This window comes from Theobroma cacao, chromosome 1, assembly GCF_053813885.1.
Source record: "Theobroma cacao isolate CCN51 chromosome 1, ASM5381388v1, whole genome shotgun sequence".
NCBI classification, from domain to species: domain Eukaryota; kingdom Viridiplantae; phylum Streptophyta; class Magnoliopsida; order Malvales; family Malvaceae; genus Theobroma; species Theobroma cacao.
In genome coordinates, this window is record NC_142639.1 from 42,323,049 (window position 1) to 42,592,063 (window position 269,015).

At 36.6% G+C, this 269,015-nt stretch overlaps 49 protein-coding genes, 1 long non-coding RNA gene, 1 other non-coding gene and 2 pseudogenes across 81 annotated transcripts in view; 24 read left to right on the forward strand and 29 right to left on the reverse strand.

The window, feature by feature from the left end:
• Positions 1-415: 415 nt before the first annotated feature.
• LOC18614599 (cycloartenol-C-24-methyltransferase) lies at positions 416-5,116 on the reverse strand. 3 transcript variants are annotated; one of them, XM_088810123.1, is made up of 14 exons: positions 4,927-5,116; positions 4,579-4,706; positions 3,326-3,392; positions 2,950-3,023; positions 2,768-2,852; positions 2,613-2,668; positions 2,394-2,448; positions 2,006-2,053; positions 1,753-1,836; positions 1,478-1,594; positions 1,310-1,393; positions 1,076-1,201; positions 860-957; positions 416-713 (listed from the first exon to the last, which is right to left on the reverse strand). In XM_088810123.1, the coding sequence occupies exons 2-14, from the start codon at positions 4,659-4,661 to the stop codon at positions 650-652; spliced, it is 1,041 nt and encodes a 346-aa protein (XP_088666249.1). In that variant the 5' UTR covers positions 4,662-4,706; positions 4,927-5,116; the 3' UTR covers positions 416-649. The 3 variants fall into 3 exon arrangements, with proteins under 3 accessions (XP_088666249.1, XP_017969387.1, XP_088666252.1); XM_018113898.2 differs by having other exon boundaries at positions 4,579-4,718; positions 4,927-5,115; XM_088810126.1 differs by lacking the exons at positions 4,579-4,706; positions 4,927-5,116 and adding an exon at positions 3,745-3,810.
• Positions 5,117-7,948: 2,832 nt separating this feature from the next.
• Positions 7,949-11,734, reverse strand: LOC18614600 (cycloartenol-C-24-methyltransferase-like). Its single transcript, XM_018113899.2, has 13 exons — positions 11,365-11,734; positions 10,671-10,737; positions 10,294-10,367; positions 10,111-10,195; positions 9,956-10,011; positions 9,703-9,757; positions 9,316-9,363; positions 9,043-9,126; positions 8,789-8,905; positions 8,621-8,704; positions 8,385-8,510; positions 8,189-8,286; positions 7,949-8,042 (listed from the first exon to the last, which is right to left on the reverse strand). Exons 1-13 carry the CDS (start codon positions 11,445-11,447, stop codon positions 7,949-7,951), a joined length of 1,071 nt encoding a protein of 356 aa, XP_017969388.1. The 5' UTR covers positions 11,448-11,734.
• A 4,680-nt stretch (positions 11,735-16,414) lies between these two features.
• LOC148764855 (cytochrome b5 domain-containing protein RLF-like) lies at positions 16,415-19,492 on the forward strand (annotated as a pseudogene).
• Positions 18,470-20,885, reverse strand: LOC18614603 (DNA-directed RNA polymerase subunit beta (Protein of unknown function, DUF642)). Its single transcript, XM_007052431.3, has 3 exons — positions 20,546-20,885; positions 19,607-20,104; positions 18,470-19,160 (listed from the first exon to the last, which is right to left on the reverse strand). The coding sequence occupies exons 1-3, from the start codon at positions 20,682-20,684 to the stop codon at positions 18,640-18,642; spliced, it is 1,158 nt and encodes a 385-aa protein (XP_007052493.3). The 5' UTR covers positions 20,685-20,885; the 3' UTR covers positions 18,470-18,639.
• A 2,275-nt stretch (positions 20,886-23,160) lies between these two features.
• LOC18614604 (cation/H(+) antiporter 2-like) lies at positions 23,161-26,196 on the reverse strand. Its single transcript, XM_007052432.3, has 4 exons — positions 26,026-26,196; positions 24,936-25,922; positions 23,722-24,635; positions 23,161-23,620 (listed from the first exon to the last, which is right to left on the reverse strand). The coding sequence occupies exons 1-4, from the start codon at positions 26,179-26,181 to the stop codon at positions 23,326-23,328; spliced, it is 2,352 nt and encodes a 783-aa protein (XP_007052494.3). The 5' UTR covers positions 26,182-26,196; the 3' UTR covers positions 23,161-23,325.
• Positions 26,197-29,160: 2,964 nt separating this feature from the next.
• On the reverse strand, positions 29,161-34,257 carry TTA2 (fibronectin type III domain protein (DUF1423)). Of its 2 annotated transcripts, none has more exons than XM_007052433.3 (3): positions 33,956-34,257; positions 30,845-33,812; positions 29,161-30,031 (listed from the first exon to the last, which is right to left on the reverse strand). In XM_007052433.3, the coding sequence occupies exons 2-3, from the start codon at positions 33,780-33,782 to the stop codon at positions 29,463-29,465; spliced, it is 3,507 nt and encodes a 1,168-aa protein (XP_007052495.3). In that variant the 5' UTR covers positions 33,783-33,812; positions 33,956-34,257; the 3' UTR covers positions 29,161-29,462. The 2 variants fall into 2 exon arrangements, with proteins under 2 accessions (XP_007052495.3, XP_007052496.3); XM_007052434.3 differs by having other exon boundaries at positions 30,845-33,829.
• A 2,078-nt stretch (positions 34,258-36,335) lies between these two features.
• On the forward strand, positions 36,336-36,968 carry LOC18614606 (RNA/RNP complex-1-interacting phosphatase). Its single transcript, XM_088808338.1, has one exon. The coding sequence runs from the start codon at positions 36,492-36,494 to the stop codon at positions 36,867-36,869; it is 378 nt and encodes a 125-aa protein (XP_088664464.1). The 5' UTR covers positions 36,336-36,491; the 3' UTR covers positions 36,870-36,968.
• Positions 36,969-37,464: 496 nt separating this feature from the next.
• On the reverse strand, positions 37,465-61,814 carry LOC18614610 (protein SEMI-ROLLED LEAF 2). Its single transcript, XM_088808332.1, is given in 20 exon segments — positions 37,465-37,759; positions 37,762-37,879; positions 54,495-54,710; positions 54,812-54,940; positions 55,027-55,167; positions 55,252-55,452; positions 55,588-55,715; positions 56,109-56,184; positions 56,567-56,713; positions 56,817-57,272; positions 57,384-57,533; positions 57,754-58,046; positions 58,184-58,380; positions 58,481-58,647; positions 59,815-59,862; positions 60,466-60,594; positions 60,719-60,833; positions 61,117-61,232; positions 61,497-61,571; positions 61,677-61,814. Coding segments are annotated over 20 exon segments (3,087 nt in total). The 3' UTR covers positions 37,465-37,712.
• On the reverse strand, positions 38,486-41,084 carry TWD1 (FKBP-type peptidyl-prolyl cis-trans isomerase family protein). The gene is made up of 7 exons (XM_007052436.3): positions 40,908-41,084; positions 40,594-40,669; positions 40,103-40,285; positions 39,399-39,488; positions 39,035-39,219; positions 38,782-38,904; positions 38,486-38,659 (listed from the first exon to the last, which is right to left on the reverse strand). The coding sequence occupies exons 2-7, from the start codon at positions 40,628-40,630 to the stop codon at positions 38,486-38,488; spliced, it is 792 nt and encodes a 263-aa protein (XP_007052498.2). The 5' UTR covers positions 40,631-40,669; positions 40,908-41,084.
• A 1,203-nt stretch (positions 61,815-63,017) lies between the features above and the next one.
• CHX28 (cation/hydrogen exchanger 28) lies at positions 63,018-65,787 on the forward strand. Its single transcript, XM_018129966.2, has 4 exons — positions 63,018-63,212; positions 63,382-64,377; positions 64,490-65,080; positions 65,179-65,787. Exons 1-4 carry the CDS (start codon positions 63,018-63,020, stop codon positions 65,785-65,787), a joined length of 2,391 nt encoding a protein of 796 aa, XP_017985455.2.
• An 809-nt stretch (positions 65,788-66,596) lies between these two features.
• NRPB11 (DNA-directed RNA polymerase, RBP11-like protein) lies at positions 66,597-68,315 on the reverse strand. 2 transcript variants are annotated; one of them, XM_018129949.2, is made up of 5 exons: positions 68,156-68,315; positions 67,977-68,066; positions 67,774-67,852; positions 67,535-67,630; positions 66,597-66,950 (listed from the first exon to the last, which is right to left on the reverse strand). In XM_018129949.2, exons 1-5 carry the CDS (start codon positions 68,206-68,208, stop codon positions 66,918-66,920), a joined length of 351 nt encoding a protein of 116 aa, XP_017985438.1. In that variant the 5' UTR covers positions 68,209-68,315; the 3' UTR covers positions 66,597-66,917. The 2 variants fall into 2 exon arrangements, with proteins under 2 accessions (XP_017985438.1, XP_017985446.1); XM_018129957.2 differs by having other exon boundaries at positions 67,528-67,630.
• Positions 68,316-69,666: 1,351 nt separating this feature from the next.
• Positions 69,667-75,791, forward strand: LOC18614613 (RING/FYVE/PHD-type zinc finger family protein). Of its 2 annotated transcripts, none has more exons than XM_018122273.2 (12): positions 69,667-69,901; positions 70,037-70,376; positions 71,126-71,303; positions 71,437-71,486; positions 71,577-71,669; positions 71,749-71,837; positions 72,053-72,131; positions 72,377-72,459; positions 72,985-73,784; positions 74,156-74,239; positions 74,374-75,019; positions 75,360-75,791. In XM_018122273.2, the coding sequence occupies exons 1-12, from the start codon at positions 69,870-69,872 to the stop codon at positions 75,499-75,501; spliced, it is 2,616 nt and encodes an 871-aa protein (XP_017977762.2). In that variant the 5' UTR covers positions 69,667-69,869; the 3' UTR covers positions 75,502-75,791. The 2 variants fall into 2 exon arrangements, with proteins under 2 accessions (XP_017977762.2, XP_007052504.3); XM_007052442.3 differs by having other exon boundaries at positions 69,668-69,901; positions 74,159-74,239.
• A 378-nt stretch (positions 75,792-76,169) lies between these two features.
• ATAB2 (RNA binding protein) lies at positions 76,170-79,064 on the reverse strand. The gene is made up of 5 exons (XM_018122326.2): positions 78,530-79,064; positions 78,352-78,421; positions 77,355-77,526; positions 76,936-77,079; positions 76,170-76,500 (listed from the first exon to the last, which is right to left on the reverse strand). Exons 1-5 carry the CDS (start codon positions 79,015-79,017, stop codon positions 76,241-76,243), a joined length of 1,134 nt encoding a protein of 377 aa, XP_017977815.2. The 5' UTR covers positions 79,018-79,064; the 3' UTR covers positions 76,170-76,240.
• A 253-nt stretch (positions 79,065-79,317) lies between these two features.
• Positions 79,318-90,015, forward strand: LOC18614615 (uncharacterized). Of its 5 annotated transcripts, XM_088802963.1 has the most exons (14): positions 79,318-79,474; positions 79,810-80,052; positions 80,141-80,267; positions 86,059-86,186; positions 86,298-86,370; positions 86,476-86,578; positions 86,766-86,883; positions 87,009-87,090; positions 87,559-87,620; positions 87,758-87,830; positions 87,924-88,007; positions 88,264-88,344; positions 88,678-88,812; positions 89,256-90,015. In XM_088802963.1, the coding sequence occupies exons 2-14, from the start codon at positions 79,847-79,849 to the stop codon at positions 89,259-89,261; spliced, it is 1,278 nt and encodes a 425-aa protein (XP_088659089.1). In that variant the 5' UTR covers positions 79,318-79,474; positions 79,810-79,846; the 3' UTR covers positions 89,262-90,015. The 5 variants fall into 5 exon arrangements, with proteins under 5 accessions (XP_088659089.1, XP_017977776.1, XP_017977781.1 ...); XM_018122287.2 differs by lacking the exon at positions 89,256-90,015 and having other exon boundaries at positions 79,319-79,474; positions 88,678-88,986; XM_018122292.2 differs by lacking the exon at positions 89,256-90,015 and having other exon boundaries at positions 79,319-79,474; positions 86,301-86,370; positions 88,678-88,986.
• Positions 89,497-90,015, forward strand: LOC18614616 (photosystem II 5 kDa protein, chloroplastic-like). The gene has a single exon (XM_007052448.3). The coding sequence runs from the start codon at positions 89,573-89,575 to the stop codon at positions 89,891-89,893; it is 321 nt and encodes a 106-aa protein (XP_007052510.3). The 5' UTR covers positions 89,497-89,572; the 3' UTR covers positions 89,894-90,015.
• Positions 90,016-90,353: 338 nt separating this feature from the next.
• LOC18614617 (40S ribosomal protein S27) lies at positions 90,354-94,289 on the forward strand. The gene is made up of 3 exons (XM_007052449.3): positions 90,354-90,822; positions 91,163-91,506; positions 92,066-94,289. The coding sequence occupies exons 1-3, from the start codon at positions 90,591-90,593 to the stop codon at positions 93,953-93,955; spliced, it is 2,466 nt and encodes an 821-aa protein (XP_007052511.3). The 5' UTR covers positions 90,354-90,590; the 3' UTR covers positions 93,956-94,289.
• A 217-nt stretch (positions 94,290-94,506) lies between these two features.
• On the forward strand, positions 94,507-98,128 carry ARP7 (actin-related protein 7). The gene is made up of 7 exons (XM_018122336.2): positions 94,507-94,855; positions 95,512-95,727; positions 96,114-96,255; positions 96,628-96,872; positions 97,157-97,340; positions 97,562-97,629; positions 97,774-98,128. The coding sequence occupies exons 1-7, from the start codon at positions 94,778-94,780 to the stop codon at positions 97,924-97,926; spliced, it is 1,086 nt and encodes a 361-aa protein (XP_017977825.1). The 5' UTR covers positions 94,507-94,777; the 3' UTR covers positions 97,927-98,128.
• Positions 98,129-100,283: 2,155 nt separating this feature from the next.
• Positions 100,284-102,211, reverse strand: LOC18614620 (cytokinin riboside 5'-monophosphate phosphoribohydrolase LOG1-like). Of its 3 annotated transcripts, none has more exons than XM_007052453.3 (7): positions 101,848-102,211; positions 101,575-101,672; positions 101,434-101,464; positions 101,215-101,359; positions 101,049-101,119; positions 100,812-100,955; positions 100,284-100,667 (listed from the first exon to the last, which is right to left on the reverse strand). In XM_007052453.3, exons 1-7 carry the CDS (start codon positions 101,977-101,979, stop codon positions 100,569-100,571), a joined length of 720 nt encoding a protein of 239 aa, XP_007052515.1. In that variant the 5' UTR covers positions 101,980-102,211; the 3' UTR covers positions 100,284-100,568. The 3 variants fall into 3 exon arrangements, with proteins under 3 accessions (XP_007052515.1, XP_007052516.1, XP_017977837.1); XM_007052454.3 differs by having other exon boundaries at positions 101,215-101,314; positions 101,848-102,204; XM_018122348.2 differs by having other exon boundaries at positions 101,215-101,326; positions 101,848-102,203.
• Positions 102,212-104,021: 1,810 nt separating this feature from the next.
• Positions 104,022-107,126, reverse strand: QRT2 (Pectin lyase-like superfamily protein). Its single transcript, XM_018116256.2, has 9 exons — positions 106,771-107,126; positions 106,496-106,627; positions 106,111-106,278; positions 105,980-106,000; positions 105,662-105,869; positions 105,461-105,542; positions 105,217-105,325; positions 104,507-104,623; positions 104,022-104,418 (listed from the first exon to the last, which is right to left on the reverse strand). The coding sequence occupies exons 1-9, from the start codon at positions 107,086-107,088 to the stop codon at positions 104,197-104,199; spliced, it is 1,377 nt and encodes a 458-aa protein (XP_017971745.2). The 5' UTR covers positions 107,089-107,126; the 3' UTR covers positions 104,022-104,196.
• A 4,401-nt stretch (positions 107,127-111,527) lies between these two features.
• On the forward strand, positions 111,528-117,262 carry CCD1 (carotenoid cleavage dioxygenase 1). The gene is made up of 14 exons (XM_007052456.3): positions 111,528-111,900; positions 112,177-112,247; positions 112,379-112,393; positions 112,561-112,672; positions 113,022-113,121; positions 113,620-113,682; positions 113,845-113,955; positions 114,045-114,229; positions 114,446-114,584; positions 115,222-115,339; positions 115,422-115,523; positions 115,688-115,939; positions 116,593-116,704; positions 116,949-117,262. The coding sequence occupies exons 1-14, from the start codon at positions 111,658-111,660 to the stop codon at positions 116,973-116,975; spliced, it is 1,650 nt and encodes a 549-aa protein (XP_007052518.1). The 5' UTR covers positions 111,528-111,657; the 3' UTR covers positions 116,976-117,262.
• A 1,377-nt stretch (positions 117,263-118,639) lies between these two features.
• Positions 118,640-123,327, reverse strand: LOC18614623 (nuclear transcription factor Y subunit A-1-like). 4 transcript variants are annotated; one of them, XM_018125836.2, is made up of 7 exons: positions 123,169-123,327; positions 122,163-122,391; positions 120,857-120,972; positions 120,614-120,685; positions 119,757-119,921; positions 119,228-119,646; positions 118,640-119,097 (listed from the first exon to the last, which is right to left on the reverse strand). In XM_018125836.2, exons 2-6 carry the CDS (start codon positions 122,374-122,376, stop codon positions 119,242-119,244), a joined length of 972 nt encoding a protein of 323 aa, XP_017981325.2. In that variant the 5' UTR covers positions 122,377-122,391; positions 123,169-123,327; the 3' UTR covers positions 118,640-119,097; positions 119,228-119,241. The 4 variants fall into 4 exon arrangements, with proteins under 4 accessions (XP_017981325.2, XP_007052522.3, XP_007052521.3 ...); XM_007052460.3 differs by having other exon boundaries at positions 118,640-119,152; XM_007052459.3 differs by having other exon boundaries at positions 119,197-119,646.
• Positions 123,328-124,734: 1,407 nt separating this feature from the next.
• On the reverse strand, positions 124,735-130,804 carry LOC18614624 (folate-sensitive fragile site protein). Its single transcript, XM_007052461.3, has 11 exons — positions 130,633-130,804; positions 130,471-130,538; positions 129,706-129,787; positions 129,524-129,607; positions 129,247-129,286; positions 128,772-128,817; positions 128,067-128,125; positions 127,289-127,356; positions 126,262-126,345; positions 126,080-126,144; positions 124,735-125,379 (listed from the first exon to the last, which is right to left on the reverse strand). The coding sequence occupies exons 1-11, from the start codon at positions 130,686-130,688 to the stop codon at positions 125,291-125,293; spliced, it is 741 nt and encodes a 246-aa protein (XP_007052523.3). The 5' UTR covers positions 130,689-130,804; the 3' UTR covers positions 124,735-125,290.
• A 1,480-nt stretch (positions 130,805-132,284) lies between these two features.
• Positions 132,285-139,828, forward strand: CEV1 (Cellulose synthase family protein). Of its 3 annotated transcripts, none has more exons than XM_088807136.1 (15): positions 132,285-132,437; positions 133,292-133,464; positions 133,897-134,092; positions 134,309-134,529; positions 134,628-134,700; positions 134,814-135,012; positions 135,290-135,556; positions 135,679-136,024; positions 136,110-136,247; positions 136,611-136,736; positions 136,823-137,035; positions 137,211-137,475; positions 137,593-137,795; positions 138,293-138,643; positions 138,973-139,828. In XM_088807136.1, exons 2-15 carry the CDS (start codon positions 133,441-133,443, stop codon positions 139,555-139,557), a joined length of 3,207 nt encoding a protein of 1,068 aa, XP_088663262.1. In that variant the 5' UTR covers positions 132,285-132,437; positions 133,292-133,440; the 3' UTR covers positions 139,558-139,828. The 3 variants fall into 3 exon arrangements, with proteins under 3 accessions (XP_088663262.1, XP_088663258.1, XP_088663267.1); XM_088807132.1 differs by having other exon boundaries at positions 132,431-132,608; XM_088807141.1 differs by lacking the exon at positions 132,285-132,437 and adding an exon at positions 132,620-132,634.
• A 532-nt stretch (positions 139,829-140,360) lies between these two features.
• On the forward strand, positions 140,361-143,076 carry LOC108662584 (uncharacterized). Of its 2 annotated transcripts, XR_016027016.1 has the most exons (5): positions 140,361-140,517; positions 140,708-140,938; positions 141,032-141,210; positions 142,213-142,548; positions 142,711-143,076. XR_016027016.1 is itself a non-coding variant. In XM_018123246.2 (4 exons), the coding sequence occupies exons 1-4, from the start codon at positions 140,458-140,460 to the stop codon at positions 142,295-142,297; spliced, it is 555 nt and encodes a 184-aa protein (XP_017978735.2). In that variant the 5' UTR covers positions 140,361-140,457; the 3' UTR covers positions 142,298-143,076. The 2 variants fall into 2 exon arrangements, 1 of the variants encoding a protein (XP_017978735.2); XM_018123246.2 differs by having other exon boundaries at positions 142,213-143,076.
• A 1,198-nt stretch (positions 143,077-144,274) lies between these two features.
• On the forward strand, positions 144,275-148,956 carry LOC18614626 (zinc finger CCCH domain-containing protein 30 pseudogene; annotated as a pseudogene). Of its 2 annotated transcripts, none has more exons than XR_016027011.1 (2): positions 144,275-144,597; positions 146,155-148,956. The product of XR_016027011.1 is annotated as a zinc finger CCCH domain-containing protein 30 pseudogene, transcript variant X2 (transcript). The 2 variants fall into 2 exon arrangements; XR_016027010.1 differs by having other exon boundaries at positions 144,276-144,721.
• Positions 148,957-150,381: 1,425 nt separating this feature from the next.
• Positions 150,382-156,514, reverse strand: FRD3 (MATE efflux family protein). Its single transcript, XM_018126184.2, has 14 exons — positions 156,459-156,514; positions 154,182-154,374; positions 153,853-153,974; positions 153,381-153,653; positions 153,034-153,227; positions 152,737-152,872; positions 152,546-152,642; positions 152,332-152,432; positions 151,985-152,148; positions 151,586-151,657; positions 151,271-151,387; positions 151,081-151,176; positions 150,855-150,976; positions 150,382-150,741 (listed from the first exon to the last, which is right to left on the reverse strand). The coding sequence occupies exons 2-14, from the start codon at positions 154,265-154,267 to the stop codon at positions 150,687-150,689; spliced, it is 1,635 nt and encodes a 544-aa protein (XP_017981673.2). The 5' UTR covers positions 154,268-154,374; positions 156,459-156,514; the 3' UTR covers positions 150,382-150,686.
• Positions 156,515-161,801: 5,287 nt separating this feature from the next.
• LOC18614628 (delta-latroinsectotoxin-Lt1a protein) lies at positions 161,802-163,979 on the reverse strand. Its single transcript, XM_007052473.3, has 3 exons — positions 163,311-163,979; positions 162,601-162,786; positions 161,802-162,489 (listed from the first exon to the last, which is right to left on the reverse strand). The coding sequence occupies exons 1-3, from the start codon at positions 163,875-163,877 to the stop codon at positions 162,199-162,201; spliced, it is 1,044 nt and encodes a 347-aa protein (XP_007052535.3). The 5' UTR covers positions 163,878-163,979; the 3' UTR covers positions 161,802-162,198.
• Positions 163,980-167,648: 3,669 nt separating this feature from the next.
• MYB83 (myb domain protein 83) lies at positions 167,649-170,220 on the reverse strand. Its single transcript, XM_007052474.3, has 2 exons — positions 169,843-170,220; positions 167,649-168,784 (listed from the first exon to the last, which is right to left on the reverse strand). The coding sequence occupies exons 1-2, from the start codon at positions 170,127-170,129 to the stop codon at positions 168,112-168,114; spliced, it is 960 nt and encodes a 319-aa protein (XP_007052536.3). The 5' UTR covers positions 170,130-170,220; the 3' UTR covers positions 167,649-168,111.
• Positions 170,221-173,301: 3,081 nt separating this feature from the next.
• ATP5 (delta subunit of Mt ATP synthase) lies at positions 173,302-176,517 on the reverse strand. Its single transcript, XM_007052475.3, has 6 exons — positions 176,273-176,517; positions 175,900-175,950; positions 175,504-175,747; positions 174,344-174,456; positions 173,844-173,930; positions 173,302-173,757 (listed from the first exon to the last, which is right to left on the reverse strand). Exons 1-6 carry the CDS (start codon positions 176,384-176,386, stop codon positions 173,629-173,631), a joined length of 738 nt encoding a protein of 245 aa, XP_007052537.2. The 5' UTR covers positions 176,387-176,517; the 3' UTR covers positions 173,302-173,628.
• A 1,084-nt stretch (positions 176,518-177,601) lies between these two features.
• On the forward strand, positions 177,602-178,495 carry LOC18614631 (DIS3-exonuclease-like protein). The gene has a single exon (XM_018114337.2). It carries the CDS (start codon positions 177,953-177,955, stop codon positions 178,157-178,159), a length of 207 nt encoding a protein of 68 aa, XP_017969826.2. The 5' UTR covers positions 177,602-177,952; the 3' UTR covers positions 178,160-178,495.
• A 495-nt stretch (positions 178,496-178,990) lies between these two features.
• LOC18614632 (interferon-activable protein) lies at positions 178,991-181,271 on the reverse strand. Its single transcript, XM_007052477.3, has 6 exons — positions 181,127-181,271; positions 180,964-181,019; positions 180,515-180,576; positions 179,909-180,412; positions 179,647-179,821; positions 178,991-179,382 (listed from the first exon to the last, which is right to left on the reverse strand). The coding sequence occupies exons 1-6, from the start codon at positions 181,269-181,271 to the stop codon at positions 179,224-179,226; spliced, it is 1,101 nt and encodes a 366-aa protein (XP_007052539.3). The 3' UTR covers positions 178,991-179,223.
• On the reverse strand, positions 181,256-187,084 carry BB (RING/U-box superfamily protein). Of its 2 annotated transcripts, XM_007052478.3 has the most exons (11): positions 186,808-187,084; positions 186,547-186,597; positions 186,400-186,440; positions 186,228-186,280; positions 185,923-186,096; positions 185,033-185,258; positions 184,654-184,688; positions 184,064-184,108; positions 183,601-183,722; positions 182,359-182,467; positions 181,256-182,257 (listed from the first exon to the last, which is right to left on the reverse strand). In XM_007052478.3, the coding sequence occupies exons 5-11, from the start codon at positions 186,061-186,063 to the stop codon at positions 182,207-182,209; spliced, it is 729 nt and encodes a 242-aa protein (XP_007052540.3). In that variant the 5' UTR covers positions 186,064-186,096; positions 186,228-186,280; positions 186,400-186,440; positions 186,547-186,597; positions 186,808-187,084; the 3' UTR covers positions 181,256-182,206. The 2 variants fall into 2 exon arrangements, with proteins under 2 accessions (XP_007052540.3, XP_088663902.1); XM_088807776.1 differs by lacking the exons at positions 186,547-186,597; positions 186,808-187,084 and having other exon boundaries at positions 186,400-186,540.
• Positions 187,085-189,068: 1,984 nt separating this feature from the next.
• LOC18614634 (ADP/ATP translocase 1, mitochondrial) lies at positions 189,069-192,288 on the reverse strand. Of its 2 annotated transcripts, none has more exons than XM_018113944.2 (4): positions 192,154-192,288; positions 190,357-190,870; positions 189,900-190,271; positions 189,069-189,617 (listed from the first exon to the last, which is right to left on the reverse strand). In XM_018113944.2, the coding sequence occupies exons 2-4, from the start codon at positions 190,858-190,860 to the stop codon at positions 189,321-189,323; spliced, it is 1,173 nt and encodes a 390-aa protein (XP_017969433.1). In that variant the 5' UTR covers positions 190,861-190,870; positions 192,154-192,288; the 3' UTR covers positions 189,069-189,320. The 2 variants fall into 2 exon arrangements, with proteins under 2 accessions (XP_017969433.1, XP_088663424.1); XM_088807298.1 differs by lacking the exon at positions 192,154-192,288 and adding an exon at positions 192,006-192,119.
• A 2,479-nt stretch (positions 192,289-194,767) lies between these two features.
• On the reverse strand, positions 194,768-194,840 carry TRNAA-UGC (transfer RNA alanine (anticodon UGC)). The gene has a single exon. It is a non-coding gene; the product is annotated as a tRNA-Ala (tRNA).
• A 571-nt stretch (positions 194,841-195,411) lies between these two features.
• LOC148764856 (uncharacterized) lies at positions 195,412-196,839 on the forward strand. The gene is made up of 3 exons (XR_016024184.1): positions 195,412-195,543; positions 195,676-195,897; positions 196,489-196,839. It is a non-coding gene; the product is annotated as an uncharacterized LOC148764856 (long non-coding RNA).
• Positions 196,840-200,189: 3,350 nt separating this feature from the next.
• LOC18614635 (zinc finger protein WIP2-like) lies at positions 200,190-202,545 on the forward strand. Its single transcript, XM_007052481.3, has 2 exons — positions 200,190-200,845; positions 201,891-202,545. The coding sequence occupies exons 1-2, from the start codon at positions 200,288-200,290 to the stop codon at positions 202,326-202,328; spliced, it is 996 nt and encodes a 331-aa protein (XP_007052543.3). The 5' UTR covers positions 200,190-200,287; the 3' UTR covers positions 202,329-202,545.
• Positions 202,546-203,929: 1,384 nt separating this feature from the next.
• LOC18614636 (uncharacterized) lies at positions 203,930-205,715 on the forward strand. The gene is made up of 2 exons (XM_007052482.3): positions 203,930-204,259; positions 205,273-205,715. Exons 1-2 carry the CDS (start codon positions 204,046-204,048, stop codon positions 205,500-205,502), a joined length of 444 nt encoding a protein of 147 aa, XP_007052544.1. The 5' UTR covers positions 203,930-204,045; the 3' UTR covers positions 205,503-205,715.
• Positions 205,716-206,118: 403 nt separating this feature from the next.
• Positions 206,119-206,983, reverse strand: LOC18614637 (thylakoid lumenal protein (Mog1/PsbP/DUF1795-like photosystem II reaction center PsbP family protein)). Its single transcript, XM_007052483.3, has one exon. It carries the CDS (start codon positions 206,950-206,952, stop codon positions 206,227-206,229), a length of 726 nt encoding a protein of 241 aa, XP_007052545.2. The 5' UTR covers positions 206,953-206,983; the 3' UTR covers positions 206,119-206,226.
• A 560-nt stretch (positions 206,984-207,543) lies between these two features.
• LOC18614638 (zinc finger (CCCH-type/C3HC4-type RING finger) family protein) lies at positions 207,544-213,359 on the forward strand. 2 transcript variants are annotated; one of them, XM_007052485.3, is made up of 8 exons: positions 207,544-207,686; positions 208,350-208,437; positions 208,522-209,315; positions 209,899-209,968; positions 212,052-212,140; positions 212,436-212,495; positions 212,771-212,856; positions 212,945-213,359. In XM_007052485.3, exons 1-6 carry the CDS (start codon positions 207,676-207,678, stop codon positions 212,470-212,472), a joined length of 1,089 nt encoding a protein of 362 aa, XP_007052547.3. In that variant the 5' UTR covers positions 207,544-207,675; the 3' UTR covers positions 212,473-212,495; positions 212,771-212,856; positions 212,945-213,359. The 2 variants fall into 2 exon arrangements, with proteins under 2 accessions (XP_007052547.3, XP_017981872.2); XM_018126383.2 differs by lacking the exons at positions 212,052-212,140; positions 212,436-212,495; positions 212,771-212,856; positions 212,945-213,359 and adding an exon at positions 211,179-211,638.
• A 2,169-nt stretch (positions 213,360-215,528) lies between these two features.
• Positions 215,529-217,572, reverse strand: LOC18614639 (anthocyanin 5-aromatic acyltransferase-like). The gene is made up of 2 exons (XM_018126379.2): positions 215,992-217,572; positions 215,529-215,678 (listed from the first exon to the last, which is right to left on the reverse strand). Exons 1-2 carry the CDS (start codon positions 217,306-217,308, stop codon positions 215,649-215,651), a joined length of 1,347 nt encoding a protein of 448 aa, XP_017981868.2. The 5' UTR covers positions 217,309-217,572; the 3' UTR covers positions 215,529-215,648.
• Positions 217,573-218,434: 862 nt separating this feature from the next.
• On the reverse strand, positions 218,435-221,020 carry LOC18614640 (anthocyanin 5-aromatic acyltransferase-like). The gene is made up of 3 exons (XM_007052488.3): positions 220,904-221,020; positions 220,715-220,806; positions 218,435-219,863 (listed from the first exon to the last, which is right to left on the reverse strand). The coding sequence occupies exons 1-3, from the start codon at positions 220,921-220,923 to the stop codon at positions 218,815-218,817; spliced, it is 1,161 nt and encodes a 386-aa protein (XP_007052550.3). The 5' UTR covers positions 220,924-221,020; the 3' UTR covers positions 218,435-218,814.
• A 10-nt stretch (positions 221,021-221,030) lies between these two features.
• On the forward strand, positions 221,031-222,341 carry LOC108662582 (arabinogalactan protein 23-like). The gene has a single exon (XM_088802844.1). It carries the CDS (start codon positions 221,031-221,033, stop codon positions 221,214-221,216), a length of 186 nt encoding a protein of 61 aa, XP_088658970.1. The 3' UTR covers positions 221,217-222,341.
• Positions 222,342-222,989: 648 nt separating this feature from the next.
• LOC18614642 (uncharacterized) lies at positions 222,990-223,986 on the forward strand. The gene has a single exon (XM_007052490.3). The coding sequence runs from the start codon at positions 223,087-223,089 to the stop codon at positions 223,936-223,938; it is 852 nt and encodes a 283-aa protein (XP_007052552.3). The 5' UTR covers positions 222,990-223,086; the 3' UTR covers positions 223,939-223,986.
• Positions 223,987-225,243: 1,257 nt separating this feature from the next.
• LOC18614643 (RNA binding (RRM/RBD/RNP motifs) family protein) lies at positions 225,244-230,752 on the reverse strand. Its single transcript, XM_018123200.2, has 9 exons — positions 230,238-230,752; positions 229,301-229,401; positions 228,793-229,147; positions 227,597-228,472; positions 227,456-227,513; positions 227,201-227,262; positions 227,005-227,111; positions 226,836-226,923; positions 225,244-225,936 (listed from the first exon to the last, which is right to left on the reverse strand). The coding sequence occupies exons 1-9, from the start codon at positions 230,370-230,372 to the stop codon at positions 225,625-225,627; spliced, it is 2,094 nt and encodes a 697-aa protein (XP_017978689.2). The 5' UTR covers positions 230,373-230,752; the 3' UTR covers positions 225,244-225,624.
• An 812-nt stretch (positions 230,753-231,564) lies between these two features.
• LOC18614645 (zinc finger A20 and AN1 domain-containing stress-associated protein 8-like) lies at positions 231,565-233,228 on the forward strand. 2 transcript variants are annotated; one of them, XM_007052493.3, is made up of 3 exons: positions 231,565-231,650; positions 231,771-231,843; positions 232,489-233,228. In XM_007052493.3, exon 3 carries the CDS (start codon positions 232,511-232,513, stop codon positions 233,012-233,014), a length of 504 nt encoding a protein of 167 aa, XP_007052555.2. In that variant the 5' UTR covers positions 231,565-231,650; positions 231,771-231,843; positions 232,489-232,510; the 3' UTR covers positions 233,015-233,228. The 2 variants fall into 2 exon arrangements, with proteins under 2 accessions (XP_007052555.2, XP_007052556.2); XM_007052494.3 differs by having other exon boundaries at positions 231,576-231,650; positions 231,768-231,843.
• A 2,932-nt stretch (positions 233,229-236,160) lies between these two features.
• SAP5 (A20/AN1-like zinc finger family protein) lies at positions 236,161-237,260 on the forward strand. The gene has a single exon (XM_007052499.3). The coding sequence runs from the start codon at positions 236,384-236,386 to the stop codon at positions 236,960-236,962; it is 579 nt and encodes a 192-aa protein (XP_007052561.1). The 5' UTR covers positions 236,161-236,383; the 3' UTR covers positions 236,963-237,260.
• Positions 237,261-240,254: 2,994 nt separating this feature from the next.
• Positions 240,255-242,818, reverse strand: EMB2816 (Small nuclear ribonucleoprotein family protein). Of its 2 annotated transcripts, none has more exons than XM_018113829.2 (6): positions 242,737-242,818; positions 242,450-242,525; positions 242,228-242,309; positions 241,806-241,877; positions 240,913-240,965; positions 240,255-240,507 (listed from the first exon to the last, which is right to left on the reverse strand). In XM_018113829.2, the coding sequence occupies exons 2-6, from the start codon at positions 242,450-242,452 to the stop codon at positions 240,418-240,420; spliced, it is 300 nt and encodes a 99-aa protein (XP_017969318.1). In that variant the 5' UTR covers positions 242,453-242,525; positions 242,737-242,818; the 3' UTR covers positions 240,255-240,417. The 2 variants fall into 2 exon arrangements, with proteins under 2 accessions (XP_017969318.1, XP_017969315.1); XM_018113826.2 differs by having other exon boundaries at positions 242,678-242,809.
• Positions 242,819-243,019: 201 nt separating this feature from the next.
• Positions 243,020-244,405, forward strand: LOC18614649 (large ribosomal subunit protein eL31). The gene is made up of 2 exons (XM_007052501.3): positions 243,020-243,201; positions 243,916-244,405. Exons 1-2 carry the CDS (start codon positions 243,116-243,118, stop codon positions 244,193-244,195), a joined length of 366 nt encoding a protein of 121 aa, XP_007052563.1. The 5' UTR covers positions 243,020-243,115; the 3' UTR covers positions 244,196-244,405.
• Positions 244,406-245,181: 776 nt separating this feature from the next.
• On the forward strand, positions 245,182-249,446 carry LOC18614650 (protein gamma response 1). 3 transcript variants are annotated; one of them, XM_018129923.2, is made up of 4 exons: positions 245,182-245,376; positions 245,472-245,529; positions 245,974-247,230; positions 247,593-249,446. In XM_018129923.2, exons 3-4 carry the CDS (start codon positions 245,982-245,984, stop codon positions 248,285-248,287), a joined length of 1,944 nt encoding a protein of 647 aa, XP_017985412.2. In that variant the 5' UTR covers positions 245,182-245,376; positions 245,472-245,529; positions 245,974-245,981; the 3' UTR covers positions 248,288-249,446. The 3 variants fall into 3 exon arrangements, with proteins under 3 accessions (XP_017985412.2, XP_088663924.1, XP_017985411.2); XM_088807798.1 differs by having other exon boundaries at positions 245,485-245,529; XM_018129922.2 differs by lacking the exons at positions 245,182-245,376; positions 245,472-245,529 and having other exon boundaries at positions 245,967-247,230.
• A 148-nt stretch (positions 249,447-249,594) lies between these two features.
• DRT100 (Leucine-rich repeat (LRR) family protein) lies at positions 249,595-251,246 on the reverse strand. Its single transcript, XM_018129925.2, has one exon. The coding sequence runs from the start codon at positions 251,069-251,071 to the stop codon at positions 249,974-249,976; it is 1,098 nt and encodes a 365-aa protein (XP_017985414.1). The 5' UTR covers positions 251,072-251,246; the 3' UTR covers positions 249,595-249,973.
• An 8,478-nt stretch (positions 251,247-259,724) lies between these two features.
• LOC108660440 (FT-interacting protein 3-like) lies at positions 259,725-262,216 on the reverse strand. Its single transcript, XM_018126481.2, has one exon. The coding sequence runs from the start codon at positions 262,171-262,173 to the stop codon at positions 259,840-259,842; it is 2,334 nt and encodes a 777-aa protein (XP_017981970.2). The 5' UTR covers positions 262,174-262,216; the 3' UTR covers positions 259,725-259,839.
• A 643-nt stretch (positions 262,217-262,859) lies between these two features.
• On the reverse strand, positions 262,860-265,886 carry AGL26 (tRNA (cytidine(34)-2'-O)-methyltransferase). Its single transcript, XM_007052512.3, has 7 exons — positions 265,574-265,886; positions 265,390-265,490; positions 264,763-264,831; positions 264,585-264,643; positions 264,095-264,155; positions 263,953-264,006; positions 262,860-263,271 (listed from the first exon to the last, which is right to left on the reverse strand). The coding sequence occupies exons 1-7, from the start codon at positions 265,749-265,751 to the stop codon at positions 262,993-262,995; spliced, it is 801 nt and encodes a 266-aa protein (XP_007052574.3). The 5' UTR covers positions 265,752-265,886; the 3' UTR covers positions 262,860-262,992.
• A 1,118-nt stretch (positions 265,887-267,004) lies between these two features.
• Positions 267,005-269,015, forward strand: part of LOC18614660 (SWAP (Suppressor-of-White-APricot)/surp domain-containing protein / D111/G-patch domain-containing protein) — a 4,793-nt gene continuing 2,782 nt past the window's right edge. Inside the window, exons 1-3 of one of the 5 annotated variants that reach the window (XM_018126493.2) lie at positions 267,005-267,195; positions 267,858-268,302; positions 268,907-269,015. The exon at positions 268,907-269,015 is cut by the window's right edge and continues 18 nt beyond it. In XM_018126493.2, the coding sequence (XP_017981982.1) occupies positions 267,885-268,302; positions 268,907-269,015 (527 nt within the window). In that variant the 5' untranslated portion in view covers positions 267,005-267,195; positions 267,858-267,884. Of the gene's footprint in view, positions 267,196-267,837; positions 268,303-268,906 lie in introns of all 5 variants that reach the window. The other 4 variants (XM_018126508.2, XM_018126489.2, XM_018126487.2 and 1 more) reach the window with 4 other exon arrangements.

Here is a 269,015-nt window from a genome sequence, read left to right on the forward strand (position 1 = left end):
GAAGTTTGCTTAAACCTTTTTATTCCTGGACATTTTTTCCTCTTCGGTGAATAAGAGTGAAGGGCATTTTCCTGGATTATTGAATAGTATTTTGCCCAGCTCAACCTTAGAAGTTAACAAAATGAAACTTGAATAGAATAAAATCTCAAATTTGGCCAAAGGCTACTCTTCATCAAACATCAACGGAATTGATATTTTTATGTTAGGGGAGTTGGACGAATATTTGGCTAGACAGATTGAAAAAGCTGGTGGCTAATTAATTTTACTTAATCTTTCCCTGATAATCCCAAAAGAAAATCCAATCAACCTAACTGAATATGGACCAATAGGACAGTCGTTTTAGATTTATGAACCTTTAAGCACATTCAAGCTTTCCTTATTGCCACAAAATATTAGGATTAAATGGAATCTATGGTGAAGGAAAATATGCTCATTAGATAACTAAAAGGAGAAGCATTCCAAATTGAGGAGAGAGCTGACAATATATCAAATACAACTGAACTCACAAAGGTCTAAACATAGATTTGCAGGTCACCAAATTGGAAGTTGCCTAGCATGGTCCATTGTTTAAAAGATGTACCACATTCTATCTGTCAAACTTCCCAGGAAAGCAGCAAGCAGCAGGTTAATTAGCTCCTGCATCATTGGATTACTGGCTCTCTGCAAGTGGTTTTCGGGCCAAGAAGAAATACATAGGCGTAAAGATCTCTTTCCTGAAATCCAAAAGTAGAGGTTTTGTCAGCATGTTAGTTGGCGACAGAAAATGGAGATTGCATCTAATTCAAACTACAACATTCATAAACCTAGGGGTAAACCAACATGCAGAAGTAATCATGGACAACAAGGACTTCTAACTCACCTGCCACCTTCAACCAACCCTTCTGCAGCCTTCTCCAGAAAATCTTGAACCCTTTGACTTCCCCTTGGAGCAAATCCCACAAATTCTAGAGCCTTGACCTACAAAGGGGAAAATTACTGGTAAATGCTTATGAACTTAATATGGCCATCTCATCCAAGAACATCATTTTTTTATAAAGAGCATCATAAGAACGGAGGGGTGTTTGGAAGCTTTTACCATATTTTTAGTGACGAAGCGTCCAATAGCCGTTAGACGGAAGCTGCTCAATGAGAAGTGGTTTTTATCTAAAGGCAAGTACCAAGGGACAGGGGAGTCAACAGCAAGATCTTTCTCCCATATTACCTAGAAGACAAAAATAAAAATAAAAGGGAAAATAGCTACACTGGTCATATTCCATCTTCAATTAAAAAGAAAAAGGGAGGAAGGGGAGAGGGAAAAGTAGAATTTCACCTCAAAACCAGCCTGTTTTAGAGCTTCCAGGCACTGTCTGGTCAACCTGATGTCTGGAAGACCATCACCAATCTCAATTTCTGCCTGCATTAATAAAACTCTCATGTAAGATCAACGCATGGATACACAACAAATGTTGGAGCATAAACATGCTCTTTAGATGCCTACCTTAATTTTCTGGTGTTCATGGTTATTGGGATCAAAAGAATCAGTCATGCACCACTCATAAGCAGCAAAATACCGACCAGGCTTCAATACTCTGTAAATCTCCTTGTAGCATCCATACTACACACAACAGATATAACAGTCACACTGATACAGATTGGTGTAAAATGAAAACAATCAAACCAAAACAAATTAAAAGAGGATAGAAAATTCATAATCCATTCCAGCTGAGATGAAAGTGATCATGATTGAGAAGGGGAAATTTTAAATTGACATACTGCATCCGGTGCATGGCAGGTAGCTTCAATAGCATAAACTGCATCAAAGCTGCTGTCAGGAAATGGCATCTTCATAAAATCGGCCTGTATTAGGTATCAATAAAAAAATCAGTCATTATAGACCACTGTTTTGCATCTTAGCACACCTTGCGTGGAAGTGATGAAAATTTTAAAACAAACAGAGAATAATAATAGACCTAACGTAAACTTGAGTTCAACAACGATATAAAAATTGACATAGAATATAACCAACCTTCACAAAGTTGCAATTCTTGTCCACGCCAGCAATGCAGTTTAATTCCTGCAAAAAGTCACCTTTAAATAAAAGAAATTGTACAGTGGTTGAACATAAAACTGGACACAAAATGTAACAGAGAAACAACATCCATCAACTGTGTATTACTATGATCCATCACTACATATTTCATTGGTAAAAAGGATAACTTGAGAAATTGTTCTTAAAATCTTGGCATGATATCTATTGGTCATAAAGCTACATATTTATTGACCCAAAAAGAACAATAATAACTTCCAAAGATAAATAAATTTACAAAGCCAAGGTTTCTAAAAGACACAAAGAAAAAAATACTATCTGCTAAAAGTGCATAAACATTTCCATCTAAGAATGAAGAGATATGCACCTTCCCTCTTGCTATTTGATATTCATTGTTGTTCAACCCTGTAACTGATGTGGAGCTGCAGCAAATCACCATACAAACATATTTAGAGGCCTCTTTCAAGAAAAAATATTGCTGCAAATACAATACCATCCAATAGTACGGTGCCACACGACATGAAAGAGAAAAGAAAAAAGAAAGATGAAAGAAACAAAGGACGTTCAAAAACAAACTGCTAGTTACCTGAATCGAGCAATTTCTCTCAGCGGTCCACCAATTCCACATCCAACATCCAACACCTGATATAAAAATAAAAGCTTGAGCTAAAAATTCAAACCAAACAGAAAACAGCAAACCTAGAATTGCAGTTTCTCTGTGATCTACAGAAGTGGAAGAACCTTGTGTCCAGGGTTCAAGCCAAGTTGTAAAGCAAGAAAATGCTCATGCCGCTTTATGCTCTCGCGAAGAGACTCCCCATTCCATCTGCAAAAACAAATTAGGATAATGATCAGCAACGACTTGAAAAAGTAACTGCACCATCTTGCTTGCATAAACTAGACAGAAGAGAATGAATGGATACCTAGGTGCAAAATGGAAAGATTCCCCCCATCCAAACTCATAAAAGCTGGTAACCAGATCATAGTACTTGTTAACCTGAATTCAATACATGGTGCGTTAATGTTTGCATATGCAATCAAGTCCTAGTTTAAGCTTATCAGCCCGTAAAGCTGTAAGGGAATAAGACCAAATGGCAGGTACCAGCACCATCTTATAGCCTGATCAAATTGACACCTGAAAGTGCCATTGAGTAATACAGAGTAAACAAGAAATAACAAGCATACAAGCACATAATCATAACTCTTAACAAAGTTGGAAATGATCTAAAGTAAGAAATCAGGCAGCAGGTTGGAAGGTTACACTGAGGGCAAGATTGGTAAAAGTTGAGCTCTCCTTACCATGTCAGTGTAGTTGGCTTTTCTCTCTTCCTCCTCACCTCCATAAAAGACATGATACTTCTCATACCTGAATCATTAACATAATCTTATATGACAGAACTCAATTACAGTTGCATAAATTTCAGGAGTTAAGACACAGAACTTTAAGTGATCATGCATATAATGCAAGGACATACAGTTCGATTTCTAAGAAACTATCCAGTGGTCTAGTTGAGGACGGGGATATACATCGCTTTGCCTATTTTGTCATTAATTGTTAGCCAAGCCTAAGTGCCCTGCCTACCATACAAAAGGGGAGGATCCTAATTATACCAACTACCCAGTCTAAAACCGTAATTGGGAGGAGTGAAGATCAATTTCAAAAATGGAGGAAAAGAATTTATGTAGCAGTCCAATCTACTTCAAGATAACTGACTTACAGAGTTGGTATGTCCATAAACTGCTATTATTATATATAATATAGCACAAACATATTTAATTCAATTGATTTGAGGGGAAAAGTTTGGCCTGCATATAGACTTTCCTCAAAAAAGTCCAATGCTGTTCTGATCCACCAGCCCGTTCGAAACAAATAATAAAACATCTACAACTTTAACAGCTAGCAGTCATGACCAAGTCCATGTCCCACACATTTTTATTTGATTCCTTAATAATATAGCCAAAAGGAGAAACACCCAAACGTCAGTTTCAATGACTGTATCCGCACTACCCAGAAACTGAAGAATCTTATATTTGACAGCTGGAGATTAAACTTAGTGTACACATAAAAAGTAGTAGAAATGAAGGGTTTTTTTTTTTTTTTTTTTCAGTTTTACGGTGAGGGGACAATGTAGAGAAACTGTAAGCTCGATCTGGAAATTAAAGTCATCTCAGAGAGAGATGATGAGCCAAAAATCAAGATTAAGTAAAGAGATATTAATCTTAACGTAAGAGAAAAGAGTAAATCAAGCCAAAAAGCTCACTCCACGGAGTGGGAAAGAGACATTAAACCATTTTAATTAAGAGAAAGATATCCAAGTCAAAGCCTAGTCTAAGAAAGATGTCATTTTGTAGTGTGTTCAAGCCAATTTCTCTTTTACTTTATACATGAACATACGCCATTGCCAGATGTAAGAATATAAAACAGAGGAAGGAAAGCATAAACGTAAAGATAAAGAATAAATCTAAAGAAAAGAAGAAAAGAAAAGCGAATATTAATTAAAGCAACAGATTCAAAAGCTAAAACCAAAAAAGAAACGGAAGATGAATAATACTTTTCAACAGCAGAGAGGACATCGGTTTTCTCAATCTTGCCACCGAGACCCGAGGCGAGATCCAATGCACCAGCCTTCGACATTCTCGCTTCCACCCGCAACAAATCTAAATTCTGTTTCTTCTTCTTCTTCTTCTTCTTCTGTTAAAAAAAAAAAAACAAGAAAACAAGAAAACGAAGAACAAAGTTATTCAAGATTCCATTAAAGCTTTTCGGATTCCTTAACAAGAACCAAAGCAAGTCGAAAAGAAGAACAAGTTTCAGATGAAAATGCAGAAAGCGAGAGAAAAGAAAAGAGGGAAAAACAAAATTGGGAAGCAGCGCAAAGAGCAAAAGGTCAAGAGAGTACCAGCTGGGGGAGTGGAAAAACACTAATTTGCAAAGACAAAAAAGGGAGGGATGTATGGTTTAAATATCCCCAGTGGAAATACCCCGTGAGATACCATACAGGGGCAGGCTGCCACCTTTTTTGCACTACCTACCGTCACCTTTCACCAACATTTAACGGACCCAGAGCAGATTCTACCATCCCCCATTGATAAATACTCTGGAATCTAACGTTGAAATCTTCCTTCTTTTCTTCTGATTTAACCAAATACTAGTATAATAACCATTACCTTCTAAATTTTAGGCAAAATGATGCTTGTCATAAGGGATAACTATTCGGCCAATTTAGTCAATTCAGTTTTAAAATTAAAAAAAAAAAAAACAAAGTAACAAAATTTTTATAAAAAGTAATCGAATTGGTCAAATTATATTCTAGAACCCAAATAACTGAAATCGATTCTATGTTTGATTTAGTTAAATTTATTATTTTTATTAATAGTAATACTAATAATTTATTAATAATATTTATATAATATATATTATAAATGATTAAATTTTCTATTGATTTGATTTAAATGTTCTGTGATTAAAAATAATATAATAAATCAAACTAGGTAATCAATAAACATCAAAATCAAACAAATTGAACCAATCAAATTTTGATCGAATTGATTAATACTCACCTTACTCAGCTTTATTTAAAAATAATGTCACGAGAGTGCCTTTGAATGTTTTTTTACTGTGTCATACCGTACAAAAAAAGTTTAAGAGGAACTACAAATTTCGACTTATCATTAAGTGTCACACAGTGTTTTAATAACCCAAAAAAATTAATAAGAAAATTAAAAAATATATATATATGGGACATGACCATGTTTGGTTGGTAGAGTCGAATACATATTTTGAAAAGTGAAATTAAAAATTATTTACAAAGTACATAATTTGACTTAAGAATAGTACAGTAATATTTTATTATTGATGTGTTTTTGCGACCACAAGGTAATTGATATGATTAATGATAATTTGATGTGATCCACTGCATTGCTGCATTGGTCCCATGTCATAGAAAATATTTTTTTGAATTTGGGAAAGGTTTTTTTGAATTTGAAAAAAAAAATTTGAACTATACTATTTAAATAAGAAAAATCATATACCAATTAATAAATTAAATACTCAGATGTAATATTAAGTTTAACTATAATTAAATTTTCATTTATATTAAAAATTTGTTAGAGTATAAATCAAAGATTAAAGATTTGTTTAAATATGATAAATTATTACAAATTTAATTGAAAAAAAAGGAACATAGTTCAAAATTTTTTAAGTATTTTAAGTCTTTGTTTTTCATTTATATCTATTTTTCAATTTAAAATTAATTACTTTGATTATAAAAAATGGGTGGGGGAGTAATGTCAAATGGAAAAGGGCTACATCTACATGATAGCTGTGATGAAACCCTTAAAAGTTAGAATACTTGCCCACCATGCCTAATCCATAAATACCTGTGGTTTATTCTTTTTGTATTGCGATTATTACTATCTATCTTCTTATCCTAAAATAAATTTTTAGATAAAACCCTTTTTTTTTGTCAATTTGCCTAATTATTTCGTACTTTCTTTGTGTTAAGTTCTTTAATAGGAATAAATCAATCATTTTATGTCGTTGAGTTTAAAAATCTTTACAAATACAATTAAACAAGTCAATATCGACTTAACTTTTATCGACAAAATCTATTTTTTTTTTTTACATTTCTAATTATATTAATAGTTTTACATCTCTAATTATATCAATATTACAAAAATTGTGCGGTGGAGGAGAGTTGTAAAATAATGAAATAATAATTTGAAATTACACAAAGTCAAAACATTTTTACAGTTTTACTTCCAATTGATTATTATTTTTTTGTTATTAAAAAACAAGACAATAATTAAACTACTATCTTCTTTTGCAAAAATTTGAGATATTTTTTCTGAGATTTCGAATTCAAGATTTAAAAATAAATTATATAAAATTTAATAATTTTTATTGCATAAATGAAAATGTTTATATATTCTTACACGACATAGATATTGTTGGAGTGTAGAATGACTTAAAAGAGTGAACTGGGCGTCAGCCGTGAGGCAGAGACAGGGGAGAGATTCCATGAGCAGCTTGTGAACCTGCATTTTGGTGAGAAGCCAGCCAGTAGAAAGAAGAGGTTTTTGGGAATCCGAGCTGTGTCCCAAAGACTTTCAAGTGTCAAGGGGGGGACACAGCAGCGCAGAGTTGAGTGTCTTTTCTTTCCTCAACAGTCAGCACATGTAAACTAAACTCCAAACCAAACACTTCTCCCTGTTCTCTCCTTGTTTGCCACGTCCTCTTTGTCTGTACTCACGTGCCCCAGTCCACCAAATTACAAAATCACCATTACAAACAAAATCAAACTAAATCGAATTTGCAATTTAAAAATTCGATAATTTATTTTTGAAGATTTTTTTTTAAATTTTAAAAGAAATAGTTTGATTTAGTTAGTTTAAATTGAAATAATTGATAAAATTTATTAAATTAGATTAATTTCAATATTAATGAGTTAAAAGAGATTTTATTCTATCATTTTCGTTGATTTTTTGTGTCCAAAATTTATAACTAAATCGATTGAAGAATAAAAAATTAATAATATTCTTTAAATAAGGAAATAATAATTTGAAATTACACAAAATCAAAACATTTTTATAGTTTAACTTCCAATTGATTTTTTTTGTTATTAGAAAACAACAGAGTAATTAATAATATGCTACATTCTAATTTCGTAAAAAATTCGAAATATTATTTCTGAGACTTCGAATTCAAGATTTAAAAGTAAATTATATAAAGTTTAATATAATATAAAGTAGTTTTTATTGCATAAAATGAAAATGTGTATACATATATTCTTACATGACATAGATTTTATTTGAGTTTAGAATGACTTAAAGCAGTTAAAAGAGCGCGAGCCATAAGGCAAAGACAAGGGGGGGGGGGGGGGGTTTTCCATTCCAAATGCAGTTTCCAGTCATTCAGATAGGCTAATTAGTTCCTGCATCATCGAATGACTGGCTCTGGTTCTCTGAAAGTGGTTTTCGGGCCAAGAAGAAATACGTAGGCGTAAAGATCTCTTTCCTGAAATCCAGAAGTAGAGGTTTTGTCAGCATGTTAGTTGGCGACAGAAAATGGAGATTGCATCTAATTCAAACTACAACATTCATAAACCTAGGGGTAAACCAACATGCAGAAGTAATCATGGAGAACGAGGACTTCTAACTCACCTGCCACCTTCAACCAACCCATCTGCAGCCTTTTCCAGAAAATCTTGAACCCTTTGACTTCCCCTTGGAGCAAATCCCACAAATTCTAGAGCCTTGACCTGCAAAGGGGAAAAGGTACCGGTAAATGCATGCTCTTATGAACTTAATATGACCATCTCCTCCAAGAATGGAGGGAGGGGCATTAGGAAGGTTTTACCATATTCCTAGTGATGAAGCGTCCAATAGCCGTTGCACGGAAGCTACTCAATGAGAAGTGGTTTTTATCTACAGGCAAGTACCAAGGGACGGGGGAGTCAACGGCAACATCTTTCTCCCATATGACCTTGAAGACAAATATGAAAATAAAAAGGAAAATGGTCACCTCTACACTGGTCATGATATTGCATCTCCAATTAAAAGGAAAAGGGAGGGAGGGAAGAAGTAAGAATTCACCTCAAAACCAGCCCGTTTTAGAGCTTCCAGGCACTGTCTGGTCAACCTGATGTCTGAAAGACCATCTCCGATCTCAATTTCTGCCTGTGTAAGCAAAACTCTCAGGTAAGATCAACTCATGGATGCACAACAAACCCAGGAGCATAAACATGCTCTTTAGAAGCCTACCTTAATTTTCTGGTGTTCCTGGTTATTGGGATCAAAAGAATCGGTCATGCACCACTCAGAAGCAGCAAAATACTGACCAGGCTTCAATACTCTGAAAATCTCCTTGTAGCATCCGTGCTACACACAACAGATATAACAATCAAACTGATATAAATTGGTGTAACATGAAAACAATCAAACCAAAACAAATTAATATAGGGTAGAAAATTCATAATCCATTCCAGCCGAGATGAAAATGATCATGATTGACATACTGCATCCGGTGCATGGCAGGTAGCTTGAATTGCATAAACTGCATCAAAGCTGCTGTCAGGAAATGGCATCTCCATAAAGTCGGCCTGTATTAGATATCAATAAAAAAAAAACCAGTCATTGTAATGTAGACCATTTTTTCTGCATCTTAAAAACACCTTCTTGCATGCAAGTGGTTGAAAATTTTAAAACAAACAGAGAATAATAACAGACCTAACGTAAACTTGAGTTCAACAACGATAAAAACAAAAAACTTGACATAGAACGTTACCAACCTTCACAAAGTTGCAAGTCTTGTCCACTCCAGCAATGCGATTTAATTCCTGCAAAAATTCATCTTTAGATAATAGAATTTTTACGGTGATTGAACCAAAAACCCGATACAAAATGTGACAGAGATACAACATCCATCAACTGTATATTACTATGATCCATCACTACATATTTCATTGGGAAAAAGGATAACTTGAGAAATTGTTCTTAAAATCTTGGCATGATATATATTGGTCATAGAGCTACATTTTTATTGACCCAAAAAGAACATAATAGCTTCCAAAGATAAATAAATTTACAAAGCCAAGGTTGCTGAAAGAAACAAAGAAAAGAATACTATCTGCTAAATATGCATAAATATTTCCATCTAAGAATGAAGAGATATGCACCTTCCCTCTTTCTATTTGATATTCATTGTTGTTCAACCCTGTAACTGATGTGGAGCTGCAGCAAATCACCATACCAACATAATTTAGAGGCCTCTTTCAAGACAATTTTTTTAATAAGAAATTGAACTGCCCAAAACCTTATCATGATTTTATACAAAAGAATACGAATAACATGCAATAGTACAGGGCCACACCACATGAAAAAGAAAAGATGAAAGAAACAAAGGAGGTTCAAAAACGAACTGCTATTTACCTGAATCGAGCAATTTCTCTCAGTGGTCCACCAATTCCACATCCAACATCCAACACCTAATATAAAAATAAAAGCGTAAGTAAAAAATTCAAACCAAACAGAAAACAGCAAACCTAGAATGGCAGTGTCTCTGTGATCTACTGAAGTGGAAGCACCTTGTGTCCAGGCTTCAAGCCAAGTTGTAAAGCAAGAAAATGCTCATGCCGCTTTATGCTCTCGCGAAGAGACTCCCCATTCCATCTGCAAAAACAAATTAGCATAATTATCAACAACAACTTGAAAAAGTAACTGCACCATCTTGCTTGCATACGCTAGACAGAAGAGAAAAGAATGGATACCTAGGCGCAAAATGGAAAGATTCCCCCCATCCAAACTCATAAAAGCTGGTAACCAGATCATAGTACTTGTTAACCTGAATTCAATACATGGTATGTTAATGTTTGCAGACGCAATCAAGTCCTAGTTTAAGCTTATTAGCCCGTAAAGCTGTAAGGGAATAAGACAAAATGGCAGGTACCAGCACCATCTTATAGCCTGATCAAATTGACACCTAAAAGTGCCATTGAGTAATACAGAGTAAACAAGAAATAGCAAACATACAAGCACATAATCATAACTCTCAACAAAAGTTGGAAATGATCTAAAGTAAGAAATCAGACAGCAGGTTGGAAGGTTACACTGAGTGCAAGATTGGTAAAAGTAGAGCTCTCCTTACCATGTCAGTGTAGTTGGCTTTTCTTTCTTCCTCCTCACCACCATAAAAGAAATGATATTTCTCATACCTGAATCATTAACATAATCTTATATGACAGAATTCAATAACAGTTGCAAAAATCCCAAGAGTTAAGACACAGAACTTCAAGTGATCATGAATATAATGCATGTACATGCAGTTCGATTTCTAAGAAACTATCCAATGGTCTAGTTGAGAATAGACATATGCATCGCTTTGCCTATTTAGCCAAGCCTAAGCCCCCTGCCCACCATATAAAAAGGGAGGATTATAGTTATAGCAACTACCCAAAACTGGAAATCTTATATTTGACAGATGGAGATTAAACTTAGTGTACATATAAAAAGTAGTAGAAATGAAGGGTTTTTTTTTTCATTTTTACGGTGAGGGGATAATGTAGAGAAACTGTAAGCTTGATCTGGAAATTAAAGTCATCTGAGAGAGAGATGATAAGCCAAAAATCAAGAATAAGTAAAGAGAAATTAGCTTAACGTAAGAGAAAAGACTAAATCAAGCAAAAGGCTCTCTCCATGCATGGAGTGGGAAAGAGACATTAAACCATTTCAATTAAGAGGAAGATATCCAAGTCGAAGCTTAGTCTAAAAAAGAAGTCATTTTGTAGTGTGTTCAGGCCAATTTCTCTTTTACTTTACGTATAAACATGAATAATATATACTTTTCGACAGCAGAAAGGACATCGGTTTTTTCAATCTTGCCACCGAGACCCGAGGCGAGATCCAATGCACCAGTCTTCGACATATTCTGGCTTCCACCCGCAACGAATGAAAGTTCTGCTTTTCTTTTGCTAAAAATAAGAACAAAGAAGAAAACGAAGAACAAAGTTATTTAAGATTCCATTAAAGCTTTTCGGGTTCCTCAACAAGAATCAAAGCAAGTCGACATGAAGGGCAAGTTTCAGATGAAAATGTAGAAAGTGAGAGAAAAGATAAAAGGGAAAAACAAGCTGGGAAACAGCGCAAAGAGCGAAAGGCCAAGAGAGTAGCAGGTGGGAGAGTGGAAAGAGAAAGGAGAGAGGGATGCTTGGTCTAAATATCTCCAATGGGAATGCTCCTTGGGATGCCCCGGCCCCATATATATATAAGGGCGGGATGCGACCTTTTTTGAACTACCAACCGTCACCCTTCACCAACTTTTAACGGACCCAGAGCAGATTCTACCATCCCCCGTTGCTGCTTTCAGTTACGGATTGATTAGGCAAAATGATGCTTGTCGTTAAGAGTAAGTATTCTGTCAATTTAGTTCGTTCGGTTTTAATCGAATTGGTCAAATTATATTCTAGAACCCAAATAGCTGAAATCCATGTTTTGTTTGGTGATTCGGTTGATTTAGTTAATTTTGTTATTTTTATTAATAATAATACTGATAATTTATCAATAATATTTATAGATTAATAAAAATGATAATACTAATAATTTATTAATAATATTTATATAATATATTTAAATGATTAATTTTTTGATTGATTTGTTTAAATGTTCAAACATCAAAAATAATATAATAAATCAAACTATATAATCAATTAAAATAGAAATCGAACAAATTAAACCAACTTAACCGTATTCAATTGATTTCGATTGGAATTAATTGATACCTTACTCATTTTTATTGGAAAATAAGGTGTTTTTTCCTTAAGATGAATGATTCATTAGTAGAATTTTATTTCATGTTGCTCACTACTTGAACAATATATATATATATATATATATATATATAGTTTTTCATGAATCCATAGGTCACATAATGTGTCTCTAGGGTGCTTTTGAATGTCTTTGTACTGTGCCAAACCCTACAAAAAAGTTTTAGAGAAAACACAAATTCCGACTCATTGTTAATGACCCAAAAATGTTAATAATAAAAAGAAAAGAAATGCAGGACATGATGGGGTTGGTTGGTTGGGTCATATATATTTATAATTTACAAAGTACATAATTTGGCTCTAAAAATATATATAAATTTTTTTATCATAATAAGTTGACGTGATCACAGGACAATTGATGTGATTAATGATAATTGATGAGATCTAATTGAAAAATTGAGCAGTTTAATTATGGTTAATTTTTTGTTTAATTTAAAAATTATTTGAGTGTTAATCAAAATTTAAAGATTCGATTAACTAAAATATATTAGAGATTTAATTGAAAAAATGAGCATAGTTCAATTTTTTTTTTAAGTATTTTAAGTCTTTGTTCTCCATTTATATCTATTTTTTTATTTTGAATTTAATTACTTTGATTAGAAAAAATGGGTGGGGAAGTAAAAGGGGCAGAGGGAGATAAGTGGCTACAGCCATCCCTAAATTTTTATTTTTATGTGTATGAAATTCAAAATATCTAGTGTTGCCTTCCCTAAATATATCAAATGAATTAATTTTGAGAAATGGTAAGAAACTTAAGTTATCTTTCAAAATCAGTGTTCAATTCCTTCTTGGCCTAAATTTTAGAATTGTTTTTCTTTTCTTTTTTTTCTCTTTTATATGTATACTAAACCCTTTTATTTTTTCTTTTTTTTCTCATACTAAACCCTTTTATCCTTTTAATTTTTTTAGTTTTTCTCTTTTTTCTTTTGTTTTCCTTTTTCCTTTTTTTTTCTCCTTTATAAGTATACTAAACGCTTTTATTCTTTATTCTTTTATTTTTTTTCCTTTTTTACCCTGTTATTTTTTTCTCATACTAAACCCTTTTATTTTTTTAAGTTTTTCTCTTTTTTTCCTTCATTTTCTTTTTTTTCTCCTTTACATGTATACTAAACCCTTTTATTTTTTTATTTTTCTTTTTTTCCTTCTTCCTTTTATTCTTTTTTATTTTGAACTTTTTTCCTTCTTTCTTTTTTTTTCTTTTTTATAAGTATACTAAACCTTTTTGTTCTTTATTCTTTTATTCTTTTTATCTATGACTTTATATAATTATTCTTTAACCAACAACCACTCTTCATATAAAATCTTAATGTCCAAAGAAAAAAGGCTACACATCTATATGATAGCATGTGATGAAACCTTTAAAAGTTAGAATGCTTGCCCACCATGCCTAATTCATAAATAGCTGTTATTTATTGTTTTTGCTATCATTATTAACTATCTTCTCATCTTAAAATGATTGTTTAGGTAAAAGCTAATTTTTTTGTACTAAGTTCTTTAATAGAAATAAATATAGTTTTTTTTTTTTATAATTAAGGGAGAGAGAATTCGAACCCTACTCTTTAGATAAGGAGATAATACACTAACCAATGAGCTTAATTTTGAAATTTTTTCCTTTTTTCTTTTTTTTCTTTTTATAAGTATACTAAACCTTTTTGTTCTTTATTCTTTTATTCTTTTTATCTATAACTTTATATAATTATTTTTTAACCAACAACCACTCTTCATATAAAATCTTGTATCTGCCACTCAGAAGTAATGTCCAAAGTAAAAAGGCTACACATCTATATGATAGCATGTGATGAAACCTTTAAAAGTTAAAATGCTTGCCCACCATGCTTAATTCATAAATAGCTGTTATTTATTATTTTTGCTATCATTATTAACTATCTTCTCATCTTAAAATGATTGTTTAGGTAAAAGCTAAATTTTTTGTACTAAGTTCTTTAATAGAAATAAATATAGTTTTTTTTTTATAATTAAGGGAGAGAGAATTCGAACCCTATTCTTTAGGTAAGGAGATAATGCACTAACCAATGAGCTTAATTTTGAAATTTTTTCCTTATTTTTTTTTCTTTTTATAAGTATACTAAACCTTTTTGTTCTTTATTCTTTTATTCTTTTTATCTATGACTTTATATAATTAGTCTTTAACCAGCAATCACTTTTTATATAAAATCCTGTATCTGCCACTCAGAAGTAACATCCAAAGAAAAAAGGCTACACAACATGAAACCTTTAAAAGTTAGAATGCTTGCCCACCATGCCTAATTCATAAATAGCTGTTATTTATTGTTTTTGCTATCATTATTAACTATCTTCTCATCTTAAAATGATTGTTTAGGTAACAATTAAATTTTTTTGTACTAAGTTCTTTAATAGAAATAAATGTAGTTTGTTTTTTTATAATTGGGAGAAGAAAAATTCAAACTTTATTTTTTAGGCAGAAAGATAATGTACCAACCAATAAATCAAATATTCGGGTGCAAAATAAATATACTTAAATAAGTCAATTTCACCTAACCTTTACCGACAAAATTTTATCTTTTTTTTTTTTACATCTATAATTATACTAATATTACCAAGAAAATGCGTGGTGGAGGAGAGTTGTAAAATAATGAAATAATAATTTGAAATTACACATAGTCAAAACATTTTTATAGTTTTACTTACAATTGATTTTTTTTTGTTATTAAAACAAGACAGTAATTAATATACTATCTTCTTTTGCAAAAATTTGAAATATTATTTCTGAGATTTCGAATTCAAGATTTAAAAATAAATTATATAAAAGTTAATAATTTTTTTTCATAAATGAAAATGTTTATATATTCTTACATGACATAGATTTTGTTAGAGTGTAGAGTGACTTAAAAGAGTTAACAGAGCGTCGACCATGAGGCACGGGAGATTCCAAAAGCAGTTTGTGAACGTGCATTTTGGTGAGAAGTCGGTCAGTAGAAAGAAGAGGTTTCGGGAATCCGAGCCGTCTCCCAGAGATTTTCAAGTGTCAAGGGAGGGACACAACAGCGCAGAGTTGAGTGTCTTTTACTTCCACGGCGATCAATAATTACATTGCATATGCTTATTTTTAAGGTAAACTATTCAACTTTTTTAATTTTAATCAAAATTTTAAACAGATTTATTAATTTTTAAAATAAATATTTCCTTTAAAAATTAAACACCGTTAATAAAAAAATAAAAATATTTTTTTATTAATTTTAAAAAAATATTATTATATATTTTTAAAGACGAGTGCTCTCCAAAGAAAAAAAGCATCGATCGGTGCTCTTTTATGTTTTTAATTAATAAAATTTTAATATAAATTACATAACAATAATTATTAAAAATAATAAAAAGTAAAATAATTAGTTTAATATTACTACATCATTAAATTAATAAAAACACTAATAATTTATCAATGCCTGGACTTATATGTCAAACGAAAAATTATTTTTTGAGACGAAGTGTTTATTTTGAAAATTAGTAGATCCGCTTGAAATTTCAATTAAAATTTAAAAAAGTGAGATATTCTACCCTTATTTTTATTTTGTAATAAACCATAGAAGATTGTTGAACTTAACCCTTTTAAACAAAAAGATCATATACCAGCAAATAAATCAAATATTCAAACACAAATATTATCTTTTAAAAAAATATATTAAAATATAAAATATAAGAAATTATATTAAAAAATAAAATATATAAAATTATAATAAAAATAAAATAAAATATATATTTAAATAATGATATTATATAAAAATTAACAATAAAAAATTAAAAATAGTATAGATGAATGAGCTATGGGACCTGACGGTTGCTTTCTAGATAGTTAGGTGCATGAAAGCCGAGACACTGCCAATTGCAGTACCTATGGGACAATGGTGCATTTGGCTTAGATATGTTGTCATCGGGAGTTAGAGCTGAGTACGCATGAATCTTATTCTTGTATCCTCAGTTTGTGACATTTCTCTGCGTATATGCAATCATAGATGGTGTAAAAGAGCTGCTGTGATTGTATCACTGTTGCCTGAATTACTAAAAAAAATTTGACGCTGTCTTCTTCCAAGGCATGGACAACGACAACAATGACAGTGATCTTACCATTTGGTCAGGTAAGTTCAACGACAACAATGGCAATGATTTTACCTTTGGTCATGCAAGTTGAATTCTACAGTTTTCATGTAGTTCCATCTTGATGGGGTGTATTGACCTAATATATCAAGAATAAGCTGATTATTCTTTTGTACTGTTGAAATACACTTGAGTCTTTCATTTATTATCAGAATAGTCAACTCAAATTTATGGTTTTGAGTTTGGTTGGCGTCCCTACCCATCAAAATGGTGCGGAGGCAAAGAATCTTGCAGCAGATATTGGTGGTGCTACCCAAAGGGGATTCAAATAAAAAATAATATAATAACATAATATAAACTATAAATTAAAATAAAAATTTTATAAATATTAAACTAATAGTACTTAATTGTTAAATTTTTTTACAAATCGTAAATAAAGCTCATGATTTTATGAAGATAATAATATAATAAATTTTTTATTTATTTTTTTTAAAAAAAATTGAAGTTAAAAAGAAAAAAAAGAACAAATAAGAAAAGAAAAATTTAAAAGTAGATATTATATATTGAAAAAAAATTAATTATATATATAAAAATATTAAAAATTATTAAATATATTGATTGAAAATAAAAAAAATAAGTGAGAAAAAAATAACTGTTAAAGATGATTAAATACATATGACCATTAGTTGATTAAAAATAAAAAAAACATTTGAGAATTAATACTACTTTAAAAATTAAAAAATAATAAAATTTAAAATTTATTAACCACATAATTAGATAAATAAGTAAATAAATAATTTTTTAATTATTAATTATTTTATATTTTTAATATAATTAATTATATTATAAAATTATAAAACTTTCTCAAATTTGAAGCTTCCAAATTAGGGCCTAAAGCCCTTGCTTGGGGGCTTCACCGAGGGCCTGCCCTGGTGCTACCACCAACAAAGATGAGCCATCAAGCAGCGGTGACGGTAATGAAAATGGCGGTAATTTTCCCTGGAAAGATAAACAGCAAAACAATGCCACCTTCGGGGATCAGGCTACTGTTGGTTCTTTGACTTTCAATGTTATAACCCTCACTCTGAAACCATCTAGTGAATCATCAAGACATGTAGCATCTGGAGATGTGGGTGCCTCGGGCAAGAGTGCAGAAAAACCATAAGTTTTTACTAGGAAGCCTGCACCTCGGACCAAGGTTCCTTAGGAGAAGGGATTCAGTCAAATGGACTGCTTAAGCTTACTCAAACGCATCCTGACCTCGCAGGTATATAATTTATCACACTCCTTTGAAAATTGTAATGTGCCAACCGCATGGTTCTTCTGTGTTTCAGGATTGAAAGGGCAGTCAAATAGGAGGTTTATTTACCTATTTTGACAATATTGTTTGTCTCAGGTGTTGGTATGCTCGAGAAATCAATGGGGAAAGAGGGCACATCTTAATTCAGTATCTTTCTTTTTCCGAAATTATTTGTGTTTTGGGTTGATCACCCAGGAAATGACAAATTTTATCCTCGACGTTGGGAATAGGGATCGTCTTACCATCAATATCCTATATATTTGTTTCACATGGTGCCTGGAACAAGGTCTCCAAGTTTCTCAGTGAAAGTACAAGCTGCTTTTTCCCTGTCTTTTAAATGATGGGGATAGCCCTTAACCTGTGTTCTTGACAGATACCATGCTTGGGTAAACGCTGGATCCTTACAGGAAAAGATGTCTGGTGAGTGCTTTGGTTGATAGTGATGGCAGAAACAGATGATAAAAACTGCTTCTTGGTACCCAGCCTCGTCGCGGATGCCACCGAGAATACCCATGTAGTCAGTTCTTCTCTTACTTGGTGTAGGAAGAAGAATTCTGTTTGATACTGATCTCGACCTTCTGTGAATCTATGTGTTCTTACCAGTCTAGAGCTGGGGTAAAGTCACCTGCTGGATATGGTCGTGAATTTACCACCTTAATGACTGCTCTTTGAGCAATTGGAAAGCCTACAGGATACTACTAGTAAATAGTTTTGTGTGTTATCCATATGCTGAATACTGACAACAGATGAAGGTGAAAAGGGAAGAAAAAAAAGGACAACTAGCCACAGAATTCTCCTTATGGTTTAGACAGCTGAAAGGGTGCCTCACCAACGGTTAAAAATATACAAATGTGAAACCAAATAACCGGTTGCAAAATCCTTTACTTAAGATTAAAAGCTATGGTGCTGATAAAACTTGGCATCTAAGCAACAGGGGAAACCCGAACTTCATCCAGAACAGGGCCGCAAAGTGATCCAAAGTCATTAATCCTTGTGTGGTAGTAAGAGCTGAAGAATGTGATCCTTGTCCTGGCTGTAACTGCTTTGAACTTCAAGCTTGCAGTCTTGAATTCACCCTTTCCTCGAGATGTGAAGGGAACTTTGACGGTATTTTTGTCAGCAAATGCCTCCACCATCATTTCTCCATGGCAACCATTCCGAGCATCTCCAATGATGATCGTTAGGTCATATAATTGGTTGGGGACAGTTCTGAGAATCTGGGCAATGGCACTTTCTCTCCCTGCAACAAGCTCAACTGCAGCCTTTCCAGCAGGGACGTTGAAGTGCTTTGAATCAATGAACTTCACAGCTTTAAGTGATTCGATGATCCAGCCCGGCAGAGGGGATGTTGAATCCTCCTGGCGAGGAGGGAGTAAGACACCATTTGTAGAGTTTACTAGGCGATGAGGACCTTCTTCAAAGCCTGGGTTCTTGACCAGATTATCTGCAATGTTTAATAATAGTATAAAGATGAGCTTAACAGTGCAGAGAAAACTTTACAGTATGTTGGGAGTGAGGGAGAAATGGCAAGGAGAAACCGATTAAATGGGGACAGAGGGGTTTTACTCTTTTGAAATTTACAAAAGCCAGGCGAAATACCATGATGAAAATACAGAAATTTGAAGGCAGTGTCTTAGATCTTGTACATCCATGTCAGTTTCTTCTGTTTGTTTTGTTTTTTGATCAGTTTTAGGTAATAGTTTAACTAATATTCATCCTTCTCTGTAGATGTAAACACAAAATGCTGATGAAATGGCAGAGACTATAGATTGAAACTACTTCTTCAATTAGTACACGCAGTAATATTTACATTCACAATCTGCCTACATCTGAGAAATCAATAAATTTCAAGTATAAGCATAAACATAAGCATTTGCTATTGATCATTACCTCTTGTAGGCATTGGACGGACAAGCTCCTTAATAGCAACTGCATCCAACAGTGGGCCACAGGTAGGATCCTCTTGAACGCCAGGGTTGTGAAATGTTACTGTAATATACTTGGATTTGGCTATAAACCCCCAAGCATAAACATCATCGCCATAGCTACTGTACAAGGTCTGCAAAGGGAGGTCCCCTGACTGGGCAGGCACTGAGACTCTCAACACCTCATCTTGCGCACAAGTTCTTGATGCACCAAATGTCAGTGCATAAAGGGTGCCTGGTTTTACTGGTATGGTTTGAGAAATTGAGGCCTCATTGCCAAGCTTCACGGCATGGACACCGTGAGCCACAGGGAAAAACATGCCACCAGGTTGCGGCCCACCAGTGATGTACTCCACTAAACCGCTGATGGTCCATTTAGGAAGTGCATATTTTCCTAGAAGTACTGTTTTTTTTAGGTCTGTTGGTTTTGGCTGTTCCTCAAAGTTGCCATTTTCAAGGTATCCTGAAGCAGGAAGCAGAACAAGAGGGAAGAAAAAAAGAGAAATTAAGGAGATTATCTGGGAATAGAAAGAACAAGTTTTGAAAAGTTTATAGTAGGAAAAAGAACAGTTGACTACTCTGGAAATATCAACATTGGGAAAAGTTTGGTTTAAGAAGATTGCATCAAGTAGAAATCTTTCAGCTGTTCTTGTAAATAAAAGTGAGTTCTTGATGCGGAAAGAGAACAAAAATGCACATCTATCTCAAGAACAATCAAGTACAATGGCTCCATGACTGAGTCAAGACTCAAGAGAGTTAAGAGAAAGCTGAATGTTGAACAGAAAGGCACCAGCATGAACTCACAGATCAGACTTTGCATCAACACCACCAAAGCAAATATGTAAAGCAATGAAGCTAAAAATATGTTATTCATAAACTGCATCAGAACATAGTACAATCTTACCTTCAAAAGGTTTAGCAGCGATTTTTGCTGAACCATAAGGTCTAACACCTCTCTTTGCTGAAACAAAAGGTTTCGGACCTAAAGCACACCCAGTGACCAATAAGGTGCAAACAAGCAAGAATGAAGTAGCCATTGTCATTTTCAGAAGGAATATGAACAGAAATCAGAGAGGGGCTGAAGGAGAGAAGAGAGGTGAAGAGGGTTTGATGTGAGAATAGAAATGAAGTTTCAAGTGCTTAAAATATATACTAGAAAAATGGGACAGAAAGAAAGAGAAAGGAAAAGGGGATCTTTAGCACAAATCGCGTTAAGTAAAGGCCCTAACTGCTTACAGAAGCATCCACTAATGTGGGCTAGTCTCCTTGTCTCAATTAGTAGTTCAAACCGAGTCCTCCTCCATAATTCATGGGAATGACATTTCATTTTCTATGATCAAATTCAGTTCTTGTTACAAAATTTATTTTTTGAAGCATTAATTTCCTGAATGCCTAGGTCTGAACTATGATGAGATCTCATTTAGTACTAATCAATACTATGGCAATGCTGTTATGCCATCCACATTCTTGTTACGGACAAGTTTTGGACATGTTCTTGCTATGATTGTGGAAGTATCTCTCAAGGAAATGGCTTTCATTAATATCTTTAATGCAATTAGACATTTAAACGCAAATCTGCAAATTTTTTGCTTTTTCTCTGATAAGAAACTGTCGGTGCAACCAGATTTTAGAAAAGTTTAACAGGCTAGGATCCGCTATTTTATCTTCTACTGAAAATCCCATTAATTTTTATTTATCTGATACTAAGTTCTTATCCAAGATCTGTCAGATTTCGTTCGAGCAATGAAAAGTATTTGGTTTCATCTGCTAAATCCAACTACTCACCATTTCGTTCTGTTAGAAGTTATGACAGAAAAGCTGACTTCCCCTACTTCAGCTTTCACTTTTCGGACACACATGACACACCCAAAGTTCTTAAAGTGTACTGAGATTTAATTTGAACTTGTCTACAGAACCAGAGAATTGAAATTTGAATTTGAACTTGATTATATCAATCTACGATCCCCCTATACATAGCTGGAAACAAGCTAACAGCTTCAGAATAATTGACCAGAAGGATAAACGTTGAGAGTTGAAGGAAAAAAAAAATTCCTGAAAAGGTGAAATGTAGAAAAGGGTAGCCTGTCCCCATGGTTTGGAAGATTGTGTGGATCCTAGTGCTGCAGGAGCAGGATTGACATGTGCAATCCCAGTGGTCCAAAAAACATGAACCCCATGTGCAGATGTCGGGAACATTTTCCAGATTCAAGATTTTGATAACCAAAGTATATACTATTCCTGTCTGAATTATCCTTTTTTTTGGCGATTATTTCGAGCGGTTGATGCCCACATTACTCCCAATGGGCAGACAAAACACATAATATTGTCAAGGGGTCCATTTTTCATGTGACTTTGAGTCCACCTGGGTCACCTCACCTTCTCTGACTGTTCTTTTTGTGCATGAATTGGAAAAAAAAAAAACTTGAAGTTGCAGACAACTCTTACGCAGATAAGCCGTTTATAATAATAAAGAATCTATTATGATTGATGGATTGCTTTCTCAAAAGTAAATCTTGATGATTAGACTCTCTTGCTTCCAGAAAAAAAATAACAAGCATACACAGGGCAATCCATCAATCCTTTCCTTGATAATTTTGATTGCCATAGATTTCAAATTTATGGGATGAATTAAAAGTGTTGAGGTTTTTATTTGACTCTTCCAAATACTAGTAATGGGGAATGAATTCAAACAAATTGATTACAGACAGTTTACAGGAATGAGGAGGATGTTGAGGTGCATCTGCATGTGCAAACAGGGCCCAGGTGATAGTGACATCTAAAAGAAGAAATAGGATTTTATGGGCCCAAAACTTTGACTTGTGGTTCCATCTTTTCCTCCCTCCAGGTCCACAAGTGAAACTTCGTGGGTCTCCCCCTTCTCCTTTCAAAAAATTCAATCCCAGCTAACTAATTGAGTAATAGTAACTGGAAATGTTCAATGGTGGTTTGAGGAAGAAAACAGTACATACCTTGAGGTATTTATTATGGTCAATATGAACATGTAGTTTGTCAACTTTCTTTTGATAAGGAAACTCATCAAAACAATCTTCTTATGATTTTGGGTTGAGCATTCTTTTCTCAGGCTTGTTTTATTCCAAGCCCAATACATGAAATGGTGTTTAAATGCACATGTGAATAGTGCGAGAAAACACAAAAGAAAACAGTCTGATTGCCTATTTGTTCACAATTTTGAGATTGAATATCTGAATTATCATGAGTGTGGCCTTGTGGTTGCTCACCAGAATTTCTACAAAGGAGTTTTGGTGCTTGTTCAGTTGGATCTTTAAATGTTCCCTTGTTTCTGTCACAGAAATTTTTAGGCAAAAAACTTGGTAGTAGTGAGTGATATGTGCAGTGCATGTTCATTTTCAGTTACCAAGAAAACAGTCTAGCTCCAGCTTAATCTTTCTACTAATTGCTTCCCAGAATGATTAATGTAGTCGCCTACTACCTGCAGGCAGCCGGCAGGCCCATTTATAAGAAAACAAAAAGTTTTGATCATTCTGATATCTTCAGCAGTGACTTTAAGAATCTTTTCTGGAGGAATTGAACTTTTTTTTTTTTTTGCAACATATCTAACACTTGTACAATCTGCATTTAAGCTAATTAAACCAGAAACCTTTGGCAGGGCAGCTAACCTAGAAATAACTTTACATGTATGTATATTTCCTAGATTACCAGTAATTAGTCATCGAGGAGGCCTCCGCCTCTCTCTGGCTCTGAGTGCCGATGCCGTTGGATCACCAAGATGGAACCACCAATGTTCATTTCTGAAGAAGCCAAGAGATCCCCAACCAACCCAAGCTCTGGACACTCCTCCCAATCGCTCATACCAGTTGTCAAGGGGCTATTCCCTCTCCCTCCCTTCCCAACTATGAACAATGAATACATGTCCGCAATTTCTCTTAGGGCAGCTACCGTCTCCACCCCATCGCTCACATACTTCTCAACGAAACCAGCTTTACCCTGTGCCACATACCTAGTCAAAAAACTATTTGTGTCATAGCCAATTGCAGAAAGAAAAGGGTGTACAAAAAAAGTTAAATCTATGAGTTTTTGATGGGTGGTATATATGTGTACCTGTTATAAAAGGTTTCCACAAAGGCATTGTCTATCTCGTTCTCTGTCCCCACGTTTGATATTGCCATGATGACCTCCTCATCCTTGTGGGATGCATCGTTAATCCATGAACTGTGTCTGCTCGATGTTGGTATGAAGCGGATGACAGTCAAACTAACTTGATTGTGCATCGAAATTCTTTTGCTACATGCTAAAGCCTCACGATCATCAGGGCCACCAAAGAACAATGTTACTATGTTTTGCATAGATGGAGAGCCATGCGGTTGTTGGAACCCAGTTTGTCCTCGGTCAACAAAGATACCTACTGAACATGGGGCATGGCGAATTACCTTCTGGTTTATAGTCCTTATTTCCTCCATGCTGTTCTCCATTATTCCATCGATCCTTTGGTGCTTGTGAAACGGGAGGAATATAATAGACACACGCAAGTCCTCGGCACCATTGCACAGGTCTTCGTTTATGGTTAGAAAGGAGGATACAAGTTTACTTTGGTGGGTCAAAATTTTGGTCTCTACTGTGAAGGAGTCAACAGCATCATTGATCTCTAGCACATCATTTCCACCGTACTCTTCCTCATCGCTGAATTGATCACCATCTTCCAGTTGATGGTACATCAATTTGCTTTTTCTTTTCTTTGGAAGCTCCACCAGATGCACCAGGTATGGCTTGATGGGTGCATTTGGGCTGCCACCTAATGCTGAGATGAGGCTAACATGCCCTGAAACATGGCGTGGGACATATACACAAGCCAACATTCGGAGCTCACTCTCTGGATTAAGTATTTCGAGTGTGGTAGGGTACTGAGCACAAGACTCTTCTCTGTTTAATAAAATGGCAACTCCTGGCCCTATGATCAATGTGTCAAGGACTACTACTGTCAAAAGAAAATTGTGAATATCTGTAGCCCAGACCATCTGCAACAATTAATGACATAAAATCAGCATTGACAAAAGTAAATATAGCTGCGCTTAATGACCAATTTGCGAGCATAAAACTTTCTTCCTCTTGTCAGCAGCAAGCTGTCTACTCGTGTATAACAAAGACTCAATTGCAACTTGAATTCCTAGAATCATTTCTAGATTAAACTTTACTGTAGGGTAAAACATAGCCGCAGATACCAGCCTGCAGTGATATGACTAACAACCTTATTGTTCCCACCTTTATGCATAATAGACGTGTAAATATGCAAATGCATACATCAGAAGATAACTTACTTTGGGTTGCGGGGGTGTGCTAATGAGTATAAGGTCGTAGTTGCCTTTCAAGTTGAGTAAGAAAGCAAGGATCAGAGCCTCATTCCATGGGATCTTTAGGTAATGACACGCAGCAAAAGTGCCGGCAATTCTAGTTCCAGCGCCCACCAGGATCATGAGGACAGTGAGAGCAATAACCAATTTGTTATTAAGAGCGCTTAGATCAAATTGGAACCCTGTGTAGCCAAAGTACACCGGAAGAATGAAGGTATTTACAGCGTAAGTGAGTTTGTGCAACAATGTCCGAGCTGTTTTGCCCTCTCTAGGGAACATCAGGCCAACCAGGAAACAACAGGTTATAGCTGTGTAGCCAATCCATTCCACAAACAAAGAGAGACATGCAAGAAGAAAGATAATAACGAAAACTTCGCTGTTTGTAACGAATCTGTTATTCCTGTTCCTTCTGTTGAAAAAGTATGACAGATACTTGTTCACAATGATTAGTACCAGAGTGAAAAGAGCAATGAGGATTGCACCTCCAAATTTAGAGAAGGAGGTGAATGCTTTGAGCGTACAAACGACTACCACACAAGACATTTCATTGACCAAGGAAGAATAAATTGCTAATCGTCCTAAATCAGCAGTGTCAGACTTGGTTTCTGCAACCAACCGAAACACGATAGGAGAGGCTGAATTTGCTAAGACTGTCAGGATAAGCAGGTAAAACGAAAATCGCTCGGTAGTGACTCTGAATACCTTGGTGAGCAACCAGAAGAGAGGTCCACCAAAGATGCAGGCCAGGATGGAACCCCCTCCTGCAATGATACTTACAACGCGAAAGTTGCGCTTTAAATAAGGCATATCTGCTTCCAACCCAATCGAGAACATAAAAAGCATTCGACAAATGAATGAGAAAAACTGGTAGTACTTTGCAGAAGAAGCCTGAATGAAGAATTCTTCAACTCTGTCTATACGGGACAAAAACGAGGGACCTACAACAACACCAGCCTGATACAACACAAGACATTTCAACAACATGTATAAATATGCGTAGCTGCCTTTTTTAAGAATTCTTTTTAGATTTTTCCAAGAAAGATTTTGAAAGGCTTACAAGAAGTTGCGCAACAGGTCCTGGTTGTCCAATGGGTTTCAAGAGAAGGTGAAAGATATGAGAAATAACGAGAATGCAGGAAACCTGAAAGCTTGTTGTGATCAAGGGGTTAAATGCGTCCACTGGTCGACACATTAATTGTTCCGTTGCCTCCATTTTTGTATGAAGAATGACAAGATCAAGCAAGTTGAAAACAGCGATTCGTTAAGAGGTAATTGATGAAGGTGAACTGTGATGACTTTCTGCTATCTTCCCCTTCCTCTCCTTGGAAACCTCTGTCTCCCTGTTGCCTCCCCCTCCCTCTCTCTGTATCCTTCGCTTTTTGATGGTGGACCTTTCTTCCCGGATAGTTGGTCATGTAAAGTCGGAGGGGTATTGACTTTTTGTTTCCTATTTGTAAAATAGAACCCTTCCATGTACTTTTCTAAAATTTAGCCCTGCATCATCAAGCTTCATAAAACACCCATAATTAAAAATAACCTTGACTAATATTTTCCAGGTTTGCATGGCAAAGTACCATGGCCTTGTAACTTGTGACCCACAGCATTCAGCTACCAGAGCTGACCTGGGTCAAGCCTCTTTTTAGGCTTGAAGCACAAGAATTTACTTTCACATTAGGCCGACAGTAAAGAAAGGAAAAACAAGAAGTATTTGATGTTGTTTGACACCTTCGGTTGGTACCCTCGTCTGTTTTTCATCGACTAAATTGGTCTTACTTTCACCTAAAAGGAGGTTTAGGTTCCAGAATTTTGGCATGGAAATTCGTCCTAATCTAAGCGTTCTGCTGCTAATTGAAAAATAACTTGTTAAGTAAAAAGTTTTTCAATGTAAAATATTTCACAAATAAATTTAATATTTTTAATAATAACAAAACATTCTTTGTTGTCTAACTTTAATTCAAAGTGTAGAACAAAGTTTATTTCTTTTTAAATTTGATGATTAAAGATAAATCAAAAAATTTGCTCACTTAAAAAATGGGTTAATCGGTTAAAGAGGGAAAGAAGAAAGGACTTTGTTAAAATAGAACATTATTAACTGATTAATCAGTTAAAGTAAAGCTAGGTGCTACATAAAAACAAGACATAAAAGCTTCAATCAGTTAGCTTCGAGCTTAACTGATAAGAAGGTGCTAAAAGTGAAACACAAAAGCTTGTTAATCGATTAAGCTATAAGGTTAATCGGTTAAAGCTCAAATTTGAAGTACCTAAAAGCGTCAAAATTCAAATTCAAATGATAGTGATCGTTAAAGGGAACCAAACGAAAAGATTCAAATTTGAAGAGCTCTTAATCAGTTGAAGCATATTTTAATCAGTTAAGAATGAAACAAGAGAAGTTTTAATCAGTTAAGAAGAGTATTAATCAATTAAGTGAAGGTTAGTTAAAAACAGTGCATGAAGATGTTTTAAAATAGAATGTTTTTAATTAGTTAGAGTTTCTTTAACTGATTAACACAATGAAAAGAACTGTCAAACATGGTAAGTCAAAGAAAGCCTAATTGGTTAATGGCTGTCTTTAACCGATTAATAAAACATTGCTTGCCCTTTTGATTTTAAGTACTACAAAATAAAATAACGGCTAGAACAAGGCTAAAACTATTTCTAACAGTCAGTTTTTGTTTTCAACGGTTAAAACTGATTTTTCAAGTATAAAAAGCATATCCAATGGTCAAAATAAAGAAGATAAGCAATCTAAAAAGAGCCTAAAAGAGCAAAAGCATTCTCTTTGCAAGTGTATTCCATTACAATTCTTTGTAAATTTATTTGAGCTTGAGTTTGTACATCTTAGATCAGTTTGGTGATCAATTGTAGCCAATCTTCTTCTTATCTCTTGATTGATTAGAATGTGCAAGGCATTCTAATGATAGTTGTAAGGGTTTAGAGTTTGGATTAGAAGCTTTTTTTGTAAAAGTCTGATGGAAACTGTTAATTTCACTAGTTTAGTGAAATCGGGTTAAAAATTTTCAATTGAAAGATCAAAAGAGTGGATGTATGTCAAAGAGATCAAACTATTATAAACATTTGTATTTTGTCGACTTTTCTATCTATCTTTACTTAATGTCTTTTAACTTTAATAAGTTTGAAGTCTTTCTCTTCTAATTACACAAAAAATTTTCGAAACTCGAGTTGATTTTAAAATGTTCTTTTAAGTGCTATTCACGCTTCTAACACTACTTCAGAACCAACATTAGATGGATGTGTGGACCAATTATCTCCTTTATTGCCTTTGCTTTGTACAGAACCTAACGCTTTTCTTGGATAAATTATCTTACTTTAGGTTAGCGAGTGTTTATAAATACCAGTTAAGCAAGCTCGTATTTGATAAGTTTATTTAATGATTAGTGCAAAATAATCATTCATATGATCTCTTATACAATACAATGCTAGTTTATAATTAAATTAAACTCTTAGTTTAAAAAAATTATTTTATCATTTTTTTACCATAACATTTTAAAAATATCAATATTTATTAATTGTGCAAAACAGGTAAAACTTATACTTATATATACATTCGTCAAATGATAATCATTAAAATATTTTTTATTATAATTATTAGTAAGATTTATTCAATTTATAAATAAAAAATTTAATTACATTAAATGATTTCATTAGAAAATATTTTTAATTTTAACAGTATTAAATAATTTAAATATTAATATTTTTAAATTAAAAAATTTTAAAATAACTATAAATATAATTTTATTTTTTTAATATAATAAAAATTAATATTAATATTCATCAAATCCATACTTGTAGATTTAGTATAAGAGTTTTGTTTTTTCAAAAACATCTTACGTTTATTGAGATGCAAGACATTTTTCACAAGTAATGATTATTTTTTATTAATTCGTAAAATATTTTATATTTAAAATAAATTTTTTATTTTCCATCATCAAAACAAGTATAAGTTTCGAAAATATTTTTTGAGAAGTATTTTATGTCCAAACAAACCGACCCTAACATCTGGTACAATCATATTACTAGGAAACTTAAAAAGACTGCAGAGCTAACGACTCAAGAAATCGGTTCATCATGCCATTAGAAGGAATCATGGGTGCTTTGGGATTTACAATACTCATAAAGACCTATGGCTTTGCTCCGCTTATCCTCCAAGCAACACAGGCAGGCTAAGATGATATTCAACCAATGTACCTTCAGGCAGGAAAAACCATGATCTATAAACCTATCTCACAGATAGCATCGGTGAAATGGATGTTTAAGACATGAAGAGAGTTGCATCCCTGTACATATTCTGGTTAGCATGGGAGGAGGTACAGAATCTAGATTGCAAGACACCTACTGATTAATAATAACAAAAAAACTACAGAAGCCTTGAATCATATAATGTATACACATTATAGAACAACAAATTTCTGCACTACGATGAAATAAACCTGAGACAACAGTTCTACACAAAAGTGAAGAACGCGTCAATTAGCATCACATGGCAAGGTTTCGTCTTGTGGCTTCCATTTTCAACAAAAGATCTTTAATATCGGCTTCCATTCTTGTCTTCATACCATTGTATTCCCTATAAGCTCTGTCTAGAGCTTGGAATTCGTCAAACTTTTGTTTCCGCATTTCTTCCGCCTCAACCAAGCGTAACTTTGTGATTCTACTCATATACTCTTCTTCAATCTTTTCATTCTTCGCCATTGCAATTCGTTTCAGGCCTTCAGCTTCTCTTCTTGCATCATCAGCACGTGTTTGGTACATTTTGGCCTCTTCCTGTTTGATTCTTACGAAGCTCTCCAGCTCAGGCAAAAATGATTGCTTTTGTGCACTCCTCTGCAACTCTGACTCCAAGCGGTGTTTGTCAGGCCGCTCAGTTCGTTCAACATGGAAACTAGGAAGTAGGCTAGATGAACTTTCCAGTTGAGGAGCTTTATCTGAATAAACAGATTTGAGCCATGTAGCATCCTGACTAGGCCCAGCTATCCCATTGATTCCTTTACCTTGTTCCTTTCCGGACAAAACAGTAGTGTTACTAGGCTTGGAAGAATCACTGTCTGCAATCAGAACAGAAGATTTGAGTGGATTGTTCAAATGGCGTTTAATATCGTAATAGTTGAATTCCAGTGCAGTAATCCAGTGCAGTAATCAGAGCGATTTACGACTACAACAATATGGTTCATATCTTTTCTAGATGGATGTTGCTAATGAGTGCTCAAGGGCACTTGTTAAGGTGCAATATATTATAATTTCCTTCCATTAAATTTATTAGTTGACAGTCAGAATGTGCCATTTACACAAACAAAACAAAAGATCATAACAAATAAAATATACCATGAATACAGTTAAAAAATAATATTAATAACTGATCAGTTAATTGGAACCACCATGATTTTGTTGGGCCATTGCAAAAGAACAAAAAATAACACATCAAATGGAGATTTCATATGTCTCCCCCGCACCATACACAATACAAAGCAAATGGGAATGCAAAATGGTGTCATTAGGTAAGAGGTTCTCAACTGTGCATATCATACACAATATAAAGCACAATTTTGTAGAAACAAGTTCTTACAAGAATGAGGGTTAAGCTTTCCATAAACCACTAAAATCTGGAATAGCATATAGCAAAACTATATATGCAATGAAAAAATTCAAATCAATCCCATACGTTCAGGAAAACTTTATACAAATTCTAAAGGGAACAAAACTACACCTAGTAAGCATTGTATATGAGGGCGAAAGAGCAAACACATAACTAATTTGAAAATTAATGGTAACATTTTTAACTTAATTAGCTTTTTAACCAAGTTAATAATTATCCTAAGAAGAAATAACATAATTCCTCATTGGGGGGAAAAATCACTTACCAGTCAGGAAACCCATCATCTGACTATAAACCTCAAAAAGGTCAGACTTTTTGGCCAATCTAACAATCATTTGATTTGCAATTTCATGCAGCCGTTTCCCTCTCACATCTTTGCTGCCAGAGAAGACCCTCTTGACATATTCAAGTTCTTTGGAAAAAGTTTCAAGCGTCCATTCCTTTGCAAAATTCTGAAAAACCTCCTTTACAAAGCCAAACATCTCAGAAGGATGATCACAGGCAACACAATGAAACTGCATCTCAGCTGCACCATGTCCATTCCTAATATAAGATTCCCTTAATCCACAATCCGCATGGCACCAGTGAAGACACACATCACAACCAACCCAACTACAAGTATTAGATGCCATGTCAAACTTTGAACACACAAGACACATACAAGCACTGCAAAAACCATTCTTCTTTGAGCAAACCTTGCAATCACATTCATCCACAGGCACAGAACTCCGACACATAAGATTTCTGCATCTTAAGTTCAGAAAGATCTCAGCCAAATCAGAAGATGAAATGCTGTTGTCCACCTGAAAATACTCAGGCAGACCAGTTTTCAACGCAACCAAGATCTCCAATTGAGCCCGATGCGATTTTAGCAGTGTTTCCAGTGTTAAATCAGACCGGCTTCGTAGGGCTTCCTGAGATGCACGAAGTTGTCCATGCTTTTCTGCATTTAACATAATCTCACGAATGCTCTCTTTTAGACATGCTATTGATTGTCCAGTCATTTCATGAAACTTCCTAGCCATGACATAGATAGGCTCAGAAACCATCTTGCTTATTACTGTCTCAACAAAATCGGCTCCACCTATCAGAAGTTGTTCTTGCTCTTTCTGGCTACTGCTCCTATATAAACCATGCTTCTCCCTCATGGCTCGCTTCTTCTCAAAGCTATAATTTGAACCGATTTCATGAGATCCAACACTCTGTGAAGGAGACCTGACATCATTCTGTTTATGAAAACTTAACTGCCTCTCAAGTCCATTGGGCATCTTTGAGCTTCCTTCTAAAGAGTGAATATTTTGTGCTTGGACAGCTGGACTATTTGCAATGCCCTGTAATGCTTGAGATTGACTGAAAGAGACATTTCCATTCATCAAAATTCTCTGAAACATGGGAACATCTTTATGCCTTGACTCATTCTGAGACTGCCATGCTCCTTGAGAAACTTGATCAACTCCCTGAAATATGGGGCGACTGTGAACAGATTGTTCATAGTTATCCATGGAATTCTGAGTCAAAGAACAACTTGGATTATGGTAAAATGACTGAGAACCGGAAAAAGACATGGATGCAGTAAACCCATCAGAGTTGGTACGAAATGTATTGGTCAAGGACTGTACACTCCTACCATGGCTAGGGGAGCCAGGAACTGCATCTGTATCTCGAGCACCAATAGGCAACAGCACATTTGGTAAACTAAGAGAAAGATCAAGTGACTCCAATGCCAGTTTCTCATCTTTTGGCTTATCAAGACCTGATTGCTCTGCCTTTTCCACTCTCCTAACAGGAGAGCAAGAGAACAACTCAAAACCCCTGGTACTAGGCCCTTCCATATCAACTTCCACATTTTTCGATTCCCTTTCAATCCATACACTATTTTCTGCAGAATCAGTAACATTTGTGGATTCAACAGCAACACCTTTCCCTTTATCCTTGACATTCTGACTCAAACCTATCTCTACCACATCCATATTCACGTTGTGATCACCATTTTCCACTGCAACTTCCTTATTAGACTCTGCTGCCTCACATTCCTCAACCTGCACCTCAAGATCGATCCCTTTATCCTCCTTAGAGTTCTCTTCCAAACAGGATGACTTCTGCACAACTGCATCTTTACTACTATTTTCCTCACATTCACCACCAACCTTCACACCTTCCTCCTTTCGAACTTCATCACCACCCACATCATCCATCTTATCCCCACTACCACTACTTCCACCATTCATACTCTTTCCACAATCCTGCAACTCATCATCTTCCTTCCCTTCATCTTTCTTTTCATTCCCCATCTCCTTATTGGCCTCCTCTACAACCTCCACAGTTGAATTCATCTCACCTGGCTCATTCTCCACTTCTCTATGACTACACTCTTTCCCCTCTTTTTCGACCCCACCTTCAGTAGCCAATTCAGGCTCAGTCTCAGCTTGAGGCTCAGGATCAAACTCACCTTCCTCCATTTCACTACTAGTCTCACTCTCAACCGGTGTTTCCTCACTCTTCTTAGGTTCTCCACCACCACCGCCACCAACACTCTTAGACTGCTCACTACCTGAATCCCTTGACAATGTTGGCGACCTTGACTTAGACTTAGACTTGGAGCTCCTCCTCCTCAAATCCTCTCTCTCCCTTGTTTCCCCAACCAACCTCCCTGGCCCCAAAGAATCCCTCGACCACGTTGGTGACTTCACATCCCTAACCTCCCTCAGTTGCACCTTACTCCCTCTATTCTCATCAATTCCGAACCTGCGCCACGAGCTCCCGCTCCCACTTTCACGCCGAGTGCGATCCCTTTCTGATCGGAATCCCTTTGGAAAATCCCTGCGAGGCCCGCAGAAGCTCTCCGACCTATGTTGGCTGCTACTATTACTACCACTCTCTCTGTACCGATCAAACCCTACTTTTCGCCTATCAAAGCTCTCAAAATCGTGCTCTAATCGCTTCCGGACCAGCCTCTCCCTTTCCTTCTCCCTGCCGCTATCCTCATCAGCCACGGATCGGTCTCGATCATACCGTGACAAAGAAGATGAGATCAAATTGCTTTTGGTGCGGGCGTTGCTTTCGGAGGCTGTGGATGGTTTATAATAGAAACCGCTGCTACTGCTGCTTCGATGAGACGATGATCGATTCTGATTCTGATTCGATTCTTTACTTGCATTTTTTTCATAAGAGTCGAGATCGTCGCTCGATCTCAATCGCTTCATTTTTTGGTATATCAAAGCACTAATCTTTTCCTGAAAGAAATAAAAAACTAATAACAGCAATATGAGATACAGAGGATTGAAACCCTAATTTTGTGCCCAAAAAAAGCTACGTTTTTTTGGAAAGACAAACTAATTAATAACAAAGAAAGCTTCGAGCCTTCGACCCCGAATACCTGGAGATTTGCCCAAAACTCATGTCGACTTTACATCTACAGCAGAGAAGCTCCCAATATTCGCTCGAAGCCTTCGTTCCAGTTCCGGAAAGAAACTCTTAAGCCAACAAAAGGAAAGAAAATGAAAATGAAGCCTCAAAATGCGTCAAAATTTGCCCAAAATTCAATTCAAATTTACGGAATGAACCAAAAAGCAAGGAGCAAAGGTTTTCAAAGAAGCCCTAATTTTTGAGTTTCTGGATAGATAGAGAGAGAAGCTTCTAAATTTTGTAAAGAGAAAAAAGCAGCAGCAGCTGCATCAGCATCAGAGGAATTTCAACTTTGTGTCCAAATATGAAAATGAATTTACAGATGCACCCCCAGTATGTACAAGGTAAAGAGAGAAGATAAGAAGGTGGAAATTTTGGATTTAGGTGGGGGCAGAATGGGAACGTAAATTTTTTTTTGAAGAGAGGAGTTTTATCACAGTCAACGCAGTTTAACTACTGGAGAGGGGGAGAGTTTGGATACGCAAAGTGCAAGTGGTGCTTGCCTGCCCTATGTTTTTTTAACTTGGGTTTGGATCTTCTGCAGGCAAGAGTAGTCAAACTTCTTTTCAACAGCCCAATCACTCCTCTCCATCTCACTATTTTTCACAACATTTTCAATGCCAATAAAATAAAATTTTCTCTTTTTTCCTTCTAATGTGGACCAGTTTATTATTATTTTTTAAAGTCTCCAAACCATATAGGTTAGCCTTTTATCAAATTTTGAGTAAGGAATGCTAATAGTTGCATTAGGAGAATTGTTAAGGTGTTGCTTTTGGAAGGTAAACCATACTCTTCATAGAAAGAGAAAAAGATAGGTAAAATCTTAATAAGTGATTTAGGACATTTAACTAGTATTATTAGTGGTCCATTACTAGTAAAGGTTGGTAAGAACTCATTATTTATAGAATTTTTCTTCAAAAATGTTGGTGTCCACTTATTTGATTTGATAAATTTTATTAATTAAATATATCATAAAAAATCATCAAAAATATTTTTAAAAAATATTTTATTAAAAATCTGTCAGTAATGAATAGTAATTATTGGAGAAATCTTTTCTACTGAAAATGGTATGTTAAAATGCTATTTTTAAACCATAGTTTCTTTTTGGTATAAAAATATTATTCATTTAATATAATCATTTATGTTAATCTTAATGTTACCATAGTGATTGTTATTATTATATTAATTTAAGATATTCTTTTGAAAGCAAACCTCAATACAATGTTTTAATAGAATTTGTAGATGTATTAGTGCCTTAAAATATTCAAAAGAAAACCATCCCCTTTAACAATCAACCTTAATGTCTTTTGACCAAAAAATGTAAGAGGACTATTTTATCCTCAATGCTACAGGTGGCTCGTTATGATTGGTTCCAGTGCTGTCACTGACTACTTTCTATGGGAGTTACCTGAAATCTTTTTTAAATAAGATTTACCTATTGGCCATTAATCGCAGCTGAGTCTGCACAGTCTGCAGCTTTTGTCTTCCAAAGTTCTGGCACTTGTTGGTGTACACAAAAGCTGATACTCGCCGAGTTTACAGACACGTGTCAGACTTTTGACTAATCTGGACACGTGCTCGAGAATCATGGCGAGTTTCTCTTCCATTTACTTCTTTGATCAATTTGCTGTTCCACGTAGGAAAGAGAAATCGGTTTGACTCATGCTGAAACTTTTGACGTCATTAAATTTACTTGTTGACTCTTATTAAAGGATGGCTAACAGCCGTCAGATCCAAGTGGCCCCCTCACGAAGTTAGATGAGATATTAAAACAGAAGTGCACGTGTAAGTTGTGATGGTACAGGTGAGACCCACGGTCAAAAGACTTGGGCCAGGAGATTAAGAAGAAATCTCAGCTCATTGCCCTCTAAACACTTTGACACTTGAAGTCAATGCAATGATCTCATTTTTTATTTTTCTTTTTCTTGGTTTCTTTAATTGAATAATTTATTATTTTATTTAAAATAAGAATTTGAATTTTTTGAATTTTATCAATTTAAGAAAAATCGATGATAAAAATTAATAAATACAGATTACAAAACGAACAAAAGTGAAAATAATTCTTAACAAATATAAATTTTAATTATTTAATTTTTTTATTAATAATTTATTAAATAAAAATAAAAAATATTGTAATATGAGCAAAACATTGATAAACATTAAATCTTAAAAGAAAAAAAAAAAAGGAAAAGTTCTTCATGGAAGGGACCAAGACACTTACAAAAGGGCCAGAAGCCCAAAATCAGCCTAAGCTTAACCTGAAAGCTGAAATGAAAACCTTCGGTTGCTTGTCCCGCTCAACCAAACAGAGTCTTATCCGTTTTTCTTAGGTAAACATTTCCTTTCTCATGGAAGATATTTTCTTGCATTATTACATCAACACTGACAGCTTATCTTTTCTCAAAAGTTTGGTCGAGCACAACTTCTTCTGCTTTCTCAAAGGCACCCATGATCAAAACCAATCTTGTATACTTCTTCTGCATTCATAGTTTTTTCTGTTCACATCAATGGAATCGGCAGCTCTCTCTGTGCATCACTCTTTCTACTACAAGAACAGTTCAGCCCAAGAACTGAAAAGTAGGAGCAGGACCAGGAATTGTCCCAGAATTCTCATTGTTTTATCTTGTCAAAACAATGAACCAATAGAGAGATCGACAACAAAAGCAAAGAAAGGAAAGGATGAGAAGAGGCAGTTGTTTGCACTAGTTTTCACTGGTGTGCAGAAGTTTGGCAGAGGATTGAAGGAAAATATGAGCCCACAACAGAAGGGTGACTGGAAAGATGTGATGTTAATGAGTTTGTCATTTGCTGTTTATGTGTATATGTCTCAAAAGATTGTTTGTGCCTACGTTGCTTGGATGTCCATGCCCAGACAACCATGGTAGACACTTTCAGCTTTCTGGGTTTTAAATTTTTTGCCTTTTTAGGATGGATCGGAGATCTGGTTTCATCTCAAAGTTGAAATGGGATACTGATGTTGATCACTTTCTCCTTTCTTTTTTAATTGCAATTTGGATTCTGCCATGTCTGGTACTGTACATAATATACTACTATTGTTTAACAAGCAGATATTATAGAATATCCACTATCAGCTTCTTCTTTTTCATTTTTAAAGGAATAGGAAATGGAGAAATAACTTGAATTCAATTCAATGGCTAAATTCACCTTCACAGGTCATTTGCCTTTGTGTACAATCATGAAAACCTCGATGCATTGCTTTCTTTAGATATCAAGGCACAACGAGTCTGCACTCAGCAATGCAAAAAAAAGCAGTTTCAAATGCCAATTACAGAGATATCAGCTCTCCTGAGAAGAACGACAACAAAAAGAAAAACTAAATCTCTTCGAACATTAGGCAGGAAGATTATTCCATGCACATATCCACATACATTGGTGAGTTTCAGAAAAGCGTGTATTAGCACTGAAACATTTAGCGGAGTCATCTTGAACACCAACAGAAACATCTAAGATGTCAAAGCAGAAAGTCAACTAGAGCTTTTTCCAATAACTAACAAAATAATTCGAAGCTTAGATTTAAGTATTCGTTTTTGGTAATTCAGAGCTTAAATTAATCGGCTTTGACTCTTTCACGCCTGATGATGCGATAGAATAGGGACACAAGCCATTGCCACAAGAAGATTAGCCAATTGGTTCTCTTGGGTTTAGGTTCAGGTCTAGGTCCAAAAATTCCTTTATAAAACTCTTTTTGCTTCTGGTATATAGCCTTGTCATGTTCTGCAAGCAGGCGCAACTCCCTTGCAATTGCTTTGTCTTGAGGTGCATATTTGCGAGCCTTTAGAAAGTCTTCCCGTGCAGCTTCTGTTTGCCCAAGTTCTGCTCTGGCCTTTCCCCGTCTGAACATAGCTTTCACATTGTTTTCATCTTCCGCCAATACCTGAAAGCCAAGTGAGGATCTTGTTAAAAAACCAAAAAATCATGTCCACAAACATGCAGATGAATTTCAATCCAAGTATCTTAAAGAAATAAACTGGCCAAGTGCGTAAGAAGCCACTCAACAAAAGACATATACATTCAAGGCGTGGAATTTCAATTGAACTGGCCGAGTGTTGTAAGAAGCCACTAAGCTAAAGACATATACATTTGTCTAGGTTTAAATGTGCTTTACCATATTACATCTGTCTCAACCAAACCAATAGAATCATTACACAAGCTGCTTCATAACAGCTGTTAATTTCCTAAACACCGGATTGAGACACAAAAGACCTAAAGTCACTCTCTTGGAAGTATGAAAGAAAAAAGATGGAAAATACCAGCAATCTAATTTATTAGACCAATTCTTTCCAAGAAATGAACTGAGCCCCTACAAGTTAATCACTTTCTCGTTCACAATCCAGCAAAACAAGGATCAAACCTTTGGAGACAATTACAGATATCTAAGGCCTGTATTTTTCAAGATTTCCATATAAACCTATACATGGTGACTTGCAAAATTACAGATCAGCAAACTTTCAGAAGATATTTAAATAGAAAAGGGACGATGTCAGCTGGAATGTGTACTTACCATGGAGCACTGTCCAATGGCTTCTTCATAGTGCTTAAGCTTTATCAGACAAGCTGCCATGTTGAGATGACATGGATTTTTGACAGCTAAAGCCATGTCTCTATACTTCCCAAATAACTGGAACATAAAGTCATCACCCATATATGCTATGGCCTAGCATGAGAAAAAGAGAGGAGTAACCATGAGAACTTGCCAAAATAACTAAGAAAGAGAATAAAAAAAGAAAAATTGGTATGATATCAGATGCTAGTATTCAAGGAACAGAAGTGTGTAACCATTTCATACTGTTGCATCGCCTCCTCTAGCTTATCCTCCTTAAATAAAGCATTCCCGTCCATCTTTCTTCGATCGGCTGCACCAATCCTTTCCTCTACAGTCATGTCACCACGAGCTTTTCCCTATTGAAATAGTGCCTCACCAAGAGATGCATTTCATTAGCATCATATGGAAAAGGCTGATTTAAACAATTTGAAGATCCACATGTAAAAATACTTGGTTTTCTTGTAAAACCACAAGATAGCAACTTACTTCTTTAGTTTCATCAAAACCAATAAGCTCAACCTCATATAATAAGTCTGCCATAGGTGGAACATTTGGGAAAGAAAAACTTCCTTCTTTTCCATAACCTAATTCCCATCCCACATGTAACAGCGCACGTTCACCCGACTTCATGCTTGAGACACCAATAGCCAAACCAGTCATTTCTTTTTTCTCTGCCACCACCGTAAACCATTAAGATTTCATAAGATGCCCAATAGACAAGACACCATTAAAGCAGTTACTTATCATGATTAGTTATATAAATGGTTCCAGTGAAACACGTTCGAAACTACATTCAATATGTATTTTAACCATATAAACAAAAAAGAAAAGTGTAAAATCAAACAGATACCTTTTCCTAAAACCATTTCAAGTGGTTGTTGTTCATGCCATGTGTCTTCAAATTTATGCTGGGTGGTTTCAGCCCATCCCCTGTAGTGCACTATTTCATAGTTGAAGTTACTCAGATGTATAGGATACGTAACAGAAACAACATAACTCCTTGACCTCCCATGAGACTTCTAAGTAACAACTTTGCAAAGCAAATAGCAGTAGAAGTTCAACATTAATCATTAGACTAAACATCTACAATTACCCGAATAGCATTTGTTCTGTTAATGTTCTAAATTAAAAGAACTGGCAAAATTTCTCATCAACTAGTACATGACTAAATTGCCATGGTTAGCCAGTGACATTACACTCTAAAGCTCAGTTAAAACTAACCATAGTCCATTAAGCTGTCTCAATCAAACCCACCACTGACCTACATGTAATATAACCTCATAGGATAATGACTACTCATTAGTATAGCTTCAACAAAATATTGGGAGAAAGCTCAGATACAAGATTCATGCATCCAGTTGGAGGCAGTGAAGGTGTAATCAACACCAAACATTAAACTGAAAGTTAGACCAGATCAAACCATAACAAATGTTGGTTTTATACCAATAACTAGCGATTGTTTGTAACAAAAAAAATTCAGCTTTTCATATAATCAATGAAAGGCATGGCCAAAGAGAGATAAGAAGCAACAATTCACGAGTTTCAGTTACTTACAGAAGCAAGTTGAATACTTTGATGGCTTCTGACCATTCCCTTCCTTAATGATTTGCTTTGTTACTTTTTCATGTAAAATTTCCACCTCGGAATCAACTTTTGGAGGTCCACTAGCATCCTGAGTTGGTTCCCCATGCACAAATGCAGTATTTTCAGTGACAATTTCATTCTCATCATCTTGACCTGTGAAGAACATAACATGATACTTATGAAGTAAGTATTAAAAACTAAAATGAAGAACATTATTGATATAATACACAGAAACAACTCAGTGATCAAACCATTGGAAAATAAATCTACAAAACGAAAACTGTCATTGAAAGAGAAAACATTGATACAAGGAACTTGATACAATGCAACGGGAATCCTATCACTTCGGATAAAAAAGTTAAATTTATGAATAACAAACATTTCCAAATTCCAAGAAGTGCTTCACCAAAAATTCAAACAATCCAATATCCAGAAAGAAATGTTATAGCTTGAAAAATTACCATGGGATTGACTTGGCTGCTCCTTAACATCCTCCATTACTAATATTCACTACGCAAAGACGACTTCTCAGAAATTCTGCACACCCATATTACAACAAACATCAATCAGCACATAAATTGATCAAACGGCACGAATCTTTCCGCAATAAAGGAAAATACCAAGATCCCAGATATTCAATTAGATTCAAACACCAAATAAACACAACTGAGCTTCACAAAACTTGGGGCTTCAGTTTGACTTGATTTTTTTTTCTGTATTGTTTCAAAATTTAAGCAAGGACCAATCCCAAAAATTTGTTAGAATAGCTACTTACGAAGAGAAGATCTGAAGCAAACTGGAGGTAAAGAGAAATTGAGTGAATCTGCTTGCTTTTTGAAACAATCGAAGAAGATTCCAGACAGACAGACAGACACAGAGAATGAGCTCGAAAATGCATTCGATTAGTTGGTTGAAGATTAAGTCCTAGCACTGGAACACTTGCGCCGCGCGCCGTTTTGGTGCCTGAAAAGAAATATAGAGTAGAAGTCATTTGGGCCTTGCGATGGTGGACTGGTTTTGGATTGATGGGCTCAAAAGGTTATTAAATCTTTAATTGGCAAAATTAATTAAATTATTACCTAACCTTTTGCCTTTGCCAAACAGGTTTTGTCTTGAGAATTTAAATTTTAAAGCCTTCATCTCTCTCTTGCCGATTAGGTTTTTGGTATATCCCTTATTTAATCTCCTTTATCAATCAAGTAGTTGTATATGGTTGAATTTGATTTTACCTTTCGCTTGTGTATGAATCATTGCTTTTATTTGCTTAAAAATTGGATTTAATCAATTGTATGAATCACCTTTTTTTTAATTTTATTTTGCAATATTTTGTTAGGATTTTTTTGTTCTTCTCAATGGCTTACCCATCGGATTCTGATTCTGATGAGGCTAGATTAGATGAATTATACTACGGTGAAGCAGATATAAGTAACGCTGACTTAAGGAAATATAATGAACAAGTGAAAGCCACAGGGGTATGAGTCAATTTTCTACTCGTTGTGCTTCTTTTGAATTTATTTTTTGTTTTCTTTGACTTGATTATTTTGTTTCAGGGATATGATGTTGATGATTACCCTGGTTTTGCGATCGGTAAGATTTTTAACATACAACTCACTCAAGCTGATCACGAGGAACTCACTCACGAGGAACTCACCCCATATGCAGAAAAGGCTATAAACTACTTCAATGAACAAAATGTATCTTTCCTTCTTTCAATATCATATTAAATTAATACTTGTTTGCAAAATTAATTAAAAGATATTTTTGTTGGATTTCATGCAGCATGCAAATTTCAAATTTCTAGAGCTTCTTAAGGCAAATGTACAAGCTTGTTGTGGTGTTAAGTATTCTCTTACTTTTAAGGTCAAAGATGTTGACAATGGAAATATTGAAACCTTTTAAGGTTTGTATTGGAGAGGCATTCTAGGGGAAAATCTTGAGCCCAACGATGAGGTGGGAGAGTGTAGGATTAAGCCTATTACTTCTTGAGGAAATTCAACAAAAATGATCACGAGATATTTCATTTCAATTCGAACTACAAGCATTCTGAGCTCTTTAACAATCCCAACCGAATTATTGGTTCCTTGTTTTTAGGAAAATTCGTTTGTGATGGATTGATGTTTATTAATTAAGCATTTTTTGTTAATGTTTTCTTTCACAAATAAGAAGTTTTTGAGAAATTTTTTTATTTTTATCTATTTGATTGTTTTGATTAATTGAAAAAATCTATAATTTTTATAATGTTATTCATTTTAATTGGAGACTTTGTTTTCAATCAGATTGGTGGACGATTTGAGGAACTGAGTTGATGTTATATGAGTTTCTTGTACTTGATAAAAACTTTGTTATTTGTACTTATATTTTGTGTTATTATATTTATTGTTTTTCACCTTTCATATTTTTTTAGATTTCTTTTTCTTTATCTATTTTTTATTTTTGATGTATTCATATCCAATTATAAATAAAAAATTTAATTCAGATTTCATTAATATGAAATATGAAATTTAGATATTTCAATTACAAAAGCAAAACCAATATCAAGATTAAAAATTCATCAACATTTCGATAAATCAAAAACTTGTTAAAAATGTGAGTATAACAATAAATTGATCAAAGTAGAGGAAATTACAAAATTGAACACATTGTTCAACTGTGGTTGTCGCCTTTTCCTTTGCGCCTCCGTCATGGTTCAACTTTTCCTGCTTAATCGTTCTCTTTCTCTCTCCTTTTTACGTGATCAATCCTCCCTTCTTGAACTGATGTCATCATTTTCGAAAATAATCTCGACAATTAAAAGAATTTCATACCTACCTTCTTGAACTGAATATCTACCTTCTTGAACCGATGTCATCCTCGTTAGGTATTGCTAATGCTCTTCTTGAATTCCGTATTTATCTTCTTGGACAGATGTCATCATCTAATTAGATCTCATTTTATTATATATAATTAGAATTTTGTTATATAATTAGGTTTTTGTTTCTTGGATAAAACCTAATCATTATCCTGCGAATCGGGTCCTTGGTATTTCCTAATCATTATCCTATGAATCAGGTCTTTGGTATATCCCTTTCTTGATGATGATTAAGTGTTTTTGCAATGGTTTTATTCTGATATTTCAATTGTGTATCAACCTTGAATTATTTTTGTGATAACCTAATTTTGAATGCAATGGATTTGATATTAGGCATTATTTTTTATGCGTGATTTTCTTTAAACTTTGTGAGTGTAAAAATCTTGATTACCTTTTAATGTTCAAAACGTCAGTTATGTTATGAGACTAAAGTTTGCTTAATTGATTTCTTTTTGTTTCTACTTCTTTTACATCTGCTTTTAACCTTTCACTTTTTTATTTATTCTCATTAATTTGATTTTGATTTTATAATATTTTGTTAGGATTTTTGAATTCTTTTCAATGGCTTCATACCCGTGCAATCTCGAAGAAGAAATGACCAGATTAGATGTTTTATATTATGGTGAAGCAGATATGAGTATCGAGAACATGATGAAATATTGTGCACAAGTGGCAGCCACAAGGGTATGAGCCAATTTTCTACTTTTTTTTCTCAAATTTAGTGTTTTGTTTTTTTTACTTGATTATTTTGTTACAGGGCTATGATGTTGATGATTATCCTGGTTTTGCGATCGGTTTGATTACTCCAATAAAACTTGATCAAGCTGAGTACTAGAAATTAACTCCATATGCAGAGAAGACTATAGGCTACTTCAATGAACAAAATGTATGTTTTCTCCTTTCAGTATCACATTAAATCAATACTTTGTTATATGTGGCAAAATTAAAATATATTTTTATTGGTTTACGTGCAACATACAAATTTCAAGTTTTTAGAGCTTCTTAAAACAAATGTACAAGTTTGTGCTGGTGTTAAGTTTTATCTTACTTTCAAGGCCAAAGATGTTGACAATGGAAAGATTGAAACCTTTCAAGGTTTGTATTTTAGTGGCATTCCAGATGAAAATCTTAAGTCGAATGATGAGGTGTTAGAGTGTAGGATTAAGCTTGCTACTACTTGAGCTTCTTAAGACAAATGTACAAGTCTGTGCTGGTGTTAAGTTTTATCTTACTTTTAAGGCCAAATATGTTGACAATGAAAAGATTGAAACCTTTCAAGGTTTGTATTTTAGTGGCATTCCAGATGAAAATTTTGAGCCGAATGATGAGGTGTTAGAGTGTAGGATTAAGCCTGCTACTGCTTGAGGTAATTCAACACTGTTTGTTATTTAATTTTTTATTAAGTTGTAAGTCTATGGTGTGTAATTTTAGATTTGTAGATTTTTTTAAAATATCTTTGCTAATTGTTAATTAGCAATTACGAGGAAGAATTGAATTTCAAGAAATACGAATTATTTTTTCAAATTTCTTAGAACTACAATTATTTTTTTCCAAATCCAATGGGATTATGTATTCGTTTTTTTATCAATTGATCATATTAGTGTTTTTTTTTTTTGTTAATGTTTTCCTGTAAAAATATGAAGTCATGCTATTTTGTTTGACTATTTTGTTTAATTAAAGTACTTTACAATTTTCATTAGTAACGAACATCAAAAGGATTTTTATTTTGATATGCTGTTGAAATATTTGGTATTTGATTCTGCACAGAGCTTGGTTACCAGTGTTTATGGAGTTTGTCTCTGAGCGAGATATTAAAGTGGTCACGTGCTAATGATTCATGAGACTATTTGTTTTAAGTTGTATTTATTTTCAGACATTTAGTAGCCTTGCATTTTATGTCTATAGTGTTTGTTTTTTAATTAATATTCGTAAAGGAGTTGTAGTTTATCTAAGTTGCATTGGATTTGCTAAAGCTGCATTGGATTAGTTAACATAATCTACTGCTGGTCATTTGACTGATCGGGTGGTTAGTTTGATGACTTTCTTCCAGCAGTTGATATCAAACTATATATATCAAAGTATTTTTTTTTTATTGTTCGTCTTGAAATATTAAAAAAAACACATTTTTTTCAATATCGTGCAATAATAGTGCAACTACTAAGCAGCAATAATGCTAAAATAATCAAGAAGAAATGGCCAGATTAGATGTATTATATTATGGTGAAGCAGATATGAGTACCGAGAACATGAGAAAATATTGTGCACAAGTGGCAGCCACAGGGGTATGAGCCAATTTTTTACTTTTTTTTTCTCAAATTTAGTGTTTTGTTTTTTTTACTTTGTTATAGGGCTATGATGTTGATGATTATCCTGGTTTGGTGATCGGTTTGATTACTCCGGTAAAACTTGGTCAAGCTGAGCACTATAAATTAACTCCATATGCGGAGAAAACTATAAGCTACTTCAATGAACAAAATGTATGTTTTCTCTTTTCAATATCATATTAAATCAATACTTTGTTATATGTGGCAAAATTAAAATATATTTTGATTGATTTACGTGTAGCATACAAATTTCAAGTTTTTAAAGCTTCTTAAGACAAATGTACAAGTTTGTGCTGGTGTTAAGTTTTATCTTACTTTCAAGGCTAAAAATGTTGACAATGGAAAGATTGAAACCTTTTAAGGTTTGTATTTTGGTGGCATTCCATATGAAACTCTTAAGCCGAATGATGAGGTGTTAGAGTGTAGGATTAAGCTTGCTACTGCTTGAGCTTCTTAAGACAAATGTACAAGTTTGTGCTGGTGTTAAGTTTTATCTTACTTTCAAGGCCAAAGATGTTGACAATGGAAAGATTGAAACCTTTCAAGGTTTATATTTTAGTGGCATTTCATATCAAAATCTTGAGCCGAATGATGAGGTGTTAGAGTGTAGGATTAAGCCTGCTACTACTTGAGGTAATTCAACACTGTTTGTTATTTAATTTTTTATTAAGCTGTAAGTCTATGGTGTGTAATTTTAGATTTGTGGATTTTTTTAAAATATCTTTGCTAATTGTTAATTAGCAATTACGAGGAAGAATTGAATTTCAAGAAATACGGATTATTTTTTCAAATTTCTTAGAACTACAATTATTTTTTTCCAAATCCAATGGAATTATGTATTCGTTTTTTTATCAATTGATCATATTAGTGTTTTTTTTTTGTTAATGTTTTCCTGTAAAAATAAGAAGTCATGCTCTTTTGTTTGACTGTTTTGTTTAATTAAAGTACTTTACAATTTTCATTAATAAGGAATATCAAAGGGATTTTTATTTTGATATGTTGTTGAAATATTTGGTATTTGATTCTGCACAGAGCTTGGTTACTAGTGTTTATGGAGTTTGTCCTCGAGCGGGATATTATTGATTAGTGCCAATCTCCGCATTCAAATAAGGAAAATGAAGTCACATGACTCCAATAAAATTGTTTGTTTTATTATAATATTTTAATACTATTTAATTTTTCTTTTTATGTTAATTTCCTCCGTTGCGTAATGGGAGCAGTAAAAGACACGTGTTATGGCATAGTTGGGTATCACATACAAGCAATAAAAGTCAAGTGTTATCGCATAGTTTGGTATCACATACAAGGTTATAGGCTCGGTAGTGCTCGCGGTTAATGGCTTAATGTTGTCTTTTTGTCGTTTTGTTTATTTTTCCCTCTCTTGTATAGGACTTTATTATCGACTAAATGAAAGACCAAACGTCGTGTATTGCTCTTATTCTTCTTTTCTCAAGCTCTCTTTTGTTTTTCTCTTACACTACTAGTTCAAGTCTCATTTTCTCTCTAACAGTTTTTTTTTGTAAAAACACCTCATCTCTATCCATTTACTTGAGTGTTTATAATTTCTTTTTTGGATGTGATTTGTAACATAGAAAACTTTTAGGCTGATTATAGCCAATGCTTATCATTGAGGCTAAACAAGACCAATATTCAATGCTCAATCATCAAAACATGCTTATAAATATATCAAAATAATTTTTTAATAGGTATAAATTTGCTCACAATGTAGAGGTACTATTTCTTTAGCCTTTCCAGTCAATCAAGCCTTCTACAAAATAAAATGTCGAAGTTTTCAATCGAACTTAAAATGATTAACAATAATTAATATCCTCATACATTCAGAACATCATGTAATAATCACAATACCAACTTAAGATCTTAACAAAACTCTTTCTAGCTTTAAAGTCTGTTCCACTTCCTTTCCAAACCTTAAGCTTGTAAACTTTAAAACTAAAATTTAATAATTTCTTACCTTGGTAAGCCAAGTTTGAAAATAACTTTTTAAAGGCGAAAAAGCAGTGCCAATTAGAAAGGAAAACTTTAAAACTTGAAACCCATGATATGGAAGTTAAAAACTTAAAATCTTACCTTGTTTGACTAAGTTGATAGTTTTTGAAACCAACAACCTTGGTAGTTGCAAAAAATGGTTTAGAGAAAAAAATTATAGAGTGAAAAATGGTGGAGGACAATGGAGTTTTTTTGTTCTTTTTGTGAATGATAAAGGATGAAGAAAAATGGAAAGAGGTTTGAGAATATAGAGGAGAAAAGAGGAGGGTAGAGAGACAAGAAGAAAGGAAGAGAACTTTTTGTTTCTTTTTATGGTTTTTTATTTTAAGGTATTTTTGTTTTTTAAAAAAATTATGGTTGAAGAATAAATTATGGCCCCGTCATTAATCAAAAGCAATATTCCTATACTCGAACATAAATATGATGAAGAAAACTTAAACTCGTGAAGATTAGCAAAAGCTAATGTATTCATGAGAATTTAATAGCATACCGACATGCACGTAATATGCACAACTAAAAAGTATTTAGCTTAGAAATGCTGAATGAAATTAGAAAAAAAAAAACCAAACTACTCACAAAAGCATTCGGTTTTATTATAGAAAGTTTGCCTCGTATCCATTTCCCGTCTTACATGAGTCATCATTACTCTTACTTCTTCACAACTCACAAAACTATCATAATCAATACTACTTAGATCTTTGTTTCATATTTCTTCTCTTATTCTCCTTTTGCGTACTTACAACTATTGCATACAAGGCTCTATAAACTAAAGGTCTGAATTTTCCTTTCAAATACAAATGCTTTAACATGACATTTCTATCAACTTTACCCACCCATTTACTCCCAATGTTTCTCCCCACGAACTTTGGATATAAAAGTAATGCTTATTTTCATCTGGATTATAACCATATCCAACAATTTGTATTGCATGAAGTCCATAATATTTTGTTGGGGAATATTTTGGACCTGAATAAATTTTCTAATTAAAAAAATAATTTATGAGTTAAATAAAATATATGCATGTCCAAATAAAAGAAATGAAATAAATTAATATTGAAAAAAAATATAAAAATTTTGTAATTAGTTAAAAATAATAAATAATTTTTTAAAATAACAAAATATTTAGTAACTTTTTCTAATATAATTAACTCACATCTCTAAGCTTCAGAAAATCTTCAAATACATATCCTACTGTTGCTATGGGGTGCAACATCAGCTTTTGGAAAAGTTCTTTTTGAAAATCATCTTCATCTGAAATTTTTTCGTATGACTCCATTATATAATGATGAGTAATCTTAAAAATAAAAAATAATGTAAGTACAAAAAAAATAAGAAAAACATAAAAATAAGTATATGTAAATATAAACATTAATTTATATTATTTTTGTTTTACCTTTTCTCTGCAATTTCCTCTCCTACCAACATAAGGATAATCTTGCTCCTTGTAAACCCATGAATTGGCATTCACCTAAACGCTTGATTGATAGTGAGCATATAATAGCCTGAAGAATCTTGATCTTTACAAGTTGGATCCACACAATCCAATAACTGATGAGGAGAGTTCAATGTAAAATCTTCTCGATATTTTTTTTAAAACCAAAGCAACATTATCAGAAACAACCATTGACCAACAACATTCTGTAAAATACAAGAAAACAAATAATAAAAATGAAATAAATACATTAATTTTTTTTGTATGAGTAAAACAATAGATTATTGTGTTATAGAACTTACGACAATTCCTTTGGTCTCTCACGAGGTGACCAATCCAAACAAATAGAAATTTAAGTGGTGTTTATCTTTCTTTTTCAGAAGCGCCTGCAAACAATATAAAATTTTAACATATAAAAAAATAAAAAAAATTAGATAAAAAAACAAAAATTTTATTACTCACTGCTTTAACTATCTTCATTTTTATATCAACATAATGAGCTGCCATTTTTCTCTATTTTTTAAAAACCTAAAACAAATAAAGAAGGTTAAAAAGAGTAAAAAAATGTAACATATAATAATAATATTGTAATATCTGAATACTGATATTTTCTCAATATTTAGTTCATTAGATGTAACATTGTATTAAAAACTTTAGAACAAATACGGTGACCAAAACCTTAGAAAAAGATTGATGATAGTGCTAACAGGAGACTAATAAAGTGCAGCATATAAAGAGTCATTTGAAAAACGTTAAGCATTTTTTGAAAGTATGATAGATATATTATTGATGGAATTACAACAAGGGCTATCAAAACATTATAGTAAAACTACCCATATATAACTCGATTGTGGTGAATAACCATCAATACACAGCAAAAACGCTTAAAACAATGTTACAGGACAATAACCTCACAAGTTGCACTACCAACACTACCAGAGCTAGCAACACAAACAAAGTTTCATAGCAACACATCATATTCTGCAACCAAACAAGATAACATCATCCATATATATGCATAAATACAAAAGAATAGCACATCATAAACGAGGATTGGTTGAACATCAGAACTAGTTTGATGTGCTAATAGTGTAAAGAGAGCAAAATTATGAAAAAGATTTCTACCTGTCTCCTAATTACATGGAGAGTTCAACAACAAACAATAAATATTCTCTAACCACATTACACAGTTTCCTTTCTATATCCATCAAACAGGAATCAATGGTAAACTATGAAAAGAACCTCTATAAACATTAAATATGCATTTGAAAATCTTTGACAAATCAATTAGCATGTAATCTATCCCTAGAGAAAATAGTGAAAAGAATGCTAACTATACATACAATGCCATGTCACAAACAAATATCCTTCTTGATATGAAATTTTTTATTATGTAACATAGATGACAAGGAGGTGACATTAATGTATGCACAACTTTAGTTTCAACCAGACATGCAATGCCCTTAATCATCTATCTTAATATTTTGCTATAGGTTGGGATAGATATGCTACTTTAGAAGCATCCAAATCTAATTAAGCCTCGTTTTAATATATATATATATAACAATTAGGTTTTTGTTAAGTGAGTTTGCCACTACATGTTTTTGTTAAGTATTACCTATATGTTTGCCTTATATATGTAAAAAAAATGAAGAAACGAACGAATTTAGCACGAATACTACACGAATTCTACACTTTTTTTAATAATACTTTCTTAATTAGATTTTACCAATGATAAACCAAATTAAAGGCAACCTTTATTATTAATAAAGTTTCAATCTTGGCATTAGAGAAACAATAATAAAATAGAAATTTCATTTAATTAGCAGATGAAAAAAATTAATTTTTTAATTGATAATTGAAAAGACATACAATATAAAAATAATTTATTATTAGTTTGATATGTAGGTTAGCTAATAACCAGCTATTAAGGTTGATTGGATAGTTAGAAGACTACATTATAAACAACTTAGCATATCCAATATATCAACAGTGCCGAGTATGATTCGTTCTACTACATATTTTAATTTACCTCTATCTTACAAGTTGTTCTCCTACCAACAAAAGGATAGTCCTGCTCTTTACTAATCTCATAACGCAACATCCATTATAATGTTATCTTAATGGTTAGCATATAGCAATCTAAACTATCTTGAATTTTGTTAGTTGGATCCTCACAATCAAGTAATTGTTGAGGAGAGTACAAAATAAAATCACCTTATTTTTTTCTTGAAGCGGAAGCAAGAATATCAATAGCAACTATACCCCAACAACATTCTGCAAAATATATACAAAAAAAAAGTTAATTAAAAGTAAAAAGAATACTCTTTTTAAGTGTAAAATAATACATTAATGTGTTATAATATAAAACTTATTCTTACGACATCTCATTTGATTCTCAACAGCAACTACTAGTCCGAACATGAAACAGTTCAAATGACTCATTTCTTCATCTTCTGTAATTGCCTGCAAACAATATAAAATTTTAATACATAAATAAAAATAAAGGAGTGAAATAAATTAATTTTAAAAAACAAAAAGCATAGAAACTCACTGTTTCAATTTTTTTTTGTTTTTACATCAACATCACCTTTTTGAATATCACTCATATATTTATGTGTTACTTTATATCTTTGCCCTGCATAATATTTTTGCTTTAGGTATGTAGAATCTATGGAAAAACAAACTTAAAAATTATGAAGTGATGAATTAATTCTACATGAATTTTAAGCTTTTTTTTTTAACTCTTATATTTGTGTGTTAACTTATATATTTATCCTGCGTATGTAGAAATTATGGAAAACGAACAAATTTTGTACGAATACTAAAAGAATTCTAAATTTTTGCTTGATTGTTTAGATAAACTGTAGAAAATATTTTTTATCGTTAAAATTATCATGTGAAAAATATTTTTTGTTATAACTAATGGAGTTATTTGAGTGTTAAAATAATAAAAAAGAACTTATTACAAAGCAATAGTATCATTTGATTTTTACTAATTTGGGATAAAAATAAAGAATGAACATGAAAATTAGTAAAATCAACAATAATATTGCTTAAAATATTTAAGTATGTATCTATAACTATATATAAAAAAAAGCCAGTGCCTTATCTTTGCACCACGTGGAGTGATAGTTTTGTGCCGTGTGGAGCTTCAATTGATTGACAAGTGGATTGATTGACATGGGTTGGTTGAGTTTGGAAGCTTCCAAGTGCGGGTAATTTGGTCTTTTTGGACTTTTGCTCCAAACGTGTGGGCTTGCGATATCCAATTTTTGTGTTTTTCAATTCTCAGTATAATCTCCCTTTATCAAGTGTTGACCATAGGATTGAAACGGTAAAAGTTGGATGGATGCATGGCCTGTCAACTCGGTAGTAAATCTTGCTAACTACCTCACACCTTTTTTGCATCCATGTATATGAGTGTAGATCATTTTTGCTTGCTTTTATTTGGCATAATATCCAAAAAGTTCTTAAACTATTTAGAAAAATTTAAATAAATTTTTATATTTTTATTACGTTTAATTAAATTTTTATAGTTTTATTTTGAGTCAAATAAATCTTATACTTTTATTTTGAGTTAAATATGTTTTTATATTTTTATTTCGAGTCAAATAAGCTCTTATGATTAATGATTAACTTAATCTAAATGTCATTTATCATTTTATATCTTGTAAAATTGACGTAACATGCTAAAATATCATAATTGATTATGATATAATATATTAATATATTATAACTGATGATGACGTGATATATTAATTTAACATAATAACATGATTATATAATATTTTTCACTCTTCACATCAACACTATGTTAATATCATGTGGATATAAAATGATAAATAGCATTTGAACTAATCGTAATTAATCAATCATTAATTATAAGAGCTTATTTGACCTAAAATAAAAATATAAAAATTTGATTGAATGCAATAAAAGAATCAAAGTTCATTTGAATTTTGTTGAATAGTTTAAGAGCTTATTAAGGCATTATGCCTATTTATTTTAGTTATTATATTTGTTTAGTTTCCAGTTGATTTTTGCTTTTGATTGCAAAAATTGAAAAGAAAGCAGAAAATAAAAGGCAGATTGTAAAATGTAAATAATAAAAGGATCAACCAGATGAAGCCTTAGATAAACAAAATTACCTTCTTCTTTTTTTTCAATTTTTATTTGTAACCATGAAATTTGCAGAAACGGGTTTATATACGAGTCGACCTAAGAAATTGAACTCAAAGGAATCAAGAACTAAGAAATTTGCCGAAACTTAAATTTGGGTTTATATACGAGTTGAACTAAGAAATTGATTAAAAATGAAGAACCCGATGAACAAAATCACGAAAGAAAGGTTTTGGGAATTTTAAATGTTGGTATTGAATACCGGAAAAGTTACCTAGGTTTATATCTGAGTCGAAGAAGATCAAGAGTGAAGAACCCGATGAACAAAGTCACAAAAGAAAGGTTTTGGAAATTTTATACGTTGGTACTGAGTACTGGAAAAATTACTTGCAGAAACTTACATTTACTAGTCCTAACTACTGAACTAATCACCTTCTAATTGCATGAATAATTTAACTAATTTACTAATCGATGTAATTAGAAGTACTTTCATGACTAACAGATGAAAGAGCACATGCTTATTTCAATTTTCTTGAAGATCAAAGAAGCACGTGAAAGAAATTGGAGAAATTAATGAAGGTTATAGAGGCTGTTTTGATTTCTCTAGTGGATCTAATAAATTATGATTACTGATTGAGAAAAAATAAAATAGTCTGTGGGAATGAATGCATAAGAATATACATGTAGCAAGAAAATTTTGAACTTGTTGCAATATGCCATTATCTCCGGAGATAACAATGATTTGATGCTTGCGCCATGTAACAATCAAAAATGTAGTATGCGATGCTAGTAGTAATAGCCTCATGGATTTATCAGCTGTTATCTTTACCTAGTGCCAACAAATCCTATACATGAGAGCACACGAGTGCAGTAAGTATTATTCTAATCTTCTGTTACTCCCTGCAGTAACTCGAACCTCAAAAAAATTCTTGGTTTCATTTTCTACAGTATCAGCAACCAGCAGCCTTCAGGAAATGGTCGTATGGGCTTGATACAGGAAGCTGAAAATAGGGTTGTTGGTGGTACTCAGTTGCACAAAGCATCAGAGCAGTGCCAGCATATTGATTCCAAGAAACAGCACCCATATTCTGATCAATAAATGGATTTTCACTCTGCAAATCCAAAATAATCTCAACAGTAAATCAAGTTGCAATATGCATCACTAACTTAGGATTTAGATATATATATATATATGCTCAATTATGTTTTTTTTTTTTTTACAACGTATATATGTACATAGGATACTCTTGAGAGTAATGATAAATCAATATACAAGTTCAAGTATTGGGAGTGACATAAAATAAAAGCAATTAAAGAAATAAAATTCCCATCCTCCTAATTTAGTATTGCAGTCAAGTGTTTTTCGATGAATTATAGTGAATGGATAAAGTATTTAAGGCATTAATAGTTATGGTCAACAGATGGTGCAAGAGGCTGCAAAGTGCATATGGGTTATGGATGATTAAGAGAAATTATCATCATCATGAAGTGTCCTAAATCCTAAATAACTCCCTAAATTATAATTTATAAAGTGTCCTTGCACTATTTCAATACTACTTAGGAAAGAACCAAATTAAACATTTTGCTTGAATATGAAATATTTGAGGGAGCCACTATACAAGTTAGTACCTTCACATAATTTGATTCAACAAGAGAATGAGGTTGCACCTCCTTTGCATAATTGCTGACTGAACTTTCTTGATTCTGTTGAGCACTCATTACCGTAGACATCTTCTGCTGCTTTCCCATCAGAAGGGCCTCACAGTGTCCAGCCATTTCACTATAAGGCATGTCAGGAGGGCTTGAGACTGAGGATCTTCCAACTTGATTTGTTGTCTCTGAAAGCTGCAAAATAAATTAGAAATATATTTGAGTTTAACTATATTTTCCTACATATATATATTCCAAGAAATTTACATATAGCATCAATCAACAGAATGACTCACAGCATCAAGAAGATCATCAACACTCAGGAAATTTTGGAGTTCAGGTGCCAAATGTGCATCAGGACCTGTTTTACTTTCGAATTTACTAGGCAAAACATCATCATCAACCGTGAATAATGGAGGCTCAACCTGCACATTCACAATATTATATGCTTGTATAAAATTCAAGAAGGAGAAAAAGGAGGTGGGAAGAATTGAAGATAAAAAGAAATTGCCTTCTCAGGAGATTGATTATCTATTGATCCATTTTCATATATTTGTGCAGGAGTCTCCATGGACAGATAAGTTCCAAGTGGACATCCATCATCAGGGATGAAATCACTAAGCAACTGGTTTCTTATTTTCGATGATACTTCCTGCCGGATTTATCTTAAATATTAGTATTCAGTCTTTAATGTCAAGCAACTAATTCTTTACAGCAAGGCAAATAAGGGTCATACAGCAGACAAATTGCCAAGAAACTTCACTATCATGGTTGCAAGTGACTCTTTAGACTGGTTCTCTGCTATTTCTATTCCTGAAAGTGACTTCAAAGCATCTTCATTGTCTTCTTTTGATCCATATACTTTTCCTGGATGCTCTGGTTCAGTTTTAGCCGTCTGTAACTTGCAATCATCAACCAACTCTAGAAATGGATCAACCTAAGACAAATTCAGAGTATACAAAGTTAGCTAAGCTTTGAATTCAAATGTTTATATCTGATAATGTGACGAACACATAGATAGTGAGATTAAGAAAATAAATCAAGAAAATCCCAAGCAATACTGCTGCCTTACTGTTTTTGCCGTAAGTGAAGCTTTAACACAAGGAAAAAGAGGGGGGATATTGTAGGCTTTTGATGAGAAGATGATCATAGATGTAGCAAGGATAAAGAGGGACCTCCGGCGTGACGGCTGCAGTGGCCCTAACAAGAAACAAAAGACTTCCATCAAATGAAGAGATGGATTTGAAAGTTGCAACTAATCAAATGAAGATTAGCCATCAAGAGGTTAATTAAAATTTAAGATATGTCTACATAAATATCCTAATTGGTTCTAATTTCTTTTTTCTTTTAACTCTAATTAGAATAGAGTTACATATACCTTTATATATTACTTTCAACTGTTCTATTCATATTTAAGATCATTATTCTCAATATACCAGGAGAGTTAATAGGAAACTCTGAAATTTTACAACCATATATTTTGAATCGTATCCCTTGTTTAGAATTAGCATAACATGATTTTAAAGGTTCTTGGGAAGCTGAGTTGAAACAGATAGAGCGATAATATGTACGAATTTGGAAACAAAGGCCTACCTCCTCCTCCCAGAGATATGCTTCTTAAGGTAAAGGCCAGCTGAAAGCTTCGTATCATAGCCTCATTACAGGAGTTCTACATAATATAATGCGTAGTAAGAAACTTACGGAATGAAAACAGTGGACTATCTATTAAGTATAGCTAAAGATGAACACGTAATCTATCTCAGAAAAAGTAGTAAAAAAATTATATATATATATATATATATATATATATATATATATATACATCTTTTATATTAGAATATATTTTTATATATTTATATAGAAAAGTAAAAACTTCTGCACAGATATATTAATAACAAAATTAATTAGACAGTAAATGCGATCTTGCCTTGTTTCGGTATGACAGCACAAAAGAACTTGATAAGAAAGTACATAGAAAAAGGAAGGATAAAACAAATCCATTATCAATTTTAATTCATAGTGTCACTAGTTTGCCAAGAATAACGTAATACCTTGGTCCGTGCAAATAACAACACCAGGCTGTAGGTATGAGCAATTGCTTCAAAATTTTCAGGCGTGTTTAAAGGAGAGATGGATTGTGCCCAAATCGATGAAAGCATAAGGGTTATCTGATGACTGCTTAATCGAAGAGGTAAAGCCTGACATGGGTTGGTAAGAAAAGGAAAGGTCATGTCAGATAAAAGAAAAGAAATAATTTTGGGCATGATATGCCAATTTTAAAGTCAGAACATGAATACTAACTGTAACTTCAACCGCATTACTCATCGATTTTTCATCCTCTATTGTAGCTGGTGGATTCAAATATTTTACACTATAAGCTCGGCTGTAACTTGACTTCAACCTGTTCAGAATAGAGTGGTTTTGGATCTTTGCATTCTCAGCACCAGCACAGTTCAATCTGTCTTGCATGGAAATGCCATTGATGTTTCCAACCTTATCGTCTACAGCATTTTCTTTATCTTCCCTACCCAGCTTCTTAAAGAGTGCAGCCGAAGAAGAAAACACGGAAACGGTTCTTGAGAGTGTCTTTTGCAACTTAGTGGCCTTATTTGGAAAAGAAGTAGCAGCAGGAGGACAAGGGCAGACAGAAGACGGAACCAGAACAACAGAAAATATGCAGTGAGCACCGACTCTTGTTTCATGGTCTGCATAGACCATTGCTAGAAGTAATGAATGAAACAATGCCTCAGGAAAAGCCTGTAACATTTCGTGTTTCGAAGGAATGAGAATAATATATGGAACTAAAATAGAAACTACACAATCTTCTGCACAATAACTAAATCAATTAGACAGTAAATTTGGTCTTGCCTTGTTTTGGTATGACAAATTTGGAATTGATGCCATGATTTGAGCAGTACGGTAAACAGCAGAAATCAAGGTTCTGGCCATAAGAGTAATGTTTGGCATGTTCTCCAACATCACAGCCATCATATCAAGGACAGGACCTGCATCTCCAACCTGCCTTTACAAGGTAACTCAGTTTTGCATGTACTTTAAAACAATATTATCAAGGTTCAACTACAATATCATGAAGATATTGTATTCTTGAGTTAAGATTGTAATTATTTTTGCCACATGTTAAATCCTATTTGCATCAACTATAGATATGTTAAATCATGTTACAAATATAAATGATATTTTATAAACCAGTTGCTGAAGAGGTGGAGAACAAAGTCACCTTATGTGATAACTGAACAAGGCACTCATCTACCACTGCTCGAAAATTTTGGTTGTATTGAATCACCTCAGCTCCCAGATTTGAGTCATCAAGTGAGCTGTGAATGCTTTTGCGTAGGTGTCTTGTCATATCAGTTAATGCACCAATTATAGCCACAGATGGCTGAACCTTTGTTTGTCGAGCAAGGGAAGTGGCAACATGCACAATATGTAGCTGCATACTGGGTTTCTTCAAAACATTCTTGTGGTCAAGATGCTTTACTAAGATGGACAACAAGAAATGTGTGTTTTCTCCTGCAGATTTAATAAAACAATCAATTAATAATCACACCAAAAATTCACTCAAAAGATGACTATTAATTTTAATGGAAAGAAAGGCTGCTTAAGCTTTCAAATAAGAAACTCTTATCAATATCAAACAAGCTATGTACCACATTTCTCTATTATTAATTGCATGTCCTGCAAGACAGAAAGAGCTACGCCATTTTGGGTAGACCACAGTTCCTCATTATCAAAAAACCGAAACAAGGATTCCAAAACACGTCGGACAGTTGTAACTTCCTTGGCTAACTTGGCCATGTTATGCAGGCAAACTCTTGACCAAAATTTGGGATTCTCAGCTTCCTCCCTGTAATTATAAGGGGGAAAAAGGTACTGCATATTAGCCATTAAGCATTCCATATGTACAGAGACTATGGCAATTGAAAAATTGTGACAAGAGCAATTACACAGACACATGAACTTCTCCATTCTCACTCACTATACTCCTCCAAGAAACACTTGTCATGGCATCTGCAGAAGAGAAACTGTCTTTGACACAGCCATTCTGTGTATCTTGCTTATCAGCATCTGATGTTTCTAAACCTCGGTAATTTTCCAAGACCACTGACACGACCTGGTGTTTTAGGGAAAAGTAAAAGCAGCCTTAGAGTAAGTATATTGGAAAATGAAGCACATCACACATAAAAAGATACAAGCCCGTGAAACAATGTCTATTGTAGATAACACACACACACAGATCAAAGCAACTCGGTAAATTTTATTTCAACCTGATGATGATCTTTTCCCATTACCTGCATGTAAAGCTCTAAGTTTGCTTTCGGCTTTAAGGTTACTTTTTATTAAATTGATATAGGGATATAGGATTCCCTGATATTTTTAAGTTACAATTGTAGCATATACATTCTAGATGAAATTAGGTAAAAATCTTGCATTAAATGGAGTTTTTACACCCTCCTTAATTTGTCAAAAGTGGTGCATTGGCAAAAGAGTCTTAGTTGGAGTAAGATTAAGTTATTATGTCCTAATACTCATTTTATTAAGCAAAAGTTCCAAATTTCTGGTATTTTCCGGTTAGGAGTCATAGCCTTATACATGTGAATATGTGATTGCTTTCACCTAGGTAATTGCTTTTTTTTTTTTTTAAATTTCACCAAGGTAATTAATAATTAGAACCCTACATTTTATCACCAAATTATGTTAGTTCTTTTAGTTGTTCTTCGTCAGCAGATTCCCTGATATCTTTAAGTTACAATTGTCGTATATACATTTTAAATGAAATTGGGTAAGAATCTTGCATTAAATAGAGTTTTGACACCCACTTTAATTTGTCAAAGGTGGTGCATTGGCATAAGAGTCTTAGTTGAAGTAAGATTAAGTCTTTTTTTTTTTTTTGCAAAGTGAGGAAAATTAAGTTATTATGTCTTTATACTCATTTTATTGAGTAAAAATTTCCAAATTTCTGGTATTTTTCGGTTTGGAGTCATAGCCTTATACATGTGATTGCTTTCAACTCAGTAATTACTTTTTTGTTGTTGAAAATTCACCTAGGTTATTACTTGGAACCCTACATTTTATCACCAAGATTATTTTAATCCTGTTCTTCTTCAGCTTAGTGAGCACTCACTGTTTCTGTAAGAAATAAAATCCCCAAAGCCTAGCACCCCAATTCTTTTCTCAATTTAGTGCCATATCATGGTGCCAAGAGATGGAAATGAATGGCAGAAGAATTTAAAAGAAAAATGAAAATATATATTAAGTAAAGGGTCTCAAGAAAACTCACATTATCAAATTCAGCTGAGACATGAGAGAACTCTCCCATGAACCAAACCTATAAGAAGAATAATTAGAAGATTGTGGAATGAATCAATTCTTTAAAATGCCTAAGATCAAAATAATCCATTGAAAGATGGACAAGAGAAAATAATGGCAAAATTAAGGGATAAACTATTGGTTTCCTAATTGGATTGAGATGTTCTCTTATCTATGGAATCCATACTGTCTCCATCTGCTCTTTCCACCCAGCAATTTTGACAGAACCAATTAGTTATGACCTGAACTCCTGGAAAAACAAAAGTAAATCTAGATCCTAACTGCCCTTCAGCCATTACTTCGAACTTCATTACACAATTAGCTCTTCTTTTTTGTTTATAGGCTAAAATAACAGTAACAAGGGAAAATAAATCTTGTTAAATAATCAATAATCATAGTACTGCCAAATTCTTAATGAATATTAGGGAAAGAAGGGCCACAAATGGATCTCAAATTCATACTTAAATCGATTATGGGAGGCTAAGTTGAAAGAAAACAAAACTTGGAAATTGTCATGAGAAAAACTAGGAGAGCATATAAGGTTACTATTAGTCAAAATGAAATCACTAAAAGAAAGCAATGGGGATTTAGGTAAGAATTTTCAGTAGTCATAGAAAATTACCACTGATGAAAGGGTTTGAAGACCAGCAGAACGCAAACGTTGTACTCTCCTGTCCTCTCCCATTTCTTGAGCTAAAAGACAAAGTTTCGGAATCAATCCATCTAAGTTGAACATATAAGTGCCATCCCTCTGGCTAGTCAAAAATGGTGAAAGATTAGCGTGAGGGGTTTCAGTGGAACAATTAGAAAGAACCTACTTCTTGAAATAAACAAGTTATGCTACAAAGTGGCAAGAATCTACCAGCACCTTCTACCTGATTGTTCACAAAAACAAATAGAGCTTGGCATCCTAATACACGCGTCTCGTCCATTCTTGTTTGATCTAGCAGGATCTGTACAATGCTAAGAAAGCTACTTGCAAACAATGGCCTGCAATATAGTATATAACAACAAATATATATATAAACTACTTGATTGATATGCTTAAAGTGCTCATCAATTTGACATGAGAAATTAGCTCCTAAGGTATCCTGGTCCCAAATTAGCATAGCATGAACATTTAATGACTTGATGACTGACAATCATATGCATGGAAGACCAACCTTGAATTTCCTTGCAAATGCAAGCATGGGTTAATGCACCTGGACTATAGAAGAGTACTTTATATGACCTTATTGCATGCTCACTTTCAATATAATGAAAAGAAACTCACATTTGCTCCTTACAAGAAATCATCAACTTCCTGTAGACACACACAATAACTTGTACAGAGTGAAATTGCTCACTTCGCAAATCCCTGTAAAGCCTCTGCTCCAATGAACTTGTTATCTGATTTAAAACCAAATCATCAGAGGATTGAAAACTAGATTTTGAACATCGATCTATACTTTGATTAATTAAAACCGAAAACAAAGAAACAACAGCGAAAACCAATGGCTTTAGCAAACCAACAAGGACGAGTGTAATCTTTTCACAGAAATGAATCACATAAAGAAACAATGTACTACAATCAAGCGCCATGAATTCTTAATCTTATCAGAACCAAAGATTTCCAAACGTGAAAGAACGAAGCGTCGATGAAACTGTACGTACCTTTGGAATACGAAGCGGATTCTTGGAAGCGTATTCACATAGTTTACTGATCATTCGATCATTTGGCTGTTCACCCTATCAATCACCATGCCAAAAATAAAATACTGATCAGTTCCAGGCAAATTCTCACGACAAGCGTCTAAAAATATGAGAAGAAAAAAAGATATGAAAGGCAGGAACCGGAGATCGAGGAAAAATATCGGCGAGTAATTTCTTGTAACGCTTGACTGGATGCCTGGATCTGGTGCTCAAGGAAGGGCAAAAAAAGCACAAACTCCCGCACACAGGCTGCATCACTCTCCTTGATATCACCCCCATATAATTTCTGTTCAAACATGTATATGCGCCTCTCCCGTCCCTCTTAACTTTTCTTTTAAATATTTCTTATCATTTTACGATTTATATATATGGTTTCCGAGCTAGTCAAAATGATAACGAGCGAGAGGGCTTGATTCTTGAATCGAAGAGAACGAATTCTCGGGATCGGAGGAAATGGAGGAAAAGGATGGCCGAGGAAAGTATAACCGTAGGGGAAATGTAATTCCTTCTCTCTTTCTATGATATGTCGTCGTCCGCGTATTATATACTCTTCGCTTTGCGATAATTATTTATTTTTTTAATTGAGTTTAAAATAAAGTTTCAAGCCGGGCCCGTAGCGTAAGAGGTCGGTGGTCACATGGGCCGTACAGCTCCATTTAGCTTTTAATTCTAGACTTGAAATTGCATTTTTATGTTTCAATTTTTTAAAAAAAAGTGATAATTTTATTGGAAATTCTAATTTCGACATGAGATAATTAAATAAAGAGACATTAAACTCATTTTATTTTGATTAGAAAACCAATTAAAGGAATATGTGATTATTTTAAAGGTTCCAAATTTAAATATGAAAAATATCTAAAAATTTTAACATGGAAAAAAAATGATATTTACATTTGGATTGTTATGACATTGAGATGGTCATGAAGATTAAAAATTAAGTTAAAATTTGATATGTTGATACATCAAAGACAGAGAAAGCATGACAAAAAGAATGCTGAATGTTAGTTTGTTACTAGTTCGGTGCCTGTCATGATTGTCTTGTTTTCAGCTTTTCGATCACGGCCAATGTTGTTTTGGGATGTGTCTGTCCTGAGCAAGCTGTGTAATAGTTTGGACGCAAGCCTTTGACGTGACTCCGTGTCCGATAGAGGCCTAGACTTTGTTTTACTTTGATATGCGGTACCATTGTCGGATGACTGTCCGAACAATTTTCTATTTGTCTTTGATTTTCGTCTAGGCATCTAGATATTCACCATTCACATGGCTCAATTCCCTCAACTTACTCCTTCATTTGCTCCTCATAAAGAGGCAACGATTTACATCCACTCACTCATCCTGGTGAAGATTCATCAGGACAAAGAACATAGTGCAAATTACGTCCACTTTGACAAAAAGAAGAAGATTTTCTAGCTAATAGAGATCCTTCATCAATTGGGAAAAGAAGAGGAACATAAAGGAAAAACAAGAGTCAATATGTCAACAATGCCGAATACCAGTCGCGTCGACTCCACATCTCAAAACGTCACGGTGAACCAGCAATGCTTAAACTTTGTAGCCGCCACTATGATGAACGGATCTGGAAAGTTTCTTGCTCTGATTTCGGCATACGTTCTTAGCAGGGTCGTACACCACCTTTTGAGGCCTTTATCTCAACCTTACATAACTTCTGATCTTCTCGTACGTCTATGTCTGTCTTTCCCACTTTCTATACCAATTAGATTCCAAATATTTGGATTCAACATGAAAATAGATACGTTGTCCATGATTAAAGCGTATTTAGTTGTTATGTTTCGTTTCTTTTGTTGTGATTGAAAGCTTTTTTTTTATGATCTTCTAATGCATGCAGATAGGGCTAATTCTTGCTACCCTACCACCTGTACGTGACTCCTTTGCGAATCAATTCACTCTGACTTTGGACAATATTGTTGACTTCGGCATGATCTGCTACATGTTCGTTTTGGGTCTAGAAATGGACCCTTACGTGATCTTCAAATCACCAACTCGCCATGCAATGGTGGCCTATGCTGGAACGCTCACCACATTGATCATTGCAACCGCTATAACTCCATGGCTGCATTATTCAAGACATACAAACATAGTCACCTTCACCATCTCGCTCTCCATCCATCTCTCCGGTAGTGGCTCTCACATACTGACCCGCCTCATAACCAATCTCAAAATAGGCAAGTCAGACATAGGAAAGCTTGGAATTGGTGCAGGGGTGCACTCTGATATGATCACTATGTTTTTCCTCTCCATCGGTTATATTTTCGTTCCAACGGGGGACTTTGCAAGTGCTCAAGAAGGAATGAAGGGTGCCATCAAAGTGGGTTCTGCACTTGTGATCCAGACAATAGTCGCGGCAAAGATTTCACCGATCTTCATGAATTGGGTTAACAACGAAAACCCTGAAGGAAAGCCCCTGAAAGGCTCACACCTAGTGCTCTCAATGGCCTTCATGGCAGTCATATGCACCTGTGCACCGTGGTACGGTTACAACTCCTTCATGAGCGCGTTTATGGCAGGGCTTTTCCTACCATCCGAGGGGCGAATATCGAAATGGGCGATTAACAAAATCAACTACTTGCTAAGCACACTGTTTTACCCGCTTTTCTTCTTTTGGGTGGGGCTTAAAGTTGATATCTTAAGTTTTCGAGCAGGCCACATAGACACATGGGGAAGGTTTTTTTCTCTTGTATTTATCACAACAGTTGGGAAAGTCGCTGGAACAGTCATCTGCGGATTGCTGTTAGGTTACCACTGGCCAGAATTGGTAGCACTTGGTTTACTTTTGACAGCAAAGGGTCATTTTCACATATACTTTGCTATTTATGGACTCAGGGTTAGTTGCCTTCTTATTTGCTTCAGCTTATATGACAGTTGTGTGAATTAGAACTTGGAAGTAAGATGACTTTAGCGATCAGAATTGATTTGTTTGTAATTGTTTGATGCAGAAGGAAATCATCGACATGACAACCTGCATCTCGATGGTGATTGTGGTCTTCTTAACGATTGTGCACACACCATTTCTTGTGAAGCATATAATCGAACGTGCAAGGCAAAGGGTACCAATTCACCGGATGGCTCTTCAGTGGCTTGACCCTTCCAGCGAACTTAGAATCTTGCTGTGCGTCCATGGACCTCATAATTTGCCTTCCACAATCAACTTAATGGAGATCTCTAGAGGCACACCTGAGCCTGGACTTCTGGTTTACGTTACAGACATGATTGAACTCACGGAGCAATTAGCTGCAACGCTGGTGCAAGGTGAAGGAGTGGACAGCATGACTATAACCGACAAGTCGGTGACAGAAATGAGAGATCAGATCGGTCATGCTTTTCAAGCTTACATAGATGACAATGGCGGTGGTATTACGCTTAGCCGAATGCTTGCACTTTCAACATTCAGTGGCATGGCACAAGATCTCAGCGTTCTAGCAGAGGACTTGATGGTTTCCCTTATTTTATTGCCGTTTCATAAGAGACTGAATGCGGACGGTACACTTGATGGAGGGCATCCTGGTTTTAGATACGTAAATCGTAAGGTAACATCTCAAATTTAGAAAGAGTTTCATATTATCCTTGGTGATTCAGAATTATAGCAATTAACGATATTTTCTGGCCTGGTCTGGTCTGTAAACAGCTGCTTAGGAATGCCCCATGTTCTATTGGAATTTTGGTGGACAGAGGTTTTGGATCTATCGAGAAAATATCAAGATCATCTCTAACCAATGTGGCAATCATTTTCATTGGGGGCAAAGATGATCGAGAAGCACTGTCCTATGCTGGTCGCGTAGCACGGCATCCTGGAGTAAAGCTCACTGTAATAAGATTCCTAGTAGACAAAACTTCAGAAAATGCACCGAGGAGAGTGAATCACAGAGCAAGTGTGGCAGAGCAAGAAGAAGAAATGAAGCTTGACGACGAGTGCTTTGCTGAATTCTACGAGAGATATGTAGCAGGTGGGAAAGTCGCTTATATGGAGAAGCATCTTGCAAATTCATCTGAGACCTACACTAATCTTAGGTCTTTGGGAGGGCAATATTCCCTCATCATTGTAGGGCGAGGTGGGAGAGTAAATACTGTGTTGACACTGGGACTTAATGACTGGCAACAATGTCCAGAATTGGGTCCTGTTGGGGACGTACTTTCAGGGTCTGGTTTCGCATGCCAGACCTCCATTTTGATCATCCAGCAGCACAGTATTAAAGGACAACTAGATGGCCTAAGTGATGAGTTCTCCATTATGTAAACGGCAATGCTAGTTAGGTAGGTTTAAACCAAGCCAGATTATTTGTAGAGATGTAGCCGGTAGGAAGAAGAAAAATATACATTCTTTCATCCACACTTGAATTCCAGACATTGTCAACTCAAGAAAACGCGCAGCAACAATGCTCGGACACTAATGAATTCACTATGCGTTCCAAAACAGAAATAACCTTCCTTCATACTTCCCTTTGATGACATCACTATGGGCTCGGAGGCTTATTCCTGTACCGGAATGGCACCTTGCAGCCGTTCATGGAACTGTCACACCTGAGCTCTTAAATCAAAGGACTACGAAGGGCAAATCAAATTAATGAAGAAAATGAACTATTAACGAAATTTCATATGCAATGATGCAGATATTTGTATTGCCCTCAATTCAAGCCGATAACTCCTATTGTGGTGAATGTAAGATAAGCCTTTGTATCTAATTATTACGTGCTACCAAAATGATTGACATACCTCACATTAGAGAACTGTGAAACTCATTCCAAAACATTCAGTATGCAGACCCTCCTATAATTAAAAAGTATGTCCTTCTCAAGATTATATACGGTCAATTTCAATTGACCTGCTCCTTTCAGACCGTTTCACAACTCCCTATTGGCTTAACCATATTATTTACTCTAGAGATGCTGCTTCCTTCAAAGAACATTCTGAAACCCTGCTATATTGACGATGCCAATTTCAATCATTCCAGAAGTACAGAACCATGGATCACTGAAGCACGAAGCATGAACCACAACACGAAGCATGAAGCATGCATACCTCAATTAGATGGAACAACAAAACAAATGCCCAGGCAGATATGAAATACTGCAATTAACTAGCAAGTACCATCAGGAACCACATAATCGATTCACAGATAAGTAAAATATGGTAAGGGATCAGCTTAGTTAGAAAAACTATAATACAGAATGCAGAAGGTTTTTGTTTCTTGAACTGCTTCAAGACAGACTTCATAAAACTGTTGTGACAAAAGTCTCAATAAGATAAATTGCTGCTTTTGATGCATCACAACTGTCAAAATGAGAAAGATGTCTCAAAGTAATAGGTTCACTTCCTTTTAAAGTCAGAACATAAATGCACACGATACTGAGGCACCTCAAATATGCATTAGTAGTCCCTTGAATGCTTTGCCAACTCAGCCTACAAAATTGAAATTAAGAAGTGTGAGGATGAAGCTCAATATAAGCACTAGTGCTCGGCAAAACTATCAAGATCGAGACTGACTTTCAACAGTAATATATTAAATTAGATATTTTGACTGTTTGAGTAAATCTTTAGATAGGTGACACGCAAAGTGTTTGTGTATGCATGTGCACATGTCTGTGTGTAAGAGGGGGAGAGAGATAAAGAGAGAGAATTAGAATCCTAATTTGTCACAGGTTACTGCCAATGCCCCTAAGGAGATCCTTCTATCAGACAAGTGCAGCTATGAAGAACTCATATTGTATGAGTAGCGCTACATGGAAACACTAATGACTAATCTACAATAAGTTAAGGCACTACTTCATTTCTAGGGAATATGATATTTATCATAAATCGTCAACACATAGGACATGTTCAAGATGTAGAACTACAAGAGAATCTCCTCATTAAAACTATGTTAGATTGTATCAACAATGTTGGACTTGGATGCAAAAGCTTCATGAGACACAGCAATTCCACTAATCTAAATAAAATTAAATAACAGTACAAATAAGTTAATGAAGAAAATACAGACGTAACACCTCAAATGCATTCTTCAGATGATCAAGTTCCTTGTCCAGATCATTGATAGCCTGATTATATGCTTGCATCGGAGAAGACTGGCTAGTTGTGTGGATCTACAAAATTACATCAAATCAGTTAAAACCCCGAAAATCCACAACCAGATGCAAACAATAATATACAACAGCTGATAGCGTATATAAAGCCAGCCCTGTTTGGTTCCGTAATACCCTTAGCCTAAAAACGAACAAATACTAACCCTAACAATGATTTTGTACTGCAGAGGGTGAGGAAGCTTGTAACCAGCAAACAAAACGTTCTCGTCTCTGTGCAATTGCCTGATTGTTTATCACCATACAAAATTTTATGGCAAAATGAGCAAAAAATCAGAGCTTAATCCAGCTAAATAAACAAAATCAGACGAAAATTTGAGAGGGGAAGGATGTTATCTTATGCGCGCACATTCGAACGATGTTGCCGATGGTGTGGTCTTCTCTCTCGATAGTGAACGACGCCGCATTGATTATCTTGGTGTCTCTCTCGTAAGAAACCCTAAAGCAATCCAACCGACAAAAAAGACAACAGTGAGTTTGAGAGATTGAGGGTTTCCAGAGACAGAGAGGTTGGGATGAAGAAATTACTTTTTGGTGCCCTCGGGGACGACGAATCTCTCGTAACGATCGGGGGCATTCATGGTTTTTTCCTTTCCCTTCCTCTCTCTTCCTCCTCTGCGAGCTCTGGTTTTACACTGCGCTCTCCCGCTTGAGAATGGTTCGTTTGGCCCTGGCTGGCGCCGGTTGAAATGTTATGAAGCGGCTTCGAGATCGCGGGAGGAGCAAGTACGACGTCGCTTCGTTTTCTTTCTTAAGAAATGACTAATTGCATAAGGGGTATACTAGTTTTGGTTATTTTGATTTCATAAATGGTACCATAAAAATATATATATATATATATATATATATATATCAAAAGGAGATATACCTAAACGCGTGAAGGTTATATAATTTTTTATAATGATTTAATTTGATATCCAAACTAAAATCACAAATTTGCAAAAATTGAAAATGTAAACCATATGGCAAAAATCACAAGATGTCACATTAAGTTGGTAATATGTTAACAATAGACAAGTTTGAAAATGAAAATACTAACTATCAAGTTATACGTGTGTACATGCATATATATATATATATTATATAAAATTAATGTTTTATAATCTTTTAAACAATGTTTCTTTCAATTTAATAAATATTAATAAGTTTTATTAAGCTCTTTGTATCTAGTGGCATTATTTTGTAACTCTAAAAATACGGTTAACATTGTGAAACTTTAATTTTTGAGAATTCTTAATTTATATGTCATATCACCATGTTCGGAAGTCATATTTATATTGTTACATCACAAGTTGCACTTATTTAATTTACACATAATTCTTTATTGTCGCATAATTTAAGCAAATGCTTGTATACCAATTATTATAAAAGTGTGAAATTGTACACAATATTACGCAATTATAATAAGAAAACCACAAAAAAAAGGAAACAAATCTAACTCTTTCTAATTAGGCATCAAATCCTCTTTCTAATTATTTCTTAATTGACCTAACGTAATAAGATAAGGTGAGAATTAGGTAAAAATCACAAAAAATCTAACTTTTACACTCCATTATTCATCAAAAAGAAAAAAAAAATTAGGCAATCTTTTTTAGTATTAAAAAATGAAAAATAAAGAAAGTAAATGATGGTTTTTTAACTTATTTCATTTAAAATGATACTTGAAAATTTGATCATTAATTGTCATTGTTTATATCAACGGATATAAAATTTTCAACATATCAGAATGTGTATTACTAATATACATGAAATTTTGTCTTAAAATATAATAAAAATGAAAAAAAAGGTGAGCAAGAGTTTTTTTTTTACCAAGAAAAGAAAGAGAAATTAAAACCATGAAATCAAACGCTGACATGGCAGACTGTGATTGGTAAATCGAGATCCCAGAGGAGAAGGCCTTACTAACTCCAGGTGGCAACGTTTCATGAGACAGAGGCGTTTACTTTGACCAAAACGCGCCGTATGGTAATCCCACCCTCTCCCTTGCGTAGTAGCGTTAAAATGAAACCAGATTCACAAAAACAGGCAAACAGAACCATAGCTACACGTCGCCGATTATTAATTTTACTCGTTCACTAAACCGAAAAATAAAAAAAATATCGGGGGGGGTTTTTGCTTTTTTAAAGGTTTTAACCGGCGATATTATTTTAATTACTTTTTAATTTTTTTATTTTAATTTTAGGAGCCAGATCGCTAAATCTCTCCAAAACTCAAAAAATTCAAAATCCCAAAATCCCTCACTATGGCCTTTCACGTAGCTTGCCCAATTACATGGTACAATATTTTTTTTTTCTTCATACACTCTCTCTTTAAAAAAAAAAAAAAGAAGAAGAGGGCTCTCTCCTTCTTTTAACTGGCTCTCGAAACCTCGTTTTGTATTAATGTTTCTGGTTTCTCTTTGTTTTGTAGTCGGCGAATTTGCTTCTGTTCGCTAGGGTTTCCTCGGAATCTCCAGTCTCCCAACTCCAAGAATGGCTTCTTGCAGGAAGTGATTCGAGTCGAGGAGTTTCTGAAAGACCCCTGGGGCGTTAGGGTTTCTCGAGAGGGGACCGTGCAGGTTCCCGTTCCCAAAGTCGCACCCGTTCCGGCCGGGGATGGAGGCGGCGGCGGCGGCGGCGGTGGTGATGCTGCGGAGGAGGTCGCCTCCGTGTCGGCTCAGGCGAAGCGACTCGCGCTTCAGAGAAAGGCTGCCGCCGCGATGGTGGCGGCCGAGGATTATGCTAGGAGGGTTGAGTCGGGTGATATTGCGGTAATACTCTTACATTTGAATCTATACATTTGTTTAGGTATACGTCTATATGTATATGTACGGTATATATTAAGTTTTGCGTTTGCATTTTGGTTTAGTTTTGAGTTAAATTTGGTGGAGTATGAATTTTTGTTGTAATTGAGGCTTTAGGGGGTTATGTTGTTCAATTTCAGCTACATTTAGGTTTATATTGGTAAGTTGACTTTTGGCCATACGTAGTCTGCAAATTTTTTGTGCACAATTTAAGTTTATTTTGCAGTCTCTTTGGGTTGAATTCTGTTTGTTGTTTACGTTATTCATATTTACTTTTGGCCATATGTATGTGTATGTTGATGACTAAATGTATAATGCTGGTTGATTGTTGATTTGATACCATAAAGCATGCATTTTGTAGTGATATCGGGATTCCAGTTATTGCATTTGAGCTAGATTTTGGGATTATTTTGCGGTTGCCCATCAGTCATTTTTAAAGTATGCTTTTTTATGTTTGGAAATAATATATCTTTGCCTGTCTATGTGAAACTATGTATGCAAATTATTATAGAAAGAAGGATTCAATGGTTAGGTTTTCTTTTTGGTAGTTTACTTATATGTTGACTGGAAACACTACTTTTTAAAATGAAAAAAAGGAAAGGAAAAAGGAAGGGGCCTGTGTTGGAGGTTGGGTAGGTCTCTATGTGCTTGTGATTCTATATAGTGTTCCTCTTCTGTGGCTTTTCTGGAAGTGATAATTTTCTTTTCCTTTACAGGTTGCATCAAAAAATTCTGTTGTAGAAGAGCAAGGTCAGTCCAACACAAATGTAATGTGTCGCATGTGCTTTTTGGGTGAAAATGAAGGAAGTGAGAGGGCAAGAAGGATGCTCTCTTGCCGAAATTGTGGCAAGAAGTACCACAGGAGTTGTTTGAAATCTTGGGCTCAACATAGAGGTACTAAATTTTATTGCCCTATCATCTTTCAAGGTGTAGCTGCTAGAAATTTGGGGCTTAGTGTGGAAGGACTAAATTTTCTTTTCTTGTTATCTTGTACTACTGCAGTCTAATACATTGGGCATGATTGCAGATTTGTTTCATTGGAGTTCCTGGACCTGCCCTTATTGTCGAACCTGCGAGGTAATTTATTATGTACATTAGTGCTCATTTGTTCTCAATAATGTTCAAATTTTTTGGTCACGCTTATTGCATCTCATCTCCTTACTTTAGGTGTGCCGAAGTACTGGAGATCCAACTAGGCTCATGTTCTGCAAAAGGTGTGATGGTGCATACCATTGTTACTGCCAACATCCGTCGCACAAGGTTGGGTGTGCATTGTTTATTCCTGAGTTTTATATCTAGATTAAAATAGAATGGCTCACATAATCCGTGGATTATGCAGAATGTTACTTCTGGGCCATATGTGTGCCCAAAGCATACAAGGTGTCACAGCTGTGGATCCAATGTCCCTGGAAATGGTTTAAGTGTGCGGTACGATTTTTAACCCATAGAAAAGAAGCATTTGCACCTTAAGTTTCTCCATCTGTGCATATCGGTGCATAATTTTTATTTTCAACGATTGAAACTCTTTAATTTATCATTTGCCTTTTTTAGTGTTTGACAACTGAATTTTTTCATGTCCTCTGCACAAGTATTTCTTTTAGTATTGATACCTAGGTTTTATCATTTTCTTGTAAATCTCACAGGTGGTTCTTGGGATACACTTGTTGTGATGCTTGTGGAAGGTTGTTTGTGAAGGGAAATTATTGCCCTGTATGTTTGAAGGTAAATTCATTCTTCTGATTGTTATTGGTGTTTGGGTTGGTCCAATTCTAGGTACATAGATCCCCTAGCTTATTGATTTTGGAAAGAATCTCCTCCCCCCAAAAATTGTTCTTTGATGAAAAAGCAAGAAATATGGGTATTGTGGACTACTTTTGATTTGATTATAGAAGCCATGCGAATGCTAACATGCTTCATGATTTTCTACAAAAAATGAACTTACTAGACATTTTTGTGCAACCTTACAGGTTTACAGAGATTCAGAATCAACGCCCATGGTTTGTTGTGATGTTTGCCAGCGCTGGGTGCACTGCCAGTGTGATGGAATCAGGTTCATTGCTACCCTTGTACTTTTAAAGAACTACCAATTTAATTTCTGCCCTGTTATCTTGTGTTTATTGCTGGTTTTTGAATGTTGATTATTTTGAATGGGCTAGTTGCTTTTGTATTCTGATGTTGAATTTAACACTAATAGATGTGTATTGAATTGAGCTTTTATGTGGTCAATGTGGATAGTTTGCCTTTCAACATGCACTGAGTCCACTGGGTTTATTCCTTGTAATTGTATAGGGTCAAAATGGATGGTTTAGTTTCTCAAGGATTTTGCAAAATGCTATGTGCATGAGCTGTTTTTATCACAAACACTATAATACTCTAGTGAAACAAACAAATACACCTTGTTTTGAAATTTCTAATCTCTAGCTCATTCATATGTCGCTCAAAGTACAAGTTGCTAAAAAACAAAATACTTTCTCTGCATGATTGAATAAGTTGTAGAAGACTATTATGGTTTCAGCTTTACAGAAGCCACACAAGTTTTGGATCATTGTTTATTTATGAAAGAAGTGTTTTGCAGTGATGAAAAATATCTGCAGTTTCAAGTAGATGGAAATCTCCAGTATAAATGTGCAACATGTCGTGGAGAGTGCTACCAGGTTACAGATCTTGAGGATGCTGTTCAAGAGCTTTGGAGAAGGAGAGACAGAGTTGATCGAGACCTGATTGCTAGCTTGAGGGCTGCTGCAGGGCTGCCAACCCAAGAAGAAATATTTTCTATCTCTGTATATTCAGATGATGAGGACAATGGTCCTGTGATGCCAAAAAATGAATTTGGACGTTCTCTGAAGTTCTCTCTCAAAGGGATGGCTGACAAGTCACCAAAGAAGAACAAGGAATATGGAAAGAAATCTTCAAGTAAAAAATATCCCAAGAAAAAGGCATATCAGGCATCTTTCATTAGCAAAGGAGAATTGCAGTTGAGTCTTGAGGAGAATCAGGATATCCATTCTCAAGTATACAGCTTGGGTGAGGACAGGAACAATGAAGTTGTGTCTAAGAGAAATGAAGGACAAGATATTTCTTCTCCTGTTGCTGGAATTTGTTCTACCAATCAGCCAGGGGTTTTGAAACACAAGCTGGTAGATGAGGTGATGGTTAGTGATGAAGATAGAACATCTCGTGTTCTTAAAATCAAAAGCAACAAATCACATGATTTAGACAGTGGAGATGATACTGGAAAACATGGTAGCAAGTCAAAGACTGTAAAAGCAAAGAAGTTAGTCATAAATCTAGGTGCACGAAAAATAAATGTTACCAACTCCCCAATGTCTGATACTTCAAGCTTTCAGAGGGAACAAGATGTAATTCCCCACAATGGTATGCTCTTCTCTGTCTTTGAGATAATTTGCACTGCATGATTACACATATTATGATGATCATATTTTTCTACAGTCAGACATCCATCATTCCTTTAATATGCTGTCAGTCTAGTAACCTCCTAGATTGCTACTTCATATTTCTAGCTGCATCCAAAGATCTGCATTAGGTTTGATTAACTGTTTTTTTCTCTTTTATTTCTAATCTTAATTAAGTTTAGGTTTTTCACCAATCCCTTTTGTTTGTTAAAATTGTACATATAAAATGAACAAGATATTAGATGGCATGCATTATATTAGTTTGTTATCATCTCTGGTTTGGAAAGATTAATCTAAACGCTATGCTGCCTTTTCTCTTGTTTGACTGATTAGCAGGTGTTCAAGATGCCAACCAACAGAGAATGGATGACAAGTTTATGCTGGATACGCGTGACAGTTCTGCTAAATCTGGTGATGGTAATATAGCAATTATGATCCATTCCTTTGGTGTTAAAAAGTTTAGTTGTTGTGCTGGCATTGGTGACCAGTTGGAAGATATTTTTCTTTCAAGGTTCTGGAATTGAGACAGTGGGAATTTTTTGTGTTTGCAGGAGACAGAATCGATCACTCCACCAAGTCAAGAGGTGTGAAAATTGCAGGCAGAGAAGGGAATTTGATAAAGTTTGGAAAAATTAGGTCAGAAATTCCTGAATTAAGGTCCAAACTTGGTGCAGCAAACAGTTCTGATAGACACGGAATTGTTCCTCACGAACACACGCGTGTTACATCAGGAAAAAGAAGCATTGATGGCAGTAGGCTTGCGGCTGTGCCTTCAGGTGAGGTCTCTACCCTAAGAGGGGGCAAGGTGATGTCAGGAAAGCAGTTGGAAGACAGGGCTGATATGTATGCTGAAAGTAATGAAGATTATGGTCGCACACCTGTCTTGAATTCTTTGCCGAAAGATTCCAAACCGTCTCTGAAGTTTAAATTGAAGAAACCTAATCTTGAGAATCAGAATTCTCAGGTCCATTCTGAGGAAGAAAAGAGTTCTATAAAGGGCCAAAGGTCAAAAAGAAAGAGACCATCGCCCTTCATGGAAAAATCATTGTTTAATGAAGATGAAGATCTTGATGTCACACGATCGCATCAAGACAGTTTAATGGATGGCATGATGGATGCTAGTTGGATTTTAAAAAAGTTGGGTAAAGATGCAATTGGAAAGAAAGTTGAAATTCATCAGGCATCTGACAATTCATGGTAAGATTTGGCTTCTCTTTACCACTGACAAACCACAAGGCAAGGGTAAACTGGTAGGCCTATGGCTTTCTAGTCCTTTGCTCATGATTAATCTAAGTCCCTTAACCACGCACCCCTTTTTTGTCCATATGCAACTGCAAAACATGTACACTTCTGGATTTGAGCTCCAAAAGTAGAAGAAAGAATTTGTCGTGGTTTCAATTTCATGAAAGATGGAGACGATGCTTGTTTTAATTAGGGTCCTTAGTCTCCACCCAAAGCCTGCTTTAATGGTTCTAGATTGTAGATTCTTTGGTACATTCCCTGAATTTAATCCTTATTTTTCACATTGAACTACCAGGCATAAAGGAGCTGTTACTGACGTCATTGAAGGCACATCTGCATTATCTGTCAGGCTAGATGATGGTAGAGTGAAGAGCTTGGAACTTGGGAAGCAGGGTGTTCGATTTGTTCTTCAAAAACAAAAGAGATCCAAAATTTGAAAGCCTAATTTATTCTTAGTGAGTGGATTTGTAGAGATTTTTCCATTTTTCTGATGAGGCAGTTCTCAGGCTCTGAAGGACCTCACAATTGGAGTTCTGCTGCGTCTTTTTTTAATTTTTTGTTTTGCCCTGCTTTTGTATTGATGCTACTCTATAGCTTAGGCATTTTCTTTCAGGCAGTTCATTTTTCTAGTGAAGAATCAAGCCTGCCCATCAAGGTTATATTATAGTGGAAGACTGTCCAATTTTCTTTTGCACCTCCCCTCTCAATGCATGTATTTGATTTCCCATCTGATGTTTACATGTGGCTCTCTCCTTTGCGCTTCTAACTACAATAAATCTAACCCTAGAGCATTTTCCCCCGAAAGCTCACAGTAGCTAATCTTCAGTTGCCCTTCTAACTGAAAATTGCAACCATTTCCAGATTACTTTCATAACCGTGTATGAACGTTTTTCCTAATGGTCCAAGTATAGCTTTATTCCTTCTACCAACTGTCCCTTTTCTTCAGTTTGAAGGATGCAAATAGTTTTGCTTTGCCATAATTTAAGAATGCTCATCTTCAACTAGAAACGGTGAAGCTACAGCGTACAGAAGTTCAGCCTTTAAAAGATTATGATTAGCTGGATTTCTATTGATGTTACTGGCAAATACGCCTAAGTAAAGAGAATTGAAAAAAAAAAAAGTAAATAGAATTGAAAAGAAGGTATCATCATCTATGTTTCTTGGCAACTCCAATGATTATACAGGAGGTGGCGGCAAGTCCAATAGAAGCCAGAATCCAACACAATCATCCGAATCCAAGTCCTCTTGGATGGCGAGGAAATGTAATCCTCCACATGCCTTCTTTGCTTCTTCCCAAGCTTCAGCTTCACTTGTAGTTATGGGAGTCTTCTTATAAGTTGCATAAACATAGCGGGTAGAAATTCCAACAGATAGGATCAAGCAAGCACGAGCGGTGTCGGCCTCCACTGAACAGACTTCCAATCCATTCATCCAAGCTGCAGTAAGACATTTTGGTTGAGCCATAAATTTATTATGAAGAAAACCCCAGAATTGAACTGTGAATGCAGTAAATGAGAAAAAAAAATATGAAGGCACAAATGTTTCAGAGAGCTGATATTTGGTGAAGTATTGGTTTGGCTGACTGAGAGGCCAAGAGTTCAAATATCACCCCTTGCAAAAACAATTGTGAAAATTAAAAAGCATTTACAATTTGATCTTTAATGAATTGAAAGCAATCAATCTGATTCAATTGCAGATAATTTGATCAGTTGTGCTCAGTTTGATGGGTTTGCCAGAATGAAATGAAAGTTTGGGGGGCCTTGCGCAGGGATGGCTCCCACAGGGGCGATGCCATTATGAAACAGATGGATTAAACATGCTGCAGGATTGCTTAAATGGTAAATGAGGAAAGCAAAGAGATAATGATTAACCTGCCAATGGTTTTGCACGTGAAGATGCAACTGCAAGTCCTGGAATCAATGTCTTGTCATCAACTTCAATTCCCAGTAAATCCAAATCTAGACCAGCGCCAAACACAAATCTTTTGTCCAAGGACAAGATCTCCTCTCGAACCGCTAGAATAGAAAAGTGAAACCAGTTTCAACCAGAGAAGGATGACAAGAAAGCATATCGAAAACTAATAACATTTTAGCTGAGAAACAGCTATGCTTCATTGCGAATAACAGGAAGAAGACTTCCACGGTCTGTCAATGCGTAGTATTTTAATACAAATGAAGTCAATAATGCGACACTATACGGACACATACAGTAAACAAATCTGTTGTTAAGAGGTTTATTGAAAATGTAAATCTTGTATTAGTTAACACGCCGTTGAGAATGGAAGATCTACCTGAAAAAGGTAACTGGACAAAAGCCCATTTTTCTCCAACTAAGTTCTCTGGAAGTTCCATTGGGAAAGGGTTATCTAATGTCAAAAGTGGCTTGGAACCTTTTTGAAAACCGGGATGACGCATATAGATCGTCTCGTAGCGTTCTTCCAACCAAAGAAGTAGTGATAGGCACTGAAAAAGGAAAACAACCATTGAACATACAGTATACATTACAACTTTTGTAACTATAAACTCAACTGAAACTTTATAGCAACAACCTGCAATTTGTAAGAAACCAAAAGATGTGCAATTCATACCAGTACATACAAGGAAATGCAAATTTGGCCATTGTGTTTGTCATATCTTCAGTTTTGTCAAAAGCAAAAACAGAGAATCATGAGGGTAAAGTAAGGTATTCAACTCCTAAAAGCCTTAATGTCAGGTTAGGAACCTGGGTAGTTTTTTGCAATTGCATGAAAGAAGATTAAGAGTACTATTTAGGTGAGAACATGACCTTTATTCTTTTATTTTTCTTAAAAAAGGAAATTAATCTGAGAAACTCCCAACTGCAATTTTTTTGCCTCGTCTATAAGAATGCTACAATTCCATTCTTGACACCATATATAAAAGTTACATGCTTCTATATTCTACATAAGAGTATCTGATATGGAAGAAACAATTTAAGGACTCTTGCGTTTATTTAAACCAGGATATTGCCCTCTCGAAATTGATAATTAAAATATGAAAAAAGGTGACCTTCGACTCAAAAATATCCTAGTTTTGCCCTGCAATGCGCAATTGATGTTCATACAACCTATATACTCACAATGTACATAGCTAACTATCTTTCTAGTCTAAAGATTGCTCTCTTTCCCCTTTCCTTATTCCCTCCATGAATCTGTACATGTATTTTCAAGAAACATTTAGCACAGCACTTCAAGCTAGCTGCTTAGACTTCAGATTTTTTGCACATCTCATGCTAAAGATTAAGCAGTGGTATAAGATCCAGAAACTCACCCGTTTGCTGGGCACCGGCTTTATGCCAAGTTCCCTACATGCCTTTGTAATTATCGTTTGCATTTGTGACCTATAAACCAACAAAAAGGAAATCAATCAAGAGCATTGATTATGATTAATATGCATACATGTAATCGTACATGGATATTTTGTATATCGAAAAGACCGTAAATTTGACCTGAAGAAGCGGACTTTTTCTGGCATAGGGACACCAATATCCTCACTTATTGATACAATAGCATCCTTTAAAGTAATACTGTTGATGACATTGTTGGGAAAGTACTTTGTATACTGAAGAGAAAGTGAAGTGTCACACACTACGAGTTCCCATATCTTCTTGCCTCTGATATCAAGAATTGGCCTAGAGCAAAAATCCAGCTCCCACTCCGTAATGCTCAGGGGATCGGTGTCCGAGTCAAGATAGCTCAATTCTGAAGTTGGGTCATCTTCTTCATCGTCATCCAATTCAGCTTCGTTTGGCACTGACACTGAGCTTTCGGATATAGAGTTTTGTTTAAAATGGTGCTGCAGCTGTTGGTAGTTTTTAGATGAGAAGAGGAATGAGATGTTGCTGGATTTCGTCAGAAAGTGAGATTTGGAGATTGGTTTGTGGGATTGGAGAGCCGGGGATTTGATTCTAGTGGAATTGAAACTTAGAGTTGCCATGGAAAGCACTGTGAAAATGGTTAAAGAAGTGAAGATGATGGATGGTAGTTTTTCAGTTATAGGAGAACCACACATATCTGTTAGCATAATGGGCTGGGTTTGGATAGGGCGGCCTCCATCTTATGCTCATTTAAGCATTTGGGACTCGACTTCAAGAGGTAGTGGTTTGGGTCTGTTGGTGATTTGGTCTTTGGGGTTAGGTTGTTTGACTTTTTGAGCACTTGTTATTGTTATTTGGGTTGCATCTTGGGTTTTCATGTTTGCGGGATTTTCATGGGCTTTTTCGTAGGAACGAACGAAAGGAGGATAAAACGGATGGCAGATGGCTTTTCTGTGAGGAGTGAGGATTCCAGGAGTCAGGACTCTTTTCTTCCCAACTCCCTCCCTGCTAAGCCTTCCAGCAGCCAACTATTACAAAAAAGGGACAAACCCAGAAAACCTATAGCTCCCATGTTATGTAAGTCCTGATCTCTCAACACCCCCATTACTTTTTTTGGTGTTTTAAGCCATTTACATGAGCTAATACTTGCCTGTCATCGCGTTGGTTAAATCTCTCTGCAAACCCGTTATTCTTAAAATATTACATATTTTTCTTTAGACATGAATTCTTGCTTTGTCTGTCAAAAAGTATTAATTCGTTCAATTTTCCTGATTTGGATTAGGTGTTTTTTTTTTCTTTTGAGCGACAAATTACTACCTAGTATATAGGATTGCCATGATGTGCGTGATAGCAAAAGTTGTAGCTTTTGTCGGTATATTTGAATGTATGATGTAGCTTCCTGTAATGGATAGGTACCTAAAGGAGCTGGCTTTGTCTGATTAAAAAAGGATGGTGAAGTTTTCAGCTTATTCTTTGATGATATCGTCATTTACACCTTTGCATTCTGTTACCCTGAAAAACCATCGCAGATTTTCTATAAATATACCTTACAACTATTCTACCAAAGCAAGGACCATTTCTTCTTATACTGAAAACGCTCAAATTCATACAGAAGACGCGATGGTTGCCAGGCGCTATCTTCCTCCTCTGTTTAGGTACATAATAGTAATATCTAGACTTTTTATTTTTATCTTCCACACACTCTATGGAATGAGAATCTGTTTTGGTTTCATTAATTTGCAGCGTGGCTCCCATGATGGAGTGGACTGATAATCATTATAGGACTCTGGCCCGCCTCATTTCAAAACATGCTTGGCTTTACACAGAGATGCTTGCAGCTGAAACTATTGTTTATCAGAAAGGGAATCTGGTAAGTTGTTGAAAGAAGACATGTCTTTTAAAGAACACTCTCCATATTACTATTTTTCTTTATCTTCTGTTTAGAGATGGTTGATATTGTGATGATGGACTTTACAACTTATCAATAGTTAAAAAAATAAAGAATTACAGGACTTGAGACAAAATCACTTTAGTTCATGTGTTGCATGACACATAGCTGGCAGTGGGGAATCTTAAATTGAAAGTCCTTAGATAAAAAAACAGAACACCAACTGATGTAGCCGAAAGGTTTAGGGCAATTAGAACTCAACAATTAGGGCTAGAATAGGGTTGATTGTGTTGGAACAATAAAAAGATAATTGGGTTTTCAAAGAAACCTCTTGAATAAATATTCAAAATAACAAAAGATGATAATCTTCTACCTAAGATACTTATTTATAATAGTTAAGATAAATCCTAATCAAATAATAATTCTAATCCTAAATAAAGACTTAAAGTACTAAAATTCTAATAAAGATAGGAAAAAAGAATTTCAAACTAAATAAATAAAATAAAATCCTAAACTAACTAAAATACTAAATAAATTTTCATATGCGCCTGCATCAGTCCCCTCGGGTCAGAAAAGACTCGACTCCGACGAGTAGGCCTTGACATACTCCTCATAGATGTCGGGATCCACTCTTTTCAATTCTTCTTCTGCAATCCAAGTGCTTTCATTAGCAGGTTTACCAAGCCATTTCACTAAAAATCGTCTATACGGGTTCCCTCGTCTAGATCGAACCTCTTTTACATCTAGCACATCCTCAATAACTTCAACCTCAGCAATTGGAAGGTGCTGAATTTGAGCGTCTATGGTAGATGCAGTTCCATCACATCCATCAAATGGATACAAGTCCAAAATATTGAAAATAGGACTGATTTGTAACTCAGGTGGTAACTCAATTAAATAGGCATTTGAACTGATTTTCTTTAACACCTTACAAGGTCCAAACTTTCTAGACTTGAGTTTGTGATAAGTACCCTTAGGAAATCTTTCTTGCCTCAAGTGCACAAGTACTTGATCACCTTCCTCAAATTCCTGCTTGCGACGATGTTGATTTGCTGTAAAAGAATATTCTGCATTGCTGGCCTTTAAAGCAGCCTTTACCTCTTCATGAATTTTCCGAATATGGTCAGCAAATAACTCTCCTTCATTACTCACTCTAGCTTCTTGTGGTAGGGGTACTAAATCTAGCACATGTTGAGGTTTTAACCCATATGCAGCCTCAAATGGTGTCTTCTTTATGCTTCGATTGACAGAATTGTTGTAAGCAAATTCAGCTTGGGGTATGACTAAATCCCAAGTCTTTGGGTTATTTTGAATAAGACATCTTAACATATTACCCAAACTTCGATTCACAACTTCTGTTTGACCATCTGTTTGCGGATGGCAAGTACTAGAATACTTCAACTCTGTCCCAAATTTCCTCCACAAAGTTCTCCAAAAATGTCCCATAAACTTCACATCTCTATCAGAAACAATGGAAGTTGGAATTCCGTGTAATCTTACAATCTCACGAAAGAATAATTCAGCAATATGAGTTGCATTAGAAGTCCTAAAACACGGAATAAAATGTGCCATTTTTGAAAACCGATCCACCACCACAAAGATAGAATCAAATCCTTTTGCTGTCTTTGGAAGTCCCAAAACAAAATCCATACTCAAATGAATCCAAGGTGCATCTGGCTCAGGTAAAGGAACATATAAACCAGTGTTTTGAGCACTGCCTTTACCAAATAAACAAGCTGGACATCTTTTCACCAACCTCTCCACATCTCGGCGCATTTTTGGCCAATAATAACGATCAGCCACCATTGCCAAAGTCTTGTCTCTCCCAAAATGTCCTCCTAAACCATTCCCATGAAGTTCTCTAATGATTTGCTCCCTTAAAGATCCTTCTGGAATGCACAACTGGTTACCTTTGAATAAATAATCTTCGTGCAATCTATAAGGTAAATTTTCAGCTTGTAATGAACCCTGCAAATCAGCTATTATCTTGCTGAAATATGAATCAGAACTATACTGATTTTTAAGTTCTTCAAATCCTGTGACTTGAGTGCTCATAACTGATAACATTTTACATCGCCTACTCAAAGCATCAGCCACAATATTAGACTGCCCAGATTTATATTTTAAAGAGAAATTAAATTCATTGAGAAAAGAACTCCACTTAGCATGTTGATTACTAAGCTTTTTCTGCGAATGCAAATACCTTAAAGCTTGATGGTCAGAATAAACAGCAAACTCACGATAAGCCAAGTAGTGCTGCCAATGACGAATGGCCCTTACCAAAGCATAAAACTCTAAGTCATAAGTTGAATAACGTCGTCTAGAGTCTGTCAACTTTTCACTAAAAAACTCTATAGGCCTTCCATCTTGACTAAGAACTGCTCCAATTCCTACATATGAAGCATCACACTCAACAACAAATAACTTCTCAAAATCTGGTAGTGCGAGAACTGGGGCTTCAGTCATCAAAGCTTTAACTCTTTCGAAGGCTTTTTGTGCAGAATGTGACCATTCAAATCCATCTTTCTTCAAAGATTCAGTTATAGGACTCATAATAGAACTAAAATTTCGAATGAATCTCCTATAAAAAGATGCCAAACCATGAAAACTCCTTACTTCTTTGATAGATGTAGGTGCTGGCCACTCTGAAATTGCACGAATCTTCTCTGGATCTGGTTTCAAACCCTCTGCAGACACAATGAAACCAAGAAATACCACTTCTGGTTGCATAAAACTGCACTTTTTCAAGTTTATATAAAGCTGCTCCTTTTGAAGAACTTCTAAAACTTGTCGTAAATGTTTTAAGTGCTTTTCCTTAGTGTGGCTATAGATCAAAATATCATCAAAGTAAACCACCACAAATGAATTCAAGAAGGGCTTGAGTACCTCTGCCATGACTCTCATGAATGTGCTTGGTGCATTTGAAAGGCCAAATGGCATCACCAACCATTCAAATAATCCATCCGGGGTTTTGAAAGCTGTTTTCCATTCATCTCCATCCCTCATTCTAATTTGATGGTATCCGCTCTTCAAATCGATCTTTGAAAACACTCTTGAACCAACTAATTGATCAAGCATCTCATCTAATCGAGGAATGGGAAAACGATACTTGATTGTAATTTTATTTATGGCACGACTGTCCACACACATCCTCCATGAACCATCTTTCTTAGGAGCTAACAAAGCAGGGCAAGCACAAGGACTTTTACTTTCACGCACTAGACCTTTCTCCAACAACTCCTCAACCTGTCTTTGTACCTCAGCTCGCTGCATAGGTGGCATTCTATATGCTGGCAGATTTGGTAATGCTGCTCCTGGTACCAAATCAATTGCATGTTGGATGCTTCGTAAAGGTGGTAGACTTGTCGGCAAATCCTCATTGAACAATTCTCCAAACTCCTTCAATAACTGCTGAATTTCTGTTGGATATTGAGGAGATTTACTCATCTGATCACTTTTTAAATGCTTAGTTACCAAAGCATACATAATACCCATCTCACTACCTTCAGCTTCAAAATTTTCAGCAGATAAATACCCAGTGATCTTGCTGATCTTGTTGTTTGCTGATTTCTTAGTCTCTTCTCTAAGAGGATATAAAGTGTACCTCTTGTTATTCTTGTAGAAAGAATAGGTATTTGACTTCGTCTTATGAACCATATCGTGATCATACAACCAAGGTCTACCCACAAGAATATGACCAACATCTATTGGCACAACATCACATAGGGCCTCATCATCCAAGTTATCTCCCATAGTAAATTTCACCAAACATTGAGTAGTTACTGGTACTTCGTGTCCCTTCTTTAGCCACCCAATCTTGTAAGGATAAGGATGTTTGTTTGTAGGAAGCTTTAATTTGTTCACTGCCTCTTTTGAAATAATATTTTCCATGCTTCCTCCATCAATGACAAGATCACACACTTTACCTTCACAAACAACTCGTGTGCGAAAAATACTTCGCCTCTTCCAATCTTCTGCTTCCTCATTTACTGTTGTTGTTATTACTCTTCGTACCACTAATGACTCACCTTGTGCAGGATAAACATCGATTTCCTCTACCTCCTCCTCATACTCATCATAAACAGGCTCTAACTCTTCCCCTAATTCTGCTAAGTTCACCCTTCGTTGTGGGCAAGCAAAAGAAGTGTGCCCCTTTTCCCCACAAGTAAAACATCGAATATGGGAATTGCTGCCTCCTTTATTTGTAGAAGAACCAGAACTGTTTTGTCCTCCATAAGGCATTATACTCTTGCCTTTATCATTCTTTTCAACATTGGTTGCACCTCTATTAGTTTTATTGATTGTGGCAGCCCCTTGATAATTTTGTTGGGATGTTGGATAACCTCGTCTTGCTTCAGAATTATTTTGCCAATGGGTGCCATATAAAGGCTTTCTAGCACCATAGCGTAAAACCCGTTTTTCTGCTGATAGAGCATATTGACGAGCATCTTCAATGTTGTATAAACGAACTACTCCCATCTCGTCTCTAATAGAATGATTTAAACCAGCAAGATAACGAGAAGTAATTTGTTCGTTAGTCTCAGCTAACCCAACCCGAATTGATAAGTTATTGAATTCCGATGTGTACTCCTCAACGGTCATGTTATTTTGCTTCAAACAATGAAACTTTTCATATAATTCCATAGTATAATCAGCAGGTAAAAATTGCTTTCGTAATTTGCTTTTCATGTGCTCCCAAGTGCTGATTTTAAGCTTACCTTGTCGTGCACGTTGCTCTTCAACTCTCTTCCACCATTGAAGTGCAGTACCCTTTAATTTCAACTTTACAAATAACACTTTCCGATTTTCTGCCATGGGTTTCCATTCAAAGTAATTTTCCAAACTAGCTTCCCAATCCAAATATTCTTCCGCATGAAATTTTCCATGAAAATCAGTTACTTCGATCCTGATTCCTCCACTGTTTAAATCAAGAGCATGTAATAACCGGCCTTCCAATCCAACTCTTGCCGCTTGATTTACGGGTCCATCTTCATGAAAGGGGTTCTCGTTCTCAAATTCGTCATCATCCTCGAGATCGTGAATCTCAAGGGGGTTGTGGTCACCTTCCGGATTCTCCATTCGGGCTTCCACTGGTTCCTGACGCTGCAAGGCTTGCACAGCCCGGGTCAAGTCATCAATCATTCTCCGCATCTCTGCCAACTCAGCTTGTTGGGGCTGATTGCCTCTACCTCGACCTCTAGCTCGACCAACCATAATCTCCTAACTCAAATCCTTATAGGATAGTAAGATCGTTTGCTCTGATACCACTTGATGTAGCCGAAAGGTTTAGGGCAATTAGAACTCAACAATTAGGGCTAGAATAGGGTTGATTGTGTTGGAACAATAAAAAGATAATTGGGTTTTCAAAGAAACCTCTTGAATAAATATTCAAAATAACAAAAGATGATAATCTTCTACCTAAGATACTTATTTATAATAGTTAAGATAAATCCTAATCAAATAATAATTCTAATCCTAAATAAAGACTTAAAGTACTAAAATTCTAATAAAGATAGGAAAAAAGAATTTCAAACTAAATAAATAAAATAAAATCCTAAACTAACTAAAATACTAAATAAATTTTCATATGCGCCTGCATCACCAACAAAGATGGAAAGGAAGCAACAGGAATTCTTTAGATGTATGTTTGTTTGATTTTTCTGGTTGCATGTAGGCAACATATTTTGGTTGCTGAACTTTATGCTTTATATTACTAAAATATAAGTGTTAACAATTGCTGATTCTCTTGATTTCATTTTTTTTTCTTGCTCAGGACAGGTTCTTGGCATATTCACCAGAACAGCATCCTATTGTCCTTCAAATTGGTGGGAATAACTTAGAAAACTTGGCAAAAGCCACTGAACTTGCTAATGCTTACCACTATGATGAGATTAATTTCAAGTTTGTACAATTCTTTTACTTGATTTCATAGACATCCTTATATTTTGCAATTTTGCTCAACTAATGCATTTTCTTTTTTTTTTTTTTTCAATATTTTTCTTGCTATAAAAGCAGTTGTGGGTGTCCTAGTCCAAAAGTTGCAGGGCATGGTTGCTTTGGTGTTCGTCTTATGCTTGATCCAAAGGTTTGATAGCTATGCTGATAAAATTGTCAAAATGGCAAGCAGATTCAATTATGCTTTTCTTTGCCAATGTGCACTTACATGTTCAGTTTATAATTATAAGGAAAGTTTGTTGGAGAGGCCATGTCAGTCATTGCTGCCAATACAAATGTTCCTGTCAGTGTCAAATGCCGGATTGGTGTTGATGATCATGATTCATATAATGAGCTCTGTAAGTTCTTTCTGCCAATATTACCTGTTGAACAGGAACTAGCTCAGATTTTTGGGTCTTTTTTTTTTTTTTTTGTGTGTCTGTGTGCTTACTTTTATTTAGGAAAGGATTGTTCTTATCGTTGTGTTTAGTGCTGACTGCTTCGTTGGATGCTAAGTCTTGCTTTCTTCTTCTTTCTCCTTTTCAGGTGATTTTATCTACAAGGTTTCTTCCCTATCACCAACTAGGCATTTCATCATACATTCACGGAAGGCTCTACTAAATGGCATTAGCCCAGCTGATAATCGAAGAATTCCTCCGCTGAAGTAGGCTTTTATTGAGCTTTAGATTTGTTTATATCAAACTGTTCAGTTATGTTACCTGTTGTTCAATATTAATGTACCACTATCTTTGAGATGAGCAATTGACCACTTGTATTTTCTGAATTCAGATATGAGTACTATTACGCTCTCTTGCGTGACTTTCCGGACTTGAAGTTTACAATAAACGGGGGCATAAATTCTGTTGTTGAGGTGAACCTTTATCAAACTAATCATTTATTTACTCTGGCAAACCTTAAGTGTAATAAGTATGGTGTCCTGTATTGTTATTTGGTGATGCCATGAATGTCAATTAGGAAACATATTCTCGTATCTGTTTACACTATTATGAGAAGTTTTCCCTCCATGGATTCAAATTAAAGGAATTTTGCATTATTCCATTTGTGGATTTTATTACAATCTCGTACTGTAGTTGGTAATTACCATTAAATAACACATAGTTGCATCCTGGAAAATTGAGCTTGGTTTTTGCTAATGTGCTTTTCAACCCATTGGAGAACTGATAGGGGATGGCAAATTTCTGTAGAAAACAGAAATATTTTGTTTGGGTGTCTTAGAGTTACATTTGCTTTTGTCTTTAACTACCTTTGTTTGACATTGTTGTCATAATTCTTCTCAGCACATCTGTAACCTATTATTTGTGGACGTTTCAAATTGTAGGTAAATGCGGCATTAAGAGAAGGAGCTCATGGTGTTATGGTTGGACGTGCTGCATACAACTAGTATGTTTAATGCATCTTTTAATTTTTGTTGGCTATTGGGCGTTTGTTTTCCTATATTTATTAAGCTTTCTTTCTGATCTACTATTTTTGGCTAACTCTGAATTAGCTGAGTAAATGTTGTTTGGTGTCTTCAACAGCCCTTGGCAGACTTTGGGACATGTTGATACTGCAATATATGGTCAACCAAGTAGTGGTCTTACACGCCGCAAGGTTGGATGGAAAATTGCTGTCCTTAATTGATGCATTTTGCCCAATTTTGTCATTAAATTAATTTTGTCTTGCTGTTTACACTTCTACTTTTAGATCCTTGAACGATATCAAGAATATGGCGACTCTGTTTTGGGAAGAAATGGAAATAACAGACCTAATGTCCGAGAGGTGGCGAAGGTAGGCAATTTTGTCAGTTTCACATCATCGTTGCAATCGTCCTTGTTGTTCATGAGGAAGTATTGCTGTTAGTGGTCATTGTGGATGGTTTTCAAATCCTTCAGAAATATACCTGTTGTTATCACTATCTGTACTGATGTTGTTTTAGGTCATGTTTCTGGTTTGCTTATAGTTTATCATTATTTAAATATAGCATTTCTTTACCCTTTACCTTCATCCATAATGTATCTTTATGAATACGCTATAATATCTGCAGCCTCTGCTCAACCTTTTTTACTCAGAGCCTGGAAATAGTCTGTGGAAACGCAAAGCTGACTCTGCTTTCCAGCATTGCACGGTATGAAAATTGTTATAAGTCTTCTTACTTCTGCCTTTAGAAGAGTTACTACAGTTTTTCGAAACTTGTCTGGATAGTTTTGGCCTGAAAGGAATCTACAAACCTCTGCTACTTGAAGCTGATCAGGTTCTTTAGCTTCTATCAATTTTAGGGAATGCGCCTTCATTTATTTATTCAAAGAAGCTTCCTGAAACATTGAAATCCATAAATTCATGATTGGAATCCTTAAATTCTGAATGGCTAATACTTCAACTTTACTTTCCTATTGCATCCATCTAAATTCGCTCTTTAGCTACTGTGAAATGAAGTTTGACACAGTTTTTCTTATTGCAGACAATGAAATCCTTCTTTGAGGAAACGCTTGTGGCAATACCTGATTCAGTCTTGGATTCACCTATTGCGGGGGTACCATCTGGTCATGAAGATCTTTTTGCTAATGTACAAGGTTTACTGCCACCCCCATATAATGTAAGAGAACAAGAAGCAGTGTATGCTTAGATTTATCATGTCCTAAATTCCTTAGTTCCCAATTGATATGTCTCAAATTGCAATTCATTTTTTTTGGAATACGACCTAATTGGTCCCATGTTACTATATGTATCAAAACATATAAATGATTAATTTAAAAAAATTTTGCTGTCATTCTTTATAGTGATTAGAATCACTTGGACATGTTCAGTCACTAGTATCTGTGTTTGTTTCACCTCCCCTGCTGTAGTCAGTTTTCTTTTGCTTTGTTGAGCATGCAGCAAAGTTGTGGTAGAGCCTATGTTTGTAAAAGTTAGACTATTGTAGCAATATTTCATGACGGTAGAAAGAGGGAAGACATTGCATTTCATTTGTTTTGGTACATATGGTTGATGCTGGCTTGTCCATGATCCTGTTTTTCTGGCCTGTACTTTCTCTGGCAGCAATAGGATGTGAATTCAATTCAATCTGAGGGATGAAAGAATAAATTAAGAAAAATGAGTTATCTGGAGAGAGAGGCAGGAGTTCTTTTAGTTGTTGGTCCCCATTTTCTGAAATTGGGAACCACCTAAGAGATTTCATGGCCACCACAGGTTTCTATATTGATAATTCGAATGATGTGGCACTCGAATATTGGTCCAAAATTTTCTTTCGATAAGGTCTCAGATTCGGGTGCTCCTAAACGAAGAATTTAACTAACATGAAACAAAAACTCCCTCAGAATCAGAAACCCATTGGCACCTAAGCACCTGAAGAAAAAATGGCTTCGATCACCATGCCAGCATCATTCCTCGGCGCCACCAGCCTCACGAAAGGGTCTCCGAGAATTGCCCACAGGAGACTCGTGGTTGCCAATGCTGCAAAAGGAGCTGAAGTGGAGAGAGTTAAGTTGAGTGGTGAGACCAAAAGAGAGTGCAACAATGGCAGGAGGGAGCTGATGTTTGCAGCTGCAGCTGCTGCAGTTTGCTCAGTTGCCGGGGTTGCAGCGGCAGACGAGCCCAAACCTGGCACCCCAGAGGCCAGGAAGGTGTATGCTCCTATTTGTGTCACCATGCCGACTGCTAGGATCTGTCACAAGTGAGGCACTGCTTTAGTCTGGCTGTGGCAGTGCTGAAAACCATGTACCTTGTTAGTGCTTGTAATTTTTATCTTGGGAGGTACTTAAAATCTAATTCAGTGCTTAATTTTGCCCGTTGATCGCAATGGATGAGACCAACTTTGTACTTGTTTTCTTCTTACATTGTTTTTGTTTTGATCACCCTGGTTAGAACTCACAACACCATGAGGCATGATCTCTGTCTGCCATGGATTCTGCAATCATGTGTCCTGGAAAAAACTGAAACTCACATTTCCAAGCACAACTTGGTATTAAACTGGCTCATGTCTGTCTGGTTCCATTTACGAGCCAAACAGCCATTGCAAGAGCCTGGAATTGTCAATGTTAACTGGCTTTTCAATGACTTAAATTAAAGAAACTGGAATTCAATTCGGAGATTTTAATGATTATTATTCACAGAAAAATGATTCCCATCTCCCATATCCGTTACTACGAATGCGCTGCTAGTATCAACTAATATTGAGGTGGCAGAAGTGTAGCAGCTTGTGATACGAGATTGTCCTAAAAAAATCCCATAAATTACGACTTTATCACCTCCACGTTTCCATCCCTCGAAGGCAGGAAAGCCACTTTCTTTATTCTCTGTCACTCGCTTAAAATCGCTTTCCGCGACGAAACAGATTTAGAAACCAAGGCAGTACTCAAAGACTCGATAAAAACCATGGAATCACTCCAAGACGACGACGCTTCTTGGAGCTCCTCCACCAACTGGTCAATCGCCGGTGGTTCTCTCCCTAGTTCCGTCACCTTCGAGTCATCGTTTGCGCCGCTTACCGACTCCGATGAATATGAACACGACATCCATGATCCTAGCGCTGTCGGCTCCACTCCTAAATCCCCCCTTATCTTGTGCCCTACTTCACCTGATTCCACCACCCCCTGCGAGATCACCAGTAAGTCCTTCAAAGATTTACCATGATTCTATCTATTATATCTCCCATTCAGTAATTTCAGCTTTTTTTTCTTTTTTATATGAAAATTTCTGACTTTGACCAAAAAAAAAAAAACTGTTAGCGTGCAACATGATCTTACTGGATTATTGGGTTTTCCTTTTTGTGGTGAAATATTCAGCATTTTGAAGTTAAGATCAGTGAAGTGACTTGTTCTTCTTGAATTTAATTGTTTTAATTTGATGGTTAAATTCAAACAAAGATAAAGAATTTGTACAAATATCCCTTTTGTCCAAATTCTTGTATTCCTTACTCACGTTGTGTGAATCATCTTATGCTGCAGTTGCTTTTGCTCAAAAACAAGAAGTGCGACAGGTTTATGTCCGAAGTACTGCTCGAGTATACGAAATATACCATGCTCCTAAACATCAGGGCAGCAATGAGTATCTCTGTACTGTTCGCTGCGGTATTGCCTCCAGAGAGGAAGAGGTGCTTCATGCAGCCAATCTCGATGAAGCTGCTTTGGCACATCTAAAGGGAGCCAATAAAGAGTTGGATGAAAAGAGACTAAAAAATGACAGCAATTCAAACTCGAACGAAGATGATTGGGTTGAAGTGAAAGCTCCTGATACTCCTGTGCTTGATAGTGGAAGCAGTGTGCCATCAAATTTTAGTGTGAGCGCACAGGTGAAAATTTTTTTACTTGCAGATTCATCCAAGCAAAGCTCCCTTCGTTCCCCTTTTTCTTAGCATTCTATGGTGTTAACTGCTTGTTCTTGGTAATTTCAAAAGAAAAAAAATGCTCATCTTTTTAACCTATTTCCATGCAATTGGAGAAACTAATTTGTATCAACTATGAGAGGAAACTGCAGGTGAAACTGGGGCGAAAACTATTAAGAGCTTATATCTTTATACATGTTCAAAAGATTAGAATCGAGAAGCAATAATGGAATGGTTAAGAACTAAAGAAAAAAATGGGTCAAAGAAATGTAACGTTAACAAGGCAAGTTGACTTTCTCAACTTCAAAGCATGAGTAGTTTTAATTTTCAGGAGTTAGTTTGGAACATAGTTGCAACATGGAAATCTTAGTTTTAAGGGGAAAATAGGAACTTGAGAATAGTCCTTTCCTCCCCCTCTTCTTTTTCTCTCCTTTCCAAACAGGAGACTATCACAAGAGTCACAGTTAGACATAGAGTCATAGTTGTGTCTTTATTTAATCCATTGCTGATTGGTGAAAACGTTCAGGATTTATATGAAGCTACTGCTGAGATCAATGATGCAAACCCCTGCATGTCTATTACTCTCCGCTTGCTTTCACTTCAGAATAAAGGCTGTGTATGTGTTGATGAACTCTACGTGTTTGGTGATCCTGTTGAATCAGATGATTCAGAAAATGAAGTGGGTCAGATGGGAAGTGCAGGTGGAAGTTCTCTTATGGCCATGCTTGCTCCGACACTTTTGCAGTTATCTAAAACAGCATGTCTTCGCCAAATACAAAATGAAGGCAGTTTTGGCGCAAAGGAGAATGAAAAAACACAGGAAAATGGGCCAAAGACCATTGAACCATTAAATTGTGCAAACGAAATCCCGCAAGAAGGAAGACCCGGTTTAGCCAATCAGCAGGAATCAATTGCAGCAACAATTGAACTAAATCGACATGAGATCCCCCCACAACTTAAAGATGGAGAGGCCAAGGGCGATTTATCATGTGGGCATATTGAAAAATTCCTGGAACATCTTGTTTCTCGAGTCAGCAGAGTAGAAGGTCTCTTATTGAAGTTTGAAGAGAACATGCTAAAGCCCATAAGCAGTATTGATGCAAGGCTCCAGCGAGTAGAGCAGCAGCTTGAAGAACTCACTAAGAAGCCTAAGAATTCTGAATTGCCGTCTTGCACAAGATATTCTGCCCCTGAATTTTCATGCCACGATTCAGATAATTACACTCCTTATAACATTGGAAATGAATCTTCCTGCGATGATCTGTGTGAATCACGTGAGAAGGATTTTTCCTCATCTCTCCAATGTGATGAAATCATTTATTCAGTAAATGCTACTCAGTCATTCCCAAGTCTTGTAGTCACTGCTCCTGAATTTTCTAATGCTGATGATGAGGAAGATGATCATGCATCAAAAATTGATTCTCCTAAGGATAAACCAAAGCAGACTATGTCAATTGATGATGCATTAGCATCTGCCCTTGCCAGCTTCCTGTCTTCAACTTCAATTGAGCCTCAAAAATATACTCAAGCTCTTACTGTAAAAGCCCCTGATTTTTCAAATGAAGAAGACGGTAGCAGTGACAAAAAGGTGTCACCGAAATCACATTTTGGAGTAACATCTGAATCTTGCAGTCTTGACACAAGTGATGGGATGGATTCTACTATAGCATCAGTGTCCTCCAACTGTCCTTCAGAGAGAATAGTGAAGGCGACATGCTCTCTTAATGACCATGATTCTGAGCAAACAATTAAAGAAGTTGTTGAAGACTGTGAAGGACAAGTTACTTGGCATGGCACAGTGGACTGCATAGTTTCTTCAGCCAGACATGATTTGCACCAGATAGCAGGGGACGTGGGAAATGGGGAAGTTAGCAGTGGAACAAGCAAAACTTTGGTTCTTGATGAAGCTGATATTCTGAATCAATTCCTTGAAAATCATGTTGATGATGGTTCTGGTGCTGATGAGGAAGGAGTTCCTGGAGACACAGAAATTAAAGCAGAAGTCACCAAACAAGGTCTTCATGAAGAATTTCTGCAGAATGTTCTGGAATTATCGTATTCTTCTTCGGTAGTGGATTTTGAAAGTCCAATCCTGGATGTAAAGTTTACTTCTCAAGACAACTCCAATGACAAGTCTCCCCTTGAAGCCCTTTTGTTTGACATCAGTGACATGCCATTCACAGATAATGGTACTTCTTGCTCCAAGAAAAGTGATGATGGTTCTCAAGCTGGTGAAGACTTCAACTTAATTTTAGTAGGGGATGGGGAGCCAGCATGTCCTGCAACTGATGGTCATTTCTCCGTGGATTTGGATGGTGACGGTTTAAGCAGTATGCCTTTGAATTTGGAGGTCAAATACCTGGAGGATTATCATGCATGCACCAACCAGGAACTTTCGACAGCAAGTCTAATATGAAAGAGAAATGCTACTTTTGTGTCCTAATATCTTGTAACTAATCTGGTTGTCAGTTTACTCTCATTGAATCTTAATCTTGATTGTTAATCAGTGTATAGGTAGTAGCTTACTTGAAAATGCAGATTGATGGGGTTGGTAAACAGGAACTGGTTGAGAATTCTATGCTTAGCCGCCTTCTGGTTGGTGCATAAGGCTATAATTGTGGGTATGATGGATCATGGAGGATTAACACGGGATAGATTCTCTGCTTTCTGCTTATTTCTCTCCTTTGTTGGTACACTGTTTTCTTTATCTTTTAATACATTTATACACTCATATACGTTCTTTCAAGAAATTATATTTCCTTTAGTCTACCCTTGTGACGGTCTGAAGAGATTCCTCTTTAATCAATCCAAGCTTTACCATTACAAAGACGTATTTGAGGATAATACTATTACTGCTCATAGTAAAAAGCTAAGTCGTTACAAGAAAGAATAGTTAACCCCATTTTCTAACAAAGTGTAAAGAGAGTTTATTTATTTACAAAAATAATAATATAAATAAATAGATTTTAAACGAGGAGGGAGGATACCATTGCCCGCTAAGAAGAAAAAAGGCTACCCAGTAGACAGTAGGACTAGTAACAGACAAAGCCCCGCTCGTGCATTTCCAAAGTGCTTTAGCCATTTTGAAAGCGAAGAGCTTTAAGCCTTCAACAGATTGATAAACCCTCTGACTACAACCCCAACACCAAATCTAGGGTTTTTCCCAACACATACATCTCTGTCTCTCTGTCTGCAGATTGATAATTAGGGTTTACGTTTTGGGGCACGTCGTGGCCAAATGGAGGCGGCAGTGGTCGATGCTGGCTCCAAGCTTCTCAAGGCGGGACCCGCGATCCCAGATCAGGCTCCGTCCATGGTATGTTTCTTCAACACCTCGCTTCGAATAGGTAAAGAAACACCAAACGAGGAAAATTGAAAAAACAAGTAGAATTGTTTCTGAGAAAAGTCTAAGGGGACGTTGAGACCAGTTCCTGAACGGAAAAATTACAGAAGAAAGAGACAAAAACTAAAACTATTGTGCTGTTACTATCTGTTGGAACAATTGAATTTCATGGTTTGTGTGACTCCGTCTTTATAATCATGGGAATTCTTGCAGAATACAGCATTTTCATGATGCTGTCAACTTTAACGTTTTACTCACTTGGTTTTGCGGATATTGTTGAAGGATAAATCATGTCTTATACTGTATTAGAGTGTGTGTAAAAAATTAAAAAAAAAAAGTTTATGGACTCGTGTCATCAAGCGTGCTACTAGTTTTTAGTTTCTTTGGGGTGGCAATGTTGAATTTCCTTTTATTGTATGGGAGATTTTGGATTTCTTCCTCTCTGAGCCTTGACATGAAAGGAAAGTCGTTGAAACCTTGCTCTCTTTCTCTCTCTACTCCTTTAATCTCTTTCTTTTAGAAGGTTTGAATAAGTGTTGCGTCTTCTCTTAATTTTGTGTTTTCATTTTGGTTGAATTACTTGTACGGGTGTGAGGTATGGCAATTTTAATTCTTTAAATTGTGGTCAGATAATTCCTACTCAAATGAAACGCATGCTTGAAGATGGATCCTCAGCTGATAATTCAATGTTTGAAGATGTCACAATTGATCCTGTTGTGCGAGGATTCATTAGAGACTGGGATGCCATGGAAGATTTGTTGCACCATGTTCTATACACTGGCCTTGGATGGGAAGTTGGGAATGAAGGACAAATATTGTTTACAGATCCACTTGGTACTCCCAAGGTTGGCCACCTTATCTTTTTCATTCTATTCTTGCTGATCTTCAAGTTGATCTTTTTCTGACTAAAGGAAAGTATCGAACAGCATGCAGTTCGATCAAAGGTTATGTTTGCCTATTCTTGAGAAAAATAGACAATTGTAGTTTTAGGCTAAATGCAGATTTCATTTACCTGCTGTAATCCCTCATTAACTGGCTTTTAATTAGTAGAAGGGATTTGGTAACTGTTAAACCCTTTTGTAGTACCTCCTCATTTTCCCTGCCATGCCCATTTTACTTTTGTCCTAACATTCTGGCCAAATCTATTATTCTTTGAGGTTGATTACCATGTGAATAAATGCTGTAAAATTATTATACTTTATGTTTCTCCTTATAACTAATTATTTTCCAGGCTGTCAGAGAACAACTGGTGCAGTTGCTATTCGAAACTTTTAATGTCTCGGGATTTTATGCATCAGAGCAAGCAGTATTATCTCTGTATGCTGTTGGGCGTATCTCAGGTTGTACTGTTGATATTGGTCATGGGAAGATAGGTATGTGCATGAATGCATTGAAGCATGTGAGGTTTAATATTTTGGGTGCTTGGTTCTATACTCGTGTGTGTAATGGGCAAGTTAAAATCTTTTTACTCATATCAGAAAATATAAGACCAGCAGGATAACAAGTATTGAGCTCTTTCACAAATTCATAACAAAATAAATAACGGCCTTGAACATTGAGTAATTACAGGAAGTGAAAATAAAATATCTTACTGGTGAGGTATTTAGCATACCTCATAGAGTTAGAATTTAGTTGTGGACAATAGATCAGGAATCAGTTATACTTGGCTTTAAGCTGCAAAGGCTTTTTCTTATTAATGTTATTGATTTTCTGTTGTGCCATGTGGTCTTTGCCCTTGTCAACAGACATAGCTCCGGTACTTGAAGGTGCTGTCCAACACATTGCCTCAAGAAGATTTGAAATTGGAGGTATTGATTTGACAAAGTTACTTGCTCAAGAACTGGGTAAATCCAATCCTATGGTAAACTTCAGCTTCTCAGATGTTGAGAAATTAAAAGAGCAGTTCTCATGTTGTGCTGAAGATGAACTTGCTTATGACAGAACCCTTAAATCATGTGAGACAGAGGAACATACCCTGCCTGATGGACAGGTTTGTTTTTTCTTTTTTGGTTTATTTTCCCCCTTGTTTAAGTTCCTGATTTTTATCAAAGTCCTTAATCTTACCTTGGGCCTCCTTAAAGTTTGCTGGCTCAATATCTCTCATATTATAATTTGGAGTATGTAGAAGATTGACATAAGCAGTTAATGGCTGTTATAAATTTGCATATCATACATAAGAAAAAGAAGATGAATGTTCTTAATGTGGTGCATCTGCATTTAGGATCTCCGAGTTGTTCTGTTTTTTATTGTAATACTTTTCAAATGTCAATTCAGGTGATAAGAATTGGAAGAGAAAGATTTACTGTTGGTGAGGCATTGTTTCAACCATCTATTTTGGGTTTAGAAGCTCATGGAATTGTTGAGCAGCTTGTTCGTAGTATTTCAACAGTTTCTTCTGAGAACCAGAAGCAACTGCTAGAAAATACTGTCCTTTGTGGTGGGACTACTTCTATGACTGGTAAGAATCATATCTTTTGATCCTTCTGATGTTTGGATAATGAACGAGGGTTAGTTTTGGATTGATTTAAGAGAATTGTCAATAATATGTTGCATAGGCATGCTCTTAGCAATGACATATGTTTCATTAGAATTTTAGGTGTAGTTGCTTTGATGTTAATATGTTGCATGTTGACTATTTGCTTCACCGCTGTTAACTTGTTTTACCTCTGCTTACTGCAGGTTTTGAAGATAGGTTCCAGAAAGAAGCAAGCCTGTGCTCATCAGCTATCCGTCCTTCACTAGTAAAGGTAATCTATTATGTGACCAGGTGAATTAATGCCATATTTGGCAATTCTCACACGGTGAACGAATGGGGCAAAATACATCAGTCTAAATATGTATAACTTGCTTTCTAATTGGTTGTGTTAATCTTTCTTAGTTTATGTTTGCAGCCTCCAGAATATATGCCAGAGAATTTGACAGTGTACTCAGCATGGGTGGGAGGTGCAATTCTTGCTAAAGTGGTGTTTCCACAAAATCAGCATGTAACAAAGGCAGATTATGATGAGACTGGCCCTTCTGTTGTTCATCGAAAGTGTTTTTGATTAATTTTACCTAAGTGAGCTAAGTTCTTGTTCGCAGCTTTCTGTCTGTAGTATATTAGGATACTAATGGCAGTAGAAAAACCAGGAATTGAAATTTGTGTTAACTGAGAAAGAAAATTGCACGCTTATGTTACTGATATCAGTGTAGGTGACTCAGTATTTTTTTAATTTCAAGGATCAGCATTTCCTTGGCTTGCAGCAATTGAACAAGTTAATCAGAATTGTTTTGTGCTACCTTCATTACGGTGGACCTAATTGATATATCCTCTACTTATATATGTTTCTTTTTGCCTTTAATTTATATTATGGAGGGCCTGATTTATATGATTGTGAAAAATCCCTTAAATGTATCTATCTGTTGTCCCAACAATTTCTAGTCATTCTTATACAATTAGTTTTCTAATTGAAAACAAAGGAAGAACAATGTCTGAAGGGATTGATTGAATGCTTTTGCAGCTGTTTTCCTTGTCTCAATCACTAAGGACATTTCAGTCTCTTCCCATATCCATTGCCTTAGTGAATTGACCCCGTTCCCTACTTGCAAGTCAGGCAGGACATCAGCTTAAAGAACTGCAGGCACTTATAGGTTAGCTGATGGTTGGTGTGTGCACGATCGCAACTAGCTATAGTGAGCCGAGGAACTGTTCGATCATGAGAACCATAATTACTAAGGTGAAAGACTTGAATTCATTTTGCCTCGAATGATTTTGTAGAGATTGTGGTGCAATTTTTCCGCAGGCTGAGACAATCTTTCGCACTCATGACTACGAGGCTATTGATAACGATAGTGCTCTGCTAATGGTGCCCGTACTTGAGTCCACATCACCTAGTTATGATCCTGATTCTCTATGAACGGTTCAAGTGATGTACTGAGTTGGAATTCTTCACGAGTCATGACAGCTCATCTGGCTTTGTTAGTACCATCCTACATCACCTTTGCCAACTTCGTCCGTCTTATTCATAATCGATTGGCTCCAAGGCCCCATTGGAACTTCTTTCCTACTCTTTCTGACTCTTTGTTCCTTGCTAAGATGCGGTTAACTTCTCTTCCACGTTTATTCTTCCTATGGGGCGTTAAGGACAAGTCGAAGAAAAGATGGCCCGAGGTTTGTTAATGGTACAAAAATAAACCTCCATGCTTTCTTCTCCCCTTGGACTCCACCTGCAATTTGGGATTCAAGACTTTACGTTTTATGAAGCATTTAGATTGATTGATTGAGGGACGAAACAAGCCAGATAACTTAGAAGGAAATGCACCAAGAGAACTTTAAAATCACTAGGATCGCACTTTGATTCCAGAAGGTTCCCCCCAAAAATACTAACTAAACACAACTTTGTTGTATCCTAGTTTACTTTTCACATAAACTTGGAAAAAGGGGGGAAGACTCATTTGTTCATGTACAACAAACATTGTCAGAAGAAGCACCGAAGCATCCATTGGACTTGGGGTAGGTGGTGAAGGTGTGAAACAAGTTGGGTTAAATTTCAGATTTGGTTTTTGCCTGTTAGAAATGACAGCAAAAAAGTGTCCAAATAATGAATGGTGGATTTCAGCTTGCTATTTTGGCAGCATGTTTTTCTATCCTGCTGGACATCAAGAAACTGGAGTTCAAAGCCCCAAAGCTTCAGCTGAACCAGACATTTTTGACGTTTTAAATTGCAACTTGAATAGGTTCTTTACTACCCATTAGTATCTCAACGTTTCAATCCCCAAAAGTGAACATTTCGAAATCTGACAATCTGTTATGTTCACTCTCACTCTTCATAGGCATCTGCTCTGTTTCCAAGGAGGTTCTTGCGGGGGCTATGCTCCCGAGGGGCTGTCCTGTTTTCTAAAGTTATTTCTAATCGAATGCCTGTTTCATAACCAAAATGTGATCAGATTCTTGGTCACTTCTTCATGTTTGAGTCAGATTCTTAACAACGAGATTTGGCTGCATTATCAAGAAGGCAAAAGGAAAACACTACTCCGATTGTCAATTTGTTAGATCATAGAGGTTTAAAAGGCTCTAAGGGGAAAAAAACACACTCAAAACAAATGTGATTGATGCCAATTATTTAATGGGACCCAAGCCTACAGAGCCACAGCGAACTATCAACCCAAAATCCAAAGGCTTCCCATCCGCACGTCAGAATCTGATTCATAACTTGCCCCACACAGCAAGATATAAAAGCAAGTGGACAAAGACTTGACTCACGGCATCCCGAGCCTAAGAAAGGAAAAATAATCCCCAGAAAACTACAACCATCTATGCTTCTCTCTTCTCTTTGCCCCACCCCACCTTGCCTCAAGCCAAATTGCAGGCTTTTTTTTATACAAGTCAATGGCCATAACAGAGGGAAAGAAAAATGATGAGTGCTTTTAAGGATTTTTCTTTAGAATTTCCCACAATGGATTCAAAGGAGCTGCAACATATTAATTATATATATATCAGAATGATTCATGTCTATAAAGGGTAATTATGATTCAGGATCTCAGGATTTTCCCACCAGGAATGAGAAAGAGAGAGATTGGCTGCCTTTGCTGTCATATTCTTTTGATCAATATGGAACTACACCTATATATATATATATATAGATATAGATATAGATATAGATATAGATATATCTTAATTATGCATATAGAGATTGCTGATTAATATCTAAGAGCTTAGGGGTTCCCCGCTTCCAGTAGACTCTGATAGTTGGTCCACTTCCCAACTTTGTCTGGGTGCAACCTTGTCATGCACTGGCGCGTACTCCTGCAAATTAACAAAGCATCCCTTACTGCGTCCTCAATTTTGTTCTGTCATCGTCTCCAATAATTCAACACAAAATGTTTGCAAAATATCATAAACACTAGTGAAATCAACAGCATTTTTTTCTTTACAAAAGATATGTTATACCTCCATTTTCCTGATAAGTTCTTCGGCTGTATCTGCAATAACCACAATATGTCTCGCAGAACTGTCAATGAAGCCTTCTTCAACTCCCTTGTCAAATAAATCAAGCAAGCAGTTGTAATATCCGTCGACATTCAACAATCCAACCTGTTAGAGAATTCAAAATCAGATGAAAACACCCATAGATTTCTTTATTTTAAATTGCAAGAAATAATAAAAGAAAGGGAGGACCAAACGTACGGGCTTCTCATGGATTCCTAACTGAGACCAGGTTATCATCTCTAACAGCTCTTCCATGGTACCATAACCTCCTGAGCACGTTACAGTTTTGATTCAAGTTTGTTTAAAGAAAATTTATACTAATACAGTTATCCGAGAAATATGGGAAATTTATAGGAAAGATCACCAGGAAGTGCAATGAAAGCTTCAGCATGTTTTGCCATTTCTGACTTTCTTTGATGCATGTCTGCAACTGTTTTCAATTCTCCAACAGTTTCCCCGGATATCTGCAATGAAGTCTTTTTTTTCCTTTTTAAGTGAATAGCTTTCACCTTCATTTTTTGAGAGGCAAAAATTAAGTAAAGCATGCAAAATGAGGAATAATGGAATATAGGCAGTATAGTACCTCTTGGGGCAAAAGAGCTCTAGGAATCACTCTACAGGAACCCAAAAGGAAAATAGGTAAAATTTTCCCACAAGACCGCAAAGAGGATATTTATACATATACATACTGATAGACATGCAAGTTCAGAAATAAAAGGTGTACCCAAGTACATGACAACCACCGTTAAAGACAGTCTGAGAGATCAATCCCATTAGACCTACACTTCCTCCACCATAGACCAAATCAATCTTTCTTTCAACCTAGGGTCAAAGAAACATCAATCAATATTACACATGATCAGATGTCAAAGCATGTACGAGAGTGGTTGGAATATACATGCATGCAAAATCTCTCCTAAGCTTTGAGGACATGGAAAATTAATGAAACAAATGAAAGAATTTCCTGGTTGGAACATTAGTATGGTTAGAGTGCTACCAGCTGTTTACCAAGCTCGAGAGCTGCATCACCGAAAGAAGCCTTGTATCCAGCATTACTACCACAGAAAACGCATATTTTCTTGAACCTCCTTTTCATTTCATTTGCGGTGGATGTTCCTTCTCTTTCCATTTCTCCCAGAAGGTTGTGTGCAAAGAAAAGAGTAGAAAAAGAAATGATATGTGAGAAAGAGACACAGGGAACTACAAATGCAGAAGAGATCAGTGTTTGAAGGAAGCAGATGGAGACACCCCTGCTTCTGAACCTCTAACCCCTTTTATCACAATCATTCACGAACACTTCCTTTTGTCTGGTTAAACAGTTACCTTTATGTTGGAGAAGAGCCCAACAAAAGCCCATCTCCATCCTTTACCTTCCCTCTAAGTAATCATTCCCCCCCTTCTCTCTCTCCCCGATAAACCGTTTTTTAGTAATTTAGAATCCTGAATTTAGCCATGCCCTTACCATTTTTGTCCATATGTCAATCATAACACTTGCATCTTGGGGCTTCGCACTTGCATTTTGGTCATTCAATCTGTCTCAGTCGCATCTTAGTGGGCCAAAAATCCATAATCTGAATGCCTGAAGGGACATTGCATTTTCATTGCGTTTCAGTTAAGTTTAAGGTGTGTGTGTACATAAATTGATAAATTATATATACAGATATAGATATAATAAAGAGAGAGAGAGAGAGAGGAAGGATAAGTTATTTCTTCATTGCATAAAATAGAAAATTTAACCATAATTATATCTTAACCAGATTCAAATTTGATATATATAGTCTCATTTCCCTTCATTGTTTTATTAGTGACTAATGCTACATTTTTATTTGGTTATGCTTTATCCAAAAAAACCCAAAAAAATATGATGAATAATTAGTTGATGATGCCTATGCCCTGAGTGAAGTCAATATCCATTAGACTCTCATTGAATTCATATTCTTATCCTCCATATTCTTCAATTTCATATTAGTTAATTTATCATCACCCACCCCCTTATATTTTAATTAGATGAAAAAGGAAATAACATGATGCTTTTTTTAATATTTTTTCCTTCAATAATTAGATGATGATAGGCTATTACTAGGAATCTATTAGATGATCATTCGACTACCTGTTAAAGAAAAAAAAAGGTACATTTGGACCCCCTAATCTTCTTATTAATTAGAAATATATGTAATGGATTTGAGATGACATGATCCCACCAAACTTATTTGCTTTCATCTAATACTTTGATGAAAACAAAAACAAAAAAAAGTGGATTGTTCTCTCGGGATTCAAACAATCATTATATTGTTCCTTTGCCCATAACAGGTTCCAACATTCTCAAAACCAAGGACGAAGTTGCACATTAGGCGTCTAGACAAAAGGCCAAAGAATTAGACTGATTTGGGTTCGGAATGACAAGAAACCTGAATTCAAAGAGTACCCTCTTCAATCAACAGGGTCCCCCCATATCTGTCTGCCCAAGCTTCATTTTTATTGTGAAATAAAAGGCAAAGAAGCTGGTGGTTGGGACGTTCTTGCTTTTGTCCTCCCTCTCCCTGATAATGCTTTGGTACACATGTGAACTCTAAACCAATGTAGTTCGTACCCATTCCTTGGCACTTTGTGTTTTGTCATGCTTAGCTCCCCATTAAACTAATTCATTGAATACGAGGGGAGTAGTTTTCCCATTGTTTAGTACCATTACAAAACTCCTTACTCAGTGGGCAAATGTAGTTTCTGTAATGTATCAATTTGACAATTTTTTAGTATCATAATTTGAAGAGAATCAGAAGTTTCTTGATTTCATTATCCTAATAGACACCATGCAAAAAGCCATGCACACTCTTATTCAAGCTTAATTTTGTCTATGAATTAGGGCCATAGGCCCACTGTTGCCTGGTTATAGCCTATGCATACTAGGCACCGAAAGTGCTTAGAATTTGTTAATTAAGTATAATTTACATGCATTTATGGGTAGCAAACACTTAATTTGGTTAAGAAATTCTTTTAATTAAATCAATTGAAAATGATCGATGATGAAATTTTAACCGATTAATCAATTAATTGAATTAATTAAAATTTTTATAATAGTATTGTTATATATGTTATAATAATACAATATGTTTATATAATAATATAAAAAAGTTAAAGTTTGAATAAAAGAAATGTTGAAACAACAAACTCCTAATTGATTTTTATTCAACTTGCACAGAAAAAGGTCATTTTCAAGGGCATAAAGAAGAGACATCTAACTGAATTAAGCATTTCAACATAAAAATAATTGATTTTTCAATTTACAGAAGTCAGAAGCAACCACTTTTAACAGATTAATTAATGAATAAGGGTTTGTCCGCTTGTCCTTTCAGGTTGTGCAAGGTGGAGAAACTTTCCCCTGGTAAGATAATCTAACGTTAGAACACGAAGCCTCTGCAATATCTTCTTCTTGTGGTGCTAAAGCCACATTTTGCAAGAAAATGCCTCGGCAAGGAAAGCTCTGGCTGCAATCGAATTTCATTGCCACGTTAGAGGCACTGGTTCCTCTGATGTTTTGGTAAAGCACGTTGCTCACTTGCACAGCTGACTCCTGGCAATTCAGTAGACATGGTTAATGCTCTGATATACATGTTTGTAATCTCAAGGTGAAAGGGGTTAATGGCTTGTTTCTTTTTTACCTGTTTGGAGCATGGATTTCGTTGATCACAATAGTTTTGATCGATAATTATGGGATTGCTGACGTTGTGCATCACAATATTTTGGAATTTGATGTTCTTGGCATACCCTGATCCTCCCTAAAGACAAATTACACCGAGTGAACATACTGTAATCTGAAGTTCGAAACTATATATATTAATTCCGTTGGCAGTTCTCATCTTTGTCATCCCAAAATTTAGGTAAACAAATTCTCAGGCAAGTCAACAAGGTAGTAGAAAATTGTTAAATCTAGGTTATCTGTGAAGTTAGAGGTAGAAACAAGAGGTAGTTGGCTTGTTGAAATCATTATTACCAGAAACCAATTTTCATCCCTAATTCACAGTTTACCAGTTTAACTTTTCCTTTTGTTTGGTGAGTTTTCCAGGAGCCCTCAAGTTCTTGTATCTGTTCGTAATCTATTGCAAATATTGCGGCTTAATTGGAGCAACCCTTTTTTCCTTCTTGATGGATCAATTAGAGCAACCTTAGGATCCTACTCAGCGAACCATTTTAGCAGAGTTAAGCCAAGATTTCAAACAGATTTTCAACTTTTTTGACTAAAAATCAAAGTGCCCAATTTTTTTGTAGCGTTCAATCAAGTTTTCCTTTGTTACTTGCAGCTGAAACCATTTATTTACAAAATTCTACAGCAATCAAAGAATTTTAGTCTCACTCAAAAGAAAGTTCGTACCTGCCAAGTCTTTATTCTCACTCCGTTGGTGGTTCCTGAAAGTTTTGCTTTATTCACTATTACATCGGACACATAAGCTGCAGAATTTCCAGCTCCTAAGCTGCCAATGCTGAAAGAACAACAAATTGCAGTAAAATCCCATCAGGAAATTTACTCCATCAATTACCATGTATCTCAATGCAGAAACAAGAAAGTTGAAATCAAGTAGGTCAAAAGTTTGATTGACTAGTGTTGAATTCGAGACCTGATTCCATGGCCCGGTCCACAAGTTATACCCGTGGCGCGGACAAGTTTGGAGCCGCTCACTATGGAGATGCAGTCATCACCTGCAATTGCATCAGATGAATTGTTCAGCAAAAAAGTTGTTGAAGTTTTAGAAGTCCCCTGATTAATTCAAGCGCTGTCTTTTATCTGGTAAAGTAACTTGATTGCCTGGATCAGTTACCTGTCCTGATGACACAGTTCTTGATGCTAATATTCTGGGTTTCAGTGACATGGATTCCATCGGTGTTGGGGCTGTTTCCAGGTGCGGTCACGAAAAGATTAAAGACTTTCACATTGACACATTTTTGAAATGTAAGATGCATTTGCTGTGCATTTTTTATCCGCAGTCCTGCCACTTTCAGGTTACTGCATTCATAGAAGGTTACAGCCTGCAAAAACAGTTTTGTTTAGTATTACTATATTAAACAATTATATCTCCAAATATCAGATAGTTTAAGGCAATTATATGTAAAAGAATGAGAAAGGGTGTGAAACTTACTGTTGGTGCATCCTTGCAAGGCTGCAAAATGATAAAACAAAAACAGAGTAATGGAAGAAGCATTAGCTGTTTACTGATATAAATTGACAAAATTTTAATTTGGAAATTTAATCTGATGCAAAATGACATACGAGGGCTTTGTTGATCTTGCAGGACTTTTCCCACCATTTTCTGCCATTCCCATTGATGATGCCTCCACCTTCTACTCTTAAATTTTGAACATTATTAAAGTAAAGCCATCGTCTCCCATGTTTTTGGTAATCAGAGTGATCAACGGAGGCTTTAATTGTTCCATAGATCTATCATGTTAAAAATATATATATATATATATATATATATATATATATATATATATATATATATATATATATATATATAGGAAAAATGTTAATGGAGTGATTTAACATTTCATCTTATGACTGAATGTATATAGTAGTATGTGTGCGTGGGAGATTGTTTATGTATGAGCATCTGAGGCAAGCATGCATGCATGCATACATGCATGCCAAATCTCACCTTCAACACAAGAGCAGATTTGCAAGGTCCTGAGAAATCAATTGGCTTAAGACGATAAATCTTGTTCCTAGGAACCACCAGAACAGCTCCTTGAGAAGAAGAACAAGCATACTTCCAAGCTTTCTTAAATGCCTGAACACAAATGTCAACCAATGAATTCTGTCTGACTCCCAGGATGGTGGTGATCAAAGGGAAAACAGAGCACATAAAAGAAAAAGGATGGTAGAAAAATAGAGTTGAAGTGAAAAAATAATCCTTCCTTATTAAAAGGGTACCTGGGAATCGTCTCTTCCATTAGCTTTAGCTCCAAAATCATCTACATTCACTACCTTTGAAGACACCGGGGCACGCGCTCTGGCAAGCCTAGGCCTAATCTCATTATTATAGTTGAACAGATTTGCAGAGTTGGGATTATGGTAGTTTCCTTGGTTGGAAACGCCAAAAGTACGAAAATATGGATGATATGTTGTTGGGCGATAACCATGGCCTTGACGAAAATCATTGTGAAATGGGTCCTCTCTGTAACTGCCAAAACAGGAGGACAAAGAGATTAATGTAATGAGAAGTGGGAGACAATGGCTTTGTAGGAACATTCTGATCTTCACTTTTAGAAGAGAGACAAAAGACAATCTTATATTGATATGCAAAAGGAGCTATGAATTGATTATGCTTTGTCATTAAGTGCACACATATATTTATAGGAAAGGGTTGGGAGTTGCTGTTCGACAATGATATGTTGAGAGAGAGAGAGAGAGAGAGAGAGATGTGTTTGTGGAGAAGCAATGGCAGTTTAGGTCTGAGAGAATGCTCATGAAGTCAGAGAAGGTATGGATTAAGAGATTCGAGAAATTGAGACGAAAGCGTTACTTGGCTGCGTCTAGGCTATTTCTTTATTCACATTTCAACTAATGGAGAAACTCGAAAAGCTTTAGTTAGTTGTTGTTTTGTGCTTGTTTACCAACATACATGCCTTCTTCTGAATTCTGGCACATGTGTACAGTCATACATATGCAGCTGACATATTGGATTCATTTCGGTTCAAATCCATGCATGCATGCATGCTTGCCATACACATGCCTCATACACTTCTAATGCTTCCCTGCCATCCCTTCCTGTCAGCAAAGAAAAATCAGATATGTGCTACTGGATGTGCATTTTACATTAGGATGCGTTAGGTGCAGTTCTTCACATTTTTGTCAAGCTTCGGGTATGGAGTTTTGGTATTAATCCACCTATTCTTTGTTAGAAAAAAGCACCTGATAATATACAATTTGACCATCTGATCAGGCCAAAGAGCAGTTATTGGAAAGTCCTCAATTTTGACTACTAGCTAGCTACTAGTTTATTTAATGTGAACAATTAACAGATTTTTTTCCAAACATCTATGTCAAACATTTCCTCATCATCATTGTTCAATTGAAGATCTAATCCCACTTTCTAAGCCCACTAAGATTACATTAATGGGGTTTTACTCTTGTTTTACGGGCTGTAGAAACAATATTGGTTTCACATAAACAGACCAAGACTCTCCTAGAGCCAGTCATGTCAACCAACAAGGAGCCCTTCTATATTTACTCAATCTCTTCTGTTGATTGAAATCATTAATGCACAAATTAAGGCAATATATTTGGTGTCCCAAAAACTATCACATGATTAAGATATGGTATATAGATATACTATAATCTTATACTTATAGAAACAAATTAAAGCATGGTTTTCTTGTATTAGTTACTATATATATATACATATATCTTGCCAACAAGAGGTTTGTCAACTTCGATCCTCTCTCCTGAAATTCTTGCCTGATAAAACTCAAAAACTATGTGCATGCATACATATATATTCATGCACCGGATGACTTTATGATCACCATGTGTACATGTCATTATTATATCAAAACTTCAAAGAGAAAGAGGGGGAGGGCCTTGGTTTGGTTGGGTGAGTGAGAGAAGTTAGCACCATGTAGGTGATTTAGCCGTTAGTGTAAGGGAAATTGCAAAAAGAAGGTAAGATTGCGGTGAGAGAATGGGATTTGCGTGTGCTTCGAGGGGTGGAGAGAAAGAAAGGAAAAACATGACCCTTCATGCTTTACCGTGGTGTGTTTGAATTCTGAAAGCAGAGAGGAGAGATGGGAGTATTGTTCGGTTTGGTGTGTCGAGTGATCTCAAGTCTTACGGTGACTTTGGGTTGTGGTGTTTTTTCCATTTCAAGGAGGCTTCTGGTTTTCATGACATAATAATCCAAAGGCAAGACTTTCACTTCACCACTTTCAATTTAGTTATAAGCCGTTATAACGTATGTATGTGGTATATATGCATTCACAAATGTGGTTTCACGTAGTCTATGAGTTGGTTATTTTAGAAAATATACACGATTTCCATATTTCTTTTTGTATGATTGGAAAAATTAACAAAAGCAGTCATAATGCTTCTTTCGAGTAGGATTGCTTTTCTTTTGGAATAATTGGGAATAACGCAGTAATATTAACCGCTTTTTAATCTAAAAACAACTGGGAAGCTTGTACAAAATCTATACAATTAAGGGTTAACTACCCTTTTAGATTTGAAAGTTGATGATGGAGTTTAAAGTCAAAGCATGGGATACACCAAACATTGACCCTCCCCCTAGTAGATAGATTTGAATTGATTAATGCCATTTGGCATCCAAAGTTCCAAACTGCCAACCTCTCTTAACTAGAACTAGAATACCGTCATGCAAACCTCATAAAACCCAATAAAGAAGAGAGAGATGCAAGAATTTGGTAACCGGTTGCAGAGGTTTAGGCAAAAAGAACATGGCGGAAATGGTGGACCAAATACGGGATAAACTAAAACGAGAAAGTAGATTATTTTCTACTAGTATGCAACGAATCAAACAGGTGATAATGACCTAGTGGAAATAATGGTGTCCTTGGGGCCATTGTTCGTCCATCGGAGCTTTTTTCAAGTATGCCATTGAGTGTTATATTACCCCTTGATTGAAGATTCGTAATAGAAACATATGATGTCACGGTTCAAATCAACTTGTAAAATATTATTCATTTTGATTTCATGATTTTATCTCAAAAAAATTAAAAATATTTTAAATTTTTAAATATTTAATCTCACTCTTACACATATCTGATATTAAATTTATAATTTCTTATGAAAATCGTGGCACATGACCATGTAGAAACCTACCGGAGAGATATTGGCTACGGCAAAAAACACATGGTGGTCGTGGATTGCATATATATTACATTTTAGATTTGCAAACGTATCACCAAAACTGATCCTGATTTTAGAGATGGGATTTGTCCCAAGGCTCTGATCTTAAGAAATTCGGTAAGAATTTATGAAAGGTGTTGATAGGAGAGGGAGTATGACAAAGGGATTTGCATGTGCATTTTGGTGGTGGTGGTGGAAAGAGAAGGCAGGCAGTAATGATAGACTTTGCATCGGTGTGTATTGGAAATGGAGGCAGAGTGACAATAGATTGTTTAGTCCGTCAAGTCTTCTGGTAACTTGGACTTTTGGTCTCTACGAGATTTCTTGTTTTCGTGACATAATAATCCAAAGGCAAGGCTTAAGAAAAAAAAAAAAAAAAAGCCAAAATTGAAAGTTGAAACTACATCACCTTATTTTATGGTACTAATAAAATTGGTAAATTAAAGTCAAGAGGATGATGAGTCACGTGGGCCTTTTTGAAAGCCTATTAGGCTACAAACAGGTGTGGACGATTTGGGACCCAATACCTTTTAGGCTATGAACGTATGAGTTAGTGGACCCAAAGCCTTCCTTTATAGAGGTGAATACAACTGATCAAAATCGAAATAATTAAGCAACTCAATGGATTTAGAAATTTGAAATTAATTTAATTTCTGTCAGAAATCAATTACAAGAATAAGTTTTTTTGATTTATTGAATTTATTTTCATATCTAAAATTAATAATCCCATCCAACAAGCTGATTCTAAAATTATATATATACCATATAATATTTTTCTTATTTATTAACGCGCAGTACAGCTTGCTGAATTCCTAATAACCTATGCTTTTTTCTTCTTCTTCAAAGGGGTTCGACGCTTGCCTAGTCCCCATGACCATGGCCTCCCCAACTCGCGGCCAAGTGCTGCCTAAACCCATCTTCTTATCCTCTTTTTCGTCTTCCTTCGTGCCCGGCATAGCCATTTCTTGTTCCATGGTTGGCCCTACAAATTCTTCTACAGTCATCAATGGTACAATCCAATCCGTGGACAATCATCGTCATCACGTTATAATTAGCACTTAATTAGCATAGTGAGTTATTTTGATATTTACTTGTTTCAAATTAAAAAAAATAGTAAACACTTGAATATTTGACTCATTAATTGATATATAGTTTTTTATTTAAAAAATAAAATTTAAATATATTTTTTTAAATTAAAAAAATTAAAAAATAGTGAAAAAAGAATGTATGTTTGAATTTAATAGGCAGCAAAATGTTAGTAAACTTTTCGGTAATTTCAAAAAGGCATTAATTTAATGTAGTTTTTCAAAAGGAATTCTAAGTTAATATGCATTTATTAGACTTGAGTCAACGATTGTTTTCTACTTAATCAATTATTCATGATATGCTTTTTATTATACATTTAAAACGGATCCAGAACAAAGAAACAAAATTTACAAATTAAGGTAAAAGTCCTGATATGCTGTCACCACCAAGCCCAATGATTTTGTTGTGGTCCTCCTCCTATTTAATAGTAGCAATATAATATAATAATGATCAATTAATGATTTGTTACCCACGTAAAATATGTATTATGCATATTTATTTATACTCAAAATTTAGAATCAAATCTAACTTGTTGATGAAAGAAAATAACGGAAAAACATTTGACTGTGTGGTTGATAACTATTTTGGAAATAGCAACTAAATTCTTTTTCTTGATATTTGGTTGGCAATGGATTGTTGCGTAGTGGAAGGGACCTCCCTGGAGGAAAAATCCGGTATCAAATTTGACTTCTTATTCTATGCTTGAGTATTATCCGCATTTACTCATTATCAGTGGAAGAGCATGCGACGTGGCACTTAATACACCAACAAAGGACAAGGCCAACGTGACGAGGCCACTGATTGATACATACACATAGCCGGCCACTATCTTGCTTAATCACTGGCCATTGTTTTTGGAGGCAGAAATATATGGCGGTGGAAGAGGAGAGGCTGGTGAGCGGCGTCCGCCGAGGGGTTGGGCCGGGAATTGTTGAGGTGAATCCCAAGCCGCAAAAAGGGCTGAGTTCGAAGCTGATTGATTGGTTGGAGAAGTTGATAGTTAAGCTCATGTACGATTCTTCACAGCCTCAACATTATCTGTCTGGTAACTTCGCTCCCTCCCCCAACGAAACTCCTCCCACCAAAGATCTTCCTGTCAAAGGCCACCTCCCTGTAAGCAAATACTAACTACTAATACCACTTTACATTTTTTAACCACCTGCTACAATCTTTCCGCTTATTCACATTGAAAGTCTCTGTTCGGTGGTTACGGAAGAGAAAGAGTATATTCTTTTTTTTTTATTATTATTATTACTTCTTTTCTCTGACTAAAGGGTTTACCTTTACTGATTCTTTGGTGAAGTGGTTGAGACTGGATTGATTAAATGGTTTTAATTTTGTTCAATATTCTATCATGTGCATGTCACTAATATTTTCTATTAATTCCAGGAATGCTTGAATGGTGAATTTGTCAGGGTCGGGCCCAACCCGAAGTTTGCCCCTGTGGCTGCATATCACTGGTATCATATGTCCAACTCATCTGTTTTTGTTTTGAATCAAGTTTCACTTTGATTTGTTAACCATGTACCCATCCTTTCTAATTCCATTTTTTCTTTTTTTTTTTCCTTTTTTTAAATTTCTCTGCCTACAGGTTTGATGGAGATGGGTACGTTAACTTTGACACTAAACTATTTATGTAATATTACTCCATTTCACTGCAAATTTATTGCATTTTTACGTGGATGCTGCTCAAAATGCCAATCCAAACATTGTTCTTTGCTTTGTTACTTTATTTAGTGCGCTGTAGGAAACTGTTAATTTTGGAATTTGCAGAATGATTCATGGTATGCGCATTAAAGATGGAAAGGCAACATATGTCTCCCGTTTTGTGAAGACATCGCGTATTAAACAAGAAGAATATTTTGGAGGTTCTAAATTTATGAAGGTATACCTTGCAAGTTACCTTCTTGACAAGAAAAGGTTGAAAAAAGTTAGATTATTAGTTCTAATTAATGATTTGTTTTGTATACATTGCTGTGCTATTTACAGGGGAATTTGCTTCATAAATTAATGGGATATAAAGCATTGCAAAGTTGTACTGGCTATTTCTTATTTCCTTGAGCTGCTCTTAAGTGGTGCACCCTTATGAAATCTAAACAGTATTGGAACTACAATGACAATTCCATGACTTTAAAAGAAGCGCTAGGATATTAATTTTAACTGTAGAAAACTTCTGTTTCAAATGCTTATCTAGGACATGTCATTGTTCTCTTCTTAGATATGTCATTTTGCAGGTTGGAGACCTTAAAGGGTTTTTTGGATTACTCATGGTCAACATACAGAAGCTGAGAGAAAAGGCTAAAGTGTTAGATTTATCATATGGATATGGGACAGGTAAATTTGTTGAGTCTGTTTCTACTGAAATGCAAGACAATGAATTGAATTCAAGATGTGAGCTTTCAGCAAGTTCTGTTATATGCATTTATGCTGGATCAGGGTTAGGTGCCAGTAATTGTATGCCCTTGTGTCTGTTACATATATCACTGGTAAAGATATGGCTCAATGATTCTAAGATCTCAATTTTATTTCCCCAAACCATCACATAAGGAAATATTAGTGAAAAACTGAGTGAGCTAGAATGGATTACATTCTTCATTCTGATACATAGTTGATCTGGTGACCTTTGGGAGGTGTTACTGGGAGCTCCCAAAACTTATTTGTCCTTCAATTTATTCCATGAATCCGTGGCACATGTATCCATCAAAATGCAGTCTGGAAACAACCCCACCCTACCCTTTCAATTTTTTGTTAATGCTCATCAATAGTTCACCTGTTTTAAAATGCTTATATTATTGATGTGAAAATCTGACCTGGCATATCATCTTTGCACAGCTAATACAGCTCTCATATATCATCATGGGAAACTTCTGGCACTTCAAGAGGCAGATAAACCTTGTAATTTTTTCTTCTGTCTATCAATTTCCTTTTAAGAAAGAATGAGGAGGGTTAAGGACACTAAAATTTACATTTATTTGCAATTCTTTTTTTGTTTTACTGGCTATTTTTTTCTTCATTGAAACTTGCACATTAAATTGTAATCCCTGTTGCAACAAGCAGATGTCCTTAAAGTTTTCGAGGATGGAGATCTCCAAACTCTTGGCATGCTTGATTATGACAAGAGGCTGGCACATTCCTTCACTGCTCATCCAAAGGTTGATCCAGTCACAGGTAAGATCCACTATTTAAATAAGAAATCAGTAAATTATTAGTTAGAGAGTTGTAAAAGTGCTTTTGATTTATGAGATTTTTGCATGCAGGTGAGATGTTTACTTTTGGCTATTCACACGAGCCACCATATATCACATACAGAGTCATTTCAAAAGATGGTTTCATGCACGACCCAGTACCAATAACAATATCAGAACCAATCATGATGCATGACTTTGCGATTACTGAGAACTATGCAATTTTCTTAGATCTTCCTTTGTATTTCAGACCAAAGGTATGCCACTTTCTATCAGAATACCACCTTTAAAAACTTTGTATAGGTTGGTATATAACTTGGGTTCCTAAAATGCTATTTGATTTCTCCTTAAAAACTTTTATGTTGGTGGGTAACTGAAATTATGCATGGGAACTGATGGAATCTTGGCTTCTGATATCATTGTTGTGAATGATAATGATTACATCTTTTGATTGTTGACATTTAAATTTTCAGGAAATGGTTAAAGAAAAGAAGATGATATTCTCATTTGATGCTTCAAAGAAGGCTCGTTTTGGTGTGCTTCCACGATATGCAAAGGACGACCTTCTAATCAGATGGTTCGAGCTTCCTAATTGCTTTATATTTCATAATGGTATTGTTTGCATTTTATCATTGTTTACGTTCCGAAACTTTCTTCTAGGAAATTAAGATTTATTAGATAGTTTCAGGTCATTAGTAGCTGGTACTTGTCGATTTGCATATTCTCATCGGTAACATTCACATTTAATCAGCTCCGGGAAGGAGTCACTTTCTATGTTTTATATGGTTATGTGGCTTATCAAGGACATCAACCATCACTAGCATCAACTTGTCCATGGACTTATTGATACCCATTTTAACTTCAGATTTCTTCCTTGTTTTCAAAAAGGAAAAAGAGATAATTGATAGACTCAGTGATTTGGATTGACAATTATTATCTAATCAGTTTCAGTTGAGTGGCTACACAATTATGTTTGACAATTAGCTAGTACATGACTTTTATCAAACTTCCCGAACTCAATCCTTGATTTGTTAAGTCATTTCCTTCTACGTCTTAGGAACTATTCTTCCATCTTCTCAGTAGTTCTATTAATTAGTTACTATCAATTCAGCTACCAACTGAAAAGATGTATAATTCTTCTATGAAACATGGTTTCTTCTCATTATATTTCTAAACTATGCTTCATATATTTGCTCTTTGTACATGAATGGGTTAGAATGTAACTGCTTTAATGACTTTCTGTTACTAGCAAATGCTTGGGAGGAGGAGGATGAAATTGTTCTGATCACTTGCCGCCTTGAGAATCCAGATCTGGACCTGGTCAGTGGGGAGGTCAAAGAGAAACTAGACAATTTTAACAATGAGCTGTGAGAACTCTGACCTTTTATGTGAATTCGTAGGATGATCTTTGTACTGCAAATTGTGTATCATTCTTATTATTGAAATCAGGTATGAAATGAGGTTCAACATGAAAACTGGTCTTGCTTCACAAAAGCAATTATCAGTCTCTGCTGTTGATTTCCCTAGGGTGAATGAATACTACACTGGCAGGTATGTATCTGTTGTGGTGTTAGTAATCTGAAAACGTGTAGAGGAAAATATGTATCTTTTAAACTTCTTTTGATCAAGTTTATAGGGCACTTATCATTTGCTTATGGTCATTTTCTCTAATCTCACTCAAACTCTTACTTATTGCTTCTCTTGTGTGAATTTAGAAAACAAAGATATGTATATGGAACCACTTTGGACAGCATTGCAAATGTCACAGGGATTGTGAAGTTTGATCTGCATGCTGAACCAGAGGCAGGAAAACCAAAGATTGAAGTTGGGGGGAATGTTCAAGGCCTCTTTGACTTGGGTCCTGGTAGATTTGGTTCAGAAGCTATTTTTGTGCCTCGTGAGCCAGGGACCACTTCTGAAGAGGATGACGGCTACTTGATATTCTTTGTACATGATGAGAATACTGGGTATGTCTCTCCCTTTCTCTTGCTATTCATGAACTTCATTTATCTTTTTGAATGAGAGAGAATTACTTCTACTCTATTGCATCACGCATGCCTATTAAATTTTCCATTCTGTACTTGGCATTTGTAATTTTCTCTAAACATGCCTTGGCAACCAAAATGCTGTCTACATACCATTTGAGGATGAAAAGACTAGTTTTGTGCAAGAGTGAGATATTGAAGCAGTGATTCTATCCCCGCTGAGAGTTTTAAATTTTTAGCTACCCTTTTTGGTAAATATATTTGATGGATTGATAGGAATGAGTTTTGTTGATTGTAAAAGTGGAATCTCTACATAAATTTTAAGCCAACTATCAGCCACATTCACTGATGCTTTTCCTGTAAATATTGAAACATTTAGCCTTGCCCACAATATGCCTTATTGCACTGTACAAATCATGGTCTCAATTCCCTCCATTGCATGAGCAGGAACATATTTGTATGGTCCTTACTGCTATAGCTGTCTCTATTTTGATTTCAGAATCGAAGGAACTAATCACTGTGATCCAATCGCTCCTTTAAATTTCCATTTGCCTTGGTCTTTTTAAGATGAAGGCCTATTTGAAATTTGGTCAACTTGCCAACTGATTTGATTCTTTTCCTTTTTGACTGTGCAGAAAATCATCAGTGAATGTGATTGATGCAAAAACAATGTCAGCAGATCCCGTTGCAGTTGTTGAATTACCTCACAGGGTTCCTTACGGGTTCCATGCTTTCTTTGTGACCGAGGTTAGTATATCTTGCAGTACTTCCATTAGCTTTCCACAGTTCAGATATTGGAATTTATAAGACACAGACGTGATTCTGCTGCTGCCTCACGGTACCAAAACTAGGCTTATCCCCGTTTGAAGTAGGATTTGCCAAGTTTACAGTTTAAGCCCAAAAATAAAAACCAAAGAAAAAAGATGTTAACCTTTCTTTTCTCAAAGATTTTGATAATTTTCTCTGGTTACTTTTGCTTGTTGTGGAACAGGAACAACTTCATGAACAAGCCAAATAGAGATCGCACGTAGACGTCTTGAAACAAACCCGAGCTTTCAGACAATTAAGATCCCGGAGACGATTCCCTTGGTTTCTACACTTCATAACCTGGGGTTTGGCTGTCCATGTATAGGTATGCCAAACTATAGCCAAAATGCTTGTAATAAGGGTATAACTCCACGCACCGAGAAGATAAATAAGGGCATAACTCCACGTACGGAGAAGATACTGTCAGCATTTTTAAGAATGTTTCAGTTCCCTTGGAACCCCCTACCATTACCAAAACTGAGATCCTTTCTTTGGCCATGGTGTTATTGTTTTTTTTCTTTTTCTAAAAGACTGCTCTGCTTTCTGCAAACTGAAATTTATTGGATGTCGGAAGGGTTAAATTTATGGGATTGACGGTAAGGTAACAGGACGATTTATGCAATACCAGTAAACCACCGCACGCGATTGATTGCGTCCTGGAGAAGTGTTTTTAGGAGATAAGAAAATGAAATGAACGTAAACTTACTGCCAGAAAAATCATCGTTCTAAGTATGAATTTTGTGCGGTGGAAGTAGAATAACAACATCCAATGGAAACTTGAAAATCTTTTCTGCAGATAACTAAAGCTGATTTTGCAGGTTTTTGTTTGATAAATGAATGAATGAAGAAGTTTCATCCATCTTTTATCAAGCTTGCAATGGATTAAGAAGTTTCCATCATAAATCGAAAAACAGTTGAGAGAAATGATCAGACAATGATGCATCATGCAGAACAAAGAAAAAAAAAACCCAGAAGCTGTGATGAATCCCTCAGATTGCCTGATATCAACCCAGCATGAAGCTGAAACACATGGGTTGGGTGGTTGGTTCCTCAACCTCTGCAATTGAAAGGGAGCACCAAATATTTCACGTGTTTCACGCACATTTTCTGATTACTAAATTTTTCTTCACAGGGATCATATCACCCAGAGTTCACCACCAACTACTACGACATGACTTCCAAAACAAAATCGCCATTTTTGTAGAAACGAAAAGAAGGATATGAAAAATAATTTGATAAAATCCTTGACAGATTCAAAAATAACGCAGAGATGCTAAAAAAAAGTAGACAAAAAAACGGGGCAGGAATTGAATCAGTAGAAAGGGTAGCAGAGAGAGCGGCGGCTCAACAGAGTAAGACAGGGTTTTTGTAGGTTTTTTCCTTCCCTTGGGTGTCGGGTTTTTCTAATCTTTCCCCTTCTGTCTCAGGGCTGGGGGGCCTAGTTTTGGGCTCAAGATTATTGCTACCTATTGCTTTCATAGGCCTTCACGCCTGGGCTTTGAACAATCCATTTTCCTCTTCTCAACCTTCATTTTCACTTTACAGGATGGTATAAATATCGAACGAATACAAAGTATTTACTTTCTAGGAGCATTGCAATACTGCTTTGAGCCTGACATCCATGAGCCCTTGTAGAAAAGCTATACACACACACACACACACATATATATATATATGAAGACTGGAGTGGAGAAGGTTGATTCGTCATCTGGATTCAAAATCCTATATGGTGGGTGGGAGGGTCCTTCCTTCTTCAACTTAGTTTCAAACTTCAACAAATACTAACATTCATAAGTTATCTATAACCTTGTAAGCAAGACATGCCGAAGTGTGGCATCAATAGCCACGAAAAATGCACGCTTTCACCCTCCGAGAAACAATCACCACATCCCTCCAAACAGTTTATATAATGTAACAAGTCTCCGGACAATCACTACAATACATATGAAAGAGAGGGAGAGAGGCAGCAGCAACACAAGGCGCCACTTTACATTATTATGGCCACACTATGATGGAAAACTTAAAAAACTCTTTCAGTCATACACAAGTCTCCATGCTCTTTGACATGTTCAAATGTAAGTTGTCTGAAATTTTGCACATTCACAACTGGTTTGCTACTTGATAGATACAACACCTATTTATCTTTTTACAAAGGGGTCAATGGGAGGGATGTCAAACTCTTAGCAGAGTGGAGATCAACCAAAGACCGCATATCTCCTCGTATAACCCCTTAACCATGAGTTACCAAAGCCAAGAATGAATTGCCTGTGGAATGCCACTCTGGGAGGGATTCCACCACCCAAGATCGAAGGGGCAAATACCTCCACCTTTGCCTATATACAAGAAGACTCCCATTAGATACAAACACAAACAATGACCCATCCCATCCTACAATGAAAAAAAAAAAAAAAAAGAGTTAACAAATGCCAAACCTGCAAAGCAATGCTGGAGAACGCCACCCACCTCAAGGAGGAATTTCATTTAATTGACGGGGCACCATCTTGTGCCCCATTCCCTTGCACAATATTCCTCTGCTGGCCAAAGCAGTTACCCTCCACAGCATCATTAGATGATGAGTGGTATGTTGATGACAGACCATGGCCATTGGTGTTAACATTAGCTAAAGATTGTGCATTGGGCAAGTCCTGTACCAGTGACCCGTTTCCTTCTTTCTGATCGTAGAAGGAATTTAAATTTGCAGATCTACACCCAGAACCAGATAAGTGAGCTGATTTAATTGAAAGGTTTGCATCTGAATTCATGCATTCTTCTGAGGTGGGACTGGTAACGTCATTATCCTGCTTCTTTGTATTAAGAAAACGACCTCCACAACCCCTAGCCCTTCTCATAGCATGTAGATGCCGAGACTCATGAAGGTATGGCTGTAGTCAATGGCAACAGAATTGAGTCTTGAACCCTAATTTGTACATTTCTTCTAGCCAAAAAGGAAAGGAAAAAGGGAACAAAAAAAACCTAAAAATATCAATTCTACCTTTCTAGCTTTAAAGGCTTTCTTTTCTAGCTCAGCCTTAGCACGTATTTGTCTTCGCCTCAAAATGCCATGATATTGCTTTGCATTTACATAAACAGGCTCCTCTTCCATTTGAAGAGGCAAAGGCATTCTAGCATGATGCATTCCATATAGATGTGGTGACACCTGGCACAACATAGTTGGAGTTATCAGAAAAATTCTGGCTTCCCAAATTTAATCAGCAAGAGAACGCATTAAGTTCATTGGTTTTATGTGGACCACTACTTACATACATCTCGTAAACCTTCAATATAATGAGTGCATAACCTCTATCCCCACTAGTGAAAACACATGAAACTCATTTGAAGACATTTAGATAAAATAAGTTCCTAAAATAAGAGTCTTACATCAATGACCAACATTAATTATGCAAAAATCAGAGATAACTAGGGTAAATTGAAAAAGAAAAAGGTTAGATGATGGTCGGGTCACTCATATGGTAAATTTGCTCTTCCGCAATTTGTACAGAAACTGTGAAATAAAATTCTTGTTTTTCTCTCAAGAGCAAATAAAGGATGAACTCATTTGTGTGTACTTTAAAGCGCTAGTTGTGGCTGCAGTGTAACAGCATTATGTAGAGCAAATGAGCCATAATCCTAGGTTGAAGCATTACCATTGCAAAATGAAAGTTTTATACATACAAATTGATGCATGCATAAAGGGCAAAAGGAAACAAGATGCATTGTCTTATTCTAGTCATAGCTTAAAAGGAAATCCATTTTCTAGTAATCAGGAACGTCTATCTAGTGCAAAATAGTCACTATAAAACTGTCTTTCCTTTCATCCATTTACCACAGAACAAGATACTCAGAGCATACCATCGTTTGTGGCCCATATGAAGTCATTATTCCACTGTACTGAGGATCTGAATAGGGATACGCTGTCAAGACCTGAAAAGTTAGGAGCAAGATTTCTTCCTCAGTCAGAGAGAGAACCAATGCAAACTCATAGACATTTAAAGGATAAAAAAATGCAGGCACAAGGACGGATACATGAAGTAAGTTCATGAATGCTTTGATATGTATGTAAATGTGTGTGTGAGAAAGAGAGAAAGGCCTTACAATTGAGTGACCAACTAGTTCCATTTGGGAATTTGGTTCAAGGTGTTCACCCAAAGTAAGGGGTGCTGCAGAAGGAGCATGCTTGGGATGTTGGCGATCTTGTCCATTTCTCCCATCTGATCCAAAAACTAAGATTGCATCAATATCACAATGAATACAAAGCACATGGTTTCCTCAATTTCATGCAGACATGTCATATGGCACTAGTTATCATTCTCAGATGCAGCTATTTCCACAACCTTGTTTAAATTGGGTTTTGCTGTCCTCTCAACAACCTTAGACAGCACACGTTAACTTTTGAAACTTAATGATAAGGATATATGTTCCCACCCAAAAACACTAACCCTGTGTGGGGAATCCAAAAAAAAGTTAAAAAAGCCTCCTATATATCTGGTAGATTTGTCGAATAGAGAAAATTGGGCAGAGAATGGCAAGCCAAGATCCTATACAGGGGCGGCAACCTATTGGGAACGATGCATTACTAAAGATCATAGTGAAAACAAGAAAACTCCTTTGAATAATCTTCTTCATCTACAGAAACTTCCTAGTAAATGAAAATGGAATCCAGTGATAGACAATTTTTGGAGTAATGATCCTTAAAAACCACCTAAGAAACCCAATCCACCATGTGAACTGCCCACAATCTAAACACTGAATCATGAATCTTTTCATTACTTCTAAACATGCATCCACAAAACTAGGAGGAACCGCTCCAGTGTGAAGTTACAAAACATCAAATGAAAAAATTTACCAATCCATCACCGTCCCTGCTCGAGATATTAATGTTCTGAGGTTAAAGGTATCACCATGTTATAGTTTCATGATTTCCTACTTATGAAGCACAAGGCAAACAACTAGAAGGGAATGTCCACAAAATTACCCTTTGGTCCCTTAAATTTTCTATAATACATCTTTTTTTCCCTTTTCCCCTTTTTTGTTCTGTGAGACATGAGCACATCCTCTAAACTAATTTCTAAATAATTTTTTAATATAAATACTAGGTAAATGAATGACATGGACCAAAAGAACAGTAGACATTAGTTTGAAGTAAACAACACATATTTTCTTCCATTTGTCAAATCATAACAAACTGATCATGTTAGGAATGGAGGCAGATTCACCAATCCTGCAAAGTGATTAAGATAAGTAAAAACATGGGTCTATAATTACCAAATCACAGTAGTCACTTGTCCAAAACTGAGGTCTTGTGGTCTTTTAGCATGAAAAAGAAGCATTCCATCTCTAACTAATATGAGAAATCCGAGATGGTGATTTACAGTAATCAGATTCTCTTTACTGGAATTACCTCCATTGCCCAAGCCACCATGAGCTTGTGACTGGACAGCTCCATTTGCCATTGAACCATGTAGTTGTTCCATAGAAGATGAATTTGAGGCAGCTTCACCTAAGGGATTAGTACCAACCCCTTTCCACCAGGGCTCAGAGAAGACAGTTGACTGCAACACACTTTGAGCACCATGGTCTAACTGTTGATCTTCGTTCACCGGTTTTGCTGGCATTATTCACAACTTATCCTGGAATCAGCAGCCAAGTCCCAAAACCAATTTAAAACAGAGAGTGAGAGAGGATAAAACTATTTGGACAAAATAAATAAAATCTAGAGCTCTAAATAGCCAAAACAGAGAATTTTTCCCATGAGATATAAACAGAATAGAAACAGAAAATTCCACAAGGATCTCAACTTCCCACTCACTATCATCTACTACAACATCAATTGTGCACAATCTAATCTCGAGTTTCATCAAGCTTCAGAGGAAAAATAAAAAACAATAACCAATCTTTTAATAAATTAAACATGAATTATATGTATAATACAAACATCTTTTAAGAAATTATGTTACTAAAAGGAAAAGGGGGTTCATTCCCTTAATTCGAAATTCAATCGAAATTTAAAAATCAAAGCTTCAAAATAAGCAACACTCAAAGGTAGTAGCTGAAAAAAATGAACCCAAAAATCTTATTCAAATTTCAAAAAGAGCATGAATTAACGTCTTCCAGCTGAAGTCAATACAACTAAGTGATTCAATTTTTAAATTTTGCATCTGGGTATCTCTAATCCCACCCCATAATTCATGCTAATCTTCTTCTTTCCTCCAATTCTCTCATCAACGAAAGAGGAAACTCCCAAAACATCAACTCAAGGCAACAAAAAAAAAATAACAAAATGCTAAATTAAAGCCCCAAAGCAGTGGTCTTGGAAATCAAAGACATGAAAAAAGGAAAGATCTTTAGAGAGAAATTTTTTTTTTCCTTTTACAGAAAAGAAAAAGAAAAAAATATGGAGGACTTACTGCAGTAGGAAAGAAAAAAAGTCAAGAGGCTAAAAAGATTGTATTTTGAGAAGCAAAGGTCATAGAGATTGGTTCATTTTTGTGCTCTCTCTCTCTGCAACCTTAGCAGAGACATAGCGGCATTGATAGAGAAAGAGAAATGTATCTAACTTATCAATATTTATATTTATATACCAGTATATACTTGGTAACAGAATTTTCAAACTTTTTTAGTTTTTTTTTTTATATATTTTTTTTCCTAATGTTCTCAGAAATTTAATTTCATTTTTAATTAATTATGTTTATATTTATTATATTTCACATAAATACTGATGTCTTTGTCCGTTGTTAGGTAGAAAAATTAAATTTTTTATTTCATTTTGTCTTAATTTTCGTAAAAATTAAAAAAAATAAATATGTAAAAATCGAGAAAATAATAATTCTTAAAGCTTATTCTAATTAAATATAAAGAGAAAAGCAGGGATCGCTAAATCTAACATACAAATGTAGGTTTTTGTTAATTAACGGAAGAAGAAGGATTTGTGGTATGGATAAGCAATCAGTACGTAGTGGAAGTTCAACTTAAGAGTACGTGACCAAAGTGTTTAGCCACTTGTCACAGTCACTTTCTTCCAACAGCTGTGGGAGGTGGGTTTGAGGAAAGCTTGAGCTACAATTTTCCAAAGTAGTTTTTAATCATACAACTTCGGTTGAGAAGCCATTATCAAGTCTTAAAGTCGACTTTGGTCACCTTTTTGTGAGGCTCGGTTCTTCTCTTGGTTTCAAAGCCAAAGTTTTAATCGCCCATACCTTTAAGGAAAGCTTTTTAATTGAAATTTTTTATATTTTTTTATGATTTGTGAAAGTATTTATTATCACATATTTTATTAAAAATATTATTTTTTTTTAAAAAAAAGATAATAATAAATTAATGAATATGAATAATTTTTAACTGCCAGCGGTGGTACATGTGATGCGCACAACTTGCCACGTCTTCACCATTTTTACTTGTCAACCATCGTCAACGTCCTTGTCGGCTTTTGCTTAACGTCGTTGTAACGTTTCTGTGCCCTTCACTTGTTTTCATCCTAGGTAACAGCCTAACACCCGAAATAGACGCAAAAAAACTTATCGTCAATTTTTAAAAATAATAAATAAACCGTAAATCTTTTTTTTTTGGTAATAGTAATAGTAGCACTAGTATTAAAAACAATCATTCTAGTACTTTACTTGATCCAAAGTCAGTTGACTTTTCTGCCGGCCATGCATTAACATTATCATAACCCTTAAACTAAAATGTTATACTAGTAAATTGAATTTGAGACGCCCCAATCTCTTCTTCCTTTTTTTTAACTCCCTTGTTCCTTTGTTTTAGTCATTTTTGTTCATATTATAAAAAATTTTCAAATTTTAATATAAAATATATTTTATACATTTAAAGACGAAAAAGAATAATTTGTTTCTGATTAGCTATCAATAGAACATAAGACTTTTATTATCCAAAATGCTAATTACTACTGCGCATCAGAAAGGAAAAAGGCATGTAGAGAGCGAAAAACAAACAAAAAGAAAAGCTAGTAGTTGATCTTTTTGGTACTAGGAACTAACCATTGATTGGTTTAGGAACAAAGGTCGTAGAGACCCAGACAGACAGGCAGTTGGAGAATCGAGAAAAAGACACATGGAAGTGTAGGTATGTCTGAAACAGTTGAGACCGGCTAGGCGGCTACACAGTACCTAACTGCCAATAACAGCACAAATGACTGCACGATGTGATAGAGCTGGCCTCGCCAAACTTCCGCCATGTCCTAAATTCTCTACCAAACTGAACTAGATATGTACACAAATACTAATAGTCATCGATGCTACCATTAAGAAAAAAAAGTAGACCAAACAGTCCGGACCATTTTAGCATTCTTGAAGCAGGCTTATTATACGGCCACTCTTCCTCTATTTGTTCGTCGACAGGTGACAAACACATGATTTGACGGCTTAGTAGCAGAACATGGAGAAATTTTTACAAGCTTCAGCTCTATTTGATTATTTCAGCATCTCATTACTACATAGTCAAACTCTTTCCAGGCCAATACTGTATCCAGCGAAGAAAAGAATTCTCCGGAAACGTAGCAGTTGGTACCTACTTTCATGGAAACATGCCCTCAAGGAACCTATCAAAGTCTTCGTTGTCATCATCACTTTCATGATTGACAGCTGAAGATGAAGCCCTTTTACCTGAAAAAAAGAGGGAAAATAATAATATCTCTGGGTGTAGGCTAAGATTAACGGCCAATTGAATGGCCTTAGGGTGCCTTTGATTCCCCCCGCTAGGCTGAGATTTGCAGAACCAAGTTATCACTCATAATAATGCTCATTAGCCCTGATAAGATCCTTGTAGCTTAATGAACCTAAGATAATCCGGAGTATGTATTGTTGCCTGTGGAAAACTTGGTTTAAAAAAGATAACCAGGGTAAGTTAGGCAGCAGCAACCACAAGATCTACGCAAAGCTTTAACTTCAATCAGTAAGGCTATAGCTCTAATCTGGCCAATCTCTGGTTTACTACTCATTTTACTCAGTATTAATATTTCCGATGTGCTAATAACAAGAAAATATTGCCAAATCACCCAACATCTTATCCAAGGGCATATATGGTATTCAATGTAAAAATATTAAAACTAGTAAGGATAAAATATAAAGATAACTAACTAGCAAATGCAACCCTCCTTGCCCAGAATGTGCACTTGACTCCTAAATGTTAAAGCTCTAGTGTCTAGACCCTTAATTCCAAACCAGTTGGGTAAATCTGGGAGGATGCAGTGACTTGCCCAGAGGGTGTGGGGAAGTAGAGTAACAAAAATGGTGTCTTGCTGTAGAAGGTAAGCAATAATTCATGAAAATGAATGATAAAGTAGCATTGATGGCAACTTCAAACCTTTTTTCTTTCCTTTGCTCCTCTCACACTCCTCATCTGTGTTATCTTTATCTTTTGACAGATCCCTGAACATAGAACAAGAGTCAACTTCTGAACATATAAAAGAGAATTGAGACACTATCCTTTGTTATTAGTAGATAACAAATTCATAAGCAAAAAGTATTCTGGAGTCAAGTTGACACCTTTTTCTTTTGTACTCCTTTTTCTGTTTTCTGTCTAGTTCCTCCTTCTCCTTCCGTTTTTTGTAATGAAGTTTCTCTGCGCATCTATTTGAAACAGCCAACAAAAAGAAAAAAGCAGCCAAGGATTTAAAGCTTAAGTATAAATTCATATGTATTAAACAAAACATTAGAATCGAATTAATGAAAGACATATCGACAAACCCTAGACAGAACACAGAAATTTAATAAACAAAAAGCCCAATCATCTAAGAACATCTTCCTACGTAAAAACTGGAACATCTTTTGACCCAGTTAGATGATAAGAGATTTGAAATTATACTGCACTACAACAACACTGACTATTCCAACTACATGGTGTATCCAAAAGATACATATCCAAATAACTTTTTCTCCATATTTAAAAGGCATGGTGGCAGACTAGGATTTACAACAAATGACAACTATGAATCACTCCCTGTCTAGCATAACACTCTTATAACTCATCTTCTCAACTTCCAACCTATACATCCATACATCCAATTGAAGTGATAGAAACAATTTTGTCCCGCTTAACATGCCCCTTATGTTTTCCTTTTTTTTTTATAAGCCTTTTGTACATCGACTGGAAGAATGAGAAGAATGAAACATACATATGCAAATGGCAACGGTCAATGTGAGAACAGAGGCAATATTAAGTGATTCTCCATAAAGCCATGGACCTTAAACCCCAAGCAGAAGGCATGAAAACGACAAAATGACTTTTGACCCAGTTCAATGTATTCCTAACAATATAGAAATGAGAAGGATAAAACATTCACGAATGGCAACAGTCAATAAGAGAGCAAAGGAATATTTAGCAATATCCAGAAGACCATGGACCTTAAAACTCCCACTACATGGCATGAGATGCAGAAAAGCCAACAAAGTACTACAGAACATCTTTGGTGAACAAAGTTGCTTGGTGATAAAAGAATAGGTCTAGCCCAGCATGAGTAGAAAAAGAGAAAAATGAAAAATCAGACAAATAAAATCTCACTACATATTTCACCTTTCACAAGTTACTAACTTCACAAGGGCCTGCTTGTTTTCTCCAGCCTCAAAATAGGAAAAATTTACCTGAAAATTTTAGCCAAGAAAAATGAAAAGCAAAATTTGCAGAGAGCGCCAACAGCATTGTTGACTACAAGAAAGTGGAACGTAATAAATCAAGACAAGCAGATTGAATATAACACAATGCCATGCACAGTTAGCTAAATCAGGAGAAAAATTATTCCAGATAGAGAAGAGAACATTCCGTACGAGTCCAATGATTTTATTTTCAATTAGTAACATGTGAAATCTACATAGTTAACATATATACCGCTATTTTCATCACTACAAACTGTGTATTATAGGAAAACTGGCCATCCATGTATGTGGATCTCACCTGCAACCCTTGTGGCTTTCATGACTATGGAGTATGGAAAGCCAAAACTCCAGTGTTTGCTTCCTAGAGCATAGGGTATATGATCCCATACAAAACCAACAGAAATCAGAAGTTCCAAACCGGCATAGTTTAGCCCATTTTACACTAATTTGCACAGACAAGATAATTCTCTTCATAACAAAATATTACAGTATTTAGGAAGGACAATAGGAATTTCACATCTCCACATCTTCCTTAATGCCATTGAGATAGCAGTATCACAGAAAATATCATCTAACCTTGCAAAAGTTCATACACATTTAACACTAATAAACTGCAAAATTATCTCATAACCTGTGAAGAGTTAAAAGATGAAGGCCAGTGCAAAGAACAAATGGTGATTACAAGTACAAACACTTGCCTCATAACTTGCTAAGTCTTCTTTCTCATTGCAGTGCTTATTACCACATATGAACTGTCCTGACGGAAAAGAGTAGTAAGTAAATTATAAACTTATGCACCATTGCCAATTAATGAACATCTTTATGATTAAAGATGATTGTTAAATTGAATTTATAGAGAGATAAGAATCAACGAAAATATGGGTTGTTGAAGGCAGTGAAGATTTCCTTGGTCTTGTTTCTAGGACCCTTCTACTCCACACCTCTTAGCCCACCTTTGTGATCAATTGATTTCAACACAAGTGGAAGCCCATGTGACAACGCTATCAACTGCCACAACTGATTTTGGTACATGTAGTAGTGTCTCAGCCCTTAGATTTTCAACCAATTGTGGTGAACATATTAGTGCCTCAATTTCACCTCAGTCTTTATCACCACTTCCAATTATTGCCCGCCTAATCTTTGTCAATCCCTTGCCCAACAACTTTTGAGGATAATTAAAGCCATTTATACATATCTTTTCAAAATATGAGGATTCAAATTAATGACATCGCATGATTTGCTGATATGAAGGCAGACAGGAATATGAAGGCAATTCTAGAATAATGTAAAACATAACATTTCAAACCAAAACAAGAGATATAAATTAACACCAACAAAAATAAGATCTATTACACCAATTGATATTAATCACAGCAGTCAACAATAAAGAGGAATCTATTTACCTTTACCAGATATGACTTCCTTCTCTGTCCTCCACCTCAAACCAATCTATAACATCAAAAAGGGGAATATCTTAAAAATGAAAATAACTTAAAGTGTAACAAATTCCTCAGAGAAAAAACAAGCATCCAAAGCAGATAAATATACACTCCTATGATTATAACAAAGAATAAAAGATATAGAAGAGAACATAATTGTGGTTGTGGATATGTTTTTCTCACATTTCAGCAACAGATTGTCCTTGTCACTATTGAAAATGAATATAGAGCTAAACCCAAACCAGAGACAGCTTCCCTCTTTCTCAGGTTGGTTACAATTTATACTCAGAATTAGAGCTAAATATACATTATATAAAATGCTGAAAGCATTATACTTGAAAATTTTTTCCATAGAATAAATAAGAGTACAAAACAACTATCATGAACAGACAAGTTAATTAAAACATCAGACAAATTAAAATCATAAGTAACCACATACCTTACCACTCCTATATTGTGACATGTCAGCTATGCAGTATCTTAAATGAGCTTAAGGGAACAAATAAAAAATCACAAATAATTTTCACCTAATTAAAGCTGCAGCAAACTACTTTAAGAAAAGGGCCTAATTAATATGTTAATGCATCAACTTGTGGTCTAAATTTCTATAGAAACCAAAGTGATGTATGAAATCTTTTGTTCTTCATCGAATAGGCCTGCCATTGCCAATGACCCAACTTCCAAATTGAGCTTTTACTAAGAATAGCAAAGGATACTCTTTGAAAAGCTTATCATAGTAACGCTTCACCAGTCTCTGCTCCCAGGATGGGTTCATATCATCTTCCTCTGTACGTATGAACCTTCATTAATTGTAAAATTTAGAAAGAGAAAAACAATTTAGTACCAGATAAAGTTAAGTCCCAGGTTTGAAAATAGAGCTTTATCAAAAAACGCATACCGATATCCCTCCCTCAGGGTATCATGATCAGTTTTAACTGGCAACTTTACATCTGTAGATTTTTCTTTTCCATAGAAGTCAACTGCAAAAGAATAAGCAAAAGCAAACATAAGACATACCCAAAAACACAAAAAGAAAAAAAATCTATCACCACAATGCACCTGACATGCACCCTCATACTAGTTTTAAGAAAGAAAATAAATTGTCTGGCTGACTGTAGCCTCCTTCCTTTCTTAAAAGAGAAGACTGTTCATCATCCATTTGTTTTAGGACACAAGGATGTAACAAATATAGTGCTTCGTATTTGCATAATTCCTTCATGTCCATTTTTTCAACTAACCAAGCAATACATACCTCGAACAATATTATATATAGTTGACACTTAAATCTCAAAGTGTTGGCTCTCAGAAAAAGATATAATATCACATCTCAACAACATTTAACCTAAGTTCTTCTATTTTAAATAAGAAAATCTTCAGGTGAGTGTAGCCCCCTTCCTTTCTCAAAGGACAGGGTTGTTGATCACCTATTTGCTTTTGGACACCAGGATTAAACAAATACGGGGCTCAGCATTTGCACAGAGATTCCTCACGTCCAATTTAGCTAACAAATAAAGGAAATGAATTATCCAAATTTGACGACCAACACAAATCCAAGAATGTTTCTACCGAAACAATTAGAACATGCCAATCAGAAAATCCAAACATTTTCTACATCAAGAAATAAAAGCATTAAGCGCAACAAAGATACAATTAACGAACTTACCGTAATCGTTCAAGAATTTCTTGTGGCGATCGTAGGCGTTAAGGCCGCGAATGTGAGCTTGGTACTGCCTGAAATTTCAATTTAAAAAAAAAATAAAATAAATTTGTGTTGCATCGGATTCAACCGGAGCAATAAAATAATTGGGTATAGACGAGACGAAACTGCTTTTTCTCTTCTCTATCGAATATTGCAGATTTGAGGGACCGGAACGACGCCATGTTGATGATTCCGAGTTTCAAACGCAGAAACCCTAAATAGTTTCGCTGTTTCCACTGGCTGTGGCTAACCAACGGCACGAAAAATATTAAAAAACTCCCGCTCGCCGGTTTACTTTTCTTCGTGTACCTTTCCCTCGTTATATTTTCACCCGCGGAAACCGAAAGTTTTGACTACGCGGCCGCTGCTTGGTAAAAAAAAAAAAGTACTTTATTTGTCAACTAATTAAAATTTCGATAAACATTAACTAAAATTAAACGTTTTACTAATTAACATAATTAAGTGATTTATCAACTAACGCTGTTTAAATAATTAAATTGCAATTTATTCTGTCACTTGAATAAGTGGAATATTTTCCGCATCATTATGATTTAAGTCACAAGCTCAACTCCCTCCAACGTCCAAGTACCATCGAGGAACATGTGTTAGTTCTTTTATTTATTTTAAGTCTCCTTGAATCAGCTACGGCATGCTAAATACAAGGCCCCGCTGGGACCCCCAACAAACTGGATCCCATACCAAAGCTAAAATAATTAGTGCCAACGGCATGTCGGTTGGATCAAATTAAACTCCCATGAACATGTATTTCTATGTGATCAGCAGTAGTACTAGTAGCATGTGATTTGAGTTACAAAACTGTATGATTTAAATTATAATTATAAATGCGTTATAAAAATTGAAAGAATAATAATAAACTATATAATGTTTTATAAAAAATCATTTAATTTGATCCAAATTCAATTTTTAAGAATAAAATTCACGCACAAACATACGTACGGATCTTATTCTTTTATCATACTCATTAATTAGTTACAATTCATGAAAATAATCATTTAAAGTATTTAATCATACTTTTCACATCATATATTTCACATATTCAAGTAAATTAACAATAGATTAATATCTATAATCTTACAAGATGTTAACAAATGCTTACAAATGCGAACAAATATTATACTTAAAAAAATATATAATTAATATATGTATTTGAATACTAAATAAAATTATTTTCTAAAATAAATGTTTTTTGCTAGACATCCATTAACTAAATTAAATCTTAATGGAGAGTTTTTTAGTTCGAGTATTGAAGTAAAAAAGCATTTTTCCCTAATACACAAGCTGCTTTTATTTTATTTTAAAGGAAAAAAAAGATATCATTTATGTAAAAAAATTATGATAAAATGGAGTAAATCAAACGGCTTGGAAGCTGATATTTTAGCTTTGTCCGGACAGAACAGCAACAGAGTCAGCATACAAGTATTTGACTACCAGCTATTTTTTATACTCCAACGTGGCACGGTTTTGTTGGTAAAATCAACCCTGGTCAAAATCCCAAAGTACCAGAATCTACAGCTTCTGAGTTTAACTGCGAAAAAAACAGCAAAAACAAAGCCACCGTCTGTAAATTTTTTTGTCGGGTTCTGTAAAGTAACCGCGCTCCAGCTGGTCGCATCTTCCTACGGTCCGACATTCAGACCACAACAAACGAAAAAACAAAAAAAAAAAAAGAAAGAAGAGGTTTATTATATTTAATATTTTGGATATTTTTAATTTTAATAGAGAACAAATAAATATAATAAAATAAGCAAGGAAATGATTGGGTGTAAATGATCTGTTAGCCAGGCTTCTTTCATTCAGTAATCAGTTAATGTGTCTAAAATTCTTAGAGTCTAACCCCTCCAGCACTGTCGGTGGAGTTCTCCTTGAGCGTATAAGGAGCTCTCGTGGTTGCTCTGTCGCTTTCGTCTCTCGTAAGAAATTTCCCTGCTTACAGCTATTATTTAGATAGAGAATCAAAGGCCCTTTAGTTATTTCATTTATTATTTCTGTATATATATTCTTAGAGAGAGAGACAGAGAGAGAGAGAGAGTGAGCTGTTTCTTTGCATTGCTCGCCGATTTCCCTGTCCTTTCATTTTCAAGGTTCGTAGATCAGTTTTCACCCTCAGGTTTCCCTTTCTCTCGTGTGTTTTCCTGCAAGATCTGATGTAGATTTGGTCTCATTTTGCCAGAGATTGAAGCGATTGCTTCGTTTTTGAGTCTCGTTTCAGATTTTAAGCGTCAACACTCTTTTCTTCTGTTGTTTTCTGAGGTCAATGTTGATAAGAGATAGTTTTAGCTTTGGATAAAAACTTTTCTTGGTTTTTTCACGGATTTGTTTGGGAATTTTGAAATTTTCTATGGTTGATTTGTAGTGCATTTCTCATCAGAAGATTTTTGCTCTAAATTTTAAAATTGGAGTGCTCAACTCTCCTTATATTTTGTCTTATTTCGCATCGAAACTTTCAGAATTTGGTTTGTTTTTGTGAACGCTTTGAGCTGAAACTTGCCTGCATGTGTTGAAATTTTCTGTTAAAAGAAGTTTGGATTGAACCTGTCAATTACTTTGTTTACTTACTGAGAACACTTAGCAGTCGAATTGATTGAGTGAATTAGGTGGCATTTTTGGACTACATTAGAAGAAAATCTAAATCGTGGAATCGCTAAAATAAAATACTTCAAATTTTATTACAATTTATTATAGTAATTTCTCTTTTACAGAAGTAGTTTCTGAGGCATTGAGAATGGTAATGATCTGTTTCTCATTATCTAATTTCTTTTTCCAGATTTGGGCTCAAAAACCTACTCTTGAAGTGGAGGATTAATTGAAGTTAATTGTTACTTGCATTTGTGATAAAGGCATGCACATATCTTGTTGATATCTATACAACCATTTGTATCCATTGTTCACAACTGAAGAAAGAAGCAGGTGACGATGGAATCAGAAGGAGACGTCGGGGTATGTATTGAAAGAAATATTTAGAGTTGTCCCTGATTTGTAGTTTGCTTCATTTGATTAGAAAATTGGGGATAAAAGAAAAGTAAACCACTTATGGGTTCTTCATTTTTTTATTTTGTTTCCACTTCATTAGAAAATTGTACCAAAATAAAGCTAAGTACCTGCTAGAGGTCCATTGGAGTAAAACTTGTTGGTTTTTAGGTTCCATAATTAAAAAAAGAATTCAAGTTTACTTTGTTTGCAATTAAGTTATTCAGTTTATTATGAAATTACATCCTAGTTATCACTGCTCACTTTGTTTTCTCTGTACTTTGATTTGTGTTCTTAGTTACAGTTGGGCGTGTCTGTTAGGTTTAGATGTTTTTACTTCGATTATGAAAGTTGTCCTTCTGTATTGCTAAATATGTGACTTGGTAATCTTTGATTGACCAGGGCAAGCCCATGAAGAATCTGGGTGGCCAGGTGTGCCAAATCTGTGGTGATAATGTTGGGAAAAATGCGGATGGTGATCCATTCATTGCTTGCAATGTATGTGCATTTCCTGTCTGTAGGCCTTGCTATGAATATGAGAGGAAGGATGGGAATCAGTCTTGCCCTCAATGCAAAACAAGATACAAGAGGCACAAAGGTGCTTCGAACATTAATGTCTCACTAGATATTCACATGGTTTTCAAAAGTTTCACATATATATTACATTTTTGAGATTTTTTGCTGTCATTTAGGAGTTGTTTATTAACACAGAGTATAGAATACATTTTCATGTTATTGTACTCAATTACCTTTCAATATAATTATCAATAATTTTGCCAATTATATTTCTCACTCATTGTTTCACTGGTTCCAGGTAGTCCTGCTATTCTTGGAGACAGACAAGAGGATGGTGATGCTGATGATGGTGTTAGTGATTTCAATTACTCATCAGAAAACCAAAACCAGAAGCAGAAAATTGCAGAAAGAATGTTGAGCTGGCATGCAACATATGGTAGAGGGGAGGATGTTGGTGCTCCAAATTATGATAAGGAGGTTTCTCATAACCATATTCCCTTGCTCACCAATGGGCAGGAGGTAAGTCTATAAGCTGTCTATAAGCCATTGACTTGCCATATAATTGATCATGCATGGAATGATGGATTGGAATTTTGCTTTTCACACTCACATTGTAGGTTTCTGGTGAGTTGTCTGCTGCATCACCTGAGCGGCTTTCTATGGCATCTCCTGGAGTTGCTGGTGGAAAACGTATGCAACCTTTTCCTTTTATTGCTGATATCAATCAATTGCACAAATTGAAATTTATCGTTCATAATAGGTTCTTATGCCTAATTGATTTTAATATTGAAACTGCCTTGCAGCTAATATCAGGGTTGTGGATCCAGTGAGAGAGTTTGGTTCGCCAGGGTTAGGCAATGTAGCGTGGAAGGAGAGAGTTGACGGCTGGAAGATGAAGCAGGAGAAAAATGTTGTTCCTTTGAGTACAGGCCAGGCTACTTCTGAAAGGGGCGCTGGAGATATTGATGCCAGCACTGACGTGCTTGTGGATGACTCTTTACTGTGCGTTCCCATCTGATTAAATTCTAGAACTTTTATGAGGTTATTTGGTTCTTGTTAGTAGTCCACGGCAAGTTAAAAAACTTTTAGAATCCCAATCATACTTCTCCAATCCTTTGTCTAGGATGTTTCTAAATCCTGCAATGAAGAATATTTTCTGAACTAGGAAAACCTGGATATTAGTAACCATTGTGAACTTCCTGGTGTATGGGAGCTGAACCTGCTACAAATCTGTCTTCCCTAAGTTTAATTATCAATAGCCTTACTTCTTAATTTGCAGGAATGATGAAGCTCGGCAGCCTCTATCAAGGAAGGTTTCGATTCCCTCATCTAAAATAAACCCTTATCGGATGGTCATCATTCTGCGGCTTATTATTCTATGCATTTTCTTGCACTATCGAATAACGAACCCTGTTCCAAATGCCTATGCTCTGTGGTTGATATCTGTGATATGTGAGATTTGGTTTGCAATGTCCTGGATATTGGATCAATTCCCTAAATGGCTTCCTGTTAACCGTGAAACGTATCTTGATAGGCTTGCCTTAAGGTAGGCTGTTTCTTCTTGCCTATCTCATGAATCCTTGTTAATATATTTTAAGCAGGTGCGTTGTTTCAGTCCCTTTGTCTAATTCTTGTTTTTGTGATTTAATTTCCTTGTCTGTATAACAGATACGATCGTGAAGGAGAACCATCACAATTGGCTGCTGTTGACATTTTTGTGAGTACTGTCGACCCATTAAAGGAGCCTCCACTCGTGACAGCCAACACTGTGCTATCCATTCTTGCAGTTGACTACCCAGTTGATAAGGTCTCCTGCTATGTTTCTGATGATGGTGCTGCTATGTTAACATTTGAAGCACTCTCTGAGACATCAGAGTTTGCCAGGAAATGGGTACCTTTCTGCAAGAAATATAACATTGAGCCTCGGGCTCCAGAATGGTATTTTGCACTGAAGATTGACTACCTGAAGGACAAAGTTCAAACATCATTCGTTAAAGAACGTAGAGCTATGAAGGTAAGGGTTAGCCTGGTTGGTACTTGGTTGTCTTATTGCTCCATATTCATATTTTCCTCATGTCACTTCTTTGTTTCTATTGCAGAGAGAATATGAAGAATTCAAAGTTCGAATTAATGGGCTTGTTGCAAAGGCACAGAAAGTTCCTGAAGAAGGATGGATTATGCAGGATGGTACACCATGGCCTGGTAATAACACCAGAGACCATCCAGGAATGATCCAGGTAGGACTATTTTTGCATTCATAGATGCGCTATTCATGCATTTGCTCTAATCAGGATGGTGTATGTTCTTATTTTCTAGTTTATTAATATACACACTCAAAGGTAGACTGGAAAAACTCCACAAATGGTTTTGTATGTTTGCCACGTGCCCATTTAATGGCATATAAGGAAGTTAATATTAATGGACACATGAGTGAAAAACAACTCTGCTTCTGTGTTTTTCCACTCCATTCACAGTGTATTGGATAATCATTCTGTTATCTACATGGTAATCATTATTTTGAATCAGTTTTATTTGATTCCCAGAGTTACAAGTAATTTGCATCCATTATTAATGTCACTAAGGTTTTGTAAAATTTGTAGGTTTTCTTAGGCCAGAGTGGGGGCCTTGATGCTGAGGGCAATGAGCTGCCAAGGTTAGTTTATGTTTCTCGTGAAAAGCGTCCAGGGTTCCAACACCACAAGAAAGCTGGTGCTATGAATGCGCTTGTAAGTGGATTCCTAAATTTCACCTTATTTGTACTTTTTGTTGTCTATCTTATCTCAACCTAGCTGTCATTGACTCTTTCTTGCAGGTTCGAGTGTCAGCAGTCCTTACTAATGGACCTTTCTTGTTGAATCTTGATTGTGATCACTACATAAATAATAGCAAGGCCTTAAGGGAAGCTATGTGTTTTCTGATGGATCCAAACCTTGGGAAGAATGTTTGTTATGTTCAATTTCCACAAAGGTTTGATGGTATTGATCGGAATGATCGATATGCCAACAGAAATACTGTATTTTTTGATGTAAGCTCCATATCTTTTACAAAGCAAAATATTTGCACTTCTGTTAATGATGTTACTGATTGGTTTTTAGTTTTTACAGTTATGTAGAATGTCTGGTCTGTATCAGTTTTTTTATTGAACATTCTGTTCTATAGAATTCTTTTTGACACATCTTCTATACTTTGTCAAATTCCAGATAAACTTGAGGGGTCTGGATGGCGTTCAAGGACCTGTTTATGTCGGTACGGGATGTGTCTTCAATAGAACCGCATTGTATGGATATGAACCTCCACTTAAGCCCAAGCATAGAAAATTGGGGGTGCTGTCTTCACTCTGTGGAGGTTCCCGTAAGAAGAGTTCAGAATCAAGTAAAAAGGGATCGGACAAGAAGAAATCTGGCAAGCATGTTGATCCTACTGTGCCAATATTCAGTCTAGAGGATATAGAAGAGGGTGTAGAAGGTAAACTATATGCTTTCTTGTCTTTTGGTTTTAGTGGTAAATATTAGTTAAATGCCTTTTTTGGCCTGATGAGGAAAAGTCTCTTCCATGTCTTCCCTTGTGCATTTGTGAAATCAGGTGCTGGGTTTGATGATGAAAAGTCACTACTAATGTCACAAATGAGTCTGGAGAAACGTTTTGGTCAATCTGCTGTTTTTGTTGCCTCTACACTTATGGAGAATGGTGGTGTCCCTCAGTCTGCAACACCAGAAACACTTCTTAAGGAAGCAATTCATGTTATTAGCTGTGGATACGAGGACAAAACAGACTGGGGAAGTGAGGTAAGTTGCTCTCCCCTCTCCTTTTGGAGCCCAAAATGTTTATCGCTTAAAGTCTTCAGATAGTGTGTGATTCCCACTAAATGAAAAATTGATTGCCAGATTTCAAGGCTATTGAGTTAATGTTAGTAAGTTACTGCGTTATGTAAAGGTTGTTTCTTTTCAGATTTAGAAGAAGAAAGGAATTAGAGTATAGTATAATACCTGATAAATTGCATGTCGGTGAATAGAAGCTTGTTTAATGTGCATATTTCGCTTCCTAGGTGAGGGACTGTCTGCATATTTAAATCCCGATTTTGAATTTTTGAAATCGATAACCGTTCCTAGGAAGTTTGACAAATGCTTGCCTTAATTCTGTTTAATGTGATTTTGAAATTTTGTTGCATGTGCAGGATTATCTCTTGTTCTCTATGCATGTATTTTTGTTTCATCTTCTCTATTTCTTTCTCCTTTTATCTGCCATATTGGAGTTAAATTTTCATACTTTCTTCTGCCTGCAGATTGGGTGGATATATGGTTCTGTTACAGAAGATATTCTTACAGGATTCAAAATGCATGCCCGTGGTTGGCGATCAATTTACTGCATGCCAAAGCGCCCAGCCTTTAAAGGGTCTGCTCCTATTAATCTTTCAGATCGTCTGAACCAAGTGCTTAGATGGGCTCTTGGTTCTGTGGAAATTCTTTTCAGTAGGCATTGCCCTCTTTGGTATGGTTATGGTGGTAGGCTGAAGTGGCTTGAACGGTTTGCGTATGTTAACACTACGATCTACCCGGTTACTGCTATTCCTCTTGTCATGTATTGCACACTGCCAGCTGTCTGCCTGCTAACTAACAAGTTCATTATCCCACAGGTTAGTCCTCTCTGTAACCTATGTTTCTTTTGCATATATTCACATATAATCCTGTCTGACACGAACTTGTTGCCTATCTGGCATTTTCAATTTTAATCTGTTATCTTTTTATCTATTTAGTGGATAGTAGTCACCGTTATGAGTCTGGAATAAGTTCATATTTATATGCTTTTGTGAAGACAAGTCTTCTCAGAACAGACCTTATTACTACTTTTTTCTTTGGACCAAATTATTAGCACATCATTGACTCCCTTTATTTTCTTAAATGCAAGCTACAGATTGCTGCATTGTATGCTAATCTTTTTTTGTTTGGTTTGCTGTGACTGCAGATTAGTAACATTGCTAGTATATGGTTTATATCCCTCTTTCTTTCCATCTTTGCCACTGGTATCTTAGAAATGAGGTGGAGTGGTGTTGGAATCGACGAGTGGTGGAGAAATGAACAGTTTTGGGTTATTGGTGGCGTTTCGTCACATCTTTTTGCTGTTTTCCAAGGGCTTCTCAAAGTACTTGCTGGCATCGACACGAACTTCACCGTCACTTCAAAAGCATCAGACGAAGATGGGGATTTTGCTGAACTTTACCTGTTCAAATGGACAACCCTTCTCATCCCACCAACTACTCTCCTCATTATAAACTTGGTGGGGGTTGTTGCAGGAATCTCCTATGCCATTAACAGCGGTTATCAATCATGGGGTCCCCTCTTTGGTAAGCTGTTCTTCGCCTTCTGGGTGATCATCCATCTCTACCCCTTCCTGAAAGGTTTGATGGGACGCCAAAACCGGACACCCACCATTGTTGTCGTATGGTCGATTCTGCTTGCCTCCATTTTCTCTTTGCTGTGGGTGCGGATTGATCCCTTTACAACCAGAGTTACCGGGCCCGATGTAGAAGTGTGTGGAATCAACTGTTAAGAGAGGGATACCTGATAAAAGACTGAACGCTTATTTGGTCTCACCAAGCTGCAAATGCCAAAAGGTGGGGAATCACGTTCATATCTTGTTCTTTTGTCTTTTAATTATAATTTGTGTATGTCGATTCACATCATGTGCAGAGTATAGGTTGTATGAAATCATCTTGTTTTACCAGGAGTGTAATGTAATATTTTGGACATAACTTATGGTTAAGCACTGTTGGAAAAATACAATTTATTCAAGTAGATATGTTCCGATTTTATAAGCAAAATTCGAGTTCGATTCATCTATTATTCCTGGATTGCATGTCAGTACAGAACAACCTTGAGTCTACCTGTAATCAATCATTGAAATGTTTTAAAGTAACGAAATCAACTTGATTAAAGTAATTAAATATAATGTTAATTTAAAGTAGTGAGATTATTTAAACGTAAAATGAGTGAAAATGTATATTTCTGTCATCATTTACTTGATAACAAGTTTAACAGAGATACATTTATACAAACAAATCACTGGCTGGGCTGCCTACCCTCGGGAAACACAGGGACATTTACACATATCCAAACATATGGCTTTGGGTCGCACGTGGTCACCCCACGTTGTTTGCATGCAACCCCTGACATGCACAACCAGCACATGGATTCATCAATTTATCTTTTTTCATTTTTTGGGGGGGAATAATTCTGATTATCATTATCCTGATCATGGCTGTGATCAGCATTTCTCTGACACGTGCAAGATAGATGTTGTGTCACACGCCACAGTTGCTAGGAAGCCGCCACGAATAATCATTTTACCTATATATATAGAAATAATCCTTTTTTTCTCTGGTTACTCCGTCAGTATTGTTGTTTTAAGACACATCCCGAGCTTTTCTGTGTCACCAAACGATTATTCTCAATGGCTATCATCAGTAGTGAAGAACCGGTGATCTCTAGGCTGGACAGAGTAGACAACATGGTACATCCTTTTCCTTGATGTTTTGAGTATGGCTTTCCGCTTTCTGTTACTACATGAACATGATTATGTCTCTTTCCAAAATCCACAAGAATGAATTAATGTCGACCCATAGCAGAAGGCTAATCTAGCAGACTACTGGTACTCTGTTAGATTAACATTTGATGATGTTTTTGTTTTATTGCATGATCAGTTAAGGCAGTTGGAGGAAATAAGAGGGTGCAGCAAGTCGCCGAGGAGCTCTTGCGCATCCACCCCATCAAGTGGGACTTTCACCAGCGAGGGTCATCCATCATCCGTGGATTTGGCCTCCCCAAGCAGCCTGGAGAAGCACTGCCGTCCTATCGATCATGTGATGGTGGAGACCCAGGTTAAAGGAACGCTCATCCAGAGGCTGGACCAACTAGAGGACCGTCTTCTAAAGGTAAGAACAATTAAGTACCGATATGGCGTTTTGATTGATTATTTGATACCCAAGTAATTAGTCTGATGGTTTTCTTTTGTGCGTTTGAATCAGCTATGTCTGCGGTTGGAGGAAGAACTAGAAGCAGAGAAGAGGAGAGAAGAGAGTGTTGAGAAGAGGCCTGCGCACAAGAAAGGGATTAAGCAATTTGTGAAACAATGTGTCAAAGGAAAACACTCAAAACACAAGTTGAAGCAAGGAACTGGGGTTGAAAATCTTGATGTAAAAATATTGTAAAATATCTCTCTGTCTCTCTCTCTCTCTCTCTCTCTTTTTTGGTACAGTGTTGTGTTGTTTCTAGTCTTGTCTCCAATTGTTACATGGGAGTTTTTGCATGCATGCAGTGAGGAATTTCCTATATCGGGCCATCTGGGCATTTATATAGAGTAACTAGTGTGGTTTTCCATACCTCGACATGGGCTGCGGCCTAAATATCTTTCACCCTAAGGCTTGTGCTAACATGAGAGGGGAGTATGCCTTCCATATCCCAATTTTGTTTCAAATATCATAGATCACAAGCCAAAAAAAACTTCCTATTTAAAATTCAAAATTAGGTTTGTAGTTTTTGGGAACCCCACTCTTAATAGTTTTTTAGAAGCAAAACTAGGCATCTAATCTAAGCACTTGAACCAAAAAAATTAAGTATAAATTAAATCCAAGTAAGCAAACAGGCAACAGGCAACAGGCTAGACCCGAACTTATATTGATGATTAGTGGCCTTAATTCTGCGGAGACGTCCGCATATAGCCTTCTGCCTCGTCCACACGTTTATTTCCTTCCTTTTGATTAGTAATTAGTGGTAGTGGCTACTAGCATTATGTTTTGCCAAAATAATGAAAGAACAAAAAAAAATTTAAGAAGCATTTTTTCTTGATGACAAGACAAGAGAAAATTGTCCGTTCGATTTGGTCAATCCTATCCTTGTCGTTTATCCGACCCTCTAGATGCAAAGGTTTGCCCCATAATTTGTGTCAATTAATATCTACGAAGGAAAAACTGAAGTGATACATGATGAACCCAATCTTTGGACAGCTGTGTGTTTTGAGTACAATTATTCGAACCAAACTTTGGTTCATCAATCCACTGGCTATAAGATGATCCCATGGAGCTACGAGTTGATGACCCCACCGGTTTGATAATGAGTCCTTTGCTTGGATGGAAAATGTAGTGGCCTAACATGCATCTACCATTGATTTTCTTTTCTGTGTCTAATTTTATTTTCTTCGGAATAAAAGGTTGCTCTCAGTACTCTCTCTCAGTCGAAGGGGAGGAAGAAAAACCCACACCCACATCGATCTTTATGATGGGGACCGTTGCTAAGCTAAGCTAAGATACAGACATGGCATTGCCAAGTGTACCGTGACGAGCATCGCTCAAACAACCAGTGGTTCCTACTTCCTCATTGGAATGGTTCCCGGGAGAGGGAGCTAAGAAAACCAGGCCAAAAGTTTGTGTCACCGTCACGAGGAAAAATCTGGAATGACGACACTGCATGTGGCTTACTAGCAGGGGAAACTTTTTGACAATGGGGCCAACTGCCCATTTGGGTTTTGTTTGTTAATCTCCATCAGGTAGCTGCTGCTCCTCCAAGGTTGTTGAAATGGACTTATCAAAAAACACCCTCCGTGGAAATTTTTTTAATTTTTTGTGGGCCTTAAATCCCATCTCTCCCTCCCTGTTTCTTTTTTCTGTTTTGTTCGATGGTTTTCGTGTATGCTGGATGAACACAACAGTTTGCTTCTGCTTTTGGGGTTAAAGATGATGGAGAAACGAGAGAGCCTGTAAACAAGACGGAAGATGGAAAGCAATATCTCTGCTCGAGAAAGAGAGTGATGGATTGGAATAATGGACGAGAGGATGCTGTTATTTTGCCCATACACCTCCAAGTTGGAAATATCATTACAATTCTTATCGAATCTAATTCTCATTAGAATCAGACCACGAGAGGGAGAGGAGACGTGACTCCTCCTTTTCAACAATTATTTCTCTATTGAACAAATGCTACACACACATATATATGTATATTTAATTAATACCATGTGTTCATCAATCAAATAAGTTCATATATATAAAGGAAGAAAATTAATTAAGCTAATAAACATATATATATGTATATATTTGTTAGAATACGTGTGAGCTTTTGACAATTAAGACATGATTGCTTTAGAAATCGGTTGTGTAACATGTGGGACATGGAGGCAAAGATAAAATTAAGAAATTGGTTTTGAAGCATGATGCCGAAAACACATGCCTATGGCATGGATAATGCATATTATCCTCTCTTAATTTGTCTACATCTCTAAACGAATCTAGGCTACTTATTTAAGCAAATTATTCGTCTTAATTCCCTTCGTCTTCTCGTTTGCTTATTAAACTTTAGCACACCCTAAACCAACCAACCAAATTAAAATATCCATCATATTACCTTTGAAATTAAACAAATGATGCTACATGTTCGCGGTTAAAATTAGACCATAAGAATACCTCAAATTTGCGTACAACCCACTTGGCTTTGCTTTTCTCAATTGGATTTCACTCCACAATTAACCGTAAATCACCGTTGCCCTGACATCCGTTCCACTCCTTACTTCTGATTGGCGGACTCCAAAGCCTCCCCAACTCAAATCCACTTCAATTTCTAGTTCCACGTCCGCTTTCTCTGGTCGCTTTGAACACCTCCACCAAGCCAACCTGATAGAGTTATAGTCCTGCGTGATTGGCACAACCCGTCGCCTATCTCGGCAAAATTTGAACAACCGTTTAATTTTGAAATAAATTAATGATTTGTTTCATCTTTACCCATGACGTAAAAATGAAATCAGATTCATACATACATACATACATACATAGGTTTTTGACCATTAAAAACCACAACGCTTCTCAAGTTCGATTCATTTATTATTTTTATGGTTAAAGATTATTTAAATATAAATTAAAATTTGTTACATAGATTAATTCGTATAGAAAGGAAATGATAATATTTTAAAGACAAAATAATCTCGAGACGTTACCCCGTTCGAGTGTGGAAGAAATCCACATATTTAATGCTTCAATCTCACATCAAAGCAATTTAGAAAAATGATTGCTGAATTTCGAAAAAATTAATGAATATGAGAATATCGTAAAATAAATCTTTTGAAAAGAACGTGATGCCTGAACTACACGTACAAGTTCAAGTCGCAAATATAAAAAGAAAAGGGGTGAAGCAAATTTGACTCTCATTTCAAGCTAATTTGGTGTGAATTTCAATGACATTTCATTCGTATTCTCATATTTGTTTCTCCCGTTTTCCTCTTCCCCAAGAAGCGCGGGCCTTGTCATATCCACTTTTATTTTTATTCCACAATATTTTTTCAAAGCACAAGCTTGCATTTTCTCCTCATTTCATTTCATTTCATTTCAACTTCAGTTTCTAGACGTTACTTTCTCTCTCTAGAACTGCTCTGCCTCCCTCCCTCCCTCTTTATTCTCTCTCTGTGCAGACCCCCAAAAGGAAATAAGAAATCTCTTTCATTAGTTTTCTTGGTAGCATCGATGGGGATATTATTTGAGGATAAATTGTTTGGTTGTTTATTGAAGGCGGTTCTTATTCTATCCTTTGATATTTACTCTTCGGATCCGTAAGCAACACACTCCAATGCTTGTATCACTTCACTATTATCTCCCTTTCTCGCTAGATCTGTTTCAGCTTTGCTCTTCTCAGTGGGTTTTTGACTTCAATCTTTAATCTTACTTTTTTTCTTGGTAAGTTTTGCTTTTGGATTGTGTATTGATCTTTTGCTTTTTGATCAAGTTTAGACATTGACTTTGTGATCAGCTGATTTGCATTTCCATTTCTTTGTTTCGATTTTTTTTTCTTTTTTAGCTAACATTGAAGTCTCGGAGGAATGGACTTTTATGTTGAGCAAATTTGGGAGTGATTGGGAGCTTGCTATTTTAACTCAAGATTACATTTTTTTTTTAAATGTGCGTGGTGATCCTGTAAACAGTTGAGATGCTATCTTTAATCAGGATTTTAGTTCTTTTGAGATTCGAGATAGCTGTTAGCTTTGGATACTTGTTCTTTGATTGATTTGATTTCGAGCAAAGAATGGATGGAAAATGATGGGGAGAGAATCTTTCCTTTGCTTTTTCTTTTTTTATTTTTTCATTTTTAAGCTTATTTGAGATTTCTTCTAACTTTATTGAGCAATATTTGATGTTTTTTAATTTGTTAATTCTGTAAAATTAGTGGCTTAAATCTTGACTAATACTAGAGATTCAAATTAATCTCTACCGTAAAGCCTAAAGATTGCGTTCTTATTCTGGGTTGGGTTTGTAGTCACTAACCAATATTCACGAAATCTCTTTTGATCTTATTCTTGCTTTGCCTGCGTTTTATTCCTTCCAAGAGATAAGTTTTCTTTTTAAATAATTTGTGTTTTGTCTTTTATAATCTATAAAAAATGTTGTATAGTTCTTTTCATATATTGATTCGTCTTATTCAAGATAAAATTTCTTTATCTTGGGAATAGAATCGTTGGCTTTGTCAAATTTCTGTCAAGTACTTATCTTAGATTATTCTAAATTATGATCAGATCTGTCATCTGACAGAAACTTAAGATGCTTGTAGCTGGCAATTGGCTAATGCTTTTTGGTTGTTTCTTATTAATTCTTTGAGTTCTGGTTGTGATCAATAGAATTTCAGTGTGTATTGTTGGTTTTCTTCTATTTCAAACTGGCCAGAGTAGTCACCTTTGCTTACTGATAATGCATGTGTATTCTCACGTGAACACTTTCTTGCTTTACTATGTTTGGAAAAGAAGAATTTGTGAAAATCTGATAATTATATTTTTGTGTTGCATTTCTTTTTGAAGGATGAAGTAATTCTATCCTAAATCTATATTTCCTTGTCAATGTAATGGTTTCGTTGGCTGACCAATGTTTGTTTTCTTTTTTCTTATGATTTGTTATCTTTCTCTTAAACCTTACTTCTTATTTTTATTTTTCTTTTAAGAGAATTGATGCCAGCTTGCATTCTTTTGCCATTTTTATGGTCATTTTCCTCTTTTTTCCTGAGCTGTTCTGTATGCCCATGTGGTCCAAACATTTTCTGAGCATTGAATCTATTACTAGATGGGGTTTGATCTTTTAATTTGTTTTAACTAGTTATATATTCTTGGCTCATGAATTTCCAGCTAACTGAAGCATGTGCGGTGGTCCGGAGCAATCAAAATCTGAGTCCACTCCTGCATCAACTAGAGAACCAACACCTAACGCCAAAGACATGGATCATCTAACTGTGAAAACTGAAGACTCCTTTTCCAGCTTACTTGAGCTTGCTTCTAACAATGATGTTGAGGGCATTAAGCAATCCATAGTGCAGGATGCTTCTTCAATTGATGAGGTTGGACTTTGGTATAGTCGTGAAAAGAGCTCAAACCAAATAGTTGCAAAGCATAGAACTCCATTAATGGTTGCTGCTACCTATGGTAGTGTTGATGCAGTTAAGCTTATACTGACTCACTCAGCGGCCGATGTCAACCTATCATGCGATACAGACAAAAGTACTGCCCTTCACTGTGCTGCCTCTGGTGGATCTCTTCACGCAATTGATGTTGTCAAGCTACTTTCATCAGCTGGTGCTGATCCAAATTGCACTGACGCCATTGGCCACCGACCTGTTGATGTTGTTGTTGTGCATCCAAAGCTTCAGAGCATGAGAGCTGTTCTTGAAGAACTTCTTTCAGGACATGTTTCTGATGACTCTTTTAGGGAGCACAACTTAAGGATATCCATTGATAACTCTACCTCTAGCTCGCCAACCCTTTCCTCTTCACTGGAGAATGGATCACCACCTTCTCCTTCGAATTTGGCATCTTCTCCGATGGCTTCAAAATTCAATGATATACCTGTTAATTCTGCACCTGAGAAAAAAGAATACCCAGTTGATCCATCTCTCCCTGATATCAAGAACAGCATTTATGCAACTGATGAGTTTCGCATGTTTTCATTCAAGATCCGTCCTTGCTCAAGAGCATACTCCCATGATTGGACAGAGTGTCCATTTGTCCATCCAGGAGAGAATGCACGCAGAAGGGACCCACGTAAGTACCACTACAGCTGTGTACCTTGCCCTGATTTCAGAAAAGGGGCTTGTAGACGTGGGGATATGTGTGAATATGCCCATGGAGTTTTTGAATGTTGGCTACATCCAGCACAATACCGGACTCGGCTGTGCAAGGATGGCACAAGTTGTAATAGGCGGGTCTGCTTTTTTGCTCATACAGCTGAGGAACTGCGCCCGCTGTATGTCTCTACCGGTTCTGCTGTTCCTTCACCACGCTCATCTGCATCTGCTGCTAATGTCATGGACATGGCCGCTGCTATGAGCCTTCTACCTGGTTCACCCTCATCAGTATCTGGCATGTCTCATTCACCATTTAATCAGTCCATGTCTCCATCGGCAAATGGCCTTTCCCACTCATCTGCAGCATGGCCACAGCCAAATGTTCCAACACTTCATCTCCCTGGAAGCAACCTCCAATCAAGCCGCCTGAGATCCTCCCTTAGTGCCCGAGACATCCCACCTGAGGACTTTGACATGTTGCGTGATTTTGATGCCCAGCAACAGATTCTAAATGATTTAACCTGTTTCTCTCAGTCTCGTAACAATTCAGTGTCCGTGAGTCACTCTGGTCGGTCTAAAACATTAACTCCTTCAAACCTTGAAGAGCTGTTTTCTGCAGAAATCTCTTCATCTCCTAGATATACTGATCAGACAGCTGCTTCTGCTGTATTCTCCCCAACCCATAAATCAGCTGTTCTTAATCAATTCCAACAGCAACAGAGCATCTTATCTCCAATCAATACAAATGTTTTCTCACCCAAAAATATTGAGCATCCTCTGTTACAGGCTTCTTTTGGTGTTGGGTCTCCTGGAAGAATGTCACCAAGAAGTACTGAGCCAATCTCCCCTATGGCTGCTCGCATCTCAGCAATTGTTCAGCGTGAGAAGCAGCAGCAGCAGCTACGCAGCCTTAGCTCAAGGGAACTTGGATCGAACAATCTTGCTTCGATTGTTGGATCTCCTGTGAATTCTTCTTGGTCCAAGTGGGGATCACCTAATGGAAAGCTGGACTGGTCAGTCAATGGAGATGAAATGGGTCAATTGCGGAGATCATCATCATTTGAGCTGGGAAACAACGGCGAGGAGCCTGATTTGTCATGGGTCCAATCTCTTGTCAAGGAATCCCCGCCTGAGATGATGAAAGAGAAGTTGGCTGTTTCTGTCCCAGGTGGTGCATCATCTGTTGAGGTTCTGAATAATTCTAATTCCCAGATCGATTCTGTCGATCATTCTGTTATAGGAGCTTGGCTTGAGCAGATGCAGCTCGATCAGCTTGTAGTCTAGAGAAACAAGAGTTCATTTTTTTTCCTCATCAAGATAAGTGAAAAAACAGATTTCTCAAGGTACATAATTTTTATGGGTCTTTTGCCAGTGAGAAAGATAGAACTGGGAAGTGAAAGTGCTGAAGGCAGGAAAAAAAAGTGTGGCCTAAAGAGTAGGTGGAAAATTTCTGGGAATTTTATTCAAAATTTTTTTTATCATTTATTGTTTACAGCAGAATTCCTGCAAAAGGTGTAGAAAGCTTGTTCCTGGGCTAAATATTAAGCAATGGAGCCCAGGTTCTGGTCTTTCTCTTCCATCATATCTGTTTCTAGGATTACTATTTTTTACTATGATTTTCTTTATTAAAGGAAGGGTAGCTACATGTTTAAGGCTTTGTATCTTTTTGATGATATTTTCCTTGGGAAAATTAGTGAAAGAAAGAATTCTGAGGGAGAGGGGAGGTGATTCTTTTTTATGTAATGTAGAAGATATGCATTTTGATTAGAAAATGCATTTTGTGGGATCATATGAAGGACGGGGAGGCAGCAGCTAATGCGTTTCCTTTGGATGATGTAAAACCGAATTAAAGTTGTGACTATTATTTCAATACCTTTATTATTTTTTTCTATATATATATATATATATATATATATGCTTGGCTTGCTCTTACACCTTCACAACTTTCTCTTTCATCCATTTTGCTCTCTCGATGTTCAATTCTCATTTGTGCGCTGTGCTCATGCATGGGGATCTGAGATGTGGTGGCCCCCTCCTGAGGGATGGGGATTGGTTGAGTGGATACTTTTTTGTATTCTTTCAATCTTTCTTCAGAAGGAGATCATGAATCGTAGGATAGCGGATGGAACTTGTAAAGGGATATCTTTTCTTGAATAAGGAATGTGGATCCATCTTTCTAAAGGTGATGGGGGTGGTCTCTTTTAGGGGAGTGGGATGATGTATGTACCTCTCTATGATGGCAACCACTGACCCTATGAAGTAGGTGGGTTGGTCTTTTATGGAGTCGGATAAAAATGGTTGTCATTCTACTTCTTCATTGATAGTGATCTGTGGGGGCACTTGACAGGGTTCCCAGGGCTTTGCCTTTAGTGGTCGGTTGAGAATTTAGGTTTGCTTAATTCTCAAGTGTAAAATGGTTTGGTTCAAAGAATCATCAAATATTGTCATAGATGGATGGATCATCATAGCCGAGGACGCCACCATGACTGAAAGCTGCCTCTGCCTCTTTTAGGGATCCAAGGCATCGTCTATGATTACTATAATCACCAAGCTTTCATTATTTTAATCAGTGGGTCATGATAGGGTCATGCATGGGTTGTCTGCTTGGGTTTTTGTTACTTGTTTTGTTGGTCTGGGTACATCGTTGCATCACAGATCCCTTGAACCTTTTTCTGTGGTTCAGCTGCCATTGTCGTTTCTGGTCGGATTAGCTACTTTCAGAAGTTGGATCAAGGATGCATTTGCCTGGCAGGAGCCGAATGCTGATTTCTTTAGGGGCTGGAAAAGATTCTAAAAGCGATATATCAGCAACTTGAAGGGTTTGCATCTGCTGGAGGAAACATGGTGGAAATTCTTCTAATAAATCAACGGTGGTGGACTTGTGTATTTATCTCTGTCTGTACTGTGAAGAAAATGTGGTGTAGCTGTTTCCGTTTGGCACTCTTCCAGATGTGTTGCAGAAACGAGGACTGAGTAGTTTCCATGGCAGTTGGGTTACCAGTTCAGGAGGAGACAACGTTGGACCTTGGAACAGGGTTTGCAGAAGAAACAGTGGGTGTTTGAGTTGGGGCAGGTAAGTTTACTGATGGTTTGACGTCACCGCATGAGGAAGACCCCAAACCAAAGTAAACTCAAACGGGGCTTTCGGTGCGCAAAGAGGGGTCAAACTGAAAGCGATCTTTTGTCTTTGTGGCATTTGTCCTGGGTTTCGCATTTCGCGTAGCTAGTGACTACATCTACAGGAGAGTAATATTCTTTCAATGTTTTTTTCTTTCTTTGTGGTAAGAAAGAGTGATGCTGCTGCACGTAAGCCTTGTTATTATTCTGCTATAATACATCAGATTTTATTTTGTAATATGTAATGGTACCTGGTGTCGACTAAGACAGGATGGAGAGAAAGGCAGGTTTACATCCGAACTATTGTGCCCTTCTAAAATGGGGTAAGTAAGAAACTAAAAAGTTAAACCAAAAAAGTGGTAAGAAACGTATCACCACCAATTCAAACAACACGAGAGCAATAGGCTTGCACAAACAGAAACTGTAAGCAAACAACAGTAATGACTTTCTCCTTGGGTCGTAGCTTTCTTGGAGTTCCAAATCCTACTGCATGGATCGACTTGTTAGGAATTTCCAAGGTCCAGTTCCAGTGCCCATCCTGCAAGTATAGCAGCACTTTCAATCAAACCTTTGTCCAAGCCATGGTTTGATGCATATATTTCAGCAAGAACATGATAGACATGGTTACAATATGGGGTAAAAAAGGGTTACCTCCAAGCGCCAGCAAAGGTGCGGAGAGCCATGTAAATGGTTAAAGCAACCCAGATTCCTATATAACCGTTGCTTCTGGAGAGAAGGAGTATTGATGCAATGCTCCCTCCAGCTACTAATACCTGACCAAAGAAAAAATGGGACAGGAAAACATTTTTTAGAAGAGATTTGGGAAAGTGAAAAGAATAAGTCTCTGTATGTGCTGAGGGGGGGCTTAAAAACTTGCCATGGAGTAAGCTGTGAATGCAAAGTCAGATGCTCCAAAGTTCACACCATCAAAGACGAAAGCTAATGAGTTGATTGGCTGTGTGGCTGCTACAAACTGATGGGTGGAGGGAGAGGAATTCAGTTAAGTTCATTGAAAGAAATTGCAGACATTGTTTAGACTTTGAGCTTGTAGATGTATGGAGAATTACCGGTACTCCTATACTTATGAGGTGCAGAACGCTAGCATCTTTGGAAAAGATTCCTGATCCATAGTATAAACCAACTCCAACAACAACTGCAAGCCCCACACCAAGGACAAAACTCATCTACAAAGTCGAACCTTTCAAGAATTAGAGCCGTGACCATTTTAGTCAAGCTCACTCTGGGATGCAGGTGAGTATAAACATTACAGGATTCAATTACATAGAACTTGACCTCCTAGAAAGGAAATCTACTTTAACTTCATGAAGTTTGAGTATTTACAGAGAAGTATTTCATTTTTTTTTCTTTTTGTTTTTCAGTACCTGCAATACCCGAGTTGCTGCAGCTGTCACCTTCTTGTAGTCCTTCTCAGCAAATGCACAAGCAAGAATTGCCTAAAAATGTGGGCAAGGACAATATTACAGATAGGTTAATCAACCATTATTTAATGTTCCCATGGAAAGTCTCTGAAAGTTCTTGCATAAAACAGATGTGATTACTCCTAAATAAGAACAATTCTAGGTTTTGGTTTGTATTTGCATTGTTTTTCTCAACTTTGTATCACTGTGTAATCTTTTGTAAACTGCATATACAGTGAATGTACTCTCGTTTTCCCATTAAAGGATGATCTTCACATTATGGTGGTCAGATAACTACCAGAAAACTGTTCCATAATTATTTTAAAAAGAAAAAGGAAAAGAAATATGGTAGAAGATTTTTACCTGTCCAGCAACAGCTAAACCATCAGCAAGAAGAGATGATGTCAACCAGACCTGCAAGCAGATCTGAAATGCTGCCATAGGTGTTGAACCAAGCCGAGCAGCCATTGATGCTGCCAATGTCACACAGAATGTGACCGCTATTACTCTTGCTAATAACAGAAAACCTGTGGCCACGCACGATGGTCGATAAGTATTGTTAGAGCAGAGTCAAAGAGAATTAGTTCTATATTCTTACAGGCAACTAGTTTAAATGAAACCAAATATAAAATTTTAACAGGAAAATAGTTGTTGACAACATAACCAGCTTTAGAGAAAAACTAACTCTATTGTACGATTGAGCCCCTTACCATTTTTAAGAAATCGGCCAAATTGCAGGTCTTTGAGACTTGGAGGTAAAAGATTAACTAGTTTCATCAATTGCCATAAGAGGATCACCGTAATCAAATACCTGCAACAATCATTAGTCAATAGAAATTTAGCAGTGAAGACTGAAGAATGCTTGCCACATCGATAGATTTAAAAAACAGGATTGTCAAATGGGAGCAAAGACAATTTACTTACTGAGAAAGGACATGTGCAATGGCTGCACCACTGACTCCTAGTCGTAAGACAAAGATAAATATTGGGTCTAAAATGATGTTTGTTAGGTCTCCTGCAACTGTTGCATCAGGAAAAAAATAACTGAGGTAAGGTAAATCGCTTTTAGTATGTAAATCTTTAAGTAGAAGTAACAGTTTGAAACCTCTTCCTACCAGTAGCATATAAAGGTGTTTTTGTATCCTTAAATCCACGGAAAACCCCTTGCATGGCCAAGGAGAGAAGAACTGCAGGAGCGCCTAGTGATCTCAAAGTCAAGTATTTAAGTGCTGGCTTTAGCATAGGGGAACCCTGTTCGATAAAATTGAGTTAGTTCCCTTTTCAAGCGTCATTTAGACATTTCTCTGTAACAGCTCATCCAAATAGAATAATTCAGATTATATAAGGTTGTTAAGTGACAAGAAAACCAAATAAATTGGAAAGCTAACAGTATTAATGATGCTGACACTTACAGGTTTCACACCCATAACACCCAGGAGAATTTTTGCCCCAAATACAAGGAATATAGCTTGCAGGAGACCAAGCATAGAACCAAGAATTAGTGCTGTTGATGCAGAAGGGATATGTCTTTTCCCCTTTTTCACTTCAGTATTTTCAGCTCTGCTAGCAGTTGCAGAGGACGACTTACATGTACTTGTGTTTGAACCTGGCAAAGAAATCATCAATCAAATTGTTTTATTACTGGAGATTCATAATTCTAATGGGGACAATATGACAGGCTGCACCCTCCAAGATAACCTCAAATTATTTTAAATGCATCATCTATTCGAGGCTTTAACACATCAGATAGAGAGTGTACCATCCTCTGGCTCCTTCGTATCAGTATTTGTAGCTGCCCCTTTTTCCAAGTTCTCAGCCGCAACATCTTCTGGCATTAACTCTTTCATTTCATTGTCCTTATGTCCACTCTTTTCCAAATCCTCACATTTTTCCGCTTCAGGGCTAATTTTTCCTAGAGTATCTTCTTCAGCAACAAAAGAAGTTGTTATGCTAACCAGCGGGAAAATGGTAATCCTTGATGCTTGATTGAATATAGCGATGGAAACTCCAACAGCAGCTAGCTCCACCGGTCCTACACATTTAAGACACAAACATTTGGTTCAAGAGAATGATTTACATCAAGAACAGGAACGTGGATAGAAGGTTTGAACTTTGAACATAGTTGATGCTGCTCCAGTCCATCTAGAGATGAGACCCTTGGTTATCATGCAGTCATCCTAAAAACAGGCACCCAGGAATCTATACAAAGAGCATAGGACATGAGAGCAGACCTATACGGCCAACGAATGCAGTGTCAATCAGAGAAGCGATTGGATCAGCAGCTAAGGCCAGTGCAGCAGGGAATGCGATCCTTAGTATCTCCAGGCCAAGTGGATCCATTTTGAAAATAAGCCTGAAGTAATTTGTGAAACCAAAAATTAGCCAAATAACATGAAACGTTTCTCTTGAGATGTAAAACAACATTATTTGAAACACCAACGCAAAGACTGCACCTAAAACAATGAACTACATAGTAAACAATCAAATCTCGTCAACCATAGTAATTAATCCATAAATGCCAGGTTTCTTAGGAAATCTAAAGTGCTTGGGGATACTGTACCTTGCATCTTTGAAGAAAATGAAAACTGGCGTTCTCCACAGACTCCACTTGCTCTGGGGTGGGTGTATACTACCAGTGTCAGCCATTGATACTGGGTGCAAATCAACCTCAAGTTTGAAGTGCTCACACAAGGCTTGTGATGCTTATAGTGGCACCGAGAATTTTCGAGTTCTTATAGGCCAAGCCTCGTATTCTGCAGAGTGCATGTTAATTGATATTATAATCACAGCAATCAACTAAAACAATTAATAAAGCTGACTTATGGTGATGACCAAGCACGCAGCCCTGGATAAACTGAGTAAGATCAGTTACTAGATCAAAATGTCAGTGCTGAGATATCCTACGGCTAGCAAAATGACATGGTTAGAGATCTGAATTCATAGACATTGGACTCATCGATTTTCAGTACCGAATTTAAAGTTCCAAACTATTTCAATTTGGCAGTTTTTCTTTTTTATTGTATCTTCTATGATCAGTTGGAACGTATGTAAAAGAGAATGGTTTGTAGTGTTTTTTCTATTACTTTTTGGCAGCTTTAAAGCAGATGACGATATCAATGTACCTAAAGCACAAAAGTACAAGAAACTTGTGTCAAAATCCAAAGCAAAAAAATACGTGACACCTCCCTCAGTTCTTCTTGTCCCTGATAACATTACGTCCAGAGGTCTACCGTTTACGTTCGACGAAACTCACATTCTCCCCCCGATTAGTTTACGAGACAAAAATCATATTTCAACGGAGACTCGTTGTCCTTGCCTCCATGATTCTTCCTAGAGGAAAAGATTCTTTATTCTTTTCATCCCTCAGATAACACTGGTGGTCCAACTAAAAGTATGCATTTTGGAGCCAGGCAATCCAGGGTATAGGATTTAATATGGAAATTAAAGAGAAGGCCCAAGAAAATCTCAATTTTCTAAAAACTGCGTACAATAAGTGCATCATCAACGACCGAAAAAGAAGGTAGACCCGAAAGAACATCAGTCTCCTAAAAGGACTTGAGTTTCAAGTACGTTCCCTAAGACGGGTGGAAATCTTGAATAAACAAAAGAAAAAGTTTGTGAATAAACCTGTTCTGGGTATCTCTAGACTAGATAATGCAAAATGTCTACATAAATAGCGTGGAGAAAAACTGATTAATAGCAGACAAGTGGGAGGTTCCTAATCAATTCAAAGAAGCTTCGCTGCTTTTGAGATTCATAGAAAACTAATTCTGCGGACTGACAATCTTTCAAGATTTTTTTATTTTATATTTTTTTTTTTTTTTTTTTTCGTATGATTAAGATGTCAACTTTTTTTGCCGACTGAAATATATATATATTTATTGTCTAATGTGTTCATCTCCAGTGATTGATTATGATTTCATATATATGTTCAAACAAATTTAAGTACATATGATTACAGTAATTAACTCTGATTTTGTCTTGATGGAATTACATTACTGAAAAAATGATTTATGTTCTTCCCCATGTTGGTGTGCGTGTGAGATTCTGAGAACAATGGAACAAAGAAAAGAGAGGAGTCGGCCCAACAAATAGTTAAAACCCAATGAGAGCGTAAACAAACCTTAGCACATGGAGGCTGAAGGGTTCTAGGCCTGACGCTATTGCTTAAAGCCCAAACAAAAGAACTAATGACTTAGAAGCAGTTTTTTCTTAAAGCCCAAGCATGTGGCTTTGAGGCATGATGTGATATGAAAAAGAAAACAATGGGGAGGATGAGACATGACAGAAAAAGAATATGGATGTATACAAGATACTTTAGCTGTGCATGCATTTTATATAGCCAAAAGCTATGGGAAAACGACATTCCAAATATAAACTAAAATGCACTATTAAAAGACTTATTAACAATCCAAATCTCCAAACAAGTCGATGTACTTCAGATTGAACTTGCATTACGAAAACAAACATTCTAATGGAATACGTGTATGAACTCATACATGTTGCATTAGCAGCAATTGTCAGCAGGAAATCAATAAATATACGTGAACCATCAGTATCTTAAACTTGGTACTGTAGATCAACGTACGTATGCATGTAGCAGCCAAAGCTTGCAAAGCAAGCACAAAATGCAATTAGATGATTGAGAGAAAGAACATGCCGATGGGTTGACCAATATAATATTCCCGAGTAGAGAGAGCCAACAGAGAGCGAAACGAATCTAGAAAATAAATAAATCAAAGAAAAGAATGATCTGTATTTGGAAACCTTCAAGTAAAAAAGCTGTGAAAGGATGGAGCTAGCTTATATATATGATAAGTTGAAGGAAGTCGCTAACCTTTGCGTGGACTGTCGTTGCCAAGAATGCAAAGTTGATTCCACCAAACTTTTGCCTTCGATTTGTTTGCCAATCCTACTCCTCTCTTTGCCTTTATATAGTACCCCTTTCGAGACGCTCGTGTCCCCAACAGCACACCACACAATAACTTATGTGTAAACAGTGTAATGTGTGTGTGTGAGAGAGAGAGAGAGAAGCATGCATCATCGATTGCACCCGAGCATTTAGCTCATTGATTGATACATTATCCTTCTATTTAAAGAGTAAAGTTTGAATCCTCCTTCCTCTAACTATAAAAAAAAAAAGCATGCATCATCGACTTTTATATAGTACGAGCAAGAAAGAAATTAGAAGCTCCGCCACTATCAAGGCGATAAGAGAGCAATACCGCTGACCACTATCAAGGAGATAAGAGAGCAATATCGCTGACGATTAACTTCATAAAAAATCTGTGAAATTAATGTCATTGTTTGCAGTCAGATTAATTAGTTCTTCAAAGTTGGGATGCCACCATCCTCACGTATAAGCTAAAATCGTTTAATAATCTTGTCCTGCATTGGCCTACAAATTGAAGTGCTTTTGCTTGGTAGCATTCAACTTTTCTGCAAATGTGGGCTACGTAGGAAACCCAATACCTCATGCTTGGCAACTCACCTTCACCATTACCATTTTCGCCTAACCTAATTTTTTTTCCGGTGCCCGCAATTAAGTATAGATAAAACCCGATCAATCTGTCTTCTCTCATTTAGTGTTAGAAATCCCCATGATCACTGCACTAATAGCAGTATAAAACATCCAATCTTTTCTACCATTTATCCTGTAAATTTTCTTACAAAATCTACCTTCTGAGACCAGATTAATTCATTACAAGTAAACATGCGTTTAACGAAGCTTATAGCACTAGCACAATTCAAACTTGATGAAAATGTAAAGTTTCTAGCCAGGTTTAGTGCTCTGTTCGTGCGACTGTCTAGTCCTTCTCTGGAATGGGAACGTACGCCAAGTACATTTGTTGATTTCAATGGATCCTTGAGAGCATTGATAGATTTTATATATTACACCACAACTTGTTTGTTGATTGCTAACAAAATAAAATGGAGGGTCCCAATCTTTTCACGTTTGCATGTGAAGATAAGTTAAATAAATAGGTGGCTAATTAGTGCTTGGGCAGCAGTTCCTGTCCAATTTGTAATATTTTAACATACTACCAATTAGTTCGATATATGTCACGAATGCAAATGACATTCTGCCGTCATTCAGTTGTAGCTTTTGTCAGTTTCCTTTCTAATATGCCTTAGCCTCAAGGAAATCAAAAAGATATTTAGTCGCGAATTGGAAGAAAGAATAAAGTCTAAAGCTTTCAAGGTTCAAAGAGATGGAAATAATTAAAGCAGAATGCACTAATAATTAGAAATGGGAAAAACACTTTCGTGTGGAAGACACCATACCACCACGCCTAACTTGATTAATCTAAGGGGATGGGATTCCACTTTCGTGTGGAAACCACATATTCCCATCCCCCAAACCCATGAAAAGAAAGCTAAGAGTACTACTCCACTTGTCCACCCTTTTCTTTTCTTTACTTTTTAAATTGTATTATCACATTTCCTTGAATGGATTTCGACAAAATTTAGTACTAAGTAGGCAACTTTGGTATATAGGAAGTTGCACATTGATTAGCTGAGAAACATATGATTAATTTGTTGGATTCTTAATTTTTCAGAAAAAGAATGTTTACAAGGAAAAATAAGGACAATCTGTGTTTTTTTTTTTCTCAATTAAATATATTTTGTTTTTAAATAGGTAAACATGATTTTATTGACTCGAGATTATTTTATAAAGATCGACTCAAAAGTTTGAGATAAAAATAACATGAAGTTGATCAATGTACTTCATCAAAACAACTGTGTTCAACAAATTGATACCACGATTATTGTTATATATATTTTTTCTATATAAGCGCTGCTGATTAACAACCGAAAGCATGACGTGATTATCAAATGAAGCAGACAAATTAATTAATATGCCGAAATATGGTCATGTTATTAGTAAATATGATAAGTGCATGCTTTGCAAAGTGTTAACTTTTAAGTAACAAACAAAAAAATCTTTCCAGGAAATGATAGAGCAAAGGAACAGTTAAATGGAAATATTTTAATCTACAAGTGCACCCTTAGTGCTTGGAGATGCCTATCTAGACTTGGCTTGGTCCACAGATGTTGCTCTCCCCATGTCGATCACACGAGATAATATCTAGTGTTTTAATACCCATTTTCCATGCAAAGTCTATTGGAAAAAATGAAATTAATACCAAGAAATATGGTTGTTGTTTATATTACTTGCTTCACTGTTCCATTCACTCGGTGACGAAACTCAAACGCAGCACTAACATCATTTTGATCAGTAGCTGATTATTTGCTCTATATTAAATATGTTGACAGCTATATATATAAATATATTCTGATGAATTGCATGAGAATCATTTATTAAAGTACCATGAAGCTGATTCAGAATCTTTGGCATAACCAAGTGGCATGGCAGGCAAAAACGCTGCGTGAGTCTGTCCTCTTATAATGCGCCTAAAAGAACAACATGTACAATCCGATTACCACAAAACTGGGATCATGGCGGAAAGCAGAATCCTCAGATGATTCTCTCCTCATAAACCACCTAAACCAGAACATACAGAACACCTAGAAACAAGCATAAAAACAGCATGTACCCGATCGAAACCTGCTAACAAACAAGCATCACCTAGTTTAACACGATATCGTTAATGCCATAAAACACACACCACCACACAGCACACACTGCCAACGTGCAGCACAAATCCACTGCATAAAACGTGTCAATCAACCCAGAAAGCCGCTATACCTGTAGGTGGAGACACACAAGTACAACTCAGCCGACGCCAAACTTCCGCCACATGGCACCAATGACATTAGTAAATAGACCTGCATCTTTCACACACCAATAACATGACGATGCCATTATTAGACAAGCTTGTCGCTGTCACAAATTAAAAAGAATTCTATTACAATTTATTAATTGTTTTTAAATTTGAAAGATCAATATATTTTATACAGACATTACTTTTATAATTAACGGTAATGAAAATTGACCAACCATATCAACACAGCAAATGAAAAATATCACCATCATGCATACAACATTTCACCCCATCCACACCAAATCTAACCAAGGCATCGGTCAAGGAGTAAGCCTCCAGAAATCTGTGGTGAAAAGAGATGCCACCAATCAAACTGTATAGTCCATGCATCCATTTCATTGAAAGTCTTCCATAGGTGTATATATATTAATTTATGTTTAGAAGGGTCCTTACGTATTTTAAATTTATGTAGGAAGGACTATATATATATATATATATATATATATATATATATATTACGGATCCTCAAATGTTTTAAGAATTAGTGAACTTTATATACTCATTTTGCTATGTTAGTGTCATCAGGATTAATTCTTACGTGGCGGATGTAGGGAAGGACAGGCAAAAGGGGCATTAAGCCATCAACCAATACATTTCTGGGAATTTTAGGCAAATCCAAGAAGCGGATTGGTTGATGGCTCAGTGCTCAACCATGGAATTAGCAAAGATATATATATATATAGAAATATAAAGGTATTTTGAAAAATATATCAAATTGAATATATATATATATATAGAAATATCGAAGATATTTTGAAAAATATACTTGTAAACAAAATGCAATTGATTATGGAACGAAAATGAGATCAAGTACCAGTAATAATTGGTACGATGATACGATGGTCTTCAGGTTACATAATTATGGACAATCACATGCACATGATCAATATTGAAAGCAAACTTTTGATAAATATGATCAACTAATTAAATCATAGGTCTATTACAGTCAATTTTCTCCACTTAGCTAGATATTTGTACAAGTAAACTGTGACGAATGTGTTACCCATGTGCAAAAATTTTTAATTGATTATCAAAATATGATGACATCCTCAATATTGATATTACGTAATAACTCGATGTACGAATGAAAGTGAAACAAGTATAAATTGTGATAATAAATAGTTTTGAGCTTTTAACAAATTTAATGTGATATAAGGTATTACTAATCAATTGAAAATTAAAATTTTAAAAATTTATTCAGCATATTTCTATTTGTATTATATAATTATAATATAATATATTAATAATTATTTACCAACATATTATATATATGTGTGTAGCATTTTAGTATGTTATAATTTTTATATTTTGACGATAAAATATATAAATATACAAATAAACATATGTTAAAATTTTATTCAAAATTTTTAACATATACTATAAATTTTTATTATTTTTTCCTATTTTTTACCAATATTTTTATATCTAGGATAAATCTTAGTTTGAAAGAGTTGATAGATATGTGCACCAATATAATCTAATTCTTGGTTTTAATAATTTGGAGGGTTGAGTATCTGTACCCACATCTCATTTCTTTGGGTTCTAGTGGGAATATTGAAAACTAGCTCGACTTTTGGTAGGATTTGCTTTTGGGACCAAATATATCAAGTGCATAGGCATGTAAATCATTCTTCCATATATTCTTCAACATGCTCATTAAAATATTGTTGGCTGAATGCCCAAAAAGATACCAAAAATTGACTGGTGAAGGACACCATAGCTTTTCGGTATTGATGCTTGTTTCAAATATACAATACTTATGACTAATTAATTACTACTTAATTACATAAAATTATAACCCCCTATATATCTTTAACGGGTTATACTCAAATTAAGCTCATCTAATCCTGTTATCGTGGTGTACAGGGTTTACATGAATTTTCTAAACATGAAAAGATCTAGAAAAACTATAATCATTGAGGAAGGATTTTTGCAAGTGGTATTAACAGTTACAACCTTATCATTTGGGAAATATCTATAACCAGTACAATTAGATATTTCACCATACCAAAGTTTTAATAATGATTCAATAAAAGATTAATATCATTTCTCATCATGTAATTCAATACCTAATAATTCTTTATATTTACACAATAGAAAAGACAAGAAAAAGGTAGACATTCATGTACTATTATTGAATCCCTCCAAGAAGACATGTTTGGAAAGGATATATAGGCAAAGCAAAAGGAAATATATGTCTTGCACGTAACCTTCCATACTCAAATAAGATTATAAACCAAACCCACCTCCCCAAAAAAATTATAAATTTTACAAGTTCATATTAAAAAAAGAGAGACAAAGCAATCTACATAATTAACCCTTTGATATATTATTGTGGTTTGTGGATTAATAAAAATATACAAAATTAACAAAATTGTTTCTCACCTTTCGACTAAAGTTTGGAAATAGAAGCCAGACAAGTTCTCAGCCCAAATAGTAAAGTTCTACAGCCCAATGACACAAACATGTCCATGGATTGGACTTAATTTGGATATCCAAAAACCAAGTTCAAGCCCATTCAACCTGGTCTCAAACGACAAGTCTTGTAATAAGTAATAGTGTTCTGTCCATCCAAAGAAAGAACAGAGTGTTCAAATCCTTTGATATTCACATCATATGGGACAATGCATTTTATCATCAAAATTTTTTGCAGATACTATTATCTTTTACTTACAATCACGTTATGAATATTGTTACCAGATTCAAAACGCTGAAAAGGATTATATGCATCTATTGTTTTTTCGGAAACGTGATCTCTTCCTTTTTCCATTCACGCAGGAGCCTTCAACATCAAAAGGTCATGGTGCAGGTGCTGTTGTATTTCTGGGTTCGATGCTTCTTATCATATTTGCTATCCAGGACTAACAAGCATTCAGCCTGGTGATGGAACCTAGGCTTGACAAGGTTCCAAACGACTCGATAATCGGAGCTCAGCTTCAAGCGAATCACTAGTGGCAATCCCATTCCTGACTCTAGCAAGTCCTGCATGCTTCTGCCAGCGCCATACATTGGTTTATTCCTTGTTCCAACATATAACTGAAATATTGATGAACCGGAGCTTTGGGCATATAGTTTTGGTCCCTGAAAGTTTGATTTACATTTTCTTTTTTAAAATAAAGGAAATAGAATTCCATACCATATATATCAACTTGTAGAACTATGACTTGATAGTATGAAAACGACTAGACTTACTTGTGACATCGCAAAGGGAAGGCGGCCGAAGAACATCTCCATTATTGGAGGGTGGATGAAGAGACCAAAGAGCTTTGATTTGTTTTCTATGAGTAGATCGATGGAACAGTTGCAGGTCAGAATCTTGGTTGTAACCCCTGAGGCATCCACTCCTTCCCCTAGTCCGAATTGACTAACTCCTGCTATCTACAATCAAAGCTTTGTGTGAAATGAACCTGATAATTTTATTCGAGTTTGCATTTTAATTTATTATGGAATTATTAGAGTTTCTTTGAATTAAGTGGAATAGAGAATGCTTGGGAGCTTTCTTTTTTTTTTTTTATTTGAAAAGTGATAATTTAATTGAACCAAAAAGTAGAATGTTATAACAAGTCTTGAATTGGAAAAAAACTCTTCTTGGCATAAGAGGTTGTGGCTGGTTGTGTGTGTGTATATATATATATATATACATGATTGATGATTTGAGGTTATTGAGTTGAATCACAAGAGTTGTTATATATTCAACTAGAGCAGTTACAATCTTAAAGATAAAAAAATATGATAAATGTAAATTTTCGTCTATCGGGATCTTAGGTGAACATTTTAGAGTGAATTATTACTAAATTAATTGAGATTACACTATGGCTAACAGTATAAAAATAATACTAATAAATAAGAAAATACATCCTTTAATTTCGAGAAAAGATGGAGGGGGAGAGGGATATACATACCTTAATAGAAATCTTAGGAGGTGGTGGCTTTGTAGCAATGTAGAAGACAAGCAAAGCGACTGCCAAGCTCAACACAAGCCTCCAACATATTTGTATAGAAATCCAGGCGCAAGAATTAGACCTTCTGAAAGAACAATACCTCCACCACCACCCTCTTTTCTTCCCGTAGTGCCCCTCTTCTTCATCTTCCTCCTCCTCCTCATCGTCATCGCCGCCGCTACCAACCCCGTGGTCAATAATGATGAGACGGTTGACGCCGTTGTCAGCTCCAACAATTTTTTTCTCATGCAAGAAGGAGTTGTTTGATCCGCGGGAGGATGAGTAACGTGAAAGGGTGAATCGGGAGACGTCGGGGTTCTTGTTGAGGAAGGTTGTTTCGGATCGAGTGGGGGAGTGGAAAGCAGATTGATCTTCAATGTTGGTGTTGTTTCGAATATCGGCACTGTTTGCATGGGAGACGGTGGAAGGGCTTTGCACGTAGTAAGCACATGGGTAGGAGTGGAACATCAAGGCTTCTTGGTCTTCATGACTGTTTTCCATTCCCTGAATTACAGATAGAGTGGACATGGAAAGGCAGAGAGACGAAGAGATTGAGAATTAATGCGAGAGATGACTTTCTGACCCCCTGGCCCTGGTTCTGGGTTTTGGAGGGCTTTTAAACTGACTGAGTCTGTAAAGAGGCGTTGCTTTTCTGAAGCAGGCACATGACCTAAAGATTTTGGGTTTTGGGTCCCAGAGAATTTCTAATCGCATTTACCTCCCCCCGCTCCCCTTTTATTCAGTTAAACTTTATTAATAAGCATTAAAAAAGGATTAAAGGTGAGTAAGCATTATAGGATAGTATGAATTACATTTTCGTGTGACATGTAACATGTCGTTAATTTATTTATTAAGTGATTCGATTTTCTCGAAATAATACAAGTAATAGACTATTATAATTGTTTTTACACTTCTCAATATGATTTGTTATATAAATCATATTCTAAAGAACAAATAAGTGATTTGTTATTTGAATCATTCTGGAGCTGGCTATAGTGTAGAAAGAAAAAAGTAATTTGCAAGGATAATAATATTTTTCCCTTTTTGGATATTTAAATTTTGTTAAAAAAAAAACTTTCAAAATATAACCCATATGAACTCACAACTTGCCTAAACTAAAGGTTTTAAATTCAAATAAATCTTCATCTCTAATATTTATAAAAAGAAAGTTTTGATTTCAATGAAGCTTTTGATAATTATTTTGTTAAAGCATGCAATTAATGTTTTAAAGAAGCAAATAATATATAAATTAAAGAAAAATTGGTCCGAAAGTTACGGGAAAGTGTCCTGACGTTGTAGTCCTAGCCTTGGATTTGCTTTACACCGAATTGTCTCAATCTTTTGACATCCTAGGAATGATAGCAAAGTAAGCACGCTTTGCCACTCTCTTTTGTCCTCTTAATTTTAGTATTCCTTCCAAATTTCCTCTTCATTTCATGAGAAAAAGATGCCATCCATCTTAGCTACAAGGGAGACACAGAGAAACCCAAACAACATTTTTAATAGTGAAGAATATGGACTACACCCACACTTAGTGCACATTCATAATTACAGTTGTGGTCTTTAATGATGTGTGATCCTTTATGTAAAATCAATACATATATTTATTTCACCTGCATATATATTCGTATATATACGGAAAATAATACACCATTTCTTTATATGAAGAGTTATATATTAATCTCTCCATATTGATCAGATTCCTTCCTTATCAATTTGGTATTTAATAAAATTATTTTTGATCAAAAAAATAAAAACTATATATATATATAAGAATTTTTGTCGGTGGACCGTGTACTTATTTGAATGATAGGTATACGGATTACAATTATGTAGGTTGTTTGTATTATGTGTCATCGAAATTCAAATCATGAGGTATATACGCATCATGGGAATAGTTTTAATTTTTTTCTTTGGAAAAAAAAGTAATGTACCAATTAATTGTAATTACGCCTGTTTGCTTGCATTAATTAATCAACAAAATCCCCCTACATGATGGAAATACTTGTTTTTTAAGGGATGAAGAATTGTTATACAAGGGTTGCCACATTAAGGGTCATGATTGAAGATAACAATGAGAAGATTGGTAAAATAATGGGAGTGGGAGCAGCTTTTGCTTTTATGCCAAGACATAATGAATAATTGCCCTCTTCTACTCACTACCATCATCACCGATTTGCATATTTCTTATCCTTCTTTTCTTGCTCAAAGCTGGCTAGGCTAGGTCTCAATCCTCACCATCCACATGTATAGGGGCTCCTGTTAAATTATACTTCCTATCCCCCACACCATAAATGAATCAACTTTTTTGTAGAAAGAGACCCCGTTGAGTACTGTTGGCTTTTTACCAGGTTCCATGGCCAGGTAAATCTCAAATTCAAAACCCCCATAGGATTTTTCCCAGCAACATTAATTACATAGATCACCACTGTTTTTCTTTTGTTCTGCTTAGGAGAAAGATTAATTAAACCTATTTGGGGATGATTATATAGTTGTATAAGAGATTAAAGAAGATTTATTAAAAATCGAATTTTAATAAATTGCAATAATGAGATCATTCGGTCACTTATAATAATATCTTATCACATGTTTAAGTCGTGTTGAGTGAGAATTATTCTCACATTTACTCAGCTCAGTTGTTGTGACGGCTGCACACATGTACCACACGTGTCCTTGTGGGTGTGGTATAAATAATACTGATTTGTTTGGTCCAATTAATTTGGCATGTTATAAATAAAGAGTGAAGTCCACCAGGCATAAATATTTTCACAAGAAGGTCGAGGGAAAATGTAACCTGGAAGGCACGCAATTACTGCCTCTGTGTCTCACATGATTTTAGTGGCCGCTTCAATATATAATATTTGGGCCCTGTCCCAGCGTGAAACAAATTAAAGGTATATTACTAGTTAGCTTAAGCACAGGTCCAAAGGAAACTTCTTAAAAGTCACTCATTCCAGCTGACCCAACTTAATGTCCTACTACTGTCATTAAAACAAGCTTTTTTTTTTCCTATACCAGAATGAAATCTTATAGAGAAAAACTGAACTACTTTCATGGTTGGAATAATTTCTTTGAATAATAAAAATTTTCAAATGTTTTATGTATTTAAGTATTTGGTTCAATATCGAATTAATAGTTTCGACTTATTGTTAAAATCTTAATAGCCATCGAGTTTTGAACAGGTAATTACATAGAGGTAATTAACCACTCCTGTCTCCTAATTTAGTGAAATCTAAGTAAATCCATCCTCCCCCTCCTCAAGTCCCTATGACAAACCAGAAGAAAGAAAGCAAAACAATGCAATAGAAAACATTACCAATTAGATTAGGATGCTTTATGGATGCACTCCGAGACGTGATCACCACCAGCAAAAGCCACACAAACGAGCCCAAAGGGCTTGAACAAATGGATCCTATTAGTAGTTTCACCCTTCTGGGCCAGATTACTGAGGTTTCCTTTTGGTTTTGAGGTTTGTGTCATACTCGGCCCAACAAAATTTGTTTGTCCAATGGAATCTGGAAGATCAATCAAGCTTCAGTCAACTAGCGTCTCTTCGGCCGAGTGGTTAAGGCGTGTGCCTGCTAAGTACATGGGTTTCCCCCGCGAGAGTTGGAATCTCTCAGGTCAGGCAACGCAAGATATTTTTTCTTTCCATGATACATAGTGCCATCTGCAGTTACCTGCCTGCCCCATTAATTAATGGTTTCTTCATCATTTGCTGTCTTGTTCTATGTTAATTGTTTTGTAAAACATTTCCTTTTACTGCCTTCAACAAAGAATAACACTTTATTGAAATGAATAACCGTCAACTTAATGAAAAAAAAAAACTAACATAATGCATGATGCATGCAGAGTACGTAGCAACTTCACCTTTTAGCAGCAAGCCAAGGATCCAACAATTTCTTTTTGCGATCTATTTGGTTCATTCCCTTCATATATATTAATTTAGTTGAAGAGTAAAAAGGAGGCTTTGAAGTTCTGATCATGTAGTAACTCTGAGTCGATATCAGTAGCTAACTGCACTTCTTCAGGGCAAGCCCAAAGCATGTAATTTTGTTGTGTAAACTTTTAGTTAATCCCATGCAAAGAGGAAGAAATTTTGTCTACGTATATTTAACATGTACTACTTGGAAAAGAGAGAGCGTTCTCTACTTTGCTTATTATTCATGTGTTTTTACGTAAAATTTGTGTTACATGCATCCTTCTCAGCTTCCACTAATAACAACCTCCACCTTCAAATTTATTCCCCCTAATTTGTACATGAAATTAAACTACAATTCAACAACTATAATCTTAATCTTTATTTTTTACTCTCTATTTCTGTATCACTATTCACATTTCTCTTAGAAAAAGGAACGACGATTCTTGCACCAATCCTCCCCCTCTGCGAATTGACTGAAGTGCCTCTTGCTGAAACTGAAATACATACGTACAAGAAATCTCCGGCTGTGCTAATCTCCACTTTTTTCATGTTTATTCCCAGACGTCCAGATTTATGGAAACGCTGGTATATAAATTTTTGAGTCTAAAAGAAAGCGAAAAGGAATTCAGAGGATAAAAAAAGGGTAATGAAGAACCAAGAAATTAAGATAAAGACGAAAAAGAAATGAAGATTCTGAGATGGCAAGGAGAAATGCAGCAAACGACAGGGCTTGAAGTGTAAAATGTGGTGATGGTGAAAAAGAAAAACTGCCCAAAATTTCTTATGTGTGGCTTTGGGTAGATTTTGAAAGAGAGAGGCCGAGGCCCTAAGTGTCGGCAGTTATTCAACTTGGAAATCAAGGAAAGGGAAGGAAGAAATATTATCCATCAAGCCCTCTAGATCCCATTCTCCCATTCTTAAGTTTTCTCCTTGCCAATGATGATTTTCTAACCCAAACATGTCCCCTACTTTAAAGCTCTGATCAGTGTTGTTGAAGCAAGTATTATTGTAGTGGTTGTTATTGCTTTTCATATCAATGCTGCCATTGGCAGCATTATTCTCTTCAATGCTTCTACTCTCAAGTGGAGGAAGAGAAAAGTCCCCTTCCAACCCTATTTTATTCGCAGGCTCTAAAACCCCATAATCCCCGTAAAATCCTTGTCCCATACCACCTTGCGTTAAGCACGCGGGCACATCGAACAAACACGGTGCACCTGTCATGTCGTAACGGTTATTGAGCAGAGGAAACGGATCGAATTGGTTGCCCGTAACAATTGGTTGCATGGATGTTGATGATGAGGAAGATGAGTCCATGCATAAGGTCATGATGTCATGTTCATGCACAGGGAAAATCCCTCCTACACCATGATCTCTGAGCTCCGATGAATCACTGTTGTTGGGTGATGAGGATGTGGAGGTGTTGTTTTTCAATCTTTTCTTTATCGTGGAGTTCCAGAAATTCTTTATTTCATTATCTGTCCTTCCTGGAAGACGAGCCGCGATTTGAGACCACCTAAAACATTTGAAACCAATGAAAAAATAAGACATATATACGTCTGTATATAACCGACATAGTAGCAGAAAAACAAATTCAGCAGAGACGTTAAACTGTGTTCCATTTTTTTTCTTTTCCTTTTCGGATGCATGCTTTGCATGGATGCTTAAGCTCTAAAACGGAAATGATGTATGCATATAATTGTGACCAAAAGAGAAGGGTTTGAAGGAAAAAAGAGGAGATGAGTGAGATCATGGAGGATTGTTAAGGCGACTCATTTTTCTTGCCTGCTATAAGCTCTTCTTCTGTTAGATTTAGAGCATTTCAAAATAAGCGTGATTGGCTCATTCAGGAAATTAATATGGGTGGGGTACATGGTGGGTGGCCGGGGATTGTCAAATGCAAGGCCACAGAAGAGGATTCCTTTGGTATTAATGAGCATTGAATTTTTCTGAAGTTCTAGATTACATGTCCGGAGCCAAGTAGAAGCAATAATCAAATTATATCTGCAATGAGAGGACAATTGCTGGAAGCATTGTTCAAGAAGAGAATTAGAAACTTTAAAAAGAACAAAGCTTGAACCAGAAAAGATTAAAATCTTATGACTGGGTTCAAATCCAGCCTGAATTCAATAGATCAGAAGCACCATATTCAAGGGATTAATAATTTATAAGATTGGGCAGCCGTTAACTTGCTTAGAATAGCCAGACCAAAGATCATATAGTTACAAATGGAACGAAATACTTCTGAATAATGCAAATTCCACATTGTTAGAGAGTTTAAACTGAGAATGTTTCACAATGTAGTATATGATATTGGCATTTGCACATTAACAATATTACGAGTTTCTTTTGCTTCTAAGCGTTGAACATGTTTGCAAAAAGATAAAAAACCTGATTTTATCATTCACTATATGTTATGACATGATCTCTCTATTGGACTCCAAATAAGCACTAGGTAAATGCCAAGAAGAAAAGATTATAGTACACTTACGGTTTGCATATTATATGACTGTAATTTCACTAATTTTTCTTCTTGATTGAGCCATAGAAGAGAGATAGATATAAAAATCGAACCTGTTGCCAAGGATGGAATGCAAATGTATGATAAGCTCTTCCTCTTGAGGAGAGAAGGCGCCACGCTTAAGATCAGGTCTCAAGTAATTAATCCAACGAAGACGACAACTCTTGCCACACCGCTGGAGACCAGCATTCCTGGCAATGTCACTCCAACAGCCTTGTCCATTGGTTAACATGTACTTCATGAGTTTCTCATCCTCTTCTGGTGACCACAATCCCTTCCTCAGCTTGATCTTGTTATTGTTAACTCTGTCCTTTCCCATATTTTGATCAGGCTTCCTCATTGCTGTTGGGTCTCGATCTGATCTAGTGGAGCCTTTCTCTTTTTAACTGGTTTGATGGAGATAAGAGAAAGCTATATAGGTAAATGATGGCTGTATCAGAGAGAGAGAGAGAGAGAAGGCTTCATGGGGTGGTAATGGTGATGATGATGGTGATGGTTGTGGGGTTTGCTTTAAAATATGAATATGAACATGTATGAGAGGAATGCATTTGGAGAGAGTGTTTGTTGGTTGATGGGTAGAGTGGAAAACGGATTGGAGGGGGACCTCCCTCGACCCTCACAGGATGAGAGAGAGAGAGGGATGGTTGGTCGTCTTGTCTTTGACTCTATCTTGTCTTTTTCGATGCATTTTTCTTCACTCACAAGGTAATCATCATATGTGTACGAGACACAAACCAGTTTGCTTCCACTTCACATAATGCTCCTTCGCTCTCTCTCAACCCACACGTGTATTTGAAGGATAAGCCTATGCCCTAGAGAGAGAGAGAGAGAAAAAGAGAGCCTGCAGAGATCAGAGACAGAACACAAAAAAAATAGAACTTTTAGTATGCCTTTTAGGTTCTGGTCTCCCACATATGTTATCGTTGCTTCCAGATGAGAAACGTGAACAATATTTTGTAGGCTGCAGCATGCGCCCCGGATGGTCTGCAACATGAAATCAGGAGCCTAACACGCCTCTCAACTATCAAGGAAAAAGGAAACATGAACCTGGACTTAACTGCTGTCTACACCCCCACACCCCCAGTTACCCCCCGCCCCCTTCTATTGGTCTAAAAGCATTCTTTCCCTTAAAGGCATCATGCTGTTAAGAGTAATTCATTACTAAAAATTTTGTATAACAATATGGAATTAATAGAATATGTAAAGCATGTGAAATGATTATCAGGCCCTGATTTCATCAAACTGGAAAGATTTCATTTAGCTGAATATCAAAATGCCCTCATTAATCTTGTTGGAAACAGAAGGCACTTCATTTGGAAAATTGGGTAGTTGCCTTCCCTAAATTAAGTAAAATCATTTTCCCTTGCACTCAAAAAGATATTTCTCAAGTGGTATCACCATTTGCAGATATATCGAAGCGTATGAGAGTTGTTTCTTCACCTTAAACCAGTGCTTGCTTTTCCTTTCCAAAAACAATTTTCTTTTATAACTTCATCAGTCACAGCAATCTACCTACATATGACCCATCTATGAGTTACTCACCAGCTGAATCTATCCAGCAATTGCTGCTAGTTTTGTTTCATATACAGATGATTTTGACAGCCAGTCCCTGAACCAAGGGTTAACTACAAACTACTTGTTTAATTTGTTAATAAGGTTTCACTTGATCAAAGCCAAAAATCAACGACAATCTACATGGGCCATCTCAAGGTATCTTAGATATTACAGGTTAATATACCCCACAAACTTTCCTTGTCTTATCGTGTTGTCAGGTTTATCTTTCTCTCTGATGCCCTTTCCTTACCTAATTCCTCACCGTGCATGCCAGAGAAATTTTCATGTATAATATATAAAAAGAAACTACAGAGAAACTCCGGGTCATTCGTTTCCGCCCAAATCTATCTTAATGAGAGTCTTAGTCAAAATCTTCAAGTATACAAGAGCAATATACAGTTATCCATATAATGCTGTGTATATTTTGACAGCGACTGCCACAATACCTGGCAAAAAGTGAGTGGAAAACTCTCAAGCTACTCAAATGTTTCGAAAGTATTCTCTTTATCAACAGCTGTCCAGTAAAAATCTGTTCCATGCTTGTAAGGCTGTCCCAAGCAACAAACTACTTGGTTAAAAAGACAAGAAAAAACACCTAGCCCCCCGTCTTGCTGCTACACATTGGACTAATATATATATATATATATATATTGCTGTTTAAATTAAAAATCTGTCTTGAAAAATGATTGTACGTACGAACAAGTGATATTCATTGGTCTAGCAATGCGAGGAAATCATAGCCTGAAAAATTAAGTGAACAACTAGCTAGAATAAACCGTATAGGGAAAAGAGGAAAGAATTAGTCAGTACTAGTTTGTAAGCTTTGTACAGAAAAGTGGACACCATTATTCAGTCTCTCAGCTTTTGTTGGTTTAGATTGAGTGGGACACAGGAACAATCAAAAGCATAAGAGCCAAAAGAACAACAGGAATGAGAGACATCCGTGAATGAAAGCTGACAACCACCGGTCCGTCGTGGCTCATGTCTTACTAATGCCGATACATCTTCCTCTTCTCAGCTGCATCTCATCCAACTACCTATGTACTCAAAGAAACAAACCATCTTAAGCTCGCTGGAACCCTCCAGCGCGCCCCCCCCCCCCCCCCCCCCCCCCCCCCCACCCCCCACCGTTGGCCATCGGACTCGCCTTCATCTGCTGTCGCAAGCCTTACGCAGATGCCTCAATGATGTGTCCTCTGCAAAATGGCCCTATGTATATACTCCTCTTTGATCTAAAATCTTGTTGCTTCTAAATTCCTCTTAGGATTGCACCTTTTCTATATTTGCTTCTTTATGGGACCTCGGGCTTCGTCACTGCTTTATATGGTAATTAACCATCGGAGGTTCATGAAAGAACTTTGCACAAAAATTAATGTGCTAGGCTTCATCAAACAACTTTGCAGCTTGAAGGCTTTCGCTGTAATAAAACAGAGGATAATTTGAAGTGCTAGTAATCAAGAGAGCGTTTAACTCATAATTAAAACTCATAAATATTAGGATTGTTTATATATATATATATATATATATAATATATGCACCTGAGCCCGTGTTGTATGCATATAAATGGAGAATACCACAAGGCGTGGACAAATAGTTACAACTAATTTAGATGAGAGATCTTTCAACAATTAAAATGGTGCTTTATTTCTTCTACTTCCTCGTGACGTATGCTAGAGACGCTGGTGGCAGCGTTTTGGGTAGGACAAGCAAGGATTGGGAGGTCGATGAATGGAGAACCAGAGAGCTAGTTAGTGGAGGACTTTTCTATTTTGGGGGAATTGTCGCCACCCTTTGAAATGCATTGGGCTTTTGCTTGTATGGTGTACAAATATGTACTTCTACTCGTTCATTAATTCTGGCCCGCTAACTTGCTTTTCCAATGGCCTTGTTCGTAGGAAACCATCTCATGCTTACAACTTAATGAGTAAAACTAATAAATAATTAAAGATGGCAATATATGATAGAAAAGAGACATTCATCTATATTCAAAAACAGCATTTGATGTCCAGGCAAGTAACATTTAAGATGTCCCTGAACAAATTATGATCTTCAAAGGTGAAGTGGCCACAAAAACCCCATACAAAAGGTAGAAAGTTTACCAGTGACTTCCCCAAATATATGCCAAGAAGGTCGCTTTTATTGTGAATGGATGTATTCCATCATATGAAAAGGCAAAGTACAAGAAAACAGAGGCAAACAAGACCACAATGATTCTTTGCCCTTCTTGACTAACAAATTGGTGCAGAAGGAACCTAAAAAGGGTCAGCTAGGGATAATGACATCTTTCAGAGGGTACCAAAGTTGATAGGCTCGCGCAAGAACCTCTCCATCTGTTGCGCCCTAGTCTTAATGGACATGTCAAACACCTTTTGCGAAAACTCTACCACAAGCCCACCAAGAATACTAGGATCAATCTGGCACAGACGGGAGAAAATTTAGAAATACAGAGTAAAACAAGCAGTAAACTTGAATAATATACACAACAGATGAAACTCCATACCTTCTGTTCCAGCTTCACCTGCTTCCCCTGTCCAATTATTTCCTGCAAGGTCTCCTTCAGTTCTTTCTCCTCCTCTGGGGGAAGGGGCTGGTACAAAATGACAACCATCAAGATGAGACAGTGAAGGATAATGAACACAGAATAGGTGTATAGAAAGATTACTTCCAAATTCTTTGAGCCTAAACACTTAGCATCAGCCAAGTAGACACTAGTAAAATATTTGATATCACGAGCATCAGGTCCTTATGGTATTAGGTTAAAAAAAAAAAAAACTTTATAATCACAAAGTATTCAAGAGAAGAACAGTGCCAATATATTAAATAAACCATTGAAACAAAATTTCATGTATCTGCCTAACTGCATTGCAGTGTTCGACTATATTCTTTTCCTTCAAAGGGATAAAAGAAAGGCTATATTTGAATTTCAACTTTATATGAACATAAATTTTTCAAAGGGTGATAAAAGTAACTTAAAACTTTACAATTACAGAGTAAACTTACAATAACAGTTGTTACAATGGCTTTCACTTCTCCCTTATGAGCCATGGTCAACTCCACAAATCTCTTTGCAATGCTCTCTATGTACCTTAGCCTTCCATTCTCAGCCAATACAACTAGCATAGATAAATATAAAAATAAAAAAAAATTAGAGAAGTATTTAATCCTTAAACACAACAATTAGAAGCTATAAATAAAACAGAAGTGGTGACAAGAAAATTATGCAAGTAAGTCCGGCAGCACTACAGGCCAACATACAACAAACAAAGTCCGGGCTAAAGACATAAAACATGCGATAGATATCATACAAAGAGTACAGACCACCGCAACTATGATTTGCAAATTATAGCAGAGGGCAAAAATGCTATATTGAAACCCATTGAAATCAGAAAGAGATTTTATAGACAAAAAAAACATACAGAATAAGACCAGATCAACAGCTGGAAAAAACAATAACAAAAATATAATCATGGGTGAAAACAAGAAGTGCACCACATTTAGTCTGTAATGATAATAAGACCATGTTTGGTCTACAACCATAAGAATGTCCGATAAGTCAAAAATAATTGAAATAGATTACAAGAATTGAAATGAGAGATATTTAAGACATCATTTGGCTAACCCTAAGAAGCAGAAGCTCAATAACGAATCAAGTGAAGCACAGGGCCAACAACCTATCCACAACATCCCAAGCTAAAAATCTCACATGAAACTTTTAAACAAGTAGCTAGCTAACCACATCCAGGAAGATTACTAACTCATCATACAATTCCAAAAATTCTTTTAACCACGCCTTAATCATCCTATGGTTTCATATGTCAATGCTACCATCCTCCATGTCCTGCATCAGTTTAAGATGCAAAAGTAGCTACTCCAGACCATAATTCCATGAAACTATCAAGCTTTCTATCCACCGTATAATTCACAAGGCATATTGTTATACAAAGCAGTAAAATTTCTTCATGAATTCAATTCTTCACATGAACATAACATACCTATGGTCATTGAGAAGAAACAAGAAAAGAAAGCCTTACACATAGTCTCAATTTCTCATTTCACCACAACCAAGAAAGATTGAACTTCATACAAAAGCCAGCAACAGCTCTAAATAATTTATATAATTCAAGTAAAACTTGCTCGACAAATTTTCCAGTTTTTCATACCCAAGAAGTTCTTTGTAACATCTGAAAATTTAGCTTGACCACATATTTCATTAATGGCTTCAACTCTTGTCTCTGCAGGTACTGACAAGTCCTTGGTGAATTGAGAAAACGTTGGACTATTCTTTGAAGCCTCAACAAGATTAAGAAGTTCAGACTCAACCTTGTTCAGAGCATTTCCTTTTACTGCTGCAAGGTAAAGTGCAGAGGCATAGTTTCCTGATCCCCCAAACAAAGCCAGAGGCACCTAAAATGCCATTAAGAACCAACAGAGCAGAATTAAAACACATATATGAAACTAATTTCACAGCCTTACTGCCTCTCTATCCCTGGAAATGTAAAGCACACACTTCACCTTAACAACAGGAAGTTTTTTTAAGTTAAAAGTAATCCAGCTACCTTAACTTTCACTTCCTTTTTGGGGGAAGCAGTTGAATAATTCTTCGACAGCTGAAAGAAACACAATGGGAGAAATCAAGACAGACAGAGAGTCAAAAATCAAAATTGAGCTTAAAAATATCACGGTTGTAAAATGAAGAGGAAAACGAATTAGAAGTTAGAACCGTAAGCTTCGCACAATTCCTAAGCACCCAAATTTTTCTCCTTTTGCAAAAAGAGCTATTCTCCACTTTCTCTCATTGCGAATAGATATACGCAACACAATTGAAAACAAAAACAGTACCACAAAAAACAAAGGCAAAGCAAATAAAGAGAATCACATTTCTAATGGAGATAACCAGATGATACTGCTTTGTGAAGCGATTATCGTTACCTCGGCGCAAAGTAGGGTTTGGTGAAGATTGGATCTGTGAGCGGAAAGAGAATCGGCTCCCAAAAGCCTGTTAAAGAGAGGGAGACTCGATCTGATGCGCCCTGCCATCGCCATTTTTCACAACAAAACAACCCTAATCCTTGCGTTTGATTTTTGGAAGATCGCTTCTGAAAATGGAGGACGAATCGGTTTGAGTTTTCTTCTGGCAGGAGTCGGGAGTCGGGAGTCGGGAGAGGGAATTTGAGGGTTGCAGTCGCGTTCTCCAACATTTGATGTTGCTGGGCTGGGTTTGTGAGGAGGTTATGGGCCCTCGTCTCATCTGACCCTGAGCAATCTGCCCGGAGCCTAGCTTGGAGCAGTCACCAGTGTGGATCCAGATCGGCCCATTTCGGAACTCTGGCGGTAGGCAGGCTGTCTAGCATTTTGTTGAGCGTGGGCCCCTTCCCTATCAGCCATTTAAAGATACTGGAGACACGTGTACTCGGCTGCACCACAATTTGGAGTCCAAATTTTTAAGTAATCATTATCCAAAATACGTTTTTTGGTCATACACGTGACTAGCATGCCATCCAAAGTAACCGCTGGGTGCAATGAAAAAAATAAAATGAAAATTAAATTTTAATACAAACTATTTTTAAAACTAAATTTTTTGTTTTAATTTGCATAAAAATTTATAAAAAAAAAAAAAAAAAGAGATGAAGGTAGTATATTTTTAATCATACTCATAACTCACCCACTATCCAAATAAACCTCTAGGTGCAATGAAAAGAAAAGGCAAAAAAAAATTGTGTATTAATCAGATTTATAGACGGAAAAATCATTTTTATTTTCAAAAAAAAAAGAAGTAGATCTAGCTTTAATTTCTAAAACATAGTCTTTATAAATAAAGTGATTAGGGGGTGGCGTTTGAAAGATAAGAAGGGACTTCCAAAAGCTCAGTGGTAATAAAATGAGTAATTGTGACAAATTCAAATTAATTTGTTTTGTTGTCATTTAAAGCTATAATAATAGTCTACATTTTTAGTTCAAAACCTTTGAATTCATAAGTATGACTCAAGTCGAATATAATTTAATTAAATTTAATAATAAAATTGATCGAATGTGTGTATATATATATATATCTATGTATGACTATGAATATGGGGTAGATGAATTCTATATATTTCTACCGAACGTGATATCCCTGCCCTTGCACGTGAATTTCATATGCTAAGTAATGTTACCTTATAATATGTTATCATCATTAATCCTTTTTTTTTCTTCGAATGAAACCAAGACACTAGTAGTAACGGGTAATTACAAGTAAAACGGGAAGATAATAAATGAAAACAGGGGTCAAAGCTCTCGGCCACGATTAGGAACCCCACATGCATCTCCAAGTCCAACGACCAGTCTCGTACCTAAACAAAGCTGTGCATAACTCCTTATTTCTTCAGATTTCCAGAACTTCCTCTCTTTCTCTTTCTTCCATCTAACCTTAGACAACACCTTTATATCTCCAATCTTCGACATCATCAAGAAGTATTTCGTGTCTTCCTTCTGTTCTTCACCTGTCTCTCAACCAACAAACCCTTTGAAGACTCTGCATCTCCATAACTTCAGAGCCCAAGAAGTTTGAGTTTTTGAGACTTTTTGATTCTGGCCTTTTTTGGGTTTGCATAGTTTTGAACCACGAACGTGATGTTGCAGCTGTTCTTCACAATTGCTTTCTCTGCGGCGCCTTTGACTCTGTATGTTCCTCCTATTAGAAGCTTGAATCTCTTTGTAGAGACCATGGAGGATCTGGTAAGGGAATCGAGGGTTTATACCAACAGGCTCTACCCTCGTGCGCGGCTCGTCTGGTCTAGGATCTTGGATTGCATGCTTTGCAACTTGAGGTTAGATTAGATTAGATTGTCTCAAGTGATCTTAGCTTCAATCATCAGATCTTAATGTACATATATTTGTCTTCTTTTGTTTTTGTTTTTGTTTAAACCTCTGTTTCTTTTCTTTTCCCTTGCTGATAATAAGGCAAGGTAGAGAATAAGTCAAAAACATTCTTTTGTGTTTCTTAGTATATCGTTGCGGGATTGAATTCAACCGTAAGTTGTGAGTGTTGTTTGAAGTTCATGTATACGATCTGTATTCATTACTCTTCTTGTAGTCTTTGTTGAATCTTATGGGGCTGGAATCCATGTGAAAAATCAGATCAGGGTTTTTTGATGTAGGAGATCAGCTTGGAAACTTGGTTCTGTTTTTTGACTTTTCTGAACCAGACACACCGTGCCAACTGTTCACTGCATTACAGTACTAATGTCAGAAGTAGAATTCAGAACCTCATCAACTTTCATAGGTATCTCATATTTATGTTTGCAGAGTTTGGCAGTTTGTTTCTTGGGTGTTGTTGCTCATTCCTATCCAAGAATTAGATAAACATCATTTGGGAAATTGTCTTTATGTTGCTAAACATGGGGGGCAAAAGGAGGAGAGAAAGACAAAATGAAAAAAGGCCCATTATTTGGCTTATGTGCCCGCTTTTGTTTCAGGCAATCCCTGCCTGCCACTCACACTCTTCAGGAGTACGAAACATTTGGCTTTAAACTTAAGGAGGTGCAATTTTTAATCAAACCATATTCCAAAAGCACATGGGAGTTTAATTTTAACACTAATCAATTAATCAAAGGGTCCCCTTTCCTAATAGGATTGAAGAAACAATCATCACCTTACACTAAGAGGGAGTTGAGGAGTATAACATCTTTATTCACTGAAAATGGATTTTCAGAGTACAATTATTAAAAAAATGCTTTAATTACACTTTGTTTTATCAAGAATCAATGAATCAGGGAACTAATAACTAAGAGCTACGGAGCTGACACTTGAATAATCAACGAAGTAAACAGAACATAGAAGCTTCAAGGTATACGGAAAGAATGAAAGAATGTATTTGAGTTTCTTGTTTGATATCGAAGTGTTCACTCAGACAGTGTGCAAGGCTTCAGGAACCAAAATACATCCAATGCTCTCGCTTGTCTTCCATCAATATGATTAGTAGGAACACTGCCAGGTTTGTCTGCTGGATCATCTTTTTTCATCTCCTTGTTTTGCTTCAGTTCTTGAAGGATCCCCCTCTCCTGATGGATGCATGAGTGAATGTAAGTGCTTACCAAAACAAGCAATCTTGTAACGAAACATAATATATAAAGTAAAATTGCCATGTAGGAAGAGACAATTTGAGGATTTGAGAAAGATGCATCTATACTACTGAACAAAGAGATGCCCTGATGTTGGTGAACAAAATGAGCAAGTTTCTCAAATTCTCTCTTTCAAGAGACAACTTTCTGTGGTGGAAGACTGAAGACTAAATGGAAAGAAGCTGCAGGTAATAGTTTACATACCATAAGTCTGGATCTGGAAGCCTTAGAAGGGGTGGTTTTCATGGGCGCATGAGGGGCAGAAAAGCACTGAGGGGAGGGTGGATTGGTCCGTATTTGCAGCACCCGTTCTTCTCCTTTGTGCTTTACATTCTCCAAGTTTAGAGAGACGGGTATGTTCTCTGCCTCATCATGTGTTCTGCACAACATGATAATCAAACTTCAGTAACCTATATAGATTCTAAATCAAATTTAACCAGTTAAAACAGAGAGGGATTAGACATACTTCTTCCTCCTTTCTTTCTCCTTAGCACTTCCATTTTCAATTCCTTCAAGTTTCTCTTTACCCAACTCAAATAGGGGCTTCCTCTCTTTCTCTTTCACGTCCAGCTCACCTAACACTTGGCCAGAAATCTCCTTCACTACTGCAGCCTCTTGACTCTTCTTCTCACTTAACTTTTCCTCATTTTCTCTCTCCCTTGCTCTGGTCGTCAATTTCTTCAATTCATTGCAAAAGTCAGTTATATGATTTAGTATATCCCTGCCAGCAAACAAATTCCTAGCTGACAAAGTACTTTTCAGCCGCGGCATCTCATCACTCTGGGAGATATCATCTATTGGTTTCTTCTTTTCACTGCTTGACTTGATTGCGGCTTTCAGAGACTTGGCTTGGTGATTTGGAGGAGTTGATAAATTCGGGTTCTGGTTTTCACCATCTTCGTTGAATGTAGGATCAATCTTTGAAAAATTTGAAGATTGAATTTGTCCTCTTCTCTTCAGTTTTGCATCTCTGAAATACAAGAAACCCCAAAATGGAAATAAGTGAAGTTTTGTTTAGAAAAACTGAATCTTGAACAAAAACTTGTTGTAATCTAAAGCTTGGATTCAATACCCTTGATTCCATTCGCGAAGTGGAAGGCTTCCACTTCCATCGCCATTAGCTGATCGTGCAAGCTTCAAAAAGATCAATAAAGCAAAGGTGAGACAAAGGGTCCATAATATTAGCATGACAGAGGATGAAGTCTCTTTTTGTCAGAGGAAAACTGAGGAGAATTCAAGAAGAACAAGAAAAGGAACTAAAACATTATTTAGTTCTAATCCCAAGAACTAAATAAGAAAAATAATACGTAGCATTATTTATGTCAAGAAAAGCAAGATCGATCTCATCCCAAGAACTAGTTGTTTCACCAAAAAACCAAGAAAGAGCAAATCTTTATCCCCATATAATCAATCTCAGGACAAGCAAGAAGAAAGCATGCCCTGCTGTATCCTACATTTTACTTGGTGAAGCTAAAGTGTTTTTGAGGCAAAAAGAAGGGTATGGAAAGCCGAGATTAAAACCTTTGAAGGTGGAGTCGTTTTAAGGAAATCCTCAGCTGTCTTTGGATGCTTACAATCTGCAATACCAAGATTAACAAAAAGTAAAAGTGTTACATGAGAACGTAAGGGGAGAGAGGAATTTATGCAATGCATTCATTGAGAGGAGAAAAAAAAAAGGTTTTACCAGGTCTGCAGAACCAGGCTTCATCGTCAATGGAGTCTTCAACGGCCAAAAAATCAACCCATTTGGGTGCACTTATGTGCTCATAAACACAGTCCTCAACAAATCTGGAGTCTATTCTCTTCCAATCGATTTTTGCTGGCTCCATAGAGAATTAAAGAGAGAGAGAAACACTTGGGATTTGAGAGAGTGCTAGAATTAGAAAGAGAGAGAGAGGAGGAGGCAGAAATGGAGAAAGGTTTCAGGACAGAGAGAGAGAGAGAGGGAAGGACTGGAGGGAGATCTAAGTAACGGTCAGTGGGCAGAGAGACAAAGAGGGAGTGAACGTTAGTGGGCCTTTTTAGAATTCCATCTGACCGTTGGGGACTTTATAATATTAGTTTACTTGGTCTTCTTTTTCTTTTTAGTCTAAGCCTCTTAGCCTTCGTGTTTGTTTTGTCACGTGGTTCCCTTCCTTTGTTGGATCCCACCACGACAACGTGGAGTCTAACTCAAGGGAAAAACTGCTGTTGGGCAAAACGAATCCGAATCCTTGATTTTAACTTTTAACTCGTTACATGCAATGAAAGAAAACCATCGACAGTCCCATCGTGTTTGTTTAAGGTCGAATTCGGACATGAGCAAACAGAATCCAGCTCTGATCATTGGTCGGATTTGGTGGTGCAAACAACAGCGGCGCTTGCCCTTGATCACATTGGGTGGTGCAACCAACAGCTTCTTTCACTTTCACCCACCCCCTTTTCTCTCCTCAATAGATGTTTTTGCTGTTAAGGGATTGCGTTTGAGCCATAAACACGTTTTGACATCACAAAGACAATGCTAAATGGATTCTAAATCATTAGTAATCAACTCTTGATTACTGCATACTGCAACTTCATCCAACCATATTTCTTACTATGGAAACTCAGGAAATATGGCTTTTTCTTTTACTGAAAAAAGATTTATATAAAGAACAAGAAAAATGTCCTTCACTAGCCCTATGTGTACAGGGAAAAATGGAAAGGAACAGAACGTAGCTAAATGACAGGTATAAAAAAGAAGATGTCGAGCCATGTTACTCTAAAACTTGCTAATTTCGATGTCTTAATGCCTTGATTCCTCGCCAAATACTTCATTGTTGCAGACCGGGCATATCTAACGAAACACGATTTAGATCAGCAGTATGTCAGAGGCACTAAATCAAAGCCTGTAGATGTTAAAAAATTCTTTCAGCTTTGTAGAAACCATTAACTGACCTTGTTGATACTAAGCCATTTGGTGATGCATTGTGAGTGGTAGACGTGCTTGCATGGCAATTTCATCTGCTGCTCCCCTCTTTTGTACCTCATCTGGCAGATCACACATCTGTTTCACAAGTAAAAGCAAAATGATCACGTGAAGATGTTGAAAAGCTAAGAATATGAGCAGTTAAAATGAGGAAAAGGCCAAATTATCCTAAGAAGAGAGAGGAGGAGGGGGGACTAACATCTAATAGCAGACAAAAGAAAGTAGAAGCGTTTAACCAACTAAAACTGCAAATTAGGACTAAAAGGTATCTCCATCAACTCCCTACAAATAACTAGTGGTAAAGGAGACTGTTAGTGAAAACCAAAACTTTATGAGCAATTGAAAGAAAATCCTGGAGATAGTAGGAAATGGCATGTTTTGACAAAATCTCTACAAAATGAATTCAACTGCAATATTTAACTTGTGGTTTGCTTGCATGCTAAAGGTAATTTTCAGACACTGCAAACGCTACCGGCCAACCAATGATTCTCAGATGTTTTGACAATTGCAATTCAGAGACTCAGCATTAACAAGCATCGCAACAGCTATTGTCCTGTACACGTACATGTCTCAAACAGGGCATTCATCAGCTACAAAACAGTGCCAGTTGAAACTGTACCTAGTGCCTTTCGCACATATTCCAAGGTAAAAACTAAACTGCTTCGATGTAGTCTAGTATGATGTACAAGACTAGAAGATAAAGCACAAAAGTTGAAAAGGGGAAAGAGGTAATAGAAAGGACATATGTCCAAAGATCCATTGCTACCTAGAAGGACCAATTTTCCATCATTTATTGCAACATGTAAGTAGATTACAAACCAGTATTATATAAAACCATAAACAGGAAATGATGGAGGGATAAGTAGGGACCATAAGAAATGCTTGTTTCAGGAAAAGTCTCTTCTCTTGCATCTAAAATTCCAAGGTGAAGGATGAGAACAGTGAACATTTAATCTGTTTAAAGTGATTCCCCACAATTTCTGGTGGAAACATATGCAATGCATAGGCATGTCAATTTTGCCTAGAAAATTTGTCAAAAACAAAATTTACCTAGTAAAAGAATTTTTAAATAAGATAATTTAGTATGAATGCTTGAGACAAAGGCCACGAAAGCAAATAATAAAAGTCTGGAGACACAATGGCAGGTTAACAGCCATAGTTTAATAAAAGCAGGCACTGTCAAACAAAGCACATACAAGTAAAAGATTTACCTCTCTCTTTTCGTTGAGAAGAAGCTTCCAAACTTGCATTTTGAGGTTGGAAGCAAATCAATAAGCTCCTGGGATAGACCCCGACTTTGGCTTCCAATTGTCTCGCCTAAGTCAAGCAATTCCTGTCATACAAAAATTATGTAGCTAATCAATAACATCTATGCAAGCTTTGACTCAAGTAATTACTGATTCCATAATTGTTCCCAGTTCCCATCATAGAACCAATCAAGTGCATAGGCACGTGCAGTAGCACCACATGTGATTAATACCTAATATTCTCTCTTAAATTGAATTGATTATACAATCACTAGAGGTTTATTTATGATATTAGGGCAAGATCCTACAATTCAGCTTCTAGCCCTGAATTCATTTAATTTGAAAAAGGTATGTATGCAGTCATCTTTTAGAAAGTGCAAATGCATGTATTTTAAACAATAAAGCACGATTAGCTGCAAAGGCAAACCTCATAGGTCATGTTATCTGGATCAATATTGTCTTGCCAAACAACCTGTGACAATATAATGCAGATCATCTTTGATCAGTAAATAATATAGATTCTAGGCTTTAATGTTTGCAACCACAGTTAAAACCGTATAATATGCAAAATCGAGAACAAAAAATTTAACCAAAGTTCTTCAAATGTGGATCAAAGTTGAGAGAAACAGCCAGTAAAGTACAATTATATGACAGGTATGGCTCAAAAAGGGAGAATAAATACAGGTGTATTTAGTAAAGTATATAAGCTAATTGCCCCCGCATATGTATCCATGGCAGTGATGCTTGCATTTACACTGCCCACTCTTCATCATAATAGAAAATTCTGTCCACTTATAAAAGGTTTGGAGTACTTCCTATGGGAATAAATTAATAACAAAGATGAAATTTTGATCAGGGCAATTGTTGGACTTCATTTCATCCTCCAGAAGTTGGCACTTTGTTTGTGATTGTACAATGTGGCTTTCAACTGGGAGTCTAGGTCAGATACATGAGAACAAAATGCACAAGCACATGCAAGAAAAAACTGAGTAACATCTGAAAAAAGAAAGATCATACCTGAGAATTACTATTGCTTTGATGATTTGTAATACCTAGAAAAAGAACAACAAATCTTTAGAACTAGAAATGTAGGTAAAGAGGGAAGATTGCTGAAATATATTGTCACAGAAATTTATGGAAACAGACTCACTCAAGAATCCAAAGAATCATGAACAGAATAAAGTCTTGTACATCATTTGTAACAAGAGGCTCTTTTGTTTCTTTAAAACAAAACAGTCAATAAACTACATAGATGCCAGGATAAATTATCTTTTTGTAATTCCAACAAGCTAGCAAATATCAGATTGGTCGAACTTTAAACATAAGGACAAAAATAGACATCTAGTTCTAACAAGTATATTGAAACTGTTAAGATCAAAACATATTTTTAACTAACATTCTTCAGGTATAGCATGGATGCCCACAACTGCTTCTCCTCCAGGCTGCATGTCTATGGTTGCAGGCTCTTCAGAGTTCAGCGTTGATGGGTAGTCCCAAGTCCTCCTGCTGACATCCATTCTTGGCAAATGATCACTTACTTCATATGGACTGTAAAAGGTACTCTCCGGACCAGAAAATCCAAATTTGTATGCATTCATACTCATTGACCAGTATATGTTTTCCTGGACAGAGAAAGATTAAATACTATCACATTCATGCAAAAAACTATGACTAGGGACTAAAGGTTAATCCTATTCATAGTCTAACTCTAATTAACTAACATTACTATAGTATAACACTTAACTAGATATTGTAGTCTAACTAAGCAATGGTATTGTATTATAACTCTAACTAAATAATTTATATAATTATCTTAACAAAAGGAACAGTGAATGCATAATTAGAAGATAAATACAGTATGCTTTGCTATGTAAAAGCTTCCACTTTCAGCCAATTCATAGCAATGTTGTATGTTAGTACATAAATCCATAAGAAACGACAGAGGAAGACAAGTTCATTTAATATTGGAAACAACTGAAATCCCATCGATCCCATAAATCCTCAATCATATTGATGTGTAGAATTTTCATACAAAATGTTACTATAAAAAAAAAAAGAAAAAAGATAATCTTTCCTCAGGTTAATATATTAAAAAAGGGTACATAAATGCACCAGTGAGAAAATCCATATCCTCCATTCATGAAAAGCATGGGTCTAACAGCATCACACCTAAGCATTGCCTAAGGCATGAACAACCTAATCAAAAATCAATTCTACAATTTATTGCTGAAAATTTTCCTCTTTTTTCTTTTGCCATTAAATAAAAGATTAAACACTGAAAAATACCTGATCCTGCATCGGTACAGTGTGAGTGTAATTTACAGGGACATGTGTAAGACCTTCGAAAAAGTCCATAAAGCTTTCAGTAGCAGTGTAAGGAAAGCCCGTGTCAATGTAATGCACCTCCATTTGCCTATTCCCATTCATGTTTAACCTCTACTCCAACTCCACTTCTGTAAGCTGCAATCAAGCACTACATTAATATCATAGAATCAAAGATTCAAGGTTTTTCCATTTTTTTCCCTTCCAAAAGGTTAACTTTCAACTTAAAATTATAGAATAACTTAACATAAATATTACTATTTTCTTACTTGAGCAGAGTTTGGATTTCATTTAATATTCGTCCAAGCCAATTTTAGCGGTTCTGCAACAAATGATATCAACAAAAAATCGAATCTGGTTAATGTGACTCCCCTTCCTGAATAATTTCAATGTAATTATCAGCTAAATTTTCAAAATTAGGCACAAAATCGTTGAACTCACAGAAATCAAAGCAGCATGAATCACAGCTCCCCGTCATCAAGCTGCAAAAATTTTAAAAACATCTCACCCAAAAAAATTTATAGCTTCTCTTATTTTCTTGAGTCAGCTCAGCATCCAAACAAAGTTTAATTCTTCCTAATCTTTTACCTGGCTTGGCAACATGTTCTTCACATTTTCATACTAAAACTCCAAGCGCAACTGAAGGGGGAAGAAATAAGAAGAGAAAACAAAGGCACCGTCAGCATCAAGATCACTCCAAGTAATAAAAAAATGAAGCTACAAAATCACAAAAAGAAAAAAAAAAAATTTGGTAGTTAAAAACATAAGCAGAGAGGTTAGGGAGATGTTTTGAGCAAAAACTTGAAAGTATTCAAAAAAAGACTGTAACTTGCTCCAATGAGTGATTACATTATCAACGTTGACAGCAAAAATTCTGGGTTTTGATTGATAATCAGACTGAAATTACCAACTTTAAAAAAAAAAAAAAAGGAAAATTGAGAGAAAGGAAGAAAGAAGTAAGAAGAGAGAAAAGCAGAAGAGACAACGAAGCTTGAGAAGAAGGCTTTGTTTTGTTTGAAGAAAGAGAGACAGAGAGAGCATTGAAAGGTGAAAGCGAAAGCAGGGATGGGATTTCACTCTCCCAGTCTCCCTCTCTGTCCCCGTTTATGGCGCTTTTGTCTTGCGTTTATCGACACGTTTTGATCTTACAAAATGTAATCCTCTACGACGACGTTTCAGTCCTGAATTCTGTTAAACTGAAATTCTGAATTCTGAATCCTACATATATTGTTCACCTAAAAACACTAAAGTCCAATAAAGGTTTGGTCCCCAATCCCCAACGGCAACAGCTTTAAAGCAGGAGGGCAGAGCAGCCTAGATTTAATAGTGCTGCTGCTATTACTATTTAGTATTGACGACACTTAAAAAAGAATTGATACAATGAACCAAAACAAAAGAGATGTCCTCTTTTTCTTTTTCTTTTCCTGTGGTTTGTTGAGTGATTTTCAGCAGGCCTAGGGTTTAGCTTCTCTTCAGTCTTCACTATCCATCATGATGCCATGGCTGTGAGCTAGCACATGAATGAACTTGGGGAAAGACAACCCTCTTGTTTTTTTTTTTTTTTTCCATTTTGGTAGCAAATTGTTGCAACAAATTTAGATGTGTTAAGTGTAATGCCAATATCGGTGGTGTGCCAAGGTTAGACCTTGGGTCCCTGCTGTTGGGAGCTGAGAGATAATTGTTTAGAACATTACAAAATCCTTGGATCCTGTTAACTTGTGGAGATACTGATGTTTGCACATAAATTTCAACCTTCTTTTCTTGGGTAGTTTAGCAAGTTTCGTTAGCTTTGAACGTTGTAAACATTGGGGTAGTATTACTACAACGTACCACCGGTTGTCTTATTATTAAAATTGAAAAGAATAATTACATGCAGTTGAACATCAGATGACCAAACCAGCTGACTCCTTGATGAAAGTGGTTAAGATTGGAAATCTCCCACATTTAAGGAGTCATCGTTAGGTCTGGGGCTGTAGTGAACTTCCCTTCATTCGGGTAGGGTATATTTGGTTTGTTCGTCCCATACCTATCAGCTCTGTGTCTTCAAGTCATTGTTCCAAGATGACGGACATTTCCCCTAAAACACAGAGATGGAAGTGAAGGAAAAGAAAGAGGCTGTCGCTGGTTTTTAAATGAAGAGAAACCACTTTAGGCCAGTGTTTAATGACTATGAATGAAACAAGATGTGAATCTTAATTGGAGACCTGATTGTTGTTTCACCTTGGTATAAAAAGTAAAGCAAGAATTTACTGGTTATATTCAATGACAAAAGAGAGGAAGATCACTTGAAATTTGGGAGGCGAAGCTACATTCAATTTTGGGCAGAGAAGATAGCATGCGTCATCAAGTTGTTGGCACAGAAGAAGCCCTGGTTTGCAAGCAAGGAATTCATCGTTTCTCCAATTATTTTGCGCAAAGAGGCGCAGCTGCATAAATAAATCCCTCAAAAGGGTAGTCAAAAATGAAGGAGAGGAAGCTACTAATCAAAGAGCATCTCATACATTCCATCAGGTAAAAAGAAAGAAGAGCATCTGATTCAAGTTGTGGTGGACAGCACAGCAGCAGTTATTCCAAAAGTGATTACTGCTTAGTCAACTTCATTAAAGCAAAGATTAGCTTAATCCCGTCGACTGCCATCACTTTCAATACTCTCCATACCATGAAATGAAAATGGGGAAGACCAAAAGTTTTGATGTGGTATTGTAGTAATTTTCTTTCTTTTGATTTTACGCTGTCCGTCGTACTTGTAATAAACAAAAACGAAAGAAGAAAGGAGAAGCCTGCCTCGCAGTATTTTTAAGGGTCACACGTGAAACTAGTTGCTGCATAGTTTATTAACCATTTGTACTCTTAACGATTATGCCTGCTACAGGTTCATAGCCATCTCCATTATGATGGGCGATTGACCCCAACATACAAACTCCGCGAGTAAAGAAACAGAGGCACTTGGCACCTCGTTTACGGAACAAGGGGCATGCCAGAAAATGGGACGATTGACAACAACACAGATCAAATAATTCAATAGGCAAGCAAAAAAGTATCATATGCGCTCCTAAATTGCCCATTTTGAAACATAACAATTTCAAACATAACAACTCGAAGCACAACAATTAGAACTTCAAATATAAATATATCCCTCCATTCATAAAACCAAAACTCCGACATGGGGCAGTAGCATTAGCCACCGATCTTATCATGTTTTCTTAATCAAAACTTCCATCCGAAAATAAAAATCGTTTGGAGAGCAACTCCCCCTATAACTGAATTATTTAATGAAATTTTGCCGAAATAAATTTCTCGGGAGCCAAGTTTTTCATCACCATCTAATCCTAAACGGAACAAAAAGGAAGATATGCCCAGAATTAAGCACCGCCAGATCCATACTTCTTTCCGAGAACAATGAGCTGCAACTTGTCATATCCAGCAAGCACACCAGCACCGGCAATAGCACGAAGGATGTTAGCTCCAGCACCCTTAAATAGGGACTTGGCACCCTCATTTTTCAAGATCTGAGAAAATGCATCAAGTGAGCTCTTGTATTTGACTGCTTCACCAGAGGTCATCATCATTCTTCTGCGAACAGTGTCAATTGGGTAGGATGCAAGCCCAGCACCATTAGTGATGAGCCAACCAAGGGCAAAGCTGGCAAAGAAACTATCCTGCAATACCAGAGGGAAAATAAAAGCAAGATGTCATTACAACATTCCATTATGGAAGTAATATTTACAAGCTCAATGATAGAAATCATTACCATTTGTCATAGAAAAAATTTAATATATGCCCAGAATGAAAAATATTATACTATTGATTAGTAATGCGACAAACACAACAACAAAAAGTTAAGTCATATCAAATAACTGCAGCAGCAGTTATATAATCAATGCCAAAATTAAGGAATGAAAAACCTCTTACATCACATCACCATTAAACAGTATACTAACCTGCAACGATCCAGTCAAAACCACTGGCTTCAGAGAATCATACATTCCAAAGTATAAACCACGGTAAACAATGATTCCAACACATGAAATATTGAACCCACGGTAAAGCCCAGCAATACCATCAGATTTTAAGGTCTTCTTGTAGACATCAACAAGGCCATTGAATTGCCTCTCTCCCCCCTTCTTCGCAGCCTTTGCGTCATTGGCAAGACGGGTTCGAGCATAATCTAAGGAGTAGACAAAGAGAAGGGAAGAAGCACCAGCTGCACCTCCTGATGCCAAGTTCCCAGCAAACCATTTCCAGTAACCATCTCTGTCTTTCTTAAAGTTGAAAAGCCTCTTGAAGTAATCCTTGAAAGCAAAGTTCAAGGCCTGTTGCAAAATAATCAAAGCAATATGCATAAGACAGGAGAAATAAATATAATAAACAAAAAAAAAAAAAGTTACAATTGCTAACCTGAGTGGGGAAATAACGAATAACATTAGCAGTGTTTCCTCTCCACAAAGAAACAACTCCTTCATCTTGAATTGTTCGCTTAAAACAATCACCAATACCCTTGTATGGTTCAGCAAGCCTACCAGTTTTGATCATCTCATCCTGGTTCTGAATCAAAAGCTTAACACGCTCAATTGGAGCAGCAGCTGTTTTAGATACAGCAGCAGAAACTCCACCCATCAGGAAATCGATAGCAAAGCCGGCAAAGCCTTTCTCTGCAGGGGCTTGAACACAAACAGCAGTGGCTGTTGATGGAACCATAGACAGGTCACTGGTAGCTCCACAAGCCCGGACAATAGGATACTGCAGTGCAGCATTGGAGTAATTCCCATATGCAACACATCTTTGGTGTAGAGCAGGCCTCCTCAAAGAGCCATCATATCCTTGAAAATCTTGGGAAAGGCTAGAACGAAGCAGCTGGCCTGCTACCTTCTGCATGACAGTTGGGTGTTGAACCTGATCCATTCTGACTTCCCTGCAAGAAAGGGCACGAGAACATGAACATACAAAGAAAATACAATTAAAAAAAAGGAAGAGAAAAATGTGTTACTAAACGAGGCAAAGTCATCTACAAACATATTATTGATTCAATTCACTCATTGTCAACAATGACAAGAAAGTCAGGTGTAAGATCACAGATACGAAAATGCTTTAACCAAGAAAAGATATTAAATGAAGCAAAATTCAGCAAATATCATGCAGGAGCACAATGCTTTTCTAACAAGCATAAGCATAAGCAAAAAGTGCAACAATGTAAAATAAAGGGGCTATCCTGCAGTAGCAACATACATTTCAGTATCTTGTACTAACACACCTCAGCAAGAACTCAGAATCTCTAGAGAACAAACTATAAAACAAAATGACAACCAACCACAACTCACTGATACAGGAACTGGATCATCACAACAATTTAAAGCAGAAAACATCTAAAAAACACTTTATAACAACACAAACCATAAACTGCGATACAGTGCCAATCAAAATATCCTAAACGGTCCTAGAAATAATTACTTGATCAGATAGGCATGCATAGATTGCTAAATTACTAAATTATACAATATTAATATGTTACAAAATATAAACATCTCAAAATCTGACCGACAACAAATATATAGTTATGTATGAATGAAAGTATTTCCCTCTTAGGTCACAAATGTCTGCAGATATAATTCAATATAACAAATAAAAAAACCATACATGCTATCGCTTACTATTAAAGTTTGAAAAAGCAGAAACAGTCCCTGATCTGAAGGTATTTAAATGATCTATCTTGAAAGGTCAAACGAAGTGTGCTTAAAAGAATCGCAAAGAAACTAACAAGATTAAACTGTTTGAAAACGCAGTTCCAATAAACAAATCAACAGATCTAAAGAATCCAACAGTAAGTGAGAGCTGGAAACAAATCTGACATGTATCCACACCACCGATTTGCAATCAGAAGCAGTAAATACCAACAGATCTAATAAATCAAGCATAAATTCTAAAAAAATAACATGTTAACAATAGATCAGATCAAACGTCAAAGCATTTCATTTCATTTCTCACACAAACCGAAAAGTCTGCAGAAAATAAATAGATCTAAGAATAAAAAAAAAAGAATATCTACTTACAGCACTCTATCATTTCAGAAAGAGTATATAGATCTAAAAGAACAGTGATCGATTTAAAAAAAAAAAAGGTAAAAGCTAAACCAGAGAACATTAGATCTGATATTTCCCTTTTCAGTCTGTGTTTTAGAATATTTTGAGAGGTATTTACCTTGAGAAGAACCTGATTGGTGACTGCGATAGATTGTTGGAGGTCTCCGCCTTTCGATCTGCGTCGAAAGGAAGGCGAGAGAAAGGGAGGGAGAGATTTTGTATGGAGCGGCGAGGCTTTGAAAAGAGCGAAGGTCCCTCCTGCCTTTTTATTGGCCCGATGTGACCAAGAGGCCCCACGTGTTTAAGCAACGATTCGTTGCGGTCAGCGGTGCGTTGGATCTGAGTGCTTCGCAGGCCACATGCATTTATCGCCGTCGCTCCTTTGGTCGACTTTTATCATCCATTGAATGCGTCAAAGTGGGACGCTGCACGGCTGAATTTCTCTTTCCAACGACATCGTTTCATTCAAATAGTATTTTTTTGGAAATATCATTCATTTAAATAATTTGGGCCTCGACATGCAAGGTGGAGTTACTTTTCCTGGATTCATGCAAATTAATTATAAAGAAATGGTATTGTCTTAGTAAAACCTTTCCACCTTTTTAATTTTGAAATTGGGGGAAGTTTTAATGTCACTATTTACAACTGGTTCATCCCTCCATAATTTGACAAAGGACGAGTAAGAATTGGCAACTCCTGTTTTATTTGAAGTCAACTCGGAAAGGAGAAGTTTTTCCTTGTACTCTTCCGATTAGATTCTTGATTTGACTCTAATGCTGTCTAATATTTGATGGAAGCGAAGGACACTTAAAAATAACAATAAATTAGATTGACAGTTTGTATCAGTGTTTTAACTGTAACATATAAAAATAAAATATTAATAATTATATAAATAAATATAAATATGATATAATTAATTAAATATTTTAAGATCTTATACGAATATATTTTTTAAACATGTAATACAACACAATATGTTTAACATATTTATTAACGAATCTAATTAAATTTTATATGATCACAAATGACTTATAATTCGTTTAAACTTTCAACACAATTAAATTATAATTTATACAATTACAAATGAAATGTACCTTCGTCATTCAAATTTAAAACTAATAATAATAAAAATATCTATGACAAAACAATAAAATCCATTAACTGTAACAAAATCTAATATTCAAATATTTAATTTATTAATTAATACATAATTTATCTTTAAAAAAAAGTAAAGTTTGAATATGTCACAACCCAATAGTTAAGACCAATCTAGGTAGGTCAATAGCCCAACAAACAACAACTCAAACAAGTTAGACAGCCTTGACAAACTAGACAGTTCAAACAACAAGCCCAACCCATGTACTATAATCTAATTTGAACTCTTGAATTTACTAATGTATATATAAGTTTATATGTAGATTTATTAGATTGGATTAGATTAGTATTTTGATTTGATTTGAATATTATCTCATCAAATTAAATCTCTTATCTTATATTATCTAATTCTTATTTTGTAACCTAATAGTCATTAGCTTATAGATAGGCTTTTTTTTTCCTCATTTGTAACACATCTTAGAGAAATACAAAGCATTATATTTCTCTAAAGTTCTCTCTTTTTCTTTTGCTTCCATTATTTTATGGATTTTAAAACTTATTTAAGTTCTATATTCCTCATTCGTAACACTCTAAAGTTTTATTTTTTTCTTTTGCTTTCGTTATTTCTTGGGTTTCAAAGCTTATTTAAATTATATTTTCAGAATTTAAAGCCCATAAGATTAGACTTAAGTTTCAACACATAACAAAGTCATTTTTCCCTCAAATATAAAATAAATATAATAAAATCCATTATCATCATCAACTATAATAAAATCTACCACTGTTACAGTTAATCATATAAAAAAAATTATATGAAGCCGTAAATGTGGATCATGAGTTATACAAATATATGATTACACAATTAACTAAATGTATTTTATACAAAACTCTAATAGATTAAACAGGCTTGACACAAAACACGATTACCCTAAAGATTTAAATTCAAACGCCCCTTAACATCTTGCCGTGCTATCGCCTCCTGTATAAAATCTTTTTGGAAGGCCTTTTGTAGCTTTGGGCCCAGTTCAGTTTTGTTACGTTTTACCATTGCATTTTTAACCTTCAACATTTAACTGGAGAAAGGCCCAATCCCAGTTCAAATAGACGGCAGAATGGCCGAAGTAGCTTCGGGCTCAGGCATGGCCCATGAATTCCTAATTATAAATGTAAAACTGAGGCTAAGCCCAAAACAGAAGAAGGTGCTGGAATTTGTATGGCGAAAATGCCTAGTTTGAATTTTCACATTTATAAAGAAAGAGGCTAGTTATTTATTTTATTAGTGTAATACGATGATTTTATATACTATACGGTATACAAGATTAGCAATACTAGTGAAAGTAACAAGTGTGGCAGCTGCCATGTGCCCCTTAAGTTACCTGCTTGTACGAAGGGTGGCCTCCAGATGTGCAAAATATCTCTGGGCAAAGCCTGGGCAGTGGAAACATTTTTCCCGTTGAAATAAATTTACTACTCACCAACTATATATATTTATTATTTAATGTAATTGATGGGGCAACTTGTAAGAATACTAACTGTAACACTTACTATTTATGTCCCCAAATAATTGAATACATTTAATCAATTAATATTGAAATCGAAAAAGTTTAAAATCTACTCATACTTTTGTGATATATATATGGAGATGCGGGGGATCGAACCCCGTGCCTCTCGCATGCAAAGCGAGCGCTCTACCATTTGAGCTACATCCCCTTCTGCCTGGCTGTGCTTGGCCAATTCCCCAAGGCAATGTACCGCTAATTATGGTTACAGCGTTGTACAAAGTGAACTCTTCATTACTTTAATTCCATTTCCAGGCACCAGCAGGTTGAAACTGACGTGAGTTTCTATTACTAACTGAACCAAATCCAGGGTAGCTGGTCTTTGGTGTGAAATATACAGTCCTAGGTAGATAGGAATATTATTGGTATCAAGAGAAAAAGCACTGTTTAGCATTCTCTGCATTTTACATCATATAATTAAAATGACCGTCCCCAGCTCCAACGCAATTATACAAATGCCGACGGGTTGACGGCCCACAGCCACCGTCAAAATAAAAGTAGGCCACAAAGTTTTTCTAGTACCCCTGTGTCTTAATTTGACTAATGATCTTTGGAAAAACCCATAGCAAAACAACACCCAGTTGATCATTATCCATCACATGCACGATGTTTTTAGTGTTTTCTCCTCGATTTGCGGGATTCTCCTGTTCTTGATGGGCATCTGCTTGCTTGATGTTAAATCGAAGAAAATAACCTTCTTTTATTGCAGCATTATGCCTTGGGCTGTTTTTAACTTGGCAGGACTTGCTCCATTTAAGAAAATGGTGAGCACGACTTTACTTTGAGCTTTTAAAGACGGTCTCATCATCTCAACCACAACTTGATTTTTCTTTCGACAGCCAAGTGTATTGGGGGTAAGGGGAAACTGTTTCGCTAATTAAGCACTTTTCTCATATGTAGCTTTATCTACTTTCAGCCTCACATTTACATTTTTCCCTTTTTTCCCCTCCTTTACTTTTACCTTCTTTTGTTGGAAACTTGGAAAGGTCTCTGTACAAGGGCTCCAGGCTTGATTGCGAAGTGCTATAATTGCTTTGAAGCTCATAGAAGCTACCTGTCTCTTTCATCTTTGCCTTGGTCCGCATTGAGAGGTCTGCTTTCTGCCACACTATCCTTCTGCTAACCCTTGAAGATGGTTGTTGTCTGCTTAGTTGAGGACTGCAGTCACTGTCCCTTTTGTTTGCAAGATTTTGGAGTTTTTTGCCAAGGTAAAACTGTGCTGCGTGGGCTTTCACTTTCGTTTTTTTCTTGGCCAATCTCATCTATCCATTAAAAGCTTCCATCGCTGCATGTCTTCCTCAAACAAGTCACTTCGTGATGGGGGTGAAAAGAAAGTTGCCAGTTAAACGACGACGGCAATTACATTGCAGCTAGACCTGCCCCTTAGTTATTAATTGTTCAGGTTTCTTGCCATGTAGGGTATTCATGAAGGCATGACATCTGTTCTAATTTCTAAAACATTGGGTCTTTAAATTTCTTACAGTCTTCAACCTCGGTTAATTTCGGGGACTGAACCTTTTCCTCGGAAGGGTGCCCTGGATTTGATAGCTTGCTTAGGATTTCAAGTAGAAAGACAATATTTGTAGGGCCCAAAACCTGACTTGCTGGGTTATTCTTTATGATAGCAAATTAGAATGGAGCTCCTTGGACCATTGTGCATGATGTCGTTAGGACCATTCTGTCAGTCCTTTTAGGTGAAGAAAACTAGCTAGCTGGATTACACAGCTTCTGAAACCGCAACTGTTTGTGTCTGGGTCCATTTCTTTACAATAATCCTCTATCTGATCCTATTGGCTTAGGATGAAAGAAATGGAAAGCCGGATAAAGAAACAAATTGATGATGTGATATGCGGCCGATCCAGGCGAGCCCCCCTCAAAGTTCAACATATTACAAGTCAGCCTCTAGATGGTGGCAGGAAAACTGGTCACCTGATGGCTCAAACCTCTCAGGAATCATGATTATGCACTGCATGTAATGTAAGTGATGACTAGTACCTAGCCATATAAGCAAGGGGGAAAGTGAGGCTCGACAAGTCTCTTCAGATTGTACAATAATTGCAAAAAGCCAAGCCGTTAGCTTTGGGTGTTAAAATTTCCTTTCAGTTTTTCTGTTTCCAAATTTCTGTATTTATATATATATACACGCATGTACCTATGATTTAAGTACACGGATTAATTTCATGTTCCCCAACAACTCTCAAGCTAACCAGTGAGGGCTTTTCCTTGAACCTGATGTTGAGTGGGAAAGCAAACCCATCCAAAGATAAGCAGCACATCGCTTTCATCCAGTGAGCAAGTAGCAGCTGAATGCATTTCCCTTCTCCCCCAGAATAATGACGTCAAATATAAATGTGAACAGTGATTTGCAATCATGGATCTTTTTTGGGGTGGGGGGAGGGTTAGGTTTTCTCCCTTTCCCTCTTGCACTCCCCATCTCTCCCATGAAGGTCCTCAACTGTCACCTTCACATGGATTATATAACGATATCTCACTTTATTATTGAATACATATTTGTCTGCTTTATAACAAGTACCTTCTGCACCTTCTCTACCAATCACATTAAGTTACTATTTATACATATAATTGCATGGAAAAAAAACCATACATTAAGACTTCAAATATTCAAAACTTAACTTAGATAAAAAGGAAAACCACCAAGTAGGTATAAGAGAAAACCCTTTAACTATTAGTAATTATTGATAGGAAGCAATCAACATGAAACAAACAAGAGTTGATTTGATATGGGATTTCAACTTTTCATGGGAGTTCCAATCTGGGAGGCAGAATTGTTTGGAAATGTCAACAACTCTCGGAGTTGGAGAATCAAAGAGACTTACGCTCGATTTCCAAATAAGCACTCGTGCAATCTTGGGAATATTAATTAAATTATGGTCATAGACTGTGGTCTGTGGTCAAAAGAAAGACTTGAAAGCGTAGCAATATAAAATTTGCGCAAACTCAAGAGAATGTTTAGTGGTATAGCGTAGTATCTTCTAATTTGGCAACTACCCTTACCGCTATTGATTCAAGGCATTGCAACAAAGATAGTTAGCATGCCATTTGTCAAGGTTTGCAGAATTTTACCTGATGGATGCAGGCGGCTGCAGCTAAGATCTAGCTAGAAGATGATTCATTTGCAAAACCTTAGAGTTGCATATAGAATTGGTTAACTCAAGTTTGTCACCATGCATAGAAAACACGAATGATTTGGGAAAAGAAATTGTTATTTTGTCAGAATTCCACATTGTTCACCAAGTTTCAACTCTCCTGAGAGTTTTGCTTTGTTTTTCGCACAAAGCAGCTAGCGTTGAGCTCTTTTCAACAAAATTGGCTCTCAAAAATCTTCATCGAAAACAAAGTGGTACTGCTAGTTATTAATGCTTGAACAAAACAAAATGATGCTTCTCTCTAGGAAGCAATTTTATAGTCGTGGGTTAACTTTGAAGTTGGGAGATCTGGTTGAGGTTAACTCTCCATTTTCAATATGTATATTTCAACAATATATAGATTGTGATCATATTAGTGGACGATTTGTCCTTTGAATGGTCAAAATTGTGGAACGAAAAGAATTTTTGCATCGGACTTCCTTTCTTTGTTTCTTGAGCTAGAGATTTTGCATATAACTTTACGGAGTGTCGACAAGTCAATATCTAAGATTTATATAATTATTTTCCATTTCCTTCATTATTAATTGATGTCCAAATGATAGACAAGTTAAGTTTACATTTCAATGTGATTTCAAGTCTTAGGTTATTTGGTTTGCCTAGCAACTGGCAACAGGCAAGTGAAGAAAATTTGTGACTGTACATAGTACATCATGTGATCAACCATGTAAAAGCTGAGTGAAAAGATATTGAATGTGCAATTATTTTCCTCGCTACCCCTTGTGATGTAAGAGTAAGACACAGCCCGTAGTAGTAGTACTTGACATCGTCCCTAACTTTAATTTGTCTTATCTCCTTTGCCTCCACATAGTTAAACTTCCATCATCCCCTGCTACTTGCTACCCTCTCTCATAATGGAGTGACCCCTTCTGCCTCTCTCTCTCTGCACGCCACGACTCAGAAACATCTAGGTGTTGCTACAATCTACCAAAAGAGAACTAATCAAGTTGCAGGAAAATGTTTGTCACATTTACATTTACATTTTTATTTTTATTTTTGCTGTTGTTGGGTGGTATACTTTACTTGGGTTTTACCCTTTATATTTGTGTCCCAGAAGCCATAGCTTTTGTACATCACTTTCCTTGCCGGCTCCATCGCTAAAACTTCTTCCTAGCCACTACATCTGCATTTTGCCTTTCGTTTTCACGCTTATATCATGGGTTCCACGCGTCGAATTTGGTTTAATACCGACACCAGGGAAATGCCCTTGTTCTTACATTCTCCTGTTTAATATCAGTTCCACGTGTCGATATCGTGTTGATACTGGAAACTTCTCTAGGTGTTTTTGGAAGGCCGGGGAAGATTTGATTCAGAATCACCAGCACAAGTACTGGGGGAAAGGCACATCAAGCGGAGGGCGGGCGGATGTGAATAATGTTTGTTATTGTCCAAGAAATCAAAGACTTAAAACAGGAGCCACTAACCTGTTTATTCGAGTTTCTCTAGTACCTTGGAATTATTCTGAGTACAAGAGAGCAGAAAAGAGAAGCTCATGAGCACTGAAATGGAATAAGACGATTCGGTTCTGTGATTTTTTGCTTTTCCTTTATTTGATGACTCAGGTTATAACCCCAATCTTACTTCAATGATGTGACTTAACATGGATTGACCCTTAAACTTACATAACGTCTATGTCATGTAATTTAACTCTGGCAGATGCAACTAGCAGCAAAATTAATAGAAGTCCCAAGTAGTTGAGAGGGACTGATACTTACCAGATGATGATACTACAGCATTATTGTTTAAAGGAAATAATTAGAAACCTTTCGGGTGTAAAATGTATGTTATATAAATGCATGAATATATAATGAAAATTCAAACACCGAGAGAAAATGGAACTGTTGCTTTGATGACTGAAACCCAATGAAGCCAAAAAGATACAGTGAAACAGGCAGAAAACTGTGTTGAGGACATGCATGCATAGGGAACACTGTACACGCCCACCAAAGCAAATGCCGAATGGCCTTAAGCCTCAAACCCACTTTGTTGCTTGAAGCAAGGTAAGGGTTAAAAATACAGAATGTCCCCTCCACCCTTTTCTTTCTCTTATGCTATGAGATGCGAGTGCAACTCTCTCTCTCTTAGGATACAACGTGGAACGTGCAAGTCTAATCTCTGACTTTTGTCTCTGGCTTTTACTTTTTCTTCTTTCAATCTTCTCTCACATTAAATCTCCTTCCTTCGTCTGCAGGGGGTAATTTCTCATCTTTCCCCAAACTTTAATTTCACCACCAACTTTTTTCTTGTTTTTCACCTTGCAAAGAAAATTACCCTAAGCCTCAACTCTCTCTTCCTTCACAGTCATTGGTTTACATATGTGTATCAATGTATGTATCGATCCATGTATATAAATGTGTGTCTCATCATTCTAGTTGCCAAAGTACAAGCAAAGTCCACTTAGGAGGTTTTCCTTTTTCTTTCCAATCTTTCAACCATGACAGACCCAGCTTGCTCCAATTTCTTCAATGGATGCTTAAACTTCATGCCTCTGAATCCCCACTACACTTCTTTCACTACTCCAAATCACCCAAACCCTTCTTCTCAAGCTCACACAAGCAACATAATCATCAACAAATCTTCCATTCAAGGTCAAAGCACTTATCCTTCCTCACCGCCCCGCAAAGAAGCTCTTCCCCTCATCAATTATCTAAGTCCCACAGGGCAAGAAGAGAATGAACCCTCAAGCAGTTCCGTGGAAGAGGATAAGAACATGAGCAAAGAGGAAAGCCTCTTTTCCAGCACTGTTGATGATGAAGCTGTAACTGTAGCCCTACACATAGGCCTACCTAGCCCTAGTAATTCCGATCTGAGGTTTAGGGTCTCTCCATCTGCAGATGTGACAGACAAAGGAGAGAATGGAAGTGCAGTTTCTGGGTATCCTTTGAGCAAGGGACAGTATTGGATTCCCACCCCTACCCAGATTCTCGTTGGTCCTACACAGTTTTCATGTCCTGTCTGCGGCAAGACCTTTAATAGATACAACAACCTGCAGGTATGCTTCATTGCATGAGACATGATCTGCGAAAATTTCCTTCCTCTCCTCGTCTCTCTCCATCCTTCTTCCATTTCCCTTGATTAGTCTTTTCTTGATCTGGACTGTAAACCGTCCTTTTAATTTTTGCTTACCGTGGCTAAGAGCTGAGGTGTTAATATTTTGATGCTTGAACAGATGACAAGGTTTACATTAGCTTTCTTTTTGTTTAATACTAGCTTCTTTTTGGTGTTTCTAAACTATCTTTTAGCTTTTTGCTTTTTGCGTAGTTATCTAGCTAATTGGTTTTAGGTGTCTATTAGTGCATATATTAAGTCATTATCATAGTCGTCCGACCAAGAGAGGCTGAAGTCAGTGTAGTTATGGGTCTCCTTGATTGATTTAAACTATTCTTGGAAATGTTCCTTCTGCTTTCTTGGCACTTTGAAGAGTGTGCTGAATCCCTGATGAGTTGCAAATAGGTTAATGCGAGACTGATAAGTTTTTCAGCGCTTTCCATGGTTTCAGTCGATCTTTTAGATGTTCCAGTCTTTAGAACACTGTTTGCACGGTAGAATTTACAAAGTCATCTGTCAAGTCTGCAAAAGAAACACCCTAAATGCAGATGCCTTTGCATCCGATACAGACCATATTAATCTGACACTGCAGCCTGTAGACTAGAGACCTCTAATTAATACTTTATGACAATTATAAAAAAGGCATCTCATGTTAGAGTTTCTCAATAAATTTGTTGAACCTTGAAAGATAAACCAACATTTAGCTGTTTTTCTCATCCAAATGGTTATGTTTAGGGGTTTTTTTGCTAGTTCAAACTCTGCGTCCAACTGCAAACACCAATCCAACTGGACCCTTCTTTCTTTCTCTCTTCTTAGGTCGTGATTGTTAATTAATTAAGCATATCCATATCTGATAGTATGGGAATTCCCGTGAGCTCTCATATGAGATAATGAACACCCTCGCTGCATTGTTTCTACTAATAATTACTTGATTGCTTCCTCCCGCTCTATCTTTCTCTCTCATCATGGATTTTTCGCTTCATACACAGATGCATATGTGGGGGCATGGATCTCAGTACAGAAAGGGACCTGACTCTTTAAGAGGAAGCCAGCCAACAGCCATGCTAAGACTCCCATGTTATTGCTGTGCACCAGGTTGTAAGCACAACATCGATCACCCGAGAGCAAGACCTCTCAAAGATTTCAGAACTCTCCAAACGCACTACAAAAGAAAACATGGGATCAAACCCTTCATGTGTAGAAAATGTGAGAAGGCATTTGCGGTGAAAGGGGACTGGAGAACCCACGAGAAGAACTGCGGAAAGATTTGGTATTGCATTTGTGGGTCTGACTTCAAGCACAAGAGGTCTTTAAAAGATCACATCAAGGCATTTGGCCCTGGTCATGGGGCTTTCGGCATCGATTCTTTAGAAGAGGATGATGAACCCGCATCAGAATTTGAGGTTGATTGTGAGTCCTCAATGTGAAATGCATGAAATCTAGCCAAACACGTACTTAGTTTTTTCGGTTAGATTTTTAAGTTGTTGCTTACGAGCCATGGGCAGTTGTTTATATATGCTCACTTCTTTGTATGTATGTATCTTGCTCGAGCTTGGTTTTGTTTCTCTTCTTTGGTTTGACCCACTTCTGTAAATCCGCCCACTTTGAAGCAATAATAAATGCTAATTGCCATTAAAAAAAAAACTTTGCATTTGCAACCAGCATAAAATGATATTCACTTTATATTTTTGGCATGTAATTAACTGAAAATTTTGAACTTAATTTTCATGTGTGTAAATAATTGCAGAAATGAGCAATTACACTATTTTCCCCATTGACTTATCTGGCTAGTAGGTTACTTGAATCAAAGGAACAAGTAAAGTAGCAGAGAATTCTACAAAGTTGGGAGTAAAATCCAAACCTGCTTAATCCAATAATAATAATAATATATAAACAATTGCAAGTCTTAGCTATGCAGATAGATGTTTGAGTTTTCTGCATGCATAAATAATTGGAATTTGAAATTGAGTTGGCCATTTTTCGAGGGTTGAAACACAACCAAATGTAGAGAAGCAAACTTTATGACAAAAATGAGATCAGTATCACGTGTTAATTAGAGATTTTGTGCTTATTTGTAATGTTTATCATGTCTTGTATCTTCAATCTATGGCTGTTGGATATGTAATCTTGTTCCATTTTTCAAAAAGAAAAATTGAATTGCCCATTTGTGAAGTTTTATCAGTTTTACCTCTTACTAGTTTGTGGAAATGATGTGATAGATTTTATTCAAAATCTCATTGAGGCAAGGCATGCAGCTCGAACTTGTTTTATTATTATTCTTAATATAACATTCCTTTTAAGGGTAATTCTATGTTATTATAATCCATTTAGTTAACTTGTGATTGTATTTTTTTGGGGGAAATCTAATTTGCATTTCAATTATAACTTATGTACATATATATATATTGTCTCTATTTGGCATTGCTAACAATTTATGCCTAAATTAAAATTTTATATCTCAGCCTTAATTCTCTATTTATCATAAAATCTAGAATAAATTAACTTTAATAATTTTAACTAAACTAAAGGTAATTCTAAACTTGCATCCAAGCATTTGGTTCATAGGTTGGTGCATGATTTCTTACCTAAAAAGCTTTTGCTACGGAAAGAACAAAAGAAAAGACCATGTTAATTCAAGATTTCTATTTAAGTTGTAATTTTGATTTGACTATTTTCAATGCTTACAACAATCATAATATTATTTCGTTTTAAGCATCAACTTGAAACAATATCTTTAATTTGATTTATTGATTTAGATTTTCGATTTTAACTTTATCTAATCGTTTTTAACTGAAATTTTTTATCTAAATTGTGCCCAACTTTTTAATATCAACTGGCTAGATTACTTGGTAAAGATAAAACTTTTTCTATTTTTTTTTGGATGCATGGTGCTAGTTGGGACAGTGGGATTGTTGAACTTAAGCGTCCAATTGAAGTTGGAACAGGCCTTACCATCGTAGCTCAAAAAAACTCATGGGCTACGGAAAAAATGGGCCGAGCTAGACATGGTGAAATCTTTGATCTCTTAAGCCGCCGCTGACAACCGGGAAAAGGGTAGTTAATCTGCAGGATTCTCACCCTTCTCTCCCTGTAGTTTGCAGTCTGCCTTGTCCAGGGAAAACAGTAGGAGGTGGAGTTTAAACTATGGCTTTGGCATACAGCATTTCCCAAAGCCTTGTCTACAAGTGCAAGCCTCTAGAAGCAGTGAAAATCAAGCTATCTTCAGAGGCAGATGAAAGAAAACAAAGTAAAATGGTATCTGAAATCCAAGCAAAGAAGCGATGCTTGAGGTGCAAAACCCTTTACCTGGACACAGATAATTCCCCTACTGCATGCTCCTTCCACGGCCATGCCACTGGTATGTTAAATTCTTATCATTCATCTTATGAATTGGTGATAAATCTCTGTCATACATAGGTTTACAAACTAGGATTACGATAACAAAATAAGAAACTGTTTTTGTCTAAATATCATCCCAGATTATGCAAACTAGGATTACGAAAGAGGTTATTGCATTCCAAAGTGCGTAAAATGAGAGCCAAAGCAAGCAAGTCGTCTGAAATGTCTGAGACCGTCCGGGATTAATAAGGGCAAGAATTCTTCTTTTTTTCTTTTTTGGGTGGGTGTAGGTCTAGAGAAGAGAGAGATGAACCAATCAATAATGGATAGAGGATGCAGTTACTGGGTTAGCTTATGCTTTTGCTTTTACTTTTTGTTATTCCCCCTTTAATCAAAACGATGCTGAATGGTGATGGGAGAGGCAGAAAAAGTAGCTCTATGAATTGTGAGACATACTTATTGCCAGTTCTCGAGAAGTGAAAGAACTGAACTTTAGAACAACAGAGTCATGGTTTTGGAGGTAACTCTCTTTCAAACATATCTTTCCGAAGCAGAATTTAACAGGTTTTTCATTTTTTAGCTGCGGATTAAATTTACATGAACACTCTGTTTGAATGATTTTTGTTCTGAGAGCAGGGGATACGGTAGGAACAATCATTCCAGGTTCATTACACAAATGGAGTGTCTTGGAATCAATTATATTGTACATAAGCTTCGTTGATGAGAAAGGAAGAAACTGAATAGAACTTGATCTTCAATGAGTTTACTCTAGAAATCCAATGGAAAATTTCATATGAATCTCTTAAATCCCAGTTAAAAGCCATCAAAACGTTTCTAGAATGCCACCATTTGAATGATGCTGGTAGACCTTTAGATGGCAGCACAGAATCACTATCTCTCATGCCTGTCATCTATAGTTTTGCCACTTGCTGATTGCTTTGATTGTGTGTATGAGTGAGGTGATTAATTTGCAAAGCAGAGAGTTACTCAAGCAATGCCATTCCCATTCCCTAAAGCTTAGAGTCATTGCAGGAGAGAAAGGATTTTTTGCATTGGCTCCTCCACACCAAGGGATCGATGGAGACTGGACTGACCGCTCTGGAGTCATTGTGTACAAATGGAATGAAAAGAATGATAGACCAAACACTGGACGTGCCAATTGGAAGAAAAGATGGAGCTGCTGTCAAGAGTATGATGAAAATGCACCACCTTGTAGCCGTGGGTGGCATGTCTCATATGATGATGGCTTCACTTTGTATTAGATATCATTATTTTTAATATAATACCACATTGTAAATTCAACAGCATTTCAACTCGTGACAACTAGTGCTTGTGCTACTGCTCTGCATCTCATTGTTGGTAGCGCCCAGATTTTGGTTTTGATAGAATTAACTTGTGGAGATGGACCTTCTTCCTGCTTGTTATGTTCATCTTAGCTACATTGAGTTTTAAAATGACAGACCACCTTTGATGTACTGTTATTAGAGCAGATGTTCAATTCTTTCTTAGCCGTGCATAGCGCTGCCCTCTCAAGATTGCATGTCAGAATCAGTTGATCCACTGTTCTCACCATTTCAACAATAGCTAGAAAAGGTTTTCAGAATTGTTTTTGTACTGAAGCAACAGAAAATCAGCAGAAGATTTGTGTCAACACTAAGCAGAGCATCAAGGAAGAAAACCTTTTTCTTTCTGCTACAAAAATAAGTCAACTTTTTAATGTTTCTCAACCCTTTGCAACAAGATTGATAGGAGGACCTTCACTTCCAACAGCTTCAATCGAGCTGGTGTATGCTCATGGATGCTAAATTCATTCAAGTCTCATCTTTCATTAGAAACTCCATTGAATCAATATCACCCAAAAGCAAACGAGATTGTAGATATAGAAATGGAAATGCTCACTTAGCTTCTTCAAAATCAAGCTCGAGTAACAAGAGAAGGACCTGCACTTAACATGACACGAGAAAAAAAGAAAAAAAGAAAACATGCTCAAAATTGTCCAACAGTCTTAAAGGAGTCATGAATGTGCCTTAAGGTGTCCTCATCGCGTTTCCACTCTGGCGCTGGTGCATTAACGAAATGAGCGTAAAGCTTGTTCTTTGCGCAAGTAACGGCTATCAAACTATGCTTGCCGATCCCATCGATCTCGTACACATAATAAATCTGTCCATTTTCGTCCTTCTTCTCCTCAGAGACGAAGCTGTCAGCCCCAGCAATCAAATCCTGCAACTCCACGTCAGATAAAGCTAAGTTGTTCAAGACCACGTCTTTCGGAGCTAACTGTCTGAACCCAGCGAGGAACGTTAAGTACTCCCTCTCCTGTCTTTTTTTCGGATTGTAGAACTCGCTGTCGGTTCCATTGGTACCCTTTTCGACCTTGGAAACTAAACGTTCTTTCCAGCCGTCAGGGACGTCGTAGACGTACTCGGCGGAGGCTTTCTTGTCGGAGTTGCCGCCATAGCCCCCGTAGTTGGCGGCGCTGGCAGCGGTGCCGTAGTAGAGGTGGTATGTTGAGGGTTGAGCGGCGATGGAGGGAGGGGAGACTAGGAGTGTGGTAGTGGCTAATGTGGTGGTCAGAGCAGTGGCTAGTGGTTTGGTGGAGAAGAGTGAAGGCGAAGGCGAAGGCGGAGGCGGCTTCGCCGGTGGGATTTTGGCTGTGGAGGATGAGAGGATGGATGAAGGAGAGGATAGGGTGGCCATGGGAATTGTGGACATTGGTGGTTGTGGTTTCGTGTTTATAGTTTTCCTTATCCGTATCACTCCATCATATTTTTCCTTCTTTAATTTTTAAAAATTATTTTCTCTTTTATTTGATAAGACAAACATTAAAAGGCATCATTTAATTAAATATGGTATTACAAGCCTATAACATTAATCATATCTCACGATTAATATTTGATATATTATCATTTAATTATTAAATAGTATTTTATAAATTTATAAAATTTATATTTTTAAATTTATTATATTAATAAAAAATAATAAATTTTGTAAGTTATTAATGAATCAAATGTTAATAATAATAGCACATAGAAATATAAACTCATGTATATATATAATATATATATTAAAGCTGTAATTTTGAAAATTAATTTAAATAAGATCCAAAAAAAAGCATTAAATAAAAATAAAACATATAATTAGCGGCAGGCCTCACCCTCTCTTTAGTTTGTTACAATTGCGCGGCTGCCCATCCTAAATCCTAAAACTAAAAAGGAATCAGGGGCTATTTCCGTAATTAAATCCTCAATCCTTGGGCCCTTTGTACGGAAAGCTGACCGCCAAAAAAACCCTAGCTATGTATGTTGGTTACAAAATCGAGACTCTGAAAAGACCCCGTCAATTTCGCTGCTCCCTTTCTGTCAAATTGAAATTTGAAATTTGAAAATAATTTCTCTAGTTTCTTTGATTCTTTCGCTGAAACAATTTTCATACGCCATGCCTAAGAGGTGATCTTTCAATCCTTCGTTTCTTTTCTAATGAGTTTATGATTATCTATTTATTCTGTTTGAATTCATTTCGTCAATTATCTTTTCCGATCAAATTTGATTTATGTCTTTGATGATCATTATATAGTTTATGATCTTGATAATCCTGTTCTTTTGAGGCTTGAATTCGATGGAGCTTGACTTTTTGTCTATTTGTTATCAACTTCTGTTTCTTTGCTGAGAAAATCTTGGCAAGGTCTTTATCGTTAGCTGTTGAAATAGACGACAGTCAAATCAGCAATCTTTATCTCAGGGCCGATATTAAAGATACTCGAAAGACAATTTTATGAGGAGCGTATTAATATTAGTAATAGTTCTGAATATTTTGAATGAAATGGTAGAAAATGTTTGTTTTGTTGGTTGTTTCTTTAAGCCTCTATGTGTGAATGAAACTGAATAATGAACTGTTTGGTTTGTTAGTTTCTTTTGCTTTGCACTTAAATGTTGCCAAATATGTCTTGCAATTACTGATTTTTGGGAATTGTAGGTTAATTACTTATTTCTATGTCTCAAAATCTGGCTGTCTCACCAATAGCCGTGTTTCTCCTGGCTTCCATACTTTCTGTGATGATGTCTGGTTGTGGACTTCAGGTTTTGTAACTTTTAATTTTCTTATTATTCCAGGGTTCTTTGTAAGTTCTTTGCTCATGGAGCATGCCTCAAAGGGGAGCATTGTGAATTTTCCCATGATTGGAAGGATCCACCAAATAATGTAGGAAGTTTTCGCTTGACGTCTCTGTTCTCCATTTATCAATTGGGAATACTTCTTCCTTACCTTATTACTTGGTCATTGCAGATTTGCACATACTATCAGAAAGGAATTTGCTCTTATGGTAGTCGGTGCAGATATGAACATGTTAGGGCTTCTCAATCCGATTTATCTGCTTCATCTTCGTCAACAGTGCTTCGTCAATCTCTGATCTCAGATTCTGTTCCTCTAGGTCCTTCTTTAACGACAACATTTGGTGGGTCAGTTGTGCATCCATCTGCTTCTGCTGAGTTTCCTGGTTCAAGTAGAGCTTTTCTTCCTCCCACCAAGCAAGCATGGAATTTGGAATCTGAGCATCAGGCTTTATCAGATAATCGTGATTTTGTGGAGCCTAGGAGAGTTAATCCAGCTGAACGATCCATCTGCTCGTTTGCTGCAGCTGGTAATTGTCCCCGTGGAGAAAAATGCGCTCATATTCATGGAGACTTGTGTGCCACCTGTGGAAAACATTGTTTGCATCCTTTCAGACCTCAGGAAAGAGAGGAACATATTAAAATGTGTGAGAAAAAGCAAAAACACCTTGAGGCATTGAAACGTAGTCAAGAAATAGAGTGCAGTGTGTGCCTGGATCGTGTTCTCTCAAAGCCCACAGCAGCTGAAAGAAAGTTTGGGTTGCTCTCCGAGTGTGATCATCCATTCTGCATATCATGTATTAGAAATTGGCGTAGCAGTTCCCCTTCCTCTGGAATGGATGTCAATACGGCCCTGAGGACTTGCCCTATCTGCCGCAAGCTATCATACTTTGTCATTCCAAGTGTCATTTGGTATTGCACTCCAGAAGAAAAGCAGGAAATTGTAGATAGCTACAAGGCAAAATTGAGGTGATTTCACTCAGTTTCAATGTTCTTACATTTCCTGCTTACATGCATTACGATTTTATGTAAGTTCCCAACATTATATATATAATGGAAGGATTGTTTGTATGATCTGTAATATCTATTTTATGGTGAGGTAAATTCAGTGGTGGATCTTGACATTTGGTTTTGGGGGGCCAACTAAAACTATACTTTTCTTTTTCATAATATGTATCCTATATTTTACTAATACTAGTATTTGCTGTCACTAATGTTGCATGTGAAAATTTGTTTTTGTTTTTATAAATTTTAGCATAACAATTATATTATAATACAGATAATTTTTTAAAGTGTGAAATTTGAATTATAAGTAACTGAAATTTTATACCATTAATCTATAATATATTCAATAGTATTAGAATTAAGGAAAATACTTTTTTATTAAAAATCTGTTGTTTTTAAAAAGAAATTTTGGCGTATAATGTTTTTATGATTTGATGAGTACAAGTGATTTTAGAGAATACTGAACTTAAGATCTGTAAATTTGTGAGGCAGTTTTGTTTTTGTAACTAATAAATTTATTTTTATATTGTTTTTTCCTTCCTTTCAGGTCAATAGATTGCAAGCACTTCAACTTTGGAAATGGGAACTGCCCTTTTGGGACTAGTTGTTTTTACAAGGTAACAAATTCTCTTATTTGAAGAGCTTTGTTTACGAAATTAATTTCATTTTATTCTTATTCTTAACAACGTTTGACAAACACAAGTTTTGATCCTAATTTTCTTGAGTAAAGTGCTGCTCATAGAGGGTAAGAGGAACAAAGATGAGAGGCAGTGGGTGATATGGGGCAAAACTAACTGGTAATGCAGAGATGATAATCATAGTTGAGATGTGGACTGAGTGGGTGTAGGGAAAGATTGTAATTCAGCAAATCTAACACTGTACGAGGAGTGATCATCGGAGAGAAGGCTAATGATGATAATTTAAGATATTTTTTTAGGATTTAAAGGTAGTTTGGTTATATGGCCTTTATTTCCCCACACCCTCACTCTCTCTCTTTTTTTCTGCCACAGAGACATGCATCAGAAGAGCTGTAGCAAATACAGAATGCTTTAAGATTTTATTTTCCCAAGAACTAAGTTTGAGTTTTGTTTTAATAGATATTTATACGTGAAGATTTTGCTTTTGATAATCAAAAGAACATAAATGCAAGATCCAGAAAAGCAGTGCGGTAGTACTTTGTGATGTATTTCAGTTACTAATTTTGTAAGCCAGGAACCCAATAGGAAGACAGAATCTCTTTAATACCTTTCAGCCAAAATTACGTCTTTTTGTTTTTATATTGATTGTGTCATTCTTGAAATCATTCTGCTGCAAGAGTTAATGAAGAATATTGTTTCTCTTGCTTCTCAAATAGCACTTTCTAGTTTTATCTGGTCGATTGCAAGCGATTATTCATCTATTATCAATTTTAGGTTGCTTTTTGGCTCCATTAATTTTTAGCCAAGAGGTGTCTCTTATTTTGCTTTCTAGAGCATAATGTTTTGGAACAATGTCTTGATATATTATGTTTAGGGATTCATATACTTATCCTGTGTTTCTTCCATCTTCTGTATGTGTTCCTACCTTCTTTTTTTTTTTGGAGGGGGGGGGGGGGGGGGGGGGGGTTGCGGAGGGGGTGTGGGGGAGAGGTGGTGGGTTGATGTCTTATGTCACAGTGCCATTTCCTTGGCAGTCTTTAGGATTTGATGGTGTTTATGGAGATGCTCAAAATCGCTTATCCTGTATTCTGTCCTCGGTATTTTGTACCTTCATATGTCATTTACTTTAATCGTAGAGAGTGTTAGTTTTTATGATTCCTTTAATGGATACACTTGTGTTGTCTTCCAGCATACAGTCAAGCCAGGCTCCTATGTATGGAAATACCACAGGCCTCCTCCTCGCAGATTCAATTTTATGGATATGGACGCAATATTTGATGTCTTCGAGCAGTTAATTGCAGAAGATGAAATGGATATTTTTGATGCTGAAGATTTTGAATATGATGATTTAACACCTTTGGAGATGGCCTTTCTATTAATGCAGCAAGATTTTGAATCAAGTGACTCCTCAAGTGATGAGGAGAATTTTCTCTTTTAAGTTTAAAATTTTAGTTGTTATGCTCCACCCTTCTGCTGGAAATTTTGAAGTGCGGTCATCTTGGTGTTTTGATAGGCTGCCACCTTTTTTATCTGGGAGAAGATGGATCTTGGAGTTTGTTAACTTGGTCATTGAAGATTGTGTCATGTTAAGACTTATGACATTGTTCATTATGATTGAAATCTAGATTAAGTTATTAGAGTTTGAGTTACTTTTCCTCTTGGTTTGCGTTAGTGTGAGGCCTTCAATGTGGTGTATATTTATGTGTAAAGGTCTTGCCTTGGTTTCAGTCCTGGTTTTTATAAATGTTGTCTCCTAGTGGTGCATGTGTATGTTCCAGAAAAAAAAACCAGGGAAAGACACATGCCAATTTTTCATGGTAAAACAAATGTTCTTTGGACCGAATGGAAGGATGTATGGAGTCATACAGTGTGAACAATGGGCTTTAACAATGACATCTTTCTCCTTTTAGCGTCCTTGTTTGCAGTATGTGTCACCCAAATATGATTGAAGATTGTCTATTCCAATGTTAGCCCTGCATTTGTTTACATTCTCCTCATGTTGTGCTTTCAATACGGGCAAAATTTTGTCTAGTGTATGTTCATGGATGTTCTGTATTTGTAGCATGCATATCGAGATGGTCGTTTGGAGGAAGTAGTTCTGCGCCATCTTGGAGCTGAAGATGGGCACACCATCATAGCTAAGAATATTAGGTATTCTCCTAGCTGTTTTTGTTCTTTTGCTTTTGTTTGACTTGGCTTATAGTAGTGTTGGGTTTTGCTAATGAGTTGCTCTAAGGACACTTTTAAAGTTACCATATTAAGTAATATTTTGAAACAATGCATTGGAATTCAATATGGTAATTGTTAATTACTGCATTTAATGCAAGAATATACTACAAATAGTCTCTTGACTCTCCTTAGAGCGTGCTCTTAGAGCACTTGTTAGCAAAATTTCGTAGTTGTTTTCTCTTTTCATTGTTTTTAACTAACTTGAAGTTGTTTTCAGGTTATCAGACTATCTTAGCGACCTGCACATTGGGTGAATGTTCACAATATTTATTACAGTGTGAGTTCCAACTTTCAAGCTTTGACTCCAATTTTCTTATTCTCACCTAACATATCTGATACAGATGCTTAGATACATGAGTTGTACATCTGAGTATCGGTTGGCTCCCTCTCCCATTTGTCTAGTTATCATTTGTGGTAGAAATCAAAGTCTTGATTGTTGTAAGGCACTTACTATATCTGATAGTCATTGTGAATTTTCCATTTTTGCTCCAATATTACCCTATTTGTTTCCGAGATGTTTTTGTTTATTCTAAAATACTTCCATGTATGCAGGATATCTAAATAATGCAAGGACCTATATGCAGCTTTGGTGAAAAAGTTTTTCTTCAGTTTCGAGTGTTGCACTCCATTTCAAAAAGGTAATGTGTATCAATCTTTGGTGCGTATGGTAGTTTTTTCTTGTACTTCCATATCTGTAGTTGTAACCATCTGTTTAACCAAATGCAGGATTGCTTGTAGGAGAAACCAACTGAGCTTGGAATCATGGGGCATGCTGGGTTATGCAATAAACTGCATCTTGTATTGATGAAGTATACATTTTGCAGAAAACGCTGATTGATGAAAAAGTATTTGTTGAAGGTTTGGAAACTATAGTAGCCAATGGCGGTTAAATTTGAATAATGGATGCGCCAGTGGCAGTGTCTATGCTGCGTGCATGCATGCTTCCCTAATCAGTGAAACACGTAACAACTGTATATTGGGTTTTGCTGTGATTCTCTGGCAGAGCCAGAGATGTATACAGCAGCATTCTTGAGGTTTTTGTGTTGAAATATCAGTTTCTCTGCTGGATTGTACTCGATCCTGTAAGATTCTGGATAGTGTGCACACATGGTTGTGGAATATGAATATGAGCATTACATTATCCTCTCTGCGAGATTTCCTCATGGTCTTTGGGTAAATCATAATTGTTGCCTGCATTTTTAATTTACGTGAACCTTGTCACCCCCGCCTCACCGGCAGCGTAGCTGTTCGTGCGAGCTGTATTTCATAACCACGACACCATGATCCATCTTCAAGGCCAATAAAATAAAACTGATGGCTGAAGCTGCGAATTATCCAGTTTGGTGTCACCGTATGTACAGGTTAATTTATAAAATATTGTTGGTTTTGACGCATTGAATTTTACGATTTTATTTTTTATAAAAATATTTTTATGCATTTTAATATAACACTTAAATACTCGTATATATTCTTAACACGAAACCAATGTAAGATACACGAACCCTTTTTATTTTAAAGATGATGACATCGGTGTTGGTGGTCAGACAGCAAGACATTCAGAGGCAGTAGACAAAATCAAAGGAAAAGGAGGGTACAGCTAGAAATTAAAATAACGAATTAACAATATAATCTCTCTGTAACTTTAAGTAATACAAATGTGTGTACATACATAAATCACCAAAAATTATAACAATACATATATTAATCCATGATGAGGATCTCTTTATTCTTCTACTGTCTAAATAAATGAGATATATAGAAAACAAATCCCCAACTCATCGAAAAGAAGCTCTCGACTCCCAATGAAAAAATGTATGTGTAAGAATCCCATCTACCAAAACATATAAACAAACCCAATGCCCTCAGCCCCGGCCGGCCTGAGGAGAAAGCAGATACAGTTCCATGCTTAATTTATGTAATTACTGCCTCAAAAGAGCAAGCGCAGACAACAAGAGAGAGGAGCATATGGCAGCCCCAGACATCCCAAGAGAATAGGCGGCTCCCTTGTCCATGGATGGGGATGGTGCTGGCGCAGCCCCAAAATCTTGAGCTGAAGCCATGGCAGATAACATTGCAATCACAAGAACAGCAGCGAATGCTTTGGAAGCAGCCATTGTCAGAAGATATATCTGTATCTCTTTGAGCAAACACCCGAAACACTGGCAAAAGAAAAGACAACTCCCAACACTTTGTGATATTTGATTTTGATGTTAAGGAGGGAGGTATTTATAAGGTGGAAAAAGCGTGTGGACCCCTCAGAAAACGTGGACAGCTGGTGGCGGGAAGGGGCCACGTGGACAGTTCAAGTCCGTGAAGAAAACGGCTGGTGGTTGGGATTGGCGGTCAAACTTTCACATTTTTTCTTTTTCTTCGTTGATACGTTGGTTTCTTATGGATTTATGGTAAGAGGATGAAGTTTGGTTCAAAGCTGGTAAGCTACCCTGCCAGGCCAGGCCATGTCGTCTTTTTCGGGTCATCTTGACGTCAAAGTGAAAATGGGAAAAAGTCTTAAACAATACCAAAGAGAAAAAGAAAGCAAAGTTGGTGGGTGGCATTAATGGTGGCCCAGTCATGAACCCCCATGTGCTTCACCAAGATGGAAATGACTGTTTTCTCATGTCATGTTGTCCGTCTCTGAGAATACTATAGAACTTCTTTTTTGCTTTTCTCTTCTTTGCGGTTGTGAGTGACCTACTATTTTCTTTGGGTCACCCTGGGAACTTTAAAATGGGCTTTAGCAAATTCCACCATGACCCTAAATTACTAGACCCGGTTTCCAGGTCCAGAGGTCAGGGTACTTGGGCAATGGGCTACGCTAGTAAAAACTATTGCCTCAAATGGTGCAGTCCAAAAACCATCATGGCATTGGCATGCATGCGTGTACAATAAACGTTGTTTGCAGGCCTAAAAAGTGAAGAGTCCTACTCCTAGTATATGATTTGTTGCTGAGCTGAGACATGGTGATCTGTGAGATGACTGATGAGACTGGAGAGAAATGCTCCGGAAGATATGGCAGTGGTCGTTTGTACCTGATAGAGCTGATAGGTGGCACCTGCATGTGCCTGTATGTATTATACTTATTTATACACCAAGATTGTCGAGCAGACAGCAACAGCAACAGACCCCTGATATATAATATCTGACATGTTTGACACTACTTTGTATAGGGCAAATTATTGTGGTTCTTGATAAATGGACACTGCAAGTTGTACTGTTTTTTGCCATTATGGAAACCAGGTGGAGCCCTAAAGGTATAAAGATAATATGGTACGTAGTACTACATGTTTTGCATGGAGATGAACGCAGGGTAGCCAACTAGCCATAGAACTAGATATCGCCTTATTAACAGATAACAAGAAACTGATGGAATCCAAGGCTCCCGGCTATTAAATGCCAGTATACCCTCGGCTGTCGGTGGGTTTCCTCCAAATCAAATCAAAGCTTCCAGTACTGCTATAGGCTATAACATAAGTCATAAACGAAACTTTGTTTAGCCCAAAAAAACTCAATAACAAAATACATGCAGCATCTACCAGATATTATGCAATTCAACCTTTCTTTGAAGGGCATTAAACTTTTTCCTGGCAACTTAAAGCAGTAAAGAAACTTGCTTAGAAGGAGAAATTAGGAGGAAACAGCTGAAAAGTTGGGTTTTTTAGGTTGACATATGGAATCCTAACAGAAGAAAGCATTAATCATTTGATGAGCTCGAGACCATGGGTGAAGAAAGATGTAAAAGCATCCATTTTAGCCTTGGGCAAAGCTAAGCCAACCTCAATACCGCCTTTCACATCTCTGCTTTCGGTGAACGAAATGGCATTGGCTTTATCATTTGAAATTTCCTCTATTTTCTTAGGCCTCCCCCACCCGAAATCAGTGTCATAGAAATCCAGTTTCGGGGACCCGGTAACCATAACATGGGACTCTGATTCATAAAAGACCGCCCAATCTGATATCCAAGTTTCTGCCCCTGCAAGAACTCCGTCGTCCAATTCCTTGACTCTGTTTCCGATCATATTTGCTGCAACGATAATGCCATCCTCTCCGCAAAGCTCCCGTTGAATCGCCATTGTTCGAGCAAAGGCGATGCAGTTACCAAAATAAGTAGTTGGTACAGGATAGTCTAACCGGGTAATACCACCCGCATTGAAGCCGAAGTAACTTGGATTCTTACCAAATAATTTCCCATTAACTTTCTCTTGTGCTTTTATCAAACAAATCCAAACAAAAGCACAAGTTAAATTAGAAGGGGTTAAATAGGGAGGTTGGGGATTGTTCTTCAGCTTACATTGAGTAACAATCCATTGTTTAATCTTCTCCATATCACCAGGACACATAAGGAAAGTGGCTCGAACCATGTCAGAGTCAGACAAATTAGTCACCCGAGTGTCAACACCTATGGCCATCTCTTGAGAAGATTTTCTGTTGCTCCAATCGTTCAAGAAAATCGACTCGAGCCCGCAAGTATCTTTAACGACCGTCCGGTCATAAAAGGGCAGTGACTTGATTAAGAAAGAAGGGTCTCTGAAAAGCGATGCCCATGTCTTGATGAAGCTGTTGAAAGTCCTGCCATCAGCAACCACATGATGATATGCAAATCCTATGCATATGCCAGAATTAGAGAAAATGGTGATTTGTGCGGCAAGTAAGGGGATTTCGTGTTTGCTTTCGGATGCCCTGCTTGGTAACTGAGGGAGTAGTGGATAAAACTCGTTAACGCATCGCTGATGATTTCCAGAGAAGTGAAAGAAATCTCCGTCAGATTCAGCAACCACCAAGGAGACGTAGTTACCTTCATTGTAAACAATTAGAGGTTTGAATGGATCCGGTGGCCACACGAGGCTGCCAGCCAAAGCAAAGAAGTGTTGTAGCGTGAGGGAGAGGGAGTGTACGAGAGTCGGAAGAGTGGTGGATAAAAAGTGATTAGTAGGGAAAGGATACTTGTAGAAGAAGAGAGGTTGGCTTGCAGAGAAGCAAAGCCAAGGTATGTCGAAGAAAGTTAGAGGAAGAGAGGTTGGTGGGGCTGAATTTGGTGGTGGAGAAACATGGTAGCGAGCAACAACTTCTACTGTGGAAGGTCGTTTAGCCATGTGGGGGTGACGAATTCGCTACTGATGGAGAGGATGATGGATTTGCTTGATTTCCTAGCTAGCAGGCCTATTAAAGAAAATGATGAAAATAGTCATACACTACTAGCTGCATGAGACTTGTGCTACTAGAAGAATTATTCAAGTTTATGATTACTAATATTTGTGGACTGAACTGAAGACTGATGCAGATATTTGAGAGACGCTACAGTCGCCATGTGAAGGAATAAGATTATAAGAAGCGATCTACTTCTCCTTGAACCAATAAACCATGCAACAAACAAGATAGTTTGTAGTATCTATACTAGTAATTGTCATGTATAAGTGATAACTAGTAAGTTCAATCATTCTTAAAATGGACAGAATCTAACATCCTTAATTAGCTAGCAGTCTCAATGATTAGCTATATATAATATATAGTTTTTAAGAGTAAAGTGTAAGGAATTACTTTCTCATAACTTAGTCATGAAATACTGCTAGTAGTTAATTGCTGAAGTCACTTCTAAACTCTTTTCATTTGTGCTTTCTTTTGCAGTTGCAAGTATGGCTTGATGGAGCATGGAACTGATACGTATATATATCCGAGAGAAAGGGCTGGGCCACCAACCCAAACCCCTTAAGCCCAGAATTTTCGAGTCAGGAGCTGGCAAGAACCATTAAAGCAAGGCCAGCCATTCTGTTGCCTGAATAGTGAATACTACTTTAACATTATTTTTATTGGATTTTGAATTACTATTTCTTGAAGTTCGTAACCATTTTTTGTTCCGATTCACCACCTACCTCCCCATTCTTAATTTCTTTAAATTTTGAATTTGGAAAGATTCCTTATTGCCAAATGCTTTTCCCGATTTCTTGGTATTTATTTATTCATTTATTTTTCCTGAAACATGGTTCACGTTTCTTTGGTTTTGATGATTGAAATTATTGCAGCGGGTGTCCACCTCACAAAAGTTCTGATGACGCTTTAATTATTGATGCCTTGAACTTTCAAAAAGGTTATAAGTATTACAATAGAATACCGTGTGATACTTTCGCTATAACTACAATGACAGCAGCTGCTTGTAATCAGGAAGAAGCATCAGAAACAGCTGGACGTTACGCACACGGAAAAACTTAATTTTCAAAGATATAGGAACAAAGCGATGCAAACATGCATTGGACTTTCATTTGCAAATCGGAGACTCAAGTGAGCTGACAAGTAAAAGACTAGCAATACCCACATTTTTCAACAGATTCTTGACTTATTCCTGCCTCCTACAACTCAACACCTCATCCAATTTCTTGCCCTCCTAATTCAGATAACTTCATTTGGCGTTGACAGGGTGACATCAAACCCAAGATATTGTATCAAGCAACTTTGTGGTGCAGAGCAATTTGGATCATGTGGTGTTGAAATACTAGGGTTATAAGAGACGAGGGCCAACCTCCACCTACCCCAAGTATTTGTTTTATTCGTTCCCAAAAGCAAAGCTCGTGCAGTGGTCCATGAAACTTTTTCTCCGCATTATTCTACATTTTAGCTTTGAGACCTTGATCGAAGAGAGAGGTAAACGTATCCATTTGGGGCTTTGGAAGAGCTAATCCCACTTCAATCCCACCTCTCTCACATCTGCTCTCAGTAAGTGAAATGGCTCCGCATTGATCAATTGAAATCTCCTCTATTTTGTTAGGCCTCCCCCACCCAAAATCTGTCTCGTACAGATGCACCTTAGGCGACCCTACTACCATCATATGGGGCTCAGACCTGTAAAAGACCTCCCAGTCCGAAATCCACCTTTCAGCTTCCCCGAGTAATGCTTTGTCCAACTTCTTAACCGTGTCTCCTATGGCTTTAGCAGCCAAAATGATGCCGTTTTCTCCCATTAAGTCTCCCCTTGTAGCCTCGCACCTGCCGAATCCAACACAATTGCCAAAGTATGTAGATGGAACACGACAGTCGAAACGGCTTAGACCGCCCGCATTAAACCCCAAATAACTTGGATAATCATTAGGACACTTGTCAGCCACCCCCTCGTTGCAAGCAGCTTTCATCAAACAACCCCAAACAAAAGCACATGTTACAACATAAGGAGATAAATGAACGGGCTCTCGCAGATTTTTCTTCTTGCATTCGGTAACAATCCATCGTTTGATTTTCTCCATTTCTGTCAACCCCATCACGAATGTGGCTCTAACCTTATTTGAAAACTCTGCTTTGCTTTTGGTAACTATAACCATTTCATGTTCTGCAGACTTTTTCTTCCTCCATTCTTTCAAGAAAATCGCCTCAAGACCATGCTTGTCAATTACCAACGTCCGATCATAAGATGGCATGGCCGTGATCAAGAAAGAAGAATCTTTATGGAATGATGCCCATGTCTTGATGAAATTGTCGAACGTCCTTCCATCAGCGGCCACATGGTGATAAGCAAGTCCTATGCACAAACCAGAATTCGGAAATACTGTGACTTTTACTGCAAGCAAAGGTAGTGCTTCGTTTTCGTCATCACTTGACTGCAGGCTGCGTTCTAGCGAAGGTACAAGTGGATGGAACTCTTCGACATCTCGAGGACGATCGCCTGATATATAATGAAAATCAGCATTAGACTCGGCAAAAGTTAATGAAACAAAGCTGTGTTTTTCGTTGTAAACAATCTTGGGACGGTTTGACTTAGAGTCCAAGACGAGGTGGCCGGCGAAAGGAAAGAAGTGTTGGAGAGTAAGAGAAAGAGATTGCTTGAGGGTTGGGAGAGTAGCCGACAAAAAGTGAGAAGTAGAGTAAGGGTATGGATAGAAGAAGAGAGGTTGGGTTGGAGCAAAGAAGAGCCATGGTACGTCAAAGAAAGTTAAGGGGATCAGGGAAGTTTGCGGATTAACTGAATCCGGTGGTGGAGAAACTTGGCAATGCTCTAGAATCTTCACTCTCAGGTCTTTAGCCATGGGCGTGGGATAAACTAAAGAAAGAGATACAGACAGAGAGGGAGAGGGAGAGACAGAACAGAGGAGATGTGATTCTGACTGAGTCGCTTGTGTGTGAACAGGTATAATACACAGAAAATAATGTAATTTACATTGTGGGTTGGTGTGGCTCCACACCAATACTAAACTTCGATTATAGTAATAAAAAAGAAATAGAGAGAGAAAGATTAGAACCCATTGGTCTAAATCTTTTTTACACCCAAGTTTACTGAAGCACAAGGGCCCCGAGGAGCAAATCTTGAAAGAAAAGGAATTTTGTAGTTCAAAATGTACTTTGTCAAGTTTCAAGGGTGAATATATTACACTGCATAAAAGAATCAAACTAATTATTTATATGTGAGAAATTATGAAGAGGCATATCATCCCAAGTGGGATTTCGAATAACTTTCATTTAGAAGCATAAATTCATGCGTCGTTTCTTCTATTTGGGTTGTAGGTGTAGCTCCAACACCTGTCATCAGGGAGCTGGTTGGCATAAATTTGGGTTGCCTTGTGATTTCTACCGCCAGACTCGCTCCAGGCAAAGGGCTTTTTCTTTCTTTCCTGTCCGCATAAAAAGACCGAACAACTAGTTGGCGTAAAATAGGATGGAAATGAAACAGTAATTTGCTAATACAGATTGGTTTTGCACTATAAATACCATTCACCCCCCACCCACATTCTTCAGTCGGCTGCAAAACTCCAGTTCCAAGGCGTGTTTTGGTGAATAATATTAATTGCCCCGTTTGTTATTCAGGGTTTTAAATTACTCGCCAACACGCCAAGAAATGGAGATGAAGAAGGTTGCCTGCGCTGTCCTCTTTGCTGCCGCCTCAATGAGCGCGGTGATGGCTGAGGTTGCCGCTCCTGCCCCTGCCCCTGCCCCAACCAGCGATGCCTCCGCTAGCTTGCCAGTTGTTGGATCAGTTGTTGGTGCCTCAGTTGTGTCACTCCTCGCCTATTTCTTGCACTAAGCTTCAGGAAAAAAAAATAACAAAAATAATAAAAAAGGAAAGAAGTGCACATATGAAGGAAGAAAGATCAGAAACGTTCTGTTTTAGAAAAGAGAAATAAGAATAAGATTGATCGATGACAATCAAGTTTTTATTTTCTTTTTGAGAATCTCTCATCTTTTTTTTTTTTCCATTCCTTTGTCTGTAAAGTGAATAATCTTTTACACCCAATGCAATAAAAGAGCCTTCTGGTGCATTTGCATTTTACTCTTACATGCTTTTGGTTTCGTGAATGGTTTCTCAGTTCCAAGCAACGTATATGGTCATCATTACTTGGCAAAGTGTTTCCCAATTAGATATTGGTAAGAAAGAAAACACAAGTGGATTTGATGGAATCATAATCCCACCAGCGTATCCGATAACGTTAACCTGCCAAATTTCAGTGATCTGCTGACGCTTCAGTCCAATCAAAACTAAAGTTTCACAGAGACGACAGGCCCCCCGCCCCTATGAATGCGGAGCATGTGCTCTTCCTCTTTGCACCCTCCACTTTTTACCTCTAACTTATTCGAAACAACGTGGCATCCGCTTCATTCTACATGAATGACAGCCTGCAGCCGGGCCGACTAATTCTCACGCCACATGTAAACCATGCACTAGGCCTTCGTTTTAGACCCACCAACCACAAAGTTCCATACTTGTTCTAAAAATCCTTGTCCTTTCACCTTTGCAATCTTCTCAACTGCACTGCGATATGGCTTCCCTGAAGGATTCCCTTGTTGTAGCTGTTGTGCTTGTAGCAATTGTATGCTCAAAAATCACAGTGACTGCTGCTGAGGATGAGATAGCTCCCTCTCCGGCAATTGAAACTGGAACAGGCTGCGCTGCGTTTGCATCTGTTGCGGGTGTAGGGTCTTGTGTTTTGTTTTATGTAATTCATGTTTTAATGCATTAGGGATTAGGATCTTGTTCTTGTTGCTAGACATATATATCGGGCGACTTCTATTTGTATTGCCTTATTACAATGGCGCTATGCTCTGTGTGTGTAATTTAATGAGTATCTGAGTGTATTCTGGGTCTTTGATTATGGGCACAGGAAAATAATATTCATCCGAGTAAAGGGAGATAAAAAAGTGCTTTAGCATATGTTTATTATGTTGTGCTCATCTTTGAACCCTTTTGTTTGTATAGTCATGAACTTGCCTTTTGTTTTTGCTTGCTGGGACCATATTGTGTGCTGTTTGTAAAGGTGAAATCCCAGGTCTTCTTTTTTGCTTTGATGTCCTGATGGGCCTTTTCTTCGTTGCCTTTCATGGTGTTTCTGGAAGATGTGCTGTTTTTTGATTAAGGTCATATCATCTTTTTTCAGCCTTTTGGACGTTGCTTTTGCTCTTATTTGGGGAACCCTTTAATTCCTCATTGATTAATGGAAGTTATCTCTTAATTTAAAAAAAAAAAAAAAAAAAAGGAGAACACGGGTGACTTGTCCAAGAGCAGCATTACTAGGCTATTGTCAGGGTACTGACAAACATGCAAGGTAATGCTCTTGTTTCATTCAACCTTAATTTCTACTGAAAGTAAGTTTTGATTCCTAACTAGGGAAAAAACGTTGTGTTTTTTAAAGAACAGAGATGGCCAAAATCTTATGACTTGTTTGGGGCGCAAAAAATGTGTGATAAAAAAGCCCAGCTGAAGCTCCTTGTATAGGCTCAATCCCAAACCCAACTGAATCAAGCCCTCTCCAGAAACGATCCAACCCAATCAAGTCCTGTCTCACAAATTAGTAGATCTGGTTTACCAAACCGGATGCTTACCTCGCTTCTTCCCAGTTGCGAGTGCGAGCCGCTCTTGACCCTTGTACAGAAAATTTTGTGATTCTCAATTTGCAACAATGATCTCTCGTAGCTTCATCTCGACGCTCCCAAAGCGCTGCAATTCCTATTCGTTTGCTCTGTCTCCCACTTTTTTCATCTCTCGTGAACCCCTAAAACCTAAACCCATTCCCTTATCCAATCCCGCTTTCTCACGCCAAAACCCCTTAAACCCGAATTCCAGTTTCACAACTTTCACTTCAGTCCAATCCAATCGGTTTCGCTCATTCACAATCCAAGATATAGTTGATCAGAAATCCATAAACGCGTATCTTGATTTGATAAGATCATACACCAGTTTGAGTAGCAACAGGAAGAGTCCTTGCTCTAAATGGATATCGGAGCAAAGACCCAGATATCTTTCAACTTCCAGCACAAAAGCTGACACTGAGAAGCCACAGAGCCCAAGCGAATACCCGAGTCAAAACCCTGATTTCAAGCACCAAGAAATCGAGGGACCAACCGTAGAACGTGACTTATCAGCACTGGCGAATGAGACAAGAGAGGTTCTTGAAGGAATGATGAAGAACATATATGGACTTAGCAGGGCAGTGGCTGTTCTGGGACTGGTCCACCTTGGTCTTGGAGCTTGGATATCGTATATTAATGGATCAAACCCAATAAGTGAGGTTTCAATTCAAAGTTTTCTCGCATTTGGGTTCCCTTTTACACTGGCGTTTATGTTGCGGCAGTCACTGAAGCCTATGTACTTCTTCAAGAAGATGGAGGAGCAAGGTAGGCTACAGATTCTTACTCTAACCCTTCAGGTTGCAAAAAATTTGAATATATTCTTTGTTCGGGTCCGCGGGGTGTCTTTCTTATGTATTGCAGGGGTGTCGATTGGGTTGCTGTTCACCATGTTCTCTAAGTGACTTTTTATGTTTTGATACTTGAGTTTCATGGATTGAGTTTTGGTGCAATGCTGCATACTCCATCTTGGATGTATACAATACCTAATAGCACTCTATATTTAACTTTTAGGAATGAAATTTTTACAAGTTTTCCTTTTCATTGCTATGTCATTACACTTGAGGAGATGTTCTGCAGTAGGAAAGATTTAATCATCGTTTTTGGCAACATTGATTACAATTTTATATGTAAAAAGCAATCATAACTTGGATCTCTAGACAGCATCGCTGTGGTGAAGGTCGTAATCGGCATATTCCTCATTGATTGTTGGATTTGGAGATAAAGAGTTAGTCATCCAAGACGCAATTTCCTAATGTTTTTGGTGCTAATTCCCTCCCCTCGGCGCCCATGCTGAAGGGTTTAACTCGTTGGGTACTCACCAAAAGATTTCCTTGGAGACTTTGGACTAGCAGACAGAACTTGACACATACCATGGAGAAGATGGCAGATTCCTGTTTTATAGCCGTTGTGGCTTGAGCTTTACATACAGAGAGAGGAGCAGGTCGTGTAACTACCCAGTTACTTTTCTATATTAAGCCATCAATCTGAAGCCTATTTTGTTACAGCATCATAGACAATATACAACACATTCCACAACACTGCTGTACACGAACGTAAATCCTAAAGAAGCGTTGAGGAATAGTTGGGACAGTGGCATTGCTTGTACCCAGTTGCATATAATACTCAGAAGTTACGAACCCAAGTATTTCACTAACCACAACACTAGAGAAGGGAATCCTACTTACATATAATATGGAAACTATAAAGACGAACACTTGAATCCTATTCACAAACACTTTAATTTGGGCCACCTATTTTCTGAAACAGAAAAAGAACAAGCTCGTTCAATTCAAAAAATGCAATTGCAAATTAAAGAATGCGAAAATGAACCAGAAATACATAGCAAATCTCCCCATTATCATGATGGCAGACTCAGACCCCCCACCCACACACAATAAATAAATAAAATCATCAAGAAACTAATACCATGTGAAATTAAGTCTAGTAAAGAACATACCATGCACAGAAACATCAAACAACGAAGTGTTTCCATGCTAAACCACATGAGCAGAGAACATGCAAAACCTTAAACGTTTAAATGCAAAGACCAATGCAACAGACTGCACATTTGAGGCAAACTCCTTTTTCCTTAACTTTTCTTCTTTTTTGTTCATTTTCTTCTATTTTTTCCTTATATTATAATATAAAAGTCGAAGAAAAACTAAAACATAAGCCCTCAAACAAAAGACAACTACCCATCCACCCTATTCACAAATTCAAATCTAACGTATATATAACTTGGGGCATGAACGTTATTCCAACCACTGACCCTTGCTTCCTCCCATATCAAAAACCAAACTCCCCTGCCCCATTCAACCCACCCCACTTTAAAGAAAAAAAAAAGAAAAAAGAAAAAGCCTGGAATAGCAAAATTTGCTCACAGAAGACCGGTTTGCCACTTCTACATACATCTCTACTCTAGAAATGTCTCCAGGAGTTGAAGAATCATCACGTTTCTAAAAATAAAAGAATGGGTTGGACTTATCTCCATCCTTTGATCCGTAAGATACTTGGTGCAGTCATATTCAAACATTTCAACAAAAATTGATGCAACCCCGGGGCAGGAATTTGAGAAATGACAGACTGAACTAGGAGCTACTGGCATTCCCCTCCGATTTAGGCTCTGTTCGGACATAGGTGAGACTGCGGGCAGTGGGAGAAAAAACACTGTTCCCAGTGAACGAAGCAGCAGCATCGGCTGGAGTGGCCTGAGCATCACGCTTCCACTGCAAGCTTCTGGCACCAGGCTTAAAAGGAAGGCGAGGCCTATATGCACCAGGGATACCTCTGGGAAAAGGGGCTCTAGCAAACCTTGCAGCAGCAAATGGAGAGCCTCGGGCAATGCGGGGCCATGTCATGACAGGAGCAGCTTCTTGATGAGCAGAGCTTCTCTTCACAACCTTCAACAAGAACAAAACCAACCAGTTTGGTTTAGTTGCCATAACATTTTTTGAAGCAACAAACCAACATCCATGCTTAATTTTAAAGAAAGAAAATGGGAGAATTATGAGGTCATCAAGCTGGAATCACACAGAACAACACCAGGTTTTCTAAAAGTATTTAATTTAAATCATTAAATTTTCACCACTTCCAACCTCACTATCCAAGGTTTCAAGAACTCCAACAAATGAATTTTTACTTTAACATCCAGAAAACGGAGAAGTCATGTTAAATATTTAAACTAGATGCATCTGTTGTCTCCCTCACCTTTCCTTCACTGAAATCTAATAATAGCCTTTCCTAAAATTTTCACACACCATTGACACGACCAGTTAGTTCATCAAAACGCAGAAACTGCATAATATGATCTGCCATCTAAACTTCAGTGCTTTATCATTACAACATACCCAGCACAATAGATACACTACCAGACACAAGGCATGAAATCACAACACACTTTTGATCCAGCACAGCATCACCATTGGATCTGGTCTTCTCATAAGCAGAAACTTCAAGGTTGCAATATAGGAATATAAAACATAAACTTGCTTCAGGTCTGATTATATTATATTTATAACTACTCAATGACAGCTCATAAGAAGCGAAATTGTGACAACCATTGACTGCCAAATACAAACTAAAATATCATAATTGATGTCAAGAAAAACTTCCAGCCATCAAGGAACCATTAAAATTTTTACATCACTAGGCATCTATGTCAAGATAGTTTTTCCTAAAGAGTGAAAGAGAAAGGGCAAAAAACTCCCCCTCCACCTAGCGATATAGCCATATGCATAGCAAGTTGCAAAGAAAAAATTCAATAGGTTGGATAAAAGAACATAGAGCAATGATTAAATACCTTAAGAATCCGTGACATGAAAGAGGTACCATCAAGGGATAAAGCATTGTCTGCTGCTTCCTTACGCATAAACTCCACATAAGCTGACCTGTTTAGACATTGTATCTTAGCAAAAGAGAATATTTCCCAGAGAAAGACACATACAGAACAAATGTTTCAAACGCCTTACCCTTTTGGTTGCCCTGTCGCCGCATCTGTAACTATAACAACTTTTAGCACTTCCCCAAACTTATTAAAATGCCGAGAAAGACTGTCCTTGGTAGCAGCAAAATGAACCTGCTTATCAACGGTGACAGTACCATATATTGTCAAGACTGAGGAGGGAGACATGTACTTTCTAAACTAAAGGGAGTTTGGTTTCTTACATTGCTTACAAAGATCGTCCGAGAATCAGCATCCTCTAAAGGTCGAGCAGCAGCATAGGGAACTGGAAAAAGAAAAAAGCGAATAAAAATATAAGAACCCTAAATCCAAAAGAACAGAATGAAATACTAATTAAAAAAATAATCAACAGATGCCAAAAGATATGTTGAAACAACAGAATCCCTTATCTAACAAATGCAACACTCAAATAATTTATATTGCAATAAAAAGGCAACAAACAATACAAGAAAACTTACCAGAAAAAGACTGCACTGTCTTCTGAGGCATTTCTTGAATATCACCAGCACTTTTTACCTATAAATTAACACTGCAAGTAAATTTTAATAGCCCAGTGCACAGAATAAGGGAAGAGAGAAAAATGGGTCAGAACATCTTACATTTCCATTACCAACAGTAACAGGGTTGCCATTCTCCTTCATCAATCTAAGATTAGATTTGCTAGCGACTGCTTCAATCTCCTGAAGAGAACTTTGACTGCCAAATTCTGAAACCTCCCTTGGCTCTTGATAATGAGGTGGTTTCCAAGTATTTACATTGACAGAACTGTTGACTATCTTACGAGAAGTATTTGCTGCTGCAGTAGATTGATTGTGGTCTTTGTTCCTTGTTCTTTGCATGAGTTCATCATGCCTGGCTACACTGTATTGCACAACAAGTGAGTTATCACCCTTGTTTCCACTAGATGTACCAGTCTGAGACACATCCATAACTCTATGGCCAGCAACATTAACATCATCATATGCTTCATTGTCAGACAGAGAATCTAAAGCCAACACAGTCTGACTTTCTAATGCTGTCATGTTACCGACATGTTGTCCCGCATACTCATTTCTTTGAAGATATGCTGATTGGATATTCTCCAGTGGTTGCTTAAGATCTCCATACTCTTCATCCTCAGCAAGAGATTCTCTATATGCCGCATGTCGGTCATGGGTCTTCAAAACATCCATTCCAGGACCAAGCCTGTCAAACACACTTCCAGCAGTTTTGACCTTTGCCACATCTTCAGCAGCTTCTGCCACAGCTTTAAGCATTGTTGTCATCAGATTTGGCACTCTCGCAACAGACCGAATTCTCCTAGGACGATCAGGTAATGATGAATCTCCAGAAGATGTTGACACCACAGACCGAAGGCGCTTGAATGAGGACTCTTTTGCTGAAATAGGTGACCTTGAAGTTCCAACTGCATCTCGCACTGCAAACTGAAGCAGCCGCCTAGGGGCATCTATGGTCATCTGAGAAACTTCCTCCCTCTGCCAAAAAGTACATTTGTGGATCAGAAAATTGGGGCCAAAAGAATGAGCAAAGACATATGTTGGCATTACATCAAACTGCTTCTATCCTTGTGAAAGCAAATAATAATAATAATAATGATTGATAAATGACCCTAAGGGATTGAGGAATTTATCATCAAGACATCCACTTTTAACCATTTCCATAAGGAATGATATCTAGAGGCCCTCCATGGTTATATTCTGACCAATGAATCAGATATTTTCAGAACAACTTCCTCTTACTTATAGTAAATGACCATACTCAACTAACTGGGGATTAGGAACTTAGGAATTCAAACCTTTATAGGTTGTCGCTCATCAATTCTGCTCCTTTTCTTCTGACTAGGACGAGGGGAGGAAGATCTTCCACGGCTTACTTTTCGACGAGTTTTTTCCTCAAAACGAATATTCTCAACCTCAGAGCTCCGAAGAGGAGGTGGTTCAGAAGCATCCTGAACTAGTCCCTTCCACTCCCTATTGTGCCGGTTCCTAGCCAACTTAGTAGACTTTCCTCTTTCAGAATCAGAATCCAATTGAGCATCAGCACCAGCCAGCTGGTTCCCCAGTATGCATCTTGTTTTGGCTGCTTCTTCCCCATGAGGTTCCTGAGAAGGAACATATAGATCCAAATTTGAAGCCAGATGATCCCACAACCTGTTCAAAAGAAAAAAAAGATAAATTTTAAAAAATTATAAGTAAACTAACAGCATCAGAGATAAGGATGTGTTAGGGCTAAGTCCCTGACAAATATGTTATATAAGCACCGACTTTCCCCAAAGAAGGAAGTTGGAAAAAGAATAGAAATACCAGGAGACAAAAGAATCGCTGTCATCCCCAAGAAAAACATTCAACTCATTCCTTGCTTCATCTTTACGTCTACCATTTCTCAATAAGACAATCACATATTCCTGCCAATCAAATCAACAAATTGGGAATATGATTAGGTTAACACAGACACACACCAATTGAAAATTCTGATCTTGCACAATTTGTCCAACTAATTTGCTAATTCGTGCATTCCATTCATATCGGAGATCACACGAAAACATGCACCAGAGCACCAAAATGTGTAGAAAATGCTAAATAAACTACAACAAATGGTGAGAGACATCCATTTTAAAAAATGATAACCTAAGTAAAAATATCATGTCAAAAAATCTTACAACTGTGAAAAAGTTAAAGGGATTTTGAATATCCACAGAAATAGTCATAAAATCTTAAGTTAAAAATTAAGGAGAATATTGAAGCCTTTTAATTCCTCACTTGCTCGGTCAAAAATTATCAGCAACACATCAAAAGCAATTGCCACTCCCCAGGTAAAGCAAAACTTCAGCCTCTGCTTCTTCTCAGCCCTTTCATTTGACTAGTGACACAAACTCTTGAGTCTTGATAAGCAAATAGAATAAGCAAATAAAAGATAGATAATCAAGTAGTTAAAAAGTTTAAAATTCTACAAGAAAACTTGTAGAGAGGTAGCCCTTAAAAATATGCAATCATTACCCAAGTGAATCATACACCAGTGCATCCTATCCAATGAATAAACCTAAAAGTCTTCACTCCGAAGGCCCAATAATAATAAGCAAATTTCATAACTACCCAAAATGCAGAACCAACTTAATGATCAATGCAACAGTTCAGAGGGAAAAAATCTACAATATTCATACATTTTATAATCAAAGGCAAATACATAAAATTAAAGTAAATCAAATTGATTAGTAAGGGGAAAGCAGAAAAAAAAAAGTACCACAAGAGTGTCATCAGTGTAGTCGCCCATAAACTCCTTGAGTTTATCCTTGACTCTCTCTCTCAACTTGGCTGCTCCATCTCCGCTAAAATTAACCTTAAATGTCAAGTCATCAACTCGATCCACGCTGCCCATCTTCGACAATTTCCCCCTTCAAAAACCCTTCCAAATTCAAAACCCTAACCTAAAATCTATAAATATCAGAACAAATAATAATCACGCGAATCCAGAAACCCTAACTCCAGGTTGCGAGCATCAACGAAAAATTGAGGGAGTGATGAGCGAAAGAAATGCGGCGGCGCGGGAGAGGATTGGGGTAACTGTCGGGAGTGTGAGAGAAAATTCAGAGGGTAGGGGTTTCGGGTGGGAGAGAAAATGTTGGGTTTCATGGGAATCCCCCGGCGCTTTTGGAGGTTTCCGGTGCTAGAGAGAATCGCTAGAGGGGAAAGGAACGGAGCGTGCGTTTCATATATATGTACCGACTGTGGTCTGTGAGTGGGCCTTTTTTCTGTCTGGCTGCGGATAAAAATAAAAACTTTCGCTGGGTGAATCAGCAATCATCAATCATCAATCACCAAAACAAAATGCGCAACTGCAAGAACTCCCTGCTAAACTAGTGGGCCGAGGTTGCCCATCCCTAGCGGCCTTGGGACTAGAAATAGGCCCAGTTCATTTCATCACGAGCTCAGCCCGTGAACTTCGGAGCTTTCGGGTGGAAACCCTGCAACAGTGATCCAAGCCAGTTTCGCCAAAGAAACTCTCCACTGTCTAAACTTGACGACAAGCTCGAAAGAGGTTCAAAGTTTGCTGCTTGATGAACTGGTGTTAGCAAAACAGATAGTATCAAAGTTTTGTACGTGCTTGCGCCTTGGGCTTTTGCTTTGAGTTGCTCTCATCACTTGAAATCTTCTGGCTTCCTACTCTTGATGGTGTAGGATATCTATTATCGATAATGAAGAACATTTTCTCTTTCTTGTGAAAATAAAATGACTTATACCAAGCAAGAATTGTATGTTAAGTTGGAGAAGATGAATTGTTTTTCCCGTTTAACGGGAATCCATGAAATTGATTGAGGCCTCAGTGAAGAACAGTGACAGGAATCCGCCTTCCAAGAACAGACAAGTGTCTCTGTCAGATGTTCAAGCCACGTGCGCTTGCCACGTAGCTACTGACTCACTTGCACTTCACCGCTATGCTGTCTAATCTAACCTTTCATTAATAATGCGATCCAACATGTTACCGGTTACCCCCACCCTCCGATCCAAAACTCATCCATCTCAACCAACCAATGCTAGCCACGTTTTTCCATGTCCTGCCACGCCGCAGTCTACATAAAATAAATATCCCCTTCTACTCCTCTGCCTTACTCCTTCCGACTTCTGCCACCGCCCACCGTTTCCCTTTTGCTTTGGGGTTGGTTTCTGCTCTCTCTCTCTCTCTCTGGATTCACACTTCTCAGTTTTTTTTCTTAGTTTAGTCTGAATGATTAATGTCTTTTTTCTCTTCTCTATTGTGGTTTGGATGTAAAAGCAGGGGAAATTTCAAAGTTGAAAGACCATCTCTGGCGACAGAGGTCTTGCCTTCGAGATTTCCTCGCCAGCAACAGGTATTGATAACTCTGGCCTTACAGTTTATAAATTCTGTTGTTTAGGATCTGTTTTATTTATATGAATCTTTCCAAGATCCTTCTTTTTTTTTGGGAGGGGGTTCTTAGGTAGTAGTATTACGAAGTAAGGTGTCATACTTACCTTAAATGATTTATTACCTCTTTGTTAGTTAAGCCTGCATCAAACTGGGTGCGACTTCTGTCCAAATTTTCTTTCAGCGGTGGCTCCTTGATCTTAGCAAGTTTCCTATAATATTGTTTACCTAATCTTTTTGAGATGATGAGTTACTCAATTTCGTTTGTACAGTGCGTGTGACTTGGTACAAGTTAGAAAATAGAATATGCTTTTGATTCGTTGCGATTAATCTTTGATGCTTTGGGATAGGCATCGAACCTTGAGGTGGAATTGCTCGGTTCTCTGTAAAAATAGCATGATCCTTCTTTAAGTTTCCTTTTCTATTTTGGTTCCAACGGGAAGACTTGCATGCTTCACTTGTTTCTATATGTTATACTACTATATTCAAACAAAATTGCTGATTATTATGTACGATAGAAGCAAGCTAAAGTTTGTTTTATGGTCTGTAATCAATTAATCAGTTCTATATGAATTTCTGTTTATGGAACCTGAAAGCAACTATGGTGCAGGAATATAGGCCTATAAGAGGAAATGGAGCAGAACCAACGTGGATGCCAAGCTCCGAAACTTTGTGCCAACAACTGTGGATTCTTTGGAACTGCAGCTACCATGAACTTGTGTTCCAAATGCCACAAGGACCTGGTAATGAAGCAACAGGGAGATAAACTTGCTTCGTCACCGAATGGGAGTATATTAGATGGCAGCCCTGGCAACAACCATGAGCCTGTTTCTGTTGCCGTAGACCCACAGAGTACCTCAGTCAAGTCGACAGCCATTACAGCACAGGCAAACTCTGCTTCAATATCTATGAACATAGGTCGTGAAGAGGAAGTGAAAAGAGGGCCAAATAAGTGCAGTATCTGCAGGAAACGTGTTGGTTTGACAGGGTTTACTTGCCGATGCGGAGATCTTTTTTGTGCGGTTCATCGCTATTCTGACAAACACGACTGCCCTTACGATTATCACTGTGCTGCTCGGGATGCCATTGCCAAAGCCAACCCTGTTCTCAAGGCCAATAAGCTTGATAAAATCTAAAGGGTCTCCAGTCTCTCTAGCAGTCTGTTCCATGTTCCACACGTGAGTTGCAGAGTCCGGCGTCTGTCTCGCGGGAGGAAGGAACATGAGATCTTATCTGCCGATGGTGGGTGAGAATGTAAGGATCCTGGCAATGTTTATGTAGCGCGCATAATTGGCTGGTTTAATGGATCTTGTCTTTATTTTTTGGCATCAGATATTTTTATTTTTGTTACTTCTTGCCTTACTTCTTTGCTTTCTTTACTTTTTCGTTATATTATTTATATAGCTATAATTTAAAAAGTAATTAGTATTTTTTTGGCCATTTAAAATTAATTAAAAATATATGTATGCAAATTGCAATCAATTGGCAAGAACAAAAATCTTATCTCCTTTGGTGTTTTTCTTTTTTATAATTTTTGCCATATGTTTAGTAAATTTTTTATATTAATATCATTTTTGGCATTATTTTTTTAATTTAGAATTCAAAATTTAAAACAAGAGTCAAAATATTTGATTGAAAATGTAAAATTCTACTCACGATGTATAATAAGATATGAAACTAAATAAATGTTTAAAATGAAATTAATTAATTCATAAATAAGGGAATTAAAAACTGTATCTTGATATGAAATCCGATGTTGGACTCCATGTGTATTATATATAATCTAAATTCGTTATCTTGATTATGATTTGTTTTACTCGGTATTAAAATCTTGATCACGATTTCGGGTTCGGTATGAAGCTCGTGGAAGAAAACTGGAAAGTGGGCGCTACTTTGGTGTGGGCGATCATGCACTTTCAATCCCCATCCTGCCCTGCGTTTTTGCCACGTAACAGATGGTTAACTATCTGATGACCGGTCCACATCTGCTGACCGAGTCAAGCTATGGCCCCACTAGTAGCCGTCCAGCGACTATTTTTTTTTTCTTTTTAGCCAGCCGCGTACATTTTCCTAAAGGAAGCGGCCACAATTCCCATTTTCCAAAGGAAATACAGTAACAAGAGCTATAAGTGTATGATTTTTTGCCCTCTTGTTTGTCTGATTTTTTAGATGATGTGGACTTGGTTTTAATTAGATAGTAATTAAATTTTCTCCATGAAAAGTACGAATAAATGTGTCCTGAATCTCACTATATTAAGTTTCGAAAAAGTCGATTAAACTTTTTTTATTTTATAATTAAATTCGAGTTTGACCCTATTCATCATTTAATTATTATTTTTTATTAATAAATATGCTAATCAAAGTTCCTCTTTTTCACAGTTAACTATAAAATTATTCTTATTATCATTGTGTGCATACACAACATCACAATTGTTCTATATCGCACAAACATAGCCTTATTTGAAATATATAAATCTACTAAATCACTTTGTTGTATGAAAACAGAAAGAGTATAATCTTTTTATGAATATAGTTTGTGATTTTAATTAATGTCACAAACTTCAATATATGAAATCATTATTAAAAAATTCTCGTCAATTTTTAGGATCAAACAATGTGCGGCCAACCGAACGAAAAAAGAAAGAAGGAAAGCTGGAAGAAAGTTGGATTAAACAAATAAAAAGGCTAAATTAGACTCGTTTTCATCATGTTTCAAGTTGATGAGCTCGCTCGCGCGAATCTAAGGAGAGGAAGGGAACGGCGTCAGCGGGAAACAGAGACGCGTGTCTTGCACACGTGTAGACCAACCAAGCTAGAGAGATAGGGAGAGAAAGCGACGTCGTCGAAAAGGATATGTGGGGGTGGGCCGCGAGGACGGTCAGATTGGGCGGCTTAAAGCCTGTAGCAGGGAATGCCTTTGTCACCGTTGCCCTCCCCCGTGGGGTACCATCTTGTACCCAATTTCCCATTATACCCTCTTATAGTGAAAAAGTCTCGTGTCAGCACGGTGGCGACATTAGGAAATCAGTGTACATTGAATTCAAGCCCGCAATTAGAATTAGGGGTGTAATCAGATAATTTATTCTTCTTAATTGAATTTAGTTTAATTTTTCAAATCCCTGTAGTTGCTAATTAATTGAGTTTGTGGTTAATGAACGAAGATGTAGATATTGTTGTGACAAGGATTAAACTAATATACTTCTATTTGTTTTGTTTTTATAGCATTTATTAGTTCTTTTTTTATATATATATCAAAAATGGTGATCTACAACAAATCAAATATACGTCTTAATAATTATTTTACAAAATTTTAATTATATTTGTTGTCAAATAAATTATTTATTTTAACAATATAAGGTGTTTTCCAGAAACAAATCAATTAATAAAAAATAAAAAATCATTATCCAAGCCACGTTGGAAGTTTCATATGCTTTACGCATCAACCGTATGATTTGAAAACGTATTAGTAGTACCTTTCATGAAAATTCAACAAAAGAAAAAGAACTTGAATTTATCAATCTCCACTGTTGAGTACTAATTAGTTTGCGCATCAATACTCCGATGTTGAATAAAAATGGGGTAAGAATTGGAAGAGAACAGTAGCGTTGTGGATGATTGCCTGCCAGCCAGCCAGCAGAGAAAGAGATCTGTCTCGGTAGAAGGAGATGGCTTGAATTTTAAGCTAGCTAAGATTAGATTGATTGATATATTTATTTTTCATGCGGCTAAGCAAATCTGTCAAATGCCATTGTGCCATCGCTTTTCGTGACCTTGTATGTTCATGTAAGCAGTGCCATTCTTTCTTTCCTGTAATCTTCCGTCGTTTTTCTTTTTACATGCAATGAATTCGATATAAAAAAATATCTCCAAGGGGGAAAGCAAATGTTAGTGCTTGCTGTATCCCTTTCAAAAAACAGCCTTCTACCTACATTAGTTTCTCTTTAACCTATGCCTTTTTTTTTAACCATTTTTCCACAACTGTTACTTGGGACACCTTGTGGTGGTAGTACTGTCTATTTGTCAGTTGCTAATAAACAAGTCTAGCCTTGGGAGAAATCTTAGCGGATGGAGCAGCGGCCCCACGAGAGTAAATAAGCGTTACCGCATTTTATAATATCTCGATAATGACGATTAACACGTCAGAAAGAACTAATCTAGAAGAAGAAGCAAAGTAGAAAAGAAGCCCCCGCCCCCCCCCCAGGGTTAGGGCGAGGGGGGACGCAAGTTGGCAAAAAGTCACGAGGTTATTTTTGTAAATAGGGATGACAAAAAATGTTTGATACGCGTCTCTATGAGGCCCATATTCCATCGCCATTACCGACCTCTCAATCCCTTCAAATCCCCTCTCTCCTCTTCCTAACGCCAATTGCCAAACCTCCTCTTCCCGTTTTTTCTCTCCACACAAAGCAAGCCCAAACCCAGAGTCTCTGCTTTCTTTCTTTCTCCTTGTTTCTATCCCTTTGAAATCGTTTTCTCGCTCCTGGTCGAGGACAAGCCAGAGAGAAATGGCTCAAAGAACCGAGAAGGAAGAGACCGAGTTCAAGGTACCTGAAACCTTAACGTTATGCATCAATAACTGCGGGGTTACAGGGAATCCCGCCACCAACAACATGTGCCAAAAGTGTTTTAACGCCACGACCGCCACGCCTTCCTCTTCTTCCTCCTCGTCCTCGAGCGCCACATCCCCCTCCGCTACCGGTGGGGCTATAGCTGGTGGAGCCTCAATTCCGAAATTCTCTGACGACCAATCCTCGAGATCTACCCCGTCTCGTTCACAGCAGAACCGATCCGATTCTTCTCCGCCTACGACGGCTGCAACGGTAACGAATAGTCGGACCACTGCATGGAATCGATCAGGAAACGATCCTGCTGCGGCTGCGGAAAAGAAGGTGGTGAACCGATGTTCCGGTTGCAGAAAACGCGTGGGGTTGACCGGGTTCCGGTGTCGATGCGGGGAGCTTTTTTGTGCGGAGCACCGGTACTCGGATCGACACGATTGCAGTTACGACTACAAGACAGCGGGTCGCGAGGCTATCGCTAGAGAAAATCCCGTGGTTAAAGCAGCGAAGATTATCAGAGTTTGATGTTATGAAATTAAATTAAATTAAAATATTGGATCATTTTCCGACGTGAAAATTTGAGCAAGTTGTGGAGATCCATGCTCGATCTCATCATCTCGTCCGAAAAGATGCCGACATCTCAAAAATACCGTTTCACAGAGAGAAAAAGGAGTCAACCAAAATCTTCACATCAAGATTACTGGAGATTAAGAAGATATATTCTCTCTTCTGATTGTTCATGTCCGATCAATCTATAGTATTTCATTTTTCATTTTACTTGTTTTTTTTAATTGAGAAATGAAAGATTGTTGTGGCTTATTTATGTTTGTGTTAGCCTGACCTCCACTTCTCAGATCTTTTATTCTAGCTAGCTTTCGCTTCATATGCTTGGATTGTTTTGTGATAAAAATTATTGTTACTACTAGCATAATACGAATGGCATGTGTTTGTAAATTCGATGGAAACGTTGGGCGTGGAAGGTCAATTTGATGATCTTCGGGGGTAATTGCATATTTGTAACTGGAAATGGAAGGTTTTATTTAGTAATTTTCCATGTATAAAATAAAAAGACCCGGGCCCCTCTTGAAAATGACATGTGCTGTTCTCTATCGCGAGATTTTATGGGATAGTGGGGGCAAAATATCGTGATGTGTTTGCCTTTGACATGATCTCTGCGTTTTGCACAGTCCAATCATGAATAGCCACGTATAAATGGTATAAAGGAAGTACAGAAGAAAAGCTGTAAAGTTGGGTGTGAGTGAGAGTGACGGGAGCATTTTGCGTAGGTTAATTGGTTGCTTTGTAGTTGTTGAAAAAATAAAATACGAAATACATACACAGAGACATAGAGAGTATTAATTGTGGTGATCTCAAGGTGATCTGACGGCTGTGATTGAATGAGAGTTGGTTGCACAATGACGTTCATGGTGGCGCCTGTACAGGTTGTCAAAAAACAAGAACAGTGGGACCGACCGGAGGGACCAAGTTGGGTGTCCTTTCTCGGCCTGAAAAGCTGTGAGAGCCCAACCAGCCAACCACGGGAAGCGGGGACGAAAATAATAGAAATAAATACAATGGTGAGAAAGGCAATTTCATTTTTCCTTTAAAAAAGAAAAATTACTTCTTCGCCTAATAATTTGTATCATGATGTTATAATTATATAAGTCAATATGGACATGATTCAATTATTCTAGACAAGTTAATATTCTAAACATATATTCAAATACTTTTATTACGCAAATTACACAATATGATATAATTAACATATTTTTTAAAATAAATTTAATTTAATATTATAAGACACTTATAATACCATAAACTCATTAAATACGATTGATAAAATTAAAATAAATACATTAAACCGGTCATATTATATGAATTGACATAATAACACAATTTAATTCTTTTAAAGCATGAAATTAACGTGTCTTTAAATACATCAATACATTTAAAACATGAAAAATGATAACTCCAAATTTAAATTGATTTATATATAGTTTTCGTATCATATTAATTAATAAATCACCTCAAACATTATCTATTTATTATATTAATCATGCAGATCTAATTGCAGCGTTTCCCGTAGGCGTCAAATTTTTTGGCAAATAGCCCTCATGTGGTGTCACTGTCAAATACGTGTAATATCATTTTGATTTGTTTCTAATTTAAAGGAACTACCGACTCAAATTTTCTGTATAACTCTAAAACAATTAGGACACACCGTAAGCAATATATTTGGTCCTTTTTTATTTTTTTATTTTTTATTCAAATAAACCCTAAATTGGAATTTAAAATATTTATCATGGGTTTAAGTATCTATAAAATATGAAATGGTGAAGCAAATCTGTAAATGCAATCATGTGATAAAGTAATGATGTGGTTGCAGGCAATGGAATTGGCGAAAAGCATGCGCAGTTTGGTATTATTGTTGCACAAACAAGTAGTAGGAGCTTTGATTAATGTATGGAAAGCAATTATAGAGATTTTGTGCAGTGTTAGTTGTAGAGGACAAAGCTTTAGGGAAAGGAGATTAGGATCAACAACCACGCCCTTTTGTTCCTTTCTTCTGTTGCCACTTGGAATCTGCTAATGTCTTGTGTTTTACAACTCATACATGAATCATGTTATCATTCTTATGGGAGGGATATGCGTCCATCAACACTTTTGATTTTTTTTCTTTTATGTAAACCTTAAAATTTTGGAGCAAATTTGTAATTAAGTTTACCAAAGGTGATGATACTTACAGGAAAATTCTGAGGATGAAGGGAATCTTTAAGAGATAAGCACCAACCCCATTCTTGATTAGTGTTGGGGGTGACTCATAACAAGGAATCTCTAAGTGGCAAAAATGGTCAGACCAAGCATGAGATGACTTTGAGCCACTCCCATTTTTCACTAATTCCTTCAACACTCAAATGTATTAGCCGACAAAACAATATAAAATAATTAACGAAAATCAATTATTATTATTATTATACATTATGATTGGGACCATCCAATAATTGCTTTTCTTTGTTTTAATTTATTTTTTTATCTGTCTCGAGAAAATAAAGTGGAGAATGGACACCGAATGATGAGAATCTTTTCCTTTACAAGGACTCTTTTCCCCTTAATACCACAAATATGGACTGTTTTACTTGCACCTTACAAAGCAAATACTATAACCATGAGGTGCCTCTTTTTTTCCCCATGTTTCAGCTGATAGGGGGCCGATCAATGAAAATGGCAAATATTATTATAAAAATATGGGCCCATTAACATCCACTTGCATTCATAGTCGAGCCCCAAAGGGACTTTCTGTTGGAATCGAATCATATCACTTTCGCCTATATTGCTCTATCATTGACATCATAATATTAGTTTGTGGGATTAAGGATGTACTGTCTTCATCTCTTTAGTTGATTTAAATGCAGCAGTCAATCCTACTTACATGAATGGTACCACTTCTGTTTGTTCACAAAACTCACCTATTCCCAAATGGGATTACTTATCCCGGAACTTTTTATTGGCTAGATAGAAGGGTCATCAGCTAATCCATGATTCTGTCCTTTTTACCTTGTTGTTTTGTTCTTAACATGTTAGTATAAGGCAGGCCTTTTAAGACAACCCATTGGTCTTTAGCTAAAAAGACAGAAAAAGGAAAGCCGAAAACATTTTCCTTTGCTTCAGGTCGCCGTTTCCTCTACGCTTATATACTTTCCGTATGTATTCTTCAGCCTAACTTCTGCAGTGTACCCTTACACAAATACTTCCACATAAACAAATAGCATCCAGAATCGCCCAAAAAAACAGAAAAGGGCATCCAAGGGAACAAACATAACAAATTGCCAGTTAGTTCATTGAACATGATATTTAAATGCATAGTTCAAGCTCAATGCAGATATCCCTATTTTCCAAAGGTAGCTTATGAAGCAAAAGTAAGGTGAACTGATAAAATGCACATACAGACTTCAATGTTAGAACTACAGATTAAAGACAAATCAGGCTCCATCTGGCTGGATGAAAGGATTAGCAATCTCATCTGTACCATCAGTTGGTGACACGAGCATAACAGCTGTACCCCTACAAACCTGCATGCAATATTTGACATATTGTTCAAATCGTACTAAGAGTAGTCAAAGACCAGTGTTTGTGTTCACATCCTATCAACCCTTGAACCCTCAGGATTTTGACAAGCCCATCTTCCTCACATGTATTTCAGATATCATTCAAAAGTGATCTGGATGTCTAGGGGAATTACAATTCCATAAGTTAAAGCATTGACCTCATAGAACTGCACTTGTATCTTTTGCCCACATAACTAGTGGCAGATAAAAAAGACAGGCTCAATCTTTCTGCTAAAATTGAATCTGAAACCTATGGCCAGTTTGAAGCCCATATGCAATTTGGACCTTTCGGCACCATAAAATTGAACAATAAACTCTAAAAAGGGTGGAGAAGGGAAAGGGAAGCAGAAGGAGGAAGAAAGAACATACTATCAAGCCAAGACGCCTGGTCTGATCAGTAGTCTTCAATGGATCATCTGGATCTGCAAAATAATGCAAAAACAGCACAGCAAATTAATCTTGCAGTCTCAACCAGTACTCCAGACACATGAACAAATAAATTTTTTTTTTCAAAATTTCAGACAGCAGAGGTCACATAGTTCAGAAAAAGCAGATACCAACTCCTCTCAGAAGTTCCAAATTTCAGTTTGCAATTGTCCACGGACTCTTAATTGCTTACACCACAAATAGAATTATAGAACAATAAGTATCAGTCTAATGGGAATAAGAATGCCTAATTGTTGTCCTGAAAATTTGTGATAGCAAATTGCCTAAAAGAGTTCAGCACTGTTAAACAGGCAACTTAGATTACAGAATTAGAACAGACTTCCATGGTCTGTTTTATGAGTGCTTTTGATGCCAAAATAAATGGTAATAAGTAACAATCATCCTGCGAATTGCAATTTTGCGTTTAAGAGAGAAAATTAAATCTAGTCGTGTATATCCTATTCTTTTCTCATTTATTCTTAGATTACAAAAGAAGCATTCACTTCTTGCAGCATGGAGAGAACTGACACTAGTCTTAGAAGAATCTTTTGGAGGAAGCGGAGCAAAGAGAAAGTGCCAAAGCAATTCAAGGGAGGCAAACAAGTGAAATCCTCACATGAAACTGCACAACTACTACAAAGGCATATATAATTAACATCTACTTAACACTGGTCACTGGCCTTGAGAATGGATGCACGAAAGGACCAAATAACACCATAAGCAGCTAAGTTTAGAACAACAAGGCATCCAACGATCATAAAAGAAGATAGTTAAAAAGCATGCTGGATGCATAAAACCAAACAAGCATGTGTACAAAGTGCCATAGAGGCAATTACCGCGTAGAAATTCCACAGCTTCATCCAGGACGAGATTTAGTAGCTGGTCATATCCTTTTAAGGTCCCTGTGACTGAAACAGAAAAAAGAAATAGCTCCTGAAATAGATGATAGTACATAAACTAGATCAAACAAATGACAGGAAGAAAGAAAATGACTTGCATAGCGCTAGGGTACATGACAATAAGCTATACAGGACATTAGAGCCTAGAAGCTACTATTAGTCGATAATAAAATATCAGATTCCTGACGTAAGTCTCTACCATTACTCATAACCTAAGCCCAAGCAGGGAGGAAAGTTTCAGTTGTAAAATCTGTATATAGTATTTAAGTCTCGATCAGCTAATTAATCCTTTTATCTTCACAAAAATACCTCAGACTGAAGTCAAATTAAAAGGAGAAATTGAAAGCTCAGCAACAGACCTTGTCTACCACCAGTGAGTTTGACCTGAACACCTTTGTCTACAAACTTTGCCAAATCCAAGACGGTTTCTTTCCTGCCTGACTGAAAACATAATCATCCATTCTAAGTTAATTTTTCTTCAATAATATTTAAAAATTCAACAAAATGTACGGAAAGAAAAATAAGTCCTAATCCCTTAATGGGCAAATAAAGTTTTAAGCTTTAGAGAGAGTCAAGATTACCATATCGTACGAAGCTTTGGCAGCTGTCAGTTAAAGTCTGTGCAGCGTCGGAAATGTAACTCTAGGTTACTTAAACCTGAAAACCAAAGAACCCAAAAACTTCAAACAAAGTAAAGGTGCCAAATTTACAGATTTACCAACGAAGCAGTGAGTGACTCATAATAAAATCTGACAGAGCAGCTGGGTCGAAATCAAAAGAAGGGAAAAGAAAAAGAAAAGGGCCCTTACGGGGGAGAGTTGATCTAGGAGACTAGAGCAAGAAGAGTGCCCTAGCCTTTTATACTCACTCGATTTCTAATCAGCAATCAGCAATGTTTCTTTTCTTTCCCGCTTTGGTTGCAGGCAGCGTCAATGGTTTCGCCCTCAACTTAAACCGTCGGCATACCTTTTGGACTCTAAGCCCATTTTACGTTGGGCTTGGTGACTCCTTTTTGTAATTCTAATTAATGGGTAAGAGTAAAGACTTAGGTTGAGCCCAATGGCATTTAGCCAGATAGAGGGCATTGAAGTAATTGTATAGAAAACAAAGCCCTTTTAGCTTAGAGGGCGGGGGACTGTCATACTTGTTACTATATGTGCGACTAGGGTTTTGTTCTGCGGCCACAGAGAGAGAGAGAGAGAGAGAGGTTGTTCTGATTTGGAGATCGGGACGGCAGCTCAAAGAAAATGGTAGACAAGGCAAGCAAAGGAAGAAAGGAGGAGGTGGTCACCAGAGAGTACACCATCAACCTTCACAAGCGCTCGCATGGATGGTAACTAACCCCCTAACATTCTTTCCTTTCTTTCTCTACATAATAATGCAATGGTTAGCCTCATTTTGGATCTCAAAATCATGTTGCCACCTTGCTTTCTTCCCTTTTGTGCCATTTTGCCTAAATAACTTTGTTGTTGAAATCTTCTGCTGCTTCTGATATAGTATTAAATCTCTATGTACAGCTGATATTATGTTTGTTATTGCGATGGATGTCTCAATGGGCTTTTTCTTGCTCAGAAATTGCTCTTAATATATCTGGAGCATTTGATTAGTTGCTTGCTCCTGATGTTTGGTGGGATTTCTCTTCTCCGAAGTTTTATGTCTCAATTTCGATTATAAGCGGTCAATTTATGAAGGATATAACCATATGGCCTTAGGATACAGAATTTCTCAACTATCTTCAGCTCTTGCCTGCTTATGTTTCCATAGCTATTTGTTTAAATTTTGTTCCAAATGGAAACCTTTTGATTAGGGTGTAACTTTCTGATTTTTTGGTTGGTTTGGATTGCTTTATTTCTTTGTAAAGAACAGTATTCTCTTTCTGAATTATACGCAACAGAGTTTATTCTGCCTGGCATGCACTTGAATCAGAAAAAAAATTCACTGTTGAGTTCCAATTAGGACCAGTTGATAGATGTTACACCACTTTTAAAATTGCGCCTAGTTTATGGTTATGCGATGTAATCTGGAAAATTTGAACAACTTGGCACAGCACATTTAAGAAGAAGGCTCCAAAGGCCATAAAGGAGATTAGGAAGTTTGCCCAGAAGGCTATGGGGACAACAGATGTCAGAGTTGATGTAAAGCTCAACAAGCAAGTATGGAGCCGTGGGATCCGAAGTGTGCCAAGGAGAATTCGTGTCCGCATTGCAAGGAAGAGAAACGATGAAGAGGATGCAAAGGAGGAGTTTTACTCTCTGGTAACTGTTGCAGAGATCCCTCCAGAGGGTTTGAAGGGGTTGGGAACCAAGGTCATTGATGAAGAAGACTGAAGTAACTGACCCTACGTGGAACTTTGTTAAGTAATTTGAAATTTTGGGTATTTCTATTTAGTTCAGATATTTTGGTCTCTTTTTTTTTTATTCGAATCTGGTGGGAACCTATTCATCAGAGAGTATCTTGGAACTTATTGTGATTTTAATTGGTACTTAAATATGTGGCAAGCTTCATCTAAGAAATATATTTTCCTTCTTGTCTTACAATGAAGTTGATTGAGAGACGTGTTACTTGGTACAATGGATCTTTGGTACTTTTCAGCAAGATGTTAACCACTGTATGTGTTGCCTGCTCAGATTTTAACCTGTCACAAACCAATCGAGGAGGAATGGTGGGTATCCCTTTAAATTTACTCTGATTTGTTTTCGGGTCATTGGGATTCAAGTCAATTGCTTAAACATATTGTGATTGTGGTGTTCCATGGGTAAATGAAAATTTAAATGTGCTTCCACGGTCTTGTGTGCAAATGAAATATGGGTGAGAGATGCAAACCTGCGCCTATAGGAGAATGTTTGTAGGAATTTCTCACAATGTTGGTTTGACATCTCATGTATTGTTTAACATTTTGTTCATTACATGAATTGAATTTGTACCAAAAAATCCAATTTCATTGGACTTAAGGGCATTTGACAAGCAATAATCGCTCGATAAAACTATCAAAGATAGAATTTTATTATTGCTGCCCCTACTAAATTGTTAATATTTACAAATACATATTCAACGATTTTAAGCATTGTAATTTATAAGTCGAAAAATAGAAGAAAAAGAGTCAAGGTGGGCCAAAAAGATATTTAAGGCCCATCAAAGGTCCAGGAGTGCTCTTTTCAGTCATTTGGGCCTGTGATCCAGCGCCAGCGCCTCATTCTAATTCCAAAAGGCTTCCCCGCCAAGCTTTGGAAGCAGCAGCTTACAAAATCGGCGCGGGACTGCGACTCAACACAAATTTGACTCCCAACTCCCGCACCTATCTATTTTTCCAAGGCATTTTTAATCTCCTTTTCTCTTTGGTTTGTTTGTTTTAAGTCATTTCCTTTTGTTCCCAAGGAAAATGAGGGCATTCAGAACTTCCTCTCTTCTGGATTTGTACGATTTCGCAGACATTTTTGTTTCTATGTTGATATAGGCGAAGGCCATTCGTTGCTTTCTTTTGTTGTTTGGTTGCTGGATTCAAGCTAAAGTAAGTTGTGATTTTGGTACCAATTTTCCCAATTTCGTAATTTCAATGCATTTTGTTGAGTTTCATGTTTGGTTGTGCTTGTATTCTTCTTTTAGTTATTTTTTTCAGGCTTATTGCGGAGCTAATTGCGCTAGCAGTTCGTCTGCAACAAAGGTAAGCTATTTCTGCCCTTATCCCTTCATTTGACATTTTATCGTGTACGATTGGTTTTAACTCTAGCTAGTTTGGCTAAATAGTTGTTAAAGAGTTTGAATTCATGTCCTTTTCTTTGAAGTTCAGGTGTTTAACTTCCCACTCTATATTTCATCTCATTTTGGTCTTATGTCGTCTCTTGGATTTTTTAGTACTTGTCGATGTTCTGTTTTTTTTTCTTCAAAAAAAAGTTGATATTAAGGATTCAAGCTTATAGATTCCATGGGAAAACTTTGAATATTAAAATCAAAGGAGAGGATTTTTTAAGTCTTTTGCTGAATAAGTCTGTTATTGTTGGAAATGGATTTTCCACTTTCACAATAATGCCTTGTTAAATGTAAAATTCTCTACAATATTTTGTGTTGAACTATAACAATGATGACTTGGCTGTTCTTGTAATGTTAGATCCAGAAATGGAGGGGCACCTTGAACAATCTCCAAAATTAGGGCTTCCCATTGACAGCGATAGTGTGAAGTATATCTCTGGGTTAAGCACTATACTAGTAGCTACAATTCAGGAAGCAAAGGACAGAATTTCTCAGATAGAGTATATCTTTTGCAGCCAGCTCTACCCGAATTTCCAGTTAAAATCCAATGGCTTGCAGAAAATATACACCGAGATCAAGAAAGCTGCAGAAGATGCATGGAAGGAGAAGGAAAATGAGTTCATACTCCAAATAGAGAAACTTGAACTCGAAAAAAAGCAGGCCCTTGAAGAGAACCATTCTTTCACGCTTGAGAGGGAAAAGCTAGTAAAGGAGCAGGAAGAGAAAATGAGTCAACTTCTTGTAAAACTAAGATGTCAAGAAAACAGAATTGAGGAGCTAAAAGGGGAACTTATGCTGAAGTCCAAGGAAGTTGATGAGGGAATTGAATTGCAGAACAAATTAGTGCAGTTGGTTCAGACAAAAGCCTCTGTCATAGCTAATAAGAATAAAGAAGTAAAAGAGCATGAAGAGAAAACAAATGTGCTTCTGAGTGATCTGAACAGCCTGCAGAAAAAGGTTGAAGCACTCCAGCAGGAGCTTAGAGAAAAGACTCAGGAAGTTGCTGACGGGAAGAAGTTGTCGGAAAATCTACTTAAAAAGATTGAATTGCAATCCTTTGATATTATGCATAATGAAGAGCAGCTGATCAATTGTAACAATGAGAAGAAGCTAGTTGTGGCCAATTTTGAGAAATTGAAGGAGAGTTATGATGAACTCCATGTGGTACATAGGAAGAAGACAAAAGAAGTTGAGGAAGGAAGAAAATTGCAGGAGCAGTTACTTAGACAAATTGATTTAAAAGGCTCAGAAATGTTAAAGAATAAACAACAGTTAGAGGAGCAGGAGAAAAAGAAAGAACTACTGGCCAAAGTAAAAGTTCTGGAAGAGAAAGTGAATGAACTGCAGGCCAAACTTAGAGAAAGTGGTGATGATGCTACTGAAGAAAGGGATTCATATGAAAAGTTACTAAAACAGATTGAATCAAAATCCGCTGACTTGATGGCTGAGAAGAAGAAAAAAAGAGACCTCCTTGATGCTTACAAAAGGCTAAAATCTCAATATAACTTCCTCTGCAGAAAGAATGGCCTTACTACGGAGAATATGACTTTCCCAAATAAACTGGAAGATGAGAGTGACTCAGCAAGGCATCATCACAATCCCAAACCTTCTCTTGGCAAGTTTCTGCTGCTTCTATTTAATTTATTTATTTTGACTTCTATTTAGGCCTATGCTTGATCATCCTAGTTATTTGCTGATAATTGCTAGATTATTTTAAAACAAGGTTTCTTTTTCTTTGCTCAAGGCTCTCAAGTTATTGAGGTCTAGTTTTGCTAGTGTACATTGTTTTTTTTTTTGAAAGGCACTAGTATACGTTGTGGTTTTGCCGACTTATGGTTTGAGTTTGTCTGTTAGAAATGCCCAATAATTTGAGGCAACATGTAGCAAAAAACTTGCTGCCACAGCTATGTCTGTTGGTTTTTTCCTTTTTGATTGGTCAGAGTTTTCTTAGCTACTTTCTTTTGTACCCCATTGCAGATGCTGAAAATAAAATTTTAAATACTCGAATGATTGCTCATGACACTAAAGGAATGAAGGATGTTGGTTTAAATGTTGCCTTAGAGGATGGGAAAGGGGCCAAATCAGTTGAAACCTCTAGCTCCCACTCGCCTACTTCCAGGTTTCCCACTCAAAAATGTCCCTCAAGTGTGAAATCTAATCCTATAGCTGGTACAAAGCGACCTGTTTCTGGTTGGAGAGATACTAGGTCCCATCAGTGCCAAGCTGGGCCTGATCCCCATGATGATTTTCTTGATACTCCGCTTGAGAATATCAGAGGAAACTTGAAGAAAGCCATGAAGGAAGAAGCTGGTGGTCTTCCAGTTCGGGAAGACATGAATGTTGATAGCTCAGATGATGAGACACAGGATGTTAGTGTTGACAAGAGGCCACAAGAACAAGAGATACCGTTTCAAATGGCTGACAAAGGAAGTTTTAAGTATGTGGAACCAGTACGAAAGAAAGCAGACAGGGAAAAGTTGAGAGGATTTGAATGCAATCAATGTAAGAAATTCTATGATGCTGTTCTTAATAATGGAGATCAGGACAATGAAGATCACAAGAAGAATTTCCGCTGTGAGCATCATGATGGTGTATCGAGGCACCGATATAAGTATGTTCCTCCTATGACTCCTGAGGGATTTTGGAATATTGGATTTGAGTCTGAAATGTGATTTCTTGAGCTCAAGACTAACTAAGCAGTTTTCATTTAGGTTTAATAATCATTCAAGGCATATTTCAGACTTCAGTCTGTAAGTCTAGAATTTTAGCTACCTTGGCTGCATGAAGTAACCGTTCAAGCATTAGCAGAATGAATGTTACTGGTAGAGAAGGCGTGAATGCTTGCTGTAAAGTTTTAGGTTGTAGATAGAACATGGAGGGAGATGCTTGGGATGCCAGTCAAATTTGTTGTAGATGCTACTAGGCTTTTATTGCCTATAACCTATTTCAAACCAATAGGAAACACCCAAAATAAATATCTTTATGCATGCGTCCTTCATTTCAGACATTGAAAAAGAAATGAATGCTTGGAATTAGTGAACTGATTAGGATTGATATATTTATTGTTGTCTTCCTTTCTAGGTGTGAGTTTTACAGTTGATCTGATGAACATCCCGATTTAGTATATCTTGAAGTGATATGTGGGAAGGCATTTTGAAATCATCAATTAGTGTTCTCTTTGAAGCCAAATGTACTATGTTTATAGTTTTTCAGATTTACTGCAAGTTTTTAGTTATATTTCCAACTCCAGAATTTCTATGGTTTACTAGAAGTTTTGCAAATTTTGGGGGCCTAAGCCTTAAACTTGCCTGCCAAAAAGTACTGCTTTGAATGAAAAATACCACACCCAAGACAAGTAGAGAATTAGAAGTAATATGTTGGAGTGGATGAAAGTCGAGGATTTGATAGGGGTGTGACTGCCGAAAGATAGGTTTAAAAGGATAGAGGGTGGGGAGGCGCCTTGACTGAATTTATGGAGGAAGGTTGAGACTTGACCGAATGCATTATCCGACCATTTCCATTGGTCCTGTGTGGGGGTTCCAGGAATCTGGACTGCTAATTGTCTAGTTTTGGGAGCATAAATACATTCATTGCATGGCAGGTTCTTCCTCTATAGTATGCCGAAAGTTAATGTGGATGTGAGAGGAGGTGGGGGCAACCAAAAGCGATTAAAAATATAGGGAATCGGCATTGCTGTATCACCTCCTTTTCCTATCGGACATGGCTTAGTTGCTGAAATTCCTTCCATTTTCACAAGTGGAGCAGCATCCCAATTTCCAATCCAACCACTTGTTCAAAGTGCAATATAAAGTTGGACATCTTTTCAGCTCATTTCTTTTTATCTTGGAATATTTTTGTGAATCTTATGCGTTCAATCACGTGCATGCAACTCACATTGTCTGTCCTCTATACTTAATAATTAAACCCTGCCCAGGAGTTGTTGAAACTAAAATCATCTTGTCCAGGATCCCAACACAACTTTATAACTAGCAGTAGCTCAATGGTATTGCATCCAAATAAAGTAGACTAGTACAAGATATGATATTTCACCATCTCAAGCTTAAAGCTTTTGGCTGTTCTTCACGTGCATCCGCAACGCGGCTGTCGCAATAATCTTTGTCCCTTCCATTCAACTAATTAAAACACCCTTACATATGATATACATAGGATCGGATCGGATCGGACAGTACAGGATATTAGACCTTAAAAATGGTTACATGAGATTAACCTTAAAAGGAAGAAAAAAAGTATAATTAACCACACTTAGACCTACTTTTACATCATCACATTTCCATTGATAAAACCGAAAAATAAATAAAAGGAAAGAAAAGAAATTACCAACCCCAAGGCAACATGGATTAACAAGTCTTGAGCGGGTTACCGCACAGACAATCATTGCTGTTGAAAGATGATGCCTCAAGACGATCGAACGGTGATCCCAACGGAATGGGCCCACAAAGATGGTTATGGCTCATATCCAAATGCCCGATGTATTTTGCCGACGATATGGACTTAGGCACAGGACCCTTCAAATTATTGAAGGATAAGTCCAGCGCCATGTAGTACGATTTGGGCCCGAAAACGTCAGGTATGTTGCCTTCAAGAGCGTTTCTGCTCAAGTTCAGAATCCCCAGGCCCGTATTCGCCAACAGAACCGACGGGATTTCACCCTTAATCATGTTGCTATCCAAGTTCAGCGTGGAAAGCACCCGCATTGTCCCCAACTGCTCCGGTATCCGACCCGATAACTTGTTTAATGACAAATCCAGATCAGCCAACCTATACATGTTGCCTATGGAACTGGGGATGTTCCCGGTTAACTGGTTTCGACTCAGCAATGCACGACTAAGCATCTTGAGGTTGCCGAAGTTGGCAGGAATCTCCCCTGTCAAAAGGTTGTTACTCAAGTCCAGATGCTTTAAACTGGAGAGTTGAACTAAGGAGCTTGGGATCTCTCCACTTAGCTTATTGTCTGCGAGGTTCAAGACAGTGAGCTTCTGGAGATTCCCTATCTGTTGTGGGATTTTTCCGGAAAGGGAATTGCCAATAAGATCTAACACTCTTAAGTTGGGTAGGGAAGCCAGGCACTGAGGGATCTCCCAACTGATGCCTTTCCAGTCAGCAATGATTAAAGTGGTGAGGTGGTCGAGCTTGCAAATGGAAGGGTTTATGGAACCCGACATGAAGCCCGAACCTGAGCGTCCCGTTTTTTGGAGAATGGGGTCCTCCGACTCGCCTCGGAGGGAAACGTCTGTGACTCGTCGAGTGGTCGGGTCGCAGCTGATGCCATACCAATTGGAGCAGCAGTCGGTGCCCTCCCACGAGTCGAAGATGCCCAAGTACGGCTCCTTCAGCCACGACCTCAAAGCTAGCAAAGCTTCTCGGTCAGACGGAGGGCAGCCATTAACAGCGGCAAAGAAGGCTACCAACAAAACTATGGCCGTGGAGACCCCCATTTCTCTCAGCGTCTACGAAATGCTTTCCCTTTCCTTGTTCGTGTATGAAAAATGTGGTTTTGCCTTTTGGGTCTAAACAGAAATGAAGATGAAGAGAAAGTGCAAGAAGGGAAGGGTGAAAGACAGTGAGGAGAGGATTTGCAAAATGGAGTGATTAGGGAAATATTATATACAGGTTTTGGGAGCTGAGGTTAGGTAATTAGTACTGCTGTTATGTTAATTGGTAACGCAGCACATGGAGATGTACGAACGAAACATTCTTGAAATAGTAAGTTGATAATGGAGGGCATTGAAGAGGGTGGTTGGGTCGTTTTACTCTCCCTTCCCTTATTTATTACTACTAGTATTCATCATTGATTATTTCCTAGCTACTTCAATTACAACTTTAAATACTTATTTGTTACTTGTAAAATGCAATGAATGAACTTTTGGATCACATTGTCTCAAACACTAATTAATACATACTCTTAATTTCATATATATTGTACAACAATTAATTAATTTTAAGAATTAATAATAACATGTATTAAATGGTGAAGAATCGATATGCAAACTATATATACATACATTAATTCCGACCCTTCTCTTGATGGTAGAATATATAGAATTTATTAATTAATTAATTCAAGGTGAAAATTAATTAAGGATTCATGTGTTATGGCAATTACTCGTGGCAGAGACAAGGGTTGATATCAGTGTTGCCAAGATTTGAGGATTATGAGTGTCACATTTTATAGTAGGAATGATCAATAGAAAATGTGGAAAAACTTGGAGCTCAACGTCACATGCATGCCTCGCTCAAGTTCGGTCGTCCCCATATCGAAAAGAGCCGAAGTTAATGTAACTCATGCAATGCGAGGGTAATTCTTTAAACCAAATTTAGAGGGGTCCCCTCTTACCTTATCATTATGTTTCCTTTCAAATTTGTTATCCTCTTTCACCAATTAAAAGATGGGGAAAAAACGTTTTAATCAAGATTGATTTAGGGCATGGTGCGGTTGTCGTTGCTATTTTCAACCCCACCATGATTTCAGCACTCAATTCTTCCTTTTGATGATTGAAAAGTTACTCTTTTTTGCATTCTATGAACTAAGTAAAACAAGGGCGGGGCCGGTGTATATAATCTGCCCTTTAGCTATATAATTTCCAGAACATCAAGAGAGTCGAAATATGTATGTATGCATGTATGTAATGTAAAAAGGAAGAAAGAAACACTAATTCCAAGCTAATAATTGGGGTCTTCGACTCTGGTAACTTGAAATATTGTTTAGATCATGAACCTGTTGTATTTGCAATTCTTTTTCTTTCTTAATTATATATATGATTTGATTGGTTATTACTGGAACTTATCATATACATGTGCTTGAAGGGCCATTGCATGCCAATTAGTTTGTATTTGTATTCGTTTTGGTTGAAAGTGTGCAAAGCCTTTATTACGGTTTGCCTTTTATCTTCGTTTCCAGCTCACAAAGTGGGATGAAATGACTTGTTTTACACATGAGATCGATGAGATTGTAATTAGGCCAATGTCTCACTTTCCATATCGTCAGAAACCAAAGGTGTGGGCATCCTTTGGAGTTCGGGCATTTTAAGGCCAGCGGCGGCGACGATGTATCCATACATTATTTAAAGTACACATGCAAGTGGTCAGTCACCTGGGGTCCAGGCTCCAGCTGCAGCTGTTGGGATAAGATTTGGAGTTGCTTTATGCACAGTAAGATCTACCCTCCCCCATATTTCACGTTGCAGTCTGCAATATTTGTCTTTCACAGTGGCATATATATATATGATGGCGATACCAAAAGCAAACCAAGATGATTTCAAGCAAGCTTCCGTAGTTAAAAGAAAGAACCACTAGCATGAATTATATATGGTAATAATTGAAGATAGATCTCCTATAAATTAGAAATTAGAGCGATTGGGACTTGGGAGGCCACTTTTGTTCTCTTTCTGTGCTCCATTTTCCTGCCCACCTAGTGTTGGTTTTCTCTAGCTCAATGATAGACCGTGTGGTGAGCGCCTAAGGAAGGCAAATGTTAATGATGAAGCAAGTAGCAAGGGGCATTTGCAGCCCAATTAACTAAATGTAAAACCCCCCAACTTCTTATTCTGAAATCATTACAATATCATTTGTCATTATTACTCGTATCCATCGCACTTGGATCCATCATCGTCGTTATCAATTACTCCTGTATATGTAACATTAATAAGCATCATATATTTTATATGTGTTTGGCGGGCATCAGCACAAATGAGATATATATATTAGAGTAAGCTTGCTTGAAGCTGATCAACCTTGAGGATTTGACAAGGGGTGTCAAAGATCAATAGGTTGGTAAGGAGCCACGTGGCTACACTGGTCCAACCTCCGACACACAGATTAAACAATGGTCCCTCGGAGCTGAGGAGAGAACATGGGATGGTGTCGTCCCGAGGACATGATTCAAAGCGCTCACATGCAAATAAGGACAGACAAACCCTACCACCAATGAGGCATGAGATGAGACGTTGAATTATATTTTTAAGGTGAATAGAGCAGAACAGAGGCATGAGATCTTGGCCTTGGGTTGGGTAGCTAAGCTAGCTAGGTTGTTAACACATTTACTTTTTCCATTACAGGTCGATCGGCTTGGAAAAATGCCATTTCGTAAAATTTTCAAGTGCGTTCTGACGCAGGAGCGTTTAGGATTATATTTTATTTAATTTAATTTTTGTTAATTTTAGTTGATTTAGGAATTATAGGTATATTAAAATTCTTTATTTACTTATGTTAGGATTTTAAGCTAGTCATGTTCTATTTAGAAATAGAACACCTATTTTATTTAAATCTCTTATTAATTATTCTAATTGTATTAGATAACTAAGAGTAGAGTTTTATTAGGATTTGGGCCTATAATAATATAAATAGGACCCTTAGGCTTAGTTATGAGACATTCAGAATTGAGAGTTAATAAATAATATTTTCTTAAGCAGGAGTGCTTATTTCTCTAGGCTCTTTTAAAGAGTAAGAGGTTTAATATCTTTGGCCTAACCAATCAAAGTGGGATTTTGGCTATTTTTCACCTTAGTAGGGTTTTCAACCTTGCCAAGATTGGTGATTCACCTTAGTGGGGTTTTCAACCTCGCCATGATTGGTGTTTTTTATAACGCCTAGGTGTCTTTACAACGCCCCGGCGTCAGTTTGGTATCAGAGCGGGAGGATTATTATTCGCTGCATAAGTTCAGATTCGCTGTCAAGTTTCGATACTCCCTGTACGGGTAATTTTATTTCTTTATAGTTATATCATCATCTTTTTTTGTTCTTTTTCTTTCTACATCACCAAAAAAAAAATAAAATAAAATGCCGCCAAGACGTCAAAATCGTCAAAGAGATGATCACGAGATTGAGATTGCAGAACTACGTCAGCAAATTCAAGAATTACAAGAGCAACTCGCAAGACGTGATGCTCAAATAAACAATAGCAACTCTAGTGATGAAGAGAATGACACCAACCCGTTTCATCAAAATTTGTCCTCTGATGAAGAAGTACCTATTCGTCGCTTGAGAACTGCTGCTACCAGAGATTTGGGAATCAAAGTCGACATTCCTGAATTTGAAGGAAGACTTCATCCTGATGACTTCCTTGACTGGCTCTACACAATAGAAAGAGTTTTTGAGCTCAAAGATATTCCCGATGAAAAACGTGTGAAGCTTGTGGCAATTAAATTGAAGAAATACGCTTCTATTTGGTGGGAAAATCTCAAAAGACAACGAGAAAGAGAAGACCGCAACAAGATCAGAACATGGGATAAGATGCGTCGAGAACTCAAGCGTAAGTTCCTTCCTGAGCATTATCGACAAGAAATTTTTATCAAATTTCATAACTTGAGGCAAAAAACAATGACGGTGGAAGAGTATACAATGGAGTTCGAGCAACTTCACATGAAGTGCGATGTCCATGAGCCTGAAGAACAAACTGTAGCTCGTTATCTTGGGGGTCTTAATGTTGGAATTGCAGATGTTGTTCAACTACAACCATATTGGAACCTAAATGATGTCATCAGATTAGCATTAAAGGTTGAGAAACAACAATTACGAAAAAGCTCAATGAGTTCATCTAGACAGAAAGATTCCACTTCAAACCGTGGGAGACAGAGTTCGGCAACCATTCCACCTCCAAAGGTAAACTCTTCCAAAACTATAAATCATAAAGAGACTACTTCTACTCGTGCTCCTAATGTCAACAAAAAGTGCTTCAAATGCCAAGGATTTGGGCATATTGCTTCTGATTGTCCAAATCGAAGAATTATCTCTTTAATTGAAGAAGAAGTCATGGAAGAACCTAGCCTTGAAGAAGTAGATGATGAGCTAGAAATATTCAACAACGAAGAGATAGAAAAAGTCTCTGCTGACCATGGAGAAGCTCTGGTTGTACGTCGTAACCTTAACACTGCTATGTTGACAGAAGATGAAAGTTGGCTCCGTCATAATATATTCCATACAAGGTGCACATCCCAAGGGAAGGTTTATAATGTCATTATTGATAGTGGAAGCTGTGAAAATGTTATTGCCAACTACATGGTGGAAAAGTTGAAACTTCAAACTGAAGTACATCCTCATCCTTACAAGCTACAATGGCTGAGAAAAGGAAACGAAGTTAAGGTAACAAAGCGTTGTTGTGTTCAATTCTCTATTGGAAATAAGTATGAAGATGAAGTTTGGTGCGATGTTATTCCAATGGACGCATGCCACTTGTTGTTAGGACGCCCATGGCAATATGATCGTCGAGCTCACCATGATGGATACAAAAATACTTATTCCTTCATTAAGGATGGAGCAAAAATTATGTTGACTCCATTAAAGCCAGAAGATTGCCCAAAGAAACAAGAGAAAGATAAAGCACTCATCACTATGTCTGGTTTAAACAAAGCTTTTCGTAAGTCAAGTCTTTTATACCTCTTATTAGTTTGTGAGGAGAATGAAGTATCTTCACCCTTGTCCAAAGATGTCAAACCCATAATTGAAGAGTTTTGTGATGTTGTACCTGAAGAGATACCCCATGGACTGCCACCAATGCGAGATATTCAGCATGCCATTGATTTCATCCCTGGTTCTATAATTCCAAACAAGCCTGCTTATCGCATGAGTCCGCAAGAGCATAAGGAGTTACAACATCAAGTCAAACAACTTTTGGAAAAAGGCTTGGTAAGAGAAAGCGTTAGCCCTTGTGCTGTTCCTGCTTTATTAGTTCCAAAAAAAGATGGAACGTGGCGTATGTGCATTGATAGTCGTGCCGTGAACAAAATCACCATCAAGTATCGTTTTCCCATTCCTAGACTTGATGATTTGTTGGATCAATTACATGGTGCTATTATCTTTTCCAAGATCGATCTGCGTAGTGGTTATCACCAAATTCGAATGCGACCTGGAGATGAATGGAAAACTGCATTCAAAACTCGTGATGGGCTATATGAATGGACAGTTATGCCTTTTGGCCTCTCTAATGCACCCAGCACCTTTATGCGCCTAATGAACCAGGTATTCCGTCCTTTTATTGGGAAGTTTGTTGTGGTTTATTTTGATGATATTTTGGTGTATAGTAAAAGTCAGAAAGAACATCTGGAACATGTACGGCAGATATTTGAAGTACTTCGAGAGCAAAAGCTTTTTGCTAACTTAAAGAAGTGTGAATTTATGACCAACAAAGTTATTTTCCTAGGATATGTTGTTTCAAACCAAGGGATTGAAGTGGACCAAAGCAAAATTGATGCTATTGTCAATTGGCCAGTTCCGAAGTCACTTCATGATGTTCGAAGCTTTCATGGATTGACCTCTTTTTATCGACGTTTCATCAAAAACTTTAGTTCTGTTGCTGCTCCGCTTACTGAATGCCTCAAACAAGATAGTTTTATATGGAGTACCAAGGCACAACATAGCTTCGAGGAATTGAAGGAAAAGATTACTAAAGCTCCAGTGCTTGCACTTCCGAACTTTGATTTGGTGTTTGAAGTTGATTGTGATGCATCTAATGTTGGTATTGGTGCTGTTCTTTCTCAAGAAGGAAGACCAATTGCTTTTTTTAGTGAGAAACTCAATGATGCAAGATTGAAGTACTCAACATATGATAAGGAGTTTTATGCTGTTATTCGAGCCCTTGATCATTGGAGCCATTATTTATTGCCAAAAGAATTCATCTTATATTCTGACCATGAAGCCCTCAAACACCTTAACTCCCAACACAAGCTTAATCGGCGACATGCAGCTTGGAGTGAGTTTCTTCAAGCCTTTCCAATTCTCCTCAAGCACAAGTCAGGTGCACAAAACAAAGTAGCGATGCCTTAAGTCGTCGCCTTACTCTCCTCTCTACTTTACAATTAAAGGTTGTTGGCTTTGAAGTTGTGAAAGAATTGTATGAGAAAGATCCTGAATTTAGTGAGATATGGAAGACCAGTTCCCAACATCTTTATCGACAATTTCATCAGCAAGAAGGATATCTTTTTAAAGGTAACCAACTATGCATCCCTCAATGTTCTTTACGCCAATCTATTATTTGGGAAGCTCATAATGGAGGATTAGCTGGACATTTTGGGAGAGACAAAACATTGGCTCTTGTGAAAGAAAAGTTTTATTGGCCCAAGCTGGAACGAGATATCATCCGACATATTCAAAGGTGTCGTATTTGCCATATTGCCAAACTTGGAAATCAAAACACTGGTATGTATAAACCATTACCCATTCCTGAAGCTCCTTGGGTAGATGTAAGTATGGATTTTGTTTTGGGTTTACCAAGAACTCAAAGGCAAAAGGACTCTGTAATGGTAGTCGTCGATAGATTTTCCAAAATGGCTCATTTTGTGCCATGCCATAAAACTGATGATGCTTATCACATAGCTGATTTGTACTTCAAAGAAATTGTGCGTCTTCATGGAATTCCAAAAACCATCACTTCAGATCGAGATGTGAAGTTCATGAGTCATTTCTGGCGAACCCTCTGGAGGAAAATGGGAACTCATTTACAATTTAGTTCAGCAAGTCACCCTCAAACGGATGGTCAAACAGAAGTAGTCAACAAAAGTTTGGGAAACTTATTACGAAGCTTTGTAGGTAAACACATTCGCCAATGGGATCTTGTATTAGCACAAGCAGAATTTTCTTATAATAACTCTGTGAGCCAAACCACTGGAAGATGTCCATTTGAAGTAGTGTATGGAAAACGACCTCTTAGTCCTTTGGACCTTCCTGCATTACCAACTACTCGTGAATTTAGTGCTGATGCTGAAGAACGTGCTAAGCAAATCAAGAAACTTCATGAAGAAGTTCGAGAGAAGACTAATCGTCAGACTGATAGATACCAAAAGCAAGCCAACAAACACAAAAAGCTAGCTAGTTTTAAAAAGGGAGATTTAGTATGGATTCATTTAAGGAAAGAACGTTTTCCTAAGTCTCGTGCAAAACTATCTCCTCGAGCTGATGGACCATTCCGAGTCTTGGAACGTATTAATGAGAATGCTTACAAGATTGAACTTCCAGGAGATTATGAAGTTTCTGCAACTTTCAATGTAGCTGATCTTTCACCTTACTATGGAGAACATGATGAAGATATGGATCTTGAAGACGATTTTTCTCCAACTTAGAAAGAATGACGCAGGAGCGTTTAGGATTATATTTTATTTAATTTAATTTTTGTTAATTTTAGTTGATTTAGGAATTATAGGTATATTAAAATTCTTCATTTACTTGTGTTAGGATTTTAAGCTAGTCATGTTCTATTTAGGAATAGAACACCTATTTTATTTAAATCTCTTATTAATTATTCTAATTGTATTAGATAACTAAGAGTAGAGTTTTATTAGGATTTGGGCCTATAATAATATAAATAGGACCCTTAGGCTTAGTTATGAGACATTCAGAATTGAGAGTTAATAAATAATATTTTCTTAAGCAGGAGTGCTTATTTCTCTAGGCTCTTTTAAAGAGTAAGAGGTTTAATATCTTTGGCCTAGCCAATCAAAGTGGGATTTTGGCTATTTTTCACCTTAGTGGGGTTTTCAACCTTGCCAAGATTGGTGATTCACCTTAGTGGGGTTTTCAACCTCGCCATGATTGGTGTTTTTTATAACGCCTAGGTGTCTTTACAACGCCCCGGCGTCACATTCAAATGACAAAAAGCAAAGAGAAAAATATGTCCATCCTCCTTTACTTTTTGATTAATTCCGTTGTCATATATTAGTATTAGATTTTCTGGCAAATCTTGATCAAAGTTATGGCCCTGGCTCTACTCTTTTAGAAAATCCTCCTCCTGGTTTAGTTAATGTGTTGCATTATGATAAATTAGGCAGAGTTTAGTTGGGCTTTTTTGCCCTCTTTCATACCTAAAAATGGAAAATATTAGATGGGTTACATGGGTATTTCCATGTAACCCCATAGATTTTGGCCCCAACAATTTGGGTTTGGAGCTAGTTATTTGAAGCATCGGAATCGGATGGTTCAGGGTAGCCTCCAATGCATCGGGCCGAAAACCTTAGACAGACTCGATACTGGGCCAACCAGGACCAGACCTAGTATCCCATCCCAATCCCTGCTCCTGGAATGGGAATTTCAGGACTCGTCAACGGCTTCTGGCAAACAAGAAGTTCATTCTCCAGTCATATATTCAAGTTATACTAAATCATCTTCATGAGAATCCTTATTTAATCTGGTTTAGGGCATTTAAATTCAACAAGAGGGTCCAAAATTACCAAAGACTACTACTGCAACATCAAGATAAATAAGAATGAAAGTTTCTTTCTCATAACATGCAATCTGTTCTCGTGGGTAACCTCCTGAAGACGTTTTGGGGTACGCAAGGAACATCAAGGCCGAATCTTGGAGGTCTCATCACATATAAGCCCGCAAAGAGGAGGAAATATTTCAAGGAAATCATGCTCAAGTAGAAAAATATGGCACCTATGAGACAAAAGGCCAGAAATATAGCAGTAGCTCTCGGGTCCTGCCAGCTCAACAGCGAATGAAACCTCTCCCCTTGAGTTGCCAAGTCACCAACCATAATCATAACTCTTCCTGCAATGCTTCTCAATCGATCATATCTCATTCTGAGTGCATCACCTTGTCTAGAAGATGGAAATGTGTCGAACTCTTCATCCAGTTCATCAGCATTTGTCGAATCTGCAAGAGATAGTTTGATATCCATGTGCGGAGGATTTCGTGGCCGCTTCCTATATTGCCAAATCCCAATCAAAAAGCAGTAGCTGAGCAGTGTGGGCAATATCAAATTTGGGCAGAACAACATAATCAAATACGACAAGAGAACTAAAACGTTTGCAGCAGGGTTCTTCCACTTGCGTATCTGATCAAACCATTTCCATGCCTCCACAAATACATTAAATGCCGCCATAAGTCTCTGAAGGTTAGCCTTGCCTCTTCGCAGACTCCACATTTGACCACCTGCATCCAACATGCATTCCACAACCTCTTTTCTTAATGGCGGCTCGGTGCGGCTCAACCTCGAACATAGAACAAGAGTGGCTTGCTGCCTTAAACTATCAAGCTGGTATACGGACATTGGGTGAGTATAGTGCATCTTGGGAAACAAAGTTCTTGTGTAAGCTGCAAGTAAATTTGTATAAGATGGGCATGTGAATCTCATGGCCAGCTGAATTTCTCCCATCTTTTTCACTCCACTGGGTTGCAAAGCTATAAGTGGAAATGAATATGTGTAAATTCGATTGGTAGAAAGTGTAGACAACCGGATCCTTAGCTTCCCGATGGTCGGGTCTTTTGGACCCCCAAGCATGTCCTCTCCATGCAGGTGACAGTTATCAAAAATTCCAATCATGAGGACCGTGTATGGATCATAAACATCCCAAGTGTATTGTTCATTCCATTTGGGAGAAAAACTGTCGACTGCTGTTCTTGTCCTTACCCACTTAGGCCCATATTTTGCCACACAATAAGCATCAGTAGTTTTATGTCCATCTCTTGACTTCATTGGAACCAAGCCACTGGCACCTATAATCCCCAACTCCAAGACCCCGATTGTTGGTGTCCACAACGCCTTATATGTTGCTCTGTAATCACTACTGCAGTGAATGGATTCGTCAAAAACATGATAGCCGCCATCTAGAGATATCCTCATGTGAAGCTTACTTGCAAACTTGAGCTCCTTCACCTCTCCCGACTTCTCCACTAAAACTTTTTCGAGATTGAACCATTTCGCAGCCACTGGCTCAGGCAGCCACCTTTTGTACACCTTGGATAGATGAATCACACACCTTCCCAGGCTTTCCTCCTTGTTATTTCCCAGTTTATCCACCACGGTCAAAATCAGAGGATCATCAAATGGCTCTGCCGCAACAAACATCAGATCTTCATTCCATCTAGGGTTCACGGACTTGTCTTGCGAAACTCTACTCCTCAAGTTCACATTCCCAAAACTTGCCTTAACATAAACCTCCGGGTTCCTGTTCTTATCTGGAGTCACCAAATCCTGTCCTTGAATTATGTTGACTCTAAGATACCAAAGTCTAGGTGAAAGATAGACCTTGGAACGAGTATTTATAATGCTTTCACCACTGACAGTTGCTACATCCGAATGCCAAGCATCAGGAAACACCTCGTCAGCTTGTGTCCCGAACCAAATAACCAACATCAACTCTCCTCTGCCCATGTTTACCCCGTTCTTGTCCTCCAATTTATACCATTGCGGTGCTAGTGGACTATCAGGTGGAACACGTGTAGGAATGTCGGACACACTGATGCTAATCGCACCGATGAACTCATCATTGACGGATTCTTTTTGTCTCACGGTGATATCCACAGATAAGGTCTGAATGCGTTCTTTTCGAAAGGCAAACACTCGGTTCCATTCTGGGTTTGGTTTCTTCTCCATGAACTTTGTCGTTCCCCTATAGTTTCCAATCTTAATTTCGACAAATGGGTCACAAGTGCTACGGGCATTGTTCCATGGTAAATCTCTGGCTTTCACTACTCTCACGAATAAAAAATGCGTCTCCTCAACGAGGTCGAATGAGGACGTGAGCTTTGCACCACCGGAAACTCTCCCTCCACCAATGTTTGGTTTGGTCTCCTTCAAAGAAAAGTCTGGCTCTTCTTCTGGCGGCATTGTTCAAGCTGGACAAATTGGAGGGAATGAACCGTTAAGAGAATTCCATGGAAAAGCTGAATGCTTACATCAAAACTGCAATATCAGCGAGAACGACAAAAACCCACCCCTCATCCACATCAAGGAGACACTGTTCCACTTAAACGCCTTTGAACGAATAGAAGTTTAGGCTTTTGTCCAAACTGTTGTTTTACACTAGGACTCTCACAGTTCCACTTCCATATTTATAAATTAATTACGCTTATTGGTGCGTACATGCTTACTTATCACTGAAGCAAGGACAAGGAGAAAGAAACGGAGCGAGTAAAAAACAAGAAAATTTCATTGTTTGATGCTGTGAAAGGATCGAGAATTAATCTGTATAGAGATTAAACCTTTTTTCTTTTTGCAATCAAAGAAGATTTACAAACATAGCACGTAACAAAGACTGCAAAACACAACCAAGAATACTACAAAAATAATAATTATATAAGGACTACTACAAAACAACAAGAGCCCAAGAAACAAAGGGCCGAAATGCTTACCCTGGAAAAAGAACAAGAGCAAAGGTTGAAGGAGACAAACACAAACCCTACTTTTCTTTCGATGCAAGGTTAAGCAATAATGGAAAATATATAGATACGTAGTGCATTCAATTTGGAAAGTTCCTAGAAGGAAAGAGTAAGAGGAAAGTCAGTAGACTTGGAGGAGTCGTTAAAATATTGGGCGCAGTTTTTTTTTTCCTTTAATACCCCTTCCTCACCCTCACAGTTAAAGTCATGATCACCATGAAAAATCTCAATTCATAGAGGTCCAAAATTTTGGATGGATACAACAAATTTAAGCAAAAATATCCTCAGTCAGGAATGATTGTTCAGTATCACTACAATTTCCAGAGGGCCCTTGAAGCTGCTCATAGTTCAGCTGCCTAGAAGCTTCATACAAAGCAATTCCAACACTCACAGAGAGATTCAGACATCTAACATAAGTATCAACCATTGGAATCCGAATGGTTCCACCACCAAAGGTTTCACTTTTGCAATCTAACAATATATCAGGCGGTAGGCCACAAGTTTCAGAACCAAATATCAGATAATCACCTTTTCTGTATGAAAAGTCCTGCAAAACAATGACAAGCTATAGTCAACTTCATGAATATTTGATTAAGATTAGCTGTTAGGAACAAATACTATAACTTCATGAATATTTGTCACCAGAAGTGCAGGTACAAAAAAAATACTGATACTCAGTGCAAAGGACATACCAGACTTCCCTTTAGAACTACAAACTGAAAAGACTAGCCATTATTTAAATGCCATTTACAATTATTGCCTCTCCATGGTTCCAATGAATTATCATAAGCATCAATTTAGATGGCTGTCCTTGAACATAGGAAAATGGCATAGAGCAACTTTAGAGCTTTGCTTGACCTCCTCACAGGATATTCAATGTCTTTGATTGACTAGGGTCAAAAAATTTAGAGCCTGCGCCCTAGAGTGTAAGTGACTAACCAAAATTATAGCAATGCAGTGCTTGCAGGTTAAATTGTGCATCATATAGCATTCTAGTCTGCAATATTGACCAGGAAACTTAATGACATCTCAAAATTGCCAGCCCAACTGCAAGTAGTTAACAGTAACATAAAAGATAATATGGAGAAATGACATAATGTGATATCAAGACAAGAAATAGGTATAACATACAAAAACAATAGCAAAAAACAGAAAATTCTAGAATGACAAATGATCTTAATCAGAAATCATATACCATGTATAGAGAATAAAAAAAAGGGAAACATACTGAATGAATTGCAGTTCCTCTTTTGGTAAAAGCCAGCAACCTCTTTTTCCCTTCCTGCAACATAGGACCAAAAATATATGGAGGCAATTAATGACAAAAGATGCAGACCTTTTCTAAATCCACTGTTGGGACAGAGAAAAACCTGTTGCTTGAAATAGTCTTGAAACTCTGTCCATGAGTGATGTACTCTAACAACAACATATCTAAACATCAAAGTTATTGGTGAAAACAGGAGACATCCATACAAAGTTTGAAGATAAATGAAGTTGATCACATGAGTTGTGTATAAAGCCAATAGGGAAAACCTTTGAGGCTACAAATCTGAAAATTTGTCAGCAAATAATTAATTTATTTTGCTGAATGAAGCATGTAAAAGTCTTGCTCAGCAGTTAACAACTTTAACTATATATAAAGATGAGAATAGAAAAATATATGTCAAACAGCATATTGATACACTGAAGTTGCCCACTAGAAAAGAACCTTAAAAGAAAGACTGTCCGTGCATTTCAGCTTATGCTTGTGTTGTTTAAAAGCTAACAGTGGATATTTAGAGGATATAAAGAAAAAGATTGAAGATCATTGAGGATAATCAATGGGAAAATGGTATAAAGTGAACAGACATGTTTGGATACGGCCAGTAATCCAGTCCAGCACGCTTCAGTTTAGTATCATCTACCTTAAATCCTAATGGCTGAAGAAGCAACAGAAGCATCTTAAATGGTCAGATTTAGTAAAAATAGTATGAAAGAGGGAAACATTAATAAAATAAATTAAATTGAGCTGAAAAAAAGTAAAACTTGCAATTTATACCCCAACTAGGTGTACGCCCACAGCTGATGCTGCGCATGTTCTTGCAATGCAACCTACATTTCCAGGAATCTGCCAAGGACAATAGAAAATCTCAGAGCCAGCCTTGAGAAATTGAGATTGTCTGCAACCCAAAAGAAAAGAAAATGGAGAAATTATGACTTTAGCGCCCTTTGGAAACTTATTGACTGTATTTAATGAGGAGGAAATAAGAAAAAGGAGACAAAGCAGAAGCTGGAAATTCTGGAAACTGTCTGCACAATTCAAAATGAAGTAATCGGACGAATGGATTAATTCAGAATCATTAATCCCGTTTTTAATTTGTGTGGGCACACAGTCACAGACTTTGATGAGTAGCTTTTACTATTGAGTGTAAACCGTAAACTTGATAAGGTACAAAGAATAGGAGCTATTGTGAGTTAAGTACCAGACACTATCTAATTTAATGCACTTTGGTCGAGAATCCGAGACCACAAATCAGATGGACAAGTTAAGAGTAAGAGCTATGGGAAGCAATTAAGAGCTATGGGAAGAAATAGTCTACATCCAGGCAAAACAAGTTGATTTTAATTACATTCAAATTCTCATATATTTGAACGCAAGTGAGATATAAATTTACAGAGAGTATACCTGAGGAGAAACTAACACCACTTGAAGAAGTTTATTTTGAGAAAGTTGAGAAACAGCCTTGCCAATCCCACCAGGCAGAGAGTTTCCATTTCCTGTTTCAGCTACAACCACAAGAAAGGTAGTCAATTTATCTATTTAAGAATAAAAAACCACAACTTGAGGGAGAGAAAGAGAAGGGTCTTACACATAGAACATAACGGAGAGCGGCGTTGGAAGGAGAGGGCAGGGTGAAACTTGGTCTTGGGTTTTTGAGCCCCATTCCCATAGAAAGAGGCGATTAGAGAAGGTCTATAGCTTAAAAAATGGGAACGGAGAGGGGTTGCAGTTACAGCATTTAGGCTCTTCAGAGTGCCTCTTTCCATTAAATTGCAGTCTCTGCCTCTCTCTCTCTCTCTCTCTCTCTCTGCACTTTGTACTTTTAGTTACCTCTTGGCCTTGCTGCTTTCTGGGATAATTACCAGACAGACTGTCGAAGATGGGCAGAGAAACAGAGTAGATGATTGTTTAGTCGTCTTTTTTTGCATTAACGTCCTCCCACATTTCTTATATCACAAATATATCTCCTTTCTTTACGTATTATCCTTTTTCACCCTCCTTTCTTTTTTCCTACTATGATCTTAATTCATAAATTTTATAAAGAAGTACTTGACTCAATATATTTTGTAAAAATACTACTATTATAGATAAAAAAAATTAAAATATTTAAAGCTAAAATCTTGGTATAGTTAGAAGTTAAAATCTTGGTGTAATTCGTACGAAGTAATAAATTTTTATTTAAAATTTAATATCATTTTATGGATTTTTTTTTGGAAATTATGAAATTTAGAGTTAGTAAAGACACGTCATCTTTTGGTCTAATAAAAAGAGATGGCAATTACGTAGTGATATATGCATGTCAACTGACACGTGTGACAATCAACCGACGCTTCATATCAAGTTTCATGGAAACAATTAATAGTTATAAATAGATATTTATATATATATATATATATATATATGTCACATATCAAATGTATAAAAAATGAATTAAACCAATCAACATAAAATAAAATTAACTATGGTGTTCATGTTCAATTTAGTATATAGTAAATAAGTATATAACATTTATATTACCAATCACGGATTAAAAATATAAGAATAATGCATTTAAAGGTCTTTTAAAATGAATCAAATAATTGATAAAAATCAATTTCATGTTATTGTAAGCTAATACTATGAAGTTTATTATCTGGAGAATATTTTTATAAATGGGTTTAATAGCCTTCAGTTGGAGCTTTAAGTGTAATCGACATCAAATGCTCTCCGTGAGCGTGAAAATACATTAGACCTTTACTAAAAGAAAAATGTAAAAGAGTAGATTAGACTATACTTATAACTTAAAATAACATATAATGATAATAATCTATACTAATATAATAATGCTAATGAATAAATTGTATTCTATTCGTTGAAACTAAATATTTATAAAAATATAATTGAAAACTTATTCATTTAAGATTTTTAGAAAGTATTTTTTTTTCATATTTCAATTGATAATAATTTAAAATAAAAAATAAAATCAAAATTAAAAAAATATATAAAACCGTATTTAAGAAGACGAGAATAGAAGTACTTGTGTATTTTGTGGTGACCCGTCGACCATTGCTGGGTGCGCTTCTTCTATTGCAAACCTAACCGACTTCTCTTCATCAATTATAAATATATATTAGAAAAATTAAAATTAAAATTATTAGAATTTCCTTTCTCTCTCTTGTTTATATGATTGGAAGGCTCAGATCAACACGACGATAGCTCTCTCCTCACCAGGTAAGCCTTATGTATCTCAATTTTTTTTCTTCAATTCCTCTTTGGTCAAGTCGTTGCCGCCACCGTCGATTCGTCGGCGTTATCCTTTTTTTTGTTCCTCTTTTTGAGTTTCTTGTGGTGCGGAATTTAAGAAATTTTAAATCGTTTTCTGCCGTATGCGACGGCCGTTGGATGTGTATTCCGGCGGATCGGATGTTTCCTAGATCTGCTCTTATTGTGTTGTTTGTTGGGTGTCATGACAGAAACTAGTACTAACATATCTTTATATATTATAGGGTAATTTTATCTGTAAGACTAGGTTTAAAAAGAAGATTATGTTTTGGTTGAAAATAATTATTGCTAAATTTTTGAAAGAAAAAAAGAAAAGCGAAATTGAAGTTTAGGAGTCGATCAGGTGCTCATTGTCATTGAGAAGTGAGAATATACGAATATAAGCCTTTTTGATGTTGTAATTATGTTTGGTTATTGAAAAGTAGAGGCTTAATTCTCAATTCTGCTTTTGTCAATGTGAATTTGACATTTCGTGTTTAACGGGTCAGCATACTTTTGTGTCATATCTGCGTTTAGCCAATTTATTATTACCAGTTAGACCTTTAATATACACTGCGATATCTAAATAGCTTGGAAGCTTTACTTGTCCAGCAGTGACTTCCTGTAAACAGTGTTTAGGTGTTGTTGGCTCTTAGCCAATGGAGAAAGGAGTGCCATCTAGCCTTTTTGTTAATGATGGTTCCTTCATGGAGAGGTTTAAACAGCTTCAACAACAGAAGGATGAAAAAGACAAAGCTGCTGCTGCTTTAGAGGAATCTAAACCCCCCAAAATCGTTAAAGGGTCTTCAGCTCCCAAGCCTGCTATTGCTCTTAACAAAATTTCCATGGATTTTAAGCACAATGATGCACGCAAGACCTCCCAAACTTCTTCTGGGGGCAAACTTGCATTCAGCTTGAAACAGAAGTCAAAGCTTGTGGCACCTCCTGTTAAGTTGGCTGCAGACGAGGATGAAGAGGACCAAGATGCAGGAAAGTTGTCAGATGACACACCCGTAAAGCGGCAAAAGTTGTGTCAAGCAGATACCTCCGAACTAGCATCAAAACAAGTGGATGTTGGTAATTACTGCTTTTATAAATTTTGTACTTATGTTGTCATGTGGCAGTTGGTGACTGGTGGTCCTTAAGGATTTACATACTTAGGCTGAATGTTGGGATACATTTTCAACTAGAATGCGCACATGAATGTTTGAATTACTAACTTATTTTGCTTGCTGTCATATTCTCACTGACATAAATAGAGGTCTAGGTGATATCCTCTTCTCAACCAGAACTCTAGAACGATTTTGTTTTTTATTAACTTGTAATCTTTCAGACAGCTAAAGAATTCCTTCTATCAGAAATCTTATATATTCTTCTCTTCTCATAAAGAAAATTTTTACTAGATGTCTAAGTTAAATAGCCCCCCTTATTAACTGCTGTGATTTATTAAGTCATCTGGCCATAAGTCTTCTCTGATCTTAAAATGATGGTTGAAGAGGGCAAAACATTCTTGAATATTTCTTGTCTCATGAATGCAGCTTATACCTTAAGTACCAATCAACATTGGTGGAAAGAGATGTTCAATGAAAGATTTGGAATATGTGGCACGCCTGCTACAAGAGTAATTTGCATTCTCTTCTTCATGCTCTCGGTATTAATCAATTTTATAAGTGATATGCAGCACTACCTTCCCCAAGTGATCCCAATGTGAAGAAAGTTGCAGACAAACTAGCAAGTTTTGTTGCCAAAAATGGAAGGCAGTTTGAGCATATTACACGGCAAAAAAACCC

Coding starts and splice junctions, on each gene's coding strand:
- LOC18614599 (XM_088810123.1), bottom strand. CDS start 4,661: ATGTCGAAGGCTGGTGCATTGGATCTCGCCTCGGGTCTCGGTGGCAAG. Junction 3,393..4,578: donor GTCCTCTCTGCTGTTGAAAA/GTATTATTCATC, acceptor TTAATGATTCAG/GTATGAGAAGTATCATGTCT. Junction 2,054..2,393: donor ATCAAATAGCAAGAGGGAAG/GTGCATATCTCT, acceptor GACTTTTTGCAG/GAATTAAACTGCATTGCTGG.
- LOC18614600 (XM_018113899.2), bottom strand. CDS start 11,447: ATGTCGAAGACTGGTGCATTGGATCTCGCCTCGGGTCTCGGTGGCAAG. Junction 9,758..9,955: donor AGAGAAATTGCTCGATTCAG/GTAAATAGCAGT, acceptor GATTTGCTGCAG/CTCCACATCAGTTACAGGGT. Junction 9,127..9,315: donor AGACTTGCAACTTTGTGAAG/GTTGGTAACGTT, acceptor TATCTAATACAG/GCCGACTTTATGGAGATGCC.
- LOC18614603 (XM_007052431.3), bottom strand. CDS start 20,684: ATGACAATGGCTACTTCATTCTTGCTTGTTTGCACCTTATTGGTCACT. Junction 20,105..20,545: donor CGCTGCTAAACCTTTTGAAG/GTAAGATTGTAC, acceptor TTCCTGCTTCAG/GATACCTTGAAAATGGCAAC. Junction 19,161..19,606: donor CCGTCCAATGCCTACAAGAG/GTAATGATCAAT, acceptor TAAACATTGCAG/ATAATCTGGTCAAGAACCCA.
- LOC18614604 (XM_007052432.3), bottom strand. CDS start 26,181: ATGGAGGCAACGGAACAATTAATGTGTCGACCAGTGGACGCATTTAAC. Junction 24,636..24,935: donor GCACACCCCCGCAACCCAAA/GTAAGTTATCTT, acceptor TAATTGTTGCAG/ATGGTCTGGGCTACAGATAT. Junction 23,621..23,721: donor GTGGAAACCTTTTATAACAG/GTACACATATAT, acceptor TTTTTTGACTAG/GTATGTGGCACAGGGTAAAG.
- TTA2 (XM_007052433.3), bottom strand. CDS start 33,782: ATGAAGCGATTGAGATCGAGCGACGATCTCGACTCTTATGAAAAAAAT. Junction 30,032..30,844: donor GATGATGGGTTTCCTGACTG/GTAAGTGATTTT, acceptor TTCTGATTGCAG/ACAGTGATTCTTCCAAGCCT.
- LOC18614606 (XM_088808338.1), top strand. CDS start 36,492: ATGGAATCGGCAGCTCTCTCTGTGCATCACTCTTTCTACTACAAGAAC.
- TWD1 (XM_007052436.3), bottom strand. CDS start 40,630: ATGGAGGATGTTAAGGAGCAGCCAAGTCAATCCCATG. Junction 39,220..39,398: donor TGAAATGGTTTTAGGAAAAG/GTATCTGTTTGA, acceptor CGGTGGTGGCAG/AGAAAAAAGAAATGACTGGT. Junction 38,660..38,781: donor CGATGCAACAGTATGAAATG/GTTACACACTTC, acceptor TTCTCATGCTAG/GCCATAGCATATATGGGTGA.
- CHX28 (XM_018129966.2), top strand. CDS start 63,018: ATGCCGAATACCAGTCGCGTCGACTCCACATCTCAAAACGTCACGGTG. Junction 63,213..63,381: donor ACATAACTTCTGATCTTCTC/GTACGTCTATGT, acceptor TAATGCATGCAG/ATAGGGCTAATTCTTGCTAC. Junction 64,378..64,489: donor TTGCTATTTATGGACTCAGG/GTTAGTTGCCTT, acceptor TGTTTGATGCAG/AAGGAAATCATCGACATGAC.
- NRPB11 (XM_018129949.2), bottom strand. CDS start 68,208: ATGAATGCCCCCGATCGTTACGAGAGATTCGTCGTCCCCGAGGGCACC. Junction 67,853..67,976: donor ATCGGCAACATCGTTCGAAT/GTGCGCGCATAA, acceptor ATAAACAATCAG/GCAATTGCACAGAGACGAGA. Junction 66,951..67,534: donor ATCTGAAGAATGCATTTGAG/GTGTTACGTCTG, acceptor TCAATTTTGTAG/GCTGAGTTGGCAAAGCATTC.
- LOC18614613 (XM_018122273.2), top strand. CDS start 69,870: ATGGCCTTTCACGTAGCTTGCCCAATTACATG. Junction 71,670..71,748: donor GCCAACATCCGTCGCACAAG/GTTGGGTGTGCA, acceptor TGGATTATGCAG/AATGTTACTTCTGGGCCATA. Junction 75,020..75,359: donor CAGGCATCTGACAATTCATG/GTAAGATTTGGC, acceptor TTGAACTACCAG/GCATAAAGGAGCTGTTACTG.
- ATAB2 (XM_018122326.2), bottom strand. CDS start 79,017: ATGGCAACTCTAAGTTTCAATTCCACTAGAATCAAATCCCCGGCTCTC. Junction 78,422..78,529: donor GAAAAAGTCCGCTTCTTCAG/GTCAAATTTACG, acceptor GTTGGTTTATAG/GTCACAAATGCAAACGATAA. Junction 76,501..76,935: donor ACGTGCAAAACCATTGGCAG/GTTAATCATTAT, acceptor GTCTTACTGCAG/CTTGGATGAATGGATTGGAA.
- LOC18614615 (XM_018122287.2), top strand. CDS start 79,847: ATGGTGAAGTTTTCAGCTTATTCTTTGATGATATCGTCATTTACACCT. Junction 80,268..86,058: donor TTTATCAGAAAGGGAATCTG/GTAAGTTGTTGA, acceptor TTTCTTGCTCAG/GACAGGTTCTTGGCATATTC. Junction 87,091..87,558: donor GCATAAATTCTGTTGTTGAG/GTGAACCTTTAT, acceptor TTCAAATTGTAG/GTAAATGCGGCATTAAGAGA.
- LOC18614616 (XM_007052448.3), top strand. CDS start 89,573: ATGGCTTCGATCACCATGCCAGCATCATTCCTCGGCGCCACCAGCCTC.
- LOC18614617 (XM_007052449.3), top strand. CDS start 90,591: ATGGAATCACTCCAAGACGACGACGCTTCTTGGAGCTCCTCCACCAAC. Junction 90,823..91,162: donor CACCCCCTGCGAGATCACCA/GTAAGTCCTTCA, acceptor CTTATGCTGCAG/TTGCTTTTGCTCAAAAACAA. Junction 91,507..92,065: donor ATTTTAGTGTGAGCGCACAG/GTGAAAATTTTT, acceptor GAAAACGTTCAG/GATTTATATGAAGCTACTGC.
- ARP7 (XM_018122336.2), top strand. CDS start 94,778: ATGGAGGCGGCAGTGGTCGATGCTGGCTCCAAGCTTCTCAAGGCGGGA. Junction 96,873..97,156: donor ATACCCTGCCTGATGGACAG/GTTTGTTTTTTC, acceptor ATGTCAATTCAG/GTGATAAGAATTGGAAGAGA. Junction 97,341..97,561: donor TGGGACTACTTCTATGACTG/GTAAGAATCATA, acceptor TGCTTACTGCAG/GTTTTGAAGATAGGTTCCAG.
- LOC18614620 (XM_007052453.3), bottom strand. CDS start 101,979: ATGGAAAGAGAAGGAACATCCACCGCAAATGAAATGAAAAGGAGGTTC. Junction 101,120..101,214: donor AGCTTTCATTGCACTTCCTG/GTGATCTTTCCT, acceptor TAACGTGCTCAG/GAGGTTATGGTACCATGGAA. Junction 100,668..100,811: donor AACTTATCAGGAAAATGGAG/GTATAACATATC, acceptor GTTAATTTGCAG/GAGTACGCGCCAGTGCATGA.
- QRT2 (XM_018116256.2), bottom strand. CDS start 107,088: ATGTTCCTACAAAGCCATTGTCTCCCACTTCTCATTACATTAATCTCT. Junction 106,628..106,770: donor ATGGAAGAGACGATTCCCAG/GTACCCTTTTAA, acceptor ATTTGTGTTCAG/GCATTTAAGAAAGCTTGGAA. Junction 106,279..106,495: donor AATCTGCTCTTGTGTTGAAG/GTGAGATTTGGC, acceptor TTAACATGATAG/ATCTATGGAACAATTAAAGC.
- CCD1 (XM_007052456.3), top strand. CDS start 111,658: ATGGCGGTGGAAGAGGAGAGGCTGGTGAGCGGCGTCCGCCGAGGGGTT. Junction 113,683..113,844: donor TCAAGAGGCAGATAAACCTT/GTAATTTTTTCT, acceptor TGCAACAAGCAG/ATGTCCTTAAAGTTTTCGAG. Junction 116,705..116,948: donor ATGCTTTCTTTGTGACCGAG/GTTAGTATATCT, acceptor GTTGTGGAACAG/GAACAACTTCATGAACAAGC.
- LOC18614623 (XM_018125836.2), bottom strand. CDS start 122,376: ATGCCAGCAAAACCGGTGAACGAAGATCAACAGTTAGACCATGGTGCT. Junction 120,686..120,856: donor AACTAGTTGGTCACTCAATT/GTAAGGCCTTTC, acceptor CTAACTTTTCAG/GTCTTGACAGCGTATCCCTA. Junction 119,647..119,756: donor AAGCCTTTAAAGCTAGAAAG/GTAGAATTGATA, acceptor CATTGACTACAG/CCATACCTTCATGAGTCTCG.
- LOC18614624 (XM_007052461.3), bottom strand. CDS start 130,688: ATGGCGTCGTTCCGGTCCCTCAAATCTGCAATATTCGATAGAGAAGAG. Junction 129,788..130,470: donor GAAATTCTTGAACGATTACG/GTAAGTTCGTTA, acceptor ATTCTTTTGCAG/TTGACTTCTATGGAAAAGAA. Junction 129,287..129,523: donor TATGATAAGCTTTTCAAAGA/GTATCCTTTGCT, acceptor AGCTCATTTAAG/ATACTGCATAGCTGACATGT.
- CEV1 (XM_088807136.1), top strand. CDS start 133,441: ATGGAATCAGAAGGAGACGTCGGG. Junction 136,025..136,109: donor AAGAACGTAGAGCTATGAAG/GTAAGGGTTAGC, acceptor TTTCTATTGCAG/AGAGAATATGAAGAATTCAA. Junction 137,036..137,210: donor GAAATACTGTATTTTTTGAT/GTAAGCTCCATA, acceptor GTCAAATTCCAG/ATAAACTTGAGGGGTCTGGA.
- LOC108662584 (XM_018123246.2), top strand. CDS start 140,458: ATGGCTATCATCAGTAGTGAAGAACCGGTGATCTCTAGGCTGGACAGA. Junction 140,518..140,707: donor TGGACAGAGTAGACAACATG/GTACATCCTTTT, acceptor TTGCATGATCAG/TTAAGGCAGTTGGAGGAAAT. Junction 140,939..141,031: donor TAGAGGACCGTCTTCTAAAG/GTAAGAACAATT, acceptor CGTTTGAATCAG/CTATGTCTGCGGTTGGAGGA.
- FRD3 (XM_018126184.2), bottom strand. CDS start 154,267: ATGGCTGACACTGGTAGTATACACCCACCCCAGAGCAAGTGGAGTCTG. Junction 153,228..153,380: donor TACGAAGGAGCCAGAGGATG/GTACACTCTCTA, acceptor TTTCTTTGCCAG/GTTCAAACACAAGTACATGT. Junction 152,643..152,736: donor AACACCTTTATATGCTACTG/GTAGGAAGAGGT, acceptor CTGATGCAACAG/TTGCAGGAGACCTAACAAAC.
- LOC18614628 (XM_007052473.3), bottom strand. CDS start 163,877: ATGTCCACTCTATCTGTAATTCAGGGAATGGAAAACAGTCATGAAGAC. Junction 162,787..163,310: donor CTCCTAAGATTTCTATTAAG/GTATGTATATCC, acceptor CTTTGATTGTAG/ATAGCAGGAGTTAGTCAATT. Junction 162,490..162,600: donor TTCCCTTTGCGATGTCACAA/GTAAGTCTAGTC, acceptor TCAAACTTTCAG/GGACCAAAACTATATGCCCA.
- MYB83 (XM_007052474.3), bottom strand. CDS start 170,129: ATGAGGAAGCCTGATCAAAATATGGGAAAGGACAGAGTTAACAATAAC. Junction 168,785..169,842: donor CATTCCATCCTTGGCAACAG/GTTCGATTTTTA, acceptor CAAATGTTTTAG/GTGGTCTCAAATCGCGGCTC.
- ATP5 (XM_007052475.3), bottom strand. CDS start 176,386: ATGGCGATGGCAGGGCGCATCAGATCGAGTCTCCCTCTCTTTAACAGG. Junction 175,951..176,272: donor AAACCCTACTTTGCGCCGAG/GTAACGATAATC, acceptor TGTTTCTTTCAG/CTGTCGAAGAATTATTCAAC. Junction 174,457..175,503: donor TGTTACAAAGAACTTCTTGG/GTATGAAAAACT, acceptor TATCTATGCTAG/TTGTATTGGCTGAGAATGGA.
- LOC18614631 (XM_018114337.2), top strand. CDS start 177,953: ATGTTGCAGCTGTTCTTCACAATTGCTTTCTCTGCGGCGCCTTTGACT.
- LOC18614632 (XM_007052477.3), bottom strand. CDS start 181,271: ATGGAGCCAGCAAAAATCGATTGGAAGAGAATAGACTCCAGATTTGTT. Junction 181,020..181,126: donor AGCCTGGTTCTGCAGACCTG/GTAAAACCTTTT, acceptor TTGGTATTGCAG/ATTGTAAGCATCCAAAGACA. Junction 180,413..180,514: donor CTTCGCGAATGGAATCAAGG/GTATTGAATCCA, acceptor CTTGTATTTCAG/AGATGCAAAACTGAAGAGAA.
- BB (XM_007052478.3), bottom strand. CDS start 186,063: ATGAATGGGAATAGGCAAATGGAGGTGCATTACATTGACACGGGCTTT. Junction 184,689..185,032: donor CCATGCTATACCTGAAGAAT/GTTAGTTAAAAA, acceptor TTCTTTTTCTAG/GTATTACAAATCATCAAAGC. Junction 182,258..182,358: donor AATGGCTTAGTATCAACAAG/GTCAGTTAATGG, acceptor GTGTTTCGTTAG/ATATGCCCGGTCTGCAACAA.
- LOC18614634 (XM_018113944.2), bottom strand. CDS start 190,860: ATGGATCAGGTTCAACACCCAACTGTCATGCAGAAGGTAGCAGGCCAG. Junction 190,272..190,356: donor TTCGTTATTTCCCCACTCAG/GTTAGCAATTGT, acceptor ATTTTGCAACAG/GCCTTGAACTTTGCTTTCAA. Junction 189,618..189,899: donor TTTTGACTGGATCGTTGCAG/GTTAGTATACTG, acceptor CTGGTATTGCAG/GATAGTTTCTTTGCCAGCTT.
- LOC18614635 (XM_007052481.3), top strand. CDS start 200,288: ATGACAGACCCAGCTTGCTCCAATTTCTTCAATGGATGCTTAAACTTC. Junction 200,846..201,890: donor ATAGATACAACAACCTGCAG/GTATGCTTCATT, acceptor CTTCATACACAG/ATGCATATGTGGGGGCATGG.
- LOC18614636 (XM_007052482.3), top strand. CDS start 204,046: ATGGCTTTGGCATACAGCATTTCCCAAAGCCTTGTCTACAAGTGCAAG. Junction 204,260..205,272: donor CTTCCACGGCCATGCCACTG/GTATGTTAAATT, acceptor GAGTCATTGCAG/GAGAGAAAGGATTTTTTGCA.
- LOC18614637 (XM_007052483.3), bottom strand. CDS start 206,952: ATGTCCACAATTCCCATGGCCACCCTATCCTCTCCTTCATCCATCCTC.
- LOC18614638 (XM_018126383.2), top strand. Junction 208,438..208,521: donor GGAAGGATCCACCAAATAAT/GTAGGAAGTTTT, acceptor TGGTCATTGCAG/ATTTGCACATACTATCAGAA. Junction 209,969..211,178: donor GGACTAGTTGTTTTTACAAG/GTAACAAATTCT, acceptor GTTGTCTTCCAG/CATACAGTCAAGCCAGGCTC.
- LOC18614639 (XM_018126379.2), bottom strand. CDS start 217,308: ATGGCTAAACGACCTTCCACAGTAGAAGTTGTTGCTCGCTACCATGTT. Junction 215,679..215,991: donor ATGTGAAAGGCGGTATTGAG/GTTGGCTTAGCT, acceptor CTTATGTTATAG/CCTATAGCAGTACTGGAAGC.
- LOC18614640 (XM_007052488.3), bottom strand. CDS start 220,923: ATGTGGGTGGGGGGTGAATG. Junction 220,807..220,903: donor ATGTGGGTGGGGGGTGAATG/GTATTTATAGTG, acceptor TTATGCGGACAG/GAAAGAAAGAAAAAGCCCTT. Junction 219,864..220,714: donor AACCAGCTCCCTGATGACAG/GTGTTGGAGCTA, acceptor ATTATATATCAG/GCGATCGTCCTCGAGATGTC.
- LOC108662582 (XM_088802844.1), top strand. CDS start 221,031: ATGGAGATGAAGAAGGTTGCCTGCGCTGTCCTCTTTGCTGCCGCCTCA.
- LOC18614642 (XM_007052490.3), top strand. CDS start 223,087: ATGATCTCTCGTAGCTTCATCTCGACGCTCCCAAAGCGCTGCAATTCC.
- LOC18614643 (XM_018123200.2), bottom strand. CDS start 230,372: ATGGGCAGCGTGGATCGAGTTGATGACTTGACATTTAAGGTTAATTTT. Junction 227,263..227,455: donor GACAGTGCAGTCTTTTTCTG/GTAAGTTTTCTT, acceptor TTCTTTTTCCAG/TTCCCTATGCTGCTGCTCGA. Junction 227,112..227,200: donor GGACGATCTTTGTAAGCAAT/GTAAGAAACCAA, acceptor GTTGATAAGCAG/GTTCATTTTGCTGCTACCAA.
- LOC18614645 (XM_007052493.3), top strand. CDS start 232,511: ATGGAGCAGAACCAACGTGGATGCCAAGCTCCGAAACTTTGTGCCAAC.
- SAP5 (XM_007052499.3), top strand. CDS start 236,384: ATGGCTCAAAGAACCGAGAAGGAAGAGACCGAGTTCAAGGTACCTGAA.
- EMB2816 (XM_018113829.2), bottom strand. Junction 241,878..242,227: donor ACTCACTGGTGGTAGACAAG/GTCTGTTGCTGA, acceptor TTTCTGTTTCAG/TCACAGGGACCTTAAAAGGA. Junction 240,508..240,912: donor CCAGGCGTCTTGGCTTGATA/GTATGTTCTTTC, acceptor TATTGCATGCAG/GTTTGTAGGGGTACAGCTGT.
- LOC18614649 (XM_007052501.3), top strand. CDS start 243,116: ATGGTAGACAAGGCAAGCAAAGGAAGAAAGGAGGAGGTGGTCACCAGA. Junction 243,202..243,915: donor CACAAGCGCTCGCATGGATG/GTAACTAACCCC, acceptor AACTTGGCACAG/CACATTTAAGAAGAAGGCTC.
- LOC18614650 (XM_018129922.2), top strand. CDS start 245,967: ATGTTAGATCCAGAAATGGAGGGGCACCTTGAACAATCTCCAAAATTA. Junction 247,231..247,592: donor CAATCCCAAACCTTCTCTTG/GCAAGTTTCTGC, acceptor ACCCCATTGCAG/ATGCTGAAAATAAAATTTTA.
- DRT100 (XM_018129925.2), bottom strand. CDS start 251,071: ATGGGGGTCTCCACGGCCATAGTTTTGTTGGTAGCCTTCTTTGCCGCT.
- LOC108660440 (XM_018126481.2), bottom strand. CDS start 262,173: ATGCCGCCAGAAGAAGAGCCAGACTTTTCTTTGAAGGAGACCAAACCA.
- AGL26 (XM_007052512.3), bottom strand. CDS start 265,751: ATGGAAAGAGGCACTCTGAAGAGCCTAAATGCTGTAACTGCAACCCCT. Junction 264,644..264,762: donor TGGGCGTACACCTAGTTGGG/GTATAAATTGCA, acceptor TTGCTTCTTCAG/CCATTAGGATTTAAGGTAGA. Junction 264,156..264,584: donor GCTGGACTGGATTACTGGCC/GTATCCAAACAT, acceptor TTTGATGTTTAG/ATATGTTGTTGTTAGAGTAC.